Source organism: Paroedura picta, chromosome 10 (genome assembly GCF_049243985.1).
Source record: "Paroedura picta isolate Pp20150507F chromosome 10, Ppicta_v3.0, whole genome shotgun sequence".
NCBI classification, from domain to species: domain Eukaryota; kingdom Metazoa; phylum Chordata; class Lepidosauria; order Squamata; family Gekkonidae; genus Paroedura; species Paroedura picta.
The window spans coordinates 37,356,808-37,627,580 of NC_135378.1; the positions used below are offsets into that span (position 1 = coordinate 37,356,808).

At 42.7% G+C, this 270,773-nt stretch overlaps 4 protein-coding genes, 2 long non-coding RNA genes and 1 pseudogene across 8 annotated transcripts; 4 read left to right on the forward strand and 3 right to left on the reverse strand.

The window, feature by feature from the left end:
* Positions 1–21,639: 21,639 nt before the first annotated feature.
* CLDN22 (claudin 22) lies at positions 21,640–23,108 on the forward strand. The gene has a single exon (XM_077302316.1). It carries the CDS (start codon positions 21,670–21,672, stop codon positions 22,336–22,338), a length of 669 nt encoding a protein of 222 aa, XP_077158431.1. The 5' UTR covers positions 21,640–21,669; the 3' UTR covers positions 22,339–23,108.
* An 846-nt stretch (positions 23,109–23,954) lies between these two features.
* On the reverse strand, positions 23,955–189,665 carry WWC2 (WW and C2 domain containing 2). The gene is made up of 23 exons (XM_077302315.1): positions 189,080–189,665; positions 146,700–146,809; positions 111,553–111,756; positions 110,365–110,441; positions 105,428–105,507; positions 100,137–100,266; positions 98,979–99,125; positions 97,622–97,695; positions 90,472–90,711; positions 79,567–79,656; positions 76,611–77,227; positions 68,845–68,968; positions 65,606–65,686; positions 65,437–65,523; positions 59,574–59,766; positions 47,111–47,275; positions 45,962–46,092; positions 43,314–43,512; positions 38,200–38,358; positions 34,191–34,283; positions 32,565–32,807; positions 30,901–31,028; positions 23,955–28,428 (listed from the first exon to the last, which is right to left on the reverse strand). Exons 1-23 carry the CDS (start codon positions 189,208–189,210, stop codon positions 28,362–28,364), a joined length of 3,570 nt encoding a protein of 1,189 aa, XP_077158430.1. The 5' UTR covers positions 189,211–189,665; the 3' UTR covers positions 23,955–28,361.
* Positions 48,195–53,890, forward strand: LOC143819669 (uncharacterized). Its single transcript, XM_077301551.1, has 5 exons — positions 48,195–48,245; positions 51,535–51,793; positions 52,343–52,426; positions 52,605–52,688; positions 52,968–53,890. Exons 1-5 carry the CDS (start codon positions 48,195–48,197, stop codon positions 53,495–53,497), a joined length of 1,008 nt encoding a protein of 335 aa, XP_077157666.1. The 3' UTR covers positions 53,498–53,890.
* Positions 54,026–55,607, reverse strand: LOC143819992 (uncharacterized). The gene is made up of 3 exons (XR_013225192.1): positions 54,457–55,607; positions 54,218–54,337; positions 54,026–54,084 (listed from the first exon to the last, which is right to left on the reverse strand). It is a non-coding gene; the product is annotated as an uncharacterized LOC143819992 (long non-coding RNA).
* Positions 69,821–69,945, reverse strand: LOC143820080 (U5 spliceosomal RNA; annotated as a pseudogene).
* On the forward strand, positions 188,692–205,738 carry LOC143819991 (uncharacterized). Its single transcript, XR_013225191.1, has 3 exons — positions 188,692–189,173; positions 190,536–205,474; positions 205,585–205,738. It is a non-coding gene; the product is annotated as an uncharacterized LOC143819991 (long non-coding RNA).
* Positions 205,739–231,231: 25,493 nt separating this feature from the next.
* On the forward strand, positions 231,232–252,896 carry DCTD (dCMP deaminase). 3 transcript variants are annotated; one of them, XM_077302320.1, is made up of 7 exons: positions 231,471–231,609; positions 235,574–235,651; positions 236,913–237,024; positions 237,948–238,083; positions 241,747–241,863; positions 248,013–248,109; positions 251,504–252,896. In XM_077302320.1, the coding sequence occupies exons 2-7, from the start codon at positions 235,614–235,616 to the stop codon at positions 251,580–251,582; spliced, it is 579 nt and encodes a 192-aa protein (XP_077158435.1). In that variant the 5' UTR covers positions 231,471–231,609; positions 235,574–235,613; the 3' UTR covers positions 251,583–252,896. The 3 variants fall into 3 exon arrangements, with proteins under 3 accessions (XP_077158434.1, XP_077158433.1, XP_077158435.1); XM_077302318.1 differs by lacking the exon at positions 235,574–235,651 and having other exon boundaries at positions 231,237–231,609; XM_077302319.1 differs by lacking the exons at positions 235,574–235,651; positions 248,013–248,109; positions 251,504–252,896 and adding an exon at positions 244,893–246,130 and having other exon boundaries at positions 231,232–231,609.
* The last annotated feature ends 17,877 nt before the right edge of the window (positions 252,897–270,773 follow it).

The following is a 270,773-nucleotide window of genomic DNA, read 5'->3' on the forward strand; positions in this document are numbered from 1 at the left end:
ACTGTTCTGACTGAGCAGTGATATCAGCGCTCTCTCCGCCTCACCCACCCCACAGGGTGTCTGTTGTGGGGAGAGAAATGGGAAGGCCACTGTAAGCCGCTTTGAGCCTCCTTTGGGTAGGGAAAAGCGGCATATAAGAACCAACTTCTTCTTCTTCTTCTTCTTCTTCTTCTTCTTCTTCTTCTTCTTCTTCTTCTTCTTCTTCTTCTTCTTCTTCTTCTTCTTCTTCTAAGATTACCCTTGTGTTTTAAGTGAATGTATTGTCTACTAGCATGCAAAATAAGTTGGGTTCTTGCTAATCAGTTGTTCTGATTCACCTAAAATGGCTGACATCATGCTTCTACTTGCACCAGTGCAAGTTAGGGTTGCTGACACTCCCTTGGCAAATGTGAGGAGATTTTAAGGGCCGTGCCTATGGAGGGTGGAGTTTGGAGAGGATATGCAGTGGCGCATCTAGCCAATTTTGTGCCTGGGGCAATTGGGTAGAGCTTGGTGATATGGGATGGGGTTTGATGATATGGGGGTGGGAATGGACCCCAATAGCTTTCCAAGAGAAATGTCCACCCCAACTGCCTGTGCCCTGTTCCTGCTCCTTGCCTGACAACTTCCCTGTCATCATCCCCTGATGACCTGTTGCTTTCCCTGTGTACAGCGGCAGAGGGACCAGCCACCATGGGCTGTGAATCCCCTCAGTCTTGAGAGAAGACCATAGGGGCTTGCACTAGCCCAGGCTGCTGTAATGCGGTGCACCATCAAAGGGGAGCATTTAGACAGGACATTGCTGTGCTCCACCATGCTCCGCAGGCATCAGCAGGGTGCACCCAGGGACACCAGTGCGCCTGCCACACATCTCCTGTGTAGTCTATGGCTCTGGCTTTGGGAGGAACTGTTCCCTTAATAACAATGTCAACAAGTTATGTATGTATGAAAACAAAATCATCCTCAAGCCTGTGAGTCTGCAATATGATTGACATAAACACCATTTGGGAAAGCAGAGTTGTCAGCATCATGGCGGGACCTGGGGATCTGCTGGAATTACAGCTCATCTAGAGAGATCAATTCCCCTGGAGAAAATGGATGCTTTCGAAGGATGGACTCTATGGCACTGTACCCCACTGAGGTCCTTGTCCTCCCCAGGCTCCATCCCCATCTCTCCAGGAGTTTCCTAAGCTGGATCTGACAGTCCTCCATTCCTGTTGGTGGCCAGAGGGAACCTGGCAGCCCTATTGGAAAAACAGATTAGAAATCCAATTTTCTTCTATGTCAAGTTTCATGTATAACTTTGGCTGGCAAGAAAAAGTCCTTCTTGGGTATATAACCGCTTCTCCATTCTCCCCTCTATGTCTGACCTTCTTGAACTCTAATGGTCAGATCAAAAGATTTCTCACTATTGTGAATCATTTTATTAATTTTTCAACTTGGATTAATGATGATCACTACATTAACCAACAGGGCATTTTCAGTCCAAGTTTTGATTAATTCATCTGCAAATCCACGTCCCCTGGTATAGTCCTGTGCCACAGTGCAAATATCAGTAGCACAGTTGGGACATTCAACGCTATGCAGCCTCAGCCCTTGCTTCTTAATGCCAGAGCAGTTTAGCAGTTTAGCCATGCTACTCAATGCAGCGACTCACTGCACCCCACTGCACAATTGGTGCAATTATATTTCTGGACAATTTATTTATACCTACCTCCTTTTTCTTCTCACAACAGGTTGGTTAGGTTGAGTGTATGTGACTCGGTCAGGCAGCTTCATTGGCAAAGCAGGGTTTCAAGCCTCGAGTCCCAGATCCTAGTGCAACTGAGAAACCCCAGAACTGATGGGATCATGCAGAATATGATTGGGAAGCATAATTGTGTATGCCCCTCCCCTTCCCACCCCATCCAGGCCCATCCTTGGCCATTTGGGCGGGGGGCAGGTTGACATGACCATAAATAGTCATATCACCTGATGAATGTTTTAGGATGCTTAGGGCTGATCCTGCGTTGAGCCTTCGGGGAGGGCGGTATATAAATCTAAAAAATAAAATAAATAAATAAATAATATATTTTTTTTTAATCTATATATTTTTTAGCTTAGGGCTGATCCTGCATAGAGCAGGGGGTTGGACTAGATGGCCTGTATGGCCCCTTCCAACTTTATGATTCTATGATTCTATATATAAATGAATTAAGTCCCACCCATTCAGGAAACACTTCCAGGGCTGTCAAGAAACCCCAGGTTTCAAGAAGCCCTGGCTAAAACAACCTGTTCAAACCACCACAGTAAGCTTTCTTAGCAATTGGGGTTTCGAATCTAAAGTCTCTCAGATCCCAATAGCTGCTCAACACTATCCTTGTTCCCATGTTACAGTGAATATGTGTACAACGTGCATATACATGTGTACGTCAGTATGTAAGAAAGATCTCACTAATGTTCCCTGTCCTAATGAGACCAGAGAGATCAGTACCAGGATAAATGTGCCGTTTCAGACACATATTCAGCTGTACTTGAGTTCAGTGTTCACATAAGAATAACTCAATGCACATAGAAAGAAAAATCCACTGTACACTATACATGGGTGGTACTTGTGTTCAGTGTACAGGACTTCTGTCTCTGACCATTCTATGCAGAGTCAATCCAGTCTAATGCCATTGATCTGGATACTGGCATTACCCTGTATGTTTTTGTATCAAATCTGATCCAGCCTTTGTATACCCTGAGTGTGGCTAGGATTGGGGCTCCTGCTATTCCTACAGGATTGTAAACAGCATGAAATAACTTATTAACTCGGTGGGAGGGGGGAGGGACCCAGCCTGGATCTGTTTGTGGGTCATATTCTTATTTCCATGACAGTTGGAATCTTCACTTAAAACCACCTGCTGTTTATTTTTCAACACCTTAGAGCAGGAAGTGATGTTCACACCTTGACAATGTGCGTTTGAGCAAGAAAGACAAAGTTACAGAGGTCTGTTTGAGACGGGAACACATTGCTGAATTTCACCTTGCTGATCTAATCTTTGATAATGCAGACAGGATCCCCCTGCCTCCAGAGGAATACATTAAAGATAACAAGCTGCTCTACTGGGTGCAATTAATGAGAGCTGTTATTCTGAAGAGGAAGAGATTATGTTTCCTATAGATAGGCAGTATGTATCACTTAACATTCTTGGTCATGGGTTTTTGGAATTTATACACGTTGATGCCCTACTGCTCTATTATTTCGCCTTTAAAATCCACCCCAACAACAGGGCTGTGTTTACAAAAGGGTCTTTTAAAGTTATCTCTAAGTGTGCCTGTTATCATGCTTTCCAGTTTATTATCTTTCAAAGAAGTATTAGTTTTTCACTCCCTCCAACAGGAATTCATGCCAGGCAGACATTTTCAAGCACAAATTAATTCAAACATTTTCCACACCATTTGTTATCTGACATGAATAAAGAGGCTATTTTTAAAACATTTAATAGATATTGCTGCTGTGGTAAAAATAGACCAGAACAATTTTACAGAGGACAGAATAAACGTGCAAAGTACAGCATCTTTGTCTTGAAATTAAAAAATACAGATGAAGAATATAATCATGCATTAAACCAAGTATATGAGATAGTGACAAGAAATACCCGATTTGATTAATGTTCATATACAGATCCCAGCCTAAAAACTAAATTGTGAATCAGGATTTTGTTTATAATTTTAAAAAGATTTAATACAAGAGCTGACAGGAAGGCAGGAAGAATTAGAATGCCAAGTGGACAGATTGCAAAGTCAGATAGGCCAGTGAGTCAAGGGTTCATTCAGGCAGTCCAAGGGTGTTAGCAGAAGACTCAGGTCACAGGTAGCTGCATCTGCAACCTAGGGATCATAGCCCCAAGTTAATCTAGGTTATCAGCAGCCTCTCCATCCTCCCTCTGTGATGATTCACAGACTTCTCCAGTCAACAACTGTCTTGCTAACCTGGTGTGGCACCTATTAGTCTGAACTCTCTTTGAGGTAGCCAGTATTTACTTAATTAGTTCAAGTGAGCCAGATAGGCTGACAAGACAGGGAAATACAGCTGGAGGCTGGGCAGAGGAATGAGGAACATCTGCAACAACTTCGGAGTCTAAGTCCTGGTTTGTCTGCAACTCCATCCTCCTCTGCTGGTCAGAGCTGTTGAGCATATGGCTGGGCTAAGCTCTTAAACAGCTGAGGCTCAGATGAAGCTGGGAGCTCCTGGCAAGGCTCTTCCTCTGAGGAGTCCTCACTAACAGGACTTAGGCTCACAACACTAGCTCATCTAGTTCAGCATTGTCTCTTCTGATTGGCAAAAGCTCTCCAAATCCTTGGAGGGACCTTCAAGCCCTGCTACCAGAGATCTTATAAATGGAACCGTGAGTACTTACCAAGCCTTAGCAGGCAAGGTGTGTGTTCTGCCATTGAGTTATGTCCCCTTTCTATAAAAGAGTGAGGGTTTAGGGATTCAGATTCTCCATCACCTATTTATTTCTTGGCCTTGGGTCTCAGGTTCAAACTACATGTTATTGTTACTTATCTGCTATGTCTGGAGACAGAGAGTAGACAGAGCTCAGTCTTGGGAAATATTTGGAGAGCTTGGAATTGGAACCTGGAGTGGGCAGGATTAAAGGTGGTGGGGGGGGGGAACATCAGTGGAGTATAATGCTATGGAATCTACTTTTCAAAGCAGCCATTTTCTCCAGGGGAACTTATCTCTGTCACCTGGAAATAAGCTATAATTTCAGGGGATCCCCAGGTGCTATCTAGGGACTGGCATCCTTACTGAGGAGCCAATTTTTTTAATTATTTGTTTTCTGCAAGGGCCAAGCTAGATGTTACATTTTTTGACAATCACATAGAAGATACAAGAAAAGGCATCCTAACCATGGCCTGGTTAGGCTCAAGTTGACAGCACAAGGGGAAGAAGGGTTCCTGGTTCCCCCATACCATTTGCTTGTGTTGAAACAGTGTGGGTGATGGTGATGTAGTTTACCCATCTTAAGTGGTGTTGGTGTACAGAATACTCAATTTGCATATCCAAAAATAAACAAATTACTTCTCATGTCAATTCAGCTAAGAACTGCACTGGCTGTGTGTGTGTGTGTGTGTGTGTGTGTGTGTGTGTGTGTGTGTGTGTGTGTGTGTGTGCGTGCCTGGAGCCCCTCCTCCACCTGTACTATAACCCTGAACTTAATGAGGCTCCTGGGGATATGCATCATGCCTTCCCCCTCAGTCACTGTGTCAAAGATATAATGTGTAATTTGACCCTTATTATATATAAATAATAAAACTTCCATTAACTTGAAAGAATCTACATTAGTATCTAGATTTAGCTCCTTTTAGCTTCCAGTGGTGCTATAGCTTCATGAGAGTACATGAGACCAGCTTTGGTACTTATGTATACACTGTAAAATCAGGATTTTGGATCACGTCTATTTAAGGCATAATGACCCAAATCAAACCAAATGGTGACGGCATATATTGGGACAATCATGCATAGCACTCTGGAAAAAAACTGAATGTGTCTTTTGTCTTGGTGAGTTAATACAGATGATCATTAACTATGTAGTAATTTACTACAGTAAGGATGACTTTATTTGGCAAGCTGGTTGTTTTCCGGTGCCCTATCAAGGGGAAATGAGAATTTTTAGTCAAGAGCTGTCCAGAAACCAGAGTTTAATTTCTCAGTTGCAGATGTCTCCCTTTACTGCAAGCAAAAACTCCTTCCCACCTACACCAGTGTGGATCTTATATGTTGAAGGTTTATTTATAAGGAAATGTGAACCAGCTACAGAATTCAGGAGTGTCCATTTCAGAATTTATGTTACGTTAATCTAGAATGGGTTTATGTACCTTCACATACTTCTGGTTTACCAAAGTGCAGCTTGAACAGGAAATAGGAAGCATCCTGAAGAAAAGCCCCCGCCCCCACCCCCACCCCCGATATGTTGAAGCCTACTAAAGGAAGCGGCAGTGTAGAGTGGACATCCTGGGCTGAGCCAGCAAGAACTGAAAGTGAGCTGTGGGAACCAAAAAACACCACAACAGAGACCTCAGCCCTAAAACAATAGTAGGAGTCCAGGACAAACAGACCGGGTTTGGATCCAGACAGTTTTTACATCCCATTCCAATCCTTATTCTAGTTGCCCCTCTGCATGGCTTTTCTGCACTCTGGTGCCATGATCTATAACATAACTTTTATTTTCTATGGTGGCCAAAGCACTATCCATCCCTTCCTGGTTCGAAAGCAGACATGTGCTGTGTTCTGGTTAAATTAATAAAATGTTGATGCAAAATGTAAAATATAAATTCCAGCCTCAAATTCTACAATGCCATCTCTCTTTCTTTACTCTGTAATTTGCCTTATGTTGCAGTAAGGGTAGTCTATCTTAACCATAGTTCCTCTAAATGTTTGGAAACTGCACTATGGGTGGTCTCTGCTGTCTGGGACAGTATCCAGTGTCCAGACTCTGTTTTTGGCGCAGCGGGCCAATCCGGGTGCAGCCAATGTCCTGCAATAAGTACTAAAAATTCTGAGTAATGCACAACTGTGCAATTCTTCCCGGATCAACTTCCCCCTTCCCCAATAAATAGGTAAGGACCCTTGAAAGGGGACAATGTCACAGCTGGCTTTTTCCAAGGCCAACGCAGTTGCTCCAGAAAAGCCCAACAACCAATGCAATTCTAATTTCAGGGAATCCAATTCAGATTTGAGTACAACATTCTTAATCACTACTCCTTTCTCTAAGGCATTTGCTGTGCCAGAGCAGAGTTACACCTTTCTTCAGCAGCCCCATTGACTTCAGCTTGATGTTGGCATCACATTTCAGTGTGGATAGTATTGAGCTGATTCCAAAGTGCATGCAGGTACAGCGGTTAGATGTACATCTGAGGGCTTTGATCTTCAAGCAAGCAGCACCCATCAAAGTGCTAAGAAATTTGATTTGTCTTGTCACATTTTCTTTGTGGCACTGTTGAGCCGGACATGATTGTGCCTGCTTATCACGAAAGAGAGGGAAGGTACCTGTGCAGAAAATTAACAGAAGTCCTCAAAGGTAGACAGGAAGGAATTTACTTATTTACTTATTAATTAATTATATTTATATACCGCCCTCCCCGGAGGCTCAGGGCAGTTTACATAAAACATATAAACAATACAAGAAACAATCCATAACATATAAATAACTGTAACATTAATACTACTGAAAATTGTAACAGTGCAAACAGTGCAACAGTGCAAACAGGAGCAGAGTGCACTGATGGAATTCTGGGAGGGAGGGAGCAGGGGCCCTTCAGATGTCGTTGGTTATCAGGGGCCCAATGCGTTCTAGATTAAGTGATTCTGCGTTGGGGCAATTGAACTTGTCTTTTCAAACTGGTTAACTGGTCATGCATTATGTGATGAAACAACCCTTGGCTATTTGCAATGCTTAGTACTTTGAGAATCCTGTGTATATATTACAATAAAACTGGAATGCATCCTCACGTGTGATCATAAAGCTTCATGCTGGGCTTCACACAACTGTGTCTCAAGCTGTAGCAGTTCAAGCATTCATCGAATTGGGTTGCTAAACTATTTGTCATTTATTGTATGGCATGCGTGTAGTATGGACAGGCGATCCTATGTTTGTAGGATTGCCTGGCAGCCAGGCAAAAGACATTCGGAGGTAGTTTGCCTTTGCCTGCCTCCACATCATGACCCTGGCTTTCCTTGGAGATCTCCCATCAAAAGGCCAACCCTGCTTAGCTTCCAAGATCTGATGAGATTGGGAGTGCTTGGGCTATCCAGGCTAAAACTGATGGTGTTGGTTGAAAACAATATCAGCCCTTGAGATATACAAAAAGGATGGACCAGAGGCTTAGAGGGCTCCCCCTCCCCACTACCTTCAGAATAGCAGCAGAAGGTCATGATCTTTCTTAGAAAAGGTCTTTCATCAGGAACTGACCTGCTGCTCTAGATAGATGAGCCACGGGGTAGGATCTGAGGCCAGTCCATTACTCTCACCCTATCCTTCCCGTAAGGAGGGAGGACGACTTTGGCATGTGGTATATTTAGTGCTCATGGCCACAATTTACAAATCAGTCATCATTCCACAGGGGTAGAAGCAAGAGGACTTGTGAAAGCGGTTAATGGGAAACTGCACTTTTGGCGGTGACACACTTCAAAGCACTGTGTGACTGTATTCCTCAATATATAGTTAAGCCAAACTGTTTTATTCACTCTGAACACTGTGGAATCTAATATCAGCTGTGGTAACCCCATGTGGAGAGGCACTTCCATTTCTGTAATCAGCAAGGAGACTTTATTCTCTTGACACAGCCAGGTTCTAATGCATCTTAAATTGCACACCTACGGGTTTAGCGTGATACCTGGAGAATGGCATCCTAACCTGTTCTCTCTTGTGTGCCACCAGGTGTATCCTCTTCACTCAGCATTCCCCTACCCCGGAAGGGAACCAGTGAAAGAGAGATGGAAGCAAAAGAAAGAATACCATTTTTAGATATATGAAAGGCAGCATAGCAACTCAACTGACAGCACCATGTTTATTATCTGCTTTTGTTCTTTTGTTTCATGTTCTGTTGTCAGACAGAATAGGCGATGGTTCTCCTCTCCCCTCCTCCCCTGTTTTGAAGACAAAGGGGCATGGAGTCCTCTCCTGTGTTCACACATTTACTCCTGTGCTGCATGTAACATTCGCGTTTACCAACAGAAGGTAGTGTCTACCAAGCAAGAGAACTGTAGAAGGAGGCAATGTCAAGCTACAGTTTTGCTCCTATTCTGAAATGGCGTCTCTACCTGTTCTGGAAAACAGTGTGTTGCTACTGGGAATTTTTTTAAAGCTAGTTAAAAGTGCCAAATAGGGATGGGTGATTTGGTTCAGATATCTGAATCAATGCTGATTCAGGTTCTTTGTGGAGATATCTGAGCCAAATGGTGTGGGCAGCTGCGAGTGTGGGTGGTGGGAAGGCTTGCAAGCAGGAGAAGGAAATATTGGTGGTAGGCGGGGGGGGGGGTGGACCTCGGGCACCCTCTGCCTCAGGCACCCCTTCAAACTTGGAACTGGCCCTGATCTCCGGGTATCTGCCATATCTTTATCAGGAGGCCTTCTATATGGTTTAGGTTCTTAGGACTTGTTGCTTAATTGTTATCTTCTTCCAGGAGCCACTCAATTAGTAACAATCATGGACTTATATCCAAACTTTCTATTTTTAATACAGTTCCTTATTGTGCTCTCAAAGAGTTAGGAGTGAAAACAAGACAAAAGAAAGACTATGCATTCCTCTTTCAAGAATGAACTCATACATGTCCAGACCATACATTTCTCATGTAGACAATACACACAGAACTCCAAAACCGTTATTTGTGTGTCTGTGTGCGTGTGCATGCACACACACACACAGACACACACAGAAAGAGAGTTGCACAGAATGAAAATTCTCCTGCCATGGCAGCTCAGTGGTGGGGAAGATTCATATAATTTTATCCAGTTCTTCAAATCTAGGGGCATGACCTGAAGGTATACATATTGTTTAACTGAAGCAAGCCTGTGTTTGGTTGATGCATGGATGACAGAGTGATGGGAAAGTCTATGCAGGTGGGAAGTGTAACAAATAATCAAATGCAGAGGCCTTTCAGGATCAGCCCTTGTAATCTTTAAGGAGTCAGAATTCTGAAATATGTACAAAAAGTTTGTCCCCTGATTGCAGAATGAATTTGTCAACTTGCTCCTGTATTTTCATTTCTTAGGCAGCTGTGACAATTCTGGCAGGTGACCTTGCAGTAGAAAACGTGTGTGCACAAGATATGACATACGTAGTTGCATAAAAGATATCCATTACTTGTTTCCATCTCTGTCATTTAAGGCAGTGGTCCCCAACCCCCGGTCTGGGGACCGGGACTGGTCTGTAGATGAGTCGGTACCGGGCTGCAGCTCTTCTTCGTCCTCCTCCCCGGCTGCTGTCTCGGGGGCTGCCCCGCCACTCTGCCGCCAGCTCACCTTTGGTGCTCTCCAGTGGCCGCCATGGCTTGGGCTTCCCCTCGACGTGGGACTGCACAGCTGCTGCTGGCAGCGCCTCCCAGGGGGCGTTGGGAAGTCAGTGGTGCCGGCGGGAAGCCAAGTGGAGCAGGGGCTCAGGCGGCGACGACGTCCCTTGGCAAAAGACTACCCCCCCAGGCCTCAATAAAATTGTCAAGCATTGACCGGTCCCCGGTGATAAAAAGGTTGGGGACCACTGATTTAAGGCACCAGATCAATAATGTCATATGGGAGGGAAGTCTTCTGGCAACGCGTGTGCTTGTGTGTACCTGTGTGTGTGGTGTGTATGTGTGTAACGCATAGGCTGCTTCAGATCAATCATTACTTTTTATTTGGAAGACCAACCTTTTACAATATTTGAATATTTATGACCTATTGCCAGCATCAGTGGAGGGACAGCATCTTTTAAAACATGAGAAATGAAGCAAAAGGCAGCCCAAGGGAAAGAGTGCTTGTTTCCAGAGCACTTGCCTTTGCCTGTCGCTTTTCTTTTGACAAGACTGTTTCCCCCCCATCTTAAAATTTACATTTGAAACAGAGGTGGGCTGCCTCATTGCCCTGGTTCTTGTCATTCATCAATTGTTCTGCCTGGATTTGGACGATAAAGGCAATTGTGTATAAGCCTCAGATCCCGTTCATAGCCAACATTTCCCCCTTTTTTGTAGAAATCGCTTTTTAATATAACATGATTGATTTCTCACAGCTCTGTTAGGATAATAATGGAATCAGGGCTTCTTATGCGGCACCTGACAGCATCTATTTCCACCAGTGACCCACCCGCCCACTGGCACTTGACTTCAGATCAGGCGGGAACAGCAGCAGGAGATTAATTAAAGTGAGATCCTCTTTTCATGTAAATGGCCCCAGTGTAATGCCCAGCTGTGCTTTCTAATGACTCAAGACTGCTACTTTCTAAGAGGCAGCTGTGCAGGCATGTGATACTAGCCTTGGGGGACAGAAAGAATCCTGCTTCTGGAAAAGAACTGCAAAGGGAAATAGAGTGATGAATCCGGAAGGCCCTGGAAGACATTCACCAGACAAAGAGGACCCCAAGCCCCCAAGTTAGTGATATTTGGAAGGGTTGGACAGAGTCAGAGGCTATTTCCTTCCCCTCCCCCCCATGTCACATTGCTTCTAGAATGCCATTGGCTATTTTATGCTTCTAACAGTTTGATCCTAAACAAAGATACACCCTTTTAAGTCCATTGACAGGATGAAATGGAGAATAGGTTAATGATGTAAGCTGCTTGGTCTGCAGAAGATCCAAGGTTCAATCCCGGGCAGCTCTAATAAGGATCAGGTTGTAGGTGATATGTATTGTGTTCAATGTAAAAAACAAAATAATTTGCCTTGTAAGCACGGAGCTTTATACAGTATCCCCAATCTTCCATGTTTCCTAGTTAAGGAGAAAATGCTGTTCAAGCTAAAGATGATCTGGCTCCAATGGCAACAAGAGAAAGAAATTGTATGCAAAAAAAAAATAGAAGCACATCTTACCCAATATATTCATATAGGTAATGCGTTCAAGAATTCATTTTTCTTGGTTCACAATTGATGTGAGTGATGGTTGCAGTATGGGAATAAAATGTTGGATTGCTCTGGATTTCTCAGCAATGGCGAGCTTGAACCAAACATGGAAAAGCAAGAACATAAGCCAGTCTACCAAACCCAGATTAGTTAGATCTGTCATATTTCCAATAGCCACTTATGGTTGTGAAAGTTGGATGACGAAAAACTCAGACTAGAGAAGTATTGGTTTGTTTGAACTCTGGTGTTGGAGAAGGCTTCTGTGGGTTCTGATCTAGTCTGATCTCAAGTCTGATCTATCACTGGAAGGCAAAATTATGAAACGCTGGCTCACTTCCCTGGCCGTATCATGCGATCCCATTGGAGAAAGCAATGATGCTAGGATTGGTCATTGGAAAAAGGAAACTGGGCTGACAAAGAACACAGGGGTTAGACACAATCAAAACAGACACTGGCCAGAGCATTACACAACTAAAAGAAGTGGCACAAGGTCAGAAATCGTGGCAGCAGTTGTGCCATAGGATCGCCAAGAGTTGAACTCAGCTATCATCATCATCATATTTAACTTATTGTGAACAGATTAACTTGAGAACCTAAACTTGCTACAGTTCCAGGCCCATGTAAGAGAAAAGAGAGATCCTATATAAAACGAAAGCAGAAGGCAAGCAAGGGCCAAAGAGGCTCAACATCTAGTCGATGAGAGGTGGCCAAGTGTACCTAAGCAAGAGAATTCTCTTAACCCTTTCCATCTCAGATCCTTGTACATGCAGTGTTAAAGTATCAAATCATGTGAAGGACCTCAGCCTGAGACCTTGCGGAGCCACTGCCAGTGCTGACTTTGATGAACCAAGGGCCTGATTCCGTGAAAGGCATGTGCTTTGGGTTCTCATGGGAGGGAATAGAAAGGAAAAAATGAAGTAAATAAAGGAAGGCACTGCAAATCTTTTAAGCAGCAGAAAGGGCACAGCTAGGAGTTCAAACAAAACACCAGACCAAAGATGGGCCATACTTCAATTCACATTTCCAAGAGGCTTTGGTTACATCCCTAATATGGGGGTGGGGGAGGGAACAGAGGCATGTGGGTGGGAATAATTTTACAGAGTTTCTTTGGGAACAACTAATACAATTCCATTTGTGTTAACAAAAGCACATGCAATCATGTTTTCATTCTTTCATTAGGCTGATCCTGCATTCAGTAGGGGGTTGGATTAGGTTGCCTGTATGGCCCCTTACAACTAGGATTCTATGATTCCCATGATAAGAAATTGGGCCACACGCTTAGGCCTGCCATGTAACAGCAATGATGAGTTAGGTCGCCATGCTTGACTCAAATGAGCACAGAAAATGCTTCCTGAAATGAAAATGGTTGCTAAATGTGTATTAGTTCCTTTCCCTTTATATTTTTGTTATATTCACAAGACATTTTTTTACTGTTTCATGATTATAATGGATCTCTTTATTGAATTATTGAGCAAAATTTTTAAATAAAACATCAAAGGATATATTCCTGCTATCAGTTCTTCCAGAGTTGTAGGATGTATCAACCCTCGGGACTGTATTTCCTACCAGAATACTAACTTTGCTGGATTTATCATCATTTCTAAACAGTCTGCAGAAGAATGTCCAGCTTTTCCCTTTCAAAGGAAAGTAAGCATTTATGAAAAACCAGATTGTTATACAATCTTGTGTAATGTCTACTCTAATTTGCATTTCTCCTACATTCTGGAAGCAACAGACAAATTATAACATATGCACAATGCACAATAAACCTGCAAATATATCCTGGACTAAAATGAAATTGCAGAGAACACTCCAAAGAAATGTTCAAAGCGCTGGAAATCCAGCATGGTGTAGCAGTTAAGAGAGGAGTCTTCAAATCAGGTGAGCTGGGTTTGATTCCCTGCTCCTCCACGTGCAGCCAGCTGAATGACCCTAAGGTCGTCACAGTCCTGATAGTCTTGCTCTGACTGAGCGGTCCTGTCAGAGCTCTCTCAGCCTCACTGACCTCACAGGGTGTCTGTTGTAGGGAGAGATAGGGAAGGCAATTGTAAGCCACTTGAAGACTCTTTCGGGCTGTGAAAAGCAGGTTATAAAAACCAACTCTTCTTCTTCAGTAATTGAGGGGGCTACTGAGGTATAGCTCCTGCTTACCTTCATTCATTGATGTTACTGGTATACCCAATCTTGTAAATTCAGTTAACTGGTAAAAATATCAGCTGCCACCTTGATATACCCTTATTGTGGACAAAATTAGTCTTCATCAGTGGGCAGCATAAGGGGAGCCACTGTATCCTACCAGGAGAATCATTTCCCAAAAACTAAACAACATCTACTGGGACCCCGAACCTCCCTCCCTGGAATCCATCCACCTGAACTGGCCAACCATGGGTCTGTTCGACTGCTACTCTGTTAGAATGTTATCTTCTCTGTTTACTGCTATTATTACTGTTGCTATTCACTCGATATAGTCATTGAGTTTGATGTACTGTTCTTGACTCTTTACGTTTCATGTGAACCGCCCTGAGCCTTAGGGGAGGGTGGTATATAAATGCAATAAACAAACAAACAATGGATTCCAATTCCATCTAACCTATACTCATTGCTTCCTTTGTTTTTATGAATTTATTTATCATACGGCATGTGTGTTGCATAGCTAGGGGATGTGAGATTGTCTGGCAGTCAGGCAAGGGATATTTGGAGGCAGTTTGCCATTGCCTGCCTCCACATCATGACCTGCAGTGTTCCGTGGTGGAACTACCATCCCAATCGTTGGAGGTCTCCCATCCAAATACTATCTAGGGCTGGCCCTACTTAGCTTTCCAGATCTGACGGGGTTGGGCTTGCCTGGGCTATGCTTTTATGGAATGCTGCCTGCATCAGTTTATGCCAGGGACAGTTTTGGACATGCTAACTTGATGCTGTATGCTTAAATTAGAGAAATGTAAAAAGCATTTTTGTCAAATGCTAATAAGTTATGTTCAGTGTTGGGGTTTTTTTTTTAATGTTAACATTCTCATGTACTCATCTTTTCCACTCAGCTGGTTTTGAACAAGAACACTAGCCTTTTTTTGGTAATTTTATGGTTGTTTTCGGATGAAATTTTACAAAGAATTCTTGTTCCAGTAATAAAGGATTCATTAAAACCAATATTAATGTTCAGATGGAAAAGTGCCCAGTTTGTCAAAGCAGTTTATTATGTAGCTCCACAGGAGGCAAAGCAGTTCACAGAACGTGTGACTCCAGTAGACCTGTTATTGAACTTAGAAGGTCTGGTTATTATGATGTCCTTGAAATACTGAAAGAAATCGAACCCACTTATCTAAAAAAAAGAGAGATGAGGTGTTTGAAGTGCTCAAAGGAAAGGGCTTAGCAAAAGGAAAAAAAAAACATTGTGAATATCCATATAAACAGTTCATCTTCTCCAGCATGTTTGGTTCATAATTCTTGCACTTTGTTATGCATGTGTAAAAGGCTCCAGTTTTTAAACAATATGACACCTAAAAACTCTTGCCCTCGACTTGTTCAAGTACATCAGTATTTTTCATTTCATTCAGAATGTTGGGTGTCACTTAAGCATTTTGATTTCCTGTACAAATTATGTTTTTTGATCCATTTGAGTTCTATAGCTACTTGTTACTGTAAATCTCTTGGGAAATATGTTAGATTCAGGTGGGAAGCCATGTTGGTCTGGAGGAGCAAAATTTGAGTCCAGTGACACCTTTAAGACCAACAAAGTTCCCCCCCCCCCGAGGTATAAGCTTTTGTGTGCATGTAGACTTCAAACATATTGTGTTCAGCTGCAGATATCAGAAATGCCCCTACACTGGGTCTGCTTGGATTGGCACCAAGCAACTAAAATGCCTACCAAATAAGGTTTTCATGCTCGAAAACGCTACTGATCTGACTGGTAGCCATCAATGTTGGTAAGGACTATTTAGATGAATACTAAATGGCAGCATTCTTTTTGGTCCTGGCCCCAACCTAGTAGAATGAGTTCCTGGGAAAGCTAAGGGCACTGACGGAACAGTCCCAGTTCCGCAGGGCCTGTAAGATGGAGCTCTTCCACATTGTGTTTGGTTGAGGCCTGGGTTGGTTCTGCACTTACTTTGTTTTTTCTGTTGTCAATCCTGCTGAATCCAGATCAGTTTCAACCCGGGTCTTCCTCCTCCCTCCCCCCTCCCCAAATTGAAACAGAAAGTGATCTGCTCTTGATTGGGGAAGCACTGAGGGGTGAGGGGAGCGGGGGTTGTGAAGCTGCTTGTTTCTTTTTCGTTTCCTGAATGAGCAAAGGGGGGGGGAGTCAGATGAACTTCCAGCTGGCAGAGGGCTGGAGAGTCTTGTCTTTTGACTCCCAAGCCAGAGGAGAAGCAAGTGCAGCACAAGGCTGCTTGTTTTCCTGAGCGGTGTGTGTGTGTGTTTGTGTGTGTGTGTGTATGTGTGTGTGTGGAATTGGAGGTAATAAATCCAGAGGCAAATCTCTGCTGAGAGAAGTGTGGGCTTCTGGAGCACAGTCACTTTAAAACAGATCCAAAAATGAGGGCAAAAATAAGTCTTGCAAGGGAAGTCTTGCAACCGGGAATCAGGCAGTCTTTGAGAGAGAGAGAGAGAGAGAGAGAGAGAGAACTAAATCAGAGTACGATCTTTTTCTGTTCCAAGTATTGAAAAAAACTGCAGTGTCTGATCCTTAAGGCTGTCGGTATGTTAGCATACTAAATTTAGGCAGGCAAAGATAAGAGTTGTACTTGGCCAAGTCCACTTGGAGCAAACCAAACCCAACTGCACTGCCAGGGTCTCTGGGATTTGCTTTGCACTTGGCTGGTGGCTGTGCAGTCCTGGGAGGCCTTTTTCAAAAACATGCTTGTTTCCTTCTTGCATGCTGCTGGCTCGAAGCTGCCAGTGCCTCAGTGCTATGGGCAGAAATCCGGACATGGGTGCCAAGCAAAATGTTCTGGTACACCACTGTTAGTCTGCATGCCAGAGATTACCTATCCCTGCATAGCATTAAAGTTAGCCCTAGGCTAAGTTTGGTTAGACTTGGCTTGACTTTTAATCACTTGCATTCTAGCTTCACGGGCATTTTCCAAACGGGGACAAGTATGTATAGTTTCCCAGATGCTGTTGCAACTGCCAAGGAGTGTAGCAACAATGGGGCTTTCACAGGGCAGGTTTCCCCATAGTTTTCCTGGCCCAGTGCCCCAGCAGCAGCCACCACCTGCTCAACACCAGGGCTTTTCAGGTTTGTTTTTTATACCAAAAGGCATTTGAATATTGCCACATAGCTATAATATTATAGCAATAAGCGTAGCTTTAGGCTGATCCAGCATTGAGCAGGGTGTTGGACTAGATGGCCAATTTCCAACTCTATGATTCTAGTTTCTCTAAATGTAAGTTTCTAGTGCTAACAAAAATATTCTGAAGTTTTGTTGTAGAAATATGTGTTTTCCTTTATATCTCCACAATGGAAGGGGTTAGATACCTCCTTGTAAAAAATGAAATGATAAGAAACTGTTACACATATTCTAATACTGTTATATCTGAGCTGACCACCCATCCTGACTTCTGTGGGACACACTCACCTTTAAGTGTAGTCCTGCATCTGTCCTGGGTCCTAAAAAGTTCAACGTTCACTTGGCCCAGCCTCTCCTGCCCCCAGTGCCCAGTTCCCACGCAGGTGAAGTTCCGAGCCACATGCGGAGTGCTGCCCTCCCTCCGCACTCACGTGCCCTCCGGCTGGACTGCACTCCCACCGCCGCCTCCTCCTCCTCTGGGGGCTGCCGGGGCTGGGGCAGCAGGGAGGGCCGCTACCACCCCCCCGCTTCGCCAGCCCTTGCCCTTGGCCACAGCGCCCGGCTCCCGCGTGCCAGCCACACCTCCTGGCTAGCCCAGCCCACCTTGGCCCCTGCCACCTCAGCCCTGCCACCTCCACTGGCACCAGCATGAAGCTGGTTGACATGGCGCGCTGGTGGGAAGGTGCCCCCTGGGCTTAGCCCAGCCCAGCTGAGCTGCTCCGCTGCCAAGTGCAACAGGTGGGCCCCAACCCACCCTCTGCCTGCCTCTTCGCACGCCCGCCAGCTGGGAGCACAGGCAGCAGGCAGGCAGGGCAGGGCAGGCAGGATGGGAAGGGGGTGGGCACTGCCGCCTCTCCACGAGGAGCTTCTGCCTGCAGACGGCAGGGCGGGAACCTGCGTGCCTGGCCATCCTCATGGGGCTGTTGTGGGGCTCATGAGATTGAGGAAAGCCGAGGACTAAAGGGCAGTGCCAAACACCCCCTAGCTGTATGCCCGGAGCACCCGCGGAGCCACTGCCCAGTGTTGTGGCATCCGGGTCCGCCAGCTGAATCCTGCACCTTGGGCTGCCAACCTCCAAGGGCAGCGGGGGGCCCCTGGGCATTACGGCTCATAAACTGCAAAAATGGCCGTTGTCTCATGCTGTAGATTGACTACCCATGGGTTAATGAATAATAACTGGTGTGAGTGTCACTTGATCATGTTAACTCCCCCTTTAACTACATACAGAAGTAGATCTCATGATAATAGCAGCTCATCTTTCGAAAGATAAGCAACAATCATTTTTAACAAACGGATGTTAACAACCCTGGACTCTTGGAACATAAAAACACACAAGTTACTTAACTTAATGAAATATCTAAATCACAAGCATCTCCCCATCCCGAGCCGTACCCTTTCTGTCGTAATGTAGGCACTTGGTGGCAGCAGCTATTATTTCCCAAATCTTCATTTTGTTAATTCTTAGATATTTGTAACTGTACCTCTGAAGGCTGGCATGTTAATTTTATGTTATTACCACTAAATATCAGTGTACAGGTCAAGCTTAAAAGAAAGGCCTATTAAGTTGACCTGAAACAAGAGTTTCCTTTTAAGACTGAAGAGTAACACAAAACCCCAAGCTTTTTTTGTTTAAGTGGGCAGGGATGGTTGCCTGTTACACTTTGTAAAGGAAACTGAACAAGGAGACTCATTTAAACATATATGTGGAGCCATTCTGGCCTTGTTTCAGTGGCTTTTCAGCCAGCATGGCTGAAGGAAGCATTGACAAGGAAAAGCCCTGGTAAGAATGCAGCATTCAAAGATCAAGCTGCATTTAGAAATTCAGGAAAGGCTAACTTTGTTTTATTCCCACAATGCTCGTACAATGCCGCTTATGTAAAGCCATAAGACAATAGAGGAAGCTTTTCCTTTGTGATGAGAAATTCTCTTTTTTCCCCCTTTCCTGGCTCTTAAAGATTTTCACACTGTCATAAATTAGATATTTCCTATTAGTCAATCCCCAGGGCCATGCAGAGTCTCAAGGATACAATATTAATTATCTAATACATACTGTATCTAGTATTTCAAAGGCTCTTTTCTGTGTTTTGATTTGCAACATTTCTGCCAGGCACTGTCTCAACGAAATCACCCCAGTTCTCCCTTTCATTTGCCCAGCAGACCATGCCTTGCTCAAGATGTATTTATTTTTTTGCTGCTGGTAGAGGACTGCTAGCAGAGCTTTCTCAGATCAAAGCTTTTAAACCCCCCCACCCACCCCAATTCATCCACACCTGTAGCAGAACGCTAAAAAATACTCTCTGGCTGTTTCCCAATATGGCTTGCTCAAGATGTATTTATTTTTTTGCTGCTGGTAGAGGACTGCTAGCAGAGCTTTCTCAGATCAAAGCTTTTAAACCCCCCCACCCACCCCAATTCATCCACACCTGTAGCAGAACGCTAAAAAATACTCTCTGGCTGTTTCCCAATATGGCTGCCTGTTTTTTCCTCCCTAGCTAATATTTCAATGGATTTAACAATGTCAGTCCTGCCGTTGAGCCTTTCATGTTTTCCTTTCACTAATCTTCAAATGCTACCAAGTTCTTCCCCTTTTTTCCTGCCCTTGAGAAAACTTGCTGGACGCTTTCACGAACTTTGTAATGGCATCCCTGCTGTTATGCGTTACATAGCCAAGTGAATACAACAAGCCACATAACGAGGGTTGCCCCCTCCAGTTTGTGAAATTCCTGAAGACTTGGGAGTGGAGACTGGGGAGGGTGGAGGTTCAAAAGAAAAGGGAAGTGGCCTCAATAGGGTATAATACCGTAGATTCCACCCTCCAAAGGAGCCATTTTCTTCAGGGGGGTTGGTCTTTGTCTGGAGATCTCCAGGTATCACCTGGAGGCTAGAAACCTTAACACATGGGCAGCAACTAACAAGAAATCCATCCTTGGCCACTCTGGGTCCTACATGTTAAGTGTACAGCAGTCAACACTTGTTTTGTTCTGGAGGACGAGTTCCCACATGCATGATAGCTTCATCATGTGATGACTTGCCTGCAAATTGTCCATCAGCAATCAAACAATCCTAGTTCCCTCTTAGGCTACACCCTGTCAAACAGTATTTCAGGACAGAACCCCTAGTGTGTACAGTAAGTGGCCAAGAGATGTGGCTCCCAATTTCTGTCTTCGAGATTCTTGGAAATTTGGGGGCTAGAGTTTGGAGAAGGGATGGACCTCAGCAAGTTTAATGGGCATGCATTAAAATCCAGCTTTTAATGACTATCCTTTTGGAATGAAGAATAAATCCAAGAATAATACTTGCCACATATTTTGTCTAAATCAACAACACTAGGGTATATTTTTTCTAAAACCAACACCTTCTATCTTGTATATATGGAATCAGTTATCAACATCCAAGTGTTCCTGGCCACTCCTGGAAATATGGTGACATCCAGCAAGCTAGTTCTTATCTTCATAAACTAGAGAACATGTTCTAGTTCTAGTTCCATATTCCATGTGGAAAGAAGCCCCTGATCGTGTTGCAACTGGCTCTCCTGTACAAGCAGTGTGCAGAAGAATCAGACATGAAAATAACCAAATACCATCCATGTTCTGCAAACACCGTTTTGCACAACTTATTATTTCCTTCTTCATCACATGTTGTATAAGCCTAGAGAGTTGCAAATTTGTCATGTTACAGGACACGACCTTGGTGGGAGATCTCAGTGGTTGCCACTGTCTTAGTGGGGAATACTTTAACCTAAAGCAGCCTTTCTCAACTTTTTTTTACCATTGAGAAACCTCTGAAACGTTCTTCAGGCTTCAAGAAACCCCAGAAGTGGCACGATTGTGCAGAATATAGTTGGGAAGCGTAACTGTGTACATGCCCACCCAGAGTCCCTCCCCTCCCTACCCCCTCCAGGCCCATCATTGGCCATTTTGAGAGGGATGCTGGTCATGTCACCTGATAAATGTTTAACACATTTTTAAAAAAATATAAAAAATTTACTCCCACCCATTGGGGAAGCCCTTCCAAGGCTGTCAAGAAACCCTGGTTGAGAAAGCCTGACCGAAAACAACCAATGGCCCCATTTAAATTGATTAAATAATACCCCATCACCGGAGGTGCATGCTACAGGGTTCTTGCAGAGTATTCTGAGTCATCACTACTCATTCCATTGTACTTTTTAAAAGGTCAAATATACAACAAATCTTATTTAAAACATATTATAGGTAGAGCACATGAGAAAGATCTTTTACAGTCTTTCCTGTAGAGGTGAAAGATGAGGAGAATGAAAGATAAGCCCTTGGGTGTATATATACATATATTGAGGAAGTCTAATAATACAGATTATAGGAAAACAGTCTACCTTTCTTTTTACGGCCTTGATTTGCAACCCTGAAATCTCAAATTTAGCTATTACAATGAACTCCTGTTGCAGACAGAGCTGGGTTTTTTTATCACCACTTAAAATCTAATTAATCCGTATTGAAGCACAAAGATTTCTGTTGTGTTTTAGGGTGAGGGGTCATAGAGCGTTCTTTGTTCATCCGCAGACTTGTAATCATCAGGCATTGGGATATAATTTTACCAAGCAAATTGGAAGGTAACAGATCAAATCCTTATCAGAAAACCTAACTCATGGTTAAGCAGAGTCCTTCGTCCTTTACAAGAAACATTATATTCAACAGGAACAAAAACCCATTTCAGAGCTCTGAAAGGGTTAATTCTCAAACCTTATATCCGGGGCAGGAAAGCAGTAAAGATCACCAGAGCTGCAGCCACCATATAAGGTAGCAGTTCTTATAGAGTTGGCAGATAAGACTTTCCAGTCATTGCAGTTTCAGAGTTCTGCCCATAGAATGGCTTTAGCGTATAGAACTATGATGCAGTTAGCTGGCATTTTACTGTGCTTGTTGGGATGGGTGTTATCCTGTCTCACTACCTACTTACCTCAATGGAAAAACCTCAACTTAGAATTGAATGAACTGGAGATATGGACAATGGGACTCTGGCAAGCTTGTGTGGTCCAAGAAGAAGGGGGAATGCAATGCAAGGAATTTGATTCTTTTCTGGCTTTGCCACCCGAGCTCAAAATTTCTAGGATTCTGATGTTTGTATCAACTGGATTAGGACTTTTGGGCCTCCTGCTCTCAGGTTTTGGACTGGACTGCTTAAAGGTTGGTGAACAACAAAAAGATCTAAAGAAGAGGTTATTGCTGTTGGGAGGAGTTCTCTTCTGGATATCTGGAATAACAGCCATAATCCCAGTTTCATGGGTTGCTCACACAACAGTGCAGGAATTTTGGGATGAGAGCATTCCAGACATTGTTCCCCGGTGGGACTTTGGAGAAGCCCTGTTTGTAGGCTGGTTTGCTGGATTCTGCCTCATCTTTGGGGGCTCTCTGATGAATTGCACCTTCTGCTCAGTTGAGGCTCATGCATCCTCGCTTCATTATACCATGGCAGAAAAGCAAGATGCCTGTCAACACTCGCAAAGAGTCAAGAGACCCAAAAGCCTAAGAGTTTGAGAAGACAGAAAGGCTTCTTTCTCTGTTCAGACTCTTTGAAATGCCAGGCAAAACTTTGCTCAAATTAATATTCAAAGGACTCTTTGGTCCTTTGCCGATTCATTACTCTTGGGCATCTCAGTCTTTCTTCCTCTTCTTTTTATTTAAAGAGCAGTGTTTTACCCTTGTTATTGCAAAGTTGAAAATGCTGGCTTTGCAGGAAGGGATTAAAATGATTGTCTTGATTAACTACCACCATATAGTTTTGTCTGTTTCAAATGAAATATAAATACAAAACCAAAAATCCATGAAAGATCAAATAAGACATAAGGAAATTTGACGATTCCTCACATCACACAACTACACAGTACCAGATACAGCACTTAATTTCCATGTGTGGCCCTTTGTACTCTAACTTCTTGAACAGCCTAGAAATGGGTGGAATATGCTGGTATTAGGGATCTAATCTACTACAAGAAACAAGTTGAACGGCTGCAAGGAAAAGTTTATAGTTGCCAGGTACTCTGGAAGACTGGCATAGCATTTAAAGGATTCCTTTGGCTTGATTCATTGTTATGATTCTCTAAGGAAGAACTAGAGATTCCACACATGGAAGATGCCAAGTTCTTTATTTAAAAAATGCTCACCTGGATACACTTATGTCTGCCTATTTTTTAAAAATGTGGAAGGAGGAAATAAACAACAAACCCATTCTACGAAATGTTATATTTTGTTCTTGTATAGAATCAGTGTTTTAAATAGTCAAGGTTTTGTCTGAAGCCTGCATGATCACCTATATTTCCTAAAAATCTGAGAAATGCTGCATTCATTTTCCTATATGAAAGGTGCATTGTCTTTAGTTTAGCTTGTCTTATATATGTCCCATGAATATGCAACCTAAAATGCCTTTCTTTAAATAACAGAATTGTTAATAATTTAATACTAACCTTTTAAAAGCTATTAAGAAGAGGTTAAAAATAAAAGTGTAACCTGTATAGAGAAAGGAGACAAAGGTTTGTGTATTAGCTTTATTACTAAATGGGCTTTGTTCCTTAGAAATAACGGCTTGCTGATGTTTCCCAGTATGCAAAATATTTCTAAATGGTACTAGATGCTGTGAAATGTACCTGATGTCCTTCAGCAAAGCTAGGCATTTCTAAAAGAATTTCAAAGTGTGAGAATATACATTTCTCTCTCTGTATTAAGTACTAAACCTGTAGCAAGTTCAGAAGTCGGGGCCAAAACCTGAACATTGCTGACCTTACATTTTATGGAAATGATACAGTATCTAATAAGAGACATATTAGCTGGTGTATTCAATTATTTGTAAGACTGGAATCATAGAATTTTTTTCAATAAAGAAAGGAGAGCAGGGAACTTTAGCAAATGGATGTGTTCCAGTAGCAAAGAAATGTTATGTAAAAATTCTAACCTTTTACAAGGAGGCGCATTTTTGGAAGACTGCAACATCTATGAAAAAAGGCCTTTGAATTGATTCCTGACAGTGAAAGAAGAACAAAGAAAGTGCCATTATTTTTGACTTGAGGGTTTGTTTTTGTGGGGGGAGGACAGAAATTCAAGCCTTGCTTTGCTTCCTTGGTTACGGATTTTGAAGAAACTTCTAAAAAGACTGCTGCTGGACAATAATGTGAGGATTCACTGTTTACTGATTACTTTGGAAGATTCCCGATTCTTTGCCTAGAAAATGGACATTCATTCACTGATATTCTTCTGTGTTTTAGACCCGTACAGGATACAGTCAATTGACAATACAGTCAGGGATAAACTGGTACAATAAAAATGACAAAGAGGAGATATCCACAGATAAAGAAATGCAATCTTAATTTAATTGAAACGTTTTAAAACTAAAATACTTTCTGCCAAATCTCAAAGGACTTACTCAAATTTTGAATGAAAAATGTAACTCAAACTGTGCAGTGATCCCATATGTTGGCTTCAGATTGTACCTGATTTGTACAGATAGCTGCTTACTTGTCACTGCACAGAATTAGGGGAATTAGTATCATCATTACCCAACAAATAAACAATTTCCTGCGTCTTCTAGAGAAGAGGCTAAGCTGTCAGAGGCTTAAGATAATAACCAATAGGCTCCTTTTTGACCAGTTCATTCAGACCAGTTTATCCAGCAGAGAACGACTATTAAAAAAGCAATACTGACTGAACCAGAATTCATTAATACCCATTAAAAAAAAAAGACGTGTTTCAGGTTTCTCTGTTTCCACAAGATCTAAGTGGAAGGGACATAAGCATAATGCCTATATTTCCTAAATTTCATGCATTTGTTTGTTATTCCAGTTTTCAGATTAAACACAAAGACAATGGCATATATCACTGCCCACCCACACTTTCTGAACAGATCTATGGGATAAATATAAAGATATAGTTTTATCTATGAGTGGTCATAGGAATGAATCAACCACTAATATTGGAGCAGTAGCTCTTCAAATAATATTGAAAGCTTCTGAATGTAGAAACTTTTTTACTAAAGTCGTGGCAACTTGATCTGGCTGAGAAATTTTATAAAACAGAACACTAATGAGCAAGAAAGCTTTGTTAAAAAAATGTATTTTTTTTCAAATCACTGAAACACACGGAAAGTGCAGAGATGAAAGTTAATCTAGGTGATGTACATGTGTACATTTACAGACAATATTAGCAAAGAAAGACATTTGTGATATAACCTGATTAAATATTTCGTTCAGTCCTGAGCATTTTATACTTAATTGTAACAAGATAAAAATGTAGAAATCTGATTTTCATCTTATAAACGATTTGCTATACTTTTGTTCATTTGGCTAAATAGTAATATTGCCTTGTGCTTGTAATACTTAGAATTCATCAAGCAAATTAGCACTAATATACTAATAATGGGATCATGAGAAGTTTGTGATCATTCTTCTTTTCCATGAAGAATAGCATCCTGCATTAAACATGATAGCTGTATAAATTGGGATTTGTTCATATCCATATTTTTCTTTTAAAATATCAGCATGCTGTTTCATTTCTGTCAATAAACTTGGGTCAGTTTCTTAAGAGCCAGAACTTTTTCAACTTTATTCTTGAGTTATGGCTGTACACTTGTTTAGTAAGAGGGCTTATTAAGGCACAGAAGTTCTCTTTCATTTCAAAAATGAGAATGCCTTGTAAATGGCCAACAATATTATTTGCCAATATGTATAAGTTATCATAAAAACTCATTTTTAGTCCCCTTCTGAAATTCATTGAATGTGTGTGTGCCAAGAAAGTTGTATAATCTTTCTGATGGTAGTTTAAAAAAAGCCCCTGCAAATTTAAATGGCCAGAACTGAACTATATCAACCAGTAACATAAATAAGACTGAAAATAAATAAATCATAAGGTACAACTCTATACATCAAATCTACGAACATTTTATAGTGTCAAAACTGAGAAGCCGAGACAATCAACCTTCATTTCTATATTAAATAATTTCAAAACGTTTAGCTTTTAGAAACTGACCTCATCACAATGAATGGCATGTGTGTGCTTATAACTAGCTCTAAAATGTACATAAAACAGGAAAGGGTATCCATGAAGCACTAAGCACAGTTAATTTTCCTAAGTGCCTCCAGGTCTGAAGTCATGTTTACAGGATCTGAATACTTACATAAACTTGTGCATAACAAGAGAACCCACTGAGGAGATTTGCATTAAAAAAATTAAGGCACAGGGGTGTGTGTGGGTGTGTGTTTTAAAAATACACCAGTTATTCTGAAGATGGCAACAAACATGTCATTATGTTTTCCTGTTCTTTTAACAAGACAATTATTATCCCAGCATGCTACATCTTAGGATCTAACAGTATAATATTTTACTATTTCCAACAGGGACAGCTTCTTTTTTCTACTTAGATTTCATATGTAGGTGTGTTTTTCTGTATGTGTTACAAATATAAGCAGCAAGTGCCAATCAAATGATTCGGCCAGTTTGTACTCCCAAGGTGTAACTGAAAAGCCCTTCAATCAAAATCTCTATGGCTGATGGCTCAGTCTGATGAAGTACCATGGACATAGAGCTGCAGTTGTCATTTTGGAAGAAATTAGACATTAGAATTCAAATTTTGCCTTCCAATTTTCTTCAGCAATCAGCTGCCTTGTCCTCGACTGCTCAGCCACTCTTCGATATAGGGTTGCCAACTTTGGGTTGGTAAACTACTGGGATTTGGAGATACAGCTAATGGAAGGTGGGGTTTGGGGAGAGCCTCAGCAAGGTTTCATGCCATACAGTTCACCCTGCAAAGCAGCCATTTTCTCCAGGGAAACTGATCTCTGTGGTCTGCAGATCGCTTACAATTCTGGGAGATCTCTAGGTTCAACCTGGAGGTTGGCAGGCCCATTGTGCTATCACAGCAGCTAGGCTAATGGTTGCCAGAATGATTACTTCTGCTAGCTAATCCCTACTATCACCTCAGCGAAGACCAGCTATTTGTGGCAAGATGACACACACACACACATATATATATATACCAGTATGTACACATCCACTTACATACTTTTAGCATTATGTTGCTTAGAAAAGTCACCGGAAGGTTTTGTTTCCCAGGACCAGCCCTGATAAGCAGATTCATATTGTCTTTTGCCTTTTTGTCAATACAAACCGCTATTTTAAAAAAACCCATAAGATTCTAGTTTCATAGATATCTCAGTTGCAGTTATTCCTTTTTGTGCCACTCTGACCGTTTATGCACTGAGAACTTCACTGCCCAATCTCCTGTGCAGGAGCACATATTGGGGGCGGATAAGGTGCACCAGGCCAAATGCTCCCCCATGTGGGTGCAGGAAGAGGTGGGGCAACCTGCCACAACTAAAACTCCAGCCTGCAGCCCGGCATGAAACCTCCAGTGCGCAAACAGTCTTTAGGAATCAGCTTGCATGGTGAATTTAATCTTTTACCTACCAAAACTCAGTTATAAGTGCTTTAATATCATGCATTTCTCTTCAGAAGACATTTCTGTACCAAATGATGTGTTCAGTACTTAAACGAATTATGCATTTCGCCGAGAACCCCTTGTTTGAAAAACTGCACAGGTCTCTCAGGGCTTCATGCACTTGACTGTTCCTACAAGCTACTGGCTGTTATGCTACACATACACATGACACTGAGGTGTTAGATTTAGCTTTTAAGTGTTTCGCTCCTCAGGTTTAAAGGTTTTGCATGAACCTGAGCCCAGTTTCAGAAAAGAGCTGCCCTTGGGTAGGTTCAGTTTAATACATTTCAGGGTTAGAGGGCTGCCGCCGCACCATGCCTTGCCTTGCCTTCAGATGCAAGAAGCCTGACTGTAGCCCAAGGTCCAGTACATTCACAAAACCATGTGCCTGTAGCTCAGTGTCAAAGGACTCTTTCTTCGTATATAAAAAAGGCAGGGTTCTTAGCGGAAAGTTCCAATGTGGGGGACAGAAGTCAACAGCACCTGTCTATGTGAGGCAGCTTTGCTGTTTTAGAAGGAGAGCTTGTGTTTATTGCTAGCTAAAAAAAGAAGTCACACGTTTGTACAAAAATATTGCATGGCCTAGCAGCCACCTTCACAGTCTGCTCTTGTGGGGGGGGGGGGGGAGAAACAGCGAAAAGAAACCTCCTCTTGCAGAGCGTAATATTTCTTGACACAGTGCAGTGCGACAGGATATGCTTAGTACTGCCTTTGTTCTTTAGATCCATCTTTACAAAATAGCAGCACATCTGCAATACATACAAACTGTACAAAAATTAGCATCAGTGTACGAGAAATAATCTACTTTGGTTTTCGGTGTGGGGGATTTGCACAGAGGAGAAGAGAGGGGCTTTAGTTCTTGTATTAAAAAACAACCCATACATACAGGACACAATTCACTGTTGTTGGGTCTTTGTTTTTTTTGTTTTTGTTTTGTTTTTTGTTTACAAACCATATCCATGAATGGGATGTAAACAGAAAGGCTTTAAACTATGCTACAAAATCTGCCATCTTTATTTAAAAAAAAAAAGATGAGCAAGTAGAACAACACCTTGCGGAGACAGGGGCAGGGAAACTGTTAGACATCATCAGCTGGAAGTGAAGGTATGCTGATTTTTGCTCTTGTGAAGTATGCAATCTTCTCCCTTTAAAAAACAAAAGAGAGGGGGAAAGAAATATAAAAGTTACAGAGTTTACTGTGAGATTTGCTGTAACAGGCACTGCAGGAGAAACAGAAATGGGCTTGATCTGATGACAATTTCTGCTGGTAGAAGAGTTCTGTATCACTGGAGCTTTGTCACTACCCCCATTCCTCTGCAGTCCCAAACGTTGTTCCCAGAGGACAGAAGACCCTAAGTGATGAAGTGGCAAAAAGTCATCCCCCCCATGTGTAAAAATTTATTGCAGGATCTAACTCAATGGGGAAAAGGTGTTATAAATTCCAACTCAAGAGAACAAATCTCTGTATGCTTGAAGCTTTGCCTTTAAAGTACACTGACTTTATGAAGCACATTAAATTATACATTCCATAAGTCACTGAATAGGCCCTAGCAGTAATCAGTCCAGCCCAGCAAGGGAAAGTTGAGTGTGGAATTAGGCATCCAGATATGCAGGTCAAGGAGACTGGAGATTTGCATTGGCATCTACATTTATATGGCAATATTCAGGTACCCCAAATCTGCACCTTTTAGGGGCATGATGATGCCTGTCCTATAAAATCTCTTGTATATGTGAATGAATGGATTAGAGCCCAGCCTTCCAAGTGGCCACAATGATAATCTTTTAAAAGGACAGTTTAATACACCCATGTTTTAAATGGCTTATTCTTACATCCAGCAAGAGTGCGTCTGTCTCAGTCCCCTCTCTCTCTGTGTATTAGCCTCACTTGTTAGTCTCATACATTGTTATGCACTATGCAAATGCTGATAGACCTGAGGGATTTGGTGACTAGAATGCAGATTTGAATAGCAACATTGCCCAGTGAGGTTATCGGGCACCTCTCTTTAATAACATAACAAATATTAATTCGCTGCACACCACCTGGCTAAAATGAACCGTGGAATAGATGTCAAGTTGCAGCCTACATGCACCCAAGCAGGTACAGAAAACATAGAGACCAGCTAGTTGTCAATCTCCAGGACATAACTAAAAACTTGGCTCACATTATGAGAGATTTCACAAATGGACTTTTCAGAAGAGATGCCTACCTTTGGGACAATATTCCAAATAACCGGTACTAACTTCATCAGTTTCCCAACTTCCTCACACAACAAATGGAACTCAATTAGCAATCCCTAACAACTCACCCCACCTAGACAGTTTTCTCTCCAGCAATAAAGGGCTCATCAAGAAACATGAACTTCTGTTCTACTCTGGTAGAGCAATCACAGTTATTGTATAGCGTCTGGGAACCCATCTTGGTTTTACCCAGAGTATTGTCTGCATTCTGAACAAACCCACCACATGACTTGTATTCCTGTTCACCCCTGCTTTCCTTAGATAATTTTGTTTGTATATTTCATGTGCTTTTGGTGTTTGTTTGAACAGCTTTAATTCTCTTTAGTAAAAGCAAATTTACAGTTTATAGTTGACATGTTTATTTAGAGTTTCCTAAGGGGATATCCTGGTATATGTAGGTGGAGATTCTGTAGTGACCCACCTCCAATTAATCTGCTAATTTCCCTAACTAAATTCAGGAGACCTCCAATTTGGGTAACAGTCAAAATGCTTAACTGTAGAAGAAACAGTGTATCAGGAGGTGTAGTCATTCCCATTGCATTAACAAACATTTAGATTGCTTTCTGCTCACGTATCAAGTTCAATATCAAATTTCATGGCCTGACCATTTAAAGAGGTCCCATTGATATAAATTCTGTCTTGTATGTCATGAGTGTGTTTTATAATCTCTCCTCTATAAAAAAAACACACATGCTTTATGTATATAAACATTAAGATACTTTGTCACCACCCCCATTCTTGGACAGAAATATTGAAAACACATGAAAAGGACAACTTGTGTATTCACTTCCCACAATAGATAAGTGAAAATGGAATAAGGCTTCTTGAATCAAAACAGCAGGACCATGAAGCTCAGTGGCAACACAACTCAATCCCTGCACACTAGTTCCCCCGTTGATGGGACCTCTGGGTGACTATCAGCCGCAATATGGAACAAACAAATACACTACAGGTGTCTTTTTCCAGCCCAGGCATTAGCAACTGATAGGGAGGCCTTTGCATTTAGAGAAATAGTACAAGGGGATAGGGGTTGCCAGTTCTGAGCAGAGAAATACCTGGAAATCTGGGGTGTTGGAGCTTCAGAAGAGCAGGGTTTGAGGAAGGATTTCAGTGGGGTATAATGCCTTAGATTCCATCTTCCCAAGCACTTATTGTCTGCGGGCGAACAGATCTCTGTCACCTGGAGATCAGTTTTAATTCCCAAGATATCTCCAGCTACCACCTGGAGCCTGGCAACCCTACAAAGGGAAGAGTTTAACCTTCCTTCCTCATTGCTGCAGCCCTGGATCTTCCCTTAGGCTACTTTTTTTAGACCTGACTGGCTAACCTAGAAGTTCTCGCAGCCTGCATAAATTCCAAAAGATCAGAGCTCTCTTTACCGAAATGACTGCACTTGTAGCGGCACCTTCTGGCTCTGCTCTCGCAACCGGCACACATCCTTCGAAGCTTTCCGCATCAATTTTTCAGCACTCAAACCTCGTTTTTTTTCCTCCTTTGATTGTTCAGCCTGTTGAAGGAACAAAATTACAGCTACCATGTAGCAACTGACAATATGATAGAGGTCTCAGGAAGGCTGGGAAAGAAGAGTACCCATTTAAGCCCATCAGGCAAAATTTCTACAACAGAACGTGATAATGGGACACAGCATGAATTTACGAGCAGAGGGGAAGTGTACAGTGCTGCAGCTGGAAGCAGTGCATTGTTCCGGTCAGAAAATGAGAACCCCTAGTGGCACATTGACTGAAATGAACTTGGGCTGAAAATGGTTCCAGGCAGCCTTGCATCTCTTTAAAACGGCTCTTAATTCGTGCACCAGGTCCTATGCATACCACGCAGGAAGATTTGCTGGCATGCACATGTAGAAGCTAGGGGATGGCTGGAAAGCCCTTTAAACAGGATTCTGCAGTCAGTGATGCAGAGTTCCGTCCCTTTTTTCATGCCCAGGGCCTTCCTTGAGGACACGTTTCCTTTAAAAAAGAAGGTATGGACTTGGACACAATGCAATTTCTGCAGACAACAATTTCCACTTGTGGAAGACAACTTTCTCACCTCCCCCTCCTCTGCAGCCAAAATGCACTCCCCAGTGCTACACCTGGAAGACAGAGGTCCTCTAAGAACCACAAGGAAAATAAACAAACAAACAAACAAAGAGGAAGGAGAAGAGAGTCATCCTTTGTGGGCTGAAATCCTCCTGTCCGCAGATATAGTCCATTGGATTCAGAGCTGTGCTTCAACCAGACAACATTCATGCATTGCAAAACTCTAAGGACTGAAAACTCTAAGGAAGAATGCCCACTGTCGGGAGCTCTCAAAATCATCTTCTATTTATCTGTATCCTGTGTTGCCCATTGTGTTAAGAAAGTGTGTGCCGGTGTTTCATTTTCTGCCTGATTTTTTAATGTTAGTGCACCAAAGGCCCTGAAGTGTCCACTTTTTGTAGTTCTAATGGACACCCTTCTTCCATTATAGACACCGGTTTGTTTCAAGGAGCTAACATTACGCCAAGGACATATGCAAGGTTTTGAAGATTCTTGGCGCTACACAGACTTTAACAATGAAAGAGGTATTTTATAGGCTTTAAGTAGATGCTAAGGCTAACTCTTCAAATGAATCTTCTATATACTCAGATTCATATAAGAATAAACTGTCCAAATCCATAAATTGTCTTAAAATGATGAAGTAAAGATCAATATTTATTTATTAAAAATCCTAACTCCTTGTTCAAAGCATTTTGCAGCTCCATGTTGAATGACAAGCAAGTGCATTTATAGCCCATCTGAAGCCATGGTCTGAAAGCACTTAGGAGGGGGATCCAGTAGGCACATCCCAAAGATCCCGTTCCAAGGTCCTCTCCTCCATCCTCATAAGCAGCTTTGTATGACCATGGAGACAGAACTATTCCATTTGTGGTTCAGTGGAAATAAAGCTGTGTCTCTTAAGTTTCAGTTTGCAGACATGAAATTAATTTAACTGCTATAGGCAGTGCGACTTTGCCTGTGAACTCTTTTCCACTTAGAGACACGTGAAGATTTCTGCTTCATACCTGCTTTTCAGCTTGTGTCAAGAGCTTTTGGAACCTTTCATCCTCCAACACACATGGAGGAAGCTCTGTCTCCCCTCTCGCTTTCATGTCCTCAAGCTTCAGTTTAAGTTCGCGCAGGGTATGCAGTTCATCATTCAGGCGGTTCTGTCGAGTCCGAGAAGCCTGGAGATCCAGCTCCAAGTCGAGAGAGGTACGGACAGGGCGCTCTTGTGTTCCTCTTCGCATGTTAGGCTGGCAAGTAGGCTAGAGTTTTCAGGAATTCCAAGAAATAAAAGTTACGATGATACACTGAAAGTCCACAAAAGGCACAACTCTACAAATGGCTTGGAGCCAGCCAAAACTTTCTGTGAGTAAAAGGAGAGGGATGATTTTTGCTATTACCTCCTTCTCGCAGAACACCTTGGATTCCCCAAAAGTTATTTCTAGGGGATTCCCTGTTTCTCAGGAGTAACATTTCAACGTACGTGTATATGTTTTGGGCCAACAGGGAAGGAAGGAAATTGTGAAAATTGCCTGTCTTTGACCACTGAAATTATAGATGAGATCCAAACCACATAGCATATGTCTAGGATCATATTTTTGCATGTAAAGTTGTCATCAAAGAAGCACCTTCTTAAGCCTAGTAGACTTAGAAAAGTGAAACTCTGCTTAGGATGGCATTTTAATTACTGCAAGGCTACTGCTTTTTGCATTTTTCACAATATGGACAGTTTTTGGAACATCACAAAATAACCCGCATTAGCAATCAATCATTACAGTGGCTTTTAGCTCAAGACCATTACGAATAAATAACGCATTTCATAATTTTTATCTTTTCAGTTATACCAACATACTTCTCAAAAGTTATAAGCATGCTTGTTTTCTGTCATATAGGTTTGGCACAATCTAAGTTTTCCTATATTATTTTACCCAGCACAGACATGCTGTGTCTGTCCCCTATGTTCTTCAAACATCCCTTCAATATTTAGTAGTTTGATGCACACTTTTCCATTGCCAAGAGATCTTTCATTCATGAAGAATCCCAAGTCCTTCATAAACCAAGACTGATTTCTAATAAGAAACTGGATACCGGGTGGATCTATCACTTGCCATGAGTCTCAAGTGGGAAAGGCAGATGGCAAATAAAATAAAATAAATCATTTGGTGGCTGAGGTATATCTGGGGACTTTGGTTGCTGATGTATAGCTGCAAAGTCGGGGAAGAATGCACTTTGCAGAAGAGAAACAGAACTGCACATCATTCTACTCTGCCCCAATCCCACTTGGGAACTTCCTAGGTATGTCCTGGCCACATATCTGAAGTGACAGACCATAGGGGGCATGGCTTCAGGCAAAGAGCAGTTGTCAGGGAAAGGATTATGTGTCCTACCCAATGCTGCTTGCAGCAAATCATGCTCCACCTCCACTGCCTCACAGCTGTTCCATGGCATCTGGGACGCCTAGGGCCATGTCTGTCCCCTATAACCATCTCTTTCCATTCACCATTTCCCAGTTCTGAGCATAATGGGTGGAGGAGGTAAAATAAACAATTCTCCCATTCTTGGAGTCAGATAGGAAGAGAGAAGAGTAAAGTTCCCTCAAGAATAGTGAGTTTTAAACAGGACCACCTTGGTAAAGCAGCACCTACCCTTTTGACTCTCAAGCTCCGTCGTTCTGTTGCATTTCTCACAAAGAGGGACTTTTTGGCCAATGTTGAGCTGTCACTGTCGCTCCGATTCAGCTGTCAATGCAAGGAACAGGCAGGATTCATGACATAAAGTGGGCAGACCAGAAAAAGACCTACTCCCAAGGTTAAACAAAATCTGAGTCCCGTTAACACCTTAAAGACCCACAACATTTCCCAGGATAGAAGAAGAGGAGCTAGTTTTTTATATCCCACTTTTCACTACCCAAAGGTATCCCAAAATGGCTTGCAAACACCTTACCCTTCCTCTCCCCACAACAGACACCCTGTGAGGTAGGTGAAGCTGAGAGAGCTCTAAGAGCTGCTCTGTAAGGACAGCTCTAAGAGAACTGTGATTGGCCCAAGGTCACCCAGCTGGCTTCATCTGCAGGAGTGGAGAATCAGTTCTCCAGATTAGTGTCCACCATTCTTCAACCACTACACCACACAGGAAGAGAAACCTGCTACAATTCTATGATTTGAGCAACCATTATTCAGAAGCTACCAACAACTACCTTATTGCAGTTTTAATATTTAAGCATCTGTTTCTTTAAGGGAAACCCTTGTGAGAAAAGCAGAAGCAAAACAAAGGTTCTCTCAGTGATTCATGTCTGCATCCTTTTTGCGTTATCAATGATTTGCAGCCCTACAGGAAAAAACAACCTTCTTTTACATTATTACATTTCAGTGCTACACGAAGTATCACCAGACTCCGAAAGCCACTACTTGTGCAAGAAAACTGTATACGAAGAAAGTACCTACAGAAATCTAGAAAAACCACTTACAGAGGGACCCGGAATACCAGATTCTTTCCTCGATAAATGTAAAGGAAATGCTGAGGCAGGACTGAGTTTAATACAGCCATTTCAAGTGAAACCCTAAATGCATCAAAATGTCTTTTCACCTCTAAGGTAATAATTAATTCGATGGGAGAAGACTGTCATGTGAGCTCAGAAACAGACAGACTTCATCAGCTCAGTATAACTGAATATCGTATTTGCTAGAAACACATTTTCATCAACAATGTCAACTAAGTTGGGTGCTTCAAAGGCCTAAGCAGCCACTCGCACCTGAAGCAGCCAATGCTGCATCATGGGGGGGGGAGGGGAGGGGAGGTGCGGGCGTCAACGCGCCGGTTGGCACATCAACAGCCATGCCTCCCCCCCTCCACAACGCGGCGCTTGCTGCTTTGGGCATGAGCGGACGCTTCGGATGCCGAAGCGCCCAACCCTAAAACATATTGTGGTCCTGAACAGTCACTGCCCCATTTGGGTGAGGGTTAAATCCTTATACAAATTCTGTCTTCATGAACGGTGACACAATGCTTTAGGATGCTTAGGGCTGATCCTGCGTTGAGCAGGGGGTGGCCTGTATGGCCCCTTCCAACTCTATGATTCTATGAATGAAACAAGGACTGTGGTGTCTCAATGGCAGCAGTGGTTATCAAAGGGTTATCAAAGGCTTTACAACAGTGGAAAGAGGCAACTCCATCATATATCAGAACTGAGGAACCTTTATGAACCTGGCATGTATAGCACTTAGTAGGCATAACACTTCAAAAAATGTAATATCATCTTGGTTTCTGGAGCTCTTTGAACTGTAAATGTCTCTCCTTCTGCTTCCTGCTCTTTCCTACCCTCCCTTTCTTTCACCCCTTTTCCTGTCGTATGTTAGTAGGGTTAATGCACGTTGTGTGAAAGGTGTTCCAAAGGACATGAATTCTTGTGGGACTATTTTGTTTCGTTGTGTAATGAAGATGTCTCATATTATATATGTGTGTGTGTGTGTGTGACTGCATAAAAGATAACGTGTGTGAGAGAGACTGCATAAAGGATATAATTTTAAGTGTTCTTCTGGAAGATGTATTAAGCAACCTTATTTACAAAAATTATACTACAGATTTTTCAATAATTAATGAGGGCTGAGCCTTAAAATATGCTGATGGCATTAGCATCTGAGAAATAGCTGTGTAATCCAGGCTTCTCTCTCCCCAAAGAGACATTAGTTTTCCTACCACAGGAAGAGAGCTGTTAAGTGATCATCGATAGTAATGTCCGTATGTTAGTACTTAAATGTCACATGCATTTCAGGAGGTACAAGCGGAATCAGAAGCTCAGCTTCCACCTGCACAGTTAGAGGAAAACTGGATAATAATGAAGAATAAAAACAAATATTAAAACTAGTTGTGAGTATTCAGTGGCAAGCCGGGAAGATTTGTAGCAACTTGCCTAGGTTTATTAAGAACAAGTTAACCAGCCCACCCTTGGTGAAGAGGGCTTTTGACATACTCCCCAATGACATCTTATTCAGAAAGCTCTCAAGAAGTGCAACTAACACAGATCTCATATGGCAGGGGTGGCCAAAATATGACTCTCCAGATGTTTATGGACTACAATACCCATGAGAATTGTAATCCACTGACATCTGGAGAGCCACAGTTTGGTCACCCCTGTCATATAGAGGTTATGAGAGCAAGAGAAAAAATACTACACATGCAAAAGACTGATATTGAACTGAATAAGGGGGAAAGCAGCATCACCAAGGCAATAGAGCTTTTCAACATAAAAACTTATTATTCCTTTGACACATGGCCATGCAGAGTTTTCTGCCCTTTGCTCACCCAGAAGAATTGTGGTGTGAGATAAAGCAGAGTAGAATCTTACCTCCCTTATACATCCCAACCATATCCCTCCTTTTCAAAACTTTCCAGATGCAATCAAGAAGCTAGAAATACAGGAGGGAACTGTATATGAAGGAAGTGAGCAGAACAGAGGCATGACTTAGAATATAAGAACAGCTGGGGTTTTATATCCCACTTTTCACTACCCGAAGGAGTCTCAAAGTGGCCTACAAACACCTTTCCCTTCCTCTTCCCACAACAGAAACCCAGTGAAGTAAGTGGGTCTGAGAGAGCTCTGACAGGATTGCTTTGTGAGAACAGCCTGAAGAGAACTGTGACTAACCCGGGCTCATTCAGCACACATTGGATAATGCACTTTCAATGTGCTTTTGCAGCTGGATTTTCCTGTGCGGAACAGGATAATCTACTTCTAAAGTGCATTGAAAGTGTATGATCCAACATGTGTATAATGGACCTCAGAGTCACCAAGCTAGCTGTGTGTGGAGAAGTGGAGAATCAAATCTCCAGATTAGAGTCCACCGCTCTTTAAACCCTACACCATGCTGGTTCTAACAGCCATTAGCTGAAGGGCCCAAATTTGACTATTACACAAACAGAGGTTGCTTTAAAACCAATCAGTCTTGCCTCTACAGATGACTGGGAGTGGTGGAGTACATGAACCTGAGAATAAGCTGGACTTCTTCTCCTTGTGAACAAAGTATAAAGCAAGTCAGTGGATTCAAACTGTCAGAAGACAATTGAAAGGACAGGCAGGATGTAAGCCTCTTGTGAGAATGTATCCCTTCAGACATCACCAGGCGATGGATTGTTTGAAGACAGCCCATATGGACACTTCTCTGTCCCTTGTATGATTTTGACTTTGAGCCAAAGGACACCAAAGTCAATTGCTCTGCGGCAGTGGCTGTGCGAGGCGGCTCCTTCCAGAAAAGATAGTTCTGAGAAGTGTCATCTTCACACGGCAGATGTTAATCTAAAAATTATACATGGCTCGAAATTGCAGGGAAGCAACACGTTGCTTATGAACAGTTTTGCGAGAACCGTTTGAGAGATCAAAGGCCCCAATTAATTGAGGCCATGAAAGTGTTCCAGCAGCCGTTGCTTATACACGCTCGCTGCAAAGGAGTAAATCCCAGCATATAAACAGCACTTTGCGAAAGGATTGGTCATGTAGCATTTCCACATGCCATCTTAGGTGAAAACGGCAATTTACCCCTCCTTGGCAGTGACAGATGGGTTTCCCAATAGAGGGCTCGGCCTGCAATGTCCCATTGCCAAAGAAGTTAAATGAGTCTTTAGATAATAGGGCCTTGCGGAGAACGCTCTTTATCTTACCCTGCAGATGTACTGGTTCCGCTCGCCTGGAGAGAAGGTTTGTGAGCGGACTATCATGCTGTTCCTGACAAAGGGAGGCTGCTGCTGAGACTTCAGGCTGGCTCTGTCCTTGGGCCGCACAACCACACTCTCACCCTCTGTGTTCGTTTCTTTGTCAACCTGTTGAGGAATCACATACATTTGTCAAAACTAAAAAAAAAGAACCTCTAGTGCCCCCCACCCCCCACCCCAGCCCAGCTTGATTGTCATAACGGCATGTCACAAACCAGTTAAGATCAGGCACAAGTGATTCAAATGCCTTGGCTTTCCACTTATGAAAACGTTGCAGCCATGCTTAGAAGTAGGATGATATTCCTTTGAAGTTACTAAAAACCTACCTGACAGTTCTGATTGTGCCAGTGCAAAACACACACAGACAAAACTCTAGAGGGTGTAAGGATGTTGAAAGCATGAGTTTCCTTAGTGGAAAAGGAAAAGTCCTACTGCTCGTTTAAATTGGTTTGTTTGATCTTAGGTTTGCTAGATAGAGACTGCTTTTTAGGAAAGCTACCAAGACCTGGTGAATCAAAGTGGGCATCATTTTGGGTCCAGGCTGAAATTTCTACTCAGCTATAAGTTCCAGTGCCTGCCCACGTGTTATGTTTCCCCAGGGATGTCCGTGAGCTGAGTGGGAAGGCACAGTCTGAAGTGCCTCACTTCTCCGATGACAAGGGTCCCATTCAGTTTGGAACCATGACTCACAGCCAGGGGCAGCTTAGCCCATTCCCCTGTGCCATTTTCTTAACCTATTTGCTCCACTAGGGAAGCATATTGTGTAGCTTATCAGTACAAGTGCAGCCCCGGCAGCTTGGGAAAGTGGCGTGGAGAGGAAAGGCTACCTTCCTCCCTCCTTGGTGCATGCTGTGGTCATGGTGGAAAGTACCAGTTTATGTTGACCTTGTAGGGTATTCAAGGAAAGAGACATTCAGAGATTTGCCATTGCCTGCCTCTGTGCTGAGACCATGGATTTTCTTGTTGGTCTCCCATCTAAATACTCACTGGGGCTGAACCTGCTTAGCTTCTGAGTAGTGGTGAGATGGACTATCTTGGGCTGTGGTATGGATGTGAACTGGGCTTGTGCATAGTTAGCTGAAAAGCTCTGTAACTGTAACTGGGCCAAGGTCACCCAACTGGCTGCCTGTGGAGGAGGAGTGGGGAATCAAGCTCAGTTCTCCAGATCAGAGGCTGCTGCTGCTAACCACAACACCAAGCTGACTCTAAAACTGAGAAGGGGAGGAACCACACATGTCCTGCGCTCCTTGGAGGAAGTGAAGGCTTTAAAAAAAGGAACAGGTTTCATCCTAGCTAGAGCTAGAGAACACAGACATGTGCTGCTAATGGGGCTAGCACAGCAGATCATGTTTCTAAGCTTCTCAACTGCGCATTAACTTAAGATGCCATAATAGAATCCTCTTTTTTCTACTAATATTTTTGTAGCCATGTTTTGGATCCAGACACTGTATAACAATCCCAGCTGCAAGTTGAAGAGGATATAAAATTGTGCCCAGATACTGTTCAGGCATTATGAGTGGGATCCCAAGAGGCAGACAGTAGGATTCGTCACAAAAGTCGAATCCTGGATTTCTGCAGAGTGCTCTCCCCCCACCCCTCCCCTCCCCACCCCAGTGTAGCATTGCACACCATATAAGCCATATGATTCCAGAATGTCCTGCAAGTCTCTCCCCGTTTCAGAGAAACAGAATACTGCAGGAGGGAGGAAGAAATGGTGAATCTCCATTCTATTAGCGGAAATCGGCAGTTTGAACCCAGGCTGTGGTACCAAGGAATCCTAGGCAGAGTCTGCACTTACTTTGTTTATTCCATTGTCAATCCTGTAGAATTCAGATCGCTTTGAACTCAGGTCTTCCTCTCCCCCCCTCCCCATTGAAACAGGAAACTGTTCTGCACGTGGTTAGGGTTGTTCAGAACGGGGGGGGGGGGGAGCCAAGCCTCTTTCTTTCTTTTCTTGAAGGGTGGGGGGAGAGGAGCCAAGCAGGGAGCCTCTTTCTTTTCTTGGAAGGGGGGGGGGAGATGATCAAAAAAGGCAGAGAAGGGTTCCAGGACCGACAGAAGTTGAGAGAAATTAGGGGCTTCTCCTTTAAGGCAAGTTTGTCACACGACCACCTGTGGCCAATCACGGGTTCTCTACCACGGAGGAGAGCCCAGATTCAAAACAGCCTTTAAATATTGAGGGTTAAAAGCACTCTAAGATATTGCACAATAAAGGTAGGGTCACTCCGGATCAATCCTTCTTGCTGCAGAAGGAAATTTTAAATCACCCCAAATCAAAACGGAAATCACATTCTGTGTAGAGGACAGGGACTGAATCAATCTGGGGTTGGAATAAAAGCTCCATGCAGTTTACACCCTAGCCTGTTCAGGAGTTCAGGTCAGCATACATGTCTCTCAGCTCTGTTCTGTTTTATCCTCACCATCCTGTAAGGCAGATGAACCTGAGAGAGAGTGGCCAAGTATCACCCAACAGATTTCCAAAGCACAGTAGGGATTCGAACCTGGATCTCTTAGATCCTAGTCTAATCTCTACAGTACTCCAAGACTGAGAAATGATCTTGCTTATATGGGATTCCAGAAACTCTCATGTGTTTAAAAAAGAATTTCTGCAACTACAGTCATGGAGACCTCCAGTACATACATAAAAACACATCAGGCCTGAAATAGGTACCCAGCATTATTCAGTTTTCTTGATGCTGCTTATCTGTATTTGCTGAACATTGTGATTGGAGTTGGTTGTTTGTTTTCTGTAGGCTCAGGCACAGATTTCCTACATAAATTCTAGAAGCTGTCCTTTCTTGCTTTCACAGTATAAAGGGAATTTATGAAAAATGCTGTGGTTATGACTGTCATCTTTCTCCACAGTAATATTCACTTTTCAATAGAACTCCTGGTGGCTTGTATTTTCCCTGGCAAATCTGCTTCTTGGTCTGAATGTGTAACACTTGAACCCCAAGAAGCTTCGGTCGGATGCCTGACCTCTCAGGATGGAAAATGGTTCAATCCTGACAACAGCTGCTAAACGGCTGAACGTGCTAGGATAAAACTACATAAGAACAGATTTTACAGGACATTCTTTTATGCCTAGAATTACTGGACCATGCAATGAGCTCTACTTGGGATTACCTGTGAACAGAGCAACTACTGCTGGTTGGGGCTAGCTAAAGAAGATGAAGAAGAAAAAGAGTTGGTTCTTATATGCTGCTTTTCCCTACCCGAAGGAGGCTCAAAGCGGCTTACAGTCGCCTTCCCATTCCTCTCCCCACAACAGACACCCTGTGGGGTGGCTGAGGCTGAGAGAGCGCTGATATCACTGCCCGGTCTGAACAGTTTTATCAGTGCCTTGGCGAGCCCAAGGTCACCCAGCTGGTTGCATGTGGGGGAGCGCAGAATCGAACCTGGCATGCCAGATTAGAAGTCCGCACTCCTAACCACTACACCAAACTGGCTCTCAGAGCATGTGACCCTGATTGTGACTGGAGGACCAGATAGGGCTCATGGGGACCAGGATTCAGGGTGCATTGGCCTATATATCTCCCTCAAGCAAAATGTGTAGGTCCCAGCCAAGGAATCCAAGTGGGTCGGATATGACCCAACATGAGTTCCATAGAGTGGGGTGAGATAATGGCCTCGATGGCCCTAGGAGAACAGAGTATGCACTCAGGCGTGGATCTGCAGGCACTTGGGAGTAAGGCTCCAAGGAAGGAGCCAAATGCTGGGTGTGGCACTCACTGGGTGGCCAGAAGAGAAAGAAGGTACTGCCACACTGTAACAACAGCTGGTTGACTGGAACCACATCCATCAGGATACTAAAGAAGACACTTGCACTGTTGTCAGGTCTCATGTGCTGTGTGCCTGGTAACAGAGTTTTGGCCCCTACCCAGCCTGCTGTGAACATCCACCATTTAGGTGAGCCCAGAATTGTCAGTCACCCCAGTGCTGATGCTAGAGAATTATACTGGATACCGATCTGCTCCTAAACGCAATTCAAGGTATTGACTTGGTCCTTTAAATGTTTCGATCTTCAGAAGGCAGCAAAGACCATTTTATCTACAACTCAGATGGGTAGCTGTGTTGGTCTGAAGTAGCACAACAAAATCAGAGTCCAGTAGCCCAACAAAGATTTATTCAAGGCGTGAGCTTTCGAGTGCAAGCACTCTTCCTCAGACTAGTCTCTTGAATAAATCTTTGTTGGTCTTAAAGGTGCTACTGGACTCTTATTTTGTTCATTTGCAATTATTTGACTAATTAAGTTTGTATTTATTGGCACTCCTAATTGAGATTTTAAATTGTATTTTTAATGTGTGGGTGTGTTTTTAAGATATCTTTGTTTTATTTACATTGTAAGTCACCTTGAGTTCTGCAAGGCAGAAAGGCGGATAATAAATAAATAATAAATAAATAACACATACATAAAACCAGGAAGTCGACTTCTTCCAGTGCAAGAGTGACAGGGGCTCCCTGAGATGCCTGAACAGAGCAAACCCTTGCTTTGAGAGAGGGCAGCAAAAGAGAGTGCAGGAAGGACACCATTCACAGTTTGTTATATTTATAGGCTAGTTTATGTGTCTGTATGTGTGCGCACACATGCAAATTTCCTACATTACCCTACAGAACCTAGTCCTTACTATTAAAACTTCATAACAAATGCGAGAACAATTTTTCCCCCACCACACGTGTACACAAGTATAGCTTTAACATTAAATAACCTATTAAATATTTAATACATTCATTATTAAACATGAATAATCTACCAAATAAACATTAAATGTTAACTAGCAACGCTGAATGCTTTTCTTGTGGAGTTTGGGCCCTCCTTTTTCTTCCTTTTATTGTAGACCAAAGAAAAAACAGAACCATGTTATAAAACGATGGAGGTTTTTAGAGGCCGAGCTGACTTTCTATATTTATTAGCGACACCGAACATTATAAACAAATTCCTCGTGACAAATTTCAGGGTGTTAAAATTAAACACCCCCCCCCCTGGGATGAGCCTGGAACAGCCACGGGCTTATGAAGCTTCCCTCATAGTGCTTTAGGGAAACATAATCTAAAATATTCACCAGCGTGGGCGGTACTGTTGCTAGCTCGTTGCAACACAAATCTGCAGGGCCGCCGTTTTCTTCCTTCTGGACTTCATTTGCTTCTACCAACTGGGAGCAGAAGCTGTTGTCTTCTGCATAGGGACCTCCCTCTGCTCCTCTTACATGGTCCTCTTCTTCAGCCACTGTCCTGCTGGCAGTCTCTGTCAGCATTCCTAGCCTGTGAGGAAAACAAAAACAAAAACCAACCAACCTCAAGTTGACCTTTGAACCAGCAAGACCTGTAAAAGAGAAAGCTGCTGGTCTGTGCAGAAGCGGAACTCTACACAAAACGATTTATTACTGTGGCCATGTTACCTTGGTACGAACTAGATCAGAACTGCACCGCTTCCCACCTACCTTCTGCCATATGAATGTATTATATTACTTATCCTCTCCAAAGAAAACAACACATTTTGTTTCAAAGAGTCTCCTCTGGGGCTTTTTGATATAAAAACATTCCTTGAAACATCCACACATTTTTTTGCAGTATATTTCTTTTTCAGTGTTTCCTTTTCAGAGGGCCATTTCGCACGGCTTCAAAATAGCACAATGGTTGCTAATTGAAAACGCTACTAATTTGCCTTAACGCACGACGTCGCAGACAATCTGCAACACTCCTGAAACCAATCAGCAAAAAGCGCTTCGTTGTAGCGCTTTTAGGGGAATCCAGAAAAGTGGATTCACCCTCCGGATAGCGATACACTCCTGCAACCAATCTGCAACACTAGCGCTAAAGACCTGTGCGTTACCATTGTTGCGGGTTCTTCAAAGTCCCTCCTCCTGAGCCTGTCCTCCAAACTTCCGGCGAAGCGATCGCCATTTTTTTTTCTCCGAGCGAGCGGGGATAAACGCACCAGCGAGCCTCTTTCTGTTTAGAGGCTTCCCTGGCTTCAGTCCTTCACCTTTAGTCACTAAGCACAAACCACATAAAAGCCCGTTTGCTGAAATAAAGTCCCTTTATTTTTTACACATTAATTCAGCCAAAAATCGGGCCCGTGAGAGGGGGGGGGGATTTTTTTTTTATCACTCGAGGCAGCGTGCCAACGATCATACAATCAAACGACAGCTCACATTAGGCAGCTGGATGGGTCTCTCCGTTGCAACGAATCTACCTAGATTCGTTGCTATGGGTCTGTTTTTTTTTTTTTAAACCTTTCTTAAAGGGAAAGGGGCTGTTTGGGAGCATGCTAACGGCTGCCCATTGGCTGCTTGACGGCCAGGGGCGGGACGAGCTTGGCAATAGCGCTTCCTTTCTAGCGATTTCTGCCGAGACCGGAAGCCTGTGGGAAACGCTAAAAAACGCAACTGATTCCACTACAAAGGCAAGTATGCATAACGATGAATTCCACTATTTTAAATGGCGATTTTTCATTCCGCAAACAATTTGCAACAAAGATCCCCGTGCGTAAAGGCCCAGAGTGTTAACACACATTAGCAACTACAGACTAGTTCACATTGTATTCTCAATAGGTATACCAAGAAAATAAAGTATAAATATGTAGGCTGGATCCAGCAGCAGATATCTGCTAGTGAAAAGAGAAGAGTGACTTTCATTGATTTCCCCCTTCCTCTGCAGGCCTTCATGCTATTCTTGGGGGACCAGTTCTCCCAGAAGTAACATTTTGGGGAACATTTTGGCTGCGGCAGGCCAGGAGAGGTGAGAAAAACGTCATTCCATTGATGGAAATCCATCCTGCCAGCAGATACTACAGCTGGGGTTGACCCCGTGATTTGGCACCATGAGAACAAACCCAGCATTTGTTATTGTGTGTCATGTAGAAATGAGCAGAGATACATTGTTGTTTCCAACTGAGAAACATATCCAAACATTTCTACAAGCGGCCTTAATATAGCTGGGAAATTCACACTAGACAGTATCTATAAAAAGAGACCAGTTATCAGGAGTCTGTGTTTATTATAACCCAAGAAGAAGAGTTGGTTTTTGTACCCTACTTTTTACTACCTGAAGTAACCCCAAAGCACCTTACAATTGCATTTACCTCACCCTGCAACAGACACCCTGGAAATAGGTGAGGCAATTGATGCTGTGTTCACTGATCTTATAACAGTTCGCACCGCTGAAGAGACAAACAACTTTTTTTTTTTAATGGCTTGTCTCTTCAGCAGTGAATTGCTCCAGCTGCAGCATGCATGATCAGGGCTACCAGCTTTGGGTATAGAAATACCTGGAGAGTTTAGGGTCAGAGCCTGGGAATGTGAGGATTATGGAGGGAAGTGAACTCAGCAGGGTGCAATGTCTTAGAGGCAACCTCCCAAAGCAGCTATTTTATCCAGGTGAAGTGATTTCTGTTGTGTGGAGATCTCCAGACCACACTTTCCAATGTGCCCAAAGCAGGGGTCGTCAACCTGTGGTCCTCCAGATGTTCATGGACTACAATTCCCATGAGCCCCTGCCAGCATTTGCTGGCAGGGGCTCATTGGAATTGTAGTCCATGAACATCTGGAGGACCACAGGTTGACTACCCCTTGCCCAAAGCATTCAGTTCTTTTCCCCCCGTTTAGTATCTGGTGGCAAGTAGAAGGTTATTTCAGTGGTCTGTTTCACTATGTTTTGTGATATGAAATGCTGTTTTTATCTCTCAAAATAACCATAAACCACAGTTTACCATTCTTGCTCAGCACTCTGGGACTCCTGAACTTCCTTTTCTTCTTCCTCTTCTTCCTCCTCTTCTGCCAACTCTTGCTCTACTGCTTCCAGTTCGGCTGAAGTCCTTTCTAGTAAGGCTGACACAGCATCCTAACAGAAATTCGAAGGCAGGGCTACATATTACAGTAAACTGGTGTGGTGGTATTTTTTTTTAATACAGAAGGGACAGATATTATTGATAAAACCTATTCCATAATATTTGTGAATATTGACAAAGTGTGCTTTAAAAACAGTGCCAGTCTAGTGTGCTATACTGAGGTCTACATTTGGGATTAAGCTGACTGTGAAAACATCTGCTCAATGTTTTCGATCCACTCCGGAGCTGATTCAAATATTCCATCCCAGAGGTGGCACAATCTTCCTCAGTGATTGTTACCACCTCAGATTTTCCATGGGAAGTTCAAAAGCAAGGATGCTTTGTTGTTTTTTTTAACTGTACTTTTACAGTAAAGTAAAAGTTGGTTCTTATATGCCGCTTTTCTCTACCCAAAGGAGTCTCAAAGCGGCTTCCAATCGCCTTCCTTTTCCTCTTCCCACAACAGACACCCTGTGAGGTGGGTGAGGCTGAGAGAGCCCTGATATCGCTGCTCAGCCAGAACAGCTTTATCAGTGCTGTGGCAAGCCCAAGGTTACCCAGCAGGCTGCATGTGGGGGAATGTAGAATCGAACTCAGCTCGCCAGATTAAAAGTCCGCACTCCTAACCGCTACACCAAGCTGGCTCTCAAGTACCACAACATTTTAAAACAAAAGTAAACCCAGCAGAAACAAACACACCAGTTGCAGTCCAGAAAAGACAAGGTTCCCTCTGGGGAAAAAACAGACATTTACACAAATGTAATCCATTTGGAACTGATACTATTAATGTGTATGTTGTACTTGAAAGCAGGGACTCAAATACTAAACAGAATGCAAGTGGAAGAACTGAATGATTCAATGTTTCCTGATTATAAAAGGAAACAAAACCCCCACTTGGGTGGCTAGTTGCACTAAAATGTTACCTCATCCCACATGACAACCTCACTTGGCATTCAACTAATAAGAATGACAAAAGGGAGCACCTCAGCAGGTAATGAACTTATTTCACAGATGTCACCACAGGCTGCTCACCAAGTCCAAGGAGCCTGACAGCTGACCGACTGGAGCCAATATGGGATCTTCCTTTGGCTCTTTGTTCTTCTTTCCAGGAACCTGCTTGCAAGCCAGCAAGTTATACCACAGAGTAGAAGTCTCATTTGAAAACGACAAGTCTGCCAGGCTTATCTGAGTTCCAGCCTAGGTAGAGATGACAAAGATAAATACATGGGGTCATTTTAATATATTGTCATGTAAAAATGATAAACTGCAAATATTTCTAAGTTGTTTTGCATCTGGAAAATGGTTTCACATGTATTTACGTTGGCTCTTCAAATGCTACATACCACTTCACAGAAGAAAAAAAACTTCGACACACCTGGGCCTTTTAAAGTACAGTGAATGCACTTTAGCCACTCTTCAAACAAAAGTTAAACTAACTCAAATGCTATGTTTATACACTTAAGAGTGAGGGAACTCACAGGGGAGCAGAAATGTCTTTTCCTTCCTTCCCAGTGGTCCTCTTATCTCTATCTGCACTTTCCCTCCTTGCCCCCCACTCATTTGCTCTGGCAATCCTATATTATCACCCTTGATATTGTAACATAGTTTTGTAAGATCTCTAGCAGCATTTTTTTAAAAGTTTGTGGAGTTTTTTCTGTTTTTAATTTAAACATTTTGGAAGCAGATCTATAATCAGCCTTTCGAGGCTGGAAGAGGAATAAGCATATGCCTGTTGATTCCACCATCCATATAAAAGGAGTGAGGTGAACATTTCATGTGAAGGCATACTTCGAGTAATCCCCTCTCCCCTTGCAAAAGGTCCCAGTGTAAAGGAATGTTGTATGAACCGCTACAGTAGACATTTCATTTGTACATGGTGGAGGGATCACTGGCTTTTTAAGTGCACAAACTGGGATTTTGCTAAAAGGATAGGACAAAGAAGAGGGAAGTGAAGAGCTGAGCAATGGAATTGTGAAGACACGAGTGGGATGCTGCAAGATTTACTAGGCTACCTGGGAGCAGTCAGCAGAAAAAGGATGAAAAAATATTGACAAGACAATAGTTTCTTGGTTTGTATAACAGAAAGAACAAAGGCGTTCAAGGCACAACAACTGGCATGGCAGAAATCTTAACTGAAGGGGGGCACAAGGAATCAAGGCGAAAGAAGGTACATAAAATAGTTTGTTTAATTGGTTTCTTCTCTATGAATAGCCTGGCTTATTTTTTTATTTTAAGTAAATAGCCTGAAAACATTAAAGAAGAGACAGTGCACATCCACAAGGGGGAAAATAAGTCATTTATATTCTGTAAATCTAATCAAGTGTAATAGATCCATGCAACAGAGAGTACTGGCTAAGTTGATGCCTGGGGCATAATATAGTTGGCCTCAGTCCATTGTCTTCATGAGAGGAAAAGTGGTTTTATATGCAAGGGAAGAAAAATCAAGCTCACATCAGGAAGCTTTGAGAGCCCGACTGTGCCACATGCCTCAGGCACCAGAGCTTTACACTCTGAGAGTGTCCATAGTTATTAAACAATAAGGCTTGGTGGTACTGGGCAGCTACAATGAAAAATAAAGCAATCACCATCTTCCCATCACAATATCATACAAAGGAAAGTTGAGGGGTTTGTATGATACACCTCTGCTGCAGAGCCAAGAAGGCAGACTTAGCTCATTGGCAGAGATCATGCTTAGCAAGCTGAGCCCTTGGAATCTGCCACTGACAGAGCTGGGAAAGGTTTCTGCTTGGAGTCTTGGGTGAAGAGCTGTTGTCAGTCAGAATAGGATACTCTGACTCAGTTGAGGCTCCTCTATATATTCACCTCAATACTGAACGTGAGCAAAACATTAGTCTTGAAGAAATCTGTCTTGTATATCATCCCTGTGTTGATAACAGACAATATTTGTCACAGCATCAAATGGGTACCATGGTGCCAGGCAATTCCTTAAAACAGAAGGCGATTGGGCCTGAGTGGGGATTTTCAACCAATAAGGAAAAGGCAGTCTGAGAGATCTACCCAGCAACTGTTGATGAAACCAGACTGGTTGTTTCCAATTGGTGGAATACCACTCAGGGCTTTGCAGGAATCAGGCTGGCTTCCAGCAGCCTCTCCAAGCCAAGCACGAGTGGCCAAGGAGAGGCTTTGCAGACTCCTCGCTTCCTTCCAGAGCTCGGTGGGGGCTCCTTCATTCCACCCATGAGTAGTTCTGGCTACTTTGGAGTCTTCAAGCCACCCGCTAACCCCCCCTCCCAACACCTCCTAACCAGCCTGGACCCCGCCTGGGCTGAAAGCCTCAACTGAGCCCTATTAGCCAAAAGCAGAGGCAGGAGCCTAGGCAGCTATGGCCAGCTCCCCACCCGGGGGAGAGACTGATGCAACCCCCCCCCCCAGGCCTGCTGTGGGCCTGGCAAGTGTGAGCCACTCACTGGCAGATGTATGTTGTTGGGATGAGTTGGGCAAACTTGGCAGCTCAGCAGTGCACAATGGCTTTCTTAAACCCAGCTTGGAAAGCCTCACCCACTCACGTGGCTATGGCCAGTAGCCCAGAACTCTTGCCCCTGTGCACATGGCCCTGTCCATAAAGGTGTGCAGAAAGGCCTTTGGGTGCCCTCCAGTAGTGGCCTGGGGTGTACCTAGGGTGGGCTGGCACAGCTACATTCCTCAAAAGGTTCCTAAGAGGAGCAGCAAGAGCCATGGTCCTGCCTGGCTGCAGCTTTGTGGGAAAGTGGGGGGCATTTCCCACGGCTTAAAAATAGCACAATGGTTGCTGATTGAAAACGCTACTAATTTGCCATAACGCACGACGTCGTAAACGATCTGCAACAATCCTGAAACCGACCCGCCAAAAGCGCTTCGTTGTAGCGCTTTTAGGGGAATCCAGAAAACTGGATTCACCCTCCGGATAGCGATACACTCCTGCAACCAATCTGCAACAGTAGCGCTAAAGACCTGTGCGTTACCATTGTTGCGGGTTCTTCAAAGTCCCTCCTCCCGAGCCTGTCCTCCAAACTTCCGGCGAACTGTTCGCCATTTTTTTTTTCTCCGAGCGAGCGGGGATCTACGAGGCAACGGGACAGCGACTGGCTTTCAAGCACGATTACTTTCGGAAATTCTGCCCGGACACCACAAGAGTTTTTCACAAGCACAGTGGCACACACCGTCACGTTCCCAAAATTTGCCCAAAGCTTAAAACCCCGTCTACCATCGGCCAGTCCTAGCGGAGTCAACGTACAGGGAGCATTTTAAAAAATTTTCCTCTGAGCGTGCCAACGAACATTCGCCGCTCGCAGTCTCCTGCTTAGCTTAGAGGGGTTCAATAGACATGATTCGTGGTGATATCATGAGGGGCGGCTTATGTGTAGTGGGTCTTTGTGTGGTTCCCGGTGCGTGCTTGTGCTTGGGTGCGGACAACCCCTTCCATTGGCGGCTAGACCTCCGGCAAGCGGAGTTGCCGTCCCCCGTTCATTTTAAAAAATTTTCCTCTGAGCGTGCCAACGAACGGTCGCCGCTCGCAGTCTCCTGCTTAGCTTACAGGGGTTCAATAGACATGATTCGAGGTGATATCATGAGGGGCGGCTTATGTGTAGTGGGTCTTTGTGTGGTTCCCGGTGCGTGCTTGTGCTTGGGTGCGGACAACCCCTTCCATTGGCAGCTATACCTCCGGCAAGCGGAGTCGCCGTCCCCCGTTCATTTTAAAAAACATTCCTCTGAGCGTGCCAACGAACGTACGCCAGTAACATGTCATGTTTGGTTGATTTATGCTGTGGCTGGTGAATATTATTGGGGAACTGCCGAGTACTGCTGCACTTGCTCTCGGTTGAACACCGGCATGCGTTTGTGTAATGGCGGACATTTTCCTAAAATGGCTCCCGCTGCATGTTCAAACTGCTCTTCTCTCGTGTAAACGAATCAGCGCATGCGTTAAGTCAAACAACAAGGGCGCCAATCTGGCCATTAGGAGCAGATCCTGTTCCCGCGCGAGGAGTTTTGAACGTGACATGTGACCTAATGTGGCCAATGCGCGTGTCCCCTACTGCCCTCTACCAATCAGGAGCCGGCTAGTCCCTTTGTCTTTGTGTGCGGGAAGGTATATGATCCGTTGCACCCTGCACCTTCCACCACCATTTTGCTCAGCTACTAGCGAAAGCAACATGGAATCGTCTTCTCAAGCCTCGTCCGTCCCTGCAACCGGCCGTGGCCCAACTTGGAGGGACGCGGAGATCAGGGACCTGATCGGGATTTTCTCGGAGGAGAAAATCCAGGACGCGTTCCAGTCCTCCCACAGGAATAGGGAGGTATTCGAACAAGTGGCCATTAAGATGCGCGCCCTGGGCCACAACAGGACCGGCCTTGAATGCCGGTCGAAGACCAAGACAATGAGGGCAGAGTATATGCGTGCCGTGAACCATAATAAGGGTTCCGGCAACGAGAAGGTTACCTGCCCCTACTTCGAGGAGCAGCGCCAGCTGTACGGAGACGGGGAAGGATCCAGCAGGCCGAAGCGCGTCGGCCGGAGCCTCAAGGTGGTTCGGAAGCCGGCTGCCCCGGTCGAGGAACCACCCGCTGAGGAGGATCCCGGCGAGGGCACCTCGTCCAGCTTTCGCCCTCCACCCCCCGTCCAGCAACGAGCCGCGGAATCGGTAACGCTGGACCTCATCGCCATCGTTCCTGGGGAGCCAGAGGAGGCTCCTGAGCAAACGCCCCTTGCCTCCGGTAAGTGATTTTCTTTTTATTTTATATTTCCTTTTGAGCAAATGTGTGTTCTGACGTTTGGGCATCGTTTTCTCGTCAGTTCGTTGCAACGCATAAGATGGTAGGCTGCTTGCTGTGTTTACTATTTGAAACGGTTTTAATTTTATAATTTAATTTTAATTTTTAAAAGATTTTAAAAGATGGTAGGCTGTGGAGTGCTTGCTGTGTTTACTATTTGAAACGGTTTTAATTTTATAATTTAATTTTAATTTTTAAAAGATTTTAAAAGATGGTAGGCTGTGGAGTGCTTGCTGTGTTTACTATTTGAAACGGTTTTGATTTCATCATTTAATTTTAATTTTTAAAAGATTTTAAAAGATGGTTGGCTGTGGAGTGCTTGATGTGGTTAGTATTTGAAACGGTCATGTTTAACCAACAGCCCCAAAATATTTGCTGCATGCCTCGCCCATAGGCCTTCTGCAGTACTTTGGCTCACTACTTTGGGAGCTTGCTTTGTGGTTCATGGTGTATGCTTGCTCATTTTTCACTATTTTCTGCTCTTGTCCACAGAGACACAGTTGCCAGGGACGGGGCCCCTCGAGTCTCCAGCAGCACCTGACGTGGATAGTGATTCGGGGGCATCAACTAACATTGGTAAGTATTAGTTAAAATAGGGGGGGGGCTGTTTTAACTGCTTTGTGCTTTTCTGTTTGTGCAGGGCAGCAGCACTGCTAAGAGAAAGAAGAGAGTCCCTCTGCGTTGCTGGTGTAGGCTTTGAAGCTGGCTTTGCCACCCTTTGGTCCTAGATCTGTTTTTTTTCCTTTTTTTGCAGATTTCATACCCGGAACACAGGAGGAGGAACAGCCTGGGGTGCTTGGACCTCCTGCCCGGCGCAGGCGGATACAGATTCAAGATGGTGAGCGTGCATGACCTGTTCCTTTCGAGCCATAGCTGCAGGACAATGTCGCTAGGCACTAACCATGTGCTCCCTTTTAATTGTTGAGAGTCCTGCTGTGAAAGTAGGCAAAAGTAAAAGCACACCATGGGCAAACAAACAATAGCCATGTGCTCGCCGGGGATTGTTTAAATTCTTGGCAGGAAAACACGGGGACAAAAAAGAACACCATGTCCACCATGGTGTGTTTTGACTTTATTGATGTTACTAACAGTTTTGTTTCTCATTTTTTGCCAACAGAGGTTCTTTCAGATGAGGAGGAGGAACCACCCCTGGCTCCAGGCAGCCCACCACCTAGAGGTGCGCTCCCAGCAGAGGAGAGGCTTACGAGGGAACGCGGCAGGCTGAGGCGCGTCTCCGTCTTGACAAGCGTGGGAGAGAGGCTCCTTGAGCACTGCTATGAGGAGTCACGGCGTGCCGCTGCCGCTGACCAAGCCATGCTCACACTCATTGCCCAGGAGGGGAGAAAATTGAGGGCAGTCCTTAGAGAGACAAACCAAATCCTACGCGAAGGCGTGGAGGAGGTGCGACTGATAAGGAGACTCATGGAGAGGGCTGTAGTGGTCATGGAAAGGGCCTACCCTCCACAAATCGCCCCCGCCCCCCCACCACCACCCCCACCACCACCCCCACCACCACCCACACCAACACCACCACTTCCAGCACCCACCCCACCGACTCCCTCTCAGAATGCCTCCACCCAAACACGAAGGAGGACTATTCTCGGAAAGAGAAAAATAAAACCAGCAGACAAGTACTCCCCCTCCTAGTTTTGCCCACTTTTTCTATTTCATGTTATCTGTGTTTTGTTGTTTGTTGAATAAAGTTTATATTTTTGACTCTGTCTCTGTGTACCCTACTGTAGAATCTGCAAGGCCGAAAGCGGCCTCTCTAGTGATTGTCTATATTGTGGTACTGCTGTGTGGGTTGGAGGTTGGAGGGGTGTTAGTTCAAGGAGTTTTAGGAGTGTGGTGTGGGGTTAAATATGTGCGAGTTTAAGAAGTCACACTGGAGTCTTGTTATAAAATTTGCAATAACATTTTATTTTAAAAAACATTTTAACAGGGGAAAAACATTAGGGAATGAAACTTGGAGCCCCACCAGCACCACCACCCCCCACCCCCCTGGAAAACCTATTTTTTTTAACAAAAGTATACATTTAACAGGGGAAAAACATTAGGGAATGAAACTTGGAGCCCCCCCCCCAACCCCTACCCCAAAACACAAACAGGAAACAAAACTCAGGTCCCACTGCTCCCCTGCCCAGCCCCTTCCATCTCCCTCACTCTCCTGCTCAACCTTCCCACGGACCCCCGGACTTTGCGGCGGAAGAGGTCCTCATCCTCCTTCTTCTTAACTGTGTGGGGAGGGAGAAAAAGTACACATTAGTGCCACACATATTTTCAAATTTCTTTAGTTTACATGCATACACTTTTAAGTGGCCTTAGCCACAGTGTGAGAAGAGTTGGGCAGTGGGGAACATAACCTACGTTCTTCCGCCTCCCTCTGTTGCCTTTGCTGCTCAATCTCCCCTTTCAGCTCTGCCACTTGAGCCTCCAGGGAAGTAACTCTGGCCTCCATCGCACGCAGCCTTGCCTCCACAGTTTCAGCTATAGGAATCAAACAAAGAATTTGATCACACTCCAAAAGGAAGCATCACATCAGGCTCCCATATGGCTCCATGGGGGTACACACACATGGGTCTCCCTCACAGACATAAAACTCTCACCTGCAGCCTGTCCCGAGGTGGAAGGTCCCTCTTCCTCCCCCTCCTCACGCTCAGGTGCTGTTGCCAGCTTGGATGGTGATTGTGTGGCTGGGCAAAGAAAAAGACAAATCATAATTAAAAGCACACAAAACAGAGATGAAACACAGCTGGTGGACACACCACAGTTAGAGTCTAAGCGCATAACCAAAGTGGTTCTACAGTACTGGCTGGCTAAGTCTGAGGGGGTTGACAGCATCTAAATACTTTCTCGAATTTCATTGGGGACAGTAGGGGAAAGAGGCAGCTAGTCATTCCATGCATGTTTAAGGGTAAAACACCAAAGTGGTTCTACAGTACTGGAGGGCTAAGTCAGAGGGGGTTGACAGCATCTAAATACTTTCTCGAATTTCATTGGGGACAGTAGGGGAAAGAGGCAGCTAGTCATTCCATGCATGTTTAAGGGCAAAACACAACGAGGGCAGCACTCACCCATATGCCTCCTCATGTCCAGGGGGGGCTTCCCAGCCTTCTCCCATATTTTTACCATCTGGTCGTGGAAGACCGTCCTCCCACTTGGCTGCGGGATCCCCCCCCACTGTTCCAGACTGTTTAGGAAGTCCAGCTTAAGGCGCTTGAATTTTGTCCGGACCTGCTCCCAGGTCCGGACGTAGCCCCTCTCCCTCAGCTTTGAAGCCAACACCAGGTAAGCACCCTTGGTGTGGCAGTGGGTGCTGGCCATAAGGCGGCCAACACTTTTCGATTGGAGCACAAGCTCCAGAAGTGCCTCAGCCTCGGCGCGCTGCCAGAAGGAGCCCTTCCGTGGCTTCGGCATCTTCGGAATGACGGTTAGGGAACGAACGTGCGTTGCTCCGATAGACCACCCCGTTTTTTAAATGTATCAAAGCTGCCCACCAATAAAATTATTCATTGGAACATAAGTGGATTGATCCTCCGGTTTGACAGGGGTCGCCAATACTTCCTGGCTACCCGCCTCCCCGAACTTTCCCCATTCAGCGCTTCCGTATTGTGTTTGTCAATTTCAGTTGGGAGTTAGCATTTAGGGCCGTCAAAGTGCTTTTGGACCAGAGAATCCCCGTTTTTTTGCTGGCAAAGTACACAAACCGCACAAGACAAGGTTAAACAAATAACACAAAACTTTATTCACCAACAAGAGAGTGGGAAAAACAATTAAACACGCCTCCTGTTTCTGTAGATGTGGGTGGCTATGGCGTCCCGAACCTTGCACCCCTCTGCATAGATTCTTCTTCTCCTTGCTTCAGGGATGTCTTGTGTGTCCTCAAGGACAACAGGATCAGGTTCATCCACAGGGAAGGGGATGTTATGTCCCTTGTCCTCGCATATGTTGTGCAAAATGACACACGCGATGATCAGCGGAGTCACATTGTCTATATGCACGTGTAGTCGGGACATCAGGCAACGGAACCGGGACTTCAAACGTCCAAAGGCACGCTCCACTACATTCCTTGCCCGGGAGTGAGTGAGGTTGTAGTGGCTATGCACGTCTGTCCTTGGCCGCTTGTAGGGAGTCATGAGCCAGCGTCGTATTGGGTAGGCTCCGTCCCCGAGCACCAACGGCGGCACACGCACGCCCTCAATGGTGGCGGTGGGGTTTCCTGGAACAAAGACCCCTTCGTCCATGGCTTTCCTGAGGTTGGATTCCCTGAAAACAAGGGCATCATGCCTCCTGCCACTCCACCCCACCTCGGCATCGATAAACCGGCCGGAGAAGTCCACTGTTCCTTGCAGGAGAACAGAGCAAAAGTCCTTCCTGTTCCCGTACTCTTTTATGCTTCCCCCGGGGGCACGGATAGGGATGTGGCTTCCATCGACGGCCGCAAAACAATGCGGGAATCCAAGCCTGGCAAACCCGTCCATACTCTGGAATAAGGGAAAGAAAAGAATATAAGCCATTGCATGTCAGCGTGGGGTGTATCGCGTCTTCGTTGCTGACCTGTCAAACAAGAAAAAAAATTTAAAGGGCAAAGGGGATAGAATGACACTCACCGCTCCAAGCCGGTCTCCGAGGCACACGACTTTGCTGAACAATTCCGCCTCCATGGCGAGGCAGAACTCCTTAAGGATATCGCCAACCGTAGTGACTCCGAGTCCGAATTGCTGGGCTACTGTCCGGAAGTACTGAGGGGTGGCCAAGTACCACAATGCGGCAGCCACCCTTTTTTCAACTGGAACGGGGCGCCGCATGCCAGTGACTTGCCTCTCCATGCGTCCACGTAGAGCCTCCACGAGTTCAAAAAATGTCCCCCTCGACATCCTGAAGTTGGCAATCCAGTGGTCATCATCCCAGCGAGTCCACACAAAATTCTCCCACCAGTCAGAGGATCGTTCGTCCACCCAGAACTGTCTGGGGAACCGGACCTCTGCCAGAGCTTGCCAGCGTTTCTTGGCCGCCATGGTTACCCTTACAGAACGTCTTCTGCTGCTGGTCAGCGTTCCGGGCACCCGTTCTCGGTACTCCGCGATAGCAGACGTCCGACGCGACAAGGCGGTATTCATGCGCTGGAGCACCGCGAGCATGTGAGCCAGCAATTGAAAAATAAGCCTCTCCATTGCAACGTTGACCTGTGCTGCGGGCAGTAGGCTACGCAAACAAAAGAGTGAGGCCGACCGCGTGTCTGCCCAGGTGCATATAAGCAGGTAACCTGTGGGCGTGTACTGTGGGCGGGGATTAACCAATCAAACATGTCAATGCATCTGGTTCCTAGAAAACAATAGAAAACACGTTCCAAGGGCGCCAATGATCGGACGATAACGCGTTGCTACGGGGTTTCCTGGGTTTTTTAAAAAAAAAGGGAACCCCGACAAGTTCGGCTTTAGGGTCGAGGTCAAAGGTGTGCCTGCAGGTTGATTGACGGGCACGGGAGGCCAGAAGCGCTAAAAAGGGACCTCCTTTGTAGCGATAAGACGGAGAACCGGAAGCCTGTGGGTTACGAAAGTGGCGAGAAGTGAAAGTGCCAAATTCCGCAAAAACCGCAGCTGTGCGTTACGGGCACGGCTAGTTACATTTCGCTACTTGAAGTAGCGCTTTCACAAACGGCAACCAAATAGCAACTTTGAGCTCTGTGCGAAATGGCCCTGGGAGTCCCCTCAGCACTACCCAAGGAAAGAGTGTCCAGGCTGGAGGAAAGGGAAGAACTAGCTGGGAGGGGTCTCAGATGCCTTGGCAGAGTAGGGCAGGTGCAAGAGTTGTGGCTCAAGAGTAGCACATCTGCTTTGCCAGGGGGGTATCCATAGCCTCCCAAGGGGACAGGGGTATATGGGGGTGGCATGCAGACTTCAGGCTGCACCCTCTCCCCTCTTGCCACAACTTCCAACAGTGGCAAAGGAGATTCATATTTTATAGGGGGCACCCCCCTTGATAACCAAAAGTATTCAAGTGCAGTTGCATCTAACCTCACTCCCTTTTGACTGGGGAAAACTACCCCCCCACACACACACTGAAGGTACTGACACAGCTCACCTTCCCCACAGGTGCTGCAAGACTGCTGGGAACAGGAGGCGGATCTTGGGAACCCCACCCTGCCTGGACAGGTGTCAGTAGAGCCTGAAGGCACCCTCTGCTTCTGTCTCATCAGCTTCTTGCTGGCTAAGATCCTATCCCCGAGCAGTTTTCTAGAGCCTGTTATATATTTTTCACCCAACGGGCATTATGGTGCAGCCCTGGAAAAACTGGTTATTGGACAGCATCTTGACTGTCAGAGCCATAGTGAGGGCACTTGAAATCGTTAGTGGAGAGAGAAGTACCTTTAGATGTTATGTATGACCATTTCTTCAATGTTTTCCAACTTCTAAAAGAATCATGAGGGGGGGAATAATTCTGTTCTTTGAACAGCAGTTTTTAAAACACACAGCCCTCTTTACTAAATTGTGTTTCCTGTATTCTTAGTAAAATCTGCACCAGTTCTTTTTCACTTTAGGCATCCCATAAACCAGATTATCATTTTACATCATTTTTCCATGCAAAAGGGCTAAAAAGAGTATTCCAGCCCTTTTCAACCGTTTGACCACAGAGGAATCCCTGAAATATTTTTCAGGTTTCAAGGAACCATGGAAGTGCTGGCATGCCCCTTAATATAAGTGGGCGTGGAAGTAAGATACAGGAGCCAGCCAATCAATCAATCATTTACCATTTCCATTGTGGAGAAAGAGACTAGGCCTGTATAGCAACAGGGGAAGTGGGGTCTAGTGATCTCAGTAGCCATCCCTGGAACCCTGGTTGGGAATTCCTGGATTATTTAGTGATATTTTAGGAATAAGAATACAAGGCATTTAATTTGTATCACAAGTGCAGCCCATGCTACAAACCTATGAATTTCAGATTTCATTAAAGTTCCTAGTTGTCAAGGGTGTAAAGAAATGCAGGGGGAATGCATGAACAGTTGCTAGAAGGTCAGAACCATGGAAGCAAGCACAAGTAAGAGCCAGGTTGGTGTAGTGGTTAAGAGCTGTGGCCTCTGATCTGGAGAATCAGGTTTGATTCCCCCCCCCTCCTCCACATGAAGCCAGCTGGGTGACCTTGGGTCAGTCACAGTTCTCAGAGCTCTCTCAGCCTCACCTACCTCACAGGATGTCTGTGGTGGGGAAAGGAAGGGAAAGGTGTTTGTAAGCTGCTTTGAGACCACTTTGGGTAGTTTAAAAGTGGGATACAAAAAAACAGCTCTTCTCAGCTTTTCATGAACTGAGAATTTCTTGTTTTTTAACTTCTAGGCTGATAGGTGAGGAATTGTGGGACTCAACCAACAACCTCCAGTAGCATAGTAGTTTACCATACATTATACAAAGCATACTTTACCCTGCATCTACAACCATTCAAAAGGTATGCAAATTATACTTATTAAATAAATCCGTCTAAAACATACATACATATTAGCTACAGTCTTCAGTCTTCAGGGCCTTGATGCACTTTCACTGAACCCTTCAATGGGGAACCAAATGTTTACCCATATAATGTTGGGATCAAAAGAGTTTTCATTCATTCCTCCAATATCAGATGAGAATAATCAGTTCTGGAGGTTGCTAATGCATGCCTCAGAAGTGTTCTATCCATCAATGGGAGAAAAAAAGGACATCAAAGGAAGCCAATAATAAAGAATACTTACCAGACATTCTTCCCGACAAGTCTTACTGACAGAGCAGATATCCACTCTCAAAGTCTTCTGATGCAAAGTTGCTTGGGAAATGGCAACTCTGAAAACCTCACTAAACAAAAGAGTTTCAGCAGCAGGATGGACTTTTGTGCGAAACAGACAGCTGATGTCAGCTGAAGAAGGGAGGACGGCAACTCTAAAATACCTGTGAGGTGAAAGAGAAAGCCAAACAGGCATAATGGAGTTTCTCAGCATGTTGCATTATCCCACGAGACACAATTAAAATAGGGGCTACTTGATAGGATATCAGAACAATTCTCATGTTCAGCTGCGGTGGTCTTTGGGATGAATACATTGCACTGGCCAAGGGGAAAGATGTGTCACTAAATCTGGCCACTGGAGAAAATAGTTTAAGAAAAACAAACCCTGAACATTGGTCATGGCAACAAAAAACAGTATTGCATTTCCTTGTTACTTGTTCATCCAGTTGTCTCTCTGCAGGCACACATGAGTACTGTGCATGTATGCAGACTAGGCACTGAAAGATTTCTAGTTAGCTTAATAACAGAGCAGGAGGAGTCCCTCCAATTGGTGCAGTTGGGACTGTTTTACCGCCTAAAGGTCATGTGCTCTGGGAAGAGGCCTCTCTCACTTAGTTCTCCTTGGATGTCACTATGAATCAATAAATACAGAGTTAAGTAGTACATAGTGGGGCAGGAGGGAGGGATGTATGTCTGCACAGAGACAACTATATGAATAACAGTTAAAGGTAAGCGCAACACTGTTTTCATTGTCCTCATAATACCATATGGGAAACTAACAAAATGGCTATCTGGTGGTGAAGTGAGCAACTTATTGGAAAATCAAATGCAGAACTGCTGTCCCCATAGATGTCTCCCTTCTTTTGTTAATGTCCATACAATAGTGTTTCACAAAGGTGTTTGCAGACAATCAGGGTCGAGACTGCACTTTGCTTTTTATCCTCTCCCAGTCTGAATAAATCCCTCCCCTCTGCACTGTATTTGATTTCCATTTTCATTTTGGGCGCTTTAAATTTTCCTTCTGCAACATCCATGATTGATCAGCGGTAACCATACCTTTCTCCCGCAATATCCAAGAGCAGATACACGTCTCTATATTTGAAAAAACAGCTTTGAAAGCCCGCAGTATAAGTGGAGATCTTTTGTGTTTTGCTGCATTAACTTCCTGCCCCATGCCTCCAACACTGACGTAGCAAATCAGTCTTTCCTGATTGGCCAGACCATCAGTTCATAGACTTCCTGTTTCCTGGTTGCAAGACTTTCCTCCTTAAACTTATTTTTGCCCCTGCTTTGACCTCTGTTTTAAATTGACAGCACTCCAGAAGCCCACACTTCTCTCAGCAAAGATTTGTCTTATTCTCTGTGAGGCTGCTGCCACCTCCCCCTCTCCACCCCATTCAAGAAAAGAGAGAAAGAAGCAGCCTCATGCTGCATTTGGCTCCTCCCCCAGCTTGATCTGGCTCAGAGTCAAAAGTCAAGAAATAAACTCTCCTTTAAGCAGTTTCGTGACCACCCACCCTGTGAGGCTGAGGGAGCCCTGATATCACTGCTCGGTCAGAACAGTTTTATCAGTGCTGTGGCGAGCCCAAGGTCACCCAGCTGGCTGCATGTGGGGGAGTGCAGAATCGAACCCAGCATGCCAGATTAGAAGTCCGCACTCCTAACCACTACAACAAACTGGCTCTCCAATTGCATTGATCTGAATGATTAATAGATCTGGAGCCTAACTGGCCAAATATGTACCTTAATCCATGTAATAGGGCCTAGAATCTGGAACCTAATCTTTCTTGGTCACAAAGGAGTGATTAGGATGCAGTGGGAGTTGTCTTTGACTAACTTGGCCACTATTCTCCCCATCAGAGGGATTAGAAGGGAAGGTGTAAAATAAGGTTTGTTTTCAAATTAATCGGAAGGTGTCCTTAGGGAGAGAAAAAGGGGGCTTTCAAGTTGAGCCCCCAAAGAGCAATAATGGGGGATATGTAATGTATGGATTCCCACAATCTCCTGAGTACGTTTTCCGTGATGTTTTCTAACCCAGAAATGTGAGTGGCTTGAAGGGATGTCAGGTTCATAATGACCCATCTCCAGTGGAAGTGGCCTCCTGGCATAAAGGGAGGGAAGCTGCACCCCCCTTGCTTGTTGACATAAAACACTGTCAGTTTGGATCTGGACCTGTGGAACTTTGAAAGTTCTGTTTTAATGTTTTAATGATATATTGGGGGATTGATTTTAGTGGTTTTCAAATGTTGTTTTATAGTGTATGTTTTAAATTGTTAGCCATCTTAGTGCTCTTGTAAGGACAAGAAAGGCAAGATACAAATTGTGTAAGTAAATACATAAACAAATTTAAAATGCTGCAGAGAGATTTCCCAGACAATAGAATTTGTTATATGAATGGAAATAAGGCATACTAAAAAGTTAGAAGAGCTTCCTTGCGGAAGACAGAGACATTAAAGTTTTACAAATAAAAGAGATTAAAACACCATTAAAAAGACAACGAGAACTGCAAACATGATACTAAGCCAGGAAAAGAAAAGAAAGAAGTGACTTGTCTCTAAAAACAAAGGCAGGAGTTGAAAGATAAATATCCTACAATTTACTAATTGTCTATGGCTAACTCTCCCATGCAAAATGTCATTTTTTTCTCACATAGCAATCATGTCAACTATTCCCAAGTGCAGGATCTCTTGGAAAAACATCAATATGAATATATACAAGCAGTAGGCACAATGTGTTTCTTTTTCCAGCTGCCCTGACCAGAAGACTCTCTGATCCCCAATTTTCATCTACATCCCAGTCCATTTGATACTTATGTTCCTGCACTTGCACCCCCAAGACTCAAGACAAGATGACCAAAAATGTGGCCAAGCCTTCTCAGCCATGCCTTCCTCCAAAAGCTCTCCAAAACAAAATGCTGTTACAAGAGAGAATGTCTTAATTCTGAGTGACAGTTACTAAGTGAGATAACCTAAGATAGCACACTGGAAGGAAAGGAAGAGGTCAGCAAAGGAGTCCAATTAGTACATGGGTGGATATCAGGAGATAGGGTTTGTGAGGAGCAAGAGGTCCAGACTGTGGAGGGCTTTAAAGATAACAACCAGCACTTTGAATGGGACTTGGCAGCCGAATGTTGAACAGAGCAGCTGCTGAGAGTGCCGGTGTCTAAATGGCTGCTGGCAGATAAGAGTCCTGTTGCTGCATGGTGTTATAGCCAGGGTAGATACCTTTAATAAGAATGTATTTGTTCAGATTACAGCATAATGAGATGAAGAATCGGGGGGGGGGCATCTTGTGCTGTTATGCATAACATACTATTAGGCACCATAGTGTGTATGTGTATGCCATTTAGGCACTTAAAAAGGTGTAGGGGGGGTACAGGGGGATACAAGAGTAAACTGCCCATCTGTCCCAAAAATCCCGGGACACACCCGCTTCCCTGGTCTTCACCCCAGGTCCTGCCCGGGTCCTCAAATGTCCCACCAGCGGCCAGCTAACCAGCCAGAGCCGACGCCACGTAGGCGCGTGGGAGGCTCGAGGGAGAGGTGCACGAGAAGCGAGGTGAGGCCAGAGAGAGAGGGAGCGAGGCCAAGGCTGCCACTGCCACACCGCCACCTAAGACACCCTGCCACCGCACACACCATGCCGCTGTCACGGCAGCAGCAGCAGCACGCCCCGCCTTACAGCCAAAAAATTATTCACCTTATACAAGAGTGCCTCATCTCAGACAGTATTTTCGCTTTAAAATGGCGTTGTTGCCTACAGGTTGGACCTATGGATGCCATCATGTCTAATTTGGTCCTAAGACTCTTTAACAGAGTGTCCCCTGCCAATATGTGGATGAGGAAAATACCAACAAATAAAGATGTTGCAAAAATCTGCTACTTTTTCCCACAAAGATTTGCTCGTGATGTACTATTGCATCATGAGCAGACAGGAAGATGCCTTACAGTGAATCCAACTCTTGGTCCACCGAAGTCAGCAATGTCCCCTCCGGCTGGCAGCAACTCTCCATGGTCTCCGAGAGAGGTCTTTCACACTACCTACTCTCTGATCCCCTTAGCCGAAGATGCCAGGTATTGAACCTGGGACCTTCTGCAGGATTTACCACTGCCAACATATTACGATACGTTAAACAGTCCTTAAACAATATAAATAGTTCCACAAACTGAGCTACCTTGTCTGAAACAAATGCATCTAGTAAAACAGGCACTTCTTGTGTTTAAAAAAGTATTCTTCTGCAGATCAAATGAGAAAGTCAAACCGCGTTCCCTTTGAAATGCAAATATCTCACACACATACAATGAATGTTTAACACTGTCTCAAGGTAGCCTACGGATCTCAGTGACAACATAAAAGTATGCTCGGTTTAAGGTCAGCTCCTTCTGGAAAAGATTATCTGTTTGACTGTCATATTGATCCCCAAGGGGGAAAATCCTTTCCCCTCTACAGTATCTATCATGGCCTTTCCTAAAATCTCGGCACCTGTGTTCATTCTAGGAAAGGCCAATGAGTCTCAAAGCACCAGGGCGACGAAAGGGAAGAGCCTGCAATGCTGCTGGGATTGCTTGGTTCAACTTGGCGGATTTCCCTCACACCTTCCTGGCTGTCTGTGCTGCACACGGGCACACAAGGATGCCTGAAATCCCCCTGATGAAAAACCTCCTTCAGTAGCTGAGGAAGAAGCTTTACTGAGTATGCAGGGCAGGGGGGCTGTTTGGTGCTTGAGATAAAAGCGAGATGTGTGCTCTTCTACTGGAGGGAAGAAGCATAGAGCCTTCAAAGGAAGAAAAAGAAAAATGAATGGGGGGAAAATAAAAAGGGGTTAAAAGGCAGGGCTTTGCTGTGAAGGAGAGAGAAGAGTTTTGCATTTTTCTGTGCAAACATTCATCTGGGACAGGGATAAGGGCTCACCTTTTACTGAACAGAAAATTAAAGAATTTTTTTTTACAGGTATCGAACCTCTGCATGAGGAAGGATGAAAGGGATATTGTGCTTCTCATTGACAAGAGGGCATTCAACAGCAGGGCTGCCCCAGCATTCACTACTCTCCCATGCTGAGGAAAAAGAACTGCATCTTTTGCTCCCCCTGCCCAACCGGTGACCGTGACAGTCTCTCACAAGAAAGGCTCCTGGAGGAAGACGGGGGGTTGTGCTTGACAGCCAACAAGTACAGCGGCTGAGAGTGCGGAAAGAAGGCGATCTCTTGATCACCGAGGTGCCGTCTGAAAGGAATATGACTGTCAAGTGTGGCTGGGTGTTTGCAAAAAAAAGTGGATTTTCATCATAGAATCATAGAGTTGGAAGGGGCCATACAGGCCATCTAGTCCAACCCGCTGCTCAACGCAGGATCAGCCCTAAGCATCCTAAAGCATCCAAGAAAAGTGTGTATCCAGCCTTTGCTTGAAGACTGCCAGTGAGGGTGAGCTCACCACCTCCTTAGGCAGCCTATTCCACTGACTGAACTACTCTGACTGAAAAATTTTTTCCTGATATCTAGCCTGTATCGTTGTACTTGTAGTTTAAACCCATTACTGCGCGTCCTCTCCTCTGCAGCCAACAGAAACTGCACCCTGCCCTCCTCCAAGTGACAACCTTTCAAATACTTAAAGAGAGCTATCATGTCCCCTCTCAACCTCCTTTTCTCCAGGCTGAACATTCCCTCAAGTCCCTCAGCCTATCTTCATAGGGCTTGGTCCCTTGGCCCCAGATCATCCTCGTCGCTCTCCTCTGTACCCTTTCAATTTTATCTACGTCCTTCTTGAAGTGAGGCCTTCTTGTAGTGGAGGTTTCATCGTTAAACCTCCAGTCTGTTTTTCAGTCATTCCTGTACTTACACTTTTGAGCCAGGGAAGACAGAAAGGGCATGCAGGTTTTGTAACTGCACTACAATGACCACGAAACTTGAGCTGCTTGTATCATATCTGTTAAGAAAGCAAAAGGGAGCAGCGTCAGGGGTTTGTGATGCATTTGCATAAGCAGCTACTTCTACAAATGAGGATTTACCTGAGTCCGATCTGTACTTGAGCAGTTTCGAGGACTGTGGCGTCATCTTCGCAATACGCAACCTCTTCACTATCATTTGGTCTGGAGAACAGGGATAAAAGGGGGTTAAGAGAGGCAAATGGTTAAGAAGGACCAGTGTTTAAAACTCTGAAAACGAATATACTCTACTTATACTAAAATCAAATGTTGATTGGAGCATCAATCCAATCTGCAAAACTTCATTATGGATCTAGGAAAAAATGCTAAGGTTTCTCTCCATCATGGCCACTTGTTTGAAGATTCCCCCGAAAGAGTTCTTCTAGTTTATGATTGCCTGCAAAAGCAAAGGAAGTACAAACTCCTCCCGGGCCTAGACTCTCTCTATTTCTCCCCAACTTTGCAAGCAGATGATTTGCCCAGTTCTATTTCTTTATTGTTTATGTATGCGTGTGCCACCAAGAAGAAAAATAGTTGGTTTTTGTACCCCACTTTTCACTAGCTGAAGGAGTCTCAAAGTGGCTTACAATTGCAACAGATACCCTGTGAGGTATGTGGGGCTGAGAGAGCTCTGAGAGAACTGGTACTGGCCCAAGGTCACCCGCCTGTCTTCTTGTAGAGGAGCTGGGGAATCAAACCTGGTTCTCCGGATTAGAGTCTGCTGCAGTCAACCACTACATCACACTGGCTCCCAAGAAGATACTGACTCAAGCTAGGGGCTTCCAAAATGAATGAGAAAGAGAAGTGGTTTGCCATTGCCTTCTTCTGCAGGGTGGTCTTTGGTGGTCTCCTACCCAAGTATTGACCCTGCTTAGCTTCCAAGACCAGACTAGATCAGATTATACTGTACTTTTCGCTTGATATTTACTAGGTTATTTACTCTGATTATTATACATAGATTTTTGGGAGACTAGTTCTTAATCACATATCAAAAATTCTTCTGTCCTTGAAGTTTCTATATGACTATGTGAACTGACATCTGCATTACTGGAGACAAGACATAATACTGGGAAATTGTCAGCCTCTTTTCCCTTTTGCTGAAACTATTTCACACCAGGTCTGTTCTAGTGAGATCAAGATGGTGTACATAATGTTAAGCCCCCTCTCTATTTTGGGCATTATTCTCCCTAGGTGGCATGCTCACTGTATATGCTCCTCAGAAATGCCCATCACATTCTTCCAGCTCCCAGAAACCAGCATCTGCGTAATGGAGAAGGAAGCTCATTGCGTGAGAAAGTTCAAAACACACCCACCTTTGCCTCCAAAACTGTTTAACTATCAATTGGGATTTCCTCCCAACGACTGGGAATAAATGCCAGCTGCTCATCAAAGTGACCCCCCCCTCCAACATCAGGTGATGTGCTGTAAGCTCTGCCAGTTCCTTTAAAATCCTATAACACAGTAACTCCTACACATATTTTCCCCTGGAGCACACAAAGAACACCGCATGTCAGTTTTGTGTCCATGGTGGGAAGGTATGTGTTTGGATGAATGGACTCACATAAGGGGAATGTGAGGGGAGAGTTTTAGCTAGCAGTATTTTAGGGCTTTGTTTTCTTTCTGTGTTGCTTTTCTCACCCAGGCTCTTTTCTACCTCAGTTCTCTTTGTAACAACCTTCACATTCTTTCCCTTTTTTGTTATACTAATAAAGTTCTTTCCCAAATCTTTGACACCCCTCTCTTCACACCTGGTAGACATATTTGCATAAGCCAAGTACCCTAGTTTGGTAACTCAGGATTTCAGAAGTGGAAGAAAGGGTTGGCAGAGGTTTCCATATCTGCTCTCAGTCTGGAAATCGGAAAGTCAGTTGGCAAGAAGGGCTACCAGATTCTTCCCACCTGCATCTGTCTTACAGGAGCAAGAAGAAAATGAGCTTTCTCTTCCCTCTCTATTGAGGCTGAGTACATCAGCCTTTCTCAACGAGGGTGTTGTGAAACCTTGGGGTTTCTTTCTTGATGGTCCTGGGTTTCCTGAATGGGTGAGAGTTAATTTTTAAAATATTTTTAAAATTTGTTAAACGTTTATCATATGATATGGCCATATATGGCAATGTAAACCGCTACCTCCTCCCAAAGTGGGCCTGGAGGAGGTGAGAAGGGGAGGGGTCTCAGACGGACGTATCCACAGCTATACTTCCCAACCACATTCTGCACAATCACACCACTTCTGGGGGTTCTCAAAGCCTGAAGAATGTTCCAGGGGTTTCTCAATGGCAAAAAGGTTGAGAAAGGCTAGAGTACATGGTACCCTCTTCATTATAAACTCACATTTTTTTAAAAATGGTGCAACACCTACTTGTTTATCAATATTTTGAAATCTATTGAATTTTTACATTATTCTGCTTCCCACTGTCTGAACAACTATGATTTTCTAAAAATTAACTGAAGGCTGAGCAGCAGATGCAGCATCTCAGACTCTAAATTGGTTTCTACCAAGTTGGCATCTGTGTTGTGCCAGTTACACATTCTCTGGTTTGCTGCTTCTTAGCTGTGCAATTTTCCTAATTCTTCCTATTCTCTGTACTCAGCCTCACTTGTCCTCACTGCCATCTAATGTAATTGGCTGCGGTGACCCCACTGATGTTGTTTCACTTCAGAGTGTCATTTTATGACATTGATGATGTCATTTCAGAGGCGGCAGCATCATGTCATCAACAAAAATCCCAGGGGTTGCTATAGTGACCTGTGATTAATCAACAGTGTGGGCCAGTGAGACTCAGAACCGCAAAGGCAAGGGAAAAAGAGGAATAACAACATCCACCCACAGCAAATGTGTCCACAAGTGTCAAAATGTCAAACAAACAAATCTGTGAACACATTAATTCTGAAACATATCTAATTTAAATGTACACTGATGTTCAAATTGCTGTAGATCTTTGGGAACAACAGCACTAGATGCTGGAAGCTTGTTTCGAGGCCAGCCTTTCTCAACTTTTTAATATTCAGAAACTCCTGAAACATTATTCTGGCTTCAAGAAACCTCAGAAATGTCATGATTGTGCAAAATAGGGGTCCCTCCCCTTTCTACCCCCTCGAGGCCCATCGCTGGCCAATTTGAGAAGGGGAGGCAGGTCAACATGACCCATATATAGTCATATCACCTGATAAATGTTTAATGAATTCTAAAAATATATTAAAATTAATTAACTCCCACCCATTTAGGAGACCCCTCCAGGGCTGTCAAGAACTCCCAGAGTTTCACAAAACCCGGGTTGAGAAAGCCTCTTCTAGCCAGACAAAACTGCTTTCCTCCCCAAACCTACGGTTTTACAGAAGCTTCGTATACACCACTGTCTCCAGCCACGGACTCATCGGACACTGCAGCTGATACACATCCTGTCTTCTCTTTGAGCAGGTGACTTATGGTTCTTCTTGGTAAGTCAACATCTAAGGGCAAGAGAACAAAAAGGATTTTTAGAGTACATTGATGTAATGCATATTCCAAGCTCTGAAGTCACAGTAAAGCTGAAAAGGATACCAGGTATCATGGGGCATATTTTATTTTATTTTTACGCCCTGCCTTTCACCAAACAACTTTTAGAACATACAAAATATAATAAAACTCTAAAGCTTTAGAACAGGGGTAGTCAAACTGCAGCCCTCCAGATGTCCATGGACTACAATTCCCATGAGCCCCTGCCAGCAAATGCTGGCAGGGGCTCATGGGAATTGTAGTCCATGGACATCTGGAGGGCCACAGTTTGACTACCCCTGCTTTAGAATAACAAGATGCATTATTGCAACAGTTTTGAGCCTTTCAGACACAGGAAATTTTAATTCCAAACGAATAGTCTGGAGGGACTGTGGAAAGCCATGCATATTGAAATTGTTATGTGGGACTGTGGAAAGCCATGCATATTGAAATTCTTCTTCACAACTATTAAGGGTACAGGAGATATTTCCTCCCTTGCAACAAGTTAATCTCTGATTTTTTCCTACTTAAACTCATACACTTACCCTAAACAAACAAACAAACAAAAAGCAATGGTGTTCTACAAGTGCAACACATCTTGGGCTGCAGCGCAATGTAGACTCCAACGAGAGATGTAACTTAGTAGGTTATAATACTGGAATTTAAAAGTTCTAAATGCCTTAGTTTTCCACAAGCAAAACTGCAAATATACTCTATACTAAAGAGAAAACCACAATCTGATGCATCCTATACTGCTTAGCCCATGTACCTTAATCTTTGCTATCTGAAAAGCAAGAAAAATAAGAGGTAAATAGAAAATGCAAGCTTTGTGTTAAATAACACAAATATATTATTTGGTTAGAAGTAAAAGTCAAAGGGTCAAGGATCCTCTCCACTTAAATCTTTAGGAAAAGGCAAAAGATTTATGCGATCTGAAAAGAAACCAGAGTATAAGTCAAAGGTTGAACAATATCTGCACAGTTACCTTTGTGGCTATTGGTTGGAGAGAAATGAGTTCTCAAAGAAACTTTCAGGGTTTTCCTTTGAGGTTCTGGGTTTTTCCACATCACTTTTAAAAATCAGTTCTGGCCCCATACTACTTTCATTCGTCCGAGTTTCCATACACATTTTTGTATCTGTAAGACTACGTTTACCCCATTGCTTTTTCCTTGTAATGTTCATCAGTTTTCTTTCTCCCACACACTTCCATCCTACTGTTTGATGATTGTACTATTGTGCTCAAACCACCCCCTCTCCCTGAGAAGACAAGTGATTTTTCTTTTCTTCTTAAACAGCATTAAAACAGAGATATGTTGCTGGAGCATTGTAACTCTAGGCTTAGCAGGTTCTCTGGATTCCCAGTTTTCATTGCGAAAGAAATAAAAAATCTCTACCGTGTTCCCTTGTGGAGAGATGCCTTTTACCTTAAACCTCTGCAAGGGAAATGACTAGAAGCTTACTTTTTAAAAATGAAAGCTGGGAATCCAGAGAACCTGCTAAGCCTATTGTTACAACATTCCAGTGATACATTGCTCATTTAGTGCCATTTTAAAAAGTGGGAGTGCTATGATGCCATCAAGGACTTGTTGATGATGACAGTTCTCCTTTAAAAATCTTCATTTTGTTGAATCTTCATTTTATTTTTCTTTATTGAAGGCACTCGAGGAGCAAAATAAACTGACTTCACAACGGTGAAAATGCATGTGGAGGGCAACATAGAAGAACTGTGCCCAATGCTTTTGAACTGAAAATATGAATATATGTATACATCCTGATACTATTTAAGAGTTACTGCATTGCAAACAAACTTACAAATGTTGTATTGAATGAACCAGTCAAACCAAAGTCCTTATTTTGCTTGGCCAACACGGCAATCAAACCCCATGGCTACCATTTACGGAAAAAATTAGATAGAAATTCTTTCTGCTGAAATCCCAGCAAGTAATAAATACTAATTATGCTTTAGCTGTAGCAGGTCTGCTTCATGGCCACTACCAACAAGGGATTCTTCAGGGCCAACCATTACTTCATTTAAATCTTCAACTCATATTCATGCTAGTGCCCTGCAGAGAGCACGAAACAGTCACTATAAGCAGCATTCTGTAATGTAATAAGTTGCAGGCCTGGGGAGTCCTTTCATCTGCCAAGGAGCCAAGTGTATTGGTATGCATTACGCCCCCTCCTGAGTCATGACTTTACATCTTGTTAAGATGTTTAAATTTTAAGGCTCCAGATTAGAGGATTGATTGCTGCATTTCTCCTTTCATTTGTAGCAGTGGGGATGCTTTTTCCTTGATGATGAAGTGCTTTTTCTTCCACTACTTTGAGAGGGGTGAAGGTGATGACATGATTTATTGATTACCCCCAGGAATAACTGCAGCAGTCTGAAATCGACTTTGACAATGACAGAGACTGTCTGCAGAAGAACTTCACGGTTATTCTAACTCTGTGGCTACAAAAGATATTCTGAGCAGGAAGATCTCTCTGAGAGAATGTTTATGCAGGGACAATGTACCCTCCCTGTCCACAACCAAAGGCAGTTTCACAGGGGGGGGGATGCATAACTTTTCCTCTGAAATTTATGGGATAAAAAGTGCTAAACTTAGAAATGGGCACACAACAGGCTTTTGCGTGAATGTATCAGTGCTTTGAGTGATATTGGCAGAACAGATAGTATACTTTTATCTAGTTTGCATTTTGAATGGATAATATTTGGGATGTGTTGGTCAGACAACAGGGGAGGGCAGTATATAAATGTAACTATGTATGTATGTATGTATGTATGTATGTATGTATGTATGTATGTATGTATGTATGTATGTATGTACTGGGAAATGCATATGATAATGGATTTTTCTGGAATATGTAGGAAGAGAGACTAGGGCTATTAGAACTATAATCATGTTCTGGCTTCATAATACAGTTGCCAGAACCTCCCAGTGGAGGCAGGGATCCCACACTGCCAGGACTCCCAGCTGCCAATCAGCTGGCCAGAGCAGTGACTTACCAGAAGAAAGAGGAAGGCCCAGGCCACAATGCCAGCATTGCACTGGAACTGATGTCATCACCACTGCAACATCTGGGTGATGCTTTGTTATCTGGGCAAAAACTCTATGGTAGAAGCCATTTTACCATAGAGATTTTGCCCAAATGTCAAAGTGTTGCAGCGATGTCACAGGTTGATGACATACCTTCCTGTATTTATTTTATTTATTTTAAAATGTATACACCGCCATTCCCCAACAGGTCTCGTGGTGGTTCACATAATAAAACATTAAAAATACAGTAAAATCACATAATTTCCCAATTTACAGTAAAATAAGCAGCGATGGCATTCTATATTCACTAACCCTCCTTGTTCAACCAGAGGCCATACTGTCAATTCCAATGAGAGGGAAGCTGGACTGAGGGACCCTAGGGATCCAAGATTGAATGATGCTGGTATTCTCCTAGTAAGACCCTTTGTATTTTGTACTGGTCGCCAACCGAAATAAATGTTATCTGATCTGGTAAGACCCCTCCCCTGCTAGTTGCCAGGAACGACCTGGCAACCATACCTCATGAAGGCCCATTCATGTTACATATGATTTTTGTAACATTGACAGGCACTGCCTTTGTTTCAAAGATTCCAAAAGTTGAGTGACTTGCAGGGCTCAGAGAGTCATCTCAATTTGCCACACTTAGTCGGCAGGATGGAAGCACCTTTAAGACCAACAAAGATTTATTCAGGGTATGAGCTTTCAAGTGCAAGCACTCTTCGTCAGACTATGATCTCCTTACATGACAGGGAATATATAGCAAAAATCAATTCTGTTACATCAGTTGTCTGTGTCACAGCCAAATACAGCCAATGATAATCCTTTAGCAAAACAGCCAATCAATCCTCTGAATTCAGTGGATGGAAGCTAGTTACCCTGCACAACCATTCTTATACAGTGCTGTACTTTAAGAAGATTTTTGGATGGCTCTAACATTGGAAGAGCACTAGAGAGGGTTTAGACTTGCCAATAAAAATGTCACACTGCTCACAGCAGATAAAATGCAGATTCTTCCCTTTCTACCCTTGAAAGCTAAATGTGAAGAAAAGCCTTTCTTGAAAGTATCTTCTGTTGGCCATCTGCGGTTCTTACACATTTGTTGAGGTAGAGAATGTACTATTTCCTAAGGCCAACCAAATGTGTTGAGATATAAGTCTGTGTCATTCACATTACTAATAGATTTTTCTTCCTTTACTCAGGCAACTGAGCAGATGGTAGACAGTCAGCCTTGGGAGCCCAGCTCGGACAACGACAGGTGGTTATTGATATTGCATGTCATCAATCCACTTGGACTGCCACCACTAATTCTTTGCTACAAGAAGGCCCATGCTGTAAAAAAAATCTGTCTGTTGCCACAGGAATCCCAATATTTGAACAAATCATAGAATCATAGAGTTGGAAGGAACAATCAGGGTCATCTAGTCCAACCCCCTACACAATGCAGGACCTCACAACTACCTGCCCCCCCCCACTCACAATCTGCCTAAGTTCATAAAATCAGCATTTCTGTCAGATGACTATCTAGCCTCTGATTAAAAACTTCCAAAGAAGGAGAACTCACCACCTCCCGAGGAGCCTGTTCCACTGAGGAACCACTCTAACTGTCAGGAACTTCTTCTGGATGTTTAGCCGGAAATTCTTTTGAATTAATTTAAGCCCATTGGCTCTGATTTGACCCTCTGAGGCAACAGAAAACCACTTTGCTCCATTTTCTATATGACAGCCCATCAAATATCTGAAGATGGTTATCATATCACCTCTTAGTTGTCTTCTCTCCAGGCTAAACAGACCAAGCTCCCTCAACCTTTCCTCATACGTCTTGGTCTCCAAACCCCTCACCATCTTTGTAGCCCTCCTCTGGACACGCTCCAGTTTCTCTACATCTTTCTTCAGTTGTGGTGCCCAAAGCTCAACATAGTACTCCAACTGAGGTCTAATCAGAGCAAAGTGGTAACATCACCTCAGTTGATCTGGACACTATATTTCTTTTAATACAGCCCAGAATCCCATATGGCTTTTTAGCTACTGAGTCACACAGCTGACTCATGTTCAGTGTATGGTCTACTAAGACCCCTCGATCCTTTTCACACGTACTATTGCCAAGACAAGTCTCACCCATCCTATAACAATGCATTTGATTTTTCCTACTTAAATGCAAAACTTTTTTCACTATTAAAATTAATTGTATTGTAATTTAGCCCAGTTTTCCAACCTGTCAAAATTATCCTGTATCCTGATTCTGTCTACTCGTGTGTTTGCTACCCCTCCCAGTTTACTATCATCTGAAAATGTAATAAGCAGATGGAAGTTCAATCCCAGCAGCCGGCTCAGGCCTTCCATCCTTCCGAGGTCGGTAAAATGAGTAGCCAGCTTGCTGGGGGGTAAATGGTAATGACTGGGGAAGGCACTGGCAAACCTTCTCGTATTGAGTCTGCCATGAAAATGCTAGAGGCCATCACCCCAAGGGTCAGACATAACTCGGTGCTTACACAGGGGATACCTTTACCTTTACCTTTACCTATTCCTTCATCCAAATCATTTATGAATATGTTGAATAACACAGGGCCCAAGAAAGATCCTTGGCACTCAATTTGTCACTCTTCACCAAGAAGATGATCAACCATTTACAAGCAACCTTTGGGTGCGATCTGTCAACCAGTTCTCAATCCACCTTATCGAACACCTTGCTGATATCAAGGTAAACTAAGCATTCCCATGATCTAGCCAGCTATAGACATCAAGCTGATGGGTTGGTAGTTACCAGGATCCTCCTTTTTCCCCTTCACTTTTTCTCCCAAGGCCATGTAGTCACGCTTCATATGCTCCATACTGCAGTGGGCACTATCATTTGTTCCCACATGAATGAGCAGGAAGGGATATGTGTCCTTGGGCTTTACAAGTCTTTCCACCCTTTCTGTGACATCCTTGATTCTTGTACCAGATAAACAGCATACCTCTCGAGACATCAAGTCTGGTCAACATACTTTGGCTTTTACTCCCCTCAATAGGGAATCCCCAATTGCCAGCATGCGTCTTCTAGTCCTAACACACTGGGGAGCAGAAGACAGTCCTATCATCCACAGGGGCCTGTTATCTTCTGAACTTTGAGGGAGTTAGGGAAATAGCCCTTGTTCCTGTAGTCCAGAATCAGGGGCCTGTGAAACATCTTCTGAGCTTTGGGAGCGTTGGGGGAATAGCACTTGTTCCTGTGGTCCAGAGTCAATATCTACAGGGAGATCCTGGAAACGATTTCTGAGTGTCAGAGGGGCAGAATATCTGGGTATTGACACCTCTGGGTAGTGTTCTTCCATCCGCTGTCCTTTTGCATTGGGTTCTCTTCCAGCTGGTGAGACCCCTTTCCCCCACCTCTCCCAATTGTCCTCCAAAAAGTGTTTCATGAGATTTTTTTCTAAGAACTCTTCACCCTTCTTTTTAGAACAAAGTGTGGTCAGGTGTTCTTCTAGCTTCTGTACCTTCTTCAGGAGCACTATTAGCTTGCACTTGGGGCATGTGTATTTAAAGTTACTCTGAGGTAAAAATACAAACATGCCACAGACAGTGCAAGTCACAGCCTCAGGTCCATCGCAGGCTAGGCTGCTTTGATCGACTGCGGGAAGAAACAGACCTCTTTGATCCACAAGCCAATAGTCCTTTAGCTTTTGTAGCTTGGCGCGCACTCAACAACACTCAAACAGCCCCCACTCTCCTGCAACCTATATACCCTCACACACTGTAAGAAAGAAAGCAGCACTCACCAGTAGCTCCTGAGCTAGCACTTTCTCCTTCTCCCTGCCCAGCTGCTTGTGCTCAATCAAAGCTCCTTAGTAATCCAAATAACTGAGTATCAGTGTCAGCAGTTTTTTACCTCAACTATCACAATGCTCTGTAACATTACAGAATCTGAAACTGGATGCCTACACCAGAAGGTGGCAGAGCAATTCAGAATGTCAGAAGGAGTGAGAGGCGTAGTGATTAAGAGCAGCAGCCTCTCATCTGAGAAGCTGGATTTGATTCCCTACTTCTCCACATGCAGCCAGCTGGGTGACCTTGGGATAGTCACAGAGCTGTTCTTACAGAACTGCCTTATCAGAGCTCTCTCAATCCCATCTACCTCACAGGTTGTCTGTTGTAGGGAAAGGAAGGAAAGGTGATTGTATGCCAGTTTGAGACTCCTTCAGGTAGTGAAAAGTGGGGTATAAAAATCAACTCTTCTTCTAAACAAGTACAAGTTTCTTAAAGAAGAACAAGAGAAAGCAATTTCATTGGATGATACACAAATTAGCACTTACTGCCCCCCCCCCCCGCCATTGCTCTTTATCCTTTGGGAGCAAAAATCTGAAAAGAACATTACCTTAAATATGTTGATATATATTTTTTTAATCCCTACTAGTTTTGTCTGCTGAGCCTGCGTGTGTGCGCCAACTGGTGTGCCAGCACCCGTGCCTCCCCTCCCTCCCTGCAGCATGGCGCTGGCTGCTTCGTGCATGAACGGCTGCTTTGGAGGCCAAAACACCCAACCCTAATGTACACCCACATATACATACATTAGATGCAGGTCTGCCGCTATAATATTTTTTACCTGCATTTCTTGAAGGTGATGTGATCTGTCTAACGTTTTCACTGAGGTCTTTATCATCTGTAAGAGACTGAGAAGATGTCCTGGTTTCGGGGTCCAACAGCATTTGGTTCTCACCGAGGCTAATGCCTGCAAAATCACTCGGCAAATCACAGTCCTCAAAGTCTGCTGTGAGGTGGTGCAATGGAGAGTCTTGAGGCGGCACCGAGAAAGTGCCTTCTAAAACCAAAGGTGATCCGGGAGGGGACAAGGAAGAAAGAGAGGATCTTGAAGACAAGGAGGTCACAGATTTTGGAGGTTCAGTTAATTTGGGGACATAGCTTGCTGCCGAAGAGCCAGAAGAATCACTGTAACCCATTCTCCCATGGGAGTTGACCACCTCGTTTTCATGTATGGTAGTGATGGGGCCTGATGGAATGTAACCACATTTCTCTTGCAATATGAAGTCCAGTTTATACTGATAGTCCAAGTCTGTGGTTTGATCACCTTGGTTATAATACAGGTCTGTAGAACTCAGGGAATTCAGTGATCCTCTGCTAGATGTATTCAGAGACCCACGGCTGGATGCCAGGGACCCCAGGCTGCTCCCAGAAGATACAGATAACGTACTGGCAGAGAGACTACAAGAAAAGAAGATGAAAAAACAAGCTGCAGGTCAGCTTGAACTACTGCACGCCTGATTATTATTAACAACTCAAAATAAAAGGCAAAATATTAAATGTAATCCAACCTTGACCATAAAGCAGACAAGCATAATAACACATTGTAAAAATATAATGTTTTGTAGTCTGGTCTTTCAGGTACAGCTTGGGGAGAATTTCTGTAGTCTCAGTTGTTAACTATAGGAACTCTGTGGAGGATTAAAGGATGTTTTGTGCTTTCCAACAATTGTAATTTTTTCTGCAACTGGTCTGCAATGAGAGTCCTCTCATCTTTCATTTTATTTGATGACTATTTGGGATGACTTGTACTTCCATTTCTTGCATTTGGTGTTCCTTTTGTTAGGGACAATACAGGCACTGCAAAAATGCCAGAACCCTTACTGAAGAAGAGGAAGAAGAAGGTCATTGTCAAAGTGAAAAAGAAAACTTAGCTGACCTTTTTTAAAAAATGCAATAAAACAGTGCCTTCTTTTTTGCTTATCATTCTGATTTGGATTAACTGCAATGCACAGTTACCTCGCGAAAACACTGTTGTGCACATGGAAGTTCCTTCCACAGACCCAACTTCAGACAGTATATCTGCTGCCGTGGAAGAGCGGAACTTTGTACCAAGTGACCATTCTGGTCAATTTGTTTAACAATCCAATTGACTGATGTACAGTGGAAGGGCTAGACCTGAGGACAGTAAGCGCCTCAGAGATTTTGGGAATATGGGATAGAAACCTTCGAGAGTAAAAGCTCTTGGCATTTGACAAAAGGACATTTGACTTTCAAAAGCTTATAACCTTAACATTTTGTTGGTTTCTAAGGTGTTCCTAGACTCCAAGCTATCTATTCTACAGCAGACCAACATGGCTACAAACCTGAAATAATCTACAGTGGATTTATCCCCATTCCTGCTTCAGTGAAGCCTGGAGAGCCAGCTTGGGGTAATGGTTAAGAGTAGTGGTGTCTAATCTGGTGAGCCTGGTTTGATTCCCCCTCCTCCACATGCAGGCACCTGGGTGGCCTTAGGCTAGTCACAGTTCTCTTAGGGTTGTTCTCACAGAGCAGTTTTGCCAGAGCTTTCTCAGCCTCACCTACCTCATAGGGTGCCTGTTGTGGGGAGAGGAAAAGGAAGGCTGCTTTGAGATACCTTCAGGTAGTGAAAAGTGAAAACCAACTCTGGTTCTGCCAGGAGAAAGGGATGTCTGGATTGTTTCAGCAATTATTTTAGAGGAGTTGATCTCCTTCATTCCAACAGCTCTAAGTAAGGTTAAATGTGAGCACTTCATTTTCATTGGTGTGTGCATCAGACTACCTGACTCAAGGAAATTCATCTGGCCTATCCAATGCCAATGATAAAAAGGAATTAAAAATAGGGCATGTTCTGCTTCTCGCCTATACCTTGAAGTTTTGCTGTAACTAAAGGCACTGCAGCAACAGGACTACCCAAGGAGGGGAAAGGGTGGGGTCAGTGTTGCTTTAAGAGAAACTCCTACTGTTGGCCATCTCCAGGAAGGGAATGGGCATCTCCCAGAACTACAACTGACTGCCAGACAACAGAGATCCATTCCTCCAGAGAAAGAGGCTGCTTTGCAGGGTGGACTCTAGGGCAGTACACCTTGCTGAGGTTCTTCCTGTCCCCAGACTGTGAACTCTACCAGCTCCTCCTCCAGATCAGCAAGAATTTCCCAGTCTAGAGCTGGTGACCCTAAGCCAAGCTTTCTCAACTAGTGTTTTATGAAACCCTGGGGTTTCCTGAAGGTTCTAGAAGGGTTTCCCAAATGGATAAAAGTTAATTTTTAATATTTAAAAAAGTTCAGAAAGGCTGCCCTAAGCCCTGCCCGTGACTGTTGACATCTTGGCAAATGCACTGAAGGGCCGATGTCCTAGAGAAATGGGACTTTTGTCAATTTTGTGTCCCAAGTTTCCTGACAACATCACAGACAGGAAAAAACAGCTCAGGTTACTCACTACTCCCATCTTCTCATATGTATTATCTTTATTTGGCAGGTTTTGCTCCAATTGTTCTTGTTTCAATTGTTTTATTAAGCTTTGTAATGCCTATATTGATTAAATATGAGATTAAATGGCTTTAAATTAATGAATAATCAGTAAGTAACTCTGCACAGTAGAGACAAGGCTAACCTGATAAACATTCCAAACATTCCATAGCAGCCACACAACACTTTTTTGTGTGACAAATGTAAAACTGTTCACAACACCTCGTCCAGAATAAAATCATGATATTCAAAATTAGATAATGATCTTGCAAGACAAGCAGCACACAAACAGCGTAAGCAATCCAAACTCACCTCTTAAGCTGCAAATGCAAATAAGTAGTTAGTTTTGTGGTTTCTTCAAGTTTTTTAACTAAAGTCTTTCTTCTCTCTTCCAGTTTTAACCTAGAAAATATAAGCATCATTGTGATTGTATAAACATAGCTCTGACCAAGCAGTAAAAATCTATGTTGCAGATGGAATGCAACCTTAAAACCCTCTCTCATTGGTACACTGCATTTTAGCTGAGCTAATCCATCTGTAAAAGGCTAATTTTGCAAATGACTAGTCATAATTTAGATCATGGCCATGCAGAGAGGGGGATTTAACCTTTTTTTTTCTACTTCATTTTACTAATCAAAACCAAGTTCTGCTTTAAATGGAAAAACACAGGTTTTTAAACAATGCATCTTTTTTTCTTTAATTTATTAAGAACAGCACAGGAAGCCCAGATATGATTAGCAAATACTCCCCCCAAATCAGAAGTGGGGCCATGTACGCACAACACACCTTTATAGAAAAATATGTGACTTTTCCCATTTTGAGAAAGTTTGAGTCCAGTGGCCAATTAAGTTTTGTTCAAGATATAAGTTTTTGAGTGCATGCACACTTCATCAGATACAAAGTGTATATGCACACAAAAGCTTATACCTTGAATACAAACTGCAGTCAAGCTTTGTCCTGCTGCTTCAGGCCAAGACCTGAATCTATTTTTCTGTGTCAGTTAGTGCTTTGAAGTAGGAGCTCAAGGAAAATTATAATCTGGTGTAGTGCTCAAAGTGCTGGAGTAAAACTGGGAAGAACTAGATATAAATTTCCACTTGCCATGAAACTTCCTGGCTGACTCTGGGCCAGCCGTTCTTTCTGAGACTATACACCCACAAAAGACTGTTACAAGGATAAAATGGAAGACTGGAGAATCATATATGTTGCCATGAGCTCTTTGGAAGAAGGGCAGGATAAAAATGGAGTATTACTGAACAACTTCACCGTACCCAATCAAGAAACATTTGCATCAATATAGGACATTTTCCCAGGGCAAGGCAACTTGCATAGTCCACTGGGACATATGGGGTATAGAACATACAACCAATAAAGAAAGACAGCAAGGTCACGAATAGTTTTATATACTCCTCATACATCCTACTCTTCCTCAGATGCCACCACTTTCATTTTTAAAAGAAAACCTGTTCATAATTAACTCGATGACCCTGACAATGTCGATTCCGCCAAGGACTACAAAGGGGTTTTTGCTTTCATTGACTTGATTAAGATTCAAAGCTGCCATTGCAGGCAGCACCGCAGCCCAAGGAGCCAACAGCTGGACGAGTGGAGCCTCTGGTAAGCAACAGGTAAGATTACTTCTGCTTTCATTGCCTTCAGTACCCAGGATGAATTTCAGTCCTTTCCACCCATTCTCCCTGGTAAATTTTAACACTTTAAACAAAAAGTTTTGGAATGTCAATGAGGAAAAAAAAGAATACACAAAAAATGTGAAGTTGCATACACCTGAACTAAATTACTAAGGATTTTGAAAATGAAAGTAATGCTCTTTTGATGCAGAATTCATTACCAGTCTTCCCTCCCAGTAATCATTCTGGCTATGGGGTCGGTAGGCCTAGTTGGGCAACCAGCAAAAGACTGGGAAGGGGGACATGGGGAGGGGGGAGCCCGTGACAACCCTTCTCCCTAGGCGCTGCTCTCAAAATCTCCAGTAAGTTCCCAGACAGAAAGATCTGCGTACATTAAATACGGGACAATTGGGAAATGGCTATTAAATGAATGTAGGACTTTGGTTGTTTTAGTACATTTATTTTTGTTGTTGTAGTGCATTTGTCTAATATCTAAACATATCACATTGTTCAGCATCAATGCGTCTTAAAAGCAGGATGGAATACAGGCAAAAAGCATTACAGCCCTGCGTTTAATAATGCCCTTTTGTAATTCTACATATCACACCAGTGTTTTGTACCACTGTTCTCCCTAGTGCTGTTTTTAAGGTTCCAAAATTCTTAGAAGGATTCTCTCTCTTTTTAGTCATCGTTTTACTATGCAACATTCAGCTATTAAGTCTGGATAAAAAGTATGCCGTTGCTGCCCCCCCCCCCCCACACACACACTTCCAAAGTTTTAAACTTTGTTTTAGAAACTTTCCCTTCGGGAGCCTTCTCTCTGAAACAGCAAGTACAAGGGCAGGTTTCAAATGCATACATCCCATCAAAGGGACAGCTTGGCATGCAAAATAGACATTTAAGCTCTGGGGGGTCTTTAGCACTAAGGTTTATTTCCTTTGTGATGCAGACACCTTAAGGGAGGGGTAAAGGCCTCCGCTTTACTATAGCACTAAATACACATTGAAATCTACTCTTGTTCTGTGTAGGATTCTAAATGCTCCATTGGTACAGACCTACAAAGAGAAGATAGAAAGGCCCCAGTGGGGACCACTGCGACTTGGTTCCTGAAATAACAGGTTTATGTTTTTACCTCTCGTTTTTCCCATGGGCAATGCTCATTTTCACCACATGCATGAAAATCAGCCAAATGGGCATAAGAGTGTATCTGTGATGTCTTTTATTACATTAAAGGGATTTCTATTAGATCTACTTCTTATTCCTGAATCTTACAACCCTCCAAAACCTAGTGGATGCCTCTTATTCTGAATACCATATGTATTTGCCTCGTTTTAAAAGTTTGATCTGGCATTCCGAATGGTTAGCAAGATATCCCTTGAAATATTCAGGGTCAGATGTTCTTTCCAAATTGTAGGGAAAGGTAAGATAAACACAAAACAAAGAAACCGCACAGAGGGACAAATTCATTCCAGCGAGCCAAAATATGGAATAGAATTTTCCATAGCTTTCTGGTATTTTGGCTAATGCTATGTCCGTTCTACAAATCGGCGAGCATAAGAAGATGCTGGTTTTACAACTACAAAGTTGATGGACACAGGCAGACAAGTAGCAGAGAACAATATACATGTGCAAGTACTATGCAGGCATGGGAAATAGAGTGTTGTTTGCTTCCTTCCAGGTGCCCTGGCACTCCCAAATGTGCAAAGTTTCTCAGTGTGGCTGTGCCACTAGAAATTCTGGTGTCTTTGGGAGGGGGACTATAGCTGACTGATCAAGATTAAAATGAATTAAAATGGCTGTGCAAATGTGAGCATTGAGTTCTGACAACAGGACATTTACAAACAGTATTTCACAGCGTTCCTGGTTTCCCTTATGAGGCCTTTCATCTGGTCTCATTTCTTCCTAGGGTTGACAGCTCTGGGTTGGGAAATATCTGGAGACTTTGGAGGTGGATTCAAGACTGGGTGGATTTAGGGACCTCAATGAAATATAATACTATGGAGTCTACCCTCTAAAGCAGGGGAACTGATATCTGTCACCTGGAGGTGAGTTGTAAAACAGAGGGATCCCTAGGTCCCATCTGGGACTGGAATCTCTACAGGTCTTCCTAAGGCTTATGGAAACCTTGGCTCCCATCTGCATTAAAACTCAATGTTTTAAATTCTGTGCAGAAACATGTAAAAGGTCAGACTAAACAAAGTCCCAGCCAGCTCATAGGGGACCAGATTTCATAGGTCACTAGATCCTTACCGGGCCCATAACCTCAGTAGTAAAAAAAAGTGGTCTGAGGCCCGTCAATCATTTGTCATGTCTCTCCAATCAACCCTAGGGCTTGGCTTGAAATCTTTCACAAGTCTTTCAAATGTAAACTCTCTATGCAAAAAAGGGAAGTCCTGTCATAAAACTTCCAAATGTGAATTCTCTATGCAATTGGCTAGAACTAGTTAGCGGGGTCGAAGAGTCCTGATTTTAAAAGCCTATGGGGAGGAAGGGAAGTTGTGTGTGTGTGTGTGTGTGTGTGTGTGAGAGAGAGAGAGAGAGACAGACAGACAGACAGACAGACAGGATGTGTTAGATCTCTCATGCTATTTGATTACATTTTTATACCATTTCACCTTGAGTTGCAGCAGAAAATTGGTAAATAAATAATAAAGTGTAAATAAATAACAAGGGAAATAAATACTGATGGGCTGAGCACCACTGTATTCAACCCCCCCCCCCCCAATTTCTAGCTATAGGCCTGGTCCTCTATCTACCATAACCTGAATCCAGGAGGGCTTTTTAAGTGAACCCCATCTTGACAGCTCAAATGGAAGGACCACCAAGATACTGAAGTATCATCTACAGTTGGTTTTCTACATGCTTAAGCCCTGAAGTGTCCAGCAGGAGGATCAATAGTCTCAAATAAAGATTGTTCCAGGGAACTAAATCTATGGTATTGTTGGTTTAGAATGGTGAGCACCTTTTTGACAATGGCACTTTTCCTGTGGCTCCTGCAATGGCCCATAGCTGTACTGTCCTGGATCTGGTTAAAAAAAAATGAGGAAGCTTGCCATCCCTTAAGAAGCCACTGGCATCAGGCCTCTCTGTTCATGTCCCCACTTGTTGGATTGGGTCTAAAGACGTGATTGAGAGCACAGGTTGCGCTGCCAGTTAATTCATAATGGCCTAGCTTTTCCAAGGTCTCTAATAACTGTTCTATCACTATGAAAGGAACAAGGGCTATTCCTAGATCTCTGATAAAGGTTCGCTTTGCACAAAAATAACAACGGATATCCCTAGGGGTTCTCCTGTCCTCTTTTTTGAATGTCAAGGGAAGGGCTTTTGTGTGTGTGTGTTTGGAACTGCCTTTAACAAATGACAAATGGTTATGAAAATTTTACCCCTAAAGACAAATGACATTGAGAAAGGCCTTTCTTACAATCTGAAGTTTCTGCTAAAATGTCTTTAAGTGACTATTCAAAAAAGATATGTTCAAAGTAAGACGGCAGTAATAAAATTTGCCTTGAAGCAGAAATCCAGCGCCCATCAGTGTTGAAGTCCTGTATCCATCCCCATCAGTACTGTCTGCAAGTACATTACTGGTTCCCAGGTATTGTAGTACCAAGTACTTCTGTTACTAAAGATCTGTATGAGCACGGAAAGGCATTGGTGGAAAAGTATGACATGAACTCTAGAGAACATAAGAAGACCCCTGCTGGATCAGAGCAGTGGCCCATCAAGTCCAGCATCCTATCTTATACAGTGGCCAATCAGTTACTGTAAAGGGCCAACTAAAGAACAGAGGCCAATGTCTTCCCTTCATGTTGTTTCTTGCACTGATATAAGCTTTACTGTCATTGAATGTTGAGGTTACCTGTAGTCTAAGCTGCCCATCTGTCCCAACCTCCGCGGGACACTCACGCCTTTGAGGACATTGCCCCATACCACCCGGGTCCTTAAAAGTCCTGCTTCCTTGGCCTGGACTCAAGCTGCGGGCTGGCGGTACCACTGGGGTGGTTGGAGGAGGAGGTGGTGGTGGGAGCAGCAACGATGGGAGCAGCAGCAGCGACGAGTGTTCAGCCAAGACCAGGTCAGGCCACGGAAGGGGGGCGGTGGGGGGCAGGAGGAATGAAGGAGCTCCCTCCTCAGACCGGGAGGGTCGATGGTGGGGCGCAAGGGAAGCCTGGCTTGCAGCTTTGGCTCGGCTCTGTTGTAAGGCCACCGCCTTCTCCGTGCCCAGGGGAAAGGGAGGTGCATCGGTAGCGGCGGCCCCCATGCAGAAAAGAATGCCCAGTCGGAAGGAGGGAAGGAGGGTCGCAGCCCCAGTCAGACGGAGGGAGGGACACTGCCACCCCAGCTGGAGAGAGAAAGGGCCGCGGCTGCCATCTTCAGTGCTGCTGCCGCCGACCCTGCCCCAGTTGGAAGGAGGGACGGCCACTGTTGCCGCTGCTGCCCCCGGTGTCCCGCTTTACCTCCATCAAGATCTGGTCACCTTACTATAGTCCCATAGCCACAAACAGACCTATACTCCACAAGTAGCTAAGGCCTTTCCAACCCTCTTTTAAAGCCATCTGTTACTGTACATCCTCTGGACAGTACTATATCCTCTGGCATTTTAATCACTTGCTGAGTCATGAAGAGAGTTTGTTGAGGCCATAGCTACTTGCTCTGTTCTTGAACCTCAATCAAGAGGTCACATGCTTTGTTCAAGAGATCACACTTTGTTCCCAAAGGAACAAAGAACTTGGAAATATAGGTTTGGCTGTAGATGCCCTGATTTCAAGGTCTGTAGCTTCATTGTTCACCAAAGTACAGATTCACTCTGTACCTCAGTGGATACTGGAAGGGGGTCCATCCTTGGATACTACTACTTTAAAGTTAAGGCATTCACTCTGATATTCATTAGTAGGAGACTTGATATTCTGTGGCAAAGGAGTAAAACTTGTTTGCTAAATCACGTCTCTTTATTTTATTTATTTGATTTTTAGACTGCCCTCCCGGCAGGCTGGTTTTGAAATGGCTTGATCATTCCCTGTGTAAAAAGTCCCCCCACGGAAGGAAGGAAGGAAGGAAGGAAGGAAGGAAGGAAGGAAGGAAGGAAGGAAGGAAGGAAGGAAGGAAGGAAGGAAGGAAGGAAGGAAGGAAGGAATAGGGGGAATCAGGTTAATGATGTTGGGAACAGGAATGCCAGTCCCAAGGTGGGACCTGAGGATCTTCCAGTTTTACATCTCCAGGCAACAGATCAGTTTCCCTGGAGAAAATGGCTGCTTTGGAGGGTGGGCTCCATAGCATTATACTCCACTGGGGTCCTCCCTGCCCCAAATCCCATCCATTTCCAGCTCCACCCATAATGTATCTGGTGTTTCCCAATGTACAACTGGCAACCCTAGCTGGGAAAGACTTCTGGAGCTCTTGGAAAGCGTTTTGTAACATCACTTGGGCCATTTTCTTGAGTCAACTGACTCTCCTCCAGGTCAAGATTCATACTGAGGCAGCAGCTGCTTTACTGTGGATTTTGTTGTGTTTTAGAATCCATGGACTTCTTCCTCTTCAACCCCCTGTGTACAGTTAAATAGTTCTAGATCCCCCCCCCCCTTTGTACACCTCACTTTCCCTGTACTAAGCGAATTTCCTGAGAATGCAATGTTGCCCAACCTGGTTATCATGGACAATTTAACTTTTTTTTTAGGAGCCAACTGGACTGAAATGAGGGCTATAAATACATCAAATAAATGCGGGGTCCAGAAAAGTAGTTTTTCTGTTTTGTTATGTTGGTTTGTTTGAGCTCTTTGCTTGCGACTCCTATTGATTATTGTTGGTTTTAGTTTTTTGGTTGATTTTAATTGTTTATTGATTCTGCTGGATGTCACCTCAGGCTTCTATATGGAGAGACTGCAAATAGGCACCCAGAATAAATAAAGTCTTCCAGCAACAAGTCCTATCTTTTGAAGCAGATCTACTTATTTTTCTCATGTGGATAGTAGAACCAGTACTGGCTTCTCTCTCAGTGATTTACAGGACAGGATTCAATTTTTTAATACTATCTTGCATCTTTACCACAGGCCTTGTCTGATAACTTCCTGAAGGATCCCCTTTAAATTTGAATCAGGACTTTAATATATGACAGAAAAAGCTAAGGGAATTTGTGCTGTCACCACCAACTAGTTGAATGGTGCCATATGCACAGGAGATATTTCTATTAGTGAAATAAATATGGTCTATAATAGCCTTTTCTTTTCCTCTTTTAAAAACCCTGCCTATTAAACTTGCATCTGGAGACTTTGTTGGTTGAGGAAGATGAATATGGTCTGATTCTGGCTTTAAGCTTCCCTCACCCCACCCCTGAGCAGAGAACACACACACGCACATACACACACATGCACACATATATTGTTGAGAGTTGGGTTGGAGGGAAAGTAAGTATGGCCTTGCTTTTCGTGCCTCCAGAAATCTCAAGACCTAGGGTGTGTCTTTTTTTTAGCAGAATTAAATATTTTTGAAAAATCTGTATCTTTGTTCTGTGTCAATTTTTATTAATATTTGCATTTCTATTAAAAGTTTTAAATATTATACAAGGTTGCTCTGGGGCAAATTAGATTTCTTAAATTAACTGTTTTAATTTGGATGTTATTTTGGATGTTTGTCTCACATGTATACATGAAGCATTTTGTACTGATTGTTATGGCCTGTGGCTGAGATAATGAACTGATCTGAATAGAATGAATTTAATTGTTTTTGTTGTTTTAACAAGGTCTGATATACAGTAGATACTTTACAACCCACAGAATGTTTTACAATGCACAGTTGCATTCATAGCAGTCCTTTTCAGTATTTGTGCAAATTAAGGTTTTCTTTCTTCCTTTCTTTCTTCCTTCCTATACCACTGCTTCCCACAATAGGCTTGGGATGGTTTACAGTAATGAAATGCAATCAAAACCAGTACACTTCCCCCTACCCTCCTAAATCCCCTCTTCTCTACTGGGCCAACCAGACAGGAGATGGTCTAAAATAAGGTGGGCAGCCAAGGGGAAGGAGGGAGGCCCATGTAATTTCCAGACCAACATGGCCTCACCATAAGCCTGGTGGAACATCATCGTTTTACAGGCCCTGCAAAACTTTGTCTGTCAGGGCCCAGATTTCAACAGGCAACTCATTCCACCAGGTCAGAACTAGGCAAATGTCTTTAGGGCCAGTAATTACCAACAAGGTGTTGGTGGAGCACAATGCTCTGCAGTGGATATACTGGGAGAGGCAATCCTTCAGGTATGCAGAGCCCAGACTGCGTAGGGTTTTAAGGTCAGTACCAGAACCTTGAGACTGATCTGGAACTCTGCCAGTAGCCAATACAGCTCCTGGAGGGCAGGTCAGATATGGGGTCCCTGTAAGGATTTGTACAGCTGTATTTTCCACCAGTTGCAATTCCTGGGTCAGCGCCAAGGGTAGCCCTGCATAAAGCAAGTTGCAGTAATCTAGCCTGGAGCTGACTGTTTCATGGATCACTGTGGCTAGGTCTCTCAGAGTCAGATAGGGCACTCGTAGCTTCATCTGGCATAGATAATAAAATGCCTAGTGAGCTACACATTGATAAAGAGGCATCAAAGGCCACCTCCAGGCTTTTGATGCTGAGGGGAGCTGTTAATCACACTCCACCAAGGCAGGAGAGGCACACTTCCTCTTCTGGCCCCTTTTTCCACAGCTGCAGGACCCCCATCTTTGAGGGGTTGAGTTTCTGGCAGCTCTGCCACTGTCTCCAGACCTCTAGCCAATGAATCTGGGTTAGATTTTTTAAATTCTTTTTATGCTATTTCACTTTTTTGTGTGATCTCGATTTCGGCTTCCTCCACTTCTGCTTCTTAGTAAGCCAGGCAGCTTGTGTTAAGCTTGAACTGGATGAAGATGCCTGGGACCAAAAACACTGCTGGTCATACCTTTCTGCAATAGCTACCAGCCAGTTAGCTAGTGGCATAGCCACCAACAATATAGGGCAGACGCACCAGAGAGTTCTGCATTTCTTTTGGTAATAGGCCTCTCTGGGAGCATATTATCTCAGTGGTTCACCATAGGGTCAAGTCATGAATACATTTATGTCTTCTGACATTACAACAGCATCCCTTTTCATTTACAGATATACAGCTCCAGAATCCAATACAGCTTCAGCACTGACAAACCTCATCCTGTTTCTCAATTGAATAGCTCTGCCTGCTTCCTACCCATACAGGAAATGCAGCAAAAGTTCATGGAAAACATGGTATTGTTTACTTCCAAGACTGGCCTTTTGTTCCTCTGTGACTAAGCTAGTACCTTGCCAGAGGCAGAACTGCACATCGGTTTGTAAAACATTAAAGTACAATGTTTCCTAAAATGGAGACATACATAGATGGGGGGGGGGGGATCGTACCCATTAAAATATTTCCTCCTAAAGAAAAAGATCTGGTTCATATGCAGCTCCTTAAATGCACCATAACCCTTAGGCTTAAACATCCAGAAAGCACAATGGTGCCTTTCTGACGTCCAGCAGTAAAGAGCAAAGTCCAGTAGCAAACCCCACCTTCTCCCTGGTTCTCAATAATGATTTAGGACTCACTAGATCCTCTTCTCCTTTTAGGCAAACAGTGGTCTTGCTGAGTACTTCCAATAGTCAGAGAGAGTTACACCTTTGGCAGCAGAATCTATAAGACAGTCCCGCAATATCTTTTCATTCCTGGCCAGTCTAATCTTATCTATTAGTACAGTCCATGAAGTGCAATGTAGCTTGTTATGTATTATATGCTGTTTTGCAAAATTTTAGTGGTTGAAAGTCCCAGCAAGTCCCAGCTGACTTCTGGCAGGGCTCTTATTAGAACATTCCTGAGAAATAGAAATCAGCTGTGGCTTATTATATTTTTCCCTGTCACAGATTTTCGTCATTCCTTCTCAAACTTATTTTGCCAGGTTTGGAAGGTTGGTAAGCGGCAGGGAGGACTAGAGGGCAAACGAGATGAGTTCAGTACTTGCAGGTCTCCTCTTTGGAAAGAAAAGCAGTACGTCCCCCCACCCCCCGCACGTGAGTGCCTGTGTGGAACAATATTTCTACCAAATGTTAAGAGATTCCAATTCTGGAGCAAGGAGGAGAACATTTACAATGCACAGTTTACACAGGTCACAGCTGTCATCCCCAAACTTGCGAATGACGCATTGCACACTGTTGGCTTGCTTCAGCTGTTTAGCATCCAGTGCAGGCATTTCCAGACTGGCTACAAGCGCGGAGCAAAAGATAACTTGGAATAATACCAGCACGGTGAGTTCTATCATGGTGTGAAGGACTCCTTGAGCTACTGCCCAGCACACTAATAATAAATTTAATTAAAACATATACAGAACAGCTAGTTGGAGGGAAATGACACATCAGGATACAGCTCAGAGACTGTTTATGCACTGGTCCCAGCTCCCGTGCAGGAGCACATATTGGGGGTAGATGAGTTGCACCGGGCCAAGTGCTCCCCCATGTGGATGCAGAAAGAAGTGGGGCAAGCTGCCACAACTAAAACTCCAGCCTACAGCCCAGCATGAAACCTCCAGTGCATAAACTGTCAGATTGAAGAAAGCATGGAATGCTAGAAAATCTTACCGTTCTGTAAGTGCATCACTTGGTGAGCTTTTCACAGACAGCTCCTCTTCCAGCCTTTTCCTTTCTGTTTCCAGATGCTCCAATTCATCTTGAGTGCGCTTACAGGGGGTGACAAACTGAAGTTCTTTTAGAAGCTCTTCCTTTTCATTAATTAGCATCAGCTTTTCCTTCTCGACGTCCAGGGCCCCAGGCCAAGCTTCGCTTTCTAACTTAGACAGTTCAATCTTTAGGTTGGCCATGCTAATATGTGAATGTGGACATATTTAAAGAGAAAGAGAAACAGAGGGTGAGAGAATGGAGGAGCAATACATACTTATATGTACCAAAGAATTCCTGTTAGGGGAGGAGAAACATGGTTTAGCTTGCAGCAATATTGCACAAAAGAACAAAAAAAGAAGGCAGTGGTTGTTTGAGCTTCAAATGTAATAAAAACTGGTTTACACCATTACTGTATGCCATCTTAAATGTTAGATCATCCAGATGGTCGATTTAGACTTCAGTGCTGTGACAGTTGCCATTACCACAAGATGACTAGGTCATTAGAATCTTTCACTATATAGTGACTCTAGAGGGGACATCTGTTTAATCACAGATAAATAATAAATGTATGGGAAGAGAGGTACAGTTTCTTGCACCAGCTAGTGACCTTCATGGTAGAGTTGTGAGATCTGGAGAGAGCTTTTGTCATATCCCCCTGTGCCACAAAGCTTACTGGGCAACCTTTCACATTACATATAAGAACATAAGAAGAGCCCTGCCAAATCAGACCTGTGGTTCATTTAATCCAGTATACCTTTTCAAACAGTGGCCAACCAGTTGCCCTAGAGAACTCACAGAGCATAGAGGCTAAGGCCTTCTCCTGAGGTTGCATTGGTATTCAGAGGTTTGCCACTTTGCTACATGGATGTTTAATCACTTGTTCTCAAGAACTTTGGATGGACTGCACCCTTGGCCATGAATTTGGGGGTGATCTTTGATGCCTCACTATCCATGGAGGCTCAGGTCACGAAGGTTTTTTCATCTACACCAGGCATGGTTACTAGCACCCTACCTGTCCTCAGAACACCTAGCCACAGTGATCCATACAATGGCCACTTCCAGGCTAGACTTCTATAACTCGCTCTACATGGGCCTACCCTTGTCCTTGACCCAGAAATTATAGTTGGTACAGAATGCGGCTGCAGGGATCCTTACTAAATCATCTTGGAGGGTCCATGTGTAGCTGCTGCTGAAACAGCTGCACTGGTTGCCAATTTGTTTCCAGATCAAGTTCAAGATACTGTTTTTGACCTTTAAGGCTATATGCCGCTTGGATCCTGCCTACCTGTGGGACCACTTGCCTCCTTATGCCCTCTGCAGGGTCCTTTGTTTTGTGGGTATGAATTTGCTGACAGTCCCAGGGCCCCGGGAGGCATACCTGGCCTTGACCAGGGCCTTTTTGGTCCTGGCCCCTACCTGGTAGAGTGAGCTCCCTGAAGAGCTGTGGGCCCAAATAGACTTTCTAGGGTTCTGGAGGGCCTGCAAAATGGAGCTCTTCCACCAGGTGTTTGGTTGAGGCCAGGTTGAATTCCCACGATTATAAGAATGGGTCTCCCCCTCCCCCCTGGCTCAGGATAGAGCATTAGACCTGTCCAGAGCCATTAGGCAATCTACCCCTGCTTTCCCATTTTAAGTCATTAATATTTACACACCGTCACCAGCGACTTGAAATGTTGGGGAGGGAGTTCTTGTAATATAGTCCATATATTGTACTGCCACTTGTTAATATTTTTATGATTAAGGTCTTATGGGTTATGTGAGGGGGATGTTTTTATGGATGTGATATTTTGTGAGCCACCACAACCCAGCTATGCTGGGAGTGGTGGGATAGAAGTATAATTAATAATAATAGTAATAATAATAAGACTGGAGACTCCTCTTGCTTTTCTTTCTTTTTCTTTTTTGTTTTGTTGCTGTTTTGGGGGTCTTATATTTGGATAACTGAAGTGCTGCTCTTTTTTATAATGTTGTAATTTTGGGTTCTACAGAGCCATGAATATTATTTGCTTGTACTATTTTAAGTCTGCTATTCATATGGTACGTTACTCTGAGTTCAATGTTTTTGAGAGTGAAATGTCTGGAACTTGTTGGGATAATGAAAACCATATTCTGTGCCCACTGACAGAACCAGGCAATTCTTTGGAATCTTTAGATATGCACAACAGTGTGACTTTGTCAATTAGCCAAAAGAAAAAAACCCTCAAAACCCAGCCTGATAAGTACTAAGAACGCTCCAGAAAGAACAAAATGTTGGCAGCAGTTGAAAGTCAGTTAAAGAAACCAAAGGGGATTCAACATTAAAACCATTTCCTCAATATGGTAAAAAGCAAATGTTTATTAAGCCTGATATTAGCTTGGTTATCCACATGAAATCAGGAACAGGTATTGTGCAAAACAATGACTGCCCCCATTTTCTTGGGTCACAGACCAGGAGCAAAATGGTTTTCTTTAAAACGTTTGATTAGCCTTAAAATCCTTGAAATTCTTTCCTCTACTAAACAGCAGCTTCAAATAATTTTCTACCTATCAGATTATTTTGTTTCATAGGATAATTTTGATTAAATAGAAACTTTTGCCCTATGATAACAATGACAAAATCGCTTTGGAAGGAAAAAAGAAGTTAAATCGCCCCAAATTGTTGAGGAAGTGAAATCAATCTATATATTTTAAGCAATGTTGTTCCTGTGACATCTGTATATGGAGCATTCTGAAGAGAAACTAGATTGATAGCCTAAGACCAATAATGGAATGCAGAAGCTTTAATCTCTGGGTCACGGGTTCAAATTTATCTAGGCTTGGTATTATCTGAAAGCAGGCACTTCTGACAGCTTTTCAATGACTTACAAGATGAGATGGCATTCTCACAGGGACTCCTTGTTCTCTCTGCAACAGTTGACAGTTATCTACTATCGTAATTGGTACCCTTGTTAGCCATCTTATAAAAAGGACCCAGGATAACAAGGACGGGAACACTAAAAAGTCCTCTTATGCTCCTGAGTGCAACATTTTCTTAACAGTGTCAAGGCTCTTTATCCACATTGCATTATCTCCATTCATACTGCACTTGTTCTTTGTGAACTGAGATTTCAGCCCACCTTACCACACACAGTTTGTCAACATGAATGTTCATTTTTACGGCAGGTCTCCCTCGTCCCCTCCCTCTTTCTTTTTGGAGAAGGGAAACTCAGTTGTAACCAATACAACCCTTTCCCCATATATGTTGGACTAGATGACCCATTTGGTCCCTTCCAACTCTATTATTCTATGATTCTATGTTTTAAAAAAAAATTGTTTAATTTATTGACCATCACTCCTTGCCAGCTCATGGCAGTTTTCAATATAACCCCCAATAAAACATCATTAAAAATACAAATTATAACCCCATTTTACTCCCTCCCAATTTACCAGTCCAGCATGGGCAAATTAGCCCTACCCCTGCACACACTGCCAGCCAAACATGGGGGGGTCCTGCCCTAGGTGTTCAAGGCATCCTGAGGAGGGACCTCAGATCTTCCACAGTCTGGCTTTAACCAAATGCCTGGTGAAAGAGCTCCATCTTGCAGGCCCTGTGGAGCTGTGATAGTTCCATCAGGGCTCTCAGCTCTTCCAGGAGCTCATTCCACCAGGTCGGGGCCAGGACCTAAAAGGCCCTGTCCCTGGTCGAAGCCTGTGGGCTGGAGACCATCAGCAGAAGGGTATTATTTGAGGTGTCTTGAAAATTTACAGAAACTGAACGACAAACTTGTTAAAATGAGGAGGGAGGTAAAGGGATTACTTTAAATCATACATTCTAGAAGAAGACTTCTGCATATAACCAATGGTTGCTATTCAAATGTTTATTGACTCAAAAAACCTAATCCTCTTTTGTACCATCTTAACCTTATACATCCTTCTATGAGTTTGTTTAGTTTAAATTGAATGAATGTGTCTTAGGGATTTGTTCTTTTTCAATCAGAAATCCTTTGGGGCTTTCCGCACTCCTTCAAAATCGCACAATGGTTGCCAATTGAAAACGCTACTGATTTGCCATTATGCACAATGTCGTTGACAATCTGCCACACACCTGAAACCGATCCGCAAAAAGCGCTTCGTTGTAGCGCTTTCAGGGAAATCCCCAAAAGTGGATTCACCCTCCGGAAAGCGCTACACTCCTGCAACCAATCTGCAACACTAGCGGGAAAGTTCTGTGCGTTACCATTGTTGTGGTTTCTACAAAGTCCCTCCCCCTGGCTCTCTCCTCTGATCTTCCGGCGAAGCAATCGCCATTTTTTTTCTTCGAGTGAGCGGGGATCAACGCACCGGCGAGCCTCCGTTTAGAGGCTTCCCCGGCTTCAGTCCCTCCCCAGAGCTGTTTAGTCACTAAGCACAAACAAGAGAGAAGCCCCTTTGCTGATGTATTTTCCCTTTATTTTTCACACTGTTTTCGGCTGAAAATCGCGCCCGTGAGGGGGGGGGGATTTTTTTTCTCACTCGGGAGGAGCGTGGCAACGATGAAACGGCAGCTCAAACACACCTGCAAGCTGGATGGGTCTCTCCGTTGCAACGATTCAACACAGATTCGTTGGAACGGGTGTTTTTTTTTTTTTTTAAACTTTCTTAAAGGGAAAGGGGCTGTTTGGGAGCATGCTAACGGCCGCCCATTGGCTGCTTGACAGCCAGAGGCGGGACGAGCTTGGCAATAGCGCTTCCTTTCTAGCGATTTTTGCCGAGACCGGAAGCCTGTGGGAAATGATACAAAACGCAACTGGATTCCACTACAAAGGCAGGTATGCATAATGACGAATTCCACTATTTTAAATAGCGATTTTTTGTTCAGCAAACAATTTGCTGCAAGGATCCCGGTGCAGAAGGCCCCTTTTTATTAATTTCTAATGTATGCCTCTGCATGAGATTTTTGGCTAGATCTCCTCCCCCCCCCCCCATATAAACAGATGGAGTATTCGAATTTGTTACCATTTCTCACAAAGCAAAGTCTCCTAGGATCATAAATTCAGGAGATAAATCTATTTTAGGTAACAGTGGAGTCTGACAACATACTCCAACCCTGATTCTCCCTAGGATCACTTGGCTTCCACGTAGGTCCTTCTTGGTAGGGATTCCAGCCTTCAGGTTGGGACCTGGGAATCTCCTAGAGTTACAGTTCATCTCCAGACTACAGATATTAAGTCCCTTGGATAAAAGGCATCTTTATGGCACTGAGGTCCCTGTTCTCCCCAATCTCAATCTCCAGGGGTTTCCCAACTTGAAGCTGGTAACACAACCCCCAACCCTTGCCAATGGCCAGGGGGAACCTGAAACCTTACTTCTGTGCCACTTGTCCCAGCTTTCTTTGATACTGGTCTCTAATTTATTGACGCTCATAAAGCTGGTGGGCTACATGCTTGGTTGCTTGTGCCCAATGTTAACATCTGGTTCCCTCGGCTTTGGCCTAGGACTGCTTCACCTGTTACATACTAACAACATAGAAAGGTCTATGCAATTGGCACCCTTGATCAAAAAATTAAATACAAAATAATCAGAAATTGGGGTGACTTTATTCAATTTTCATTGAAATTTTGGACAAGGGGATGACTTGAACTAGAACTCCTCCATTATTATTTTGTAATGTGCCATTTCAGCGGCAGAAAACTGAGAGTAAGATGTCCCTTAGGATGTGCTTGGCTGTATAGGGACAAGGCTCAGCATCAAATGCAGTTACACGTCAAGAATTCTGTCACAGCTGGGGAAACCTTATAGTCAGATGGCATTTATTATGCCCACAGATATTTTATAGAACTGGTAAGAATAAATTTTTATGAGGACTTTTTGTACCCCACAGTAGAATTATCTCCTGGCTCTGAATAATCAAGTATGCAGAAAGCTGGCACTGAAAGCTGAAACCTGCTTAAATTGCTTCATATGGGATGAAAATATTCATAGCAAACCTTCGACCATTTTCCAGTTAAAAATGGGACTTAATTATTTGTTCAGCTTGTAAATAATGCCATGTAATACTGTACATTAATAAGATGACAATGTTTCTCTCATTATTTTCAAATAAAAATGATTTTCACTAAAAGTAATGCAATTCCAAGATATATTTTGGAACTGGAGGCATCATAATGGTTTACTGAAACAGTTCTTACCAAACAAAAAACAAAGAACTGCAATAATAAGATTCTCAAACCACTCCTACTAGTATACTTAGACTTGGGGTTATTTCATCTTTAACATTAATATGTTAAGGACTGGAAGGTAAAATTCTAAAGCATTACCACTAAGGCACTGCTCTGAAAAGTACAGTCCTATGCAGAAGTATTCTGGACTAATCCTACTGAAATCAATAGGTTCATCCCAGAGAAACGTTGCATAAGAATTGTACTGTTAACCACTTATTAAATTATTCAAACTAACATCACCTTCTATGCATACAGTCAATTCTGAATGCAGAGTTAATGTCCCTCTGGCTATGAGTTCAAGAAGCTGACACATAACACAGACTTTACAAATAACTGACTTTCTTTCCTGACATTCTAGTTTAGTGTACAGTTATATGGTTTAACTGTGTACAGTTATATGGTTTAGATACAACCATTTTTTTCCACTGGTGAAAAAGGGTGGTTGAGGGGTTTCTCTGACCAGCCAAAAGGTGGTGTTGGGGATCCAGGCACTTATATGGACAAGAGCCATGTGGGACAGGGTAGCAGCAAAGAAGAGGACTGAATGAGAAGGCTGGCTGGATTCAACCAATTCCTGGGGAGGAAAGGGTTTAGGGAGGAGAGGGGTCTCAATGGGGAATAATGCCATAATGACCAACTTCCAAAGCTGCCATTTGCTCCAGGAGCACTCCAGACAGTAGTTTGGAAATTGGTTGTAATTCTGATAGATTTAAGATGTTGGCAGCTCTAGTCCAATCCCAGGTTTTCAGCCCTCACAAAACAGTGTGATGTTTAGAATTCATCTAGTCTAGAAAGGTATGAATGTTCAGCAATCTTTTTGTTTGAAAACAATGTTCCCTGATCTTTCTACAGATGCATCCAGCAGATGTCACTGCATGCATGAGATTCGCTGTAAGGCTACATAAACTCAGCTTTCAATTCACACTTTAACCAAGAAATGAACCCTGCCTTACCTCCTTTTGGCTTCTTCATACTGAAGACTCAGCCTGACCTTTTCAGCTAAATTGGACCTATTTCTGGTTCCAACCTGTTGAAAAAATCACCAATTATTTATTACACAAATTTATTTTTAAAAAACCTAGCCATAACACAGTGTGACTTACCAATGTCTCTGGATAAAAAATGCTGGAGTAGAAAACATTCTGCACAACCTCAAGTAATTACTCTAATATTTTAAAGCAGAATTTACATTTTCAACTGCAAAATCACCTCAGGACAAAATTCAATAAAAGCAGGTGCACTTCTGCTAAAGGCCTACTTTGAACCAACGTTTAATTCATCCCAAGTTGTTGCTTACTACTTTGAACTCAGAACTTTGCTGGAGATCAATGAAGTTCAAAGTAGAACTTCAATGAAATTGAAACTGCAAAAAACCACATTCAAGTTTGGAGTCCCCTCAGAAAATCCCAGTACAATGACTGCCACCGCCTTTCATCACACTACCTTAAAGGAATATGCCAGCATTTAGAAAACATTTGTGGATGCAAACCAATGGCTGGCATGTAGGTCGATGAGATCCCAAAGATATTTAAGTTGCTGAAACATTAATTCCATCAGTCAATGCCAGATGTAGAAAAATACATTTTCGATGAAATATTCACTCTCCACTTTTTGAAACCAGGTAGCTTTGAACTTGACCTTTACATTCATTTACCTTGACAAACTCCATTAAAGGGAAAACAAACAACACCCACATAAATCTAAGAACTAGAAGATAATTATGTGATCTCTCCAGGTCATTCTTCAAGGACCTTTTTGATTAAATTAGCTTTTGAAGGTTTTGTAATTATTTTTACTTTTACCATTGCCACAAAGATGGTTTACATTTCAGAGAAAAGATCTCAGCTACTTATTAAAGTTTTTAAAATGCATTTTATAAATGCTTGTATTTATTCTCAAATGCATGATGGCAGATTTTTTGCAAAGTTCCTCAAAGGCAGGGCCACACTTTAAAAACATTTTCTATTGAGGCATTATAAAGCCTGTGTAGGGGGGGGGGGGGAAGGGCTTATAATGTATGCTGCTTTCTTGGCAATCAGTAAAACTATAGCAAAGCTGTAAGGAGGAAGCCCAGTTTCCATCATTCTAAAAATATTCCTGTGAAATCTACCCTTCAGAATTTCACATAAACCACAAAATATTCTACCTTGTGCAACAGTCCATTTTGTGATGAGGAATATTTCTGTGTGGAAAGTTCTACCCACTCTACTAGCAATATGCTTTGCCAGCCATTTGATTCAAAATCATTTCAAAAACATTCTATAGGTAATTTTGTCCCTTCACTACCTTTAGATGGCTTGAAAGACTTACATCACCGGAAATGTCTGTCTGCGAACCTGCATCCAAAGTCTGTCTAGAAAGGGAGAGCTGAGATTGTGCTGGGCTACAACTCAGATCTGGATCGGATCTGCCAATAGTTTGGTCAAAGAGGAATCTCCCTCTCAGCTTTGCAAGACTCTGGGTGAAAAAAGATAAAAAGTACACATAGACAAAAGATATGATGGAAACACACAGCCATAAAGAGATCTTCAGAGAAATTCCTTCACAATTTACCATATCCACGTAGGGTAAGAATTATGGAAGCATGACAAAAAGTAAGCCATATCAGGAAGGTAGGTGTGACAATCCTCCTTGTCAAGGCTGCATTGCCCTTATTCTTCCACAGTGGGAGGCCTGCGAGGCCTCTGGCAGGACAGGGGCAGGGGTTGTATCATCTAATTCCTCCTCCTTTAATATCCTCACACGCTGTCTGAGTGGAGATACTGTGAGTGGGAGATGGGGGCACCAGTTATGCATATCGCTTTAGGTCATTTCCAAGGAAAACCAGAAGTGATGTCACATTGCTTTAGGAATCACCAGAAACTCTACCAATTTACCATAGGGTTTCCACTGATTCCTAGAGAGATGTGATGTCACTTCCAGGTTTTCCTTGGAAGTGATGTTACAAATTTTCTCTCATCACCTGTGGGAATGGTAGCAGGAAGAACATGTTGCTAGTGGGAGGCCTCCTACCACAATGGGACTCTTGGTAACTCTTGGGATACTCCATTTTCCTTGACTTGCCACAAATCCTTCTTAAATAGACAACCCTTCCAATCCCCAATCAGAGATGACTTCTTCCCTCCACCCCATTACCCAACCAGAGCTGCCCTGGAACATGGTCTCAAATTCAGCTACCACCTGGGTTAGTCCCTCATCCCCAAAAGGGGCTTGGTGACGTGACAGACTCCGTGTTGGGCTGCCAACTTGATTACTTAACCTAGAGACTGCAACCCCACCCCCACGCATTTTAGGCACATCCTGTCTGCAACAATGCATCTGTCAGTTATGTATGGCTTGCCTTAGCAAAGGCAAGTTATGCCTGCAAGTCTGGTACAGGTTCCAATACTAGGTGGGAAACATAAGTAGCAAAAGAATCCATAAAAATGTTATCACTGCAACTCTGGGGTATAAATTATATCCAAATACCTGCATTAAATCCTGCTTCTCTTTCTCGCCGGAGCTTATGGCCTTTCTGATAGACTTCAGCTCATTCACAATGGCTTTAGCTTCACTTAGTTCATACCCACTCTGGCCACCAGACATTTTTTGGTCAATTCTGTAGAAAGAGAGAATAGTGGTAACTTACCCCTCAAACAGAATGTTGCTCCTTGAGTTCAAAAAGGGATGACATTAGAGAGAATGGAGAAAAGGTGGGTATTTCCTCCTTTACGAAAATAGCTATCTCCAATCTGACCCAAGTAGGTATCGATTTATGCAACTGTCAGGATGGTATACATGAGAAGTGTTTCCCCCTTGTCTCCAATTCTTTTTTTCAATGACTGATTTTAAAGGAAAGACCCACAGATGGTGCTACAAGAATTTGGCAGCACTACTATGATTTCTTTAATTGGCTTGGTGGAATGTGAAACAATGTGGAAAGTGAAGCTGGTACAAACTGAGGATCATTTAGAAAAATCAGTTCGAATTTTTGTTGTTGTTGTTCTAACTCACTTGGAAGCCTAGGCTTTCTATATTTCTACAATTCTACATTTTCATGAAAATAGAGCCAGACAAAATGCTGAAATAGGGCCTTGCTAACCTGGATTCTCTTCCCAGCTACAAACTTTCTGGATCTTTACAAAGGCCTGTATTTAATTGAAATATTTATTTGTAGCATTTTGTATGCTCAAAGCAGTTTAAAATTACAGTGCCTTACTGTAAAATAGCTTCCTGTGGAGATAAAATGAGGTAAGGATCACAAAACACTGTGCACAAAAACGTGTTGATTTTTTAAAGAAAAAAAATCTAAGCACAGGGGGTACCTCTAGACGAGTAGTTTAATAAAACAAAGTTGTAAAAAAATTATATGCTACATTTTAGAAGAAATGCTCTCAAAACCACTTGCATTAAAAATAAAATAAACATTGGATAGGATCCTGCACACTGCAGACAAATAGTGCTTGTGGGTGTTAGAAGCCATAGGAATTTCCTGGTCAAATTGCCACAGGGCAGAGAAGGCTGCAGGGAGAAGGAAGCAGCCTCATCAATGGAGCCTACTGCATCAGTGAAAGATTCTCTCCCGCCTACATCTTATCCCATTTTGTCCACAACAGCTCTAGGATGCCTGCATCAAAGTGGTCTCAGGGAGCTGGTGAGCAAGGAGGTAGTCTGTCAATTTGGACTACTGATTTGCTTAGACACTGTTTAAAAATCAAAATGAAAACTAAAAACTAGCTCCTGAAAGCTGTCAACAGCAAGAACAATAGACCCTTTTAGGAATCCAAATTTCTTCAAAGAACTGGAATCAAATGCCACCAGGTATGACAGCATATAGAATCCTCCCCCCCCCCACCTTTTTCTTTTGGTCATCGTCTATCATCTTCAACTGCAAATGAATGTTCAAAGAGAAGGATGCACTAATAATGCAAAGATATATACATTCAACAATATATACATATTCAATATCTTCCACAGAATCTATATGCTGAAGAGGCAAGGTGTTTCTTGACTTTGACATTAAGCTTTTAATTTTTAAAAAATTATATTCTCTACATAAATTCTATATTTTTGTTTCGGGGGTGGGTGGGAATACTTTTGTACCAGTAATACAGGCGGACAGACACTGAATAATGTTATCTGTGTAGGGAAATAGTTTGCACTGAACAGGAAGCCGAATTTGCAAAAAGACTGTTGACACCCAACAAATGAGAATCCTGTCTGAAAGAAATCCATGTGAAACACCTATTGATTTAAATGAGTAAAATTCCAGCTAACATACAGACATGAAACTGGCACATATGCAGTGTTCATTACTCACAGGGGCTTCTCACATACCTGGACAGTAATGTTCTGGATCCAGGAGGAGCTGATGTATACTGCCTACATCTGACACAGTAGCACTGGTCAGGAGTATGCTGTTTCCCAGGGGTGCTGCCTGCACTTCAGGGACCTGCCTCCAATCTGGACAACAGCACAGTTCTGGGAAATAGCAATGGGCATGGGGCATGCTTGGGTCTCTTTTGATGCCACAACCCAGCCAGGAGAACCAGCTCTGCACAGCAAGACCTGGTCCATCCACATTGCAAATGGAAGGGTGCAAGGGGACGCATTTTACGATGGTCAGCTCACAGAAGAACCAGAGCCATGTTGGCATGAAGCTCTCACATGTTAAGCCATTCGTGTCCCTCAGTGGGTACCTTTGTCCATTCTAGCTTCTAACACTAAAACACCCCAAGCAAATGTGCCCCCAGGTTGGCGTGTCTATTTTGTGATTAGGTCATGGGAGACAAGAGCACTAATAGAGAGCACTCCTAGAAGGAGAAGAAGAGTTGGTCTTTATAACTTGCTTTTCACTGTCTCAGCCAAAGATGAATAAACAGAAAGAAATTCCAAGCTGGCGATGGCAAAAAGCTTTATTCATAATGAGTTCCTAGATATAAAACCTCGTTTTCATATTTTACTTCCTCAGTAAACTTATTTCGGAATTAGTTTTTTTTCGGGGATACAAACAAGGTCTTCAACCCACTATCTAATTCTTATATTTCATATACCTTATATTTTATATTTTAAGTCATATAATTAGTATCAAAGGTCCATAAAGGTAAAATGACCCCTTATAAATGACCCCTGAAAAAAACCAATTCAGAAATAAGTTTACTGAGGAAGTAAAATATGAACACAAGGTTTTATACCTAGGAACTCGTTCTGAATAAAGCTTTTTGCCATCGCCAGCTTGGAATTTCTTTCTGTTTATCCAAGGAGTCTCAAGGCAGCTTATAATTGCCTTCCCTTCCCTTTCCCCACAATAGACACCCTGTGAGGTAGGTGAGGCTGAGAGAGTTCTGATATAACTGCTCAGTCAGAACAACTTTATCAGTGCTGTGGCAAGCCCAAGGTCACCCAGCTGGCTGCATATGGAGGAGCAGGGCTCACCAGATTACAAACCGCCGCTCTTAAATGCTACAGCAAGCTGGCTCCCCAGCCTAAATAATGGCATACAAAACCAAGAGACACAAAATGTTATAGCACAGGGCATGCCTGCTGCTTTAGAATTCAATATTTCAGATTTCCAACTGCAACTGTTTGATTATCTTCTTTAAGGCAGAAATTAATTTTAAAAACGGCCTCCAACATATAAGATTTTGACTCCTTGTTTTTTAATGGAATTAGTGCTGACCAAAGAGTGGCTGCTTGAATCTGTCCAATAAGTGTTCATTGTTTGCTTGCACTATGCCACAGAGTTCCCCAAATATGCTTTAGATCCCTATCAAAATCGCTTGTGAGCAAGGAGCTTTAAAACAATAGCTCATTGTTACATTAATGGAATACAACCAGCATGTTTGGCTAACCTTTAATCTCAGGTTAGTAGCAGGTTTTATGCTTCAGATCTAGCTTTCTTTTTAAAGAGTGTGTTTTAAAGTGAAACCTAAAGGAAATAAATACCAGTCAGTTTTCCCCACTTTCTCTCTCTGACATTTATTTAAGTGGAAAGACTTGCTACTGCGCATTATGTGTAAACTTCAGCTGTACTGGTGTTCATTGGTTGGCAACATATCAGTCAAAATCCTCTGTTCTGATCAGAAACAAGCCTCAGTTTCATTGTAGAATATAATCACAGCTTCAGCAATAGCCAGAATTTGATTTCTTGGCCTCCCAGATTGCTATTCTATGTATCCTGAATAGGATTTACTTTTAAGTAAACATAAGGATGCAGGGACATGCTGTTAAATTGGATGGGTTGCAGTCAAAAGAGAAGGAGCACAACGGTTCTTGTGAAACATTCCTGCATTACCTCAGCTAGCCCCTCCTCCATAACCTCTGAAAAGCTGAAGGTTTTCAAGTTAGAATCATAGAATCATAAAATAATAGAGTTGGAAGAGACCTCATGGGTCATCTAGTCCAACCCTCAGCACTATGCAGGACACTCACAACCCTATCGCTCATCCACTCTAACCTGCCACCCCTTTGCTTTCACAGAATCAGCTTCTCCATCAGATGGCTATCGAGCCTCTGTTTAAAAATTTCCAACGATGGAGAACCCACCACCTCCCGAGGAAGCCTGTTCCACTGAGAAACCGCTCTGTCAGGAACTTCTTCCGGATGTTTAGATGGAATTTCTTTTGAATTAATTTCATCCCATTCGTTCTGGTCTGTCCCACTGGGGCAAGAGAGAACAATTCTGCTCCATCCTCTATATGGCGCCCTTTTAAAAACTTGAAGATGGTTATCAGGTCCCCTCTCAATCGTCTCCTCTCTAGGCTAAACAGACCAAGCTCCCCCAACCTTTCTTCATATGTCTTGGTCTCCAAACCCCTCACCATCTTTGTTACCCTCCTCTGGACACGTTCCAGTTTGTCAACATCCCTCTTCAATTGGGTGCCCAAAACTGAACACAGTATTCCAAGTGAGGCTGAACCAGAGCAAAGCGGTACCATCACCTCCCGTGATCTGGACACAATACTCTGTTTGATCCCATTTGCCTTTTTAGCCACTGAGTCACACTGCTGACTCTTCAATGTATGACCTACTAAGACTCCTAGATCCTTTTCACACATGCTACTACCAAGACAAGTCTCCCCCATCTTATATTGGTGTATTTGGTTTTTCCTACCTAAATGCTGAACTTTACATTTGTCCCTATTGAACTTCATTTTGTTCAGTTTAGCCCACTTCTCGAGCCTATCAAGATCATCCTGTATTCTGTTGCTGTCTTCAGTTATGTTTGCTACCCCTCCCAGTTTAGTATCGTCTGCAGATTTAATAAGTATCCCCCTCTAATCCCTCATCCAAATCATTTATAAATATGTTGAACAACACAGGCCCCAGGACAGATCTTTGGGGTACTCCACAACTTGACAAAGGTCCAGTTGTGAGACCTTTGTGGCCAAAACAATGAAGAGGAATCCCTCCCCCCCCAGTCTTCTTCTAGCGGAAGGGCTTTATTTGGGTAAAGGGAGTGCTGATAGTGTATGAACAAGGTGGAAATGACTTTATTTGGATCCATTGCACCTGGGCAATAAGTGGCAGGTGGAATCACTGAGAATTCTACTGCTCTGAAATAGTGTTATGGTTCTGTTTTTTCATTTTCCGTCTGTCTACATTTTTAAAAATTCTTATTTGAAAGCAGCAGTTAAGAGATCCCTGAAAGTAGGTTTTCCTCAGCCTTCTCCTTATTCCGAAGCTTAGCTCGGTAAATGGATGCAATAATTCTGTTTGATTTGGTCCTAACCAGCAGACTGAATTATTAAAGTCCATTTCAATTATCTTCTCATACTTACTGTTGCAGCGTTTCAAAGCCTTGCTCTTTATACAGTAATTCTTGCTTCATCTGTGAAAGTTCTCTTTTCAGCTTTTTAACCTTGTACACAAACATTAAAAAAAATAATTAGGAATTTTAAGTAACTGAGCACATGGTTTAGAATAATTATTACCCCTGTTGGTCCCTTGTGGCTTCTGAAATAAGTCTTGCTTTGACCTACAATACACCAGAACAACACAACTCTGGGGCCAAGGGACCAAGCCCTATGAAGATAGGTTAAAGGACTTGGGAATGTTCAGCCTGGAGAAAAGGAGGTTGAGAGGGGACATGATAAGTATTTGAAAGGTTGTCACTTGGAGGAGGGCAGGATGCTGTTTCCGTTGGCTGCAGAGAAAAGGACACACAGTAATGGGTTTAAACTACAACGATATAGGCTAGATATCAGGAAAAAATTTTTCGCAGTCAGAGTAGTTCAGCAGTGGAATAGGCTGCCTAAGGAGGTGGTGAGCTCCCCCTCACTGACAGTCTTCAAGCAAAGGTTGGATACACACTTTTCTTGGATGCTTTAGGATGCTTTGGGCTGATCCTGCATTGAGCAGGGGGTTGGACTAGATGCATTGAGCAGGGGGTTGGACTAGATGGGCTGTATGGCCCCTTCCAACTCTATGATTCTGTGTGATTCTGTGATTCTGTGAACTCTGTATCACAACAGACTTATCCTGCATATCTTTCTTGGTGTATGTGTTCTGCTGTAAGAGGTTTCAAAGAAGGTTTCAAATGGCAGATCATTTTGTAATGCCCTCCTCTGTTATCCCCCCCCCCCCCCCCGCCAAGTCACAGCTAATTTATGGAGACTCTGTAAGATTTCAAGGCAAGGCAGGTTTGGAGGTGGTATAACATTGCCTGCCTCCATGCTGTCCCCTCTGATGAGATCAGCTAGACTGGGGCTATCCAGGTTAGGGCCCCTACTCAATATGACAAAATTATTTCCACTCATAATCATAAAATAAAACAAAAAATAATAATGGCCACAAAAGAAACAGACCATGTTTTTTAAATTTAACTTTGGATATATAATCATAAAAGTTCGAATTCCAATATGCTATTCCATCAAGAGAGCCAGTATGGTGTAGTAGTTAAAGTGTCAGACTAAGATTTGAGAAATCCAGGTTCAAATCCCCATTTTTGCCATGAAAGCTTAGCCAGTCACATTAATCTCAGCCTAGCCTTGACCTGGATAGCCCCAGGTCAGGATTCAGAAATTAAGCAGGGTCAACATGGAGGCAGGGAACAGTAAACCATCTCCGAACATCTCTTGCCTTGATGACTCTATGAGGTTGCCATTAGTCAGCTGTGACTTGACAGCAAAATAAAAATAAATCCAACACACCATTGTGTTCTGAACAGACACTTGGAAGGACTTCTGTTCTCCATTTTGAAGCTCAAGGTATGAACATCCCAAACATCTACAAGAACGAGCGGAGGAGGAGGAGATCAGGGCCCTGATGGAGCTTAAACAGTTCCACAGGGCCTGCAAAAAGGAGCTCTTCCACCAGGCATTTGGTTGAGACCAGACATAACCAACAGAGACTGAAGGGCCCCCGCTCCCCCCCTTAGAACTCCACCAGTATACTCTGGACCTGTTTGCATTGCTGCACTGTTGCATTGTTTATATTGTTTGTACTGTTATATTGTTATATAGTTACAACTATTAGTTGTTATTATTGTAAGGTTATTCACATGTTATAGACTGTTTCATGTATTGTTCTTTGTTCTTATGTAAACCGCCCTGAGCCTTCGGGGAGGGTGGTATATAAATGAATAAATAAACAAACAAACAAACAAATAAGCTTTGTACTAACTTTTACTAACTAACACAAGCCAAAGAATCACAAAACAGTCATCACAAGCTTTACCAGACTGGATGTTAAGAAACACATTACCCCCCCCCCAAAGAAAGTGCCCCCATCCTCCATTGTTTCCAAAGGATTAAAGCCAAACCAGAGAATCTCTGTAGCAGAGACTGAAATATGGGTGCCTAGAGGCTTGCAGATAGTTGGGCCACCAAGTTCTGGTCAGCAATAAGTATCAGTCAGAATGCCCTAAAGAACATCAAACTTCTTCAGAAATCCAGATCCTCATTTCTGGGCACAGACATATATACACATAACTTCTCTGGTCAGGGTTCATCCATCCACATTCTCAGCCAAAGCAGAGAAATCTCAGCTCTACGTGAATTCCCTGACTACTGCCAATGTGCATAGCAAAACAGTGACATATCTACAGCCATGAGAATCCTTGTTTGAATGCCTTCTGCCATTAAAATACCCTTGCATGTGGAAAGCCTGAATGAGCATTTTGCGGGGGCAACAGGGGTATGCTAATGCTTATTAATATGGCAGGTAAAACAACAGGCCATAAAAAGAACCAGTTGCTCTGTAGAAAGTACAGCATGTGTCAGTTATTTAGCTATGTCTGGTAGCGTAATTTCTCTGTGTCAACACAACCAGCCTTGCTATCACACATAAATAAACCCTTGTTAGTATTTGTTGAACACAAAGGAATTCTATCTTCCTCTTGATGTTCATGAACAAGCAACTAATGTAAGAGACGTGCCAGATTAGAAGACTTCTCTTTATTTGGATAACCTCATTACAGTAATTAAACTTGAAATTCACATTTAACTCGCTACGTTAATTTGTCATTGGCTGGGTGTGCATGCCACCTGTTCTTATTAAGGAGAGAGAAAGAGAGAGGGAGAACACCTACTGGCATTGTTTGAAAGAGAATGACAGGGTACATGCAGGGGAGGATTCTTAACATTCACTTTCAAGGAGCCTAAGACACCACACATTTCTCACTTATCTAGGCATTCATTCCGTACCACTGTTACCCATATGGAGGCCCAAGCAAAAATATTGGGTTGTATCCAGCTGGCTTTTTCAATCAATTTCACTTAACTCTATTCCTTACTACACTTCAGGCTTCTTCAACCAGGGTTTCGTGAAACCCTGGGTTTTCTTGATGGCCTTGCAAGGGTTTCTTGAATGAGTTGGAGTTAATTAAATAATTAACACCCAGCTCTATCTTCTGCTGGATGGACAGACTCCCCCAGGATACATTTGCTAGCTGTTTGGAAGCAGTGGCTGGATGGCTCAGGTAGAGTCACCTGAAATGCAACCCCTCTAAAACGGAGGTCCTGTCGTTAGGTAGGAAGGGGCAGGAGCAGGTAACGTGTTTTCTATGCCTGGATGGGGTGCAATAAACACCTGCACCAGTGGGCAGGGATTTGCGCATGATCTTTGATGCTTCCCTTTCGATGGAGGCTCAGGTCACGAATGTAGCCTGGACAGCGATTACCATCTGCGCCAAGCTCATCTACTAGTGCCTTACATGTCTCTGGAACACTGGCCACAGTGATGGTCACCTCCAGGATAGACTTCTGTAACTCACTCTACGCAGGCCTACCCTTGTCCTTGACCTGGAAATTACAGCTGGTACAAAATGTGGCTGCGAGAGTCCTCACTAGAACTCCTTGGAGGGCCGATATCCAGCCTGTGCTGCAACAAATATAGAAATACAGCTCCTGTGTGGCTGGCTGCTGAGATACAGTTGTGCAATATGCTCCAGCTTGGCTTGTATACTGTGTGACATCTAGATACAAGTACTGAACGAGATTATCCAAAAAATGTTAACAACAGAGATCCAGCATGGTGATTAGAGACTCCAGCTGGGATCAGGGCTGATTCCCCAGTATGCCATGCAAGCTTGCTGGGTGATCTTGGGCCTCAGCCTCACCTACCTCACAGGGTTTTTATGAATGTAAAATGGAAGCTATCAATACACACTGCTCACAGTCCCCATTGGGGAGCAAGGAGGGGTATCATGAGGTAAATAATACTTGAATATGTTCATGATAAGCAACCTTATTTCTTCTTTTCAAGTCAGTCCTGAGTGACCAGAATTGGCTAGCTGTGGGTCAATAACCTGCAGCTCAATCCAGTTTAGACTGAGATAGTGTTCATTTAATCAAGAATTTCATTTTCAGCATTTCAGTATTACAATTTCCGGGTTGCCAGATGCTCTGGGCAGGAATAAACATGAACACATCAACTTCCCTCTGTGGCACATTAGAGCCTTTAGCCAGCTTTGGCTGATGTACCGGAGACAGTCAACCATGCCTTGATTAGGCCTGTTGCAACTCATTCTTCTTGGAGCTGCTTCTAAAATCTCTGTGGAAGTTCCAATTGGTACAACACTGCAGTGGCAGGCTTGCTGGCTGGAATGAGCTATAAAGAATACATTTCGCCAGTTCTGACAGATTTAATCTGGCAGTGAATTGACTTCTGGACACAATTCAAGGTGCTTCATAATGCCCTAAAAGATCTGGGAGCAGACTATTTAAAGAATTGCCTTCCTCCATATGAGACGGTTCATCAGTAATTTCTTCAGTGGCAATGCTGTGCACACTCCCACCTTCAGAACCTGGTGGCTCCATACCAGGGTCTTTTCTGTCATCATCCCTTGATTTGAGAAACCCCTCCTCACAGCAATTCTTCTGTCACTCAGCTTGATGAGCTTTAAACCCAGGCAAAAACAATTTTATCCCTCAAGTTTTGTTGATTTAGTTCATCATTGAGGGTTTTGTCCCCCTGGCCCAGTCTGATTATTTATTATACTACCTTCTTTGGTTCTTACTGTTTTTATGTGGCAGACTTTAGGGGGGGGGAGCCAGCTGGTTTTTAAAACCGATTGATGGCTTTGTTTTTGACTTTCACTGTTGGTCTCACTGTCGACTGCAGCCAGTTATTGACTACTGTTTTACCTGTTTATTTGGAAGATACATGATTTGCAAACAGTATAGAATATAAATATCTTACATTTTTTAAAAGACTCACATGAATTGGAAGAGCATAGACCTATATATTTCAATATACTGCAATTAAGGACTCTTACCCTTAATCTTGTAGTGGAGATTTCCGCCTTCAGAATATCAGGGTCATACTTAGTGCTAGAAGAGGAGCTTGAGAATACTTATTAGGAACATGGGGAAAAAGAGGAAAACATTCAGTCAGAAAATCGTTATTTCTCTGCTTGTGTAGTTTTAAAACTACAAGGTTAACATAATATTATGTTAACACAATAAAGTGCTTCTCTTTAATGCCATATACTGAGAGTTCCAATCGCACCCTTGCCTGGTACATCACATTAGATTAGAATGATCTCTTCTTTTTGTGTAAAGCTGTACTTTCACGGGCCAGTATGTAGAGAGCCGTTGATTTACCCTTGAAGGGATTCTGGCCCTCCATATGAGCAACCACCTGACCTGGATAGCCCAGGCAAGCCCAATCTTGTCATATCTCAGAAGTTAAGCAGGGTCAGCCTTGGTTAGTATTTGGATGGGAGAACTCCAAGGAACACTAGGGTCATGACAGAGGCAGGCAATGGCAAACCACCTCCGGACATCTCTTATCTGACTGCCAGACGATCCTAGGATCTTTTGGCTGACACCACACATGCCATCCTTATCCATTGTTGTTCCTCTATAAATTTGTGAAACAGCCTAGGGGGTGGGATGTGTCCAGCTGTCCAAGTTGGAATAGGGCCAATCAGGGTGCAGCCAGCTTTGCCCTGATTGGCCCTGCCCCTGCAGCTCCTGCCCTCCGTCATTGGACTCTAGCCTGTTTGCTCTCAGATGCCTCAGTGCCTGGAGCCAGCAGCAGGTAAGGGGAGAGGGCCCTGGGCAAAGGGTCATGTGGGAGGGCTTGCTAACGAGGGCTTCTTGGCCTGCTAAGCATGGCCTGCTGACTAGGGCCTCTCGGCCTGCTGATTGATTGCTAACTAGCTCTGTCCCGGCCCTGCTATTGAGCTGCCCCACCCACCCCACTTGCTCTGGCTGCAATCTGCCGCCCAAAGCCACCTTAAGCTGCCTGGCCAGGGGACAGGGGAGGGGACCCTTTCAAGGCCCGTTCTTAGGAACGGGCAGTGAAGCTAGTATGATAAATAATAAGAATAGCAATCAGATTCTAGAACCAACTGTGGCAGCCCACAGAATCGGGAGGAATTCATCTTGGTCGCTGTTTTTTGAGCTGACAATGGTTAACGAGACTCACTAGAATAGAAGATACAGCACATTATACTTACAGCTTGTATGAGAGGTTGACTTTTCCTTGTAGGCATCATTCAACCTCACATACTCATCCAAAGCAAGTGCCAGTCTCTGTTCTTTCACATGATAGAGTTCTTTTTGAGTGCTCAGGGCGTCTTGTGCTACCGTAAGATAATCTTTTAACATTTTCTCTTGCTCTTGCCTCCATTGCTTCCTTGGATCTTCTATCTGTGTGGTTTCTGCAGAAATACAGTGGCACAGGCTTTCATTGACAGGCTTAACAATGGACAAGTCAGCCATAACGTCTGGACCTTTTAAAACTTTTAAGAAATCTTGCTAGTATATTTCATAAGATGCTTTAGAAATCGTCTCAGATGTAAGATATTCTCCACCCTGACCTGGCTTGCCCAGGCTCACTCCATCTCAGCAGATTTTAGAAGCTAAGCAGCATCGGCCCTGGCTATGGGATGAAGGACCTCCAGGGAATATCAAGATCATGGCATGGAGGTAGGCAATGGCAAACTACCCCTGAACGTCTCTTGCCTTGAAAACCCTATGGGGGTATCAATAATTCAGCTGTGACTTGAGAACACTTTCCACCACCAAGATATTTTCCAGATATCATAAAAAAAACCCACTCAATTTCCTTTTCCAATATGTTTTATTAATTGGGTACCAGCTATGTAAAGCACATACAGCCAGTATATTCTTAACTATTCACATTGCAAATCGCTCCCATTGGCCTTTCCCTCTGCTTTCCCCACAATTCATAGCCCAACTTCCTTGATTATTTGAAAGTATCCTTCTCACTACTTATGGTTTCCATTAGGGGCCAAGCATGTTGCATTCAGGAATACAACAGGCACTAGATTGTGAGGGTGGGGGTGGAAGAACTCTGCAGACAGCCTCCCCCCCCCCAGGACCTGGTAAGGCTGCAGGCAGCTGTTAGGCAACTCACCAGCAGGGGCAGCTCTCACACAGCAGGGATATGCAGATTCTGAGCTTTGGAGGGAAGTGGAAGGAGGACAGGATGGTCAGGGGTGGGGGATGGAAGGAGATTGGCTGGCTCGCTGGACAGACAGGGAAGCCGGTTGAAGAAGGAGGCACTTAGGGGTGGGACAGCTGCCCTGAGTGGGTGTTAAGCGCTGAGTGGCACTTAAGCCATGAGACAGACTCCTCCTCCAAGCCCTTACCAGAAATATATTATGTGGAACAGATTCTTCGTTTCAACCATTAAAATTCCCGCCCCTTTCCCTAAGACTGAACGCATCCATTGAATAATGGAGATATGAAATGCATGCTGGCAGCCTCTTCTTTATAAAACAGCACAGTGAGAAAAGATGCAAATGCTTTGCATTCTTCCTTCCCTGGGAACTGGGAGAAAAAGAGGAGGAGCTATATCACGGTAAATCCTGTGGCTATTTCATTTTATTAATATTGGTACCAAAGGAGGAGAGATGCCCCCAGCAGATTTCTGCATCCCACCGCCTTCTAATAGCCAGTGTATTGTACTGGTTAGAATGTCCAACGGGTATGTGGAAGGTTCAAATCCTCAAACTTCTCTGAAACTTACTGGGTGATCTTGGACTGGTCATGGACATTCATTCAAACCCACCTTACAGGGATGTTGCAAAGATAAAATTGGAATGGCAGAACTATCTTGGGTGAAGGACTGGATAAAAATGGAGTAGACAGAATTATAACAAATTCTTTTGAAAATCTGCAGCTTTCTGACCATACCATGTCTAAGATTTCACCTTGTTCTAAATCTGAAGTATAATAATTATTTTTGGAATAATCACTTCCCACTATTCACATTACCTAAAAGCTATGCAAATTTCTCTGGCACTGTCAGTATAAATACAAGATGAAACCTCAGCAAACTATTCCAAACCTCTGCAACTCCATTACAAAAATCAGAAGCATATTTAAACTCTTGGGGCATTTCAGATAAAGATTTTAGGTGTTCAAAGATTTCAGTCAATGAGTTCAATTTGAGCTGATGAAAGGTGATCTAGCGTATAGCTCTTATACAGCACTTTACATCTTCAAAGCTCTCTAGGAAAACATTAATCCGAGCTACTGATTTAGGTTCAAGTGCTTCTCGCCCCAACAACATTAGTTACATATCCCTCACTAAGACACTTTTCTCTACTTTTGCCTACTTAAATTATCCAGAGCGAACAGTAACTCAAATGTGCCACAATGGAGACTTTAAACATATGTTTGGTTAGCTTCTGCTGGAGCAAAGGAAAGTCCCTAGTGGTCACAATTGCCAATAAGGCTTGATAGTCCTACACATTTAATCTTCCTGGTGCTACATTTTCATGGGAACTCAAGAGGCAAGTGAAAATGAGAGAGTAGCTCAAAAAAAGACCAGAATGCTTCCCATGTGCCCCCCTAAATTCAAATATATTCAGGTATGCTCATTTCTATGGAAAAACTCCTTGCCAAATGGGCTCTAAAGAGTACCGGCAGATAGCTCTTGCATTAAAAACTGGCACATCAATGAAAATTCAGGAATACCACTATGGATTTACTGTATGCCCTGTCAGGGACCCCACTCTCTCCAAATAACTTTATGTACAAACATAAAACTTGTGTGTTATTAGCCCCTGTTCTTCTCAAATAATTTGAGGGGGAAATGCCTCTTTTTACCATCCCATGGGCCAATACGTGGATTTCCTGGCCTCCGAAGACTTCAACCCTGTGCTCAGGGCTGCAGCCTGGGAAACAGATGTTTTCCTTGTTTGGAGCAGTGCCATAGTTTGGTAGCATTTTTGTAGTTCAGTTTGGGTTTTTAAAGGCATCTCAGATTCTCTTCCAAACTCTTCTCCAGTGCATGATAACCTGCATCTCTTTGTCATGTGTTTTCAAATACATTGTGTCTGTGGTGAAATAATACTTCATCTAAATTTTAAAAATGACAACCTTTCAAGATAAATGTTCAGTTTTAGTTCTGTGTGTTTCAGGGTGCCTTTACCTGCATAGCCCAACTAGCCTTATCTTGTAGCATCCTGCAAGCTAAGGAGGGCCATCCCCATTTAGGACTTGGACGGGAGGCCACCAAAGAATTTTAGGGCAGCTACACAGAAACCTCTAAGCTTTCTTACCTTAAAAACCCTAAAGGGTCACCATAAGTCAGCTGCAAACTGATGGCAAAAAAGAAATAAGCAATAGAGAGAGAAACTAGGACTGTTTCTCACTGTGTGAGACAGGATGATGGACTAGATGTACCTCTAGTGTTATCTAGCAGGGCTTTTCTTACATTCCTATGCTCACAAACTTATTTTGCCTACCTCAGTTCACAAGAAGTGAAAAGCGGTATACAAGAACCAACTCTTCGGGCCTTTCTGCACCCGTTAAATGTAGTGCATTCCTTACCTTAGGTAGTCATTATATTCTGGGTGCTCCGCATGACGTCACCTACATCAAGTGTCCAGGCAGGAAACAGCTGGCTGTATCCTCCATTTTAAAGCGCTAGTTGGGGAATCGCGTAAAGTGGATTTCCCAACCTAAAAAACGCTAGCTAGAGGAAAGCAACCAGCAGACACCAACAAAAAACAATGTGTGAAGGCGATAAGCGGTATTTCCACTTCCAATGTCCCACCCTTATACCCGCCTGTCTCTTCCTTCTCCCAGGGATGGGATTTTTTTTTAAGCGAACTTCCTGGAGCAACGAATAGGCATACAATTGTGCAGGCAAAGCAAAAAAGAATTTCCCCCAAAGTTGTCACACAAAGCATGCCTCTCTAAAGTCCCCCCCCCCCTAAAAGAAAATCAGGAATACAAGACTCGTGAATCCATAAGGGGTGGCAATAAAAAAAACACTATGCATCTATGATTAGATGCACGGGCATTTCAACTGAGAAGTATTGAATTAAAAACTACCTGGCTTGATTCACAAGCAGAAGAGAGTCGCGTGTAAAGTACGTTGCTCTCTTCCGAAATTTCCAGCAGGCAATGTGAAGTCTAAGGAGCTCGAAAAGGTGGCAGATGGAAGCTAGATAGCAAGAATGTGAGAAATGCCTGTATGTTTTTTTTTAATAATATTTTTTTAATGTACAGAAGTTCTTCTTCTTCTTCTTCTCACTGAAAGAACTGTCCATTTATTTCTACTCTCTGCTTCCTTTTATTTAAGCAGTTTTTAATTCATAAAAGGGTCCTCTTATCACGTGACTGTAGGATTGACAAGTCCCTTGTAGGTGACAGCAGAGAATGGGGTGTGCACATTCTGGGAGTGGGGAGGAGTGTCAAAAATTAACGCAACATCCTGACATCTCTCTTTCGTGACGCTGGGGCTGAGGCTCTGGCTTTTGGACAAAAACTCCACAGAAATAGCTTCTTACTGCAGAATTTTGCCCAAAAACTAAACATTGTGCCCTAACATTACCAACGTGCCTGCATCACTTCCAGGTGATGCCAGCACATCACGTTTACTTCCTGCTTCTTCCTTATTCATGCCTGTTAAGTTCCTCTGGTTTCTGAGAGCCTAAAAACAGGGAGACAAGTCCAAACCAGGGGGTCCCCAGGCCTCAACGGGGGACTGGCTGCTGAGATTACTTAGAAGTATTTGGTGGGGTACCTTGAAAAAAGCCTTTCCGAAGTCCCAAGTATATAATATCTACTGGGTCACTATTGTCTACATGTTGATTCACTTTCTCAAAGAACTTCAAAAGGTTGTTGAAACTGGACTTTCCTTTGCAGAAGTCATGCTATCAGCAAGCTTTGTTCTTTTTTGTGCCTAATAATTCTGTCACTGATTGTAGGTTTTCCTAATTTGCTTGGGAGAGATGTTAGGCTCACTGGCCTGTAATTCTCTGATTCTCCTCTGAACCCATTTTAAAAATATTTTCTGTGTTTGTTCCAGGTTCTGTTTCATGGTCCTTTATGTGGCCTCCATTTCATTGCCTTCCTTTGTTGAGGGCTAACTCACTTTTCTTCACAGAACAATTCTCCAGTAATTCTCTCTACACACAGAGGACAGAGGTTTTGTACTGTAGTCTGCCAGACACAGAATCATAGAATAATAGTTGGAAAGGACCTCTTGGGCCATCTAGTCCAACCCCCTGCATCATGCAGGACACTCACAACCCTATCGCTCATTCACTGTAACCTGCCACCCCCTTGAATCTTCACAGAATCAGCCTCTCCGTCAGATGGCTATTTCCAAAGATGGAGAAAGACGGAGAACCTCCTGAGGAAGCCTGTTCCACTGAGAAACTGTTTTCTGGCCCTATCCTGCCAGCTCTCAGTAGGTTATCTGCAGTTTTCATTGATTATGCACAATTCCTGGTTCTCCAGGATGTACTTTTTAGACCTATGGTGCAGATGCACTTTTCATTTTATTTCCCTTTACTCAGTATTTGTTAGATATACAAAGAAGATTGGGAGATATCTGCAGGGATCTGAATTAATCAAAGGAGAAAGTTCAAATATTTTACAACATCCATCGAGATTTGGAGTAAGAAGGATAGGTCTTAGCTTGAAAATGAATTTCTTAAGAAACAAGACTGCAGTCCTAAAAAGACCATCATGGGAATAAGGCCAATTGGATAAAATGGACGTAGACCTGATTTGGACTGCTGTCAAAGCAGAGTTGATGTGAGTTGCTGGTTAATATAGATAACATACTGCTAACTCAGCTAGTGCCAGCAGAAAGGAATTAAATGGTTCTTTTTAGAGTAAATAAAACTGGAGAATGGAGATCCTCATTAAGGCATATCACTTTCTGAATGAGGAAATTCTACATTTTTCCTGTGGCAGAACAAAGTTCGTGCAGGATCCATTTTGCCACACCCTCTTCCTGGGTGTGTACTTCTCTGTCATTCCCACAGGAACACATAATGCCACTACATGCGGCTGAAACCAAAGCCAGACAAGACAGATATACTGCTGGTTGGGGGGGGGGGCTGATATTCTAGAGGGGATGAATCCTCTTGTACCAGATGAAATCATGGACCCTGCCTTGCCCTTTGAAAAGCAGATTGGTAGGGTGGCCTGTAGTAACTTCTATCAGCTCCATCTGATTCCACAAGTCTGTTACCTAGATCCACCTGATCTAGGTATGCTGATCCATGCATCGTTAAACTCACAGTTGGATTACTGTAATGTGATCCATGTGGGGCTGCCTTAAAGACAACCTGGAAACGACAAGTGGTCCAGAAAATGACTGTTGTCAGGGGTTAGTTGCTGGGAAAACACACTACCAATTTTGAAATAGCTACATTGGTTGCCAGTTTTTCCTGAGGCTATGACCTTTAAAGCCCTTCACAAACTGGGACTCACCTATTTGAAGGGCCATCTCCTTCCATATGTCCCTGCGAACTAATGACAGCTGTCCTATCACTTAGGGTAGTGATCAGAGCCCAGGACTTTCCCCCTGTACCTCTGACTCTGTGGAATGAGTTCCGTAAAGAGCTGGGGGGGGGGGCTCCTTGAAGATCTTCAGAAGAAATCACAAGGCTTGTCTGTTTGCCAGGGCTTTTGAGGAGGTTTGAATGGTATGCATCCTTGGGGGGTGGGGGAGCTCTGAGGTTTCCATATTTTATTTTTGTTTTTAACAGAAAATATTTTAAACTATTATTGTAAGCCACTGTGAACCACAAGGAAAGGCAGGATATGCATGCTTAAATACAGAATTATACGAACAACATTGGTATATTGTGTTGTCTATTGTGACTGAGAGCAACTCGCCAAAGTTTTGGGTAGAGGTCTTTCATATAATCCACTATGACTATGTGATCCTTTAAAAAAAAACTAGAGAAAACTAGGGATTCCTTCTGCATACAAAGTAGATATTCTACCACAGAGCTACTGCTTTACTTCTTCTCCCCACCAGAAAGATAAAGACACAAGACTGGAAGAATATGCTGTATCTGTGGTGGGTTAAACTTTGGAACTGGGATAAAGCTGGACATGGTTTCTCCCCCCCACACACACACACCCCTTCTGGCTATTTCTCTTACATTTATTGTTTTCCTTGGGCCCCAACAACTCAGCGAAAAAACTACAATTTTGGGTCACACCCAGAGGTCTGAAGAGTCTAGGACCAGCCCTTACTTATTATTTTATTCTTGGTTTGATGAGGCTGTGAACATCTGCCACTTTTATTCTCTCTTTTTGGAAGTGAAATAAAGGTGAACAGACATGCTGAAAGAGGTGGTATAAACTTCAGTGTGGAGAGAAGACTAGGGATGAATCATAGAATCATAGAATCATAGAGTTGGAAGGGGCCATACAGGCCATCTAGTCCAACCCCCTGCTCAACGCAGGATCAGCCCAAAGCATCCTAAAGCATCCAAGAAAAGTGTGTATCCAACCTTTGCTTGAAGACTTCCAGTGAGGGGGCACTCACCACCTCCTTAGGCAGCCTATTCCACTGCTGAACGACTCTGACTGAGAAAAACTTTTTCCTGATATCTAGCCTATATCGTTGTACTTGAAGTTTAAACCCATTACTGCGTGTCCTCTCCTCTGCAGCCAGCAGAAACAGCATCCTGCCCTCCTCCAAGTGACAACCTTTCAAATACTTAAAGAGGGCTATCATGTCCCCTCTCAACCTCCTTTTCTCCAGGCTGAACATTCCCAAGTCCCTCAACCTATCTTCATAGGGCTTGGTCCCTTGGCCCCAGATCATCTTTGTCGCTCTCCTCTGTACCCTTTCAATTTTATCGATGTCCTTCTTGAAGTGAGGCCTCCAGAACTGCACACAGTACTCCAGGTGTGGTCTGACCAGTGCCGTATACAATGGGACTATGACATCTTGTGATTTTGATGTGATGCCTCTGTTGATACAGCCCAAAATGGCATTTGCCTTTTTTACCGCTGCATCACACTGCCTGCTCATGTTTAGTTTACAATCCACAAGTACCCCAAGGTCTCGTTCACACACAGTGCTACCTAGAAGCGTATCCCCCATCCAGTAGGCATGCTTTTCATTTTTCTGACCCAGATGCAGAACTTTACACTTATCTTTATTAAATTGCATCTTGTTCTCATTTGCCCATTTTTCCATTGTGTTCAGATCTCGTTGAACTCTGTCTCTATCTTCCGGAGTATTTGCCAGTCCTCCCAATTTGGTGTCATCTGCAAACTTGATGAGTAGTCCCTCCACCCCCTCATCTAGATCATTAATAAATATGTTAAAAAGTACCGGGCCGAGCACCGAACCCTGAGGTACCCCGCTACTCACCTCTCTCCAGTCTGATGAAACACCATTGACAACAACTCTTTGAGTGCGGTTCTCTAACCAATTCCCTATCCACCTAACGATCTGAAAATCCAGATTGCAGTCCTTCAACTTATCCATCAGAACATCATGGGGAACCTTGTCAAAAGCTTTACTAAAATCCAAGTAAATGACATCAACCAAATTTCCCCGATCCAGCAAACCTGTTACTTGGTAAAAAAAGGAAACTAGGTTGGTCTGGCAGGACCTGTTGGAGACAAATCCATGCTGACTTCCTTGGATCACCAAATTGTCCTCCAGATGTTTGCAGATCGCTCCCTTTAATATCTGCTCCATTATCTTCCCCACAACAGAGGTCAGACTCACTGGTCTGTAGTTTCCCGGGTCATCCTTCCTCCCTTTTTTGAAGATTGGAATAACGTTTGCTCTTTTCCAGTCCTCCGGGACATCTCCAGTCCTTAAAGAGGTTCCGAAGATGATGGACAAGGGCTGTGCAAGTTCTCTGGAAAGTTCTTTGAGTACTCTCGGGTGCATTTCATCTGGACCAGGGGATTTGAACTCATCCAGTGCAGCTAAATGCCTCTCGACCACCTCTCTATCCATGTTAACCTGCCACCCAGACACTATCCTTTGGCTACAGCCATCTCTAGATGTGCCTAAACACTTAGACCTGTGGGAAAAAACAGATGTAAAATAGGCACTAAGCCTTTCTGCTTTCTCTGCATCTTTCGTTAGAGTTTGTCCATCCGCACCCAACAGCGGGCCTATTGCCTCCTTTACTTTACGTTTGCTCCTCACGTAACTGAAAAATCTTTTCTTGTTACAATGGGCTTCCCTGGCCAATCTTAGCTCACTCTCAGCTTTGGCCTTTCTGATGATTGATCTACAGTGCCTAGTAACCTGTAGGTACTCTTCTTTAGAGCTCTGTCCTTCCCTCCATTTCCTGAACATTTTCCTTTTCTTTCTTAGTTCCTCTTGAAGTTCTCTGTTCATCCAAATAGGCTTCTTAGAGCTCCTGCAGTGTTTTCGTATTTCTGGAATAGTCATTGATTGAGCATGCAATAGCTCTTGTTTGAGTAGCGCCCACCCTTCACATGCTCCCTTCCCTTCCAGCATTCTCGTCCATGGTATGACACTCATCATGTCTCTGAGTTTATTAAAGTTTGCCCTACGAAAATCCAACATCCGCGTCTGGCTACAAGCTTCCTTGGCTCCCCATCTCAAAAGGAATTCTATGAGGACATGGTCACTTCCCCCTAGGGTCCCCACCTCCTTCACCTCATCCACCAACTCTTGCCTGTTGGTCAGTATTAAGTCCAGTATGGCTAAACCTCTTGTGGGTTCATCTACCATTTGATAAATGAAATTGTCAGCCAGGCAGGTCAGAAACTTGCATGACTGAGGACGCTTCGCAGAGTTTGTTTCCCAGCACACATCTGGGAAATTGAAGTCACCCATGATGACAAGGTCCTGCCGTTTGGATATTTTCTCAAGCTGCTCACAAAGTGCAGCATCCACATCCTCTCGTTGGTCAGGCGGTCGGTAGCAGACACCAACCACCACACTGTTTGTTTTCCCCTCGCTTATTTTCACCCAGATGCTTTCCACTGTAGATATCCTCTCCTTCACTAGAATTTCCTGACAGGTAAGCCCTTTCCTCACATACAGTGCCACTCCTCCACCTCTTCGATCTATTCTGTTTTTTCTGAACAGTTCATATCCATCCACCATTACATTCCAGTCATGAGAATCATTCCACCAAGTTTCTGTGATGCCTACTAGATCATACCTTTCCATCAGCATGAGAAGTTCCAGCTCTTCCTTTTTATTGCCCATGCTTCGGGCGTTAGTATAAAGACATCTGAATCCTTTTACTTTTGGTTCCCTATGAGCTGGCCTTGCCGGTTGGGCTGCCTCCGATAGTTTTCCTTCCATACACTCCCTATGTTGATCGTCTCCTTCCCCTAGTGGCTTTAGTTTAAAGCTCTCCTGATGAATCTCCCCAGGTTCCTGCCAAACACATTCTTCCCCAGTTTTGATAAGTGCAGTCCATCAGGTGCTAGTAGGCCTTCCTCAAGAAAGCCTATCCCATGGTCCCAGAAACCAAATCTCTCCTGCCGGCACCAACTACGCAGCCAGTGATTCACCTCCATTATCTTCCTCTCCCGACGCATTCCTCTTCCCTTGACAGGCAAGATTGAAGAGAATACCACTTGTGCCCCCATTTGCTTGAGCTTCCTCCCCAGATCTTGATAGTCTTTTTTAATAGGAGCGATGGTATTCAGGGACATGTCATTCGTCCCCACATGGACCATCACAAATGGGTAGCGATCCGTAGATTTGAGGAGTTTGGGCAGCCTTTCTGAAACATCTTTAATTTTCGCCCCTGGCAAGCAACACACCTCTCGGGTTAGGGGGTCGGGCCCAGCCACGTGGCGATCCATTCCTCTTAGCAGGGAGTCTCCAATTACCAGTACTCTCCTTTTTTTTTTCTTCTCAACTCCATTTCCTTCTGTCCCCGTGGCCTCTTCCCTTTGTCTTAGAGTTTGTTTTGGGACCTCCCAATGGTCATGTAGAAAAACAGCTTGGTCTGTCACTTTTGGTTCTGTCCCCTACATTCTGACTACTTCCCCAGGGCACCTGAAAAGGTGACTAACAGTGCCCTCCTAAGCAGAGAGGAGAAGAAGAAGAGCCGGTTTACTGTACTGACTTTCTACTACTCAAAAGAGTCCCAAGGTTGCTTACAATCACCTACCTTACATCTCCCCACAACAGGCACCTTGTGAGGTAGGTGGGGCTGAGAGAGCTCTGAGAGAAACTGTGATTGGCCCAAGGAGGAGTGGGGAATCAAACCTGGTTCTCTAGATTAGATCCCGCTACTCTTAACTTCTACACCATGACTCCCACTTTTCTGAGCCCGCAGACTTCACTGGACTGAAAAGAGTGTAGTTGTTTAGGATTGCAATGCCAAGCTCTGAGACTTCAGGCAACCTTAACACAGAAGGGGCCCTATTCTACTGGTCCTATAATTCTAGCATCTTTGCATGTCTACTAATGTATGCAAAAAATTACCAGTAATTGATTTTTGTTAGGCATCAAGTACCCACAAAGGCAATCACGAAGCATCAAATGGCTTTCATAATGAATCAACAATCAAATAGGATAAAGGCAGTTCGGTTGGGCTTTGGGGATTGATGTAATGACTGCAGTTGTACTTTAAAAGCAGCACTAGTCGTAATGGAAAATAATCTCACAAGAGAGGAAAGCCATATCTGCGAACACATTTCAGGTAATTGCTCAGTAGGTTTAAGTCAGGATTGCTCAATGTGTGGCCCAAACTGCAGGAATAGCCTGCAGAGTCCTAAAATGTGGCCCACAGAAACACTGTCCTTGTGATTATAGGACAAGGACAAATCTGTTTTTTACTGCAGGTGTTTTTGTGGGTGGGGGAGGGGGATTAGACCTTATGTTCTCAAATCAAACAATTTTATTTTTATTTACTGCATCTCTAAGAAACCTTGCATATCCACTTCATTTGTTTCTGAATATTTTTTGGGGGGGGGGAATCGGGTACGGCTGTTTGTGTCACTAAGACTGTAATGCAGTCTGTGAAAAGTGCCAGTTTTGTTTTTTTTAATTACGATCTTTTCGGTGAATGGTTTGAAATACACAAGTTCCCTCAAAATGCCTTTCAGTCCATGGTTGTTAACGGAAGCGGCATAACAGATTCACTGTCTGTCAGGTGGCAAACAGGTATATAAATTAAGACAATATGGACAAATTTTGGCCTAGTGAAGGCAGCACAGGCCATCTATTCTTAACAGCAGGCTAATGTACTTTTACATCCGCAGAGCAGCAGGATGAAAGCTTGTCCTGCTTACATGAAAGGTCATGCTGATTCTTCAAGGTAGGCAAAGTCAGGGCTAGATATTCAGCTCTGCAAGCATCTGCAGAACTTTCGTCGCAGCCTGGCTTTTCTCAAATAAAAGCAATTGGAACAGGTCAGACAGACTTCAAGGGGTTTTTTTTCGTGGGTAACAGAATAATAAGAGTGTACCACAGATATGCTTGTTCAAAAGTGCTGTGATTTGAAATATACTGTGAGTACGGACAATAGGGAACAACCTTACTCTTAAAAAAATAAAACCAGCCATTTAATTACGGACCCATGGATTACATCCATAATCGCCCTTCTTCAATTTAAGATGTTTATATGGTCACAGCATTTAATTGTGGTCCACATCGCCTGATCAAGCACGACAATCTACCTGGATGAATTTCAGTGCAATTGTAATTCTATGACAAAGAGGATTTCTCTCAACTCTGTCAGGCCTGATGGAAATGCCATACCAAGGAATTGATATCTATTCTTTGAGTAAACGGCCCTTTTGTGTAATGCATATGGTCTTCCTGGGGGGTCATGAACATTTGGTATTCCTGTTCAGTTATAATGGGGGACAGCAGGTAACTTTCAAGGTGGATTGTCAATTTCTTATGTCAGGCCCCCCCACCCCATATCTTTGGTCTCACCTGCTCAGCAAAGCTCCTGGCTCATATAAAATGCATGTGCAGTTAAAAGAATCAGCAAAGGACCCAAATTTTGCCTCCCTCAGAGTAAACAGGATATGAGCAGCCATTTCTCATCTTTTTAAACAAACATGACAGAAATGAGGCTCTGTGCGATATAAAGGACTAGATGTGCATTGCCATGTACACCCTTTCATTGGTGGAATATGACCTTTTAAAAATTAGGAATCATGACGTGCAGTTTTTAAAGCAATAAAGGAATGAATGACGAATATGTGATTCACATGTTATGTTTCAAAGCTGTGTGACCCTTTTTAATGCTCCTCTAAGCTTGAAAAAAAGCCATCCTTGCAAGCAAAATAATTAGGACATCAGGTATAAAGCTCATGCACTTACCTGCTGTTTGAAGTTTGTATTTGCATTGCATTTGTGTGTATTTGTGTGTGTTCAACACAAGAAAACTTTGAGAGGGCAGCAGCTAAGCGGTTCACACGCAGAAGGTCCAAATGTCAATCTCTGGCACCTCCTGTTAAAAGGGTAATGTGAAAGGCCTAAGCCTGAGACCAGGTTGCCAGCCTCCAGGAGGCACCAGGAGATCTCTGGCTATTACAGTTGCTCTATAGGTGACCCTTGGATTAAATGGCTGCTTTGGGCAATGGACTCTATGGCATTGTCTGTTGCTGGAGTCCTTCCCCTCCCCAAACCTCATCATCCCCAGGCCTTACCCAGTTATATGGTTCAGTAAAAGATACTTTCATGTGTTCGGAAAAATGTCATGCTACAGCTCAAGAGGCCCAAACTACTGCACCACCTCAGTAATCTGCCCCCACATTCTGCTGCTTATATAGGTCAAAGTTTAGATTAGCTATTAGCCCTAATTTACACCTTTGCTGTTTTATCTATTATAAAGCATCAGTGTAGTTTAAAATTGTAAAGGGAAAAGTGGGATTTCCCCTCCATTGGACTACTATTTCCTTAAGCAATTTTATTTTTATTTATTGCATCTCAGAGAAATCTTCCTGCTATAAGGCCTTCTATGGAGTAAGGAGAGGGGGAATGGGATCTCAGACAGTCAGCTGCCCATTGAGGTCAAGACCCAATGCTCCTGTAGGCCCATCCCCCAGGACAGAAGGAGTGGGGTAAAGCCAGAATAGTTTCACCCCCAAGCAGCTCTTTAAAAGGTGCACCTTGGGAGTGCCAGGGAGGAAGAGCCAGACCTCACCTAAGGCACACAGGAAGGCTACTGGTGGGAACAGGAGAGGGTGCTGAAACCTCCACCTTCTGACTTTCTTCCATGAGGCAAGTCCTGCTGTAGGAAACACGGAAGAGATGACAGCCCAGGACTCCAGCCCAATGCCACAATTTGATAGGGGCCGTTGTTTAATGTTTCAAATGTTTCTAAGTCAAGAATATCCACATCTATCGCAACACAAAACAATTTAAAAGTGCAATTTCCTTTAAGATTCTTTGTGAAACTGGCCTTTACAGCAACCTACAGGTCTGGGAGAGATGGCAGTAGTGCCCCAGTCTATGGCTCCCAAGCATTTGAACAGAGATCAAACTGTATCAACTCTGGCTCCAACTTTATTTATAATCTATATATCAGTGATATGAATCCCTTTGTTAGGAAATTTGAAGCCCAAACACTTTTCTTAGTTAACTGCTTGGTTCCAGTACTACTTTATGCTGATGACACGGCCTCATGTTCTAGGGCTCTGCTTGGACTGTTAGCAAGAGGGACTTACAATGAACTATGATGAGTCATGGATTTCTCCAAGTCTTACCCACCTAAATTAGCATGGAATATTAAAGACTGTATCTTGGAACAAATAAATGAGTTTTGCTTTTTAGGAGTTAACTTTCAGCCCAATATATCATGGAAGCCCCATTTGGAGAAAGCATATAATAAAGCCCTATGTCTATGTATTGGGAAATATTTTTTTAATCTGGTGTTCAAAACCATCAAGCATACGTTATGATTTTTAACAGCAAGGTCATATTCCAGTTATTATATGACATTCCTGTGTGGATGGAGGCATGGCTTGAATCCTTCGAAAAATCACTGGGGCACTGTGATGTGTTGCTGGAATTGTTCTGAGGCTACAATTGGGTTTATATTCACTCAAGGCCTGTGCATATAAGACTATCTTTAGGTGTTGGCTAAAAATATTGTTTACCAATGATGGATATTTATTCCTGTTAAGAGAAAATTCTTGTTCAAGCCCTTGGAAAGAGTTACTGGAATCAAGACTCTATCTATTAGGTTTTTAGCCTATGGAACTAATAGCCTTAGGGCTGGCTTCTGCTCATACCTTAATTTCCAAGCGGCTTTTTGAATTAGATCTATTTAGCTCATGTATGTGAACTCAAAGGATTTGTTCCCCTATCTACTCTGGTCTTCTGTACCTGCAAGGCCCTCCTGCCTAGATAGATATATATTTAATTGTGCCAGGCTACAGAAGAGCTGTTATGCTATCTCAGCAAAATGCAAACCCATCTCAGTTATAATATAGTTGATATAGTAATGGGCCTTGATGGGATGGACTTGTGTGAATTGAGGCACACTGGAACACTGTCTTTTAGAGTGGAGGCAATTCACGCACATATAAAAGAAACTGATTTCTCCTTGTTTGCAAGAAGTTATTGATGTGCCCGTAGGTGACAAATTGAAATTTCTGCTGGCTGGGTCAAATCCTAATGTAACCTTATCAGTTGCACAAAAAAAATTTCCAGGGTAATGATAGAATATGATTGAGTGATTTTATCTCAGGGGATTTTATTGTGATTCAGCTCACAGTCCCCAGGCTGACAGAACTTTATTATTAAAGTAAAGTAACAACTCTAAAAAAAAACAGGAGTCTGTCGAATTAAATGTTTCTTAAAACCCCAGGAATTATTGTTTTCCAGGAGTGTTTAATTCAAAACACTCTTATTAGCTAACAAACTCCAGCAGTTAATTTAAGACACAAAGAAAAAGGGACGAGAAGGAGGGAGGCTAAGACCCATTCAATCTGACCAATAACATCTATTTGGGAAGAAATTAACATGACTGATAGACAATGTGTTAATCTACACAGCCATCTAATCAGCACCTTGTAAAAGAATATGACATGGTATTATCAACCCTAAAGTGTGACTCCCACATCCTTTTGCAACATTTTTTTTAACGCTGTGAGACACCACTGCACAATTTACGTTGTGCAGATCAAGCCACACTATGATTCTGCACTGTAATCACTGCCTTTGAAGGTCTTGCAAGCAATGTGTTGTTGCTTGTCTTCCTACAAGAAAGAAAAAAGAAAAAAAGAAAGATTTCTGATCTTGGATAATTTGCTTCAGAAATTAGAGTTTCTTTCACAAAGTACGCAGGCCCCAACCTGGTGGAATGAGCTCCAGGAAGAGCTGAGGGTCCTGCAGGAGCTTTTGCAGGGCATGCAAAATGGAGCCATTCCGCCAGGTCTTTGGTTGAGGCCAGGGCGCAGACGACCAAAGGGGCCCCTTCACAGCTCCACAATGAAACAGCATCATAACTGATAATTAGAACTATAGAAAAAGTTAAGATCAACTGGCACTTCTGGGAATTGGAGCCCTGAGACGTTGGACTGGGGGGGGGGGGGAAATAGGAAGATTGGGGGAGGGTTTTTAAACCTCTTATCACCAGATTTTATGGTTTTGATGTTGTACTGGGGTTTTTACTTTTTACTTGTAACCCACCACGAGATGATTCTCGAGAGCAGTAGGTAAAAAATCTTTAAAAAATCTAAAAAAAAAAATCTAATAAATAAAAAATAAACATGAATGAAAGAAAATGAGATCAGAGCAATTAGTCACAGGAAGTTATTTGCTTATCTCAGAATGATAAACCAAAACCAAAAAAGGAACACAACCCAACCTTTACAAGTGGGAACTCAGAAGTTGAGCTGTACAATAAAATATTATAAAAACAGTAATTATTATTACCACAATAAATAATGACTGTTTTTATAATATTTTATTGTACAGCTCAACTTCTGAGTTCCCACTTATCTAAGAATGATAACAGAGGGGCAGGATCAACTCCAGCCTCTCCTGTGAATATAGAGGCACATCTAAGGGGTGGCAGCCAGGACATATGTCCGAGAAGCCACATGGGAGGGTGTGGGAAAGAGTGACCTGCACCCTGCCTTCTGCTGGCAGGGGCCTGCCACATGTGGGAGGCTTGCCAATGCTTGCAGGCACCCCACACCACCAATGCCTCTCCCTGTGTGCAGAGGATGGTGGAACCCATCCCTGCAGGTAGAGATTGATGGCAGGCCTCCACCAGTAGGGCCCATCTAGACACTGCATCTGTGAAGCAGGGCAGTGTGCTGCCAGTGGGAGTCCTGCTGCCTCAGGTAGCCCCTGTCACCACACCTGATGCTTGCCCCTGCAGGCAGAGGATGGAAAAACCTGCACCTGCTGGTAGAGGATGGAAGCATGCAGTGACCATCCAGATACCGTGACCCTGAGGCCCAAGGCTGCTGAATGTTGGGTGACATAGTGGGCTGGGGTGTGGGTACTGGGATAGCTACTGGATCTGGGGCCTTGCCCTGGGTCATCAAGCCCCGTCCATTGCCCCAGACTCCAAAACCTCCCAGGTATGTGTCTGTGTGAATATCAGAAAATTCAGAGCATATTGTTACCTGCTACTCTTACTATCAGCTAAGTAGTGAATTGTGTATCCCTTGAGAACTGCAGGAAAATAGGGTTTAAATGGCTTCAAAGCAGGGGAAAGCAAAACTGATGGGGTTAAATGGCGAACAGACATTTAAACCTTTATCTACAAAGAAAACTGTATCTGGCTGGACTTATCAACAAAGAAACAAAACTGTTTGCTTGTAGTCTTTTTTTTCATTTATTTTACTAGAAATAAGCACAAAACATTTTGGTGTGGATTCACCTTCCTCAGTTATGTTCACTCAAATGTATATGGGCATATCTATAGGCAGTGGAAACTCTATATGTAATACTTTACACTCAAAAGCATAGAAAGTATATCTTTGGGCTACAGAAACAATTGCTCAGAGCAACAGTACTTCTAGTTCCTTCACAGATTACATGCCCAGCAGATTTAGGCTGGCAGCTATTTAACCCTCCCCTTTCTCCTGGCCCCAGTGAACCGTGGCCAAGGGAAAGGTGGAAGTGAAGTCCTTCTCAAGGTGGTCCCGTACCCTTTCTCCTGCTGGCAGTTCACTACAGCCAGGAGAATCTGGGAACTGAACTCACTGGACTAGCTAAATTTGGGTGGGGCCCTTTCGGGTCAGTTAGAAACAGGGACTCCCCTGAACTGAACCACTTTGGGGGGTTTGTGCCCATCCCTAGTCATGACATCTGTATGCAATGAATACCCTACAGTTTCAGGATCTGTTGGAATGTAAAACTGGCACCTGCTTGTCAGCATATTCATGGCCCTTGGAATTTAAGAGTTAAAAGGAAAAGGAGAAGTGCTCTCCTGTCAGGTTTCCCCATGCCTGCATCTCCCCCTTCCCAGGCTGTCTTTGTTTTAACCTGAACCAGCTATAAATCCTTCAAAGATAAGCCCAATTATGATCTTGTCTGTGTAGATCTCAGAGCTGGCTCTGGTTCTCCCTGCCTGTCAACCTGCCAGCTTCCTGGTACGCTTGCCTAAACCCTTGCATCCCTGTTCCAGCGTTTCTTAAAACACACTCCTCAATTTCCACCTTGAGATGGTGCCACATTTATGTATTCCAGTATGGCCTTCCTGTAGGATCTGCCCTAGTGTTCCATATCAACGTAATCCGTCCGGGTCCTGCCTTTAACACTTGCTCTACTCAGCTGTCTGCAAACTGGTGCTGACAGACACCCAAGAGGTAAAAGCTGCTGGGCAAATGAGCTTCTTGCTACGACCTTGTGCCAGCAAACTCAGCTTCACCAGAGACTCCCGGGTACTAGTGAAATGGGTGCATCTTGAGCAAGACGGGGGTGTTTCCTCAAAGAACCACACAAGGGAACCATTTAGAAGTGGTATGAAGTCAGGAACAATAGATACAAGCACGTGTGTGGCCAGCATGATAGGAAGTAATGAGAATAATAACCGAGTTGAGAATAATCAGAAACCGGTGACTAAAGCTTGGTGGCCATTTTACAAAGAGAACAGTTTATGTGATCTAACTGTGATATTTAACGGGGGGGGATGTTTTTAATAACACAAACATATAAATACTCTATTTTATCTATCGACAGAGCCCCCGGTCTGGGGACTGGTACCGGTACATGGATCAGTTGGTACCGGGCCGTGGCTCCTCCTCGTCCTTCTCCCCAGCTGCTGCCTCGGGGGCTGCCCTGTCACTCTGCTGCCAGCTCACCTTTGGTGCTTTCCAGTGGCTGTCATGACTGGGGCTCCCCCTCGTCATGGCACTACGTGGCACTGCGCAGATACTGCTGGCAGCGCCCCCCAGCGGGCGGCGGGGAGTCAGGGAAAGCGAGATCAACAGGTGCTCAGGCGGTGGCGATGTCCCTCAGCAAAAGACTACCCCCCCTCCGGGTCTCAGTAAAATTGTCAAGCATTGACTGGTTCCCGGTGATAAAAAGGTTGGGGACCACTGTTGTAGAGGTTTGAAGACATAAACCACAGGGGAGGCTGAATGGGCATGAATGATCCATTACAAAATGTAGCTCATTTTGGCTGATGATAGATGAAGCGCTTAAAACAATCACCATTTCCAGAATGCTGTGAAATATTCTAGCTGGGCAAAAAAACAAACAACAAAAAAACTAGTTCCCATACTAAGGTTTTCAAGAACTTAAGAGAAGATAAGAAACTGTTTATATGAGAGCCTGTGTTTTATTTTTATTTTATTTTTTACTAAATATTTATTATATTTTTAGACAATAACAAAAAAAAGTAGAAGACACAGGGATAGAATGTCAGGTATGGAAAGGGGAAGATAGGGGGAGGTTCATGGTTTTTTTTCTTTTACAGTCTTGTCCTTAAGTTACAACACATTGTTCTTTATGAATCTTAGCACTTTAGTAGACATTCCCTTTTATTGATCAGATTGAAAAGTGTTTTTTTTTTCAACAAAGGTTTTTTGCCTAGTTTAGTAAAAATTATATTTGACCTTTGTCAGATTTTGGGAACTATCATTTATTTGAAAATGCATCACTATTTGACTTTGGAGATAAATTCTGTACAGAGAATTATAAAGGCAACATGATTACTTTGCTTAGATAACTCATATTATATGATTCCCACTAAAACATTAAAAATAAGTGTTTGAAGAATTGCCACAGGGTACCATTCTGACATAGGATCCTGTTCTATATTTTCATTCCTAAATTTCTAGTGCCCAATCAAGTTGCTTGCCAAAGACCACCAAGTTTACAATAATCCTCAACTAACAATAGCAGAAGTCACTTCCATTGGATGCATTTTGAGAGCCAGGACTTGAGCACAAACAGTAACTAATGATATTTTATGATGGAAAATTTGCCACTTCCCTATATAACTTTTTAAATACATACACACCATTATATTACACATATGGAGTGTCCCTTCCCCTCATGTTCTTTTGAGTAACAGTATTCATATTGGGGAGCTCTGAAACAAGATGTAATTGAAAAATCTGCTCTTGGTAGATATAATACCACTTGTGATACTGTCATTCTGGAAGAGTTTAATATGAAAAGGTTTCTTTTTAAAAAAGGACATTGGCTGGCTGTAGTTTACAAAAGCTTATTGTTCAATATACCTGTTAGTCTTTAAAATGCCCTAAGACTTCTCTTTGTTTATAGGGAGGGAAAAGGAGTGTTTACTGACCTGTTGTGCTAAAGCCACACTAAGAGGTAGTATAACAGAAACCACATTTTGGAAAATAACTGCAATAAAGGCTACAGGCCAATAATCGCTCCAAGGAATGATAAAAACTACATTTTTTACACCCTCAGAAGTATATCTCTGAAAATACACCTGAAGTTTAAGAAAACTGAAGTGAGCAAAGACCACCATTTTTGGAAAGTAATAATTTATTTTTATTCCAAGAGAGATGAACTTGGAAAAATGCACTTACAGGCAGCTTCTACAAACAAACATATTGACTCATGTCAACAGTCAGCAAGAAAGAGTCTACCTATATCAGCCAAAAGGACTCTGGCATGAAACTTCCTTATATTTCTTTCCAAAAAGCAGAAATGATGGTACAGCCTGACTTCTTCAGGCAGACAATTCCACAAGGTTAGCATTATAACCAAGAAGTCCTGAGCTCAAACAGAAGAAGAGTAAAGACTTCTGTGGGGTGGAACAGTAAGCAGAAATGGTTGAGAGAAGTATAGTGGCCACACAGATATATATGGAGAGAGATGATTCCTCAGATCAATAGGTCTTAGTCTTGTATGGCTACTAGAGTAAGAATCAGCAAATAACCTGAACCCAGAAACTAACATGAAACCAATGAAGCTGGTCGTGAACATGTATTTAATTATTTATTAGCACATCCCAGCAGTCATGTTTTTTCCACATCCTTCCTTCCTCCCTCCCTCCCTCGGTTTCTGTACCGCCCCCTCCGCTGGGCTCAGGGTAGTTGACAATATAAGATAAAAACAATAAAACATTGACTAAAAACAATGAAACATGGACATCCATACCCCATGCAGAGAGCTTTACAGTAGTCCATCCTCAAAGTGGACAGTATGGATCTGCAGAGCCTGACCAACACTATCATTGCCTCCAGATACCAATTCTGCATTGGTGATTTCGGGCAGCTTTGCTAACAAATACAAAGCTGCATATCAGAATTTTGATGAGAACCAACCCTAAGGCTCCAAACAATCTTAACCACCTTACATAACTGGTAAAGACCACAGGGAACAATAATGTACCCTATGGAATTCTACATAAAATCCAACATAGCCGTTTCAGCTTCTCCAATGGAAACTCTCAGTGTCGGCTGAATCAAAAAGGACTGAGATCACTCTCTTTAATGCTTATCCAGTTTTCCTGCAGATTTATTAGATAGGGTGATTATTATGCTAAAAAGCTGGATATAACTTCAAGAGGGTCAAGATAGAAAGAGTAGCCATATTTAGCTGTAAATGGAGACAGGGCTGATGGGACTGGCTGGTAGGAGATGGGGGGAACTTACCGGGAGCAAGAAGTAGAGAAGCCTGATGAAAAACGGTGTTTCTTAAGCCTCTGAAGCAAGAGGAAGGGCTACAAACTGGGGGATCTCCAGGCCCCAACTGGGGCCTGGCAACCCTAAATGAGACTACCCACTAGAGCAATTAAAGCATGCCAAATCTATGTTAGACTGAACTAGAAAAGGAAAGTACAACATTTAAGTCTATCTGAAATTGCTCTACCATCACCCCTTCAAAGAGCCTCTTGTGGCGCAGAGTGGTAAGGTAGCCGTCTGAAAGCTTTGCCCATAAGGCTGGGAGTTCAATCCCAGCAGCCGGCTCAAGGTTGACTCAGCCTTCCATCCTTCCGAGGTCGGTAAAATGAGTACCCAGCTTGCTGGGGGGTAAATGGTAATGACTGGGGAAGGCACTGGCAAACCACCCCGTATTGAGTCTGCCATGAAAACGCTAGAGGGCGTCACCCCAAGGTTCAGACATGACCTGGTGCTTGCACAGGGGATACCTTTACCTTTACCTTTTACACCCCTTCAGTTTTATTATTCCAAAAAAGAAAGGTTGGATACAAACTGGTCATATAGTACTTTGCCAAAGAAGGGCTTTAAAGTACATGGCTAATCACCGACAGCTTACAAACACAGCACTTCTAAATCAACTGTTAATTATCAGTTCTTGTTTTTAGGGAGGAGAGAGGAAATTAAGCCCAGCTTAACACTCTCCAGCCAAAACCATTGTTACCTTTTTGTTTTATCCTTTATTACTGTAATTTCGTGATCATGAAATTGCTGTTTTTAAAGCAATGGCTTTAGCTGCAAAGTAGTACTTAAACACTCTCCTCCACAATTGATTAAGAAATGCGTACCTGGAGAGAACAGAAAATAATTAAAACAATGGCAAATGGTGGAATGTTTGATGAATTAAAGATTTCATAATAAATGTACAGTTGGAACTTGACCATAGGGAGGAGAACTGCTGGATTTTTATGGGGATTAGAATAGAACTAGGGGCAAAGCCCGTTGTATCCAAGAATACAATGGGTGCTAGACCTTGGCAGTGGGAAGAGGAAGGGGAGGAGTTGTCCAGTCTATAAGGGCATGGGGTTGAATGTGTGTGTTGTGTGGGAGGTTGTGGTGGCGTGGTGGCATATGAGGGCATGGGTGTGGAGATATGGTTGTAAAGGACCTGTGGTTTGGAATGTTCGTTGAGTGTGGGGGAGGACTGACCTTTGAGAATTGTGGCATAGTGGTTACAGATGAGCTTTCCTGAGCCATGTCTTCAGATATGCGAAGGGAAAATCAGACTAGAGATTCTTCTTAGGGGAAGACTACATAGCAACCAATTCCCCCCAGTTCTGCGTCATTTCCCTTCTTGTGTGAATTAGGTCACAGACACCAAAATGCCCCTCTGCCCTAATACACATGGGGTAGTCACAGTGCATAGATGTCCATCCTGTTCCTTCTTTTCCATTTTTTCACTGTTGATAAAATGTTATGTGCCCACATGCTTCTTTCATGGTTGCTCCTTAGAAAAACGGATTTTTGTACCCTGTTGTTTACTACCCAAAGGAGTCTCAAAGCGGTTTACAAACACCTTTTCCATTTGTCTCCCCACAATAGTCAACCTGTGAGGTATGTGGGGCTGTGAGAGGTCTGAGAGAACTGGGAATGGGCCGCAGTGACCCAGCAGGCCACAGGTGTCTCAAAGCATTTTCCAATCGTCTTCCCCTTCTCTCCCCATAGCAGACTCCCCATGAGGGAGGTGGGGTAGAGAGCCTCACAGGGAAGCTCGCAACCCCAAGAGGAAGACTCTCTGTGCACAGCAGTCTTGACCTTAGTAAGGTTTTTTTATACTGATTTTTTATTTGCCAGGCCAAGGTTGGGAAAAGTCAAGTCAGTTCCCATGTGTCTCCAGTCATTTATTTGTTCACTATTTACAGTTTCAGGCTGTAAATATATATTTAGATCTTCCTGCACTTTCCAGACTCACAGGACTGATGCTGGTCTGCCTGTCTGTGCCCCAGAATACAAACAGTTTCTGGTAAGGGCTGGCCATAGCCCATAGCCCAGGAGGTACACAACTGCACCACTCCCTCCCAACTGCAGGCAAAAATGGCTTCTTTGAAGGCTGGACTCGGAGGCATTGTACGATTTTGAAGTCCCACCTCCAAACCTCCAGGAATATTTCCAACCCAGGGGTAGCCAACCTCCAGATGGGGCCTGGAGAGCTCCTGGAATTACAGCTCACCTACAGAGTATAAAGATCAGCTCCCCAGGTAGAAAGGGCTACTTTGGACAGGGTTGTGGTAGAGAAGAAACATTTAAGGCCTCCCACACAGGTTGTTGTTGAATTGAAAGACTTGAGGCCTACTGCACAGGATTGTTGTGCAGATGAAACAGGAGACAAAAGAACCAGTTTTGTCTGCAGAATAACGCTGTGCAGTGGCCTCAAATCTGCAGAGAGTTGCAAAGAAGAAAGACACATGGCTTGGCTGTGTCTAACCCCTGGCCAGAGCAGTATTTTAAGTGAGAAGGGGCTTTTCTGTGGCCTCCCTGTCAGCCAACTGTTTGGCAGAAGGGGAAAATTCCCCACCATCAAAAGGAATGCCCTGAGACTCCCCTGCGATGCTCTTGGAAAGGCCTCCCTCCCCTCAGTCAGGGGCTGTTAAAGGCTCCTTCGCAGCAGGCCTGAACGGGGGGAGGGCAAGGGCGAGGGCGAGGGAGCGCACTCTCCAGCCTCTTGCCAGCTCTGTCAGGGTTCTGAGGTAATTTACAGTTGGACATGACAGTTTGGACAGCCTTGGGGTGAAAACGGCTGGCGCAGCCTGTCCAAGTCTCTGTTCTCATTCCCCTTGGCAGCCCTGCTGACCTCCTCTCCCTGCGGTGGTCAGGAGCAGACTGGCAGCCATGTCTCCAGATTGACCTGGAACTCTGGTCTGTCCTTGTGAGGCCCCAATCGGAAGGCGCGATTGACTCCTCCGCTTGTCAGTCCAGGGCCAAGGGGCCAATCCGGGAGTTTTGATCACGGACACAGCCCACCCCAGCACCTCTTACTGTTTTATTAAGAGGGAACAGATATGATATTAAGTACCATGCAGAAACCCAGGTTCAGTTCTCTTTGCTGTTGGTTTGGAGAAAAGGAATGACTGAGCAGCACAAAAGTATTCTATTATAGATGTATTACATCAAAAGTTCCTATAGTCATTGTGAACACAATGTCTTCCCTGTGTTTCCATACTCGGTCCTCACTCTTTACTTCCAGTTAAATCCATCTCTTCTCTCGCCCAGTGTCACAACCACTTTTTTTGACAAGGTGTTGCTACATGCAGCACATCTATGTACCCTGTGGTATGCAAATCGTTTTTCTAATGCTTCCTTTTGGAACCGTCTTCATACGTCACACAATGAAAAAGAAGTGGAAAGAAAAGCCTATCACCTCCAAGCTGTATGAGACAGATTGTTATATTTACATTCACATTCATAGAATTCCACTTCTCTAGGATCAAGTCACTTGAACTGTATGTTGAGTGAGGATAGTGAAAGGAAGATCAATTTATGTTCATACATCTTTTTGCTATTTGCAGTGAATTTCAAGCTATAACGGAAAAAATTGTTTCAGACAATTACATGACCATTTTCACACAATTTCTTCAAGTTTCTAGGGTGAACAATTCAAGACGGCCCCATAGGTGTTTGCCTTTAATTTGGCACAAGTTTATGTGAATTGAATCATCAGAGTGCCTGTTATGGGCATTTTTCTAAGTTTATGTTGCTTCATGGAGTAAAAGACTGAATATATTTGGGGGGGTACTTTTCTGAGCTTGAACAAATAATAGATTTTATTTCAGTTTCTTTGAGAGGTTCCTGTGTTCTGTTTTCAGGAAATGTCATTTTAAAAAACAATGATTTCAATCCTAGGGATGCCCTGTGACTCATGAAATAGCATTGCTGAGGATATGTGGCATCTTAATGCTTTCATTTTGGACATTAAATCTCCAATTTCATGCTGAGGCCCACTTTTTTTGCTTTGAGAGCTAGCTTACTGTATTAGCTGGAAGCTGTGGCCTCAAATTTGGAAAGCTGGGTTTATTTCTTCACTCCTCCACATGCAGTCAGCCGGGTGACCTTGGGTTAGTCACAATCTTGTTAGAGCTGTTCTCACAGAGCAGTTCTGCCAGAACTCTTTCAGCCCCACCTACCTCACAGGGTGTCTGTTGTAAGGAGAGGAAGGGAAAGTGATTGCAAGCAACTTTGAGACTCCTTTGGGTAGTGAAAAGTGGGGTATAAAAACAATTATTCTTCATCTGATTATAACCTTTAAACCTTCACAGGTCAAGATATATGAAGGACAGTCACCATTCCCACATACCAACCACTATAATTTTCAGGTTGTTAACTGATGACTGTTCTCCCTTTTAGAGCAGCTGTCCTGGCACCATATCAGGGGAGAAAAACTTTGAGACCATCAATATCACTAAATATTATAAAGTTGAAGTTGCATGCAGACAACATACTCCCATATCTGATTGGCTCTTCCTGGGGGTGTGTCACCAATAGGGAGAGAGTGCTTTGTCAATAAGGGAATGTCAATAAGGGAATGAGGGCCAATTAGTTCAAATTGCATGCAGACAACTCACTCCCTACCTGATGGCCCCCCCTAAGGGTGTGTTGTCAATAGGGAGAGAGCACTCTGCTCTCATGGGGCTTATTTGTCCTCTTCTTCCTCTTTGTGTTGTTTGCCAGGTAGAAGAGGTGATGGTCTCTTTGATAGGCCCTGCTGCTGGCAAGCTGCCCCATCATCAGCTTTTTCTTACCCTCTATCTCCAGCAGGCAAGAGAGGAAAGCCAGCTGTTTACTTTTCCACCTGTGTTGGTCTCATATATCAGCTCTCTGTTGAAAGAAAGCACACAGACAAGCTGCTTGGAAAGCAGAGAGAATCAGTATTTCAAACAAAGAATGCCAAGGGACATTCAGAATGCAATGACTGTCTTAACGCATTCCAGTGAATCAAGGGTTTGTTCTGGCAGCCCAAGGACATCAGCAGAAGGAGCAAGCCCACAAACCAGGCCTCTCAGCCTCAAGTTAATATAGGCTGTCAACAGCTTCTCAGCCCTCACTCTGGGAAGACTCATAGTCTTCTGCAGTCAGCAACTGTCTTGCTAACATGGTGTGGTGCCTTTTAGACTGGATCTTTATTCCAGAACACAGCTGACATTGTTTAATTGGCTCAGGCGAGCCAGGTGGACTGACAAGGCAGGGAGCTGCAGCTGGAGACCAAGCAGCAGAATGAGGAGCTCCTGCAACAGCTTTGGAATCTAAGCTCTGGTTTGTCTGCAGCTCCATTCCCTCCTGCTGGTCAGCTGTGCCTGTTGAAAATCTAGCTGGGCTAAGTGCCCATCTAGCTGAGGTTCAGGTGAAGATAGGAGCTCCTGGCAAGGCTTTTCCTCCAAGGAGTCCTCCCTAATATAAGGTGACCAGATTTTAACATTGGCAAAGTGGGACACCATTGACCCGGGGGGGGGGGGGTTCTTGATTAAAATTTGGTCTATATGGAGCAACAAAAATTTTCATAGAACGCATAGAATGCAAAAATAGTATTGTAATATATATATTTTAATTTCAACATAAGTACAATTTGCCAGGTGCCCGCAGATGTCCCTCAAAAAGTGGGACAATCTGGTCACCTTACCCTAATAGGACCTGGGCTCACAACACCTTCCCATGGCCCTGCAGCTGGCCATCTGAGTGCTCTTTGCTTCCCCCCACCTTCCCTCTCCTCAGAGGAGTTGGGGGATCCAAAAGCCTCCCCCCCCTCAGCCTGGCCCTTGGAAGATGTGGGAGGATGGGAAGAAGGCAGCCCACACCGACAGCCTTACCTTCCCAGTATATCCTTTGGGAGATGTGGGGGATGGGAAGGAGGCACCCCCCACAACCTCTTCCCTCCCTGGCCCAGCCTTTGGGAGATGTGGGGACTCAGGAAGGAGGCAGCCCTCACTATCCCTTTTTTCCCCTGCAACTGCATTCTCTATTCCTCTGCCTTAATGGGTAGGTTACTCATGCTCTTGATTGGATGCATTCTCTCATTTAGATCGCTAATTCCTCTTTTTAATAAACTCTACCTCCCCGTATATTCCTTTCTACCCTTATTTACATTTATTTATTTACATAATCTACTGTAACCTTCCATAATATAGTCTGATCTCAACAGATTTGGGAAGCTAAGCAGGATTGGTACCTGAATGGGAGACCACCAAGGAAGATTTTATATATGAAGGCAACAGCTAACCACCTGTGCTTAATTACTTGCTTTGAAAACCATATGCTACCCTTTATTGGCTTTTTTATTGTTGAGAAATCCCTGAAATATTCTTCAGGTTTTGAGAAACCCCACAAGTGTCACAATAGTGCAGAATACGGTTGGGAAGCATAGTTGTGTACATGCCCACCTGGGGCTCCTCCCCTTCTTCCAGGCCTATCATTGGCCATTTGAGGGGGGGGCAGGTCAACATGACTATATATGGTCATATCACCCCATGAATGTTTAACAAATTAAAAATTTATATTAAAAATGAATTAATTCCCACACATTTGGGAAACTTTTCCAGAGCTGTCAAGAAACCCCAGGGTTTCACAAAACCCTGGTTGAGAAAGCCTGCCCTATGCGATTGCCATGTCAGTTGTGAATCTATGGTACTTTACACACACACACACACACACACTCTCTCTCACACACAGTACACTTTTCTTGCTGAGATTCAAGGAGGCTTATACAATTTAAAACAATAAAATAAGAACACCAGAAAATATACACACATCAGTGAATACGATTATGTTACAAAATTAGAGAGGGATGCATTAAAACAGGACCATAATACATATAATGAAACAGAGCTCAAGTCATTCGCACAGTTGGCAATGTAATAAACATTACAGTTAGCAATGTAATATCTACACAGAACAAAGCCATGAAAACTGGCTAAATTTAACTGACATTAAACAACCTTACTGCCTATTATAAAACTGCCCCACTGAACAGTTCTGCTTTACACACTCAGTGGGATGATAATAGCTTCATCAGACTGCAGGTATGAGAAACTGTCAATCCTACCCATTTGCAAGGTGGAAACGTTAAAAGGCTTTGCTAAGAAACAACCTTATTCTCTATTATAAAGCCACCCTCCTGGACAGCTGTTTTTTATATATTATGCAGAATGATAGGAGCTTTCCTGACTCAACAGGAAAGCCACTGCAATTGGTGGGTGCCAACAAACAGAATGCTCAGGAATGGGCAGGCATTCCTCTTGGTGTAGTGGTTAGGAGCGTCGGTTTCTAATTTGGCAAGCCGGGTTTGATTCCCCACTCCCCCATATGCAGCCAGCTGGGTGACCTTGGGCTCACCACAGCACTGAGAAAGCTGTTCCAACAGAGCAGCGGTATCAGGGCTCTCTCAGCCTCACCTATCTCACAGGGTGTCTGTTGTGGGAGAGGAAAGGGAAGGTGATTGTAAACCACTTTGAGATTCCTTCTGGTAGAGAAAAGCAGCGTATAAGAACCAACTCTTCTTCTTACCCATTTGCAGTATGCACCTTCATAAGATTTTGATCAGCAAAGCTGTTACTATGAAGCATAATGAAAGAAGCAGTCCAGTATATATGAGGATCCTAGACCTCAAAGAGCCCTGTAGATGATAACCAGCACATTGAATTAAACCCAGTAACTAAATACTATCCAGTGAGTGACTGTAGGATATGTGTAACAAGCAGTTTCTGCCTGGTTCCCAAGAGGGTTCACATGACAGTGTTCTGGACTAGCTGGATTTTCCAAGTTGTCCTCAAGGACAGGCCTATCTCTCATTACAATAGTCTAGCTGTGATGTTACTATGGCATAGATTAATGCATAGATTAAGTTGTGCCCATGTGAGGATGTGCATCTGCCCACTCTGGATGGTATAGAACTCTCTATGGCTCACTCCACTAGGAACCTGGGCATGATCCTGGATGCTTCCCTGACAATGGAAGCTCAGGTCACGAAGGTAGCTCGACTGGCATTTTACCATCTCTGCCAAGCCAAACTACTAGCGCCCTACTTGGCCCCGGAACACCTAGCCACAGTGATCCACATGACAGTCACCTCCAGACTGGATTTCTGTAACTCCTTTTACATAGGCCTGCCCTTAGCCTTGCCCGGAAACTACAGCAAGTCCAAAACGCAGCGGCCAGGATCCTCACAGCAACACTGTGGAGATTCCACATCTGGCCCATCCTCCATCAACTGCAATGGTTGCCAGATGAATTCCGGATCAGGCTAAAGGTTCTGTTAATTACCTTCAAGGCCATACGCGGTCAGGGCCCAGTGTACCTGAGGGACCGCCTCCCTCCCAAAGGGCTCTACGCTCTGCTGCCACCAACCAGCTAATGGTCCCTGGCCCTAAAGAAGTCCGCCTGGCCTCGACCAGGGCCAGAGCCTTCTCTGTACTGGCCCCCACCTGGTGGAATGAGCTCCCAGAAGAAATCAGGGCCCTGATGGAACTAACGCAGTTCCGCAGGGCCTGCAAAAGGGAGCTCCTCCACCAGGCATTTGGCTGAGGCCAGGCACAATCAATCAATCAATCAATCAACAACATCAGCAGGGCTCCTGCCCCTCTCTCCCTCCCAGAAATCCACCAAGACTCCTGGACCTCTTTGTATTATTATTGTTTAATGTTATACGGTTACTCTGTTATTATCAGTTAATAACATTAATGTTATAGTTATATGTAATGTTTCCTGTATAGTTTTCAGTTCTATGTAAACTACCCTGAGCCTTCAGGGAGGGCAGTATATACATGTGAATAAATAAAATAAAAAAATAAATAAATAGATGACTCCTGCCAACTCTATGATTCTGTGATGTTGGGTCCAGAATAGCCAACAGACTCTTAATTAAATCATCTGAACTCAACTGAAAGTGGGAAGCACAATATGCCCCAAGATCTCAGCCTTTCTGAACAGCATCATCTTGTTGAGATTTAGTTTCAATATTCACTGTGCTGGACAATAAATTGTTACTGCTGTAACCCAGGCTGAGAACCTTGAGTGACAAGTGATTCAAACTAAATTCCTCAGTTGACAGTGTCAGTTATTAGTGGGTAGTTGACAGTTAACAGCGGGAGAGCAAAGCAGACTGTAAGTGGATCAAGAAGGATCCTGAGTTAGGGAAGTGGAAAGCTTAGCACATTCCTAACAAGTCTGAGGGAAATTACTCCTAGAAGATGGGAGTGATCCCTAGCAAGTGAATAACAAAGGAAACTGGAACTTGTGTGAGTGTTCCTGCGTTCATTAACTTTAGTGTCAGCGAGACCTAGAAGCTTATACTTGCTTATGTAAGCAGGGCCTGCCAAGAAATCTCTCCCCTCAAGTTTTAAAGACCTGTCTAAAGTAACAGAGTTACTTGTTTGTGACAAATTATCTGGTGTTCATTTTTACATAAAATATATTTATTTTTATACAAAGTATATTTTTGTTGCAAGTTCACCTCATAAATCCTAAACCTAATTCCTACCCAACCATTTCCCCTCAAAGCGAAATAAAACTGTTTGTTAGTTTTATTTACTTTCAATCTCTCATGTGGTATTATCAAACAAAAGAAAGCTTTTAGTAGGGATCAGCACAAACTGGTTCATGAGACAAAATTCAGAATGAATTTAGCCTTGATCGTAGTCCCTAAACTGATTTCTGGAGAAGGTGCCATCCACAAACATTTACCAGACTTTTGTCCAGTCTGGTCCACCTGTTTGGGTGATTTAAACCTTACAGCTGAGCAGTGCAGGACTACTCAGGTTTAAATGGCTGTGAAGCAGCTCATAGCCATTTCACCCTAACTGTGGATGGATGCACCTGCCCTGCTGTTAGGCTGAAATGACTGCCAGCCAGTTCACTCATCCATATTGCTCCACTCGGCTTTTAAGTTGGGGGGGGGAGTGAAATAGATCAGTGAAATTGCTCACAGTCATTTCAGCCTAACAGCTGATGGATGTACCCCCCCCACACACACACACTATTAGGCTAAAATGGCTGCAAGCCATTTACCCAGTCTGTTTTGCTTCCACCCCAACTGGAATGGGGGGGGGGGCAAAATCTAAAAGTGATATGGCTACCAGACATTTAACCTGTCTGTTTCACTTCCCCTTCCCACACATGTGCCTGCCCACACTATGACAATGGGGGACCCTTGCAAACAAAAAGCCACTGGTCTGGATGTCTCAGCAAGATTGTCACTTGAAGGACCATAAGGATACGACCAGCAGTTTGAGATACTTATTAATGCAGTAATAATACTTAGAATTTACATAACGTTCTCAGTGCTTATTTCTGTTCCCATAAACTCTCGCAGTTATCCTTATGAGTATCCTGTAAACTAGGCTACTGTGATTTCAGCCATATTGCAAATGGAGGTGAAAGCTGAAAAACAGACTTGACTAACACCACCTAATGAATTCACAGTGGAGGCGACATCTGAACTGGGGACATCAGGCTAAGGCTCACACACTGAGCCATTACTTTACACCAGCTTTCAAGCACGCACACACACACACACACAAAGAATGCAGACTGCACAAAGGAGCCTGGGGTTATGTGTGCAACTTTATCCTTCCTTGGCCCTTAAAACAATACCTGTATTGTAAGGTGTTTTAATTTTTTAAAGCAAAATGCTCGCAGACCAAACAAAGCAAGCTCAAGAAGGAAGTCTTACTTGAAACAGTCAAAAGGCTGCTGCTGTTTCAGGTGGTGCAATAGTTAATCTGCCTTCTATCTTTTTGCACAATTGCTAATATATATTTATAAACAACTCCCAAAATGCTGCATCTACCATTAAAATTTAACAAAATATTTAGCAAAGTTCTGCGTGCTGCAGTTTACATTGATTTGACTATTATATTCTAGTCAAGTAAATGGAAGCCATAATCTCCACTTTAGCATGTAAGACAAATGACCTCCTTTTGACCTTTATTACAGGCAAGCTTACCTTCCAGTGTCTCAAACAAAGAGAGCTCTCTTCAAAATACCAGCTCCTATCCCCAACATACCTTTCACTAAAATCACTGTTTCACAGTGGATGAAAATACCACTAAGAGAGCATTTAAGTATCTGATTCTTTGGTCTTTAACAAAGAAGATAAACCAGTTTACCTAAACAAAAGTATACTCGGTCCACTGTCCTCCATCAAACACTCACCCCCTCCCAAAAAAAAAGAATGTTGGTAGTTGGGAAAGGGGTGGAATTTATTACAATTCATATTACCCAATGCACAAAGCCCCAAGTTTTGACTGCTGTTTGCTTGTTCTTGTTTATTACACCCTCTGTTCTTATTATTATACATGTTTTAAATGTACTAGTTCTGCTGTTCCATGTACACCATCCTGAGACATCTCAGTGAGAGGTGGCATATAAATCAAATTAATAAATAAAAGAAAATAAATAAATGTCCATATTTCCTTGTGTTCACATGAAACATGTGATCTCCAGTAAAGGTTGTCTGGCCTCCCCACTTGTAAAGCCTACCAATAAGAACCCCTCTGTATTCTGAAAAAAAAAATTAAGGTAAACAGCAAGTCAAAACATCTTAATCTGAATTATTATTATCTTAACCCCGCCTGCACTGCCACGGGTGCCGCGGACTAAATAAAGCCGTAAGGGCTTGGGGGAGGAGTTAGGGCGGGCTCTGTCCGGGATGAGGAAGGGTGCCAATTGGCCCCTTCCTCCGGACAGACCATCGGCGGGGCCAATCGGCAGGCGCAAAGTGCCTGCCAACTGGCCTCTCCGATTGCTGCCCCGCCGCCAAGGGAGCAATTGCCACAAGGTACAGATGGAATATTATGTTTGCAGCAGTGATTCTCTATACTGTACTCACAGCAGTGAGTACAGTACAGTGGGAGGGCTTCTGGAATTCTGGCCCCCCTAATGGACCTCCAGATGCTACCTGGTTTTTGGTTACTGTGTAACACAGAGTGTTGGACTGGATGGGCCATTCGTCTGATCTAACATGGCTTCTCTTATGTTCTTATGACTCAAAGTACAGGTGCCGGATGTTTCTAAAAAGGTATTGCAAGGCCATTATTTTTGAATAGGTAATATGTATGCAGCATAGAAAACAGAAATGCTTCTAATACAGAGAAATAACAGGAATCACTTTGACATTACAGTCAGTGTACAAACGTATATCTATGTCTCCGGTCAAAACTAGTGCATTTGACCACATCCAGGTATCTTTCTTTGTTGTTGCTCTGTGAAGTGTTACATTTGTATTTTTAAATTACTTTAGATTACATCAGAATGCTTTGTCTTAAAATCCAGATCCGATCCTATCCCAGCACCAGACTGTTTGTCATTGTATATGCACTCATTTGTTTAAGAAAACCAGTTTTTTGATAGCACAAAGCAACGAATAACAAATAACTTTCAATAACTCTTCATTGGGCTCACATCTGTCAGTCAACCACTAGTTTCCAAAGAAACCCCAAATTCATCCAAGGAACTTCTTGCCCATCAAGATCACCAAAGAAGCCCCTAGAGGTTAGAGATGGTTATGGGTCATGCTGTAGGATATGTAGCCAGACAGAACAAAGTACTAGTAAGGCATATTGGGCCTCACTGTAGTCTATCCTAGAACAAATGCAAATTTCCCCAGTGGCTGCACAATGCAGGGGAAGATTAGACAAGTGTAGAACTTGTGTGCTCTGCCCCTTGCACATCTGATACTTTCTTGGAGCTTGCAATTACAACTGAATTGAGCAGAATGGTTTGTGTGAACCACAGACCACCTGCAAGCTAGAACTGGGATCCCCAGCTGAAATGCTGATCTCTTTGAGGTCCCTGTGATTTGAAAACTGCTGTGTTAAAACTGATTCTGGCATGTCATTACTCAATAAAGCTTCCTATAAAAAGAAGAATTGTTAAGTGTTCCAGCATATCCTGAACTTTGCTTCAGGCTTCAAAACTGTCGCACCCAAACAGCAGAAACTTACAACCAATTAGAATGTTACCATTCTAGGACAGCTATTTCTTTTAATTAGTAACACAGCTTTAAGGTTTGTACACTATTGTGTAATTGTGAGCTCTGTTGTGTACCGCACCCCCCTTTCATAACGTCCTTGACAGGTAGAAGGAAATAATATTTTTTTAATTAGGCATTGGGGGGAAGCAGTGATAGACAATAGTTTATTTTCTTAGTAAATGTATTAAGAGAATTGCTGTGGGGAATTTCAACTGTCTCATAAGAAATCTTTCTTCTTCCAGTCGTTGTTAAAAAGCCGAACAGCAGTCTAATCTGGCTAAGCTTTCTTATATAATCAATACAGCACTTAGAGAAAACACTTACGGTTTATGTGGTCGATATAGTAGACACCAATCTGAGGGTCGTATGCAGCCTCCCATCCCCATGGTAGCTCATCTCCAACACAGTCTGCAAAGGATAATGGCTTTGTTAACCTAAAAACAAAATCAGAAAGCAACTGAATTAAGTTTATGGAATTTTTCCTAGACATCCAGAGGCAGAAAATTAAGCAAATTATTTCAAACATGTCAATCAGGTACCATCGTATTCGATATTCCTATATTCAAAGAGTAAATGAACAAAGACTGTTCAAAAATATTGATATTATACTTGCTTGTAAAAAGAGAGAGAAAGAAATAGCTGATGTTCTCCAGAAACATTAAGAAAACCCTTTTCTTAGGGCTCATTCATTCATTCATTACATTTGTATACTGCCCTCCCCTAAGGGTCAGGGCGGTTCACATAGAACGTAACAGAACAATACATCAAACTCACTGATTATAATGAATGAAAGTTAACAGTAATAACAGCAATAAGCAGAGAAAATAACATTCAACATAGTGAACACTCTAAAAGGCCCATGATTGATCCGATCTGTCGCGTGGGTTCAAGGGAGGGAGGTGCGGGGCCTAGTAGATGTTCTTTAGTTTCTGTTGACCTCAACCAAATGCCTGGTTTAGGAGTTTCTGCAGAAATGTTTTAATTCCATTAGGGCCCTGATCTCCTCTGGGTGCTCATTCCACCAGGCGGGGACAGGACAGAGAAGGCTCTGGCCCTGGCTGAGGTAAGTGGACTTCCTTGGGGCCAGGGATCACTAGCTGGTCAAGGGTGGTAGAGAATGGATTTTCTTGTGTCCAGAAGAAGCCAGGATGGGCTGAACATCCACTGCCATGATGTGGTCTATTTTAGGTAAATCCAGAAATAAAATAGAAACCTCTTTTTCATGACTGATTTCAAATGTGTAGGATAGTACTGTGAGAGGGGTGAGCATTATAAACGTGTGTCCTCCGAAACCTCGGGGGATGCAATCACAGGGTAGGCAAGTCCCAAAGCTGCAACAGGCATAGTCAATGTTGCATTGAGGCAAGAAGATGCAGACTCTTGCAACCAATCAGTTGGGTATCCCGGCAACCAGTCAAAGGCATACAGTTGGGCCAGTTGCCAGAATTAAAGGAGGTGAGCCTAAGGTTCAGAGAAGCCTGGTCCAGAAGGACAAGGCCAGAAGGAAAGGGTGGACGTGGGCCAGTATTGACTGTAAGTGGCAGGGACAAGGAGGGCTCCCTTGCGAACTCTCTTAGAGAGCCCAGAAAGAGATTGCACACAGAGCCAAAGGAGGGGCAGGGCAAAGATGAAGAGCCAACTCGCCCATAACCCCCTGCCTTCTGAAGCTGGGTGTAGACAGCCCGCCATGGCCATGAAGGGGAAAACTGCTCTTTCCCAGCAGTGCCCTCTAGCACTGTCCTTGGGCAGGTGCACATGCAACCCGCAATCTTTGTCTTGGTGTGATTCGACCTAGTCCACCAAGCTGGGAAGCAGAAAGCAGCTTATGGTTAGAGAGGGCTTTATCAGAGCAGGTCTGACTGTGCCATAGTGAGATTTTGTGAGGTTTCCTGCTATTGTCTAAGCAAGCTGCCACTTCCACAGCTTGTGCTACTCCTCACCCTCAATGCTGTGGCCCATTGATTATCTTCACTTTTGGAAACATGACCCACTGATCAATCTAGGACAGCTGCACACCCAATTTTCTTTTTCATTCATCCGTTTATGTACGGTCACTGACCAGCATCAGAAAATAGATAAAACCACAGTAACGGGTAAAATATTTTAACAACCAAGTCACTTAACATCAGCCAAAGATTTCTGTACTTTACTAGCAGTACAAAAGAACTTTGCCACTGACTAGGAAATACAAATCTGCAAGTAAAATGTTAACTAACAGGTCATCAGTATATCCAGAAAACTGCAGCAACAAAGGCGATATAAGACTCCTGATATCCCTGTAAAAAATTACAATGCAATACAAGATGAGCAATGGATTCAATGGACTGGCAAGGGCACGGTCTATCCTTCGTAGGCATATATGATATGCTGCAAGCTCAAATCTAAAACTTTCTAAATCACTAAGTAAGTGTGCCTCTTCAAATCAAATCGACAATCATTCTCACCTTCCTGAATGTAACTAAATCCAGAGATGGGATATTTAGCATTGCAGCTCTTGCATTCAAATGGAGGATAAAGGAAAGGAGTTGGAGCTGCATCATATTTCAAAGGTCCTTGTGAGAATGATTCCAGGAAAGGAAGTGTTAGGAGGGATACAAAACATCAACGATTGCAACACTGACAACCCAGACCGATTCAACATAAGGAATTTGCCCCCATAACAGCCTCTTGTTGCTCGCGGGTTTTAGTGCTGCTTCCACATGACCCGGAGTGCTCAAGGGGCTGACGCGAGTTTTCCCCAGATTTACTCCACAATGAGGGAAATTGCAAAACCACGATTTGCCATTTCTTGTCATGCTTCCAATTGGGGATCAACCAAGGGCAAGCCTGCGCGGAGGAAGACATGTGTGACAGTCATGGTAGCATTCTGCCAGCCCTCGCATTTGCCCTCCCCTCTCCTTTTCCGGATCAAGAATTTGTTTTTGTTTTTTTTAACAGCACAGTCCATGTTGCTGCAGTACTGCAAAGCTACGTACCCTCAGTAAAAATAATATATTGTGCATGGTGATTTTGGGATCAGGCAGCCAAAACACATTCCAGGTTGTGTTTTCTGCTGGGGGGTATGAACGAGGAAAGGGGGGGGGCATGTGATGAAGTAGCCCTCTCCCTATCAGCTTGGTGTCCATGCTCTTTGTTTTAAAATTTTACTGTGAACAATCACGCAATGGGGTCCAGTTACCATGGCCAGCTTATCACAAATGTACCCGAACATAAAGAGAGACCTTTACACGAGGAATCCCAAAAAGAGATCTATGGAGGCAATGATTTATTGCTGTGGCCTTGGTGTGATTCGACCTAGTCCATCCTGTGGCAACACATAAGTGTAATTTAAAAAAAGATATATATTATGGTGTTTCCCTATAGTAATGCGGAAATGCACTTTAAAAGAATTCAGGACTTTGGGCGGGAGGGGGGCAGAAGTTTGAGTCCCCAAAACAACTGCTGTGCAGGGATTGGTAGCTTGCAGTGATTGACAAGCTGAGCAGTGTGTGTGTGTGGGGGGGAGAAGTTTGGATTGTTCTCGCTTGCCATCTCATTGGGAGGCAAAAAGCCGCAACGAGGCGGCAGAAAAACACGGGAGGGGTCTCCTGTCAGTAATCTTGCAAACTTGTGGCCTCCAACTGCACATTTGCAAGCAGGAGGAGGCTCAAGTTTTACGCCTCCGTGCAGACTGACAATGAGGGAAAGGTGCTACTGTCCTGCACTGGGCACTGACTGGAATAGGTCAGTCCATGGGTTGAGCCTGCTGTTTACACAGCATCACACCATGTTGAAAAACAAGAGCACTGACCGGCGCCTGCCATGAGAAGGCACTAGCTTGGCACTGATGTTTAGGGCTATGATTCCAGAAAGTCAGAAGAGCAGGTTTCCAAGAGAAATAAGCTGCATGACACTGAAGTGCCTGGCATGTTTGCAAAACCGCACCTGGATAAACAAGTGCATAAACACAAGATATTGACAGCTAGAGTTATTTTATTTCCAGGCTTACACCCACACGGAGGCTACTCGCTCCTCCTCGGCTATTAGGACGCTTCAGAAACAGATAATAGCTTTGAGTCGCTAATTGTTTCAAAGCTAGTTTAGCAAACATAATTTAAATTCAGTCTGCTAAACATCAGAAAGAAATCACTATTAAGGATCCCAGCATAGAATCATAGAGTTGGAAGGGACCTCTAGGGTCATCTAGTCCAACCCCCTGCATAATGTAGGAACTCACAACTATCTGCCCACCCACAGTGACCTCAATTTCATGCCCAAGTGATCCCCCCCCCTAAAAATCTCCAAAATCCAGATTCCAGGCTGGCCTAGAGGGAATTCACCTACCATCTCACAGTGGCGATCAGCAATTCCCTGGGTATGCAAGGAAGGGCCACAAGAGACAAACACTGGCACATCCCTTCCTGCCACCCACTCCTAATCTGCCTAAACATAAATCCATGTAGCACTGAGGTGGCTGGCGATGGAGGTGGCTTGACAATAGGAATATCTCAAAATTCACAATCTGAAAAGAGCCCATTACAGTTTGAAATGTTATTGGTAACAAATCTTGTTTTATTCTTACAACGCTGGCTTTCAACACCATTCAATGTTATACAGATTGGGGTTTTCTTCTCTATTCCAAAGACCAATTTCAGTAAGAGATTAATGCAATGCTGTATATGCTGAGAGGCAATGGCTTGAGGAAAATAACCCAGCAAACTTCATGACTGAGCGGGAATTGGAACCTGTACCCCCTTCAACGCCAGCTAACGTCTATCCTGGGTAAACACAGCAATATGCGCACATGTAGCACCATCCCATATTAAAATCAATACAGCTGTGGTATGTTAATTCTTATACAGAACAGCCGTCTGTGGAGGAATTTGGCACCGTGTGAAGCAACAAAAACAATACTGGCACAAAGCTGATTAGACAGAAGCGAAGAAACGAGTTGGGGGAGAATGCTCAACTGCCAAGGGGAAGAATGTTTTAAGCACTGCAAAGATAGGAAACCATTAACCAGAATACTGAATACACACACTATCTGAAACAGAGAAAGTTTGATCACAGCTTAATACATAACCAGTTCTTGACAGAGGTGTAAAAGAATTCATGTTTTTGACCAGTTTTATGAAGTCTTCAACATGAAATTTATCCCCACTCTGTTTTTATATACTTGTGCAGAGATTCTTATCAGAACCTACAGGAGAGCACTAATTTAAGCAGCCTCAATTAATAAGTAATATGCTCGTTTTGAATCACTGCATGAAACGCAGAAGTGAACTGGAGGCTTGATTGCAGACTTCAGATTCATGAGCAATCCTGAGCCCAATCGAAGACTGTTACAACAGAGTTTATCATATCACATCAGTGTATTCAAATTAGGGAGGATGTATTCCAGGATTACATGCAAATGAATGCAGTAGTTTTGATCCAGCAAAACTCCTTACTGACATGTTCAGCTCTAAGCACATAAGCAACATCTTGCATCCAAGTCGTGCTTACAGAATGTGACAAGGTGCACTGCCAAAACAAAGGCATGGGCTGCTCGCTCTTCCTGACCTAAGCATAAAGGTTTTAGGTGCCAGTGTAGGCAACAAAACCAACATCTGTCAAAACAAAACAGGATCTTCATGATAACCTGAAGGCCACGTTCTGGTTTCACAAACTAACTAAAATTAAATAAACTTGCATCATATTTTGCTTCTGAGCTTCCAGACATATGGCGTGGCTGGTGCTGGATTAACTTTGTTCTAAATCAGAGAGACTGAATACCTGAAGCAGCCTTCAACTGAATTAGCCTGCTGGTCCAACTGGGTCAGGATTGTCTACTGTGATGGCCAAGTTCTCTGGAGGGTCTTGGGCTGAGTTCTTTCATATCACCTAATGCCTGATGCCTCTACTGGAGATGCCGGGTATTGAACCTGGAACTTGGTGCATGCTAAGGAGATGTGTTGAGCTACAGGCCTTCCCCATTTAGGTTTTGAATAGTGTTGCCAACTTCAGGTTGCGAAATTCCTGGATAATTTACGTTTGAGTCAGGGAGGTGGGGGTGGAAGGGCATGGTCCCCAGTGTGTGAGAGGCAAAGCACCCTGATCCCCCCCCAAGGGTTAACATGAATATTGGTAGGCCATCCCACCTTGTAGGTGCCCATACCATCCCTGCCTATACCATCCTTATCTCCTTCAAAGCCAGATTCAAGTATATGGTAATTGGCTAATCCTGGGAACCTGTGTTCTGATCTATAATTAGATAGGAGAGGGGAAACAGGAGCAGATGTTGTAATCTTCTAGAGAGTTCCATCAAGTGAGCTCCTTGATTGGTTGTGGAGACTACCTGATGACAGATGACAAAGGACAAAAACCACAGACAAGAGGAAAGCCATGCTAATTTCATGATTCAACTGGGCTGTGGCTGGAATGATGCTAAACTCCACTAGAATGGAGTGCTACAGACAACTAGCTAGGAGTTTGATATTCTAAAAAGTGTGCTTATCTAATACCAGACATTAATGAGACATTAGCTTTTCATATTTTCTTGCCACAAGATTGATAGAGACTGTGTTTCCTAGTAATATCATATTTTCTTAAAGTATTTAATAAACCTTTATATATTTTACTAAGGTCTGGTTCCTTGTGTACAGATAACCTTGAAGACCCAAAGCTCTGAGTGCTGCCTCTTTGTCCAAGGGGTAGTGGCTCAGAAGGACCCACGTTTGACAGTGTTGCATAATGCTATAGACCCCAACCTCCAAGCAGCCATTTCCTTCAAGAAAACTGATCTATGTCATCTGAGCATCAGTTATACCTCTGGGAGATTTCCAGGTAGGGTTGCCCATTTCCAGGTGGTGGCTGGGGATCTCCTGGGATTACAACTGATCTCCAAGTGAAAGTGATAATTTTCCCTGGAGAAAATGGCCTCTTTAGAAGGCAGTCTCTATAGCATTACAACTTGTTTGAAGCCCCTACCCTTCCCAAAGCTTACCCTCCTCAGCCACCCCCCCCCAACATGAGCTGGCGACCCTATTTCCAGGCACCACCTGGAGGTGGGTAACTGTAGTGCTGAATCATATTTACTGCAAAGTAAATACTGTTCTTTTCAGTAGGGCTCCTAAGTAGATTTAAGATTGCAGTTTAAGCCATACTTAGCTGGAGTAAATGTCTCAGGATTTTTGGGATTTGCTTTTGTGTAAGAGCCTCAAGGAAACACATACAGAGCAGCAACACTTTAGATGTCAGCAGGGCTGTGAGCATTCCATGATGCTCAAGTGCATAAAACTCAGTATTGCACTGAGATACTGCCCACTCTTTACCTTTCAGAAAGAAATCTCAACTTGGTTGAGTATCTCCAGCTGTTGCACTCCTTCCCCTTTGCCCTTCCTACATAGAGCGAAACTGCTAGCAGGTTGGGCTCTTCTGCACATACGGCATGAAGTGTTCCCTGGCCCCCAAAATATGTATTTCTTTTCACTCCAGGGGTAGACTGTTACTGGGTCAGGGAGATACCATATTCAAATGAACACAGCCCACTTTACATGTCACGTTTTATGTGTGGAAAGAGAGCAGAGTAAGGAAGTACATGTGCCTGAGACTCCTAAGGAGTTTGGTTTTCCCCAGAGAGTAACAAACAGAAAGGACCAGACTGACAAAGCAACATAATTCTGCAAGCTTTGTCCTCAAAGCTCCTAATTAAACAGCTCGCCTTGCGGAACACTGCTTAAACCAGGGAATTAGAAGCTCGACAGTAGATTTATTTTCTAGCAAATCATGCTCATCTCTTTACTCATTATTCCTCTTTACTCTTCTACGCCAAATGAGGCTCACATGCCAGGAACTATTGCTTATTGCTTCCGGCAGTGTCCTATACTGTGAAACAAAATTCAAGGAATGGATTAAAGAACAATTAGAACTTTGGCATATTTCTGTTCTTTGTACAAGAATTTCCTACAGAGCTTATCTGAAAATATGTCTTTCTATACTGGTGCACATGAAATACAGACTGCATGTCTTTTCTAATAAAAATACACCCCAGAACTGATCACGCTTGGCTGAAATTACACTCTAGATATCATACATAATCAGACCCACATGGTTCTTAATTCGGCTTCATATGTTTAGGACTCTGCACTGAAGTAATGCAACAAAAGACTTATGCACAAACTACGCAAACTAAAGTTTTGAGCCTTGGGGCCAAATTACACAGGGAACCCAGAACTTGCTTCCCCCCCCCCCGGCAATTTTGTTGATAATATTTTAAATAATGTTATGGAGTCTCTTAAACCTGGTATAGTTTAATCTGTCTTAATCTGTATCTGCACAGAATGCTCTTTCCAGGGTTCACTTTGTTTATCCACTATCCACCCTCATCTGATAAACTGGCCAGTGGGGGGGATTTATCAGGAACTGATGGAAAGGCCAAGCTACACTGCCAGTGGCATGCTGATGTCACTTCTGGTATGTACTGGAAGTTATACAATTACATCAGTGCCATCACAGTGATGCTCTGATATTTGGGGAGAAATCTCCATGGCAGAAGCTATTTTTACCACAGAGTTTTTGCCCAAACACTAGAGCATCCACGCTTTGTGGCAATATGATGATGTTACCACATTGTTGCCAATATAGGATTGTCAGGTCCCCCTCCCCGTGGCCACCAGCAGGAGATGAGGGTTAGGGCTGTCAGATCCAAATTGTGACGCTCTTGGAGTTTTGGGGTTGGTGCCTGAGGAAGACCAAGATCTCAGTGGGGTACAATGACATAGAGTTTACACTCCAAACCAGTCACTTTCTCCAGGGGAACTAATCTCTCTGAGATGACTTGGAATTCTGGAGTGTCCCCAGGTCCCACCTGGAGGTTGGCATCCCTACTACAGCAATCAGTTTCCCCCGGGGAAAAGTGCATGATATGGAAGATGGACTCTATGGCACTGTACCCCACTGAGGTTCCTGTCTTCCTCAGGCTTCACCCCCAATTCAGGAACTGGCAATCTTACCCCCACTCCAGCAGTTGGGGAGACCTGGCAATCCTAGAGTTTGTAGATCTCCTGGAATTATGACTGATCTCCACAAGGCAGAGATCAGTTCTGGCTGCTTAATTGGCTGCTTTGGAGGGTGGTCTCTATGTTATTATTCCCAGCTAAGGTCCCTCTCCTTCTCAAAACCTGCCCTCCCAAGGCTCCGTCCCCAAATCTCTAGGAATTCCACAAACCTGAGTCTGCAACCATATTTAGACTGTAGATCGGTAGTCATTGGAGGGAGGAAGCAGCCATGGAGTAAGTTTTTCTTCCAGTTCTTTACTGGCCTCAGCTGTTCACTGTACTCTTGTAATTCAGTTAATGGAACCATGTTCTTTCTTAGCTTGAAATTGTCAAGGCATGAAAGGGAAAGGGCCTTGTGCACTGAGAAAGACAGAGTTGTTTGGGTAGAGGGAAAGGAAGAGACAGAAAGAACTGAGACAAACAATTGCAACATGTGCAAGACATACCATTCATTGCACAACTAGAACACTCAACCTGTATGATTCTAGGAGAAGCCTAATGGGTCTTGAAGGAGCCTGGGAAGCCATAAGCAACACCACAAGATGAACTTTGTCCTATTGGATCTTGAGAGGTAAACATCATTAGCGACTCAGAAAAAAGGACCAAATCATACCCCCCTGAAAAAGCTGGGTTTTCCATGTGCATTTGAAGTTGGACATTTCAATTTAAAAGGAAGATTCTAGATTACTCACTGTTCTCTAAATTTTCAGTAGTGGAGTTGGTTTTAAATAAATTATACTCAGGGTTGCCAGCTCTGGGCTAGGGAACACCTAGAAATTTGAGCGGTGGAACCTGGGGAGAGTGGGCTTTGGCCAGGAGAAGGACCTCAACGATGTTTAAGTTTCTAGGGTCCACCTTTCAAAGCAGCCATTTTCTCCAGGGGCACTGATTTTGGTTGTCGGGAGCACAAGCAGGAGATCTCCAGGAGCCTCCTGGAGATTAGCATCCCTAAGGACATATCAGTGTTTATCTCCATCTCCATCTGATCTCAGTAGGATTGCCAGCACTCAAAAGTTTACTTGGGGGCTTGGTTTTGCTTTGGGGAGCCTTTTGAAATGATACAAGCTGTACTGACTGTACTTATCTCTGCAAAGTATGTGGTAGCTTGCAGCTATCTCATAAGCAGGTGTCAGTCTTGAATAGGGATGTTCGATTCATAGAGACAAGCTGAATATCCTTAGGCTGATATACTGCAGCATGCATAGTCCAGTACAGAATACATTCAGCTTGCATCTCAAATTCCAACTGACCCATGGCTTAAAGGGTAGGGTCCCCATGGCATATCTGCTGACTGTGACTTTTGCTGGGCACCCAGGGCCAGATCTCTGCCCAAGCAACTCAGGCACTGTTAGAACTGTGGGGCTCAACATTGTGCAGAACGCTCATCTCAGGTCTCAAACTAAAACAGCTACTAGCCAAGTCCAAGTCAAATCTAAGACGCTGGCCGGGCCTCTGAGCCTCCACACAGGCCTGGACAAGCATAGCCCTCACCTTCTTCTCCGCTGCCACCAGTTTTGCTTGTTCTCACAACATTTTTCCCCCCTTGGGAATGCAAAAAGGACAATTCAGCTTGGTCCCAGTTTCCCATATTTAGTTGAGGTATCAATACCTCCCACCTTTAACTGCACATATATCCCATGTTATGGCACCTCCACTATAAACTGTAAACTCTTTGAGGCAGGAACTTGCTTCTTTCAACAAAAAACCTTATATTACTCTGCATCACCTTGGCACAATACAAATGGTACATAATAAGAGGGAAATATTAGGGGAGTGGTGGGAACAAAATAAATTGAGCAAACTAAAAAAAATGGAAGTCGTTATCAGAACATATCCAGCAACAAAATATGAACAGAAGATAAGACCACCTAACTGGAATTTGACCCATTTGAATATGTTCTCTCCTATGAAGAGGCTAGGTAAAGATTATGTAATAAAAATCACAGAGAGGCTTCTCTGACATTCAAAAGTCTTCCAAATGAAAGAAAGCAGTAGTAATGTCGTTTTGTTTTACCTCCTAGGGTTCCCTGTAACAGTGTGAAGCAACTTTAATTAGGATGAATACTCTGAGAAGAAACGTATGATCAGCTTGAGCCATTTCCTCACCTTGTTTTGCACCAGGGAGCTCTAAAATGTTAAATCCTTCCTTTGTTCCCAATTATTACTGCAGTTAGGAGGTCAAAGAACAGCATGCCTGATAGTCCAAACAGGTCAGGGAACAGCATGGCTAATAGCCCAAGCAGGATAAAAGTCTATTTGGTTGAGGTTTGACCCCATTAATTGGGAGGAACAAATGAGTAAAAATATGAAGTTAACAATCATCTAATGCCCATTTTGCTCTCCAGTCATAAAACCCATGTGTGCAATGTAAAAACAAACAAGAAAACATATGCTAGTGATTAAGACAACGGTCCAGAATATGGCTTTGAATGTGATATGGTTCATCAGTGCTGGTATGCCCTTCTCCTGCCTGACAGTAGATGACACCATGTAAAACATCACCATCAGAGCAAGCTACAGCAGAAAGGTGCTACAATACAGGAGGACTCGGATGCTCTAACACCAAGGAAGCGATTAGAGATGCTTTATATCTGTCTGTCAATAACCATTTATATGAACAGGTAATCAACGGCATTACAGTGTTATAACTTTCCAACATGTCTTGTGGATGTGTGAGTGGGAGGGGGGATCTCACTCCCTTTGCCCTTAGCACTGAAACTTGTAATCACCAGTGAAGTTCACTATTTATTTATAGCCCACTTTAACATGTTTATTTGTATATTTTATGAAACATTAAGCTCCTTGGGTTGCTGAGATCCACTTAACTATTTATTTATTATATTTATATACCGCCCTCCCTAGAGGCTCAGGAAGGCTAGATGGATCTTGGTCTGAATCCTAAGCATCTGCATATTAAAAGCAACAACACTTCTGATTCTCCACTATAATTGTGTTTCAGTTTCCAGAATATGTATCGCTCAATGCCAGACAGCTCAGAGAGTTATAATGTCAGGCAAAATTAAAAGCTGTTTATACAAGGGTGCCAGTAAGAGATTCAGTATTAATGTTGTGCTATTCTTGCCTAGCACACCACTTAGGCTAACTAAATGTTTAGTAGTGTGCCCGCCATACAATATTGATTAGGAAATTGTATTTGCTTACTTTATGGCCCGCGTCCATCAGTGCCCACAATTGTGAAAAATACTGTTGTTCTGCTGTTTTTTCATGATATATACAAATGATCAATATGTCAAACCAGGTTCAGTGAAGCAAGCAGGAGCCTTCCACCCAATTTTATGAGTGGCACAGTTGTCTTGGAAGGATAGGTATGTGAAGGTGGAGAATAAAAGTGAACTCTTCTAGCTATGATGCTGCATTTTTATTACCTTTTGAATTGTCTCATGAGCAATAAGGCCCAATTCCTGACATACTTCCACATAGGAACCAGATGGTCAACCAAAAACTGGCCAGTGATCTCCTAGTATTTATTAAACTGAATTATTATTATTTTGAATTAAATTTATAAATCACCCATCCAAGAGCAGCTCAGGGCAGTGTAGATACATAGTTATAAATACAGTTAAGAACAATAAAACATTCACCATTAAAACCAATTAATAAATATGGAGTATCACTAAACAGCAACATATTATTAGCAGCCAGAGGTTTATCGCTGTTGATGTTTATCCCAGGCCAGATATTACTAGAGGGGGTGTTTTGTCAGGGAGGCCCATAGATTAAGGCAGGGGTAGTCAACCTGTGGTCCTCCAGATGTTCATGGACTACAATTCCCATGAGCCCCTGACAGCATTCACTGGCAGGGGCTCATGGGAATTGTAGTCCATGAACATCTGGAGGACCACAGGTTGACTACCCCTGGATTAAGGTGACCAGATTTTAACATTGGTAAAGCAGGACACCATTGACCGGGGAGGTTCTTGATTAAAAATTTGGTCTATATGAAGCAACAAAAAGTTTCATGGAACACATAGAACGCAAAAATAGTATTGTAATATATATATTTTTAATTTCAACATAAGTACAATTTGCCAGGTGCCCCCAGATGTCCCTCCAAAAGTGGGACAATCTGGTCACCTTACCATGGATGTTAGACTGCAGTGTACTTTCTGCCTACCGCTGCCATATGCAGAGAGAATTAAGCACTGTATACATATTTTGATTTGGTAGATCTACTTTATTTACTACTTGTTACCTCCTTGTCTCACTCCTGTTCTTTGACCAAATAACTATGATCCATGAAAAAGTAAACATTAATATTCACAGCTACCTGTTGGAAATTAATTTTGTACCTTCTGACTTCATAAATAGAAGCCTTGGTCACTGCTATGCAGTGGAAGTGCTTATCCATTGTACATAAAGCAATATACAGCTGTTGATAATAATGCTTGCATTATGCAAGCAATTTGCTTTAGTTTCATCCACAGATCATTATTGACTCTTCAGATTTGAGTATTTCCATGTGGAATGGCACTAATACTGCCCTTACTAGCAATAAATATATGTCATTCATCCAGAATTCCAATTACATATTCATGAAATGATTGTTAGCTGTTAAAAGGGTTTTTAAAAAACCCTGTATGCCTGATTAAAATGCAAAGAACTGACAGAAAAGTATTATTTCTGTGCACACCATGGTTTGAAGCCAAGATTTTCTCAACAAAGCAAAAAAGACAAGACATTCTTATTTATTTTTTGGGGGGGGGGGATCTAGAAGCAAAAAATAAGACAGATACAGAGAGACATAATTCTATGCTTCCAGATATATAGTTTGCTACTATTAAAAGTTTAATGTCTGGAGTCACTTATTCTGAGCCAGAACATTGGCTCATCTAGTCCAGTGGTTCCCAAACTTTTTTGGGCTGTCACCCCCTTGGCTCCTATGCCACATCCCTATTGCCCCCCCCCCATATATATGAACAAACCCCTTTTTCCTGGTGTTACATCTACTGCAAATTCAAAACACACTATATTACCTACACTTTTTTGTTGTTATGCAGTAGTCATATTTTAGTCTAGAAAAAATATATAAGCTCTTTGTTAAAGTCATTTGTAAAAACCAAGTTAGGTCCTCTTTGTGTGTGTGGGGGGAGAAGTATGCAATGGAAAATCTCATGGCCAGGAGCAAGCAGGAGACAGTTTTTACAACCTCAACCTCACAAAGATGAAGACTTTGGAGAAATGGTTGTCAACCCTGATTTAAGAAATTCCTGGTGATCTGGAGTCTTGGAAGGGCGGAATCTGGGAAGGAGCTCAGCAGGAATATGATCCCATCCAGCCCACCTTCTGAAGCTGTTATTGTCTTCAGGAAGCTAATCAGGGTTGGCCCTGATCAGCACTGGGATGGGAAGTCTAGGGTTCCTACGACCCAGAGGCAGGCACTGGCAAGCCACCTTGGAATGTCTGTTGCTAGGCAAACACAGCTGCAGCAGGAAGAGTTAGACTGCTGCCCCCTTATTGCCCCCTCCCCTCCCCTCTACTGCACCAAAAAGTGTCAGCCATTTAATGACCGGGGGGGGGCATACTGCCTACTTCCCCATTGCTGACTTCCTCCAACTCATTCCCTCCCACCTTGTATAAACTATGACCTCTCTAAGTAGGGGCCTTGCCAGACCACATGACAACAAAGAGTAAATTTAAATAAATTGGTAGTGGTACTACCATGTGGGTACATACAACATACATAATCTTTCCCCACTTGTTATGGGGAACTTGGCCCTGATTTCACAAATCTGCTTTAGGATGGATGCTGCTATGAGAAGCATGAAGAATTTCTGAACAGGGGAATGTATGAATTTTGATGTGTGTTCAGCTTCAATTCTGTACACTGCACCGAAATGCTGGTGCTACTTTCACCTTACTCTGAAAACTTCCCGTAGCCACATTCATTTCCTACAATTAAAATGCAGTTTGGAGAGAGAGAGAGAGAGAAACCAAAGGGGTGGACAAATTAACAGGCACCTGGATGGAATTATGGAGAATCAGGTAACATGGCAGAGGGAAGCAGGGCCTGAATATCTCTAGCCATGGAGGACAGTTCTGATTAATCTCAAATTATGTTTTAGACCTGCTAATAAAAATGTGGTCCAACTGATCAAAACATTTTGTAGCAAATTGGCCCCAATGGACCAATTTACAAGGAAGACAGTCATTCAAGACAAAGTATTTCAACCCCATTATGCCCAAAGTATTTCAGCCCCATAAAAATATCCTTGCTTAATTTCAGAAAGCATCCTTTATTCCAGAAAAAAAGTCCTATAATTTGACTTTTTAAAATAAGTTAGCTATGCATGACAGCACAGGGGGATCATTAATGCCTGCCTGCCTTTTCTCTAATATTATATAGAAGAATTGAGTACTATGTAAATAATACAATCGTAATTCATTATACATCAATATATTTCAGGCAATGCGTTTCACATGGCGAACAAGGTCATTCATTAAAGGCAACAATGGCAAAGTGACTCCATTGCTCCTTCCCGCATTTGCAGTGGAATAACTACACCTGAGATTTATGTTAGCACAAACTGAAGTTCTACTTTCTCATTTCATTGGGTGTGGAGCATAAGCAAAATGTGGGTGGGGGGGGAACCCTGACAAACATTAAAGAATTCTATAAGACAAATGTAAGCTAGAATCCAATCAGTTGGAAAAATAAAGGGCCTAAATTGAAAACAAAAACAAACCCAAAACTCTTATTCAAATTAGTACAATCCAAATAAAAGTACCCTTTTATGCTAAAAGCTTAAGAGCACCAGCCCGGGAGAAAACCTGGAATAAAGTGTTCCTTACTCCTGAGTAAACCTGCTCGGGCTTGCTGACTTCTCTCCGGATCAACCATGAAAAATCTGTGCTGTCACATTACAGTCCTAAATACATATATGCAAACTGTGCTTCAAACATTTCAGTGAAACAACTTTAGTTGTTTACGTGGATTTGCAAATTACAGTATTTATTCAAGTGCAAGACTAGGTTTATCTCCACAGGTATGCCATCAAAAAGAGGGGGGTCATCTGATAGTCATATACAAGTTACAGATTTCCAGTAGTGTGTTGTGTGTATGTGTATAACATTTTTAAGGGGGTCATTTTGCTTCCTCATAAATTCTATAGAATGAATACTACAAATCCCCAAATCTCATAAAAATATAACTATTGGGGAAAGGGGGGGGGGCAATTATTTAGTTTATACTGTCTCTATTCTGTACTTCAATAGCATGGAAGAAGAAGAAGAGATGGTTTTTATACCCCACTTTTCACTACCTGGAGGAGTTTCAAAGCAGTTTACAATCTCCTTTCCTTCCTCTCCCCACAACAGACACCCTGTGGGGCTAAGAGAGCTCTGAAGACTGCTCAGTTAGAACAAAGGAGAACTCAGCAAAGAACAAAAGTGCAAAGAAAGTTGAACATAGATTAAGATTTCATAAGATTTACCATCTTAATTATTTTATTTTTATCATATGCCATGTGTGCAGTATAGCAGGAGATCCTAGGATTGTCTGGCAGCCAGGTAAGAGATGTTTGGAGGGGGTAAGCCATTGCCTGCCTCCTCATCATGACTGTTTTGTTCCTTGGAGGTCTCCCATCCAAATACTAGCCAGCATCAGCTCTGCTTAGCTTCCAAGATCTGATGAGTTCAGGCTTGCCTGGGCTATCTGGGCAGGGGCTTAAATGACATTTTCTCTAGAATCCCTAAAGCTTTTCATATACATTCATCACAAATTTATAACTTGCACAGTATTAATGCAGGCACTTTGCTGAGAGTCTTCTTTGTCATCTGATGCCATGTTAAGTACATTTCCAATAATTAAAAAACAACTTTTAAAAGACAGACATTGCTTTGCCATGCCTTTATCATTATATAAGAACCTATATACTGCCCACAGAAATCCAAGGATACTTTCATGAAACACCTTCTGGAATATAACTAAGCTTTCTGCTAGGCATTTTGCTGCCAGCAGACATAACTGGAAGTTAATTAAATACCTGCACATACACACATTCACACAGAGTGAAAACTTATATTCTAAAGTTACAGAACCATAAAAACATAAAAACAATGAGTATTGAACCACAGCTCTTGGCTCAAAGAGGGAAAAAAATATTTTACTGGGCATCACATTCTTTTTTAGCTCTTGCCATGACAGTTTTACTGCATTTTTCTCCTGCACTTTTCAGAGTGTACAAGGTCTAAATATTAGACAAATGGAATGCCAGGAATGTCTGATAGCCGTACCCTGTGCAGGGATCATTCCGCAGCTATAAACGAAATGATGTGACCTTTGAGCTTTCCAGAGGAAATTCTGAAGCAGCAGTATTATAAAGAAGCCATTATGTCAGGAGCTATTGGAAGTTACTTAATACGCAGTTTTGCACTACACGTTAATAGCAAAAATGGAAACTGTGGAAATAATACAAATCCAGATTTTTTCATTTTAGCATACCAAATTACTGAGCCTTTATCTTGCATAAAGTTATGCTCGATCAGTCTCCCTCTTTTTACTGAGACACTACACTTGGTGTAGTGGTTAGGAAAGCTGCTTTGAGACTCCTGGTACAGAAAAGCAGCATATAAGAACCAACTCTTCTAATCTGGCAAGAGGTTTGATTTCCCACTCCTCCACATGCAGCCAGCTGGCTGACCTTGGACATGTCATAGCAGTGATACAGCTGTTCTGACGGAGCAGTAATATTAGGGCTCTCTCAGCCTTTTCTATCTCACAGGGTGTCTGTTGTGGGGAGAGGAAAGGAAGGAGATTGTAAGCCGCTTTGAGACTCTTTCTGGTACAGAAAAGAAGCATATAAAAACCAACTCTCTTCTCCTTTTCCTCTCTGATAAATTTGATTTAATGAAGAATAAATTTGTTTAGTTAGCAATCTTACAATGAGTAAACTCAAAAAAATCTTTTCATTGATCTCCTGTCATTTTCTTGATCATTTAAACAGTGGAAACACTGAGCTGCTTGATAAAAGATGGTTTTGACCAAAGTGACAAAATGTACCTTTAGTGTGCCCCTTATTAAGATGCAGCTATGAAAAAGCCATACTATATGTAAACTGGAAGATTCATTTGCACATATCACAACACTTGAACCATGGCTCACTTCACATTATAGCCAAAGACCTATGAAGAAATCATATTAATGAGCCGTATGATGGACTTTGCAGAAGCAAAATGTACTGGAAAAGGACCACAGTGATTTATTTTGACACAAGTCAAATGTTTCTAAAAGTCAGAAAAACGTTTTCTGCAACAAAAACAATGACCAGAAAACCATCCTTTACCTACGTCTTTGAATATTGACCGTTAATTAATCTGGTTCTTTATGCAATATCTTTCCAGTCTGGGATGAAAAAATATGTTCTTTGTGGTGTGGTGGGAGCAGGGGGGGGGGGGAAAGAGGAGAAAGCCTGGTTCCCAATTGTGGAACAGGAATATGACTGTTGTGTCCTTCCTCACAGGGTTTCTCTTTATCTTCTTTTTGGCTGAGCAGCCCCTTTTTCCTTTTCTTCTTTGTTTTGATCTGACTATTTCACCCAATCATTTGAATGCATATTGATAAGATCTGACCCAGCCTAGGGAACTGAAGGGAGAGACTAAAATCCTTCTTATGTCCCGGTTTCATAACGGCACACGAGATGCTGGTGGCAATTCAGAAATAAACTTTTATTTTACTTTGAAGAAAAATAAGAGTTGGTTTTTATATCCTGCTTTTCACTACCCAAAGGAATCTCAGAGCAGTTTACAATCACCTTCCCTTCCTATCCCTACAACAGACACCCTGGGAGGTAGCTGAGGCTTAGAGAGCTCTGAGAGAGCTACTCTGTGAGAACAGCTCTAACAGGATCATGACTAGCCCAAGGTCACCCAGCTAACTGCATGTGGAGGAATGAGGAATCAAATTTGGTTGTCCAGGATAGAGGCTGTTGCTCTTAACCACTACACCATACACTCTGAGGGGAAATGGTCAAGTAGGAATCAGATATGGGACTTATGAGACAAACAGGCAATAGGAACAAGCTAACTTTGTAGATGAATAAACACCAGATAAATAAACACCAGAAACACAAACAAGTAATTGTTTCTATTATTCAAACAGGTGTTTAAAACTCGAGGAGTGAGTTTTCTTTTCAGCCTCTGCTTACATAAACAAATATAGGCTTCTTGGTATTACAGGGATTAAAGAAGGGGACATTGAAACAAGCTGCAAATTCCCTTCTTGAACACTTCAATCACCTCCCTTCTCAAGGAGCTATTTCCCTCAGGCTGGGTAGGAATCACCCCCTTTTTTTAGGAGCTATTTCCCTCAGGCTTGAATGTGGATCCTTCTTGATCCTCTCACTTCCTTAGCTTTCATTCCTACTCAACTGTCAGTTCTTCACTCCTGACTCAACTGAAAATTTCCCTTAGAATACCATTATTCAAGGTTCTTAGAACGGGTAGGAGCAGGGGTAGTCAACCTGTGGTCCTCCAGATGTCCATGGACTACAATTCCCATGAGCCCCTGCCAGCATTTAGTCCATGAACATCTGGAGGACCACAGGTTGACTACCCCTGGATTAGAGCACTAACCATTTACTCTCTGTCACAGGGAAATTCCCAGAGATTTAGAAAATGGAGCCTGGGGAGGGTGGGATTTGGAGAGGGACCTCAGCGGGGTATAATGGTGTATAATCTACCTTCAAACTCCCCCCCCCCCATAAATGATTTATGCAGCCTGGAAATCAGTGGCAATTCTGGGAAATCTCCAGGTCACACCTGGAGGTTGGAAACTTAGAGGGAAGATTTTATTGTATACCACATAACAATATTTTAGTAAAGCTGTTCTGACCAAGCAGTAATATCAGGAGTCTCTCAGCCTCACCCATCTCATAGGGTGTCTGTTGTGTGCAGAAGAAAGGGAAGGCGACTGTAAGCCACTTTGACACTCCTTCGGGTAGAGAAAAGCGGCATATAAGAACCAACTCTTTTTCTTAATATTTTATGACTTTCTTAAAGCACAGATCTGTTATATTTTCCCCTCACTTCCCTGATGGGTTTTTTATATTGTTCACGTAATATCTGCAAAGAAACATTATAGAGGGTCTGATGTAGCAATGTTGCTAGATTACTTAAAATGGAGACATCACAGCAAATGAGTCCAGTCCCTTGCATACCTACCTTTCCCAGGGGCAGAGGTTTTTTTTTTTTTTTTAACTGCTTTTGTGCAAGTGGGAGCTGACAGAAAAAGTGAGATTGAATAGTTGAGGGTGGGATGGAATTTTTGGGTTCTCTAGCTATAGCTTGCTGGCAATAAAGATAGGGAGAGTCTGTGCTTAACTTTTAATCTATGTAGGAGATAGGGTATCATTCGATTTCTAAATTATAAATGTAAAGGGAGGTATAATGCTGCATTCCACCCCTCACCCAATGTCAGAGGAGTCTAAAGTAGCAGATTCTCCATTATGGAATATGCTCAATTAAATATAAGTTTTTAAAATTTCCAGAACCAGGAGGAAAATAACTCAAGCGATCTTACTTTCATGGTATGTTTTTATTTCTGATTCATCCTTCTTCAGTCCTGTGCCTTTTATTTGCAGTTATTCAAATTTATTTGAAATATACTAAGTTATCCCTAACTCACAATGAGGCTTGAAGTCTGAGCAGCGTCAAGCATTTATGTAACAGGAAACATCTAAATGCTCTGTGGCTACTTCCTTCCTTCACACCCTCAGAAAATCTCTGTTAAGCATTTCAGCAATTACAACAAAGCCAGCATTGTGAGAACTTCGGACTAACAAAAGTATGGCCTGTTTTGTGTGACTTGCTTGCACCAATAACTGTACACCAAATCCAATCTTACTTCCGCAGTTCAAAAATTAAAGTTCTTATGCTGTTTTCTTTTTTCTTTCTTTTTTGCTCTTATTAAGATAGGGCATGAGGACACACTGCCCCCACCAAGGATCAGTACTGAGAGGAATGAAATGTCTGAATATCTCTTGCACTGAAATCCCATTGGGTTCCCCATGTCATCTGTGACTTGAAGATCCCCCCCCCCAAAAAAAAAGTGCAGGGATGTTGCTAGGTCAAGAAGCCTTTTTTGTCACCATTCCTCATCCATTTGTCTTCTATAGAAAGATCTCTGAGGCAATTTCCGCACATCAGCAAAAATAGCATTATGCCAGCTGAACGGCAAAGCGCTAAATTTTATTGCACCTCCCAGCCCCTCCTCAACTTTTTTCTGTCTCACCTTTGTCTGCTTTCTTTTCTCGCGTCTTACCCTCCACATCTGCTGCTAGAAATAGCGGAAGAGAGCAATGTGCCTTATACGCGTTGCACTTCCACCTGTCAATCAATCCAGGAAACCAGTCCCCTTTCTCCATGTTTTAAAGGTCCTGTGATGCCCGGTAATTTTTTTAAAAATCATACCTCTCCGTTGAAACGCCTATGCATAGAATAACAGATGCATAATATTTTTTGAACGCCATCCTTTATGGGATCATGAGTCCTTTGATAAAATATTGTATGGAATTTAAGTCCTTAGAGTGTTTAAAAAGGCATATTTATTATTTTTATTTCAATTTATATACCGCCGCATTTCCTAGGAACCCACAGCAGTTCACAGAATAAAACATTAAAATACAATGAAACACCATAAAAACCCCAATTTACAATAAAACAAGCAAGTGGTCAAAAACACAAATAATCTATCCCATCCCACCTCGTTCACATGGTTCAGATGGATCAGACGGAGGCCGAGTCTTCTTGCACTAGGAGTGAGTGGGAGCTGGCCTAATAGACTCTAGTAGACTATGATAGACTTTGGGAATGTGTCTTTGATGGAAACATCAGGGTTGTACCCTGGCCTCAACCAAATGCCTGGTGGAAGAACTCCATCTTACAGGCCCTGCAGAAAGCTGACAATTTCAACAGGAACCTGAGCTCTTCCGGGAGCTCATTCCACCAGGTTGGGACCAGGACCAAAAAGGCCCTGGCCCGGATGGAGGCCAAGATTTAATTGATATTGATCAGCTCCTATAATATTATTATTATTATAAGGTTTTGTTGTGCCAGTGTTTCTGAGAGGGGGAGATATGTGAAATGCTTTTGCTTTATTAATAACACATTATAAAATCAATAAAGTTTGAGTCCAGCACCACCTTTTAGACCAACAAAGTTTTATTCAGGATACTAGCAAAATAGCCCATTGTAATTTAAAATACAATGGGCGTTAGCCTTCTCTCTCCTCGACCTGGGCAGGCCTGGAGAGGCCACAGCAGGCCTTCTCAGGGTGGGGGGGGGGAACAGTGGTGGGGTGATGCCTCCTCCCTCCCCCCCCCGGGCAGGCCTGCCACGGTCTGGAGAGGCTGTGGTGGGCCTTTTGGGGGTAGGGGGGAGTGCTGGCAGGGGTCGTGGCCTTCCCTGCTCCCCCATGTGCCAGTGAGGCCAGGGCTCGCCTCCCTTCCCTGGTTCTGGTTGCGGTCCCAGGCCCACCCTCCTCTTCCCAGCTTGCACTTGCTGGCTGCCTTCCCTCTCACAGTCAGTCGAGTGGAGTGGGCTGGCAGTGGAGGGGGATGTGTCCAGGGTTGGAACAGCCTACCTGACTGGCCATTCATTGGACTGATGGCTAATCAGTTAAGTGATGAGTCCCAATTCCTCCCACCATCCCTGTCCTGCTTTATTTAGGGTATAAATAAGCTATCTTCATATCTCAGGAAGTATGCTTGCACAGGAAAGCTTAAATCTTTAATAAAATTCTGTTGGTCTTAAAAGTGCCACTGGACTCAAACTTTGTTCTGCTGCATCAAACCAACATTACTACTCACCTGACACTTAGCACATCGGGCCAGAGCTGGGTACCCCCATCCCCAAGGTTCCAAGTTTCAGTTGCTGTTCTGCTTTATGGTGAAATAGCTTTGTCTCACAAAATTTGTTGGCGCCTTCATTCCTGCCAAACAAAAAGGTCTTTTGCACCTTTATTCCTTTCCTCCAATTCTATTTGAAAAAGTCCCAGGAAAACATTTCTTTCTGTATCTTGCTGACAAGGAACCCTCTCTTTTATCCAGGAATGGGACTGTGCTTTAACTTGCCAAGTGGACTGCAGTCATCCCAAGAGTTCACCTTTCATGGCACTTTTCCCAAGCAGTGAACAAGGAAGGATCCAGCTGCAGGGGGCCTCATAGTGGAAAGGCAGAATGGGAAGTAAGTTTTCTTCTACGCCCCCCCTCCACAAACTGAACTTACAGAGGCCAGTTGGGTTGGTCTGAAGAACGGCCAGATTTGATTCTAGAAGCACCTTGGAGTCTAACAAAATTTTGGGAACTAAACTTTCTAAGGAAGGGAACTTTTACCCTCAAAAGTTTATAATTCCAAAATTCTGCTGGTCTTTAAGATGCTGAGGGACTCGAATCTAGCTGCTCCACAAACTATAAAGCACTCCTTGGCCAAAGTTGGCATCCTGACAGGCAAATTAATTGAGCCCAATAAAAGTTCAAAATGCTGGCATTTTTCTCAGAAGTACTCTGCAGGAGGGTGATCTTGGCAAAGTCTGCCTGCCAATGCAGATTAAGCACAGGAATGTTAAGGGGTAAGGACCTTCTCTTGCTGCCAAGAGCTAGTAATTCTTCTCCCAGACACCACCAAAACAACATTCTCAATTTCTGGACATTTTTAGAAGTACTTCCCTGGCTCATGGCATCCACTGCCGTTTAGGAGACTCAAGTGCCAGTAGCATCCTTTTAATTCTGCTCCATAGCAGAGTGCCTATTTTATGCATGCGGAAGGTATAATCAGTCAAGGCTCTACCAATGAAATGTTATGCCTACAGAACTGCAACAGATTTGGGTCTGGTGCCAACTAAATTAGGCTAGGAAAGCACAGTTATTTGACCGGCCGCACTCTTTGTCTTCTTAAAAATGTATTATAAAGAGTCTTCCTGAGCATGGACAGTAGCTTCTCCAAATATACAGCAGTTTTATTAATGTTTTTAAAATTTATACTACATATTCTCAACCCACATGGGTTTGTGTAGCTGCTCAGCACATAAACACATAAACATAGAACACATAAAAATACAGTACAATGAAAATGTTTACAAATTAAATTAATATTCCAGTAACCAAAACCATGATTAAGAAGAAGAGTTTCAAAACGGCTTACAAAACGCCTTCCCTTCCTCTCTCCACAACAGACACCCTATGAGGTAGGAGGGGCTAAGAGACTCTGACTAGCCCAAGGTCATCCAGCTGGCTGCATGCGGGGGAGCAGGGAGTCAAACATTGCTCTCCAGATTAGAGACCACCACTCTTAACCACTGCACCACACTGGCTCTCTGTAATCAGCATGTAACTATAAACAACGACCACTCATAGAAACAAACAAAACAGTACAAGCCCTCAGCTAAAAGCTTGAACGGAAAGAAGTATTTTAATCTAGTGCCTTAAACCAGAAAGACTTCCTTAAACAGAAGAAAGCACGGGAACATCCTGGTCCTAAACCCATGTATCTAAAATAGGTGCTTTAAAAACTTTTGGAGGCTCACTAGTCATGCCCAACCGTCTTGCTGAAAGAAGGACCAGCTGTTTCACCTGATTAGAGGGGCCTGTTTCCTTAAGGCATTGCCTGCCATGGCAGACTGTAGTAATCAGGAGAAAATGTTTGCAAAATGATGGAGACCCCACATTTTGAAAAGGGGTGGGGGGAGCTGCCGAGGACATAATGCAAGCACCAGGCCGGGGCAATGAGGCCAGAGTATGCAAGAGCAGGTAACATATGGCCTTCCTCCAGTTCTGCAACAAGGAAGTTGTCTGGAATGTGGTGGATGATGGAGAAGGGAGAGGCCTGGGGATCTACAAAATAAATGAATAAATCAGAACTAGGGGTATTGAGGGGGTTCATTTTTAGAACTACTGTCCTAGACTATTTAGGATTTAATTGCTATTGACCAGCTCCTTGTTCTGTCCCACAATCAAACAGTTCCTGCAGCTGGCCCCTGTCTTGGCCAATTACATTCTTTCAAAATTGTTCTGGTGTGATTTCTGCAGCCAGTCCCAACAATAATCTGTTGCAGAGTTTAAGCAGTTATCAAATTTAGAGCAGGGAACCACAAATATGCATACCATATTTCACTATGATGTTTCAATTTTCATGATGTTTCATGATGTTTCAATGTTATTACATTGCGTTGCATTTCCTGGCACCCTTGAAAACTAGTATTAACTGTAGATTCAGATTTGGATCTGAAATATAGAATATGGTACTAAATGTGCAAACCAACTTTCATTCCAATATCTTAATCTTCAAGGGAATTGTCACATTGTATTGTATTTTACATCCTCCTCAATTTCGTTTTATGAATTACACTTTTCAATGTCTTCTAATTTTGATGCTATAATTGCATCTTAACATTTTTACGGTATGGTTTGTTTTTATTAATGGTGCAGTAGGGTCACTGGGGGAACCTAATGTTCAAAGGGACAGCCTTGCTAGTCTGTTGTAGTAAAGACAACTGAAAGTCATATGAACACATCTGGTGAATTTGCACAGCTGATCAAATCTTCAGTGGCCCATCAGAAGCTCCATGGGGCAAATGTCCCACTTGGTCCCGTTAGGTTTGCCAGTTCCAGGTTGGGAAATATATAGAGATCTTGGGGGTAGAGCCTGAGGATGTGGAGTTTGAGGGAAGGGATTTCGAATGGAGTATAATACCATTGAGCCCACCTTCCAAAGCAGCCATTTTCTCCATGTGAAATATTCTGTGTTATCTAGAGATCATCTGTAATCCCAGGAAATCTCCAAAAAAAAAGAAATTAACCTGAAAGTGACATAGGCATATTTGGAGACCGGGGGGGGGGGAACTATAGAGTTTGGGCAAAACTCTATGGTTAGAAGAAGAGTTGGTTCTTATATGCCGCTTTTCTGCATCCAAATGAGTCTCAAAGCGGTTTACAATTGCCTTCCCTTCCCTCTCCCCACAACAGACCCCCTGTGAGGTAGGTGAGGCTGAAAGAGCCCTGATATTCCTGCTTGGTCAGAGCAGTTTTCTTAGTGCTGTGGCAAGCTCAATGTCACCCAGCTGGTTGCATATGGGGGAGCGCAGATTTAAATCCAGCTCGTCAGATTAGAAGTCTGTACTCCTAGCCATTACACCAAGCTGGTTAGAATCTAATTCTACTATAGAGTTTTTGCCCCAAAGCCAAAGCACTGCTTCTCAACATGTCTACATCACTTCTGGGTTAGTGAATTCATTCATTCATTCATTCATTCATTCATTCATTCATTCATTCACTCACTCACTCATTCACTCACTCACTCACTCACTCACTCAACAGCGAAAGTACAAACACATATGAAAATCTAGGTAAAAATTCTAAAATTCAGTTAAAACCAGTTTTTTAATTCCCGCTATCCTGCTTCGTTCTAGACAATGTGTTAATTTCTGGTGTTCCTCCTCACTCCCAGTAAAGGCCCCCATTCACCACTAGCAGCTCCGTGAGACCTAGGAATCCTTACCAGAAGGCAGGGAAGTGTTCCCTGAGGCCTGCAAAGTACAGACGTGGGTTTACCAGGTCCTTAAGCATTACTTGTGTCCCCTAGGTGACAGCCAATAAGCTATTTCAGAAGAACTTAAAAAAAACCCTTATTTTCTGCAAACAACAGGATTCTCCTGTATCGTAACACAAGCTGTTTTTTGAAATTGCATTCGATATCAAAAAATGGTTTGCTATGTGGAAAGGAAGTTGTTGTTCAAGAACCAAGTCAAAGCCTCCTGGGGCAATGAAACCAATTGCCTGACTCTTTCAATCCTAACTTTTATATTTTTCCCTATTCTTCCATTATTCTAAGAACAGTATTATATTCTAGAACATTTTCTTCATAGTCTACATTCTTGTTTCACTTTGCCAGGAGGTTGATTAACATTGGTTACCCAATCCCATGTTCTTGCCTGACATCTATTTTTCTATTTTAAGAATATGAACCATTTTGTATTATTATTATTACTAGGAATAAAGCCCATTTTAAAGGGGAATAAAATGGGCGATAGGGCGGGCGGGAGAAGGCTGCGCAGCCCCCCCCCCCCCCCCGGCAGGTCTTCTGGAGGCTTCTCCCGGCCGCTGGAGTGTCCTGGCTGGGGAGGGCCGGCGAGGCTTCTGCCGGCCCCGGGCACTCCTTCGCTGCCTCGAAGGAGCGTCCGGGTCCGGCAGAAGCCGGAGAAAGGCGGCGGTGGGGGGAAGGCTTCTGCCGAGCCCGGGCGCTCCTGATCAGGAAGGCCCCTACCTCAGCAATCTCCTGTTGGGTGCCCACACAGGCCTTGCAATTCCATAGCTGCATATTATAAATTAAAGCTCTAAGAGAGAAAGTGGCTTGGGTAAATAGGGTTGCCAACCTTTCAGTGGTGGCTAAACATCTCCCACTACTACAACTCATCTACAGAGGTGGCATGAGCACTTCCCGGCCCAAGGGGGAAGGAAAACCCTCCCCCACAATGGCTCCCGGTTGGGCTGGGAAGCCCTCATGGCCCAACAGGAATGCAGTCCCCCACCCCCAGGGCAGTCCCCCACCCTTAGCCTGTTATTTTAACAGCAAACCCGCTGTTAAAGATATGGAAGCATTAGACATTTGTCTAATAACAACAACAACAACAGCCACACGCCTGAGTTTGGAAAAGGTGATGTGGCTCATGAACATTAATGGCACTCTTAACATTTGAATTTCCGTTATTCTTGATAACAAACAAAAAGTAAAAACTTCCCAGACAGCTGCAAGTGAAAGCCATTCTAGTTTAAAGAGAGATTCCATAAAAATGAAGCATGATATATTCTGAGGGTGGAAGTCAATTTATTCTGAACCTTGTAATTTATCATACAAACTCAGGAGATACAAATGAATGTCACAGTGCTATTTCTTCATATCATAAATATTGGAGTCTTTCATACATCTTTTTAAAAAGTACTGCGTTTCAAAAGGCCTGAATCAATCTTTTTTCTATAGAAAGTATTACAAGACTCATGAGAAAATATATTAAAAGTCTTATGTCAGGGAAAGAAAATCCCCTTCAGATCACTGATCTTTTAAATAATCACATTAAAGAGCTTTTCTGTTCTTTTTAAAAAAGACAAACGATTAAAGTCAGAACATTTCACAAAGCAGAAATAGGGAACCAAAGGACAAAGTGGATGCAACAGATTCAAAATTAAGGTAGTTAGCTACAATTCTAAAAACTAACCATGAGCACACACTTAAAAGTTTCACCTTGCAACCTAGCATTTAACTACTTGCACAGGAACATTTTCCATGAAGGGTTCAAATTAGTGGTGTTTGTGCTAACTGACTGGCATGAGAGCAACTTTCTTTAAACCAAAGCCAAAAGCTTTTGCAGCAGATTCTGTAAGAACATCAAGTTCCTATTACAGTAGCTATTGGTGGCAACAAACCTCCTCCTCAAGCAACTAGGGTTGCCTAGCATAGCAGGCTGGGAGATCAGAAAAGAAGACCAGGGATATGGGGTGGATGTGGGGTGGGTGCTACTGGCCACTGCATTATGTCACCTCCAGGAAAACCCTGGATGTTCTGTCACAACTCTCTAGAAATCTCAGAAAACTCTATGGTTATCCCACTGAGTTGTTATGAGAATTGTGAGTTGTCCCCAGATAGCCCAATAGCCTTGTTTTGTTTTGTGTTATTGTTCTCCTACCACTACTCAGTATGGCAGTGGAGAATGGGAGCTGGAGGTAAGGAATCCCCTGCCCCATTGGACAACTAGCTATCCTGCAAACAAGTGATGTTCATTTGTATCAAATTGAAAACTTAATTTAATTCTAAGATATAACACAGTGGCAGGTAGGTTTTTAAGGCTGGGTGTCATACCCATACAATTGCCTTTCTTTCCTCTCCTTTTTGGAAGACTGAACCAAGCACTATGGATGCATTCCCCCCCCCCCCAACAAAAAACAAAACAAGGCAGGATGGAAATACATACAAGGCACAAGGCTTCTCAAACAAACCTTTCTCTTGTAATACAAATGTTTGTTTGGGGCACTTGGAGAGGAGGCTTGCCTGGTGAGAAAAAAGGTGTTTAGGCCCCTCAGAGCTAACCATAGAATAGGACACTTGGAATTTCAGCACTCTTAAAGAGCCAAAATGTTAAAAGTTATCACAGGGCTTTCAACTATCCTCCCTTACACATAATGTCCCAACTGATTTCTCAAAAACCTGTCAAAATGCCCTCCTATGTCTGGCTACCATGGAAAGATGAGAGAGAGAGAGAGAGAGAGACCTATATAGAATCATAGGGTTGGAAGGGGCCATACAGGCCATCTAGTCCAACCTCCTGCTCAACGCAGGATCAGCCCAAAGCATCCTAAAGCATCCAAGAAAAGTGTGTATCCAACCTTTGTTTGAAGACTGCCAGTGAGGGGGAGCTCACCACCTCCTTAGGCAGCCTATTCAACTGCTGAACTACTCTGATTGTGAAAAAAATTTTTCCTGATATCTAGCCTATATCGTTGTACTTGTAGTTTAAACCCATTACAGCATGTACTTTCCTCTGCAGCCAATGGGAACAGCATCCTGTCCTCCTCCAAATGAAAACCTTTCAAATACTTAAAGAGGGCTATCATGTCCCCTCTCAACCTCCTTTTCTCCAGGCTGAACATTCCCAAGTCCCTCAACCTATCTTCATAGGGCTTGGTCCCTTGGCCCCAGATCATCCTTGTCACTCTCCTCTGTACACTTTCAATTTTATCTACGTCCTTCTTAAAGTGAGGCCTCCAGAACTGCACACACTACTCCAGGTGTGGTCTGACCAGTGCTGTATACAATGGGACAATGACGTCTTGTGATTTTGATGTGATGCCCCTGTTGATACAGCCCAAAATGGCATTTGCCTTTTTTACCGTTACATCACACTGCCTGCTTATGTTTAGTTTACAATCCACAAGTACCCCAAGGTCTCGTTCACACACAGTGTTACCTAGAAGCGTATCCCCCATCCAGTAGGTATGCTTTTCATTTTTCTGACCCAGATGCAGAACTTTACACTTATCCTTATTAAATTGCATCTTGTTCTCATTTGCCCATTTTTCCATTGTGTTCAGATCTCGTTGAACTCTGTCTCTATCTTCTGGAGTATTTGCTAGTCCTCCCAATTTGGTGTCATCTGCAAACTTCATGAGTAGTTCCTCCACCCCCTCATCTAGATCATTAATAAATATGTTAAAAAGTACCGGACCGAGCACCGAGCCCTGAGGTACCCTGCTACTCGCCTCCCTCCAGTCTGATGAAACACCACTGACAACAACAAGAATTTCCACGATCTAGCAAACCTGTTACTTGGTCAAAAAAGGAAACCAGGTTGGTCTGACAGGACCTGTTGGAGACAAATCCATGCTGACTTCCTTGGATCACCAAATTGTCCTCCAGATGTTTGCAGATTGCTCCCTTTAATATCTGCTCCATTATCTTCCCCACAACAGAGGTCAGACTCACTGGTCTGTAGTTTCCCAGGTCATCCTTCCTCCCTTTTTTGAAGATCGGAATAACGTTTGCTCTCTTCCAGTCCTCCGGGACATCTCCAGTCCTTAAAGAGGTCCCGAAGATGATGGACAAGGATTGTGCAAGTTCTCCGGAAAGTTCTTTGAGCACTCTCAGGTGCATTTCATCCGCCCCAGGGGATTTGAACTCATCCAGTGCAGCTAAATGCCTCTCGACAACCTCTCTGTCCATGTCAACCTGCCACCCAGATACTATTTCTTGGCTACTGCCATCTCTAGATGTGCCTAAACCCTTTGACCTGTGGGAAAAAACAGATGTAAAATAGGCACTAAGCCTTTCTGCTTTCTCTGCATCCTCCGTTAGAGTTTGTCCATCTGCACCCAACAGTGAGCCTATTGCCTCCTTTACTTTACATTTGCTCCTCACATAACTGAAAAATCTTTTCTTGTTACAGTGGGCTTCCCTGGCCAATCTTAGCTCACTCTCATCTTTCTGATGATAGATCTACAGTGCCTAGTAACCTGTAGGTACTCTTCTTTAGAGCTCTGTCCTTCCCTCCATTTCCTGAACATTTCCCTTTTCTTTCTTAGTTCCTCTTGAAGTTCTCTGTTCATTCAATTAGGCTTCTTAGAGCTCCTGCAGTGTTTTCGTCTTTCTGGGATAGTCATTGATTGAGCATGCAATAGCTCTTGTTTGAGTAGTGCCCACCCTTCACATGCTCCCTTCCCTTCCAGCATTCTCGTCCATGGTCCCCTCTAGAAATCTCAGAAAACTCTATGGTTTCACCATTGAGCTGGGGTCTGAAAAGACTGAAGGCTGCTCATTTGAAGACCACTACTAAGCTGGAGAGTTAAGAAAGGGACTGGCACCTAGTGTCAAACTCTGCTTCTCAAAAATTAATTCCAGAATTTGAAGAGTGACTGATTAACAAGCCCATCAACCCCCATGCACATATTCAGTGCCTGCCTTGAGGACTTCCCTGCTGAAGTTAAAAACAGGATAAATACAACAAGTAGAACATGGTTTCATAACAAATTAAAACCACTAAAAGAGCCCACATGACTGAGAAACAAAGCATAGGACGACATCAGATTGCTAAGTGAGCTACAAATATTTTCTCAATTGCCATAATATACCACGGAAACCTAACCCTAACAGGGTTAATGCTTCACTTCTCTCTCTCTCTCTCTCTCTCTCTCTCTCTCTCTTTGTGCCCCATAAACTCTCTAATCATTTGGATACTATTTTAGGAATGTTGTAGAAAACATGTCAGATGATTATTAATCTCTATAGCATTCCTTTGTATGCTCTAAACAACTCCAGTTCTGTTAACGGGTTATTGTGTACCTAAGTATGATATCAATGTAGAAAATCTTCATCTGTATTCTAGTCCACTCTATAAGGCAAAGTAATAACTTTCCACAGACACCTCAGAAAGTATTGCACCAAAAAGTTTCAAAGACATTTCAGTACATTTTCAACCATGGCGTTCTTTATGTGGAATACCAGAAGTTAATTCATAGTTCTTAAATCAATAGCTTAACCTCAAGCTTATTTGCTTTGGCACGAAATGTTATCCACCCACATGTCTTTGCTCATTATCTTGAATCTTTTCAAGAAATTATGTACTACCCTAAGACGTTCTTCCAATCCCATATATCTAAAATAATCTAGGTATCATCATTTTATGTATAAATAAACTGGGCCTGCATAAGCAAAATAATTCAAGATGGCACACAACAATGTAAAACTTCAATCCAGATCACATAAAACTTTAAAACCTTGACAAATAAACATCAAATAACCCAGGCTAGGGCAGCAGAAAAATGGTAATACAATAAATGAAATTAGCAAATGAAACAATAAAAAGCAGCAACATGAAAGCAAGCAAACTAAAAATATCCATGCCAATAAAATGTTGTGGTAAATAACCAAGATTTCACCTGACAACTTAAAGATCAAATGCCAGAACTGATCATTATGTTGTTTGGAGGTAAAATAAAGATGAAGGAAAGGTCCATAATTATTTTGAGCTTTTTTCTTCCTTTGAACTCACTTCAGCCTCTGATTAACTCCTTGATAATTTAACAAATTAACGCATACATTTAGGGGGTTCTTATATCACCAGAAGTGATTGTGTATTCAAACTTGAAGTGGAATAATGAATTACACTGCAAAAGAGTAAATATCTCCATTCTCCAAGCGTACGTCTAACATTCAGGCCCCAGAAGTCATGTGAACAACATGGCTACAGATGGGCCTGGCCATCTCCTCGAATTACAATTGATCTCCAGACTGCAGAGGCCAGTTCCCCATTTCTCACACATTGGATAATGCACTTTCAATGTGCATTATCTGTGTGTGGAATAGAGGAGAGATAGTATGGCATTATACCATGCTGAGGTCGTTCCTCTATCCAAACCTCATCTTCCAGAGGCTCCACCCTCTAAATCTACAGGAATTTCTCACCTCCTTGCTGGTAACCCACTTAGATCCTTGTTAAATAACAAAACAAGAAAACCCCAATTTTCCTCAAGTCTAAGGAGTCTCAAAGCAGTTTATAATCGCCTTCTCTTCCTCTCCCCACAACAGGCATATTGTGTGGTAGGTGGGGCTGGGAGAGTTCTGTGCCTTGCCCATGGCCTCTGAGCAGGCTTCATGTGGAGAATTGGGGAATCAAATCTGGCTCTCAGGGTCCTCCCCTCTTAACTACTATTTCACTCTGGCTCTTGGAAAAGATTGCATTGCCTGCGATATACAGAAAACAATGTGTTTTTTTGTGGCACAGAGCCACTAATTGATATAATTCAAATTGTAAGGGGCATCTACACTCATTCAAAAATTAGCAAGTCCAAGTGATACTGAATGTTTTAAATCATGTAACAAGCTCTTATGCATAAAATAGACCATCTAATTTGAACAGTAAACTCTCTTTAATCAGAGTCTACCAAACCCCAATGAATAATACACTGTGCAAAAGAAATATAAATGTTCCCTTTACCAAAGGCAGATGACTGTAAATCACTGTACAAAATGACATGTTTGCTTTCAACAAGGAAGTTTCATACCATTCATATCTGAAGTGAAAAATACAGTACACTCCCTCTTCAAGAGCATTCTATGGTTACCACTAGTTATAAACCTACTTCACACTTTATTCAACAGCAGTCAAGTATAATACTACTATGTATTGTAAGAAGTTACTCTTCCATACCATTCACTGCTAACCGTCTCCCACCTTGAGGGGAAAAACAACAACACAGATATCATGCATCTCTGCCCAGGATCAGAATCAAATTAACTGTTCCCTGCATCAAGTCTGTAAAACATGAACTGATTACGCATGGCGGTGGCTGCAGCAGGCTGCTGTCAATTCCTAGCGGCAGGGCAGCATGCCCCGCTGCATCCCATATACACACGTGGGAAGAAATCCCCACACACCCATGGTCCACCCCAGAGTTGTGTGCAAGCACAACTCCAGGGCAGGAAAGGTCTGACACACTTCTCGGCAGCAGGGAGCAGGGGGGCACAGGGATCCCACCGCAGGATGGTGGGATAGTGGCATGCTGCTATCCCACCATCATGGGGGTGTAGAAACGCCCCATTCAGCTCCTCGGCACCGTGAAGCCGAACAGGGCATTTTGTGTCCCCTGCAGGGACACTGTAGGGAGGAGCACAGGTCTGCCCTGGCTGTGCCTCTGCTGGCCACTGTGACAAAAGAGGCAACATGGAAGAATTTGCATTACCTTGCCGTGGGCTATCTAAGGCCCTGATTCAGGCCAGGACTGGGAGGGGACCGGGATGGCAGCAACATTGTGTGTATGCAGGGATTCACCCCACTGCCTTGTCGCCACCAGTCCAGCCTTTCTGCCCTGTACATAATCAGTCATGCAGACCTTCTTCTGCCTGATTGTCCCCTCAGATATCTTTGTGAAGCATATGGACTCCTATCAGAAATCTGAGAAGAGAAATTTTAAAAATGCTCTCAGCTCTCAAGGTTGCAGATTAAGTTTCAAGACATAATTCAGTGTGTATTTAAAAGTATGTCACCCTGTTGTAAGGAAGCCAGTCTCTAGGTGGAGCCTGGGGACCCCCCAGAATTACAGCTCATCTCCAATCTATAGAGATAAGTTCCCCTGGATAAAATAGCAGCTCTGAAGGGTGGACTCTATGGACGTGTACCCCACTGAGTGCCCTGTCATCCCCAAGCTCCATTTCTAAATCTCCAGGAGTCTCCCTACTTGGTTCCAAGAACCCTTCTCCTTCAAGAGCCAGGTTGGCATAGTGGTTTAAAGTGACAATCTCTAATCTGGAGAACTGGGTTTGATTCCCAACTCCTCCACTTGCAGCCAGCTGGGTGACCTTGAGCCAGTCACAGTTCTCTCAAAGCTCTCTTAGCCCCACCTACTTTGCAGAGTATCTGTTGCGGAAAGAGGAAGGGTATGTGATTGATGGCAGGAGTTCCTTGAAGGAAAGGCAAGGAAATAAAGAGAAATACAGTTTCAGACTCTTAACCTAGGACAACAGCTCATTTGATTGTGGCCAATGAATAGCAAAATGAGTTGAACAAAATGATTGAACATAAAATTAAACAGTTTGGCTATAAAACTGAAATCACTGGTATGATTGTTTTAAAGATAGTTTTAGAACTTTAAAGTTAAAAACTAATTAAAATTATATGTATTTATCATGTATGTTTTATAACCATGCTGGAAGCTGCCCCGAGCCAGCACACTGGGAGGGGCAGGGTAAAAATTTAAAAATAAGTAAATATGCTGCCTTTCCAAATCCCACTACTCAGTACATAGAATCACAGAATTATAGAGCTGGAAGGGACCTCCAGGGTCACAGAAAAGCATATATAGTTGCACTCATGGTTTGACAGGTGGGAGAGCTTTCAGTTTTTACCACTGGACTCTTGTAATGAAAACTAGATAGATAGATAGATAGATAGATAGATAGATAGATAGATAGATAGATAGATAGATAGATAGATAGATAGATAGATAGATAGATAGATAGATAGATAGATAGATAGATAGATAGACAGACAGACAGACAGACAGACAGACACATACATTCAATAAAACAATCAATCAATAAAAATAAGCATATGTGTCATGAAAAGCAGCAGTAATATAAGAACAATTCTATTATCTCTGAATATGTTTCGACAGTACCTTCAGACTGACAAATACAATTGTAACATAATGGACAGAATGCAATCTAGCCACAGGTAAGAACATCAAAATTCTATAGGTTTAATTAGGAGACATTACAGCATGTCTTTTTCCCAACAATGTTCATGTGATTTCAAAATGCTTAACTATATCATGCCCTATATTTTATTATAAGGGAGTCACACATTCTACACTAAAAGAATTTACTGCTAGTAATAATAATACCAATTATTAGAACGCATCAATCCTACAATTATAATTTACCTTTTTGACTCCTGTAGCACTCTGGGTTGACACTTTCATTGAGCTATCAGTCTCAGCAAGTTTAGACCCCATTAACTTGTACTTGAAACTGGGATTTTTTTGTCTCAGTGTCTATCACCTTATACATACCAATACTGGACTTCATTCATCACATTGTCACCCATTCTGTGGAGATCCTTTTGGAGCTTGCCACAGTCAGGGTTGGATATCATCATCACCATCCTAAATAATTTGATGTCATCTGCATGCTGTTCTTCCATCTGGATGTCAATGTGAAGGAACGTATAGCCATTCACAATGCAGATAGCCACCTATTTTCCTCCCTGACAAGATTTTAGATAGAGTGATAATACAATTGTTAGGAAAAGGACTGAAAATTACTGTTTTATCTCTGATATTATATGAGCCACCTTGAGCCCACAGGGAAGAGTAACATATAAATTTCATAATAAATAAATAAAATAAAGTGGCCAGTATTATAATGTTTTGTGTATAGATCTATGGTAGTCTCATTTGGAATACTGTGTATGGTTCTGATCACTGGATCTCAAAAAAGACAACACAGAAATGGAAAAAACTGCAGAGGAGGGTGACCAAAATGATTAGGGGTTGGAGTATCTTCCATATCAGGTGAGGCTGATGAGTCTGGGACTTTCCAATTTAAAAAAGAGGTGAGTAAAGGAGGACATGATAAAGATTTATAAAATTCTGCATAGGATGGAGAAAGTTGACAAGAAGTTTTCCTCCCTCTCCCAAAATACCAGAACTCAAGGGCATCCAATTAAGCTGTTGGGCAGTAGGTTCAAGATGGACAAAAGGAAATGTTTCTGTACACAGAGAATGATTAAAATGAGAAATTTGCAGCCAAAGGATGTAATAATGCCACAGAAATAAACAGCCCTAAAACGGGACTAGTTAGATTAGTGGAGAACAAGTCTATTAATGACTACTAACTATGGGGACTGAGGGGAATTTCCACATTCAGAGGCAGTAAACCTATGAATCTCAGAAACAGGAAGCAACATTAGGGGAAGGCCTCGCACCCTATGCCATGTTGATGGTCCAGGATGCTGGACTAGATAGACCACTGGTCAGATCCGACAAAGCTTTTCTTGTGTTATTATCTACCAATGTTATACATGCCATCAAGTCACAGTGTCCCTCTGCTCTCTACATTCGACAATGTGGTCAGTCCCCATGCAAAGGAATAAATAGACAAAAAATTGACATAAAAATCACAACACTCAAAAAACCCAATGGAGAACATTTTAATTTTAGAGGACATACCATTGCTGACTTAACGGTGGCAGTCCTTAAACAGAGAAGCTTCAAGAGGAGATTACACTGTGAGATTGTTGGACTTGAGTTCATTCACTAATTCAGAACAATGGAATTGAATAGGGACCTATTATTCTTATCTCAGTGCAGGTGCTAATCTTCTGCCCCAAGCATTTCTCACCTGCTCTAATTAGGCTAAACAATTTTGCATTGTACCTCTGCATCCTGACTCCTTTCTTCCCAACACTCCTCCCTTTTTCTGACTGAGATATGTGGACCCAGGCATCTCCATTCCTATTTGTATCTAATGAAGGGAGCTTTGACTCAAAAGCTTATGCCTTGAAAACCTTGTTGGTCTCTCAGGTGTGACTGGGCTTGAATCAAGCTGTGTTTAGGGCTGTGCTGTATGATATCTTTAGACAATTTCACAGTGCCCAATATCATCAGGGAAAAAAGGTTACTGAGTATAAAGCAAAGTCATCACATCTTCAACCATTTAATACTACGGCTGTGCAAACAGTTTGATTTTGGCACTTGAAGCCTGTCTATCTAGTTTAACCTCAGCAACCTTTTGTGAAGTAATTGACATTTTTATTGTTACCAATAATATTTGCTAAAGAATGCTTTTAAAAAAAATTACAATCCACTTCAGTGTCACCCCATGGTTTCCTTTCCTACTCATGCACCCTAAGAGTAAAAAATCCTGTTCAGATTGGTATTTGGCATGCATATGGGAATCACTTAATGGATATGGATTTTGTTATTCGCACATGACCCGTCTATTACTTATGTATTACAGATATTTTACTCAGTCGCTCAACAAAAGTTCTCAGAGTTTACAAGACTATCAATATATTCTGATAACCATTCTGCTAATATAGGTTTTATTCTCCCTGCCCATTGGTCCATGGGTGTAATAAATTACTGATTGAGTGAATAGGATCTGAGTCATGTGTAAGATCAGTATCTCATCTCTCTCACTCACACACTCACTCACTCTCAACTCTTAGCAGGGAAATCCTAACCTGTCAGTTATCTGCTGGGATAGAAACAGAATGTTATACTGCTAAAGCGGAAGCAGTAGTCCATGCTAGGCCATGAGATTTGTCTCACTTTTTATTAAAACCTCATCTCAACAACAACAAGAAAAGAACAATGTTAAAACACTATGGAGCTATCAGGGTTCTTCACCTGCCCAAGGCTAGTAGTAGAAGATATCATCTATTAGGGACGTATGATATATAATAATATGAAGGCAGGTTATACAAAATGGGGCCATTGGTCAACTGAGAACAGAAATACTTTATCTGCTTGGAAATAGCTCTCACGATTCTCTGGGCCCAGGTAGACATTCCTGCAGCAAAGAGATACTGCAGAAAGGCTATTTAAGAAAGGAAGATCAGAAGCCAGGAGGAATATTCTCTCCTGGCTCATTTTGAGATCTGAAGCCCAGCAGAGGTAAAAAAAATAAAAGAAAAAGTTCTTAAAAGAACTGCAGTGTTATGGTTAAGTACCATCTCATTTATTCTTCTCTGAAAATCTCCTCAATTCCATTATCTCTCATGAAGCTGGGACTATGCCTGCTTCGCTTATTGTCTAGTTCTGCCTCCAGAATGATCCTTTGCAGTTCTGCTACCTGAGATTCTTTTAGTGGGCAGTACTGGGGGGTTCAGCATGGAACCTTCTGCATGCAGGACTTCCAACTACAAAGTTATGGGTCCACTGCTCATTCTTGTCTCTTGTGCCTGCTTCTAGAAATTGCTGCCGTATTGCTGCACTCTAAAACCCACTAGCTTGGAAGCAAATGGCATTGAAAGCAATGGGACTAACGTGTAATCCTACGGATACTTTTAAAAGGATAAACTATATGATGAACTCAGTGGGCAAATCCAAAGTAAATCCAGCTGCGTGAAGCATGTTCTAATCCACAGACGATCATGCCACAATACATCCATTTGTTTTTTGGGGTGCCACATCTGGCTATAACCAATTAACATAACTTTTGGAATTTGTGGACCATAAGGATAAAAATTTCTCAATATACGGGACTTACCTGCTTTTTACCTTTTGTGCACATAGCTCAGTCTCATAGCTGAGCCTCATACATTAGTTATGGATTATCTCAAGTACCAAGTGCAACATACCTCTTTCTGTTTGTTTTGTAACAGTGAATAATGAGATTGACAAGCATTAATGGAGTTACTTCAAACACTGTCTTCTACACTGTTTAACAAGGACTTCATTCACTTCATTAGCTCTTACCAAAGAAAATACAGTCACGCTCAGGACTGAAAGGGTCTCAAACCACACTTCAGACATTAGGACAACAACAGAAAGAAAATGATAACTTCAAGCCACACATGGTAAGAAATATAAAATGCAGTTCATATAGATAAAATATGAAAAAAACAAAACACCATAATTATAAAGCTGTGTCTATTGAAAAGAATAAGAAGTCAGGCACTTATAGGATGAATGGTCACCACATTTCCAATAAAAGTCAGCATAACCAAACAGTGATGTTAAAAACAGAAAACACCATCAATATTTAACTTGAACATACCACAATCTGATATACACTATTATAATTTGTATATTCTTTATTCAGGCTTATTTTCCCTATAATCTGTTTTGCAAACACAATTTCGACTGTAAAATAAACTGAGGACAGATGTAACTTTGTCAGGATGTTACTAGTTTTAAACAAAATTGCAAACACAACGCCATTAACTTTGCCTGCAAAGTCTACTATCAACAGTTACATTACATTTTATCAATATTTCAAAGTACACAGAAATTCAAATAAGAATGTCACAGCATCAATTCAACTAAATTCCAATAATACTCTTGTATGTATTAATTTACAGAATTTATATCCTGCTTTTCTGCCCCCACGAGGCAGCTAAGAAATTAAAACATTCATAATAAAATCAATCGTAAAACCACTCCTCATATAAGTACACATCATTAAAACAAAAACACAGCCATAATATATACTAAGATATAAAAACAATGAAAACACAGGCCAAGAAGAAGAGATCACTGAGGGAATGCCAAACTAAACACAAAGATCTTCACTCACTGGTGGAAGATGACAACAGAAGGGGACAGATTAATCACCTTGGACAGAAAAGTCCTGAGTTGTGACCAAGAAGGGCCTCTCCTAGTTGCCACCTGCCTGATCTCAGAAGGCAGGAGAACCTGAAGCAGGGCCTTCAAATATGAACACAGTGATCAACAGGGTTCATAAGGAAGTTGGCAGTCCTTCAGGTATATTGGTCCCAAACCATACAACTTTGAAGGTCAACAACAGCATTTTGATTTGTGCCCAGAAGGAAACTGGGAGCTTCTATAGATGGACTAATACTGGAGTGGTATGGTCCTTACAACCTACTCCGTTCAGCATTCTGGCCACAGTGTTTCATACCAGTAAAGCTTTTGAACCCTTTCCAAGGGCAGCTCTATGTACAGCACACTCCAGAGATCTGATCTAGACACAACCAAATTTACCACAGTGGTCAGATTTTTTCTGCCTAAGAAAGCCTCTCTCTCTGTTTCTGCACAGGGGCAGGCAGAGTTTCCCCATCCTGATATGAAAACAGCAAGGAGCAGGGGGGAGGTGAGTAGGGATGGGGTCCACGTGCCCTGTCGCCAAGCGGCTCATTCTGTCCCCACCCCTGTGTCGTGCGCTGACACAACAGTAATCGTGGTGCCCTCCAGAGTGGTCCAGGACTCTCATTCACAACTGAGCTGCTTCAACTACGAAGTTTAACTCTGCTCCCTTCCCAGACTGGTTGCAGGCAGAGTTTAAAGGGCAGAGAGAAGTCAATTTAAAGAGGAAAGCCTTAGGAACCCCCATGCATCATGCGGATGCTCCCCTCCAACAGCAAGGCATGCTGTGTTCCACCTAGGGGGAAATCCCCACATGGTAACCTTGGACGCTTTGCACAAGGCACATCAAAACATCCAGTGTGCAAGCACCAAGACTCTGACACCAGCAGGACACGTTGCAGCCACCCTTTCCCACTTTACCCAGGAAACATAAACCGAGACCTGCATGAATAATTCAGATGGGCTTGCGCCATAAATTTATAATGCCTTTTATTAGTTTGAGATAACTGGATTTCAATGGACTTAATAAGATCAACCCTACAGCCTGCAAGGTGTGCAAATTAGAACTATGTATCTGTATAAATCTGTTCCAATGATAGGCTGAGAAAGAAACGTTTCCTTTAACCTTTCAAGGGATAACATCTCAGATCTACAATCCTATGCTGTTACAAATGGATCTGATTAAATAGAAACTTGAGCCTCTCTAAAAGAAATAGTTATGAGTAGTCTGAAACATGAAACAGCTCCAGACATTTCTCCTCTTTATTTTAAAATATCCCGAGTTTGAATTTAAATGACTACAGAAGACAAGGGAGCATCTTATAATAACCTGAGCAGCGAGGAAGGGATGAAAGCGCTCAGTGAGGCCTACTTCTCAGGCACGAGGCCTGCGGAGACTTTGCAGCCTGCGGCTCCTGCCCAAGAGCCCCACTTTGGCAATAGGACTGATAAAGGACTATAGCTCTGGTTCTCTGTATATTTTATTAAAGTCAGACTTTCAGAATAAAGTTCAAACCTGTTAGGTGCCAAATCTCCAGTTCCAAAACAAAAACAAACTTTCTGATGTTTTCTTGCTACCCAGGCCCATCTCAGGGATAGATGGTTACAAAAGTTTTATCCCAAAAGAATAAAGTCAAATACATTCTAGGATAATGTGTCAAGATGGGGGGGAACGACCCACAGGCCAAAATATCTGGCTGGACCTTTGGCATCACTGTAGATTTTTAAAGGGACATCTCACGCCAACTTTTGCACAATTCTTTCATTTAAAATCTTGGAGGATCTCTTAAATACAATCTTTTCAAACTCCAGAAAGTTTCACAAACATAATGAAGAGTTTTGCGAAAAGTTCAAACACACAGAATTCCAACCTATTTGAAGTTGAAACCTTTGTTTTTCTATTGTATTTTTTTTGGGGGGGGGGGGGAATGACATGAAAGGTAGTCCACGGCCCTACTGGCCCCGGAGTGGAAAAATAAAACAAACAAACAAAAACAAAACGTGGAGGGGGTTCCCCCTCGACACGCTCCCAGCAGCTCCGGCCTTTCCTCCCAGCTCTCCTTTTCACTTCCCAGCGCGAAGAGTCACTTTCGCTCTCGACCAGGCACGCACACCCCTCGCACGCCCTCCAAGACACAGACCCACACCTACCCGCGTTTCCTCCCCGGCGGAGGAGCACCCCCTACCCGCCCCCCGCAGAGGATGAGGATGGTTTCTTATATAACTTTACGGGACTCTCCCTGGCTCCCCTCCGCTGGCGGCGGCGAGAAACTCCGGCCGAAGTTGGAACAACAAGCGTGGCTGTTGCCAAGTGCCCCGCGCCGCGCGCCTTCGCCTCCTCCCCGCCCGCCACCAGCGCGCCCACCTGTCCCGGGGGTCGATCCAGCTGGTCTGCTTGGTGTTGTGGTCGATGTAGAAGACTTTGCCGTCGTAATCCCGCGCCTCCTCCCAGCCTTCGGGTAAGGGGAGCTGCCCATTCCCCGCTTTCCTAGGCATGGTCGCGGGGAGGGGGTCGCCGCTCCATAGGGCCCGAGCGCAAGAAAGAAAGGAGCGAAGCGGGAAAGAAAAGCGCTTCCCCCTTCGCCTTCCTCCCGGGAGCGGGTCGAGGGGGCCAGGCGCTTGCGAGCGCTCGGGGGACCCGCCGCAGTTTCAGTCCACCATGTCTGGACAGCAGCCGACGCCTTCCGCCCTTCGTCCGCCGCCGCCGCCGGCCAGGGGGCGTCCCGCCTGAGCCCGAGCCGCTGCCGAGGTTCCGATCCGGGGGTTCCTGGGCTGGGGGGGTTAGCCCGGCTCAGCCCCCGAGCGGCCGCGGCAGTGGCAGCAGCAGAAGCAGCCGCTCATTAGCATGAGATTAGCATCCATCTCATCTGCATGCACATTCCTCGCTGTTGCATTCCTGAGCCTTAACCCTGTCCCTGCTGCCCCGCGGGAAGGAAAAGGGAAGCCCGGCGTCCGGCAAAGGGCCATCGGCACCGCTCCCCCCACCCGGGAAATATGCTGCGCGCCAGAGGAGAAAGGCGCATCGAGGAAAGTGGGAGACGGGGGGGGGGGGCAGTAGAGCAGCGAGGGAAGAAAGGACGAGAGGGACAAAAGGGAAAGGAGCGGGGACGCAAGGGGGTCCGGGGAAAGGGATGTCCAAGGTCCCGGAGGGGAAAAGGGAGTCTGGTGACACTTCGGAAAGTAACGACATGTATCCGAGCACTGTGCAGTTGCGAACAGAGTTAGCTGCCCCCATCTAAAGCCATGAAGTAGATGGCCTTAGAAGAGTATAGCTCTCTCTTTAGGACTGCCAAAGGGGAGAAGTATGGGAAGTTATCCCTTACTATCTGGAAGAAATACAATAAAATCAGAGTCCAGTAGCACCTTTAAGAGCAACAAAGATTTATTCAAGGCGTGAGCTTGCACTCAAAAGTTCACACCCTGAATAAATCTTTGTTGGTCTTAAAGGTGCTACTGGACTCTGATTGTATTGTGCTACTTCAGACCAACACGGCTTCTCATCTGAATCTATCAGGAAGAAAGGCCACATTCCACACACAAAAAGCAACTCTTCCAAAGCCATTCAATGGACTTCAGTGATAGGCCTGTTGCTATGGGCTGGAGTCAACTGTTTGGTGCTTCAGGGGCTCTTTCCTGTCCCATGAGTGTTCCTAGAAATCACTTCAGCTTCTGACTGTATACCCACTTTCCAGAAGGATCCATGCGGTCTCAGGCTGCTTTTGACATTGTGGAACATCCAGAAGCCCTTCTTGAAACTGGAATGTGACTGAACACCATTTTTGCTCACTTTTTTCTTCTTCGTCCTTTTTTTTTTCTTCCAGGGAGTGACTTGCAGGAGCATTTCGGTCAAATCATGAAGTGAGGATTGCAAGTTTCACAAGGCACTATTTCCTAGAACAGCTGTTCTTATTTGTGGTAAGACAATAAAGCCAATATGCCCTGGTGAATAAACTGCTAGAACTTGCTGTTGGTGGCCCCTATAGCATAACCCAGCCTTTCTCAACTTTTTTACCATTAAGAAACCCGTAAAACTTTCTTCAGCCTTCGAGAAACCTCAGAAGTGACCTGATCATGCAGAATACAGTTGGGAAGTATAGCTGTGTACACGCTCACCTGAGGGTGTTCCCTTTCCCATCCCCTCTAGACCCATCATTGGCTATTTTTGGGGGGGGGGGGTGAAATAGGTTATCATGACCATAAAAGGTCATATCACTCATGAAACGGTTAACAAAATTTAAAAATATATAAAAATGAATGAACTCCCACCCATTCTAGAAACTCTTCCAGGGCCATTAAAAATAAAAAAACAGGGCATAACTCTTATTCCCTTGGTGAAGATGAGAGGAAATTCTTGCATTAAACTTAAATCAGTGTCTAATACTGTTTGCCTAATAGATAGGGTTGCCAGCTGTGGGTTGGGAAACACCTAAAGATTTGGGGGGTGGAGCTTGAAGGATGGGATTTAATGTCATTGAGTTCACCTTAATGATTTAATGTCATTGGGTTCACCTTCCAAAACAGCCATTTTCTCTGGAGGTGCTAATCCTGGTCACCTGAAGATCAGTTGTAATAGTGGGAGATTTCCAGGTGTTACCTGGAGGTTGGCAACCTTTCCAGTAGACCAGCATAGTACATTCAGACTGGGATCTTGGAGAACTGGCTTTGAATATCCTAGAAGCCCTAGAATGGGTGACCTTTGGCCCATCACACTGTGTCAGCCTAATCTAGTTCACAAGGATGTTTTTGTGAGAATGAGGTGAAGGTGGGAAGAAGCCAATTTGGCTCCCTTTAGGGAAGAAGAGCAGGATACAACAAAATCTTTCAATAAATCTTATGCTGTGTCCGTGGTCACATTGGATCCACACCCAGTAAAAAAAATCTCTCTTTGTAACTAAGGTAAGGTGACCAGATTGTCCCACCTTTGAAGGGACATCTGGGGGGTACCTGGCAAGTTGTACTTATGTTGAAATTAAGAAATATATATTACAATACTATTTTGTATTCTATTAAACTTTTTCTTGCTCCATATAGACCAAATTTTTAATCAAGAACACCCCCCCCCCCGTCAATGGTGTTCTGCTTTACCAATGTTAAAATCTGGTCACCTTAAACTAAGGGTGACTAGTAGCATGAGTTTTATAGCACCATTTATCTTAGGGTTCAGAAGAAGTGTTGAGGATGTGCTGTGAAACATAGATGGCACAATGTCTATAAAATAAAATGAATTAAAAAGAAACCCTTCTTTTCAAATCCATTTCCAGCATATAGAAAGTAAGTATGGGCTGCCACTGCCAGACATGGCCTGGAAAACAGCAGAAAAGTGGAAGGAGGGTAAAGACATGGGGGGCAGCCACCAATGAGGGGAAGACTCAGAAATGACATCATACCTCTCTTGGAATTGCTGTCTCTGGTCAAACTCTAGTATTTCAGGCAGTTCCTAAAGAAGACTGATGCCACTCTGGGTTTTCTCAGTAAGTGATGTTACACCACCTGCCCAATGGCCAATAAAAAAAAAAAGATTTCCTTCAGCCACTCTGAGTTCAGTGTGGAAAGGAAGACATGGAATGAGGAGGGATCCTCTGTCCTTCCCAGAGACTGGCAACCTTAATCCTTCCTATCAAGAGAGAAACCATTTTCTGAGTCAAATTCCATTTGCAAGGCTTTTCTCTGTTCCTATGAGAAAACAACAGATGCTTGCTAGATGCTCACGCCCCAGAGACTGTTACTCCTCTTCTGGATACAGACAGAAGAGGGAAATTTGTTCATCATCTAGAGCAGGGGTAGTCAAACTGCGGCCCTCCAGATGTCGATGGACTACAATTCCCATGAGCCCCTGCCAGCAAACTCTGGCAGGGGCTCATGGGAATTGTAGTCCATGGACATCTGGAGAGCCACAGTTTGACTACCCCTGATCTAGAAGATCACTTGGAGGCAGCATGGTGATTGGTTGAAGGGGGTCAGGAGATACATGACTGCATTTTCTATAAAACATAGTCATTGTACTAGGACATACTCTTTCCCCTACGATACCTTCCTGTCCCATCACTTATATGTTGTCATTTTCATATTGTCTTGGTATTGTGTTGCTGATTGCTAACGATTTTTTTCTGTCATTCCAGACGTACCTGTTTTAGTTACCAGCTATTAGCAGAACTTATTTACATGTTCATAGTTGGCCTGTTTGTAAGGGAAACTGCTTTCTTCGTTTTCCACCCCCTTGCTGGGCTTCTGAATTAGTAAGGTTTGCTGTTTAAAATGTCCATAAGGCTTCCTACAATGCCACCCCCCCCCCCCCCCGCACACACACACCTGTTTGCCATGTAATCTTCCACAGACTTTTTGGGGTAAAACATTCTAAGTTTAGCGCTATAGCATTATACCACTAAGCTCTTCAGTACTATAGCAGCACCTAGGGTTGTGGGCTTTGACCGTTGAAGCAGCGGTTTGAGCCCAAAGCGGCCAGCGCCACGGTGTGGGGGGAGGGGCGACGCCAGTGGCAGCACACAACCTAACACCCGCACAAAGGAACAGAGCTCTGCGCCAGCATACACCAACTGGCACACCAGCGCCACCCTGCCTCCCCACGCTGTGGCGCTGGCCGCTTCGGGCTTGAATGGCCACTTTGGCAGCCAAAGCGCACTTCCAGTCAAAGCAGATGAGTTCTCTGTGCTTCCAGATTCATGTTCCTAAGCAGATACTGCTTAGACTAAAACAGTGATCTTCATCCAGCAGGTTAGGAGACTTATGTAGTTCACGGTCTTAACTGCCTGCTTCATAGAGCTGTCTGTTTTCTTGCTACTTTTTGGAGGGATCTGCAGACAGTTTTGCACGTCTAAAGAGCAAGGGCACCGGATATCGTTTACATACACAGTGAGAAGAGCAGCAGGACAGCAAGGCAAGGTCACTCAGCAGCAGAGAAATTCCTTTTCAGGGCAGAGAGATTCAGAGATCTTCTTCCTGTCACATGGTTGTGTGATATCATGTGATTTCCTATGACATACTGTATTGTTGCCTGGGTTTTAAAAACAGATTCTGGGTATGAAAATGTCAAAGACCACTGGATGTTAAATCACTGAGCTGGCTGCTTTCTGTTTTCAATAAATTCCTCTGGTTTTTTTACTACGAAGTTCTGCAGTGGTGCCAAAATCAATACCAGGCTGCTGGATGCCGGAATCTCCTCTGTAGCATTTTTCTATGTACATTCAGCTGAATCTTATTCAGTATAACAAAGGGCACTTGATCAAATAAAACCAGTTTAGCTGAATGGATCCATATGCTACATAAAACCTGTGTAACCATGTAAGACCATCACTATAAATAACTCAGTGAGAAAGATCCACATTTATATGAAACAGAAGAATGCTCAGCTGCATCATTTGGAAGCAAATTTGATTGAATATCAGATTTTTGAATGTCATATCCAAGGGAAGTAACATTGGTTTTGCACTGCCAAGAATGTGGACAGGCCTGCTCTTTCAGGGACTGACTTCCTATATGTGCAGTTAACATTTTTAGGAACAAAGGAATGGTTAAAACTTGCAAAGATAATTGGGGACCATGTTTACAAAGCAATTGACAGCACTGAAACATATGAAGGTAACTAGGCATTAGATCAAAACCAGAATCTTGTACTATCTTACAGATGGGAATTATTGAGGCATTTACTTTTGTAGACTAGAGCCAAATTTATCAGATGGGCTGAGTTGTTTTGGGGAAAAAACACTGGGAACCAGTTATGTGATATTGGAAACTATGATGTAATGCATATAACATCTGTAGACAATGCCATAAAATGCTGTAATTGTGTACATAGTTCTTGACAGGTGGTTTAAAAGGTAAAGATGTTGGCTGGAAAGCAGGGAAAGTGTGTGTGTGTGTGTGTGTGTGTGTGTGTGTGTGTAGTGTGACAGAATGAGCAAGAGGAAGAACCAGTGACAGAAACTCAGCAGTATGTGTTCTGATTAGATGAGAGGATGTGATTGAGGGAGTGTCAAGGTTAGCCTGTGTTGGGTTGAGAGAATTGCTCCTCTGACTCATGCCTCAGGCTTTGGAACAAGTCTCCCTATGATAATGTACCCAAGTTAGCCTAGATTTGGACCAGTGAACTCACAGCAACACACCATAAAGCAAAATAAAGCTTTATTAGAAAGGAAATAAAGAAAAAAAATTAAACAATATAATCCTAGTGTAGAGTTCAAACTCATGGAAAATAATAAAGCTGGCTTCCTAAATACAATTACTGAATTTCAGACTCAATGCAAAAGAGGCAGCAGGGTCCATAACAGGTGCAGCATAGGCAAACACAGTGAAGACGTTCACATTACTGTATTAAACCAAGTGTTATTCATTGTTGACCTGAATCAGCCCACCAGGCAGAAGCCTTGTTTTACCAGCTCCTCAAGCCCGATTTTGAGCAAAGCAATACAGGGATGAGGGTTTCATACAATGAGTTTCCTTCTGTTAGTGAGCTATCTCTTGAAGAGCTATAGTTATTTCAAATTCTACTGCTTTCCCCCCTGCCCTTTTTCGCTGCATGATTTTCTGCAGACTTTTTTCTTAACATTCTAAGTCGAGCACTATAGTGCTAAACCAATATAGCGATTCAGTGCTGTAGCAGCACCATTGAGATGCCTTGACTGCATTAACTGGAGTTTTATCATTCGTTTCAAAGTTTATGGAGACTTAATGATAGCATCACATGTTTCCAGAGGAAGTGATAAACAGTGATACCAGTTTGATAAGCACCTTTTAAACAGTTTTCAAATGTGCACTCATAACAGTAAAACTGGGAATACATTTTCATGGGTTGATCCTTACTGTTCACGTGCTCTACATCGGCTGTGTCATCGGCTACATGGTACAGCTTTAAAGATGAATTGTATTACATGAGATCCTTTACTAATAGTGCATTTGTCTAATAGGACATCCTTCTATATCCATTAGTTTAAAGGAAGTAAATCTGCTTAGTTCCCAGGCATAAAGCAAAGGTACGTAGTCCAGATAGTTTTCTTTCCACAGAACAAGGTGGGAACATAAATATAGTGAAATATCCCCATGAAAAGTGTTCCTAATTTGGCACAACAATGCAAGTTAATTTATAATTCTCAATTATATTGGGAATAAACAAGAAGCCAAGAAAAGAATCGGTTGGCACCGCATATTGGTGTAAAATATGCATAAGTCCTCATTTAGCAATAACTATTTTCTTTGTTTTGATGTAATTACCCAACCCATCAAAACATTTCAGTTTACGTATAATTGTGAAAAAGTAATAATGTAGTTGTATTTGCAGTGTATCCTGTCTTTAGGTTCGCATGACAGAGTGGCTGAATGGAGAACTGCAGAGATTGTTAGGGGTCAACATTTCTACACAAAGCTGATGGAAGAATTGCCAACGTTACTGAATGATCAGACATTAGAGTGTCAGACAGAGAGTGTAGTTGCTATCACATATTACCCCTAGCTATATATTTTTATAATGGCCTTATTTGCTGGAACTGATATACCTGTTTTTTCATGCCATCTTTTCATGTGACTGTAATAACAGCTTTAACCTTGGAAACCCAGGAGAAGGATGTACAGATACAAGTAAAAGCTCTCAGACAGAACAGGATTAAAGTACATGTAAGCATTTTTCCGGACCATACTGTCGTGTCCTCTAACCGGCCCCTTCTTTGCTGTTAGGAGCTCAAAAGCTGTCAGATACTCACACAAAGAGGTATCTTTTTTCCCTCTCATTTCTACTCCAATGCATGATATGGAGTTATTCTGGATTTTGCAGTGGGTAGGCTGCTAATTTCTTCTCGAAATGGAAACAAGATCATTACTCTCCTTAGGACAGATCCTCTCTCCTCTGGCAGTATATTCAGTACTGCAGTTGGGGCTAGCTCACTGGGGTTGGCTCACTTCTAACTCTGACCTGGGAAATTCCTTGGGATTTGGGGGTGGTGCCCGGGGAAGGGGGAGTTTAGGAAGCAGATATGGTAACATAGAATCTACCCTCCAAAGCTGCCATGTCTTCCAGAGGAACTGTTCTCTTCAGTCTGGAGACCAATTGCAATTCTGGAAAAACTCCAGGGCACACCCCCTTTAAGTAGGTAGCCCTCTTTCAATTGGATGTGTGGCCCATTTGTCCCCTGAGTTTAATTTTGAAGAAGGCACTGAGGAAACTAAAGCTAGGGGAGAGGAAGCCTGGATTTTGGAGGCATTAAAGAATAAGGGAAGACGTAAAAAGAAGATTGCAAGGATTCTAGGAACTGACAAATCTTGAAGGATACTGTGACATTTCTTAAAATAACAGGGAAAGAAATGTAGATTCAATTGAGGGTGTATGCTGAGAGAGATAAAATGATAACGTTCATCCTCCTGTCCCTCTTTTCAGACTGAATATAATTGCTAATCCTATTTAAGATTTATGACTGTTACCCTTGGGATTTAGAGCTGGAGTTGCTGTTGGAGAATAACACCAGTAACCAGTAGTTGCTGTGATAGAAAGTACACAATGTCAATGACAACTGCATGTGCAGTGCTCTCTATCTCTTTAAAGCTTTAAAGATCTATGGTGTGTGGGGGGGCTAGATAGAAGAAAAAGTGACTGGTTTAGTACTGAACTGAGCTATGAAGACTGTCTCTGTGCTTTTGTACTTGTATCTGGACTCCTTTAGAGTCTGGTCTGGTCAGGCATTCAACAATAATGGGTTCTTGTTCTGTGTGGCCATTGATAAGAAATTGCAGTCCAGTAATTATATGTGTGTAGCTGTCTCCTGCCTTCTTGGTTTGAACAGCTCCTTAAGACTATGAAGGAGAGATACTCCTATGAATAACCTCAGGACATACTCCTTTTCTAAATATACCTGCTGTTTTGATTTGATTTAGGGACAATTATCCTCTTCAGAAAAAGTCCTGTGAGTACCCCTTCCACATTTGGGATCTTTTTATTTTGGTCCACACGATTATGATTTAAGCTTGTTGTTCTGTGTTTTTAATCCAAACATATCGATTTATTAGCCACATTTCCCTTATTTGTGTATTTCTGTCTCTCAGTTCAGGAATTCAAATAAGAAAAATCTCAGCTAAAATAATACGAAACAAGCAGTTAGTGTTATGGATGTATTTCAAGATGGAAGAAGAACATAGGCCCAGTGTGCTGGAGTCAGAGGGACTGATAATGCTGCATCTTTTATTGGTGCATTCTAAATCAACACACTAAAGCCCTTCCTGCCAATCTAGCTTATCCAAAGAAGCCGTTCTTTCCAGTGTCATCACAGGACCTCAATAGGATTAAAGCTTGGTGAAGATTGAGTCTAGAAATCTGCTTTCAGTGCCAGAGCTCAGCCCTACAGCATGTAATACAATAACAGGCTGCTTCTGTAAACTTGCCAAGTGGCAATTGCTGTTGAATGTAGAGTCAGGTGAACACTATGGCTGCCGATTATAGTTTGGGAAATTCCTGGATTCCTGGTGGAGGAGTGCCCAGAGCTGGCAACCCCACTACACAGTGTAGCAGAGGATTTCCCCACAAGATAGTTTTCTGGGGTGTGTGTAGCTCTGAATCATTCTGGAAGCAGCAGATTCTCAAGTCTATTTCTGCATCCTGAAATTAAGAATTCCGTGACCCCCACCTACCCACAAATGCATGCCACATTCCATTTGGCAAATTCCAGAATTCAGCTTCAAATTCTGTTTCCAATATTCTGCTTTATCACTGACTGATCTTCATATGCCAGTTTTCAAAGAGCTGGGAGGAAGATTTCTAGATCAGAGGATATCTCTTCTATGGAGGTTTGAACTCCAGTACATTTTAATGCAGAACTTTTAAATCTCTCCTTCAGTTTCTGAAGGCTCTGAGTGGCAAAGGCTCCCTACATCTTTAGCTTCCATTTGATAAAACTTGGGAACAAACAAGCCTCTTGAGCAGAGCTCAGTGCCCATTGCATTGACGGTCATAGCCAACACCTAACAGAGGGTAATGCTGCCTCACATTACTAATACTAGCAATTCTGTTTGCTGTTATAAATGAAGTATGTTGTACAAAGGAAACAGGTGGTCCAGTCAACTGAATATCCAGTAGCAATCTAGGCCTATGGCAATACGCTCAGTCCAAGGATCGCCATTACAGCAGAGCTGGAATCTGTTTCCACTTCCACTCCAAAGTATGGTCATCCAGTATATGTACTGGGGTCCCAGTTGCGCTGTTCACAGCACTTCCTTCCTTTCATTCCCATTCAGCATGTTATACATTCTGCCTGTTCACAAGCCTTGGGTGTTACACCACTCATTTTGTGATATGGTACCATTGTTATTTGCTTTCCCCCTATGGGATGTACATTTTGTAAGTTGGGATGTGTTTTTCCCCCCTGTTATTTCATTTTTGTTGTATGGTTTTACATGGTTACACTGTGGATTTAAGGAGTTTTAGATCTATTTATTTTAGGTACCTTGGGCTAACTAGGAAAGGTGGAATAAAATATTTTTATATAAGTGCACGAAATGTATCCTCTTCTTTTGCTGTCAATAGTGTTTATTGCCCAAAAGACAAATTTTGTTTCATTCTCACTTTCTCCCCAGGGACCACTCCTGACCTGAACTACTATTTCTTATAACAGAGCTCTTTTCTCATGAGCGACAGAGAATGTTTTGAGAGCCAGCATAATGTAGTGGTTAAGAGCGGCAGCCCCTAATCTGGAAAACTGGGTTTGATTCTCCACTCCTCCATGTGCAGCCAGCTGAGTGACCTTGGGTTAGTCACAGTTTTCTTAGGGCTCTCCAAGGGAGAATTTTTTGTACACTGTTTTGGGATTCCTTCAGTAGTGAAAAGTGGGATATAAAAAAACAGTTCTTCATCTTCTTCTCCTTGCAGTGGAGGGGTCTGTGTTACTTTTGTTTCTTCTCTGGATCTGTTTGTGAATGGGTAGGCAGGGTCATGGTGACATCACAGAGCTGTGCCTGTATTGCCTTCCATTGATTGGGTCTTTCCATGTATGGCTAATATATGAGGGTTATCAGTATGACCCATTATGCACGGGGAGGAATAATACACATTCGGGGTGGAATGGCGGCGACTAAAATCACCGATAATGCACGGTGCCGGCTGCAACCGGCCGCAGCTTTGGTGCATACTGTCGAAAAAGCCGTGTTAGCAAAACGCGGAAGAAAGCGCAGCTTCCGGGTGACTGGGGCGCAACCAGAAGCGGTGCCGGGATCGCCGCATGCATAATCGGTTACTCTGGGTTTTGCCACCATCGCGCCCCGTCCCGTGCATAACCGGTGTACTTTGCGTCTTCCCCTTCCGCGTTTTCCATGTGACCCGAAATCGCTGTTTCGGCAGCCGTGCATAATTGTCACTGCCTGAAGTATTGCTATGGATTGCAATGCTGTGTCCATGCTCTCAGTTCTCTACAACTGGAAGCAGTGGCAGAATGTCGAGTCACAGTTAACTTATGGTAACCTCAAGGCAAGTGAAATTCAGAGATAGCTTGCCACTGACTGCTTCAATGTCACTACCTCGCTGACATTTCTTGGAGGCCTCCCATCCAAATATTAGCCAGGGCCCAACCCTGCTTGGTGCCCAAGACTGGGTTATCCTGGGCTATCCAGGTCAGGGCATTTTCTGAGGGATCTTTAATTTTTATTCCTGACATTTTTTTTCTTCCGAGAAAACATAATATACTGATTAGGTATGCTGACATTGTGACAGGAGCACATGAGCAGCACATGAGCTCAGGGCTTATTCACAGCACCCACCCAAATGTTGGTGTCACACTTGATCTGGGAATATTGCTTTTATTTATTTTAGTTAGAAAACAAGCTTCTTTTGATTTTTTTTTTTAATGAAAGCAAAATTCTCAAGCTAAATCTTGCATGTTAAAATGAATTGTTCACTGCGGAACTGTTCATGCATGAGTACAAATGACTCAACAAGTTCAGGTTTGCTTGCAATACAGGGTTTCTCTTCCTGCTATACTGCCACATGGTGGTAAAATCTGCATTACAGCAACAGAATCAACACAATCCACCAGCCAGGATGTAATCAAAAATACCTCAAGTGGCATATACACACCAAAACACCTTTTGTTGAAGTAGGCAAACATGATTGCAATTTTATGTAACCATATAAAAAGGTGTGGAAATGAAGTATGTTTAAAGCCTATGAAATCAACAATATAGCTTGCATTTAACAGTTCATTGATTAAACACACAGTAGAAAACTGCTACATTTGTGTATGTTTATGTGATAGCAGTCATATAGCATAATGTATGAAAATTTGATTCTATACCATGCTGTTTTTAAAATATGATTTTATATTTGATTATAGACTTCATATAAAGTTCATGTCATATCGCTGAAGTCTGATCGTACATCAATAGAAATGGTTAGTCTATAAATGTATGTTCAGAGAAAATATATTACTTAATTCTCTGAAAATACAATTATGTTTTTTTTCTTTGGAAGTGGACAAGGGAAGATTAAGATGAAATACATGGTGTCTTAACATATAGTAATATATTGTATTACTATGGCAATTTTACATAATATATATTTGGCTACAAAATAATATGACTACAATATATAGATGCGACTATAAAATAAAACACCTTGTCAAAAATAGTTTAAATAAGAATTTATAAGACAGCCACCCATCTAGCAGAGCTAGTGGGTATTCTATGCTGGCTCAGCTGTGGGGAAATATGTACAAAAGGGATCGAACTCCAAGGAGCTAAGAGCATAGCAACCAGAGTCCATAGTAACCCGGCTGCAGCCCACCAATCATGGAGCAGCATGACAATTGTTTTCCTATGTCAGCTGTTTATGGAAGTAGCCAGCTAGTGTATGCCATTGCTGACATATCTTTCTGATGTCAGCCTGCCACTGGCCATGAGGGAGGAAACAAAGGAACACAGTCCACACAGAAACAGTGTAGGCCAGATGATGGTGGGACCAGTAGCGCAATCACAGTTCAGCAAAGTCTCTTCAAGCAACCACATTTCTTTTTGATGGACAAACAAGAAGGAATGATGGCTCCAACAACAGCAGCCATGGGCCCTGGCAGTACATGGAAGAAGCAGGCCAGCAGAATACCTGAAAGCCAAACTAAATGCGACAGCATCCTGAGTCCACCACAAAGGTGCCTCTGTCATGTTAAGAATGGTACTCATTCTTTCTAGAATTGCTTCAAGGGAGCAAATCTAACTTGGACTTTGGCAGGGAAAGGAGGGATTCCTATTCCCCCCTCTGAATGCCATTTTCCAGGGCTCTTGAAAATAGTGCAGGGGGGCAAAGCGCCCTCCTACTGCAATTCCAATCAGGATTGGACTCCCACAGTTTATGTAAACAGAAGGAATTTCATCCCTAAAATAACAGATGCATTTTTGTAGTGAACTCAAGGATGCTGCCCAGTTAGGTCTAAGATGTATCTCAAACAAGGGTTCAGAGAGTGGTGGTGGAGATGGTGGGGAAACTGGAGGTATGGTTACCAACTCAGGGTTGGGAAATTCCAGGCTGAGTTATCGAGTATGGTGAAACTGACCTCAATGGTCAATGGAAAATTATCGAAAGAAAGATTCTATGAATCTATATGGGTTATCTTCATAATTGACTTTTCAGAATAAGTGTGGAAGGGAAGGAGGAAACTATATGTATGCATTCATTCTTATTTTCTCTTTCTGTATTTCTCTTAAAAAACCCTAATAAAAACATATATAAACATTACCCAGCATAGTGATAGCATATCCAGAGTCCCCAGAATAAACCCTGCATGGGACTAGCTACAAGACTAGTCCTGAAAGGGGTCCTAAGTACCGTCAAACATGGTCACTTGGATAGGCTGTTCATGCAGATCTGCTTGGTCTGTGGGACTGTTTCACATGGGTGTACTCCTTGCAGTGTTTTAGATCATGCTCCAAGTATATATTTTCCGCAGTATTTCCAATATAACTTTAGCTATTTAGGCAGTACTATGCATTATGGTGCCTAAATAATATATGTTAAAAGGTCCTTTTGTAGCAGTATGCAGAAATAATTAAGGTGCACTAGATATTTTTTTCTTGAATGGGAATACCTCTTTAATCTACTGCTGCTTCTGAACATACCATAAAATTATAGCATACTGTTTGTGGTTTTCACCATTTATTTGACAAATATAATTATTTTCAGGAAGAGGTTGTCAAATACACTTATTATTCCCACTGGATAACTTCTTTGGTCATAGATCCCACAGTAATAGTTGTATCTTGAGAGCTTATATTTTGGGGGAGGATTTTGTTTGGTTTTTTTCACTAGGGAGAACCTTTAATAATATTTAGTGGGGAGTTTTTTTTCTCTTGCAAAGCACTTTCCAGACCGTTGCTAATTAAAACCTTTATATCTTTTTAGACAGTAAGAGTGGCTTTTCAAAACTGTAACTATTATGTAACTTTCTTTATTGGGGTTCAGTTATAAAGCCGGATAAACCTGTGATTTAATAACTGACACGAACTGTTTTTCTTTAGTTTAGAGTAGTTTGCAAGCATTAATTAACTAATTAATCCTTGAGTGACTCCTATAATTTAGGTAAGTAACTACATCCCTATACATTTCCTTATAATTTAGGTAAATAAGCATTGTCTCATGCAGTTTCAAGAGGAAAGAATTAAAAAGGGTTGGGTAGAGAAAGAGAGGCCATGCTGTTATTGTTGCAAGAAATGGGATCCAGTGGTGGTGATTAGCTTCTTCTGCAGTAATCCAAAAACCAGGTTAGTTCTTTACTGTTTCTAAATGTATCTTGAGAGACCTAGTCAGCTGTACTAAAGAAGGTTTTGTGCAAGTTATTGAAATGGGTAGCATTTTCCTTTATAATCTCAAAATAATCATACGCCTACAGTCAAGATCATTTAATAGGAGTTAATTTATATTTTCATTACATAGTTGTAGGAGTTATCAAAGTAAAATGGTGGGGTTCATGTATGCATTTTTATCTGTGTGGTTAATTGTGAATATGGAATCTGGGGGTAACGGGTGTTCTGTCTAGAACAGAATACTGTGCTTTGTTTATTTTAAAATATTTTAAACATTTCCTTTACACCATTATTAAGTCTCAAGGTGACTATAAAAGCATCCCAAATACAACACATTTACACACCGGGGGTGGGGTGGGGGACTGTTGGATAGATGTTGTTTCAGGATTATCTTTCCAGGCCAGAATTAGAATTTATGATAGGAGGGAAAGAGGGAACACCATGCAGCACCTTGGATGGCATTATGCCTGAAATTATGGTCTGAATCAGGTGCATACTTACAGTGAAGTCTGACCTACACTATTATTAATCCCAGGTTTCATGTGAGTTATAGCTGATACAAATTATAGACTGCCCAGGATATAAATATTTTATGGTAATTAGATTCTGTTTTGTAACATGTGAACAACCTCCAATTGCCCAGGAAGGATATTACTTCCAAAGCTCTAAAGCAGGGGTGGCCAAACTGTGTCTATCCAGATGTTCATAGACTACAATTCCCATGGGTCCCTAATGTGCTCTAAAAGGATAATGCTTATGGTATGGTCTGGAGGATGTGGTGCTGCAACTTTGCAGAAGCCAACCATGTATGGGCCAGCCAGTCCAAGGGAGATTGCCTTTATGCCATCATGAGTGCTACAGAAGAAAAGTGGCCAGTGTGGTGTAGTGGTTAAGAGAGGCAGACTCAAATCCTTCTCATGAAGCCTCCTGAATGACCTTAAGCCAATCAGAGTTCTCTCAGAACTCACTCAGCCCCACCTACCTCAAAAGGTGCCTGTTGTGGGCAGAAAAAGGGAATGAGATTGTCATCAGATTTGAGACTCCTCAAAGTAGAGAAAAGCAGAGTATATAAAACTCTTCTTCTGCTTCTTCTATTGATAAATGTGGCTCTAAATGTCTTTCTCTGAGAAACCTTAACATCACAAGTCTCAGAATTTTTTCAAAAAGTTTTAATCACGCAATGTGTTTTGTCAACCTTAGAAAAGTGATTTGGCTTAGCTTGTATGGGGAAGCTATGGGATGTTGATTGTTTTTTAAGTGGTATATTGGATGGCTGAAGCTCTCTGTGTGAATTGGCTCTTCATAAGTATGTTTTGATACAGGTTGAGTGACTGGTTACTGATCAAACTTTGTATTTCTCAAACTTTGCACACTGTGCATTGTTTTTGTTGTTGTTAGCATTCTTTTACATTTTGAGTTTTAATTCTCTCATTTATTATTGGTGTAATTAAAATGTGTACATTATTGATTTGCCGTCATTGTACATTATGTTTGTTGCTTTTGTTATTTCTAGCAATTAACTATCCAGAACTACATGTAGACAACAGAAACAATGTAAAAGTTACAAATAAACAGAAATGTCTTCAATAAACAAACAAACTGTATATGTCATTTAAGCTCTGCATACACTTTAATATGGATAAGGTTTCTAGCAAAGGCATAATTGACAACAAAACTAAGGACAGTCCACATATGGTTCTGACCTTGACATTGTGACAAAACCAGTAAGAACTGTGCAGGTGGGAGATCTTAGTACACATCAAAGCTCCTATGCATACAAAACAAATCTGGATTAGATGACATCGGAAAATCTGGGATGTAGGGAAAAAATCATCCATGCCAACCAGGAACAGAATAGTTCTAATCTGTCATTTCCCTTTGTGTCTTCAGAACACGACTCAAGACCCATGGAAAACAAAATAATGCTTCTAAGTCTGGCATCTTGCTTTCCAGGTTCCATTTCTCTGTAGACCTCAGAGTTGGAGGGGTATGTGTGTGTAGATATAATTTGTTATTTTATTGTAGTTATAATTAGCCTTCTGTAAGAATAAGTTCTCTTTTAGCTTCTGCAATGATGCATTGACTCTTTCATTACAGGAAAAACTCATGACCCCCAGTGCTCAACTGTAAACAATGATAGTTACTGGCCTCATTAGGCAACTAGCAGATGGCTTATGAAGTTCTCATTGGAGCTTTTATCCATTTGTGGCTCACCATATGCAAATGTTTGCCTTTCCCGCAATATAAAGCCATGCCAAATGGGACTCAGTTTTCTGTTTTTATTAGTGTCGATTTAATCTGTTCATTTTGTGGATTACCCTTATTTTGTTGGGTTACATAGTCATTCTTCTCTTATGTCATTCATGAGAATTGACAACTACAACTGGATACAATCTAATGTAAATAGTGTAAAAACCTGTGGGGAACACTCATTTACAAAACCAATTTTCAGCTACCACTAGCTCAGTTCTGAACATTGCCCTCATGCTTCAGAGATACTACCAAACTTCTGGAACTTTGTCAGCCTGGTGTGGCTGTGATGCAGACTTTGTAATATGGAACAACCCTCTCTGCTAGATTTTATTTATTCATTGCATTTATATTCTCTCTATATTTCGTCCATTCATCATGAAACTCAGAACACTTAAACTGGCTTGGCTGGTAGGAGGTCAGTTTTGGAGAAGGAAGACGCGACACAATTTACTCGCATAAAATTGGCCACAGCTTTATTAACACAACCAAACGCATAGGGTTAGGGCAACAAGGGTATGAGCCCAAAATATATAGACAGTCCGCTGACTTGGCAAAATTAGGATAGCCAGTAGTATCAAGTGTCAAAGTCTGAAGATAATCACTTTAAAAAACAACTACATGCTGAGCTGCTTTGGAATAGAGAAGCACCTCTGAACAGAACCTAACTCTGGCAATTTAAAATGTGTCATATTTCCAGATAAGGATGATTTCAGGATCAGATGGTCATAGAATTCTGATCCCAAATCTAAAAGAATGCAGACTACCGAGACAACTGTGTCTATGTTTTCTCCTTTCAAACCAATGAAGCCTAAAGCTTCCTTTAGGAAGCTTGCAGTTGATTGTGAGATGCCATTCAGAGCTGCTAGGAAAGATTTTTTTTAAAGGCTCACATGCGTGGGGCTGTGTCTGGAGGTTTTGAAATATTTAGCATGTTGTTGGAAGTATGCATACACCTTTAATATGAGTCTCCACACCAGTCATCCCATCAGTGTCCAGGGTGAGCAAGTATTCTCCTACTTGGGAGGCATCCTCAGTCCCCACTGCTCATACCTGTCCCTGGTCAGGGTGGACAAGCTAGTCTTAAACTTAACCTCCCCCTGCAGGGCTACCTCTCTCTGAACTTCACAAGGTAAGATCCAGACCTCCTTTTGTCTTCCTGCATGTCTCCCCATCCTTCCTCCTCTCTGGGTGTAGAGAGCCAGCTTGGTGTAAGAGTGCGGACTTCTAATCTGGTGAGCCGGGTTTATTTCCTGGGTGACCTTGGGCTCACCACAGCACTGAGAAAGCTGTTCTGACCGAGCAGTAATATCAGGGCTCTCTCAGCCTCACCTCCCTCACAGGGTGTCTGTTGTAGAGAGAGGAAAGGGAAGGCGAATGTAAGCTTGGCCACTGTGATACATGCAACGGTCACCTCCAGAATAGATTTCTGTAACTCGCTCTATGTGGGCCTGCCCATGGGCTTGATCCGGAAATTGCAGCTGGTACAGAATGCAGTTGCTAGGGTCCTCACTGGAACACCTTGGAGGGCCCATATCCAGCCTGTGCTGAGGCAGCTGCATTGGCTTCCGGTTACTGCCCAGATCTGGTTCAAGGTTTTGGTTCTTACCTTTAAGGCCCTCTGTGGTCTGTGCCCCACATACCTTAGGACCACCTATGCCCCCCACAGAGTCTTACGCTCTGCGGGGACAAATTTACTGATCATTCCTGGCCCCAGGGAAGTGCGCCTTGACCAGGGCCAGGGCCTTTTCGGTCCTGGCCTCTACCTGGTGAAATGAGCTCCCAGAAGACTTAAGGGCCCTGCAGGATCTTTCGGGGTTCTGCGGGGCCTGCAAGACAGAGCTCTTCCGTCAGGTTTACGGTTGAGGCCAACGCACTAGGAAGATCTGGACCCCCCTCCTGGACTATTCTATGGGCAGTTGAGATAGTTTTCTATGCCACCCCTGGAGTTGGTTTTTAGGGGGGTATTTTAGTTGTGTTATATTGCTGTATATGTTTTGGATGTTGGTTTCTGTCAGAATATTGTTGTATTTTTAGGGGTATTTTATTGGGATTTTTAAAATGTAACCCACCACGAGCCTTCCAGGAGTGGCGGGCTAAAAGTCAATTATTAATACTAATATTAATAATACAAAAAGGGGCGTATAAGAGCCAACTCTTCTTCTTCTTCTGGTTAATTTGGCATCTGGCATACAGATTGAAACCCTGGGTGCTTGGGTTCTAAGTCCAATAATCACCAAACTCAGAGGGCAGGAAGAGAAAAGTCAAATGGAGATCTCCTGAGAGTTTGGTGTCTCCAGCATGTAGTATGTATGTGCTCTAGCGCAGGGGTAGTCAACCTGTGGTCCTCCAGATGTCCATGGACTACAATTCCCATGAGCTCATGGGAATTGTAGTCCATGGACATCTGGAGGACCACAGGTTGAGGATCCCTGCTCTAGTGCACCACAAAGCTCTCAAACCCAACTATTTTGTTTAGCCCCCCAAAGTTTATGATAGTCTGTGGCTTGTGAAACGGGCATGCCTTAAACCACAAATCAAACTATGTTTTCCCCATTCAGCTCATCCCTACTAGTTACTGTGAATAATTCTAGATACACACATTTTTTTTAGGAGTGCATCATAATTTAGAAGTTATACCTCAGAATATTCTTCTACCATGTTTAAATTTAGCCTTCTGCATAATTTTTTTTTCCAAACCGGCATCTGTGCAGACTTTTAAATGACACAGAGCTCTTCCTCAGGCTCTGTTTCTTGCTGGTTTTCTAAAGAATAAAACTATCACCTTACCAGCTTAATCTCTCTCAAGAGTCTCATGTCTGTCACTTTTATATTATGTTTTTAAATTTTATTTTCTATTTAAAATTTCATCATGTTGAATTATGATTGCTCTAGTGAGACACCATTGTCTCCTTTGGAAAAAAAATTGTCATTCATTTCAGTAGTATTCATTTTCTGCATTTATCTCCTCCTGCTTTTATTAGAAAGATATTTGCATTCAAAAGGATCTTTGTTTCTTAAGAGCACATCTGTTCCTTCCGCTTATTGCTCACCTGAAAATACAACATTTGGCTTGTGACAAGTTCAGAGAGGGATATCCGCAACAGGAGCAGATGAGCTCTTAAGAAACAAAAATCCCGTTTTCATGTAAATGTCCTACTAATTAAAAATGAATGGGAGGTGAGAAATATAAAATTTGATGCCAGCAAAATGTGAATCTTGTAGCACAATTGAGATCAAGATTGCCTCCAAATTCTCTTGTGCCAGTAGAACACGATGCTACACCAGTGAAGCAATGCTATACCAGTGCAACCTGCTGGATTTGATTGCTAGGGCAACTAGTGGGCTGGTGGGATTCTGCCAGCACAAGAGGACAGAGCTGAATTGCAGGGGGAGACAAATAAAAGTTAGTGTTGGTGAGGTGTGCTTCCTAGGGGGGCATAAGGAAGCCCCCAACCTTGCAGATACCTTGGGGGCTCAGTAAATCAGACCTTTTCCAACATGCTTTTGGTGACTTGTTAGTGGAGGTTAGTTGTTATGAACAGGTAGGTATGTCAGCCTCCTGGTGGGACCTGGGGATCCCCTGCAATTTCAGCTCATCTCTAGACCACAGGGATCAGTTCTCCTGGAGAAAAAGGATGCTTTGGAGGATTCTATGACATTATTATTATTATGTATTAAATTTCTATGCCTCCCTCCTAATATGGCTCAGGGCGGTGTACAAGATGGGTTAAAATTAACAGTAAATTAAAAACCAGCACAATTCATTGAAATTCACAGTATAAAACAAAATAAAAACATAAGTAACAAATCAGCAGCATTAAGCAATTGCAACCTTCAGATATTCACTGCCCAAAAGTCTCCAGACTAGGGTGTAAACTGCACGGAGCTTTTATTCCAATCCTAGGTCGATTCAGTCCCTGCTGTCAACACAGAATGTGATTTTTGTTTTGATTTGAGGCAATTTAAATTTTTCTTCTGCAGCAAGGATTGATCCAGAGTGACCCTACCTTTATTGCGCGATATCTTAAAGTGCTTTTAATGCTCAATATTTAAAGGCTATTTTGAATCTGGGCTCTCCTCCGTGGTAGAGGACCTCTGATTGGCCAAAGCTAGTCATGTGATAAGGTTGCCTTAAAGAAGAAGCCCCTAATTTCAACTTCTGTGGGTCTTAGATTTTTTCTCCCTTCCCTGCCTTTTTCGATCCTCCCCCCCCCCACACTTCAAGAAAGAGGCTCCCTGCTTGGTTCCTCTTCCCCCTCCCCCACTTCAAGAAAGTAAGATGCTTGGCTCTCCCCCCCCCTTCTGAACTACCCTAACCACGTGCAGAACACTTTCCTGTTTCAATGGGGGGGGGGGGAAGAGGAAGACTCGAGTTCAAAGCGATCTGAATTCAACAAAGTAAGTGCAGACAAAGTAAGTGCAGACTCTGCCCAGGTGTCACTCAGTGGGGGTGTTTTGTAGTGGAGGGCCACAGATGTTATTACGTCATCAGCCTAAACCAAAAGCTTGGTGGGAGAGTTCTGTACTGCAGGATCTGCAGAGCTGTGCCAGCTCCGACAGGGCCCGGATCTCCTCTGGGAGTTCATTCCACCAAGTAGGGGCCAGGACTGAAAATATCCTAGCCCTGGTTGGGGCCAAATATACTTCCTTAGAGCCAGGGACCACCAACCAGTTGGACTTTGCAGAGTGCTCTTTGGGGGGAGATAGACAGAGAGGTCCCACTGTGGTCCCTGTCCTTCCCAGCCTCCATCCCCAAATCTCCAGAAGTTTCCCCAACTTGGATCTGGCAGTCCTATCTCTATGCCCCACCACTGGCCAGAGGGGACCTGGCAACCCTGCAATGAGACAAAGGCTCTCTTCTTATTTGTACTGTATGATTAAAAACTGGTTTTAATTATGTCAGCCTCTTTAAGATCCAGTTATCAGGAGAAAAACAGCATACAGACATTCCTTAAATAAATAAATACACAAATCCTGAGCTCACTCACAATTTGGTCATGCCCATCACATTGGTCCAATGTTATGAATGCATAAGGTGATTCTGTAATTTTAAATATGCCTACTTTAAAAAATGGAGAGTCCTGGATAACTATCCCCTTCCTTCTGCTTCTCCACCCTGGATGCAAAGACTCCACAAACCAACACCCCATACTAGATTCCTTTGGGTAATAAAAAGCAGAGTGCAAAAAATCAGTTCTACTTAATTTCTAAGATCTTATGAGCCTGAGCCACAACCATAGGGAAATTAATTGTGCATATCATTGGGACACCACCTTAGAATTTTACAGTGACTACCACTATCTTCATGCTGGGAGCCTACCTTCTGTACCCCCGGTATGAGAGTTGCTATTTGGAGGCATCTGCTGTCTGTATTTGGATTGCCACGGAATTCAAACTTTTTCTGAGGGCAACCTTTGGACCTTGTGCTGGCAGGTATCCACTGCTAAGCACTGCATTATGGGTACCCGCTAACTGGTGAGGTGTTGCAATCTAGTAGGCTGCTTCTGCATTTATTGATCCCTCCCCTGCACAGCTAACATGCTCAGATGAAGCATAACATTATGATTGATGGTTAATAGTGAAATTTCTAAGGATGTTGTGGTCCATAATTAGCTTACATGAGCTGTTGCTTCACTGTCAGTTTTGCTGTTGGAAGCACAGAACATCATACCTCTGTTATACTGCATTAGCCTTGGCATAGCTACTGCCTAGCACTGGGAGTGGGATTGATATAGGCTCAGGCAGCTCATGAATATTCCTTGACACTTGCTAAATAGATTAGTGCGGCTGCTTCACGTTTTTCCCTGATACAATATTGCCTCACAAAAACCCTGATTTTTATGGCCTTGTGTTCTTACTGGCACCATTCAGGACTTAGCTAGCAGAAGGTAGAGTTTTTTCCCATTTTGTTTTCTCTTGTAAAATGCAATTCTACACCAAAGTTTTCTGCTGTAGTTAACTCACATGATGACTGACTGGGGAAGAGCCATGCTTCCGTAGTGTAACATCTGCTTGCATACAAAAGGTCCCAGGTCTGATCAGTAGCATCTCCAGTTAAAAGGACCCAGTGGTAGGAGATATAAAAGACCTCCACCGAAGAAGCTCACCATGACCCTGCTTTGCTCAGTGAAGTTCAAGGAAATACACACCCATCACCAGGATGCAGGAAAAGGGAAACTCCTTAGCTTCTAAAAGTACATATCAAAAGGCGCTGTAGGCTTACCTGAAAATATTAGAGCAGGCAACTTTCTAAATTTATGTAAATGGAAGCCATTGTGGAGGGGAGGAGGATGTAAGAGGATTTCTAGAGAGGAACAGTGAACAGGAGAGAAGAAACTTCATATTGAAGCGAAGAACTATGTTCCTTCCTGACCTGTTAATATCCCTTTGTTTCCTATTGTTCTGTTCCATAATCCTTTTATTTTTACCCTTTTCAGATAAATTAATGAGACATTTCCCCCCAGAATTTGCCCAATTCATGGCAAATTGTTGGTATCTTTCCAGCAAACAACCACACCACCACCTGTGTATGGTCTCAGTCTTGAAGAAAGCAATTTAACATATCAGTTAAACTTAAAAAGGATTCTATGCAAGAACAACATTTGGCATATTATTGGACTTCAGTGTTTTCGTGCCTTCATATTCTTGGACTGAAGTACAAAAGGCTGCAATGATTTGGAGAACACAAGGGGGAAAGAGGCCATACTTTCCCACCCAGTGTTATTTATCCTGTCTTGCAAACACCAATATGAGACATAATACATAAAGAAAGCTTCCTGTTTTTATCCTTTGGAAAGTGGCGCGGCAACGCTGGTGCTGCATTGCATGGCAGATCTGATATCTCATCCTTGTTGTGCACACAGAAGCAGTAATGGGCACACATACTGAGCACCATCTGCCCAGAGCAAAGGTTCAGGCAGCCTCCGTTGGAAAGGCTCTGCTTTCGTAGTGTATCACTCTCTGGGCCATATGGACAGGCGATGCTTTGTGTTTGTAGAGGAAGTTATCTTTCAAAAGCCAAACTCTCTTCACCTCATGGGATTCCTCGCTTGCAGATTCCCTTCCCTCCGACGGTGAGGAGCTGATTCAGCTCTGTTGACTGCTGAAAGGAGGCAGGAAGGATGTTGCTTCCATCTCTGTGGAAGAAACAAGCTGCATGCAGGCTATGCGATAGCACCAGTACGAGGATAACAACGAAAACCGCTAGGATGGGAAGCCATAGATCACTGTGACTTTAAAAAGTTTGTACCAGCAGCCAGTATTTCAAAAGTCTGATGTCAAATAGGAACAGCAGGAGGATGTGGCATGTTAAACATTTTCGCTCTAGCACCATTAGAGTACAATTTTGTTTGCAATTTTGCCTTGGGTCTCTACGATGGATGCCAGAGGCGGCTACAACCAGATCTGATCTTTCTTATTACACTACACCATTATAGCCAACCGAAACAGCATGTCTCTTTATAAGCAATTTGTTTTTTAATGGTTGATTGCCTCTCAAGATTATTGATTTTTTTTCTCCATTCAGAAAAAAAATAAAATATTGTCAGATGTTGCCTCAAACCGTATTCATTTTTATTACAGACATCACAGCTGAAAAGTTTTAACTTTTTTTTTTACAACGATGGTTTTAGGGCATGAGGCAGACTATTTATAAAATTAGCAAACATTCAAAACTCTTCTCAGTTCTCAGCAAGTGTCGATGTTTGTCTTTAATGACAGACCAAGGGATGTGTCTAATTTGCTGATACCCTTTCTCATATTGAACCATGCAGTTTTTCAGCCAAATAGGAGGGGAAAGACATGCAGCTATTCTATTGGCTGGAAATTCCCATTGATCTGGCTTTCTGCACGTCATCAAGGATATGACTGCTAGTATAATCAGGTGCCCTCCAGGATGATAATTCTGGATAGCCTTGTTAGTTTCAGTAGCGGAATAAAACAAGCTGAGTGGCACCTGAAAGGCTAACATTAACAAATTGAACCCGATACACCCTCATGGCCTTAACAGAAACAGTGGATATTTAACTTACATGGCAGCAGAAAATGCTGCAACTGTCTTATGGCAGCCCTGTATGGTTTTCACAGCAAGGGACAAACAGGGGTAGTTTCCCATTGTCTGCCTCTTCGTAATGACTCTGGACTTCTTTGGTTGTCTCCCATGCAAGTATTAATTGGGGCCAACACTTCATGCTTAGTTTCCAAGATCTGAAAACCTCAGCCATGGCAGGGAAGACTTTGCATATACCACCTCTTACTGATATTAATTACTTCAGCTATACTTCAGATATGTCTTAGTGTATTTACTTATCTTATTTCATTACGCATTTAGCATTTATAGTTTACCTATCTAACAATCGTTGTTGGTTTCACTTTCATTCTGGCTGAATTGATTGTTCTTTGGACTGAGTCTTGTTTTGAACTGGCTTCGCTTTACATTATTCCCCTCCCCCTCTACACATTTCTACTATGTATATAAATCCATTTGGTTTGATGGATTTATATCCAGTGCATCTGATGAAGTGAATTCTGAATCATGAAACCCAATGCTGGAATAAATTTTGGAAGAGTACTTAGATGTCAAAAACATGGACTCTAATCCGAGTTTAGCATTATACCCATATACTTAACTTGACCGAGTCACTTCATCAGATTTCTGGTCATATGTTGAATGGCATAATACATTTTTTGTATGCAAAATATTAACAGTCATTCCTGAGACACAGTCATTAACAGTGCAATCCTAAGAAAAGTTACTCCAGTCTAAGGCCACTGATTACAGTGAGCCTAGACTGGAGTAACTTTGTATAGGAATGCACTGTCAGTTTATAATCAAACCTTTTCAGTTTCTATCCTCAAATTATAGAATAGTCGACATAGGAAGGTATAAAAATTCCCCCTTTACCGAGTGCTCTTGTTCCTGCTAGACTAATCAATCTGCAACACCAGGGCATTTACTGCTCCACTGTCCCATTTATGCAGTTGCCTGGGTACACTATCTCATGCCATGGCTGAGCAAAAGATCGGGCTGCGCTGATGAAGCTCAGGTGCACTACCTTCTAGAAGACACCCAGCGATGTCTGCAGCTGTAGTTGGATATGCAAAGCCCTTTGCCATCACCAAACTGGATAGCCCCTGTTTATCCAATTTATCTAATTTTAATTTCTCCTTATTAACATGCAATTTTATTCTGATTACTGTTATCCTTTTACAAACTATGCCATTAAATGTTTATTGATTGATTGAATAGTCTCCTTAGCACTTTTGTCAGGTACCAGCATTCCTGATTATTACATAACTACTAATTTGTTTTTACTTTGCTCAGGCTTTTGACAGCATTTAATTTCTGATGGGAATACTAACAATTTATCTGCCATTTTAGTTACTGCTGTTTCCAGGGGTTATTTTTAATGTAACACATTGTGTTTTTAAATTATATGCTCTGAACTGCTTTGGGGCCATTAATACAGGAAAAGGAAAATATTATTTTAAAAATAAATAACACTGCTAAAGTGCGTGACCTGAATGGACACCTTATCTGCTGGATTTAAACACCAATTCACTATATCCAAGTGAACTAAACCACCACTAGGCCCAAATGGACAAAAAGTAAGCACCTTAATTATGCTTCAAAAACAGGTTATAAATTTAGGCATTAAATTTATAGTCAGCCACATACTGAGAGAAAATTGGTACAAAATGTTTTTCATATGGTATATAACTCCAAAAACCATTAAGAAAGCAGGTAAAAACATCAAAAGAAAATGCTGGAAATGCTCCTTCATATGTGGTGGACTTGTAAAAAAGAAAAAAGATAGTGAAAAGAAATACACTGAAAAATGCAGAACATGCACCTTAATTATGCTTCAAAAACAGGTTATAAATTTAGGCATTAAATTTATAGTCAGCCACATACTGAGAGAAAATTGGTACAAAATGTTTTTCATATGGTATATAACTCCAAAAACCATTAAGAAAGCAGGTAAAAACATCAAAAGAAAATGCTGGAAATGCTCCTTCATATGTGGTGGAATTGTAAAAAAGAAAAAAGATAGTGAAAAGAAATACACTGAAAAATGCAGAACATATTAAAGTTTAAATTCCCAATGAAAGCTAAGGACATGCTATTAGGTGTTCTGCATAACCAAATTACCAAACATTTTAGATGAGATATTGAAATTTATGGTGGCAGTGGCAAAATGGAAACTAGAACTGTTCACATTTAGAAGAATGGGAAAAGAAACATGTTGAATATACAGTAATGTCAAAATGAACAACCTGTTTGAGAAACAGGTCTATTATCAAAATCGAGAAGTGATGGAGTGTGTATTATCCTAGCAGGAGGAAAACTTAAAAGTGAGAAAATATCATATAAATGTAAGCTAATGAAATAGAATTAGAACTGAAATCTGTTCCAAACATAAATTTTCAGATATAAATGTCTATTAATATGAGATATTTAATAGACTTTCTTTTGCACCTTGATATATTACTTATCTATTAAATATTCTAATTAATGTAGATGGGGTGAAAATATGTTATATTAATTGTATAGTAATGATAAAATGAGTGCTGTAGTCATAACAGATTAGTTATGAAGTTTAAATTAAACTTAAATGCTGAATCCAATTGTACCGATCATAAATCATAATTATTTTATTTAACAGATAATATTTAAAATTATAATGAAGGGAATATAAGAGGAAATATTTCCTGTATTATACATTTTGTACTACGTGAATGTCTTTGACAAACACAGTTACGTTATATAATCCATTTTTTCTTTACCTTTTCTTTTCTGTATCCACACTGTTTTCCTAAATTTTTTAAAAAATGTATTGTAACAGCTAAGACTGCTTCCAATGTAATTTTGACATTCTGGTCTTAATATGATAATTTTAATTGGCTAGAACCATAACATTCCACCTTTCTTCAGGTAGTGAGTCTGAAATGAGGGAACATGCAGACATATAAACCCACATATGCATTCTTCAGTGGAAGTACCATGTGATGCTGTATGACAGAGCTGAAGTACATATTCAGAATTAATTGATGATACATCCAATGTTCATCATCTGAGGTCTTTCTCCAGCTCTTCTACCTTCTAAAGTGCAGTGCATGGCTACTGGAGACACAGTGTCTTCTGCACTTGCACCCTAATTATGTAACTGTCTCATCAAAGATGTTTGCCCAGTACAATCAGTAGAACCCATGTGACATAGTACTTAGAGTGCTGGACTTGGAAGGATACAAGGACGGCTATGTACTCTGCTGTGAACACTTTGGAGGGAAAATGGGATAAACAAAGAATAGGTGTCGTGCCATCTGTCACAATTACCTGAGATTTTGATATCTAATGATGTAGAGCTATTTCTTTGCTCCCTCCCCCACCCCCTGGCTGATGTTTTTACTGGTTGTGGTTATACAACTGCTGTTTTAATGTCGGTGCCTTATATTTTGTGCTTGATTATACAGATACTGTAAAGAGCACTGAATACACATTACAGCAAAATGAAAGCATATGTTTAAAATAAATACATTTACAAACTTAACAAATGCCCTTCAAATGAGCGGCTTATCCTCCTGAAGCCCCATTTCATCCCCAAATTCCTGGCCTTTATTTCCCCTAATCTGTCTTTATGCTGATTAGCTATCTCAGCTTCAAAGTATACCACAGTACTCCACAAAGAACTCACCTTGCAGTACAGCCAGCCTATCAGCAGTGGCGATGAATGGATTTGCATGGCTTTGTGGAACACCTACGATGCTTTACGCACAAACTCTGTGAATAACAGGGTTGTTTGAATTCCAGGGCCTTTGACTAGTACGCCACCTTTCCCCACTGTTTTTCTTTTTCACCACTGATCACAGATCTTTGCTCCCATTTTTAACATTGGTAGAATGTTAACATTGGTAGGAAGGTCTGAAGCAGACCTTTGCCACCTGTAACTACTTTCCACCCTTCTCTGATCTCCCCAATCAAAATGTTTTCTTTGAAGGCAATGGGCAAACCTTTCAGCTGTAATATCTTCAGTTGAAAAAGCAAATCCTGACATGAATAACTAGTCATACTTTTTTAGCAGTGTCATCCTAAACAGAGTTAAATCCTACGAAGGCCACTGAACTCAGCTGGCTCAAAGAGCTGAAACTCTGTTTAGGATTGCAGTCTAAGTGCCTTCATGTTTATGCTGAGCATCAGAACCCTGCCAACACTGCAGGAATGTAGAAGATGTCCAAAAAGGGCTTATTATTTCAAGTTATTATTAAGCAGTTTGAGTGTAAGGTTATTTTTTTTCAAATCTAAAGTTTCACATGTGTTTTATATTCATATAATATTAAACTCTATTTTATTTTCCCATTTATTCTGACATTACTTTATAACCCTTTTTTACAGAAAAAGAAAGGAAGACAGCTCTAATGTGAAACTCATTTTTGAAAAACACAAAACTCTGGTCAAATATTTCCCTCCTCTCCCATTCATTCCAGTTGGTAGCAGCATATCCATCTTCTCCCTTCCCTTTTTGTAGATCATTATGGCGGAGGAATTTTCAAAAGAAAAGAGGGAGAAAATATTTTTAAAGGATTACGGTTGCTGCCAGCTGGCGACAGAACATGGCATCCATCAAAAATTGTCTTACATTAGCAGATCTGTTTTATTGGACAATTAGCAAAAAGACATATGGCTTTATTAATATTCTTTTCAGCTCCAGCTTCAAGGCTAAAAGCATCAGCTCAGATGAGCCACACACTTGTTCTCATAGAATCTGTATCTCATTTCCAGATATATAATCTTTCATCGTCAGGTCAGAAACTGACAAGCTGCAAAAGCAGATACTTTCTTGGTGAATTGCCTTGGCCAATATAACAGGTTGGAATTTAAATGCATGACTGGAATTCTTCTGAAGCTGTATGGGGAGGGGGCAGGATTGCTGCTACAATGGAAGGTCACAATCTGTGGCACTGACTACACGGAACTTATGAGTGCTGTGGGGTTTTGTGTATACTCATGCCTTTCATTTAAAGTTCATGGTCCATGTGGCACAAGGGCTGGGTGAGGTGGGTGGGGACAACAGAAATTTGCTCTGACCTTGATAACCCAGCCAGCCCAATCTTATCATGTTTCAGAAGCAAAGCAGGGTCAGCCCTTATTGGTACTTAGGAGATCACCAGGGAAGTCCAGTCTTGCTATGCAAAGGCAGGCAATGGCAAAATGTCCCTTGCCTTGAAAGCCCCATTGAGGTCACCATAAGTTGGCTGCAATTTGATGGCAACCTCCCCTACCCCAAACCCAAGAAACTTCCTCATTCTGTGCTTGTCATACCCCCAGCTACCCACCAGACTACAGCTGCTTTGACACAAGTGCACTGTACTAACTTTCTGTGATGGTGCCACATCCCTGGGCTCTGTGTACACGATTGCAATATTATTAATTCGAGGAGTTCTTGCTCACAGCCTTATGAAATGTTTGTGAAGCTTCTCAGTGCCTTTAGGGTACTGTACCCAGCATGAGCCATTAGCTCCAAACCTTAAATCATGTTGTGTGGGATGTTCCATTTGTCCAGCATTTCATTTCTGACTTTTGCATTTCAGTGGCATCCCACACCATCCCTTGTTCACCATTTCACTGCCAATTCATTTTTACCATTTCTCTATAAACGCAAAAGCCTTTCAAATTATTTTGTGAAAGCCCCATATACGTTGCATTGTCCTTCTTTCCATATGTCTCATTTCTGCTACAGCTTTTTCCAAGATACTAAGAACCAGACTAAATGCAGTATCATTTGAAAGACACTGAAGTATCTGGATAGGGAACAAAACAAGCAAGCCTCATACTGTGCTTGGAATTTTTTAAACTGCAGGTGTTCTCCCCCATATCTGAGCCTACCATTCTTCCTCTAGTATTTACCCAGTTCTGTGCTGGTTTTATGTATCACTGTCCACTAGAGAGCAGGCTGAGATCAGCAATCCTGTTTTGTTCCTGACCCAAGCCATGTTTGAACCCAGGTGCTTCTGGAAATGGTTAGTACATTAAAACACCTCACTTTCCAGCTCCCATTGTTAGCTTATAAATTGCTATCAAAGTTGATGGATATGGCTTGTGAAGCTTAGTGACCTACGGTGGTGATAATAAAGTATTCCAGAGACTCAATAACATTTTACTCTGTCACTATGGTTTTCTTGCTCTGGTGACATCAACTAATTTGTACTGCTTTAGAGGGAATTTCTATATCCAGCTCTTTAGCTTGGGTCTCAGTTCCGTTACATTGCGCTTACTCCTTTCTGTCAGAGTAAATTTCGTTCAAAGAGAAATATTGCTTGATATTGATTCCAGGGCACTAGATAATTTCAGGTTCTCACACTGTTGTTCAGCTGAAACCACATTTTAAGATATTGAAGAAGCTTTGCAAAGCCTTCCAGCTTTATACATAAAAGGCTGGTGCTTAAAAATCTATCGAAAAGACTCTTAAAATCCATTTAAAATCCTTCTGACCAAAGAATAATCTCTCGTTATCACATTATTGCCATGTTTCAGGGAGCTATGCTAGCAAGAGCAGTACATTTGTGTGTGTGTGTGTGTGTGTGTTAGACACTGTCCTGGATAGCCATTCTGAGAGAAAGGGTCAAGGATAGAAGGCTGTTGATTCCAGATGAGGCGTATATAGGGAAATATCCCACCATATTTATTTAGCAGAGAGTTGAAGGAAAGGGTCAAGGATAGAAAGCTGTTGATTCCAGATGAGGCATATAGGGAAATATCCCACCATATTTAGTAAGCAGAGAGTTTGGGGGAATATTCTTTAAAGAGATATATCAGTGGTTTCTGACTCCTTATAAACAACAAACGTTTTAGAGAAATGATGTAATTGGAGATGTCGTGTAATAAAGCCAGGCTTTACATTTGTTCACTTATATCCTGCCTTTCTTCCCACAATTAAATGTAAAATACAAAACTACAAAAACAAATTAACAAGGGAAAGGGAGGAATACCTCTTAATGTAGAGCAGATCTTCTTCTCTCCTTCTGACAGAATATCTTCCCTCAAGCTCTAGACTAACCCTTAGTCTAAAAGCTGAATGCCAAACATTCTCCCTGGATCTTAGAGGGTGGCAGCCATCTTCTCCCAATTTCCCTTTTCACTTCATGGGTCTATCGTATTACTGGGTGGGGTGGGAGACTAGCCCAGATTCTGCAAGCAAGAAATCCTATATTTGGGTACAATATTCTGAATAACGGCATAATAGATCAGCCAGATTTGGAATTTAATTTTCTCTCAATTGACATGCACAGAAAAAAACTCTCATTAAAAATTACTGCAGGCTACTCGACATACATATTGGATACTACTGAATCTAAGATACTACCCATATGTATAAAATGGGTATAAAATGGGACATACATTATATTAAACTTAAAGAACAATCCTAACTGGAGCTACACAAAATCCTACTTTGGTCTGTTCAATGGGGCTTGCTTTCAGAAAAAAGAACATTCTTAGGGTTGTAGCATTAGACAAGGAAAACAAAAAGATGACAGAATTATTAAAAACAAGTATGTTTTCTGATTCACAATGGACAATATAATGATAACTAGTAATCAAGCCCGCTGCAGCTAAATGCAGCGGACTCTAGGCACTTACTGTGGGTGGGTGTGTTTCCTCGTCGTCGGTGGCTGGCTTGGTCGGGGGCGGCGGACTGGTCGGCAGCTTGTTCGGCGGCTTGTTCAGCGGCGTTCTTTCGGCCGCGCCAGGCCGCCAGGAAGGGAGCCCCCGGCAGCCGCGGGGCTCCCTCGGGCATCAGGCCGGGAGCAACTGCAGTTGCTGGGGCTGGGAAGGGTCCAATTCGGACCCTTCCTCATCATGGACAAAGCCCACCTCAAGGCCCCTTAACCATTTATTTAGTCCGTGGCGCCCGCGGCGCCACGGGCGGTTTAAAGATGTCTATATGTTCTGTTTCATAATAGCCAAAGGGCATGTCATGTGACTTTTGCTAGTTTGATTTGCCTATTATCTGGTATGTTGTAAGAACTGCATTGCCTTGCAGGGGGATATTGACCGCCTAATGAGGACACTGACAACCATAATTTGGCGTAAAATATTTGGCCACAGCCTTTATTCAACATTGAGCGTGGCAAGCATGGGAAGAGAAATTTGCCCTGTTGTGGTCAGCTGGCCACAAGGCAGCCCACCACAGCCTGCCCCTCAACAGGTTGCATTGGCTATCCAGCCCAGAATCCTGGACATAATGGCAGGCTGAAAAAGGGGGGGAGGCAACATGGAGTGACCCCTCCAGGCATCAGCCTCTGTTGGGTTCTCCTGCCTCCCGGAAATGCAAGCCTTCAACCAGGCTCTGCATCCACACAGCCCCTTAAGGGGCCCCCCAAATCTAGGGGAGGCCAGCGCGCAAGCTTGGCCACCCCAAAATTGATCCTTCCCATGCTACACTTCCACCAGCTGTGACAATTAAACAACAATACAATCTAATATCTAACAAATAGTCCAACAATTCATAAATAGGGAGGGAGGGTTTCGCGTCTTTGGGCTCCCTGATGGGGAAAAGAGGCCGAGCAATGTCAGGCCATCCGTGTAACTGACGCCTAGCTCAGCCACGCCCCCTGTTGCCATGCCAACACACACCCTGCCCAGAGAATGCCAGGGCTGGGAGTTTTCTCCCACCAGCCAGGTCCCTGTCGGCGTTCCTCCCCCACAGCGGCAATGGCCCCCTTTAGATGAGTCTTGGGGGCATTTTATTAACCTTTACAATAAAAGGATAGCAAATCAGTAAATAATGATTGAAGCTCAGGAAGAAGGGGGGAAAGCCCTTTAACCAGCAATACTTTCTGGCCTATTTCTAACTGTGCTTGTGCAAGTTGTCTAGCTACTGGATATAACAAAAATATCAGTGCCTCTTCTGAGACAATCACTTCTTAGGGAGGAATTCAGTGGGAGGACAATACAGTTTTTTATTATGGCAATAGGGAATATCATGGTTAAAGGTAAAGGTAAAGGTATCCCCTGTGCAAGCACCGAGTCATGTCTGACCCTTGGGGTGACGCCCTCTAGCGTTTTCATGGCAGACTCAATACGGGGTGGTTTGCCAGTGCCTTCCCCAGTCATGACCGTTTACCCCCCAGCAAGCTGGGTACTCATTTTACCGACCTCGGAAGGATGGAAGGCTGAGTCAACCTTGAGCCGGCTGCTGGGATTGAACTCACAGCCTTATGGGCAAAGCTTTCAGACAGCTGCCTTACCACTCTGCGCCACAAGAGGCTCTTTATATCATGGTTAGATTCCTAATAAATAAGTAACACAACTTTTCAGCTGGTCTCTTGTCTATCTTTAACAAAAAAAGTTAATATTTTATATTATTGCTGATTGTTTCATTTTCTTGTACATTTGAAAAACTCCAGAAATACAGGTAATATCCTGGAATTCTGTTCTTCTTCTCTAGTACTTTGAAAGATAAGAGCTGAGAATGTTCAGGTCATGCCTCATAGATTTTTCCACAGCCTACGGATTTGACTTCTGCTTGATGGAATCAGATCATCCTTTCAGTGCAGCAACTGACATTAGGTTGCTACCCAGCATTGTGTTTTGTATGAGGGCCCGTTGTATGGTTGTTCTAACCCACCTGCTTTTGCGTTCTTCCTGTACTTTGCAGCTCCACATATTGTGAGGCATGCACATTAAAAAAGGCTAGACTCTCCGTTTCTCCAAACCCCAATTCCCACTTCTGCCTGGCCAGCCTTCTACTGCTACAGTTATTCCTGCTCTTAAGAAATTAAAGTATTTCACGCCTCACCATTAATTAAAATTCTTTTACTCTTCCATTTGTATAGTGGTGAATGAGCAGTTCTTACAGGGCTTTTGTTTCTGAAAGAAGAACTGCAGAACTCCGGAAGGAGTTGATGTGACAGATACTGCTGGTCAAATCTTTTGTTTTATCCTTCAATGACGAGAGTCATTCTGCAAAGACAAATCCATAGCATTTTATCTCTCTCATCCTGTGGCAGCAGTACTAACTCAATGTGTAAACTCTAAAAATCCTTGTTCAGGCTGACACTGAAATTCATTATTTATATGAGGATTGCATTTGTATTGTATTTGTATAATATTCTACCTCTAAGGACTGCTGCTTATAAATCCTCAACAACACACTGAGAAAGATTAAATGGGCACAAAGAATTGAAGTTCACCTACAGTGCAATCCTAAACAGAGTTATACCCTTCTAAACCCACTCACCTCAATGGTAAATCTGTTTAGCAAGGCAGTTAGTGAGCTTCATGGCTAAATTGAGATTTGAAATCCAAAATCCTCAATCCAATTCTCGGGATCATTTTGGATGATTCTTCAGATCATGGTTTGGAAAACTGTGAATGAGCTTGGGAATAATGAGCTTCCTCATCCTCTCTCCTCTGATGTCTCATGCAGTTTTACATTGTATTTGGTTCATGGTGATATCAAAACTGGCAATGTATGATTTGTGCTTTCCTATGCTTTGAAATTGACTTCATCAAGTTCTGGCTGGAAGGGCAGCATAAATCATAGTGTGCTGATATCACAAAAATTATGGTTTGGTGCTTGACAGTAGGCTAAATGCAAAGCTGTGCACAAAACACTAAGGCAGATAGATAATGTGAGCTTGCTACACATTTCTAGTCTCCTAAACTAGCGATCCCCAACCCGTCAACTAATTGGAGGTGGCCGTGAAGGACACCTTCTCCCCCCCCCCGGCCCTTTACAATACACTTCGGGTGTCATTGTCTCCCATCACTCCCAGATGGGACTATCTCGTTGCAGAGAAACAAGCTCAGGGTTCCCATTGATTTGTCATTGTCATGAGTTAAAATTTCCATGAAAATAAAATGTTCCTTATGTTCATTGTTGTGGCGTGCCTGTATCTTATTTTGAAAGGATGTTTAAACATTATCATAGCGACCAGAGTCAGAGAGCGTTAGGGCAGTGGTTGAGAGTAGAGGAGTAAACTACCCCCCCACACACACCGGTCCTCAGTAAAATTGTCAAGCGTTGAGTGGTCCCCCGTGATAAAAAGACCACTGTCCTAAACAATGGGCTGAAGGGTCATCTGATCCAAGCGTCTGTGTCCTATACTATACTGATTGGGATGGGTCACTCTAGAGATGTGAGAAAGAGCAGATTACCACAGTCAGAGGAGAATTCTGATGGATGGTGAGTCCCTTACTAACAGGGACCAAGAGGTGTGTCCCTAGCTGCCATACTTTGTGGCCCAGGTCACAAAGGCAGCACGGCTGACATTTTACCATCTTCACCAAGCCAAGCTACTTGGCCCCGGAACACCTAGTCACAGTGATCCCTAGTGTCCCTAGCTGCCATACTTTGTGGCCCAGGTCACAAAGGCAGCACGGCTGACATTTTACCATCTTCACCAAGCCAAGCTACTTGGCCCCGGAACACCTAGTCACAGTGATCCATGCAACGGTCACCTCTGCAACTCACTCTACACAGGCCTGCCCTTAACCTTGATCCAGAAACTACAGCTGGTCCAAAAAGCAGCAGCCAGGGTCCCCTCAACAACACTGTGGAGGTCCACATTCAGCCCATCCTCCATCAGCTGCAATGTCTACCAGTAGAATTCCGGATCAGGCTAAAGGTTCTGGTAAAGGGCCAGGGCCTCTTCAGTCCTGGTCCTGGTGGAATGAGCTCCATGAAGAGCTGTGGGCCCTGTCGGACCTCTCTGAGTTCTGTAGGGCCTGCAAAATGGAGCTCTTCCGCCAGGCAATTGTCTGAGGCTGGGTGGTGGCCTGGGGGCTAAGATCCGGCCCCTCTCCCCTGGGGGGGAGGCCAGTATTAGACTGGCCTGGTTCCCCAGATTGTTCCACATATGTCCAATTATCCATCAACTCCCTTCTGCTCATCCAGTGGGCCTATGTGGGAATAGTTATTAATCGCCATCATTATGACTGAGTCATTGTTTATGGGGTTTTAATGGAGGATTTTAATGGTTTTAATGTATTGATTTGTAGTGAATTATTGTGAACTGCTGCAAGCTGGTCTCAGAGAGTGGCAGTCATACAAATAAAATAAATAATAATAATAATAATTACCTTTAAGGTCATACCCGATCAGGGGCCAGTGTACCTGAGGGCTGCCTCTCTGCTTATGCCCCCCAAAGACCGCCTCTCTGCTTATGCCCCTTATGCTCTGCCACTGCCAACTGGCTCATGATCCCTGGCTTAAAAGAAGCGCACTTGGCTTCCTGGGAGGGCTGTATACAAATATATAATACATAATAAGACTGTCTTTGAATGCCGAAAACATTGTTTGGATGACCATGCAAGGCATGGCAATCAGAAAATTTAAGCTAATTAATAACCAAGGATGGCCCAGGCTACCCTGATCTTGGAGGCTAAGCAAAGTCAGCCTTTATTAGTATTTGGATAGGAGACCATCAAGAAAATCCAGGGTTGTTATGAAGAGGCAGACAATAGCAAATCACCTGTGAATGACTCTTGCCATGAAATCTCAACAGGATCACCTTATCTCAGCTGTCACTTGACAGCGCTTTCCACCAATAGCCAGTGTGGTTAAGTAGATAAAGTGTTGTATTAGAACCATGTACAGCTGGGTTCAAATTCCCACTGAACTGTAGCTAACCATTATGTAATCCTTGGAGAAATGTGGCATACATATGTGACAGATAAATAAAAGTCTTTGTGAGAAAGGAGGACTGTAAATGAAATAAGATAAATAAAAACTATGGAGAGTTAAGAGAATAGCCTTGGTGCGCTAGTTGAGGCTTTCGGTTACAAGGAAAGTTTCAGCCAAAAGAAGTATGTCCACAAGTTAAATTCTTTATCATGTTACCATAAGGGATTCAGCTTTCATTTCGGGAGGATTCATGTTCCATGATGAAAGACTGTCAAACAGAACCACAGCTTTCAAAAACACAGAAGTACATCCCCAGCGTAAGACTCCTCAGGGCCTGGACAAAGTAAGTTGAAGAAAGAGCAACACTAAGTCTTTCTAGTTCATAGTTCTCAAGCTTTCTTTGGAGGCCTTGTGTGAAATTAAATCAAAACTACGCTCAATTAAAAAGCAAAACAAACAGTACATCGAGCTATACTTCCCTTACCTAGTTACTTTATCAATGGAAGCTAAGTTAGCTCAGTGGCTTTCTTTTTAACAAATGTGTCACCCATTAGCCATCCTGACATTTAAGTTCTAGGTGAATGCATTTCATATATTCAAACCAGAAAAATATCATATTGGTACTTTGGGGATATTTTTTCAGTAAGATATAAATTGGGGTACATATTTGGCTATCCAAACAGCTGAGCTTAAAAAATCCCAAAAATATTCAGGATTTTTCAGGGCCACCACACAGCTGAAGTCACCTTCCTAGTGAATCTGCAGCTTGGAGAAAACATTTAAAGTGACCACTCCCAATTAAAATTCATGTTTTTGGCTATGGCCCATTTTTCTAATTTATCCAGATCTCTATGATTTGTAGTGCTTTTCTCTGGGGTATCAGCCACCCCACCCAATTTAAGTGTCATCCGCAAATCTGATCAATGTATCCTCCATTGCCTCATCCAAATCACTAATGAAAATGTAAAACAATACCAGCTCTGGCACAGGACCCTGTGATATACTGCTCGTCACCTTCCTCCAAAATGAAGATGAACCATTGATAAGCCAGCCAATTTCAAATCCATTTGATTGTGACCTTATCCATCCCTGTTTGTACTAACTTTCTCACAAGAATATCATGGGGGACCTTATCATAGGGCCTGTATCATCCCAGTCTTGTTCCAGTTTGTTTCCAGGACTAATTCAAAGCGCAAATTGTTGACCTATTTCCATACAAACCTACCCAACTGCTTTCATTCACCTTCAGAGTCCCCATTTTGGGTGCCCCCATCATCTGACTCTAGACAGGTGGCAAAAATCTGTACACACATTCACACACATGTATGTATGTATTTTAAAATTTTAAATGGTCGCTCCTGCGGCCGGGAGAAGCCCCACCCATGCTCCGCCGCCCCCGCCCGCCTTCTCTGGCTTCTACTGGGCACAGGCACTCCTTCGCAGGCGCGAGGGAGTGCCTGGGCCCGGCACAAGCCTCCGCAGCCCGCCTCCCGCCTTTTCCAGCTTCTGCCGGGCTCAGGCGCTCCTTCTCAGCCGCGAAGGAGCGCCTGGGCCTGGCACAAGCCTCCGCAGCCCGCCTCCCGCCTTCTCCGGCTTGAGCTGGGCCCAGGCACTCCTTCGCGGCCACGAGGGAGCGCCTGGGCCCGGCACAAGCCTCCGCAACCCGCCGGTCGCTTTCTCCGGCTTCTGCCAGGCCCAGGCACTCCTTCGTGGCTGTGAAGGACCGCCTGGGCCCGGCACAAGCCTCCGCAGCCCGCCTCCCACCTTCTCCGGCTTGAGCCGGGCCCAGCCGCTCCTTCGCAGCCGCGAGAGAGCGCGTGGGCCCGCCACAAGCCTCTGCCGCCCGCCCCCCGCCTTCTCTGGCTTCGGGCCGCCTCTCAGGCTTCTCCTGGCCGGTGGAGCGGCCTCGAGAAGCCCCGGGCATGGTCCCAGGTGGGGCGGGGCCCCCTCAGCCTTCTTCCGGCTCGAGAAGCCCTGGCCATGCTCCAGGGTCGGGGGCCCGATCTCTGCCCATCCCACCCCCACCCCCCACCCCCTGGGAAGCCTTCGGCCTACGAAGGTTTCCCCGGGGACGGGGGCCTAGCTCCCATTTTATTTTGGCATAAAATGGGCTTTATTTCTAGTTATTATCATAATGGGATGTGTGCTAGTATGATATAGCCTGATGTCTGATCTTGGAAGCTAAGCAGGGTCAGTACTTGTACAAAAGATCACCTATATAGATTCAGGTGGGTATCTGTGTTAGTCTGAAGCAGCACAATAAAGTACAGTGTCTATTTATTTATTTATTTATTTATTTATTTGTTTGTTTGTTTGTTTGTTTATTTATTTATTTATTTAATTTAAAGACCAACACAATTTTATTCGATGTATAAGCTTTTGTGTACATGGACAGTTCTTCAGATGCATTGAAATGGAAGTTGGCAGTCCATAAATACGGGTATAAGCAGCAAATTAGCATACAGCATAATAAAGTTGTTTGACAGATGCAAGGACCAAACCAGAATAAGAAGCTTAGTTTATATGGTCACCATCTGTTTGGGTTTCATTCCAGGGGAGAAACAGTGAAGGAAATGTATATATCAAAACAGGAGATAGATGGGCAGGTGTACCCATCTTAACTGTGGACTGCCAAGATGGAATTTGTAGAGAAAGGCAGGTGCCCAGGTTTCTCACTGGCCAAGGAAGCTGGTAGAATGCAATAGCAGCAACTCACTGAGATCAGCATAAGTAGGTACACTGGTGGGAAACCAAGCTCAGTTCAGTAGAACTCTCCATGTAAAAAGACTAAACAGAATCCTCTAACTTTCTGCTTTTTATAAAACAGTTCCCTGAAATATTTCATTCTTCTTTGATTATTCTGTATTTCTCTGGAACAAAAGGGGATGGGGTAGGGGGAATGATGAAATATCAGCCAAAAAAGAAAATGAATAGAAAGGGTGAAGAACTTACTTGAGATATTTCACTTTACCCTGTTATTCAGAGCTTACACCTACTTTGAAGGTGACTTTTAAGAGTCAGATTCTAGTGACATTGTCACATTCCCAGGCAGAGATAAACACCCTTTTCACCTCACTTTCCCAGTAAAGGCTAAGGGCAAAATTCTACTTCTGCAATGGCTGAACTGTGCTTGATCGAAGAGAAGAAATGCACAGTTAGTGGTACCCAGAGATTATCTGACTTTTAAAGACAGAGGAGCAACTGAAGGACTTGATGCTGGCATTAGGAAGACTGATTTGTTATACATCTTCAGTGCTACAGTTCCCTGCAGTTTGGGAACAGAGTGATAAAGAAATGATGAGTACAGTGACCAAGACCTTGATCTCATCTCATCTCATTCAAATAATGCCCTTCCTGAAAGTCAAATTAGCCATGACCCAAGGGATCTGTGATCAGAATTTCTCATAGTTTTCCAGAATGCTAACCGTAGTGCTGTCTCTTAGTCCAAAAAGTCTTAACACGACCTTGGACCTGTCTTGTTTTTTATAGATTAGCCCTTTAAGCAGGCACTGCAAGGTGCACCTGTCTTTACTTTTAACATTATTCATTCATTCATTCATTCATTCATTCATTCATTCATTCATTCATTCGAATTTTATCCTGCCACTCCCAGGCAGGCTAGCTCATGGCGGTTCACAACATAGTAAAAACATAAAAACCCCATAAAAATACAATTTAAAACAGATAAGAACAGCATAGATGGCGATCAACCTAGTCTCCTTCTTTGACCGAGAGATGAGCTTATTAGATTGGGGAAACTCAGTGGATGTTGTTTACCTGGATTTCAGTAAGGCTTTTGACAAGGTTCCCCATGATGTTCTGATGGGTAAACTGGAGGACTATAGACTGGATTTTCGGATGGTTAGTGGATAGGGAACTGGCTAGAAAACAACACCCAAATGGTGGTTGTCAATTTCATCAGACTGTGTACCACAAGGCTCAGGACTGGGTCTGGTACTTTTCAACTTTTCAATGATCTGGAAGAGGGTGTAGGGTTTAGAGGGAACACCTTGGAAGTCAGAGAAAGAGTTCAATGAGATCTGAACATGCTGGAAAAGTGGGCAAATGAGAACAAAATGCAATTCAGCAAGGAGAAGTGTAGAGTTCTACATCTGAGTCACAAAAGTGAGAAGCATGCATACTGGATGGGAGATACACTTCTGGGCTACTTGTGGACTCTAAGCTAAATATGAGCATACTGTGTGATGTGTCTATAGAGGCAAATACAGTCTTGGGCTGTATCATCAGAGGCATCACATCAGAATCACAGATGCCATAGTCCCACTGTATAACATTCTGGTCAGACTCCACCTGGAGCATTGTGTGCAGTTAGAATCATATAAACAGAGATGGAAGGGATCTCCATGATCATCTAGTCCAACCCCTGCACAGTGCAGGAACTCACTGCATTTTTGGCCCAGAACGCGTTAATAAAAGGATGAGAATTCCACCTTTTCATTTCTAAAATATTGTTCTCAAATGTCTCTAATGCCTCTCACTGTTTTGGGTGGTACCCTTGTTTGTTTAATCCTCGTTTTGGCCTGTTCTGTGTGCTCCGGAAGCTTGTTGGCCTGGTAAGGGTTGATAAAGGTGTAGGATTTCTGCCTTTTTCCTTTCTAAAATATTGTTCCCAAGTGTCCACTGTTTTTTGTGGTACTCCTGTTTGTTTAATGCCTGTTTCGGCCCATTCCTGACCATTCGGGCTTTTACCCTAACCCGTTATTTATTTTATTTATTTATGTATTTATTTAGTCGCAGAGGACCTCAATTCCCAGAGACCCATAGCAAGCCTGAAATTCTGTCCCTTTTCGCTGCCCACGCACGGCAGAGCAATGCATCCTGGGGGATGTAGTCCGCCCACACTTACTTTTCATTTACTCTACCAGATTTTAAATTGGAGCGCGCCCCGAGGGAATCTGAGCGCGCTGACCAGAGTTTCGGTGCAATCGTAACCAGCGCTACACCCCTCGAGGCTCAGGGACTTCAACAGAGTTAGAAAGCCGTACTTTAGCATGGGAGGACACGGCTTCATGGGAGACCAGAAGGCTCTTCCAGCACGCGGAGACCCCGGCGACTCCTTGGCCAGCCCGGAGCAGCTTCCCTTCGGCTCCGCCTTTTCCTCCTCCTCTTCCTCCGGCCCGTTCCGCGCCAAATTGCAAAGGGGCTCCTCCGTGGGCTTGGACATCCTACCGAGTAGCGGCAAGATGAGTGGTGGGGATCACGCGCGGACCGGCCATCTCAATGGGTAGGGGAGTCGGGCGCGAGCCCCTGCCGCCCTCGGCCACAGCTGCAGGTTCCCCCCGCGGTCTGCTTTGCACACGTGCTCCCCTTTCGTTTCCCGGGGGCTGCCCGGGAAGTGCCTCAAAGTGTTTATCGTGAACAGAGTTGGCCTAAACGTGGGGCGGGGGAGAGATTTCTGCCGGCTTAAAACGCCCCCCCCCCCATGTATTTCAAACCCCAGCACTCCCCGCCCCCCCCCCCCCGGTTCTGAATTACTGCAAAAGTAATAAGGGGCGGCGTGATTTTTGAAGAGTAGAAGAGTTCTAAACGAACTTAACTAAGAGAGTAATATGAATGAAAATGCTATACGGTTGGCCCTTCATTCTGATTCTTCTGGGAAGAGTGAGTCCTCGCGCCCAGTCTTCAGAGACAAGTTAGTTGCTGGCAGGAGCGGTGATTCTAGACTCTCCGATCTGCTTTTTGTACTTAGAATCGCGAATCCGTCCGATGGTTTAAAACGGGCAGCCCTCTCAGCCTGTCTGTGGCGGTAGGAAAAGCTTTGGGGCCCGGGGAGGAGCTTTCCGGGGTCCTCGCTCACAGGAAAGCTCACGCCTTCCCTGTCGCACTCTGCAATGTGGGTTAGGCTTCGAGTGTCTCACTGGCCCGAGGTGAGCCTACATGGTATAGTGTGCCTTTTCACCTGGCAGTGCAATCCTAACAACACTTTCCTGGGAGAAAGCCCCACTGAGTGTACTTGTGGGGTTCTGAGTAGACCTGATTAATATGGCACTGTAAGAGTTCCAGAGCCTCATCTGACACTCCAGGCAGTACTGCGCACAGAATTTAGAGATGGTTACTGGAAACTTTGTGTTATGCCTCTGCAAAATTAGGGGCCTGCCAGTGCTGGGTCATTTAAAAATATATTATTTATCTCTTTCAATAATAGCTTTTTAGTCTAATTTTGCTGTGGTGTTTTCCATACAGGGACAGGGGCATTCTAAAGAATACAAAAATATTTAAATACACAATATTCCCATAGGAATGTAATGCTCTATGTCTTATTGGGGGGGGGGATTACCTTGAGGGACCAATAACTGGCAAAAGGCTGGCATCCCATACAACTAAAGAATATCATCTTCCATAAAGGTTCGGTTACAGTCAATATTCTGTGCAGAGGGTAGCAGGGAATTTTTTAAACAAAAAAATCCAATTTGGATAAAAAGGCATTTTTTTTTGCAGTATTTTGTCTTGATTATAAAGTGAACAGGGAGACCAATCTATCTAAAGTAAAGGAAGCAGCTGATGCCCTTGAATAGTGAGAGACTTCAGTAGTGATGAAGGAAGGTTAATGTCCAAAGAGATCTAGCCAAGGTGATGAATGTGGGTCTTTGGTAGGTGGAAGAGTGCCAAAGCCTTAATATATCTGAATCTCTGAGCTGAATAATATGACAAAGTACTAGTGAGAGACAGCTATTAATATTTAGCCTGGTTATTAGTATAAAATGGCAAATTCAGGCACAGTTTGTAACACATTCTGGCTAGACATGAAATTTCATAAAAATCTTATTAACAAAGCAGCATTTTTATGATCTGATTAGAGAAGCCTTGTACTGAGTAAAGCCAGTGCTCCATAGAGCGTACTTTTATCATCCCTAAGAAATAGTGGCTTTACAGATTTTTGGGTGGAATTCTTTCCCAGGTCTGGTGGAGATCTTTTTGGTTCAGGGAATTGCTGATCACCATTGTGGAACAGTAGGTGAATTTCCCCTGGGTCAGGCTGGATGCTGGGGACTTTTTTTTGGGGGGGGGATCACTTGGGCATGACACTGTGAGCAGGCAGGTATTTGTGAGTTCCTGCATTATGCAGGGGATTGGACTAGATGACCTTGGAGGTCATTTCCAACTCTATGATTCTAGGTTACTTATGATTGAGCATAGGGCTGGAGGTAGATTAAAAACATTTCTCAACCACTTAATTATAGCTTTGCTCTTAACAGCGTGCCATAACCCTGCTTCCTGAAACTATGGCTGCTATCTTTTTATTTGCTTTAGTGCATTTCATCCAGCTGTTCCTTAAAGGAGCTCAGGGTGAAGTGCATAGTTCTTTTCACCTTCATTTTAATGCCAGAACCACACTATGAGACAGATTTAAGTCCCGTAGCTCCAATGAGACCAACAAGATTTTCATGGTATAAGCTTTTGAGAGTCAAAGCTCACTTCATTAGATGCAAGTAGGAATGGGGAGCCATGAATCCATTGTACCTTTCTTTCATGACTGCCTTCTTTGCAACACCCCTCCTACCTTCTGACTGACATATAAGGACGCAGGGAGGATCCTGCATTCCTGTTTTTGTTAATACAGCTTTGACTCTCTAAAGCTTATACTCTGAATATCTTGTTTTTCTCCAAGATGCTACTGGACTTGAATCTAGATCTTATGCTGTAGACCAGCATGGCTGCCCTCTGAAACTGGGGTAGCTTAGGTTGAATGTTAATTCCCAGCCAAAGACCATCTGGAGATTTTATGGCAAAAAGGGATATGAATTCCTGGTTCTAGGCCAATCACTGTACCATACTAACTCTTAGAGGATTTGGTCCACTAAATTTATTAGTGTAAATTTTTTGTAACTCATTCTTGTAGACTTTTGATGTTTCTCTTTGTAAGTGTGCAACTCTTGGTTTTACGCTGGTCTTGAAGGGAATATTTTTGTGACGCACTAATTTCAAAGTTACTGACTTTTCCACGTTCTTCAGTAAAGTCTTGACTTTAAAAAATGTAATAAAACTATATGCATGATGTGATGAGATATTTTATTGGATGACTAAAAGTGGTATGAAAAAAAGCCTGAAAAGCTACCTGTTCTGGGAAACAACTTTATAGCTGAGTAAGTGGAAGACACGGCCTTCTGTCTGGCTGTAAATATGATCAATAGACAATCGAATTTTAGCTTTCTTAGGTCTTTTCATTTTTAGGCCTTTTCTTGAGTTAATTTTTATAGAAGGGTGAAAAAAATAATGCCTCTTGCTCTCCCCCTATGCATTCACTAGAAGATCTTATAAGAGCCCATGTGCAAACAGCTTGCATCACCTGTCTCCGTATAACTGTGACTCTGAAAAACTTTGCATTAAAAATGAGTATGTCAAGGAATTCTTGCTGCCACGTTCCTGCGTATGTTCAGTTTCCTCATGTTTCTGATGTTGTTAGGTGCGAAGACATGTCCAACCCATCGCGACCCCATGGACAATGATCCTCCAGGCTTTCCTGTCCTCTACCATTCCCCAGAGTCCATTTAAGTTTGCACCAACTGCTTCAATGACTCCATCCAGCCATCTTATTCTCTGTCATCCCGTTCTTCTTTTGCCCTCAATTGCTCCCAGCATTAGGCTCTTCTCCAGGGAGCATTAGGCTCTTTTCCATGTTTCTGATAGCATCACTTAAATGATTCAGCCCTTAATATTTTCTGCGAAACTCACAACAGTGGTAGATTAGGTAATAATTTGGCCTATTTCTGTAATATTCTTAATTTAGGAAGGATTAGTAGAAAATATGGTGTGCCAACAATGTTTGTGATCTTAGGGTCAACTGTATATCAGGCATGGTCCTGCAGAAAAGTGTTGTGAAGATTTTAGGAATCAGCAACTACTGATAGTCATGCTTTGCTGGGAGAATAAGTCATCAAAGTTCCTTGAAAGACTGCTTTTGTTCCTACTGCAACCTTGTATTTCAGCAAGAGCTGAAATGGTTTAATTTCAAGCCTAGGCTCAGTTGAGTCTTTAAACTGACCCTCTGTCTTGATATAATGAACAGATTGCCTGGTCTTGACTGGTGTCTTAGCTAAATGCAATTTATACGCAGTGCACCTCTTATATCTTAGTTTCAGTTAAAGTAATGATTGTTCTTCAGGTGGGCTCCCTTAGGACCTGGAAAGTTGGAAAGAAAAGTGTTTTTCTTACTCTTTACAAGTTGTCTTGTATGTTTTCTCTTGAAGTCTTTGTGACTGAATGGATATCAAATGAGACTGTGACATCATGAAGAAGCGTGGTACTGATGAGATTCCAGAGGAAGGGCATTTTTTAGTCAGTGTCAATCACTTTCAAATATGAAACCAACAATTTTTTCGTCTCAGCTTGCTACAACCACAATATGGTGCAAATAGTTAGACATTCAAGGTTCTTCAGGTGGCTGTGTGTGTGGGAAGGGAGACTGTGTGGGGCATGTGTGTGTGTGGGAGACAGAATGTGAATGAACAAAATTATGGAAGCTTAATCTCCATGAGCCTCCACAGAAAAATATTGGGAGGAAAATGCTTAATAGTTCATGAATGGGAGATGAGGGCAGTATAAGAGTACCGGTCCCATTTCTGCCCTTGCAGGGCATTTCCAAAACAGCAGTTTTACATTGTTTCTGAAAGCTCATGGTTTGTGAGGTCGCCCTTCTGAAGAACAGGAAATGATATCTTAGCATAAAGAAAAGCTGCTAATTAGATTTTTAGTTATTGCAATATGGAGTGAACTTGTATGAAGGAGGAGATAAATTATGTTTTTCTCAGAAACTGAAGGTGGTTTGAAAGATGGATTACTGCTTGTGCTGCATATCCATCAGACACAAAAGTAGGATGATTATAAATAAGTTTTGTACGAGTTCATATTGTTTCAAAGCATGTTTGATGGAACTTCAGGGTGTGCGGAGAGACATACATGCTGCCTTTAGACTGTCAGTTAAATGTTTGGAGGTCAGGAGGTGGGGTCAGCAGGGAGGTCACCTAGAAAGAGTTAGTAACAGCGTAAGAAGTGTTTCACAAAGAACATTTCATATTCTATTTATTTGTTAGTTACAGCAAATGAAGTTGTACCAGATGCTTCCTGTTGGCCTAAGAGATATCTTTGCTCCTGTAACTTAAATGTTGGAGCAGGGAATGTAACCTTTTGCATATTTTTCCAAAGAAGGTAATGCTGAGGGATGGATAATAGTTGGTATTGTGCTGCCTAGAGACTTCAGATTGCAGCTTTAAATGAGATAATTCAGTCGCCTTTTGGCCTTTTCGGTTTGCAAAAAAGTGTTGCTTGCAAGGCTCAGGGCACACATGAAACACTGATATTCTCCACCATTAAATTCTTGATTTGAATCTATAACCTTCAGGGTCAGATGCTGCTCTCTTAGTTGTACTAATTAAACTCCGATGCCACTCTGGAATTTTACATAACAGTAATTGACACTTCCAGAGATTCAAACACAAGGGTCAAAGTACACCTAATAGATTCTTTTTAAAAATACAGAACAGTTCATGAAACCATTACTGCTACTGTCATTTTTATTTGAATATGTAGGTGCTGCTGTGAAATGCTCTGTAGGAAACGTGATGACTATTTGGAATGGCCTGAATATTTTATGGCTGTTGCTTTCTTGTCTGCACAAAGAAGCAAGGATCCAAGTTCACAGGTAAGAACGGGGCATCCAGGCATGTTACGTTGTGCTATCTCTCAAAAAACCATACAGCAATAAGCCTTTCCTCATTAGAAGAAATTTAATGATTGGGTTGTCCTCACCTAGCTAGGGAATGTAGCTTTAAGTGTTCTGTGCAGTGGCAGCTTGAAGGGCTTTTCTCCTTGGGGAACTTTTTCTTTTCTGGCACTGCAGGGAAGGTGTTTGGTTCTTTCCTTTCTCTGTAAGTCTAATTGCTCTCCGTATATAGTTTCAAGCAGCTGATGGGAATAACTGCCGAAGAAATCGGGATTTTTGATAGTCATGTGCTTGTGATTTATGATGACCCTATGAATTAATGGCCTTCAAAACATGCTATGACTAGCAGTCTTGCAAACGGAAGGCCAGGGTTGTGTTTCTTGAATTAATCTGCCTCACGTTGGGTCTTCCTCTAATTAATTTTGCAAAGCTGGCCTCCTTGTTTTTTGTTTGTTTGCATTTATTTCTCTTTGTCAAAAGCTGTGCTGGCAACTTTTGCTGTCTTCGGAACAATGCTTGCTGGGCTTGCCAAGCATAGTTTCCAGAGAAACCTACATCAAAGCTTAGATGTTTTGCTTGTAGATGTCAAACAGTTCAGTCACATCCTAAAGTGGAGTTGATTCCTCATTCTCACCCAGCAGCAAGTAATGTAGACAAACTGTTTTTCAGTCATCTGCAGAATTCAAGTGAACACCAAAGGAGGGGGTTTAATCTTATTTTTCCCTTTATAGAGCCGTGGTTGAAATTTCTTTAAACATTTGTCAACACTGAATTAAGGTTTATCATTTAACTGAGCTTAAATTTATATATACTTAATTATCATACAAGGCCCGTGTTGTGACCTAGCTCTCACAATAATAAACTAGCTTTCAGGACTCAACAACATCTCTGCTTTGTTTTAGGTTGGCGCTTGCATTGTGAATTCAGAAAACAAGATTGTTGGGATTGGATACAACGGCATGCCCAATGGGTGCAGTGATGACCTGCTGCCTTGGTCAAGAACAGCAGATAGTAAACTTGACACGAAATACCCCTATGGTAAAGAATGTGTCTTAAATGAAACTGTCACTAAATTGTATGTGGATAGATGTTTTACGCTATTGCAACAAAAACAAAAAGTAATCTTGTGGTTAATTTAAAGACTAGCATTTATTTTGGGATGAAGCATACATCAGTTGCAGAGAGTCCTCAGTTGGAGTGGAAAAACCATGAAGTAGGGACTTTGAGACATACATTTATGTAATTCAGATTGTAGCCTGTCAAGACAATGCAGCAGAGGCAAACTCAATTTCCCTTCAAGCCTCTCAAAACCTCCTCTTTCTTGGTTCCACAACCCACCTGCAGCCTCAAAAACAACAACCAAACTCCTGAGAGCTGCAGGGAGAGCCCAGACAGCAGTGGGTAGATGATAGGATGCATGACATCACATCAGGTGAAGTTGGGGAGGTCCTGAATCATCCTTCCAAGGCCCAGTAGGCTACAAATATTAGTCAAGGTTCTGGTTAGCTATAAGCTTTACTTAAAAAAAGAGATAACTGCGGCTAGGTGGCCATGGTCTTAGGTGCCCAACCCAGGTCCCTTAAGTATGCCCAATACTGTAGCACTGGGGCCTCAGATGTGTGCCAGGAAGTGTACCTGTACAAATGCTTGGAACACCTGCTTGGAACATGACAGTGGCCAATTAATAACCCTAACCACTGCCTAATTATTGCATCAGAAATATACTCAGTTGTTTGTAAATAAATATCTCCAAATTACAACTGCCACCCAAATTATAGGCCTGTAGGGAGTGAGGAGAGGAGGGGCCCCAGGTGGGTGTGTACACAGCTATTTTTCCCAATCCTATTCTGCCTATTCTCAAAACCTGAAGACTGTTTCCGGGGTTTCTCATCGGGAGGAAAATTGAGAAAAGCTGCCATAGCAAAACAGACCATGGTTATGCAACTTCATTGTGCCCCCCCCCCCCAGTTTCACCACCACCTAGACAAATAGCAGTTCTGTTTATTCAGATATATAGTAACCTGAACATTTCACATGTCCTTCAGACAATTATCGATCTGGATTTTACCAGTATTTGCCTTTTTGGATGCCAGCCTGTTAGAATGCCGTTGTTTGGGAAGTCTGAAAAGGCCTGATTAGTTAAATTGTTGTAGCACCCTTTTGCTTTTGATCTGAACAAGTTTTATTTTAGTAATGCCAAAGTTTTGCAGTTTGATGATATTGTTTTCATGGAAATCTGACATAATGCACAACTTAAGCTTTTTATTTCAGTCCCCTGGTATCTTATTTGTACACAACCAGAGGAGTTATTTCCTGACAACTAGTCTAACTGGAATAAGCATTTGTTTACCTCCAAAAGACTAGTAAATATAGGAATATTTATTCTATGCAGAAAAGCTGCCTTTGAACAGATCTGCTTCCCAGTATTATAAGACAGATTCAGAGTTGATTAAATGTGTGTTCTAGGAAACAAACATTTATATTACAAGTCACTCCACAGGCTAGGCTAAACAAAATGAAATTAGACTATCAATGTATTAATTTTGTTGGCATGTGTGCCACATGTAAATGTCATTCAGAAAATAGAAATCATGAATAATAAGGACATGTTCCAATCACATTTTAAATTTATTAATGGCTCTAAAACAGAACACTGTTCATTAGCAAGATCATTCTAGAACAGCTTTTTTCAACTTTTTTACTATTGAGAAAACCCTGAAACATTCTTCAGGCTTTGAAAAATCCCAGAAGTGGCATAATCATGCAGAATAGGATTGGGGAAAATACCTTCCCACCCCCATCATTGGCCACGGAGGGGGGGGGGCAGATTGACATGTCTGTATATGGTCATATCACCTGAGAAACATTCTACAAATTTAAAAAATCCAAAAGTATTGACTCCCACCCATTCAGGAAACCCTTCCAGAGCCATCAAGAAATCCCGGAGTTTCATGAAACCCTGATAGAGAAAGCCTGTTCTAGAAAAATTGTCTTGTCATTTTCAAGTGCTTTGTCTGGTCTAGAATTTTTTACAGTTGTAAACAAGCCAACCCTTTAATTCATAACATTCTAATCCCTACTTAGCTTGAGAAAAACTTTAAAAATCTGAAAAAGAATCCAGAAAATTATACAAATAGTTCTATGTATCTAAGAAGAATGTAGGCTTCTTTTTCTCTAATAGTAGCTCTCTGTGTCACACGATATAATGTGTTTGAAACTAAGGAGACTTCAAAAAGCTGATGCAGTTTGGCATTTGGATTTGCTTCCTAATCCCATGGGGCCTGCTCAAGTTTTGGATCCCAGACAAAGGGTATGATCCAGCTAGCTTTTTAAAAATCTTGCCCAATTCTCTTCCTTTAAGACATCATAGCCATTTTGTTGGTCAAAACAGATGCCACCCTCTTCTTTTGAAAATTTTGGATAAGTGGATTGGCTCCAACCTAGAAATTAGGAATACATTTTGGACATATGATTTGCAAGTAGACTGTCAATATGCTCAATGTAGAATTTGTAGATTTTTCCCTTCTTAATAAGTTACTGTTATTTCACAGTAAGAATTCCCACTGGGTAGCTGTGCTAGTATATAGCAGTAGAATAAGTCAGAAGTCCAGTGGCACCTTAAACACTAACAAAATTAATTCTAGAATAAGGCTTTGTCCTAATGGATTTGCATGCCACCGTGTCTGGAGTTACGCCATTCATTGCTCCTGCTACAAGAAGTGTTCAACTTTCCATTGTTCCTTTACCTGCCGGACACAATCTGAATTCTGAGTTAAGGCAGCAGGAAACCTGAATGTGCAGTAGCCTGGCTTGAGCTCATGCCTCTCTGCTCATGCCTCGCTGCTCCCTCCTTGTTGCAGATAATAATTAAAGAATCCTCATTTAAAACTAACTCTGTTTACCCATTCAACTAGCCCAAGTTACTTCATCTCCCCCCACTCCCCAAATGAAATAGGATTTAATCCTAAAGCAGAATCCCACTTGTGACGGGGTTGTGTAAGATGCTCACCTGTGTCCATATATTGTAGGAAATTGGGGTTAGCTCTCAATTAGGATTCTTTCTTCACACTGCAAAAACAGAAGATGGAGGAGTGAAGTGCATGTGCAAGGTTCATGCACATTAATGCTAGCTTGCTGCAATGTTTGGACGCAGTCTGTCCAGAAGGTAATACAACAGAGCAGAGCTGAACATGTTTTGTACCTGGAACAAGTGACAATCTCTGCCCTTACGAATGCGAGAGTGTGCTTGCATAATCAGAAGAACCTTCCTGTCTGTGCATGTAAACACATAAATGGGCTCCTTTATATTGGCAGTTGGATGCTGTGTGAGAGCAGTGATGCCGTGAGATATTGCCACTTTCAGAATAGCTGGAACTGCTTGGCCTTCAGCCTATGGCTTTGTTACGTCCTGTAGGTGTTCACAAATGGCCACGTTAATGTGCTTAATGATTTCATTACTCATGGCAAGCCTGGCCAGACTGCTTGACCTTCACTGATCTTGGTTTTTCTGGATTATGTCCCCGCTTCTCCCTCCACAACCCCTTTCTAAATTTCTCTCTTGTGTGACAAATTGCACCGGCTGTTTGCCTCTGAAGGGCGCAGGCATTTGCAGCTTAACACTTTGTTAAGTTTTAGATTGATGACTCACTTTAATGAATGCTCATATGAATATTTGTTGGGTTCCTTTATATCTTTAATCAGTGTGTCATGCTGAACTGAACGCCATAATGAACAAGAACTCTGCGGACGTGAAAGGCTGCAGCATGTATGTTGCCTTGTTTCCGTGTAATGAATGTGCCAAGCTCATCATCCAGGCAGGTAAGGAAAGGTTTGCCAGCTTGATCTGTCATTGTTGCCACACTTCCCAATCGTGGGGCACCTCTTCAGATGTATTTTGGTTGTCAAATTGTGGCTGTTTAGATCTAAATTAATTGCACTATCGTCTTTTAAAACACTCCTTGAATTTTCTCTACTTGAGCAGTGCCAGGTTTTCCAGTGCTAATTGCATCCTCTGTGATTCTTAGCTTGTTTTTAATTTAAGTTTGCAACTTCCTAGTCCATGAGCTGCTAAGGAACGGAGCAGGCATTGCATATAATTACTGTCAATTTACAGTGCTCTGACACATTTGCAGAGAGGGAGTTTGGAGGTGGAGGGGGTGTCGTGGGAAAAGTGAATAAACTCGGTGTGACAAAAGATCTACTGGGAAGTATATATGTAACATATTAATTTGAACATTAGACATGGTCAGCACTTGAAGATTTTATATCTCTGGTCATAAATGTCATAAGACTTCTGTGATCTCTCTTATAATTATGACTTTCATTACAATAACTATAAATCTTCCCCACTGCAGCAAATATGCTGCTCTGACTGTTGGGCATTTTTTTCATCTGATTAGATTCTAGCATAATATCTTTAACCATGTCAGTTGGAAAATACAGACAGAGATAGTGGGTATGGTCCACAGAACAGGTGGTACATTCCCCTACACAGGAACTGTCCTTGGGGGCTCAACTGTTCACTGTCCAGGGTGGTAGGCAAGATATGACCATACTGCAACATTATCTCTAATTCAGTAATTTGGGTTGGATCCAAACAGCTTTTGTGTTGGTGAAGCAGGGAGGAAGGACGTCCCCTTCAATCACAGACCAAAGCCATGTGAGACGTGGTGGTAGTACGAAGGGCAATTGGGTGAAGTTGAGTTAAAAAGTTGTCTAAGATCTAGTCCTTTATTTTGACTCTATTTTGTCTCTCTTTGGAGAGATGTACTGTTGATGGATCTAAACATGCCCCTTTAGACCTTAGACACTGAGATTTTTCCTGTTCTTATGTGAGCAGGTTTTAAGAGGACATTTGGCTTTTAAAAAAGGAGATAAGATGGATTCGTAGAAAATAGGTCCATTGAAGTCTATTATATGTGATGACTAAAGAGAACTTCCACATCCAGACACACTAAGTGGTACTCAGAGGGAAAATTTAGCCTTTATGCTCTCCGTGAGGACAACTGGTTGGCCAGTTAAACAGATGCTGGACTGGATGGACTGATAGTTTGAACCAACAGGACACCCTTTATGGGCCATTCTGCATTCTGTGTGTTGATCGTATTAAAGCATTACAGGATTTTGGAAGAATGGAGCAGAATGCTGAGAACTGGCTTTTTTACATGGGCATACCTCACCATTGTTTTGACCTTCAGGATGTCATCTGCTGCATATGGGGAAGTTTTAGCTAGATATAAATGGGGTTGTTTTGTCACAAATGTAATATATTGGCAAATTTATCCTGTGTTCTGGCTGGCTAGAATTTTAGAAAATGAAAGGAGAGAAGTCTTTCTGCAGTTAATACCTTTAAAAGTTAAGTCCATTATAAGGGATGAATTGAGAGAAGAAGAAAAAAAATGATACATTTAACATGTGTTATATAAAGGAACAAGTAATACCTATTAATGACATCAAAATGAGATTGTGTAGCTCATGGCTATGGTAGAATTATTTAACACAAGGTAAAGGGCAGTTATAAAATAAAATCGCCAAAATACACTATAAATGTAAAATAAGAATCGGTAAAATGAGAAAAATTAAGTGTAGGGTACATAAAAGCAAGTTGGATCTAATAATAATTGCCTTTTTAGTAATAAAGACTACTTATGCTTAATTCTGCAGCATATATACATTTTATGGGCAAAAGAAAGTGTGCCTTTGAAATCCCCCACTGCAGTGCAGTTATTTCTTAATTCCTAATCAACTGACTACTCCATGTAATAATGAGGCAAGGCTGCCAAAATTAGCTTCGCTTGTCATTATGTACATTTGTAGTTTTAAACAGTTGAACGGTAATTAAGCACTTGTCATTTAAAGCCAACTTCTTTATAAAATTGTACAGACTTGAGTTTAGAACTTCCAGAATGTTTCTGCAAATGAAAGGATGTTTGCCAGTGGATACTGTTCCTGGGAAACCCACATCCCCAGTACCAGAATTTCGAGTGGGGGGAGACATTTTATTTATTTTGTTTACTTCATTTATATCCAAGTGGGGATTCAAAGTGGCTTACCTGGCTCTTCTCTCCTGCATTTAACCCTCACAGCAACCGTGTGAGGTAGGTTAGGCTTAGAGGGTGTGACTAGCCCAAGGTCACCCAGTAGAGCTTCCATGGCAGAGCAGGAATTCAATCCTAGTCCAGTATTGTAATTGCTATGCCATGACCATTTCTGCATTAGGAGACATGCTTTATTTTAGCCTCGCTTTAGATTTCCTTTGAATGCTGTGAGTCAACTCTAGCGTTTTTGCGTTTGGGCTTCCCTCCCCTCGTTTCCCAGTCTGAAATACACGGCATGCATTCCTCACTGAGTCCAGAGGAGGCAGCCTCCTATTATGCTTTGCCCCCTTCCCCTTTTCAAAACAATGTGTGTTTTTTTGCAAAATGGTGCTTGCTTGCACCTTTGTTTTCATTGAGCCCCTTAATCTCACCATTCTACACCCTTGATCGCCTCCCCCCAAAGTGTTCTGAGTGTAACTTTTTTTATTAAATCCTCATGGTTATTGTAATGTTATAACACTGCTGTGCGGGACAGTAAGACTGCTTTAACAAAAACCCTTAGAAACAGCGTTGTAACGCGATCACACCCCTTTTCTTAAAAAGTAGATTTTTCAGAAGGGAGGGGGAAGGAAGGGAGGGAAGATGGTAGCCCCCAATTAGACCGTGTTAGACCCTGCTTTAAAAGTTGAGATTCGGTTTTCTGGGGATTCCTTTGTTGCTGGGCAAGTGAGGGGGCAATTTGGTACTGCGCCTGAAGAAGCAAATTTTGATGCAGAAATGGATGAAGAAGTCGACTCTTTAAAAATGCAGATTCGAATGATGTTGCTAGAGCAGAAACAATCCATGATGGAATGGAGCAGGAGAGAGAAGGTAAGAAAGATGTGCTCCACAAATAGGAATCCCTCCATCTAAAGAAATGTTCCAGCGCATCAGTCATCCAGCACCAATACAGTCCAGTAATCAGTCGCCTGTTCATTTGTCATGAGGATTGTTCCTTTCACATTCAAGATGGACTTTCTTGTTATAACCTTTTTTACAGTGAGCCTGGCACACTCACGGATAATGACAGCATTAGAGGGTGAGAGCAGTGCTGCAGAAGTGGTGCTTGAAACTGCCAGAGAGAAGTTAACTTGAAATTACCGAGAATGTATTGTAAAATTTGCCTAGAATCTCTTGTAATGATATAGGGACAGTCTACTGATTTTTAACAGACAGACTTGAGCAAAAAAGTTGCTTTTTCATTGCGAAGCATGGTAGATGCTGATGGGTGGCAGTAATCTCACGTTCAGCAAATGAATGCTGCCAAAGTAGGTAACAGTGGAGTTAACAATTGTTTGATAATTAGAAGCTCATTGTTGAGTATCTGTCACCCCCATCCTTGCAAGCATTCTATATATATCCTAGCTAATCTTGTCACCTAGAATATTGAAAAAAACATCTATTTGTATGCATGCCTTTATGTGTGTTGAATCTGAAAAGCTGCTGCTTATATTTTTCAACCTATGACCCTGAGGTGTAGATGTGATTCTTGACCTCTGTATCAACTCTCTTCCTTCCCAAATTAAGCAGCTGTTATTTATAACCACAGTATCTACATGCCAGGATACCTTTGCTCTGTATCTGTCATACCAGTTCCAGTTGTTGCTGTCATGTTAGCTGAACTATTTTAGTTTGTTTCTAATGTGTGGTAACAGAATGTCATAATTCTGTACCTTGGTAACTGAAGGTGTTCGACTTAAAGAAAAAAGGTGCTGTGTATAGAAAGCACTTTGAATAGAAGTGAGATACAAATTAGCACACTTCTCCATGCCTACAGCTTCTGCAGAACTCCAAGCAATCTAACATGCGCTCATGACTAATCATCTTCAGTATTTTTCAGTTTTTCTTAAAGTTGACTGTATGTGCTGCCCTTGTTGTGAGCCATATTGGGTTGAATCAGACACCTTCTGGTCCAGTCTCACTTAGATCCTTTCTTGATTGCACCTGTGGCTTATATGGCTTTTTTCCCATTCAGGTCCCAATTATCCAGAGCAGAGGTAGTCAAACTGCGGCCCTCCAGATGTCCATGGACTACAATTGTAGTCCATGGACATCTGGAGGGCCGCAGTTTGACTACCCCTGATCCAGATAATAGTTATTATTTCTTCCTTTCTTGAAAACATTATCTGCTTATCTACTATAGATTCTCAGGGGAGTTTACACTGTGAATAGCAATCAAATACAATATGAATATTTTTAAAACACTAATTTCTAATCAATACATTCAAACTGCTAGTAGGCAGAACAAGCTAATGGAAAGCGGATGTGATTAAAAACATCAACAACCTCCTAGAGGTCGAAAATGAGGAGGACAACCTCTAGGGAGGTTGTTCCACAATCGTGGGGCTGCTACTGAAAAGACCCTGTATCTTTTACCCACCAGACAAGTTTTCTTGGCTGATGGGACAGTCAAGAGGGCCACTCTCTGTGATCTTAGTTCCTGGGTAGGGATGTATGGGAGAAGACAGTTCTCCGGTATGAAAGTGGACCCAAGCCTTGTAGGCTTTCAAAGCTAACATCTTGAACTGGGCTCAGGAGTAGATTGGAAGCCAGGTTAATTACTGTAATATTGAGGTCACAGTATTCCAGTAACTGGCCCTGACCAGCCGTCTAGCCTCATCATTCTTCACTAGCTGCAGCTTCCAAACACTCTTTGAGAGTGTAGAGCACATTGCAGCAGTCAAGCCTTGCTGGATCTAGGGCATGGATCACTGTGGCTAGATCAGTCTGAACAAAGTACCAACGCAGCTGGCCCATTAGCCAAAACACTCCTATCTACAACAGCCACCTGGTTTTCTTAGGCAACTGCTGTGTTGAACAGAATCCCCAAGCTGTGAGCCTGACTTTTCAAGAGGAGTGTAACCCCATCTAAGACAGGGGAGACTTCAAGTTCTTTGTCTGCTGTTTTACTAACCCGGAGCAGCTTCATGATTAAGTTTCAGTTTGTTCAGCCCATCCAGCCCATTACTGACTGCAAGCCTCAGTTTAGAACATCAACAGCATCCTCAGAATTAGGTGGAAATGAAAAGTAGAGCTGGGTGTCATCTGCATATGGGGTGACACTGCAGTCCAAACCTCTTCATGACATCTCTCAGTGGCTTTATGTAGGAATTAGATAGCATGGAAGGTAAGATCGAACCCAGTGGAACTCCACAGGCCAGAAGACTTGGGGTTGGAGCAGGAATACCCTAGCACCCTCTTCTGGGACCAGCATCCCAGATAGGACTGGAACCACCATAACACCATGCCCCCTAGGTCCAGCAGTGCAAGGTAGCCCAGCAGAATGCCATGGCCAATGACTCCAAAGGCTGCTGAGAGATCCACCAGAACTAGCACTCCCCTTGTCTAGTTCTTGGCAGAGGTCATGTATCATCTGTTCCAAATCGCAATGTAAAGCCAGATTGAAATGGATCCTGAAAATCAGTCTCCTCCAAGAGCCCCTGCAGCTGAGAAGCCATCACCCCCTCTAACACCTTGCCCAAGTATGGAAAGTTAGAGACTGGCTGGAGGTTCTCCAACACAGTATTCTTTTTGGTAGTACTTCCTTTATCGCTAGCGGACAAGCGAGCTAGATCCAACTCGTTCAGCATTTTCACACCCCAAACAAGTGTGCCCCTTTAGTTAAAATGCATTATCTATGATCAACAGGGCTGCTGTTACTTGTTATGGCAGACAGAATTCGGTAAGCCTGAGGTGTCTTTCCTTTGTTTGCCAAGTGGTGGGGAAGCCCTGCTGAATATGTGGAGATAATTTTGTTGGGAACAGAGCTGCTTTTCAATTTGAAGATTTGCATGCATATCTTCTGTCAACAACATCTCTAAACAGGAATTCCTTTGGGGCTCTGTAAATCTGTCTTACCTCGAGTAACATCTCTGCTTATACCTATTCTAGGTATAAAAGAAGTTATCTTTATGTCAGACAAATATCATGACACTCCTGAGATGACAGCTGCACGGCGTTTGTTTGATTTAGCTGGAATTATATACAGGTGAGATGGTTCTCGGAGGCTTTTGTCTTCCATATTCTTCAATGATTTTGTGTTATTGTAGAGTCCCATAGCAGCTAAGGAACTGGAGTTCATGTTTGGCTGTAGGGCTCTTCCTTTGTTTAAGGCACTATGATGTCTAGTGCAGCCACTCGGGTGTAGTGGCTAAGAATGTTGGACTAATATCTGGGAGACTCATATCACAGAAGCTCACTGGGTGACCTTGGACCAGTCACACTCTCTCAGCCTAACCTCCCACACAAGGTTCTTATGAAAGAAAATGGAGAAGAATGATGTAAGTTGCTTTGGGGCCCCATTGGAGAGAATGGTGGGGCATAAAATAAATAAATAAATGAAATGGTAGCACTCTAAGAGGTATTGTAATTGTTTATAATTTTTTTAACTTTGTGGATTTTATTATTGTCTCCTGACATCAGTGTTTCGGAAGGGCAGGTTAAACATAAAATTGATGATGATGTTATAATGAATTCAAAGTTGTTACCACCTAAAAATACACTTGGGTTCCCTGAAAATTGTGTCTGCCTATCTGTCTGCAGGGAAAAGCAGTTCATGGCAATGTTTTTTAACTAAATACTTAATTTTTATGGAGACTCTGACTTTTTATGCTATTTTGAATTGGATCTGTTCCATAAGCAGAAGGGGGCTTTTGTTTCCATAAAAAGGAGAGTGATTTCTGCCCCCTTCCCCTTTCTGCTGCAGATCCACAACCCCTTTTTTCCTTTTTAGAGAATGTAAAGAGTTGCAGTAGAGGTGGGAAAGATCCATTCTGCTCATGGTTATTTGGAGCCGGTTCATTCTGTGGTATTTCTGTATGACAGGATCATTTAACCTTCCATCTGGATTTCTTAAAAATACACACTTCATCTTAAGGCCTAAAAACATTTTGTCAGGGTAAAACTAAGTAATCTATTTAAGATCAAAATCTTCTATAGGGGAGAACAACCAGGCAAATTTCTCTGGTGGAAACTCTAAACTCAAAGAATAAAGGGAAGTCATGATGGGAGTAAATTGTGTTTTGGTAACTGATACTTCTGAACCAGGCTTTCTCAACCAGGGTTTCATGAAACCTTGAGGTTTCTTAATGGATCTTGAAGAGTTTCCCAAATGGATGAAAGTTAATTATTTTTAATATATATATTTTAATTTGTTAAACAGTTATTGGGTGATATGACCATGTATGGTCATGTGTACATGCCCCCCTCCCGAAATGGCCCATGATAGGCCTGGAGGGGGTAGAAAGGGGAAGGGCCCTGGGTGGGCATGTACACAGATATGCTTCCCACCTGTATTCTGCACAATTGTACCACTTCTGGGGGTTCTCAAAGCCTGGAGAATATTTCAAGGGCTTCTTGTCCCAGCCCTGCAGCCATCCACCCCCCATCCAGGGAGAGGTATGCTGGATGTTACTGTGTAGCCGGAGGAGGGTCCTCCATTGTCCCTGGTTCTGACTTCAACCAAAGACCTGGCAGAAGAGTTCTTTTTACAGGCCCTGCAGAACTCTGATAGCTCCTTTAGGGCCCTCAGCTCTCTCAGGAGCTCATTCTGCCAGGTCAGGGCCAGGACTGAAAAAGACCCTAGCCTGGGTTGAGGCCAGGCGTGCTGCTTTGGGACCAGGGTCCTCCAGTAGATTAGCACACGCAGCATGAAGTGCAGTGTGGGGGGCATAAGGAGACAAGTGGTCCCTCAGATAGGCAGGGCTCAAGCCACGAATGGATTGGGTTTGCTGGGTTTAATCAGTATGCAATGTTTGAAGTTGTATTGCAACAATTCTCTGGGAGTTCCTGTTCTGACATCCATGGGCACCACGGTGCTTGACGGCATTTTTCCTAGCACCCACCAAGTGCTTTTAGAAAGTAGATGGGGCAGGCAAGGCTTGATTGGCCACTGGAGATCTGATTAGCTGTGCAGATTTAAAATAACATCAACATTGTGTTGGCAGCAGCTGCCACAGAATAAGGCAGGCTATCTCAGTCTGGGTTTCATGAAACTGGTTTCTTGACAGCCCTGGAACAGTTTCCTGGAAGTGAGGGAGTTAATTTTGTATATATTTTAAATTTGTTAAACATTTATTGTGATATAACCATATATGGTCATGTCAACTCGCTTCCCCCTCCCAAAGTGGCCAATGATGGGCCTGGAGGGAGTGGGAAGGGGAAGGGGAAGGGGAAGGGGAAGGGGCCACAGGTGGGCGTGTACACAGCTATGCTTCCCAACCCTATTCTGCATGATCACACCACTTTGAGAAGGGGTTTCTCAAAGTCTGAAGAATGTTTCAGAGTTTTCTTAAGAGTAAAAAAGTTGAGAAAGCCTAGAATAAGGACATTCTCTGCGTTACCAAAGGTAAACTGTGTATATGTGAGAAAACATCAATGTGTTCTTTTTAAAAGGCATCCTGTTAAACAAAAATTCTATTAGAGTTATGTGTAGCCTCACTTCCTGACACTTTGTGGATTGCTCTGCCTCTTGCAGAAGCCCTTTTGTAATTCTACCCACTACCCTGTGTCAGAATTCCAAAGGTGCCTGTAGACTCAGAAAGATTGGGGACCTCTGATATGGCTGAAACCACAAGGGAAACCCTTTTGAAGCATGTCCATGGTTAGAATGCCTCCAGCATTCCCACCTGCTAGGCTGGATGGTGTTTGTGGGTAATCACTTTCCCAGGCTTGTCCTTCGTTGTGTTGACTGTTTTTGTCTTTTGTATTGATTTGTGAGGATATGGCTATGCTTAATGAATCTCGAGAAGTGAATTGTCAAGCTTAATGAGTCACTAAATCCACACTATTTGCATAATCCTCTGTTTACTGGTAGATTGTGAAATATATACACAGTCCCCAAATACCTTTGTTGCTAATTGCGGCAGCAGATGCTCTAATGATGGGAAAGGATGAGCTTAGTTGGGTGTATTAATTTTACAATTGTATAGTTGTGACTAAATCCATATTAGCCAATTTATATATTTTTGTTTCCCTTGCATAAAGATTTCTCGTTTGCTCCAAAACTACCGAAACAAACTTTGCAAGTTTCTGTATGAAAAATTATTGTGAAAAAAGAAAGATATCAAATTTTACAGAAAAACTGGTTGCATGATGCTGCCTCCTGCAGCTAAATTGTTAGAAATTCTTTGACTCCTGGCTAATTTATGAACTCCAATAGCTGAGAAACACACAGTCTAAGCAGCCCTGTGTGTCTTTTTGTCTTAGTCTTTCTTGTCTGGGTTTCTCTCAGTATGGTGCACTATAATTGGCTCCTATAGAGATAAAAACACAGAGTGAATCCAAGGATATCTTTTTTTTCCATCTTAAAATTTAGTTGGGAGCCAAAGCAAACAAAATGTTTAGCTACCTAATATTTAATATCTTTTTCTATTTCTTTTTAGGAAATTCAAACCAAAGTGCAGTAAGATAGTCATTGATTTTGATTCAATTAATAACAGATCAAGTCAGAAGCCTCTGTGAGATACATCTGAATACATTTCTAGAAGATTATCCTTTTCTGAGAAGCTGGAAATGCCTTTCATCTTGCAGTTTGGCATAACTTTTTGGGCCTACAGAATTGTCACCCTTTGCCTTGCCCTTAAACTTTGTATTTCTGTGCTTTTCTAAAGTTCTCCTAAACGGAAACTGTAAATGAGACCTGTACATTTGTATGTACCATAAGAAAGCTGTCCTATTTCTTACATCCATTATCCCAATGTCTGATCTGACTTAAGGGTGCTGAAATTCCAATCCAATAATCTATGAGCAATTGGGTATAGACAAAACCCCCTATAAAAACCTTCCGTTACACATATGTATAGGACATGTTTATGAACTCAGATGGTCAACAGAAAGCAAAATTATTAACAGTGAAAATGTTGACATTCAATCAATAAGCTAGACATCTATATAATAGGCAGATTTTTGTGTTGTGTGTGATACTTACACTGATACATTACACCTTGGTATTTTACCAGATGTTCATTTCTTTAATTGCTTCTCTTGCTACAATGTAGCACATGAGCATGTGTTCAATTACATTTGAAGAATGTTTTGTACTGGATGTCGTTTTAGAGTAGCTTTAATTCCTTTTTCTCATGATGCTTTCAGTTTAGGAAAGGGTAAGTGAATAAATCATTTGGCTTTCACCTACGTGACCCAGTTTGGAGCTGGTTTTAGTGACTAAAAGAAATCTGCTTTATTGGTCCAAATTTCTACTAGAGCAGAGGTAGTCAAACTGCGGCCCTCCAGATGTTCATGGACTACAATTCCCAGGAGCCCCTGCCAGCAAATGCTGGCAGGGGCTCCTGGGAATTGTAGTCCGTGGACATCTGGAGGGCCGCAGTTTGACTACCCCTGTACTAGAGAGTCCACCATACTCCAATTCTGGAACTATCCTCCAAGGTAACTTAAGCACTACTTTTCCTCTAAAGGAAAACAAGGAGATTCAGTCTGTACTGAGACTGTACATGCCAGAAGTCGTAATTATAGTTTTAGCTTGCTTTTAGTTGTTAAAAACTGGCTGAATGCCATACATTTTGGAAACACTGACTAAAACTATGTCTCATTCAATTTCTTCAGTATCTTTGTGTATCTCTTCAATCTTATAGAGTTTTTAAAAGGTAAATAAACCAAATGGTATGTTTAGATGTTTCCAATCCCAAAGATATTCCTTTTGCCACAAATATTGTGATGTTTCAATGGACTTTTATTTTCTCTGTGAAATCTCTCTATGTTAAGATATTATGTAATTTGGCCAGTTACCAGTATTATTAAAGTCTTATTAAAATGCAACTTTACTGAAATGGACTCATTATTATAATATTATGCCTTGTGCTTGGCTGTCGTCTGGAGTACTGCTGTTTCTGCAATCATATGCAAAGCATATTTTACATATTTGTTATATCATTACATAAAGAGTAATGATCAGAAATTACTTGGCTGCTGAAGAAAGGTTATGATGCTGCTATGGTAGTTATGGAAGCAAATGTGTAAAGATATTTTCTGTTCTATAGCATCTGAGACTGCCCTTTAACTTCCTGAATTTTCCATCTGAAATTTAGCTTAATTAGTTTTTCTGCGTGTGAGTGTGTCTTTTGGCCATTAGTTGAAATAAAGCTACCTATTTTTAAAATATCTTTGTATGTTTTTATGTTTTGAAGGAAAACTCTGATACATGATAATTGCATTGGGTCCCCCTGCACACTTATTCCCAGCCCAGTCTTTCTTCCTGATTTGCCTATAGTGTGGGAGCCCAGGTGTCTGAAAAACAATAACAAAGATGGGACCAGTGAATGAAGTCAGGCTTATGAGATGCTAGGAAATAGTTTTTGTATGTTGTTGTTCAATGCATGATCGTATAAATAACATTATCTCCTATCTGATCTACGTCAACCTAAGACACAGCATAGGTAGACTTGTGACAGAACTGAACAAACTGAATTGATGCCTAGGAAAGTTTTCACTTCAAAAAGTTAATTTCATTCAGAGGTATGTAGGAATTTGAGAGCCTTTGGGGAATTCAGCATTGTTCTTTTCAAACTGAGTAACAGAATGATACCTGAAGGTTACATGCAGTCAAAAGTAGTGCTCATTAAGACAAAGAATTCTCACTTCACATTCACATCAGTGAAGGCTACAGTAGCCACTTGTTTTCTGGAAAGAGATCTTGGGATTGTAATAGAAAATTTTCTGGCTCATGGTATGGCAGTCTGCTGGTGGAACGTGTCTATAATCTTCAACTTGAAAGGAGTAACCAGATTGTCACAGAAGTGTTTATGAGAGAAGAGTACTGACAGTTTAGTGGTGATGTCTCAAAAACCTTTTATTTCAAGAGCACACAGTTTCATTTTGAAATCCAAGCCCTTGGAGTTTAGTTCTAAATTACAGGGATAAAAGGCACAGATCTAAAAACCCGACATCCAGATCTGAACCATAAAATAGGGGCTTTGAGACATTAATTTACGTAATCCAGATTATAGCCTGAGAGGACCATCCTGCATACTTCCAGGTTACAATTTTAGATAAGTGACTTCATAAAGTAAACTGTATGACTTAAAATCTGACGTTTAAGATAGGAAGTTTAGCCCACGAGGTGTTGAACTGAGGGAAAAAATGCACTTGTGTCTGCATGTAGGTAATGCTCCTTTACATTATCAAAGATTACTCCGAAGGTAGAGGGAGGAGGGGTTTTCCCTCATGAAGTGAATTGACTAGGCATTAGAAGAACTGTCTCATCCAAATACACAATTTAAAATATAACACTACCACAACGCTTCTAGCCATTATGAACAGCATGGTAGTCCATTTCCATACTGAGAGTGAGGCAGTATCTGCCCAGTATCTGCCTGCAGCTACCTTATTAGAAGCTAGTGAGGCTTTAATGAAGCATATGGTTAATCAAAACATGCTGATATTAAATGCCTGATCACAGTAGCTTTCTTCAGGGACATGTTCCAGACTGGAAGAGTTATGATAAGTACTTATTTGATATTTTTGCCATAGTGACAATAAATCTGAGGGGAGTGTCATTGCCCCAGTAGGTAACATGAAAGGCCCAAACTGTTCAGTGGAAGTGCGACCCTCATACAAGGCTGAGGCAGGCCATTCTGTGCGCTTAGTTAAGGCCCAACACAAATGAGACTGATCCAAACAATTGGCCTGAATGGTCTTAAGTAGGACCAGCAAGCCTGTCTAACAGAATATGCATAACAACAGAGGTTAATTGACTATAAGGCACTGGAGCCTTTTCAGTCATTCTTCACTTGCAAGTGTCTCATTTTCAAGTTAGTATCCATTTTGTTTACTCAGAAGGGATCTATCCCCCAAAGCAGTGGTCCCCAACCTTTTTATCACCGGGGACTGGTCAATGCTTGACAATTTTACTGAGGCCCAGGAGGGGGTAGTCTTTTGCCGAGGGACACCTCTGCCTGAGCCCCTGCTCCACTTGCCAGCAGCAGCTGCACAGTGCCACGCCGAGGGAGAGCCCCAGCCATGACAGCTGCCTAAAAGCACCAAAAGTGAGCAGGAGGCAGAGTGGCAGCCCCCGAGGCAGAAGCCGGGGAGGAGGACAAGGAGGAGCCGCGGCCCGGTACCAACTGATCCATGGACCGGGACCAGTCCCGGTCTCCGGACCAGGGGTTGAGGACCACTACCCCAAAGGATGCAGAGTACTTCTAAACCACCACTTTGAGCACAAGAACTTGTTATAACATGTTTTAGCTAGTCCCACAATGGAGAAGGATAAGCCTTTGCCTTGTGGGAAACATTAACTTAGTTCTGGCTTTTGCCTCTGTCAAACTGTTCTGTTCCAGTTGGAATATCATTGGATGAAAAGTACCAATTAAAATAGCATTAATTTTTGTTGTTGTAGTAAGCGTACTCTGAATGGCCTAATAATCCCTGAAGGCAGATCTGCTATTGCTTCTACAGAATGAGTGGTAATGAGGGCTCCCTCCCGTTTATTTAGTTATAGTGGCAGTTTCTCTTCAGATAATATGATGGCCATTGGTGAGAGTACTGTTTTTCACACTCTATTGATAGGGATTGTTTTCCACATTTAACTTGCTTGTTCTGGAAGTCTACTTCTTCAATAGATCTGAAGATGTTGCAGAAGACTTGGACATGTTTGAGGCTGTTCTGATAAGCTTGTGGAGTTCCACCTTTCCCTGTGTGAGCTCTCCAGAGCATATTCAACATTTCCCAGTACCAGCATACTACAAAAGAAAATCAGTTATAATGGCCATGCTTTTTATCAAAGATACTTATCTGCTAATGTAGATCATAAGATGAGCCCTGCTGGGTTACCAGTAGGCCAATGTCCTGTTTCACATAGTCATCCAGTTCTTCTGGAGGTGAGACTCTGATGGTACCTCCTAGCAACTATCCTCAGAGGCTTATGGTCTCTGCCTGTGGAAATTCCTTTTAGTTATGGCTAGTCATCATGGACTTATTCTCCATAAATCTGCTTAATGCCCTTTTAAAAGAATCTACCCTTATGGCTATCACTATATTCACTGGCTGTGAATTCCACACTTTAATTATCCATCAAGTAACTAAGGACTTCTTTTTGTCTGTTGTGAATCTGTTAAATCACCCTATCAGTGGATGCCCCTAAGTTCTAGTATTACAAGGAAATAAAGGGGGGGATTTTCTATCCCCCTTCACCCTGTGCATAATTTTATAAATCCTTATAATGTCGTCATCCCTTCCTTGCCCCTCACTTTATAGTGATCTGTTCATTCAGTCACTTCCCCAAACCTAATTTTTTCCCCTCAGGATATTGTTTGAAAACCACTTTCTAAAAAGAGTCCTAATGGGGATTACTGATGAGGAGAGATGTTCCCAGTAGCATTTTTAGCCAAGTATATAGGTAGGAAAACAAAATGAAATGTTCACTTATGAAGAATGCTTTGACGTGTGGAGATCTGAAAGCTATTGAGAGCCGACAGAGTTCTCTGCAGGAAGAGTTTAGACTTGACCAATACATTTTTCCTTGTAAAAGGAGAAGAGTGTAGCTGTATTTAAGCCATTTCATTTTGAGATTATTATATCTATACTGCCTTTACTGTATTGGCAGTTGGCCAATGTCACGATGCAAGTATGGAGAAGATAGAGAGATCTCTATTATAAATCCAATAACAGTTTATGACTTTGTCCTTTTGTTGTACTAAATCACTTTTGGTTGATATCCGGACAAAGTTCTTTTAGCTTTAATTTTGGATCGACTGTAAGAAATCTGTCTTTGCAATAAAAAGATACTTGAATGTGCTGAGGTTTGCCATATAGTTGACAAGTGCAGACAAACTGTCCTGTAAAATGGGCACCCTCTACTCATGATAGTTTTTATGTGTTAGGGCAATTATTTATACATTTAGAGTATTTATATGCCTTGTCTTTCTCCCAATACCGCAAGGATCCCTCACTCGAGGGCCAAGCGGCCAATGGGGAGCCTCTTCGTCAGACTGTGACCTTCTTACGTGGCAGGTAATATTTAGCAAAAATCAATTCTGTTACATCAGTAGACTGTATAGCCAATGATAATCCTTTGTCAAAACAGCCAAACAATCCCCTAGAATTCAGTGTACTTTACAAAGAGAAACCAAAATGCTGCTATTAGAGATCAAAGCTATCACCTTCCCATATGTTGCTTGCTCCATACAACTGTGAGACATTCCTCCCAGGGAATTGCTGGTCACTATCCCAAGGCCAGGCAGTCAAACTCAAAATTCCATTACAATGCCATATCTCACAGTCATATTATCACAAATAAAATACATAGTGAGGAATATGGATACACAAGTTGAACAAGGTTCGCATGACTAGTGAGATAAACAATATATACAGTGATGGTGATGTAGGCCCGAACTTAAATTCACAAGGTCTTTTTATGGCAAGATAGACAACATGATCTCAACTTCTAGCTTAATTTCTATATGTGCTATAGCTGGACAATAGTGCTCAAAGAAAACTTTTATTCATGGCATTTTCTTCAGGACCCAGCTGTTTTTGAATTTCACTGTAGAACAATGTACCCTTCCATAATCACTCAGCGAAATAACATCTGTGAATAAATCTTTCATGATCCCATGCATTTGGAATTTTGCTCCAAGTTCCAGTTATATTTCTCCACAATTCAGTCAGACAATATGTTACTAGGTTCAACTTAGCTAAATTTTAAAGCTTCGAATTCCAGGTAGTTTTTTTTCCAGTAATGGTAACAAGTAATATTTTCATTTTTAAGATAAAGTGGTCCTTCAAGCCATCAGTCTTTGAAAGTGTTTGCAGGCCTATTAGTGGAGTCTTCCGTTGTTTTCTAATGATACAGCTGTTCTGTTCTGTTAGACAGCTTAGCCACATTAAAATAAATGTCATGATTCAAAACATCTTTTAGAGATACAAAGTTTAAAAAAATATGTTTCCAGAGTACTTGTTTCCCCTTCCTTCCATCTTCATCTTTTATTAAACTTTTTCATATTGTATTTTATAACAGGGAAACTATAGAGAGAAGTTGCACTGCAGTGAAATGTAAGAGATAATCTGTCACAGTTAGTTTACTCAGTTCTCCTATCTGGGATATAAGAGGAACATGGAGAAAATGCAGGAAGACAGTTTTCGCCCAACATTTGTGCAAGGATGCTAAAATATACAAGCCAGAGGAAAACAGAAAACTTGAGAACTGGCTCCCATGAGCCATAAATGGAGCAGAGTTCACAGAGGAGATCCTATGCCATCTTGCTGTTCCTGCTAGAAAACACTTATTGGCTCACAAAGCCCACCTCAGGGACGGGATCCTTAAGAATGGTAGAAAGGAAAGGAAAAATTGGTCATCCTTGTAGGAACTCTTGCTTCATTTGCCCAAGAGTGGGGGATGGAGCTATTTCGGCCGATTCTGTCCTCCAACTGCTGCCTCCCCCATGGTATGTTTGATGGTCCCTTCAGCATTATGGCCTATTTTGTTATTTAATCCTATGGCTTATACTGTTGTTTCATTGTATCTTTTTAGCTGTACTTACATATGTTTTATGCCAATTAAGGGTTATTGACTGACTGATTGACTGAGGCCTTAATAGAAACTTTCCTCCAGTATCCTTTTTCTGTAGTCCTTATTAGGTGTAATACATGAACCATATCAACAAGTTAACTGTTTTGACAGAGAGGCCTCCCATGTGCTTTCAACTCCTGCAACTTCCATTTAGAGAACTTTTCTCCAATTATCAAAATATTCCAGGTTCTATAGACTTTGTTCTTCACTTTACGGTTTGTTAGTTCCCCTGAATCTGGTAATCATTTGCTCAGGTGCTATAAAACAGATATTTTAGCCATTTGTGGGCAGTTCTTAAGATATATATCACTGTATATCTACAGTAGAAAGCATCTGGGTGAAAATAAGCGAGGGGGAAACAAAGTGTGGTGGTTGGTGTCTGCTATCGACCGCCTAACCAACGAGAGGATGTGGATGCTGTACTTTGTGAGCAGCTTGAGAAAATATCCAAGTGGCAGGACCTTGTCATCATGGGTGAATTCAATTTCCCAGATGTGTGCTGGGAAACAAACTCTGCGAAGCGTCCTCAGTCATGCAACTTTCTGACCTGCCTGGCTGACAATTTCATTTATCAAATGGTAGATGAACCCACAAGAGGTTCAGCCATATTGGACTTAATACTCACCAACAGGCAAGAGTTGGTGGATGAGGTGAAGGAGGTGGGGACCCTAGGGGGAAGTGACCATGTCCTCATAGAATTCCTTTTGAGATGGGGAGCCAAGGAAGCTTGTAGCCAGACGCGGATGTTGGATTTTCGTAGGGCAAACTTTAATAAACTCAGAGACATGATGAGTGTCATACCATGGATGAGAATGCTGGAAGGGAAGGGAGCATGTGAAGGGTGGGCGCTACTCAAACAAGAGCTATTGCATGCTCAATCAATGACTATCCCAGAAAGACGAAAACACTGCAGGAGCTCTAAGAAGCCTATTTGGATGAACAGAGAACATCAAGAGGAACTAAGAAAGAAAAGGGAAATGTTCAGGAAATGGAGGGAAGGACAGAGCTCTAAAGAAGAGTACCTACAGGTTACTAGGCACTGTAGATCAATCATCAGAAAGGCCAAAGCTGTGAGTGAGCTAAGATTGGCCAGGGAAGCCCATTGTAACAAGAAAAGATTTTTCAGTTATGTGAGGAGCAAACGTAAAGGAGATAATAGGCCCACTGTTGGGTGCAGATGGACAAACTCTAACAGAAGATACAGAGAAAGCAGAAAGGCTTAGCGCCTATTTTACATCTGTTTTTTCCCACAGGTCAAAGGGCTTAGGCACATGTAGCCAAAGGATAGTGTCTGGGTGGCAGGTTGACATGGATAGAGAGGTTGTCAAGAGGCATTTAGCTGCACTGGATGAGTTCAAATCCCCTGGGCCGGATGAAATGCACCCGAGAGTGCTCAAAGAACTTTCCGGAGAACTTGCAGAACCCTTGTCCATCATCTTTGGGACCTCTTTAAGGACTGGAGATGTCCTGGAGGACTGGAAGAGAGCAAATGTTATTCCGATCTTCAAAAAAGGGAGGAAGGATGACCTGGGAAACTACAGACCAGTGAGTCTGACCTCTGTTGTGGGGAAGATAATGGAGCAGATATTAAAGGGAGCGATCTGCAAACATCTGGAGGACAAATTGGTGATCCAAGGAAGTCAGCATGGATTTGTCTCCAACAGGTCCTGTCAGACCAACCTGGTTTCCTTTTTTGACTAAGTAACAGGTTTGCTGGATCGTGGAAATTCGGTTGATGGCCTGTATGGCCCCTTCCAACTCTATGATTCTATGATTCTATATATATGCTCTTGATATGCCCAAGAAAGTGCTATTTCAGGAGACACAAGGACTTCTCTTCCAAATAACTGATTAACTTCAGAGTTGTGTTCCATCAGCTAGCAGGCACTGCCTCCCTCTGCAATATTTTTTCCTGTTTAACCTCTGCAGATTTAAATGTTATTGGGTCTAATTTCCCCCCTAGTTGTGTTTGTATCACTTCTTGAAGAGGAGCAAGGCCGAGTGGTAGGCAACGGTTTGCAGTGCACAAGACGGCGTGTGCCTTTCCTGTCTTATTCTGCCAGTTCGTATCTAGCAGAGGCTAGGGAGACAGGGCAATGACTCCAAAAGTCATTTGTAGCCCTGAGCAGTGTTACACCATTCTAAGGCCATGGCAGTCAATGGGCTTAGACAGGTGTAATTCTGCTCAGAGCTGAGCTTCTAGAATCCAATTGAAGGAGCATTTTGGTGTCACGCTAGCTTCTCTATCCAGAAGAATCCCTTTTGCAGCAAGGGTTGTAAGAAGCAGCAACTTAATGTTTCTCATCTTACCTTAAGTAGTAACTACACATCACCAACCACTTCCTTAGCTCTCCCTTTCATTGTGTAATCTCTCCCATTTGAGTTCTGGCTTTGCCCACATCACAAAGGGAAAAGGAGAATACACCCAGTTGTGAAACTTCAAATCCTGAATACTGGTTTGAGGACTGGATTATGACATAATAAAGTCCTAAACTATTTTAAGAGGCCACAAATAGGGTGAGGGGGGTGGACATTTTCTTATTCTCTTAGAAATTATATTAAAGCTCTATTTTTGCATATGTTGAAGAAGCAGGCACAAAACAAACCTTACACTCTAATTAACTTCCCCCCCTCATTTAGAAGCTCCTTGTATAGTGAGGCCTCCAGTCCACTGCACATCTAGCTTTTGAAAATGTTGTTTTTTTCCCCTAGTTTGAAAGGGATAGCAGCCGTCTTTTACACGGCCCTTCTTCAGTCCGCATTCCTGTCTCCCGAGAAATGGGCTTTGTCTAAGATACGTTCTTGTACACATCAGGCAGACACCTTCTTTTCCTTCATGCGCTGGCTGTTCCATTGAGGGCTACAGGCATCTCAGCTGGGTGTGTTGAGATGTGAGCAGCAAACACTGCAAAAGTATGTCTACTGGTATGGGTTGTCTGTTCTTATTTGGGGAGAAATCTCTTGATCGCTGCAGTACAGGAGACAGACAGGCTGCAGAGAGGGAGCTTGGAGGCTGGTGTCTGAGCAGGAGCGGTGTTTAGCAAAGCAGACGGATCTTCCCGGGGCCTATGCAGGACTAGAAGGAGCATGGTTAAAACGGGGAGTGGATGTTTGCACCTACTTCAAAGCTAGCAGGGAAACTATTGAAGAAAAGGCTGTGATGACAACTGCATGCACAATCACACTTTTAAGATTATAAAAATGTTCGGTGGGAAAAAATATCTTGAAATTAAGTTACCTTGCAACTCCTCTGACTACTAAGAGTGTAGGTTTTGTTAGATCTTTGATCCAAACAGAACTGCTGTCAAAGAGAATATAAATCCACAGAGGTTCTGAATTTCTGGGCAGATTGATATGTACAGTTGCCCCATCTACAGCTGGAGCATGCCTAACGCTGTGTTGGATCATGGCCATAATTGCTGTACTGTTATTGATTTCAGTGAGATTGACTCATGAGAAGCAAGTTTAGGATTGCAGCCAAAATGGAATATTTTTAAATAAATTAAACAGCTGTTCAAGCTCTTAAATTAAGACTAGTGGGCCAGCCTCAAAAAGCGTAATAGCTGGAAAGTAACCCTTTCTTTCAATCAAAAACTGAACTGGTTTTGTTTGGGGGGGGGGGTTGCATGAGGAATGCAGACAGTTTAAGAATAAGTATTTCAACCAAATAAACAAATCTAAATTGAATATGTAATATGTTTAATGTTTGAATGGCAGTAGATTAAAATTGTGTTTCAGACTTTTTAAGCACTAAACCCAGTAGCCTTTCTTCAAAACATCAATTTAAAGGCATTTTTATACAGAAATGGTAGAACAGAAGGCATCAGCTGTCTCGAGTCATGTTATATAGCATGGCATAGTATGTAGATGTTGTCTATAGAAAGGTTCAAAAGCAGTCAGGAAGTGGCTTTATTTCTGAAGCTAAGCAAATCTAGGTTCCATATGGAAACAATTGCCATTTCGCTCTATTTTCTGCTGTGAATGCAAAGACCCCTGCCTGAGCAGCCCAGGCAAGCCAATCATCAGATCTTGGAAGCTAAGCAGGCCTCACTTTGGTTAGTATTTGGATGGAAGACCTCCAAAGATTTTGGGTGGTAGTTTCTCTGATGAACACTAGGGGTCATGATGCGGAGGCAGTAATCTACAAATCTCACCCCCCCCCCCCCAACATACCTTGCCTGGCTACCAGACAGACCCTGGCTACCAGACAGATACTACACATGCCATACAATAAATAATAATAGTGAATGCAAAGGAATTTCCAGTGGCAATGGAACCTCCACATGGGGACTTTCTCCCTTATGTCTACTATTCACCCTTGCCAGCTGCAGGCCTTTTGCCATGTTTGTTTCAACTTGGTAGTGATGATGATGTTAGCCATTCAGTTGTGTCCATCTCTTGTGTTCCTTTGGCTCAGCTGTCTCCATATATTCCAGTCTTTCAGTACTTCTTTTAGTTGTACAGTGCTCTGGCCGGTGTCCATTTTGTGTTGGAATAGACAATGTCTGGTGTACAAAGAAGAGAAGAATGCCTGGCCTCGATCTGGGCCAAGGTTTTTTCAGTCCTGGCCTGGACGTGGTGGAATCAGCTCCTGAAAGAGCTGAGAGCCCTGACAGAGCCGCATCATGCCTTTCCCCCTCCTTACAAGGTGTGGGAGACAGCAGAAGAGAGAGCAATGCGAACTTTACTTACTGCTTCTCGGCCTCGGTTGCAACCAGTCCCCTCTCAGCGGAGGTTTGGGGGTCTGTAAAGTTTCCCCAAGCACCCAAATTAATTTTTAAAAAAGAGGAGACTTATGCGTAGCAACACCGTTAACATCACAACATTGAGCTTCCAGGATAACCAACACCTTCCCTCCCCTTCCCAAGGATAGCTGGTGGGAACCAGTACCCACCAATCTCCATGGCAGATGAATCGCTGCCAAGCAAGTCCTCCCTGCGAGGTGACAGCTCCTGGGATACAGGAGGTGCTGACTTAGGAGGAGAATGCACCGTGATTTAAAAGCAGGGGTTGTTGCCAGCAGCCCAGAAGAGTTCCCAGGGCTGCCAGCTGGACACACAGGGATTGGGAGAGGTAGGGAACATGAGAGAGAAAGCCTCCAGCGATCCAACATGCAGCTGGATACGGAAGAGCTCTGGACGGGCAAGGGTTTTTCTTTCAATGTCTCCTTTCAGTGCAGCAACAAAGCCACATAGTGACACTGGGCACACATCAAAGGGTCTGGCCACCCCAATCTCAACACTATGGCTGTCAGTTTACCTGCGCCAAGAGGTGTGAAGCACTAACAGCCATGGAGTTCCCCCTGCTGTATGCGGTCGAGGTCCAGTATGATGAACTTGGTCCCTGGGTCCCTCTCCAAGGTGGCTTGCCTCTGTGGCAGCACTGAGCAAGTGGAGGGACCCTCATCCAAGTCCTCTGGCTGCTGGTGGGTACTATCCTCGGGGCTTGGTGTAGTTGTTAGGAGCACCGACTTCTAATCTGGTGAGCCGTGTTTGATTCCCTGCTTCCCCACATGCAGCCAGCTGGGTGATCTTGGGTTCGCCACAACACTGAGACAGCTGTCCTGGCCAAGCAGGAATATCAGGGCTCTCTCAGCCTCACCTCCCTCACAGGGTGTCTGTTGTGGGGAGAGAAAAGGGAAGGAGATTGTAAGCTGCTTTGAGATGCCTTTGGGTAGAGAAAAGCAGCATATAAGAACCAACTCTTCTTCTTCTTCTTCTTCAGCATGAGCATATGCCATTAAATGATTGAATTCCTGTGAATTAATTTTATTTACTATGGAATGTATTAATGTTTGGTTTACACGACACTGTAATTTTAAAAATCTTTTTTTGTTTGCCATTTCACGTGTGCACAGATATGCGTACATGTTGGTGTGCATACTGCATCATTATAAAAAAATTCGGCGGTCAGGAACCAGGTAGAGGGAGGAGGATGAAAGAGTGGGACAATGCTTAGACTATTGCACATTTCCCCCTGCATAAAAGCATCCTTTGGTTGCTCACTGGTTGCTCACTGATGGGGTGCACTATTAAGGGTGGCAAATCGAGTTTTGGTGATTTCCCTCATCACAAGGTAAATCTGGCAAAAACTCGAGGCATCTCCTGGACAGCCTCGGGATGCAGGTGATGTCATGTGGAGGGGGCTCTAAAAGCCACCAACATCTGGAGGCTGTCCAGGGACAGATTTCTCATGTGGAAATGGTCTATGCTGTCCCACCCAGACAGATCTCAAACCCGCTTTGAGTGGGAGCTTCCGAGAAAGATTGTGCCAAAGCAGATTTTATAACTGTGCAGTACAGCTGGAGAAGTTGGGCTACTCCCACATGATGGACACAATTACATTTATTTTGCACCAGCAAATAAGTGAGGGATACTTTTAGTGCTTCTGACTTGCCAAGGGGCCACACTTTGAGTGGGACCATTGAGCAAGAGCTCCATGTGGAAACAACCAGCATCTTGTAAACTGCCTGGATGGTTGACTGCCTGAGAGCAACATTTATAGGAGAAAGACCATGTGTAGGCATCACAAATAAAACGATCCTTTTTGAGTCTGCTTTGGGATTCTATAGCAACCAGCTGACATCTTTACACTGTCTCTGGCACTGGCTGGCAGAAAGAAAGTCAGCCTCAAATAGAGCTCTGGTTGTATAGACAATCACAGATGCAGCTATTTCTCTGCTCTGCTACTTTCTCAGCAATCCTCAGCCTTGCGACAGCAGGCTGACTTGTCTCTCCAGTCTTCAGGAAATGCACAATGAAGACATGGTAAATCCTCTGGAAAAAAGTTCTCATTGACTTAGGAATGACATTTACATCTGAGTCTGTGCTCGTGGTCTGAAGAGGGGGCGGATTATATGCTTTTTGCTGCACCTCTTCTTTCTAGAAGCTCCTTTAAAATGAGTATGCTGGAAGAACAATTCCCTTCCCATGCCTCTTCTGATCACAAGCTAGCATTGGGACCAAGGGATACCTGGCTGGCAGTGGGAATGAGGAAGTGTGCTGAAGGATCTATCTCAGTTTACTTTCTAATTGTCCTTTTTGCACAAATGCCAGCTTGGTGCTAAATCATCTTACCGAATACAGCCATGTAAACACACTGACTTTGGACTGATGCACAACTTTGAAAAGAAAACATTGCTGCTCTGAATCTTTTAGGTCTTGCAACCAAACGTTTTAAGGCTAGATATTTGTTCTCTGTAATTTTTCTTTTGTGTAAACCATGGGTTGCAGTGATGTTTTGTTTTTTTCTTTTAAAAAAATGACATGTCAGTAATAGTTTGATTACAGTACAGACAAAAATAAAAACCCTCCTGGTTTGGGTGAAAGAGTCGGTGCCAGCAGAGATGATGCATGTGCACTCATTACCTACCAGCAAGAGGGGGAAACCTGCTGCTAGCTCAGCAAAATATTTTAATGGACTAAAAGAATTAGTCCTCAGAGCGGCCACCATAGGAAGTGAAGCTATTCCTATGTGAAGTGTGTCAGGTGTGTGCTTCTTAGTTACTGAATTGGTAGGGGCAGCCTTGCTTTCTTGACCTTCTGCCAGCACATTTTAATGTTTAAAACATCTCTTCCCACTGAACAATATTTCAGCTGATATTTGCTCAGACAAGGCTTGGAAGATGTGTTTTCCCAGATGGACTCCCTGTCTAGTTTTTCTGTCTCTTGCCCCTCCTTTGGCTGCTGATCGCTAACAATGTAACCCGCCACAGAACCGTTCATTGTTACAGCTTGCTTTTGTTTTCAGATGACAAATTCCTACTCTGTTGCTGCAATGGCAAAACTCTTGCTATCTAAATATCCTTTGGGGGACGACTATGGAGCAAACTGTTTCAGCATTCATTGCATTGCGCTTTACAATATGAAGCAGAAATCTCACACAATATCCATTTGCTACTATGTGAAGGACAGTCTTTGGGGAGCATAAGAAATCAGATTTCTGCTGGCACTTAGATATCATTGGAAAGTGCTAAACTACCAATGCAATATGGTGCAAATGTACAGGGAGCATAGTACAAATTAATAGCTATTGGGTTGGATCCAGTGATGCATGAGTGGAAAGGAAAATATGTTTAGAGAAGTTCCATTTACACAAACAATAGCGCAAGGGCTGCAGCTGCTCAGAGTAATTCAGCATAATTTCTAAGAAAATCACAATGTGGGTGGGGAACAGTGTACAAAAGATGGTTTGCATGGTATTTATTTAATTTGCTTTTGAAACTGTATCAGAAGTACATGGTGCTACTGCTTTCATATGTGGGAGACACAATCATTTTTATTTAGCACAAGCATAAAAGTGAGGGATGGTTTTAGTGCTTCTTACTTACCCAAGGACCATTGCACTGTGGACATTTTTGTGGGATTCCCCCCATTATTATATAAATGATACTGAAACTTTGTGGGTAAATATAATAAATCAAAATTCACTTCAGGAGATTTGCATTGAACTCTGCTGCTGCCCTTTCTCCAGGCAGAAAATCTCATCCTAGCAGCCAGGTTCCATTCCTCATAGGAGGAATAAGGAACCCATCCATTTGAGGGCCAAGAGGAGACGGAAGAAGAAGAAGAAGAAGAAGAAGAAGAAGAAGAAGAAGAAGAAGAAGAGTTGGTTTTTATACCCTGCTTTTCACTGCCCATAAGAGTCTCAAAGTGGCTTACAATCACCTTCCCTTCCGCTCCCTACAATAGACTCTCTGTGAGGTAGGTGAGGCTAAGAGAGCTCAGATGTCATCGTAAGTTAGAGTTTGAGTGAAGGCTTCTGAAACCCACACTAGGGCAGCAAGTCAGCATGGTAAGAACTCACGTTCATCTTCATCACAAACATAAGTCTGTTCATGGCATCTGCATGCTGTCAAGGACAAAGGCATATTAAGGAACTACTTCACTGTTGTACTAAAAACATTGCAGGAAGAAAATCATTTACTCTTTTATTTCTAATAAAGAATTGTAGCAGCAACTTACAAATAGAATAAAATAAAAATCCATTAGGTATAGAACATATTAAATTAAAACAGCAGTCATAATACACTAAAAAATACACATCGTCAACCAATGTTCAATAAAGACCTGTCTCTCCCAACCCAGTAGCCGAAAGCTGTCCTGAATAAAACAGATTTTGTTTTTCCGTCTCATGATTACTTGATGCTCAGGCTCTGAACTCATGATCATCTGCTTTTAGAATCACAGGCACTGCTCAAACTGTTAAATATTGTACTGGGAATAATGCTAGTGCTGGCAATAAAATAAATAAATTGTATTGTAATTACTTTCATGACATGGTGCTGCAGAGTCATGGTGGGAAAATGCCGCATCATGATGTGCAGCTGCAAAGCATCACAGCTGGGGCCGAATCTTATCGAAGCTTGTTAGCGTTTTGTAAGCAATTAAAATAACAATGAGCAGACTAAATAAATTGGTTATCTCCAATGTACTGTTCGCATCATTACAGACGATTCCGCCACTCATATTTAGCAGCAATCTTGGTGTTGCACTTCACATCCGATAAACAGTTTCCCACAATTGTTTCTTCAAAAGAGAATATGCCAACTAGTGATTAACAGTTATTAACACCATCATGTAATAATATTTGGAACAGCATTTGCTGTCCTGTATATTCTAAAGCAAGACTGCCATTTCCCCTTCTTTTTTCTAACAACCTTAGGTGCATTTTGAAAAAAAAAAATGGCCATTTCCAGACAGAAGGCAAAATCCCTCTACGTCTCCTTGTCACAATTGCAGGACTGTAAATTGCACTTTCTCGCCCCTCCACACTGTAAAGCTGTCCTGCAATTGTTGCCCACCGGTCATGCCTTTTTCCTTCCTGACTAGAGGGTGGAAAAGGAAGAGCAACACGCTCTTTACATGGGGTTCCTCGGCCTGTCAATCATTTGAGGCAACCGATCCCATCCTTGCGGTGTTTCGGGGTGAAGTGCCCACAAGCTCCAAATTTATTTATTTATTTTAAAGGGAACTTGCACATTGCTATGTATCAACATGGGAGAGGAAACGGAAGGTGACTGTAAGCCACTCTGAGACTCCTTCGTGTAGAGAGAAGCGGCATACCTGCCTATCACCCTATGCCCCTCACAGGGCCCTTTGCTCTACGGGTGCACACCTGTTGGTGGTCTCTGGTCCTTTGGAAGTATGCCTGGCCTTGAACAGGGCCAGGGCCTTTTCGCCCCTGGCCACAACCTAATGGAATGAGCTCCCAGAAGAGCTAAGGGCCCTGCAGGAGCTCTCTCAGTTCTTCAGAGCCTGTAAGATGGAGGTATTCTGCTTGGTATTGAGTTGCGGTCAGGCCGACTAAGATCTATGTGCTCTTCCTTGCCACAACTGGGACAACATGCTGACCCCCATATTTTCTCCTTTTCTTGAGGAACAGGATGGATAAAGGAGGTGCACTGAACATGGATAAATGGGGGTGGGTGGGTGGGCATTGAACATGGATAAAAGGGGGGGTGGGCTGCTGTGACTATTTAAAGGGTGGGGATTTTATGTACTTTATTGTGGAGTTTTAAGTATTGTAACCCACAATGAGCCAGCTAGTCTGGGAGTGGCAGGTAATAAACTGAATGAATGAATGAATGAATGAATGAATGAATGAATGAATGAATGAATGAATGAATGAATAAACAAACAAACAAACAAACAAAAATATATAAAACATGGAGAGAAATCCTATAGGAATCTGTACTGTACTCCACTAGGTTAATCCTGTTCCCCAACCTGATCTTTGAGCCTTAAAGAAATCCAGTCTGATTACTCTGAAGAACTGTGAGAGTAGCCTGATATAAGCCTAGCTATGATGAACAAAATGAATCTTTTGTAAGGCAAAGCAACCTAATTATGTGATCTCAAGTGCTTGGAGATGCATTGATGGCCAGGTGAAGAGAATGATTCAGCAGTCAGCAAAATGAGAAGACAGGCTATTGAACTGACAGCAGAACACTGATGACCTACTTATATGATGAGCCAACAATTGGGCATATACCTATGTGCTGTAATAAAACTGGAATAGACAATTGAAAGGGTTCCTTTAATTAAGATTATGAATAAGGGAGGGAGTTTTCTTGGAAAATGCTGGTGAAGTTGAACCCTCAAAATAAAATAATTGGATAATAAATGTGGATAACTTAATAAGCAGAAAAATGCTGTTACTTCTCCTATGAATGGGAAAGTTGCCTTTGATCAATGAAGAAGCCCAAATAGAGTGCATTCCTCAAGTCAGGAAAGGCATTGCCAAGTCTAAAAGAAGGCCTGAGTAGTTAAAAAAGCAAGTAAAGGAAGCTATAAAAAATAAAGAAACAGAAGGTCTGTCCCAATGAATTGAACAGGAGGGCCCACAGGCTCTGGCAAAACAAAAAATGTAAATCAATAATCAGGCATTCAAAAAGAGATTTTGAACAGCAGGTTGCTAAAAGCATCAAGACAAACAATAAACATTTGAAAAACTATATCCAAAGGATGAAACCAGCCAGAGAAGGAGTGGAGCTTTCAGATGGCAAAGGAATAAATGGATGGCTAAAGGAAGATGGGTATGATAAGGGACCAAAATGGTAGGGACCTCACAGAAGCAGAAGAGATTTAAAAAAAGGTGGCAAAATTATACAGAAGAACTATACGAGCTTAACATCCCTGATAACCACAATGGGGTAGTTACTGACCTGGAGTAAGACATCCTGGAATGTGAAGTCAAATGGGCCTTAGGAAGTCTGAGCAACAATAAAGCTAGTGGTGGTGACAGCATTCCAGTTGAACTATTCAAAATCTTAAAAGACGATGCAAAAGACGATGTAAAAGTGCTACACTCAATATGCCAGCAAATTTGGAAAACTCAACAATGGCCACAGGATTGGAAAAGGTCAGTTTACATTCCATTCCCAAAGAAGGGCAATGCCAAAGAATGTTCAAACTACCGCACCATTGCACTCATTTCTCATGCTAGCAAAGTTATGCTCAAAATCCTACAAGCTAGGCTCCAGAAGTACAGGCAGGATTTTGAAGAGGCAGAGGAACTAGAGATCAAATTGCCAACATACGCTGGATCATGGAGAACGCTAGAGAGTTCCAGAAGAACATCTACTTCCGCTTCAATCTACTATGCTAAAGCCTTTGATTGTGTGGAAC

Bases quoted from the DNA above. Each gene is read 5' to 3' on its own strand.
- DCTD (XM_077302318.1), top strand. From the start codon at position 231,377: ATGGGAGGACACGGCTTCATGGGAGACCAGAAGGCTCTTCCAGCACGC. The intron at 237,025-237,947 runs GTAAGAACGGGG...GCTTTGTTTTAG, and splicing joins GCAAGGATCCAAGTTCACAG to GTTGGCGCTTGCATTGTGAA. The intron at 238,084-241,746 runs GTAAAGAATGTG...ATCTTTAATCAG, and splicing joins TGACACGAAATACCCCTATG to TGTGTCATGCTGAACTGAAC.
- WWC2 (XM_077302315.1), bottom strand. From the start codon at position 189,210: ATGCCTAGGAAAGCGGGGAATGGGCAGCTCCCCTTACCCGAAGGCTGG. The intron at 99,126-100,136 runs GTATTTGGATAT...TTTTTCACCCAG, and splicing joins AGAAGCAGGATTTAATGCAG to AGTCTTGCAAAGCTGAGAGG. The intron at 28,429-30,900 runs GTAAAGAGAGCT...TGTTTTTTAAAG, and splicing joins CTACAAGTGCAGTCATTTCG to GGAGAAGATTGCATACTTCA.
- LOC143819669 (XM_077301551.1), top strand. From the start codon at position 48,195: ATGGCAGAAATCTTAACTGAAGGGGGGCACAAGGAATCAAGGCGAAAG. The intron at 48,246-51,534 runs GTACATAAAATA...CCCTACTTCGAG, and splicing joins AGGAATCAAGGCGAAAGAAG to GAGCAGCGCCAGCTGTACGG. The intron at 51,794-52,342 runs GTAAGTGATTTT...TCTTGTCCACAG, and splicing joins GCAAACGCCCCTTGCCTCCG to AGACACAGTTGCCAGGGACG.
- CLDN22 (XM_077302316.1), top strand. From the start codon at position 21,670: ATGGCTTTAGCGTATAGAACTATGATGCAGTTAGCTGGCATTTTACTG.